Here is a 288358-nt window from a genome sequence, read left to right as displayed (position 1 = left end):
GTATATATTTCAAATTAAAGGAAGTACAAAACTTAACCTATAAAATAAGTGTGTATATATTTCCATCCACTTATGAAGTAAAATTACAAAAGAGAAATCAGTCTAAAAATCTAATCTACAAAATTAAGGACCTACCAATTAGTAGCCTTTGATCATTCTTGATTTTCAACCACCGATTTCTTGCTCAATCCATGAACTAAACTAGTGTATGTTATTTCATCTAAATCTACACCTTTTCGCGCCATGTCATCAAACAATCGTACGGAATCCTCAATCTTCCCTTCCTTCGCAAACCCGTCAGCAATTGTATTAAACGTAACGACATCGGGAATAATTCCCTTTTCTTCCATCTCACCAAGAAGCTTCGAAGCTAATTCGGTTTGACCAAGTTTGACATACCCATTAATCATGATGGTATACGTAAATTTATTCGGGTGTACACCATACAACGACATTTCATGCAACGTGCTAACCGCTTTATCCATTTGACCCATCTTACAATAACCACTAATTAAAGCGGTATAACACACAACATTCGGTGATAAACCGTGTTTCCTCATTTCGTTAATAATGATCTTTGCATCGTCTACACATCCGTTAGTTGAATATCCGTGTATTAAAGAAGAATATGTGATTGAATCCGGTTGAATACCGTTACTTTTCATGTCGTTAAAAAGTTTAACAGACTCTGTTATATCACCACTTGCAGAATACGCTCTAATAAGCGTATTATAGATAAAAGAGTTGACTTCCATTTTCTTGTTGACCATCTCATTAAATAAATCTTTTCCCTTCTGAATTTGATCGTTCTTACAAAACCCTTCAATCAAAACTCCGTATGTATAAACATCCGGAATCAAACCTTGTAATTTACACTTCTCCAATAACAAAACGGCTTCGTCCATTTTACCCTTTTTGCATAACCCGTTTATAAGTGAAGTGTAAGTCAAAGTATCCGGTAAAACCCCTTGTTTGACCATTTCTTCACTTAATTTCAAACCTTCCTCGTATCTTGATTCTTTACAATGCCATGAAATCAACGTGTTATACGTAATAATATCCAAACTTAAACCTTTTTGTACCATCTCTTTAAGAATTTTTATTGCATCCTCAATATTACCCGATTCACAAAGACCATGAATAAGAGCATTCGATGTCACAATATTCGGATATATATGTCTTTCAACCAACTTAAACCAAAGTTCGACTGCTTCTGAATGCTTACCATGCTTACAAAGCCCACTAACTATCGTTGTCAACAAACTATCATTCGGTCTCAAATCTCTTAACAACATTTCATTAACAAAACGAAGTGTTGACTCCATTTTTGAACACTTACAGAGCCAATGAATAACAGAAGTAAATGAACCAGCGTTTACAGTTAACCCAAGTGATATCATTTCTTCTAGAAGCTTCTCAGCCTCACTCATTTGATTCGTATAACAAAAACCCTTAATAAGTGTGTTCAAAGTGACTGAATTCGGATAAACTCCCTTCGATAACATATCATCTCTAACATTTGAAGCTTTCTTCATATCGCCCATTTTGCAGTACCCGTTTATCAATGTGTTATAAACAACCTCATTTGGGACAAACCCATTATCCGTCATCTCACTTAAAACGCGACCCGCTTCATTATATTTCTCAATTTTCAACAAACCATTAATAAGAACACTATAAGTAATAAGACTAGATTTCACACCTTTCTTGATCATTTTGTCTTTGACACGAAAAGCTTCTTCCAAATCACGATTTTTGCAAAGACTGTTAATGATATTATTATACGTCACAACATTTGGCAAAACACCAACTTCTTCCATTTCTGATAAAACCCTCATAGCATCTATAATCCTCCCATCTTTACACAAAGCATTGATTGTAGTCGTAAACAAATAAACATCGGGTTGAATACCTTTACGTAGCACACTAAAGGTTTCGTGACATTTTTTTAACAAATTCGACTTCACTAAACAATTCAAAAGGAAATTACAAGTGTTTAAAGACGGAAACACGCCATTTTCGGAAATCAACCTAACCACATCAGACGCATATTCAAGCCCGAAACCAAAACCTTTGAATTGTGTACAATAAACATGAATCAACATATCAAACGTCCGTACACCAACCGAATCCTCAAACGTATGATTAAATTCCACAAATGCAGTAGCTATTTCAGTATGTTTAGTCTTAGAATCATCAACATTTTGAGCAAACACGGGTAACTTACCATCAATTAGCTGAATTAAAAGTAACCTAGCTGGCGATTCGAGTTTCGAATCAAGTAATAAATGAATCAACAAACAATAAGACTTGATAGTGAATTTAAACCCACAAGATTTAGTAGCAAAATAAAAGAATTGTAGAGCAGTTCTAGGTTTAACAGAAGACCTAATATCATAAAATAAAGAATCAAAATGAAGGGGAGATAAACGAGTAAGTACATGTTTAGATACAGATGTTGTATCTAAAGATGAAGAAGGATTTGAAAGAAGTAAAGTTACCGACTTTATTAAATCTTGATGATTGTCGACTGATGGGGGCGATTGTTTGGGTGAAATTTTAGAATGGGTGTGTTGGGTTGATGTTGTAGATTTAAATGGGTTTCTTTTAAACGATGAAATTTTGAGTCTTTTTAAATCCATGAATTTGTTATACGAAAGATGATGATGATGATGACGATGATTCATGGTGGTGGAGATGGTGCCATTTTAGTGTTTGAGAAAAGGCCACGAGATCTTGTTTTGTAATTTGATGAACCGTAAAACCCTGGTGTAGGGTTTGGGGCGGAGGAAGCCAATTGAAGAATTTTTAAGCAGATGTACGGAGTAGCACCTATTTTGATTTAACTTTTTTCAATTTGGGAACTTCGGGAAAAAAAAAAAAATTGAGATAATCCCTATAATTTCTCATAAATTGCTAAAACTAATTACCCAACCTTCGCTTCGCACCGGGAGTTCAATTTTCAATGTATTTTATTGTGTTTAGTTTGTAAAATTATTTTGTGCTAACGATCATGTCGTTGAAGCGCAACTCGAGTCGAACTAAGAGGTATAACCCGTCAAAGATTTAAATGTTATTTTACATCTCCGCGTTTCGCTATGAAATTGTCGACTTTTAAAAATTTAACGCAAAATTAACGTGTATGAAAAGTACCGCAAATATTTATCGTTTTTTAAAAAGCGTCTGTTATGCCTATAGTTAGTGACATTGTGTTCCTAAAATTATTTCGAGTTTAACGATGTTGTCGGAAAAAATTAACTCGTTGCGAGCGAAAAGATATGACCCATTGAATATTTGGGTGGAGTTTGGTTAAGATTTTTTATGAAAATATTTATTTGACACTTTACCCCCTGTTTGGGGGGTCGGTTTTATTTTTTGAACAAAGTTATGGGGCTTTATTTGAGAAAAGGAAGGGAAAAAAAAGTGAAATGACGAAAATGCTCCTGATTACTATTCATCATTTTTGTTTAATAGCTAATATAGTAATTATTCTTAGAATATTATTTTGATCTACTTGGTCCTCGTGATTTTCATAATTTTGTTGAGATAGTTCTTTTGTTATTAATATAGTCCTTGTGGTTTTATCAAATTGATGAAACCACATAGACTATCACAGTAACAAAAGAATTATCTCGACAACTTTTTAAAAATCGCGAGAACTATCTAGTTCATACAAAACTTTAGGGACAATTTCAACAATTTGAGTGAAATCACATCGATTATCTTAGTAATTATGTCATGTTTAGTTCAAAAAATGTTGTTACTAAATTACAAAATTACGCGCATAGTCCCTTGGTTTACTCTTTTTGACATGTAGTTTTTGAACTTTCAATTTGCATTGGTAGTCCTATAAATTGTAATTTTTTCACTTGTAGTCCTCCATCACTTGACCGTCTTTTTTCACCGTTAAGTCAATGCATGTACTTAGCACATAGGGGTAATATTGTCATTTTACCTATCCCATTCCATTTCATCGTCATAGCATCTTCCAAATCTTCTTCTAAACCATCTAAACGTCTTATGTGACGAACAGTTGAACTAGTGAGTAGTATATCATTTTTCTTATTCACTTTCATCTTCATCTCAAAATTAAGAAACTCTAAATGTTAATCCATACTTATACTTAGGGATGGCAAAATGACCCGTACCAGATGAAAAAACCCGAAACCCGATATTTTTGGACCGGGTTCGGGCCGAGTTTGCGGGTCCCCGGGCCGGGTATGGGAGTAGTCTTAAAATTTTATCCGGGTTCGGGTTTGGGGACGGTTGTAAACACAAACCCGGTTACCCGACCCGTATACCCGATAAAAAACCCCGAATCCATATACCTTACTTGTTTAAATTTTAATAATTATATATTATACTCCGTATATTATAAAATATAAATTGATAAAAACAAATTTCATTACTATAATTTATCTTTTTCACTTTACAGAAATAATTTTGAAACTATAACTGTAACTACCAAGTAGTAGCGTACTAACGTGTTGGTCAGCGTACTAACGTGTTGGTTAGTGGTCATAGAAGTCTTGTATGAAGTTATATTAATATGTAACTATAACTCTACCTACTAGTGTAACAAAGTTCTTTTTAGATGTATAACTTTGTTTGTTCAAGTTAGTAACTGTTATGAAAACTTGTCTGACGCACCCACACTAGCGGAAGCGAGGATATAATTGTTTGAGATAAACTTGCGAGAAATAATATAAAGCAAAATAAAGTAATTGATAACACAACGATTTAACGTGGTTCGGCAAAACCCTGCCTACGTCCACCCCCAAGAGTCTCCTTTATTCTTATAATATAAAAGAACCCTTACAAGAAAAAGTACACTATGAGTTAACCCAAACCCAAGCCCCTTAGATTTTAGTATAAAATCTAAGTTTCTCGTAAACTCTTTTACACTCCTTACAAGAATAAACTCTTAATTATATCCTCACAAATGACACTCTCGTTGATATATGAATCAACTATGTTCTTCTAATTTGTGATACTAATTCTACTCTGCATGAACCTCTATTTATACATGCACATATACATGTGAAAACATGAAATGAAATGCAGCCTTCTTTGACTTGGAAACCTTGTACGTTCGTTTTATAAGAAGCAAAAAACCAATTTTGCCAAATCTATTTACTAATTAGTCTCCCATGCAAAAAAAAAACTTGTACATGTATGCCTACCTCCATGTGAAATTAAAGAGACGTACACAAGTTTCACTTTTCTTTTCAATTGACTTCAACAAAGTTAGGCAACTATAATTAAAAATAGAAAACCACTTGTTTAGCATGCAAATTCCAATTTGACAATGTGATGACCCGAAAATTTCTGACCAAATTTAAACTTAATCTTTGTATGATTAACATTTCCGACACAATAAGCAAAGTCTGTAAAACTGAATCTCAAAATTTTTGAAATACTTTTATATATTTAAATACCCTTCGGTTATTTTCGACGATTCGCGAACAATTATATGTAAATAGATACATATATACTATAACTTGAAAAGGTAATAATGTATTAATTATTTGATACCGTACATTAAACTTATTGGTTTAAATATTTATTTAAATATATATGATAAGTTGAAATATTTATTATTAAAATTTATTTATAAATAACTTCCAATGTGTATTTAAAAACTGATTTATGTATATTAAAAAGATATATACATATATATAATTTCAAGTTATTTAGTAAACGATAGTAACATTTTCAAATTGCTACAGTACCCAAAATGCTACAGTGTTTTTGAAAATCACTATTTGCTACAGTGAAAATTGACTAGTGAATTGCTACAGTGAAAATTGACTTTGCTACAGTGACTTTGCTACAGTGGTATAGTTTATGGATGATTTAAGACTATATTTTGACAAAGGTACGAGTCACGAAATGTAAAATGCAAGTTTTCTAAGCGTACGAAAATGCGTTCGAGAAACCGGAACCGGGACATAAGTCGAGTGACGACGTACGACATATCGGAACAAAAATTACAAGTCAACTATGCACGTGAATTTAATATAATATATAATTAATTATATAAATTATATATTTATATTTATATTATGTCGACAAAGATAAAAACAAACGAACCAGGCTGGTGACAGTTGGCCATGCGATCGCATGGCCATATGCCCATGAAACCATGTGATCGCATGGAAGGAGAAATCAGGCCACACTATAAAAGCTCGACCATTTCTACTTCTGATTTAATTTAATTTTACTCCGTATTATTTAAATTATTTAAATTATTATTATTATTATTATTATTATTATTATTATTAATAAGATTATTATTAATCTTATTATTTTTATTATTAGTGTTATTATTTTTGCGATACAAAAATAATAATGTACATAAAATATTACGACGGAGTGCTGTCCAAGTAATTTTCAAAACGAATTTCCGAGCGAGCTAGAGCTAAGGAAAATATGGGTTATTACCAAGGAAATTATGGGTAATGTTCGGGGGTATTTTTGTGAATCAAACCTCGTGTTTATCATCTCCGATGCGTCTACGTGCTTTCCTGCAATATTGTATATCAATATTAAACAGTGAGTTTCATATGATCCCTTTTTCTCAATATATTTTTGAGCTGAGAATACATGCACTTTATTTTAAACAATGGACACAAGTACATACTAAATTCTATACTGAGTTTGAACCGAAAATCCCTTAGCTTTGGTAACTAGTAACTGCCAGTTATAAGAACTGGTGGGCGCGAGTAGTAGTATATGGATCCATAGGGCTTGACATCCCCGTCTGTTCCAGGTATAGAAAGAAACTCTAGCCTGAACTATAAAACAGACGTATGCTATTTGAAGTTAGTACACGTTGGATTGCGTGTATTGTACATGTTGGTTGCATGTTAAACGAGGGGTACTTATTATAAACGTTAAGGCTTGGTTACCAGGGTGCTCAATTTTGTAGAACCGATTGATAAACGTTTCGGATGAAACAACTGAAATCTTGTGGTCCACCTTTTATGTAAAACCTATTGATAAACGTTTTGAATAAAACAACTGAGATCTTGTGATCAACCTTTACCTACAGATGATTTGAAATGTTAAAACATATTGATAAACGTTTTGAATGAAACAACTGAACTTTTGTAATCCACATTGATATACGGATTATGTGTAATATTAAAACTATGAACTCACCAACCTTTGTGTTGACACTTGTTAGCATGTTTATTCTCAGGTTTCTAGAAGTCTTCCGCTGTTTGCTTATACGTGATACAAGATATGTGCTTGGAGTCATACATGCTATATACAAGAAACTTGCATTCACCAAGCCATTACCATGTACCTTATTTTGACTGTATTGTCAACAGATGTATTATTGTAAACCATTTAAATGGTGATTGTCTATACGTAGGAATCATCAGATGTTAAAAACCTGGAATTTATATATTCATTTATGAAATACCTTCTCAAACGAATGCAATGTTACAAAACGTATCACATAGAGGTCAAAACCTCGCAATGGGACCAGATGTTGATGTATTCGTCCAGGTGGATTAGGATGGGTCATCACAGACAATTAAATGTTTGTCAATTATTTGGACTCCGTCCAACAATCTCCACCTTGACGAACATTTATCTTCTTCGTCATCGAAAATACTATCACCTAGTACTTTCATCATTAGCCTCCGTTATCACCGCTGCACACACCTTGAATCACCTCGGTCCTGAACCTGATTCAAATAAAACGGTCAATAATCATGTGCAGCTGACCCCGTCAACTTACATAGTTGACTCCGGAGAGGAGTCTCGAGTTACCTCTCCCTTAGTAGGATTTCCCTTCTCACCATCGTCTAACTCGATCAAACATGTCGTCACATGTTCCCGATCAATTTCCCGTGTACACACTTTTCAAACTTTCAAGAAACGAGTACGTCTTGTACTCACCACCAGATGATATAAACCCTCATACTTCTCTCCAATCATCGGGACCTTCACGCCACGTGTGACTTTCATAACTCCACCTACGGCCAAATAGCACATCTTTGGTGCGTACGCCACACCACTAAGAGTGTAAGCAGCTCCGTGAAACAATTTTATTTTCACCATGCCAACACCCTCAACATTACATGTTGAACCATCACCTAAAGTCAGCACTCCAGCCTTCTTTAATATTAGCTTATCAAAATAAGCTTTCTTAGAACACACATGCATCGTACAACCCGAATCTAAAATCCATTCATCTTGAGCAGAAGTAGAACTTTTGGAGATTGTGAGAACATCTCCCAAATTAACCGATTCATCAACTGCAACTGCAACTGACGAACCCCCATATTTATCTTCACTATTCTTCCAAAGTGGACAGTCCTTCTTGAAGTGACCCCACTCCTGACATTTGAAGTACTTGATACCCTTCATTCCTTCTCTTGATCTGGACCTACTTTTATCACCATATCTTTTTCCCCAAAACTTTCCCTTTCCATGACCAACCATAGCAAATTCATGCTCAAAACGGTCATCGGATCTTCGTCTCTTATCCTGAGATAAGAGTGCCGGTACTACCTCCTCCATCTTTACAGTAGCTTTTCCGTAAAGAACAGTAGTGTGACGACCCCGTCAAAACAATTAATGGATCCGTCAATTGGTCCCACAGCTTGATCGGACTTTAAATGAATTAAATAAACAGAGTTGCATTCTTTTATTTCAAATGTTTCCCAAAAAGGAAACAAACCAAAATATGTAGTTTCAAAACAACCAACCATAGTAATAAACCAAAAGTTGACACAAAACCTTGCCAACAAACCCACAAGTTTAAATTATCCAAAAATAGAATGCAAGCTTAAGTTTCATAAATTGTTTCATAAAATCTGCCCAAATGCATGCAAACTCTTCTAAACACAACGGAAGCATCACAAAACTCAAGTACCTGTGAAAACATGCAAGTAAACTGTCAACACAAAGGTTGAGTGAATTATAGGTTTAAACAATAAGTAAACTTTAGACCACAAGATTTAAAAATGTTAGAAAACATTTAAACATTATTCCATTATCAATGAACCACCTGGTAACCACTTAACCCTTTATTTACCCTTGCCAAACACAATAAAAATATACACTTGGACAGTGTATCTACAACAAATTACGAAGTACTAGACATTCCGATTATAAATTGCTAGCGCGACTAGCTCGAAATGGGGTTGTCAAACCCGATAGATCTATCCGTAGGATTCGCGTTCACCGGTAGAAACCAATGATTACAGTTACCAGACTAGGGAATATTTTTGTCCAACTCACAATGAATAATTAAATTTAACTGTTACTTGTGTCTAAACGTAAATAAAAATGCATATAATCACATCCCAAAAATATACTTTGAAAAGTATGTAAAAACGGGACTATAACTCACCTTAAAAGCAACTGAAGAAATCACACAAACAAGCGAACAGCAAATAGAGTAAAGTGATCAGGAACGATCACAACGCCGACCTATAAATAAAGCAGGTCGATATAAATAACTAACTTAGGTCAAGTCTTAGTATGATAGCTATTGTACATGTTGCAAGTAGACATAGAACAATACTCGGCAAGCATCGGTTTGACTGAAACAGCGTACGTTTCTATTTTTGGAAAGTTTCTATTTTAGGAAAGTTTCTATTTTTGGAAAGTTTTCAAATTTAGAAAGTTCTATTTCTAGAAAGTTTTTAAGTTAGGAAAGTTTCCTTATTTAGAAAGTCAACAAAAGTCAACTGAAAGTCAAAGTCAACCGAAAGTCAACTCAAAAGTCAACCTTGGTCAAACATAGTCAACATTAATTTGAAATGTGTAAATTATAATAATAACATAAGTTATAATGTTTATTAAGGTTAAAAGTGTATAATTAAGTCATAACATAAGTTTAATTAACTAAAATGAATTATTAAAGTTAATATAAGTTGAAGTGATATAATTAATATATCATAAGTATTTAATTAATTAATTAAATATTAATCATAATATAAGTATTATTAATTAATACTAAATTTTTAAATCATATCATAAGTATTATTAATTAATAATGAATTATTAATCATATCGTAAGTTTCTAATTATAATTATTAAATCATAAGTATTTAATAATTAAATCATAATTAAATAATAATTAAGTCTTATAATAATTAAATAATTATTTAATCTTTATTATAAGTCTTATAATAATATTCTTATAAAATAAATTTAATACTTATCATAAGTATTTTCCATTAATAATAAAAGTATTATTAATCATAAGTTAAATTAAAATGTTAATTAAATCAGAAATAATAATTAAATGATATAATAAATATTTATATCATAAGTCTTAAATAATAATAATTACCTCTTTTATCATAAGTAATTAATTAATAATGAAATTCATTATTTTTATCATAAGTTTTAGAATTAATCATAAGTTTTAATTCAAAAGTTCATCGGGTCGTATCTTGAGCCCCGGGTGTCGATTTCTGGCGAACCTTATATGTATCTCCGCCTATTCAAACCACCCGACACAATGGTGCATTCAAGATCACACCAAGAACAGTCCACAAGTCGTGGTAATCAGCCATGACACCACTTGGACCTTCAATTTTCTCAAAACCGTGTTTTAGTCAAAACGGGTGAACCGTGGCTCGGATTTAGGTGACCCGAACATGAAAGTTCGTCCCACCATCAGTCCTAATACACTAAAACACCCTAAAGACTCCAAGGAAGGTCACAAAGTCGGACCAAACCTGGTTCATGTCAATATCACAATTCAATTTTAACAAAATAGTAATTTGATCATAACTAGGGCTCCGGGAATCGAAACGACATGAATCCTGTGATGACCCGGGAATTTCCGACCAAATTTAAACTTAATCTTATATGATTTCGACACGATAAGCAAAGTCTATTAAACTGATTCTCATAAAGTTTGAACTGTTCTCATGAATTCATTTGACCTTTGACTATTCCCGACGATGCACGAACAATTGTGTGAAAATAAATATGTAAATATATTTATATAAATATAAATATAAGAATATATATATATATATATATATATATATATATATATATATATATATACATATATATATATATATATAATATTTTGAATAAATGGGATACACTTTAATTAATTAGAATTAAAAATGTAAAATAATAAATAGTATAATTAAGTACAATTAAAATGAATATATATATAGACATATACATGATATTATTATGAATTTATATGTATGTACGATTCAATTAATAATTATTATTATATTGTGATATATATAAAATATATGAATATTCAATATCTAATAAATGTATATTAGTATATATATATATATATATATATATATATATATATATATATATATATATATATATATATATATATATATATATATATATATATATATATATATAATATAATTATTAAATATTACATAGCTATTAAGATATAATGTCAACATATTAAACTTACTTGCAAATAAAAATATAATTGTTATATTATTATTACTCTTAATAATAATAGTAATATCAGTATTAATAATATTAATATATATATCATATAGATATGAAATTTAGTATGTAAAAATTGTTATATCATTTTATTATAATATTATCATTAATAATATTAACATTATTATAATTAGTATTATTATTATTAGTATCATTAATAATATTACTAATATTATTTTTATTATTATTATCATTACTATTAATTTTTTTAAACTTATTAAAATCATAATATTGTTAATATTAATATCACCATATTATTATTATTACTTTTATTATTATTATTGTTAATATTATTATCAAAAATTATTATAGTTGCATTAATAATAATATTAGTACATTTATGATTAATAAATATCTGTATTTTTTTATTAGTAATCAGATGAAAACAAACTTATTAATTTCACAAAGTCTTTGAATTGTACAAGGCAGTTACCTATCTCTATCTATTTTTGTTTTTTGTTTTCTTCTTCTCCTGCTACCAATTGATACCTATGTCGACTAAATCTCTACTACAAAACAACCTGTGATTGAAATCATGTTTTTACTTAAATTATTTATCACAAAATATATAGCAATCACTGCATAAGAGAATTTAAAAACAGAAAATTTAACAAACTAGAAAAAAAAGCCTCTGTTCTTCATCTTTTCGACCATTTTTCGATTTCGAACGAATTTTCAAAATGTTTTAATGCAATCTTGTTAGGAATCGTCTATCTAAACTATCTGTAAGTTTTCAATCCTCAATTCTTTCTATTGATTTCTAATTTGAGAGTCCAAGTTTTGGGTTTTAAAAGTCAACTAAGTGTTCTTGAATCAAATTCGAGTTTGTTTTGATATCTCCAGTTAATTTGATGATCCATAAAGATTATAGGAATGATTTGCAACACAATTCATGTTGTAATAATAACCTATAACACTCTTAATCTAAAAATCAATTTTTGAGTTCTTGAGTTCTTCACATTAATATACACTAACGTAAATTCGAAACAAATTTCAAAAACTAAAAATGCAGAGTTGTTAGGAATCATTTACTTAAACTTCCTGCAAAATCTCAAGTTCCAATTCTTAATAACGAATTCGAATTTGCGAGTCAAAGTTAAATTGTCAAAAGTCAACTGTTTTGTTCTTGGAGAAATTAGAGCTTGTTTTGATGTTTTAAGTTCAATTGACGATTTCAATAGTTTTTAGGAATGATTTGAAACATGTTTCATGTTGTAAAGATTATCCAAAACGAACTCAAAATTGAAAACAATTTTTTTTTTCTAGCTACGAGCAAGCAGTAGGATTTTTTTTTTGTTTTTTTTTTCTCATTTTTTTTATATCATGAACACATTTTTATTTTTTGTTTCATGTTTGTTTAGAAGTTCTAAAACCATTTTGATGATTGACTATTAAGAATGAAGTTGTTTGATTGTTTAGATTTTGGTGAAGAAGATGAAGTGGGTTGAAACATGTAATAGATAAGTATTTGGATTTGTATTATAAATCAGAAAAACTGAAATGGAGGAATGGTTAAGGGTGTTGATGAGTGAGCGAGAGGTCTCGGGTTCGAGCCTGGCTTGGTGCAATCTTTTTAAAACTGACTCCTAAGGTAGTTTTATACTTTTAAAAATTATTATTATTATTAATATTATTATTATTATCCTTAGTCAGGTATTTCTACAATTATTAATTTTGTAAAACAAAAGATATATATGTAAATATATTATTACATAAAATATACTAATATTATATAAAATTATGTTTCAACTAATATTATTGATGTAACATTAATTAAATATCAAATAAGTATCATAATATATTATAAGAATAATTAATACATAACAAATATATAAACTTAATTGATTTATACTATAATGTGTTAATACTTGATATAGGTTCGTGAATCCGAGGCCAACCATGCATTGTTCAATGTTGTCATATGTATTTTTACTACAAAATACAGTATTGTGAGTTTCATTTGCTCCCTTTTTAAATGCTTTTGCAATATATATTTTTGAGACTGAGAATACATGCGTTGTTTTTATAATTGTTTTACGGAATAGACACAAGTAATCGAAACTACATTATATGGTTGATTGATCGAAATCGAATATGCCCCTTTTTATTAAGTCTGGTAATCTAAGAATTAGGGAACAGACACCCTAATTGACGCGAACTCTAAAGATAGATCTATCGGGCCCAACAAGCCCCATCCAAAGTACCGGATGCTTTAGTACTTCGAAATTTATATCATGTCCGAAGGAGGATCCCGGAATGATGGGGATATTCTTATATGCATATTGTGAATGTCGGTTACCAGGTGTTCAATCCATATGAATGATATTTTGTCTCTATGTATGGGACGGTTGTTTATGAGAATGGAATTATGAAATCTTGTGGTCTATTAAAATTATGAAATTATTATTTATGTTAAACTAATGAACTCACCAACCTTTTGGTTGACACTTTAAGGCATGTTTATTCTCAGGTATGAAAGAAGTCTTCCGCTGTGCAATTGCTCATTTTAAAGATATTACGTGGAGTCATTTATGACATATTTCAAAATACGTTGCATTCGAGTCGTTGAGTTCATCAAGATTATTATTAAGTCAATTATAGTTAGTTATATTATAAAATGGTATGCATGCTGTCAACCTTCGATGTAATGAAAGATTGTCTTTTCAAAAACGAATACAATGTTTGTAAAATGTATCATATAGAGGTCAAGTACCTCGCGATGTAATCAACTGTTGTGAATCGTTTATAATCGATATGGACTTCGTCCGGATGGATTAGGACGGGTCTTCACAGTTGGTATCAGAGCAGATGTCTTAGCGAACCAGGTCTGCATTAGTGTGTCTAACTGATAGTCGTTAGGATGCATTAGTGAGTCTGGACATCGACCGTGTCTGCATGTCAAAAGTTTTGCTTATCATTTTTGTCAGAAATCATATATTTATCATCCTTAGAAAATTACCTGCTTATCATTCTAAGTCTAGACACATCTTACTGCAATGATTGCATGAATAGTGTATAGACAAAATTCGTATCTTAGCGTTTCTGCTAATTTTGTCTGACAACTTCGGTAGATTCCTCCGTAACATATGGGATTTTAGTATTGTATATGCATATGTGAATTATGTATTGCAGGGTACTAATCTACATCCTATAATCTGTTTCTTATCGAAAATACTTCATCTAATCGTACGAGATGAATCCCTCAACCAGTTCGAGTCCCTCAGACTTCGATAGCTAATCCGATAGTTATTCCGACAGCTATTCCGACATGGATGTTCACCTAAGCTCCGGAGGCAACGTCACCAGAATGAATCAACCAATAAATCATCTCCAATTCATCTGATGGGTTCGTAGTCGACTTAACCGATGGAGACGAGAGGAAGGCGATCCTTTCCACCCACCAACCGAATTTACCTCTTGGCAATGAACCTGAAGCACTTACCGGCGAACCAGTCTGAAACACCATTTTCACCCCCATTTCCCGAATATCTCACCACGATTGTATTCTATCTAAAATTCTAAACCTTATTCATCCGCTCGTACCGACCGACAATCATCCCGGAATAATAGAAGAAGTCAACGAACTTCGTGCTCGAGTAATCAATCTGGAGAATATGGTGCAAAAATTACCAGCTTCAACAACATCACCTGCACCAATAGTACCATCAATAACAACACCAGTGCCATCAACAACCCATGCCTCGACATCTCATTCTGTACCTCGAATATAATTATTGTTCTACGAATCGTTCTACATCATTTATCTTCGTTCGACATGGCGATTATGTAATCTATAATGTTTTAGAGATTATATATTCTTGTTCTAACGATAAATCAAATGAGTTTAATATCATATTGACTCATTAAATCCATGATTACATTTGAAGAAAATATATATGTATATATGTTTTCATAAAGATTGTAATTAAAAATTCTTTTGTACAAACTGTTAATGGTGAAAATATTTTAACGGGTAGGTAATACCCGAGGAATATTTAAATTTCACATTAATAAGTTACACTGTATATTATTCGAATCTGATTCCACATTTATTCACTATCCTACTTACATCCACCGGTATCTGTATCCGTTCACCGCAGAGTAACCATTTTCATTAAATTTAAATTTGGATTTTGACCTATCAGAATCCAACAAGTGGCATAATGAAGAAAACATTTGATAAAATAAAATTTGTTAGAAACAGACTAATTAACTATGAGAAATTTTGTTAAGAATCCACGCTAACAAAATCCGAGCTAACTGTTCCTAGCTAACTGTTAATTCCGTATTACATTTTATTTTATCGCAATTTATTTATCGCAATTTAATTATCGCAATTTATTTATCGGAGTTTATTTATCGCAATTTATATTCTCGCAATTTTATTTATCGTCATTTAAATTCTGTTATTTATTTTATGCACTTTAAATATCGGGACACGTATACAACGTTTTGATATATATATCGACCCATCTATATATATTATTTGGAATAACCATAGACACTCTATATGCAGTAATGCAGGAGTTAGCTATACAGGGTTGAGGTTGATTCTATAATAATATATATACTTTGAGTTGTGATCGAGTCTGAGACGTATACGGGTCACGATACATATTAATTAATTCGAATATTATATATTAAACTATATATGAATTATTGGATTGTTACTATGGACTATCAACTATGGACTACCAACACTGGATAATTAAAATGAATTAAAATATTGATTATAACATATGAAACTAAACAATTCTTCAAGTTTGCCACTTGATTTCATTTTAAACCCCATTCGTATCATCACGATTACAATCTGCGTTCAAACCTTTCATGATTCTTGAAAACACCTCAATCGATAGGATGAATCAACCGCACTTCATCTAGGAAAGGAAAGATTTATGCATATAGTTATGCACCTGAGAAACTCTCGACAACTGAGTAAAAGTTTAACACGTAGCCGCATCAGATCCTTTGGCATTTATTAGCAAAAATAACTTTGCGATACCTTTTCAGATTAGCCAATTTTGTCACAGCTCCAACAAGACAACTTCAACTTCCATTCGAATTAGCCTTATTATAACCTCGATATATAAGTTTTCCTGTCGTCATCGTTACCGGAGAACCGTTTATATTTCACCACATTAGCAGTAAAATTACCAGCAACTTCAATGAATTTGGACTTTTCGAAAAATCACTATATTCATTGAAACCCCATCTTGTATTCATCTATACCCTGTAACAATAATTGCCATACCAATTACCGGGAATCAGCAATCAGTATTTCGAATCTCGTAGCATTTCTACATCAATAGTTATATGTATACATATAACAATTATCTCCCAGAATTACGATCTTCAATTCTAAAATTTTGAAAAGGCACCCAGTTTACGAATCGATACTCTGAATGTTGAAAAAGCTGAATGAAGTAGCAGAAACTGTAGACAACCATAAACGACCTTAGTCGTCGGAAGTTTGATGATAAAGAATAATATGTTGGAAAAACTCAGAAACGTTGAAACTGGAAAACGGATAGAGTTAACCATGAAGGAGACCAAGAACAAATACAAGGACCATACCCTATATTCAAAGAATCTAAATAATTCTGGATCCGTTGAAATCTTTAGAGAATATCTTGCTCCGAAGTCATGTTAAAATCTTGCGGAAAATCTTTCTCCATCAACCATCAAACTTAGAAATTCCAAAATATCATCATCAATATCTTCGATATTTCTGAGGATATTTTCATAAATATTCTCGTCCGAAATTATATACCTCTTCGTGCTTCCTGTGTATCATTATATTGGAAAACTCTCAATAGAAAATTTAGTACCGAAAAACGGATTATGCGAAACTATGAAGGAAGCCGTGGACAAATCATAAAGAATAAGTTTGACTTCAAAGAATCCAAATGATTCAATGCCTGCTGAAATCTTTAGCAAATACCTTGCTTCTGACTCCAAACTCTTGCGGACAAATTTTCTTCACCATCCTTCGATGTTAGAAATTCCAAGATATCATTGTATCTTTCATTATAAATATCCTCCATACTTCTGAAGATATTTCATAACTATTCTTATCTGAAATTATTAAACTCATTGTGCCATCAGTGTTACATCATATAGAAACTGTTAGTTTCTATATTCTGTAAACTTTCGAGCTTAAAATATGAATGTTATTGAAGTAATGTTGGGAACTGATGCATAAGTTAGTATAATATAATGACACTTGATCAACGTGATTATATTACAGTAAGTCATGCTGAGTTTCTAAATGGGACATGATGATTCACAGATTATAACGTCATCATGTGCCATGTTACACGACTCTTAAATTTTATCTGATATATAAACATATCAAGAACATATTTTCTTGATAGTTCTATCTTTCCCGGATATTCTGGTAATTTGACGAATCAAGATCGTGCTATTACCATTTCTTTCTTAGAACATTAACTATGTCCATTTCGAAATTCATATCTATGAATTCTGGACCGTTGCTCGCTTTACTAGAGGTCGAGAGGATAATAAAAAGGCAAAGAGGTCCAAAATATAAGAGAGAATATAAAATCCAATGACAATACCGAAATTACAAACCGTGGATATCAGTACGTATGGCAATATAAAGACACGGGAGGATTATAAATACAATAATCCCTAGAGCATAATAGAAATAAACTGATTCTTTAGGTGGGAGTTGGAAAAGAAGAACGATCATTACGATAGTTAGAATAAGAACAAGGATCAGAACAGGGTTAAGCATTTTCATAAATCTTTTGAATTTGGGAATTGAGTATAGAAGTGGTGAAAACTAATGGAACGGAAAAGGTAAATTTATAATGGAAAAATCAGACGTAGTAATCGAGGTAGATCATCGTATTTAATTATAGAGATCTTGATTTTATTACTCGCCGAAGAATCAAATCTTTTAGATTTCGAAAATTTTCTTTAAATCCCTTGAATTCCGGAATTCAACCAAGACAACGTCAAAAGATTAGACACACCTTATTTTCTAAATTCAACCGTGACTACGTCAAAAGTTAAATCTATATCTCAATCTTTTGTGATAGTTTCACGCGTACGCTTCGGATAATCGAATTGTTTTATCTATATTAGCCATTGATGATAAAACTCTATTTATCAACTCATATTCGTCATGAAAACATTTTTATTGTTAGCCATGGTCACCTCACTTAAATTTCGGGACGAAATTTCTTTAACGGGTAGGTACTGTGATGACCCGGGAATTTCCGACCAAATTTAAACTTAATCTTATATGATTTCGACACGATAAGCAAAGTCTATTAAACTGAGTCTCATAAAGTTTGAACTGTTCTCATGAATTCATTTGACCTTTGACTATTCCCGACGATGCACGAACAATTGTGTGAAAATAAATATGTAAATATATTTATATAAATATAAATATAAGAATATATATATATATATATATATATATATATATATATATATATATATATATATATATATATATATATATATATATATATAATATTTTGAATAAATGGGATACACTTTAATTAATTAGAATTAAAAATGTAAAATAATAAATAGTATAATTAAGTACAATTAAAATGAATATATATATATAGACATATACATGATATTATTATGAATTTATATGTATATGTACGATTCAATTAATAATTATTATTATATTATAATATATATAAAATATATGAATATTCAATATCTAATAAATGTATATTAGTATATATATATATAATATAATTATTAAATATTACATAGCTATTAAGATATAATGTCAACATATTAAACTTACTTGCAAATAAAAATATAATTGTTATATTATTATTACTCTTAATAATAATAGTAATATCAGTATTAATAATATTAATATATATATCATATAGATATGAAATTTAGTATGTAAAAATTGTTATATCATTTTATTATAATATTATCATTAATAATATTAACATTATTATAATTAGTATTATTATTATTAGTATCATTAATAATATTACTAATATTATTTTTATTATTATTATCATTACTATTAATTTTTTTAAACTTATTAAAATCATCATATTGTTAATATTAATATCACCATATTATTATTATTACTTTTATTATTATTATTGTTAATATTATTATCAAAAATTATTATAGTTGCATTAATAATAATATTAGTATATTTATGATTAATAAATATCTGTATTTTTTTATTAGTAATCAGATGAAAACAAACTTATTAATTTCACAAAGTCTTTGAATTGTACAAGGCAGTTACCTATCTCTATCTATTTTTGTTTTTTTTTTCTTCTTCTCCTGCTACCAATTGATACCTATGTCGACTAAATCTCTACTACAAAACAACCTGTGATTGAAATCATGTTTCTACTTAAATTATTTATCACAAAATATATAGCAATCACTGCATAAGAGAATTTAAAAACAGAAAATTTAACAAACTAGAAAAAAGCCTCTGTTCTTCATCTTTTCGACCATTTTTCGATTTCGAACGAATTTTCAAAATGTGTTAATGCAATCTTGTTAGGAATCGTCTATCTGTAAGTTTTCAATCCTCAATTCTTTCTATTGATTTCTAATTTGAGAGTCAAAGTTTTGGGTTTTAAAAGTCAACTAAGTGTTCTTGAATCAAATTCGAGTTTGTTTTGATATCTCCAGTTAATTTGATGATCCATAAAGATTATAGGAATGATTTGCAACACAATTCATGTTGTAATCATAACCTATAACACTCTTAATCTAAAAATCAATTTTTAAGTTCTTGAGTTCTTCACAGTAATATACACTAACGTAAATTCGAAACAAATTTCAAAAACTAAAAATGCAGAGTTGTTAGGAATCATTTACTTAAACTTCCTGCAAAATCTCAAGTTCCAATTCTAAATAACGAATTCGAATTTGCGAGTCAAAGTTAAATTGTCAAAAGTCAACTGTTTTGTTCTTGGAGAAATTAGAGCTTGTTTTGATGTTTTAAGTTCAATTGACGATTTCAATAGTTTTTAGGAATGATTTGAAACATGTTTCATGTTGTAAAGATTGTCCAAAACGAACTCAAAATTGAAAACAAAATTTTTTTTTTCTAGCTACGAGCAAGTAGTAGGATTTTTTTTTTGTTTTTTTTCTCATTTTTTGTTATATCATGAACACATTTTTATTTTTTGTTTCATGTTTGTTTAGAAGTCCTAAAACCATTTTGATGATTGACTATTAAGAATGAAGTTGTTTGATTGTTTAGATTTTGGTGAAGAAGATGAAGTGGGTTGAAACATGTAATAGATAAGTATTTGGGTTTGTATTATAAATCAGAAAAACTAAAATGGAGGAATGGTTAAGGGTGTTGATGAGTGAGCGAGAGGTCTCGGGTTCGAGCCCGGCTTGGTGCAATCTTTTTAAAACTGACTCCTAAGGTAGTTTTATACTTTTAAAAATTATTATTATTATTAATATTATTATTATTATCCTTAGTCAGGTATTTCTACAATTATTAATTTTGCAAAACAAAAGATATATATGTAAATATATTATTACATAAAATATACTAATATTATATAAAATTATGTTTCAACTAATATTATTGATGTAACATTAATTAAATATCAAATAAGTATCATAATATATTATAAGAATAATTATTACATAACAAATATATAAACTTAATTGATTTATACTATAATGTGTTAATACTTGATATAGGTTCGTGAATCCGAGGCCAACCATGCATTGTTCAATGTCGTCATATGTATTTTTACTACAAAATACAGTATTGTGAGTTTCATTTGCTCCCTTTTTAAATGCTTTTGCAATATATATTTTTGGGACTGAGAATACATGCGTTGTTTTTATAATTGTTTTACGGAATAGACACAAGTAATCGAAACTACATTATATGGTTGAATGATCGAAATCGAATATGCCCCTTTTTATTAAGTCTGGTAATCTAAGATTTAGGGAACAGACACCCTAATTGATGCGAACTCTAAAGATAGATCTATCGGGCCCAACAAGCCCCATCCAAAGTACCGGATGCTTTAGTACTTCGAAATTTATATCATGTCTGAAGGAGGATCCCGGAATGATGGGGATATTCTTATATGCATATTGTGAATGTCGGTTACCAGGTGTTCAATCCATATGAATGATATTTTGCCTCTATGTATGGGACGGTTGTTTATGAGAAATGGAAATATGAAATCTTGTGGTCTATTAAAATTATGAAATTATTATTTATGTTAAACTAATGAACTCACCAACCTTTTGGTTGACACTTTAAGGCATGTTTATTCTCAGGTATGAAAGAAGTCTTCCGCTGTGCAATTGCTCATTTTAAAGATATTACTTAGAGTCATTTATGACATATTTCAAAAGACGTTGCATTCGAGTCGTTGAGTTCATCAAGATTATTATTAAGTCAATTATAGTTAGTTATATTATAAAATGGTATGCATGCTGTCAACCTTCGATGTAATGAAAGATTGTCTTTTCAAAAACGAATGCAATGTTTGTAAAATGTATCATATAGAGGTCAAGTACCTCGCGATGTAATCAACTGTTGTGAATCGTTTATAATCGATATGGACTTCGTCCGGATGGATTAGGACGGGTCTTCACAAATCCGGAGTCTAAAATTAATGTCTTGATGAGAGGAACTCATCTAGATAGTTTATTTTAACTTTTATATCAGTCACAAACCTAGAATACACGAAATAGCTGCTGTCCAGAATTTTATAAACCGAAAACATGCAATTATGAGTACATCTATGCATACAAACACCGTTACAATAATCCACAAACATCATACTACTAAATAAACATCAAAATACAGAAAATTATTGAAAAATTGAAAGTTCTAGGGTTAGGGTTTATACCCTAATCGAGAAACAAACTATGTAATTGCGTAGAGAATGAAGAGAGGAACGCGTTTATACTAATCAATCCTTGATCCAAGCTTGAAAAATGATGAAGATGGTGATGTAGGTGATGGTTGGCGACGGCTAGGCAAGGAGGAGGAAGAGAGAAAAGTTGCAAATTAGGTTTTGGTGAAATAAAAGTGAAATACAAAAAAATGAGAAGCAAGGGAGCCTAACACCCCCTCCCCTTGGGGTGTTTGGCCGAGTTTGGTGTGGGGTGGGCCCCATGGTGGGTCAAACTTGTTAAATGTTTAAAGTCTTATGGCCCGAAATCCCGAACAAATCCCGAAACGTGAAAACGCACTTACGCGATTAAAAATTCGGAAAGATAACAAACGCGTGACGAAAAATAAATATAAATACACTATATAATAATATGATCTTAAAATATCATATTTAAAATATTTAGGATTTAAATGTCCCAAAAACTCGACCGTTGGTTTGAAAACCAAAAAGATTCGCCGGATGGAAATCCGCGAGACGTAGAAACGTATAAATTAAAATATGAATACAAATATTCACATAACACATAATAATTAATATATACATATTATTACAAATAATAATAATATAGGTCATTGAAATGACGTGGCACACTAACAGTTAACGGTCGTTAAATAATTAACTGAAAAAGATAACGGAAAAAGTAGGGTCGTGACAGTACCTTCCCGTTACGGAAATTTCGTCCCGAAATTTAAGCAGGCGCAGGGGTTGACTTGCCATTTGAGAACAAATGCGGGTATTTCTGCTTCATCTGGTCTTCACGCTCCCAAGTGAACTCGGGACCGCGTCTAGCATTCCATCTGACCCGAACAATAGGAATTCTGCTCTGTTTAAGAGTCTTAACCTCTCGGTCCTTGATTTCAACAGGCTCCTCAATAAAATGCAATTGCTTATCAACTTGTAGTTCCTCCAAAGGAATAGTCTGATCAAATTCAGCCAAGCACTTCTTTAAATTTGAAATATGGAAAACATCGTGAACATCACTGAGTTCTTGTGGCAATTTCAAACGATAAGTGTAACATCCTCAATAGGGCCTAGACGTAAGATTACTAAATTGCCCTTAAGTTAGTGTAGTGTTATTATATACTTTTATTTTTATTTAATATTTATTATTAAATAATGATGTGGTTAGGACCAGTTCGTGACAAGGGTCACAGAACAGGTTTGTTTATTTAATTTGGACTTCGTTTGGGTCGCCAAATGATGTACGAAAGATATTAGATAACTGATAAATACCCGTGTGCCACACAGTGTGGGAATTAAACCCATTAAGTGACTAGTGTGCTGTCTCTCTCTTCTCATTTCCAGATCCTTCCCAAAATAACCCGTACTTCACCTTCTCCACCTATCAAACCCTAATTCCAAATTCTTGTACTAGAGCTCAAATCGTTCATAGCTTTGTGTTCTCTACGATTTACTGATTCTTTTAAGGTAAGGTTTGTATCATTTCTTGATCTAATCTTTGAGAAATTGAAGCTTTTGTGTTAGTTTTTATTAAAAGTATAAATTGGGTCAAAATGGGTTGATTTGGTGTTGTAAGTGTCAAAATCTTGTGGGTTTGTGTTTCTAAATGATTAGTGTATCAGATTTGGTAAGTTTTGAGGTTAAAAACGAGCTCTAGATCGAGAATTGGATGAATTTGGTTGAAACCCGTCACTTTGGTAGCTGCTACTGCAGATGAACTACCCTCGGCCGATGGTCTCTGACCATCGACCGATGGAGTGAGACGATCGGTTGAAGGACTAGACGATCGACCGATGGTGGAAGTCCTTCGACGAACGGTTGAAAATTTAACGATCGACCGATGGTGTAGTCCACCGGCCGATGGAGTAGTGACGATCGGCCGATAGTCTCTGACGATCGACCGATGGTCTTAGACAGTGAAATTTTTACTAAGTGTTGATTTCTAGCCGTTATGCTGCCCGTTTGTATTTTGAGATTTTGCCGCTAAAATTTCAAAAGTGCATAAGTATGAGGATTGGGTCAAAACGGTGCGGCTTTAATACTTGCGTGGTAACTGTTGTTATAAGAAAACTCAGCTAGCGGCAAATATTTATCCCACCCATTTCCAAAATCAATGACGCACGCTCGCAACATGTCTTCTAATATCTGAATGGTCCTTTCACTTTGACCATCTGTTTGAGGATGATAAGCGGTGCTCATATCCAACCTAGTACCCAAGGCTTCCTGTAAAGATCACCAAAACCTCGACACAAAACGACTGTCTCGGTCGGAAATAATGGACACGGGAACACCATGCCTAGAAACAATCTCTTTCAAATACAAACGGGTGAGTTTCTCCATCGAGTCGGTTTCCCTAATCGGTAAAAAGTGAGCCGACTTAGTGAGTCAATCTACAATCACCCAAATCGCATCATAGCCACCTGAAACTCTTGGTAACTTAGTAATAAAATCCATAGTGATACCTTCCCACTTCCACTCGGGAATTTCTGGTTGCACCAAAAGTCCAGACGGTTTTTGATGTTCAGCTTTGACCTTAGCACAGGTCAAACACTTAGTCACATACTTAGCTACATCACCTTTCAAATTATGCCACCAATACAGCTCCTTAAGGTCCTGATACATCTTTCCTGAACCAGGATGAATAGAGTATCTAGACTTATGAGCCTCATCCAAAACAAGTTGTCGAAGACCTCCAAATTTCGGAACCCATAGACGTCCCGCAAAATACCTAGTACCATCAGCTCGTACTTCAAACTTCTTAGCTACCTTTTCTACATTCTCCTTCACGAAATTCTCCTCCTTTAAGGCTTCTTGTTGTGCCTCAAGAATCTGCCTAACGAGATTTGATCTAACTGTCATATTCAAGGCCCTAACCCTGCGAGGTTCAGTCCTTTCTTTATGACTCAATGCATCAGCCACAACATTGGCCTTACCCGGGTGATACAAAAGGTCACAATTATAATCATTCAACGTCTCAATCCATCTTCGTTGTCTCATGTTCAACTGTTTCTGATCGAGGATATGTTGAAGACTCATGTGATCGGTGTACACAGTACTCTTAACACCATAAAGATAGTGTCTCCAAATTTTAAGCGCAAAAACAACAGCCCCCAACTCTAAATCATGAGTTGTATAGTTCTGTTCGTGAATCTTCAACTGTCGTGACGCATACGCAATAACCTTCTTTCGTTGCATCAAAACGCAACCATAGCCTTGTCGCGATGCATCACAATAAACAACAAAATCGTCATTACCCTCCGGTAGTGACAAAATCGGAGCGGTAGTCAACTTCTTCTTCAAAATCTGAAAAGCATTCTCTTGTTCATCCTTCCACTCATACTTCTTCCCCTTATGCGTTAAAGCAGTCAGAGGTTTCGCAATACGAGAGAAATCCTGGATGAACCTTCGATAGTAACCTGCCAACCCTAAGAACTGACGAATCTGAGTAGGAGTTTTCGGGGTTTCCCACTTTTCAATCGCCTCAATTTTAGCAGGATCAACTTGTATTCCCTGTTTATTAACAATATGACCAAGGAACTGAACTTCTCTTAACCAAAAAGCACACTTAGAGAACTTAGCGTGCAACTCTTCTTTCTTTAACAAATCAAGCACTAACCTCAAGTGTTCTTCGTGCTCTTCATCACTCTTAGAATAGATAAGGATGTCGTCGATGAAAACAATAACGAACTTGTCCAGATAGGGTCTACACACACGGTTCATGAGGTCCATGAACACAGCAGGTGCATTTGTCAATCCGAACGGCATAACAAGAAATTCAAAGTGACCGTAACGGGTGCGAAAAGCAGTTTTTGAAACATCAGATTCTTTAACACGCAACTGATGATAGCCAGAACGAAGATCAATTTTTGAATAAACAGAAGAACCCTGAAGCTGATCGAACAGATCATCAATTCTCGGAAGAGGATAACAATTTTTAATAGTGAGCTTATTCAGTTCAAGATAATCAATGCATAAACGAAAAGAACCATCCTTCTTCTTAACAAACAGAACGGGAGCTCCCCAAGGGGACGAACTAGGATGAATAAAATCTTTGTCTAACAACTCACGGAGTTGACTCGACAATTCTTGAAGTTCAGAAGGCGCAAGACGATAAGGAGCACGTGCTACAGGAGCAGCGCCGGGAACAAGATCAATTTGAAATTCTACCGCGCGTTGCGGAGGAAGGCCAGGTAAGTCATCGGGAAACACCTCGGGAAAATCCCTAACAATGTGAACGTCATTAACGTTCTTCACTTCCTTACTAGGATCAACAACATGAGCAAGAATAGCATGACAACCTTTGCGAAGATGTTTACGAACTTTCATACAGCTAATAAGATTTAACTGTGTGCATTTCTTATCTCCAAAGACCATCAGTGGCTCTCCAATCACATCAGTAATACGAATAGCCTTATCATAACACACGATCTCAGCACGGTTCGCAGATAACCAATCCATACCAATAACAATATCAAAACTACCAAGTTCAATCGGTATCAAGTCTATCTCAAAATCCCTACCACCCAGATTAATGTTACATTTACGATGTACAGTCTTAGCAGTAAGTTCTTTACCATTAGCTACTTCAACAACATAAGTATTGTCTAAGGGAGTTAACGGCATTTTGATCCTCGGACTTAATTTACTCGACACGAAACTTAAATCAGCCCCTAAATCAAATAGTACATAAACTGATAAATCGTTGACTGAGAACGTACCAGTAACAAGCTTAGGATCTTCCTCCGCATCCTTAGCATTAATGTTGAACGCTCGGCCGCGTGCAGTTTCAGCAGTCTTCTTGTTGGGACAAGCATCTCGGAAATGCCCCGGCTTCCCACACTCATAACAAACCCTTTGATTACCTCCATTATTCGATTTCCCATTACCATTACCGTTACCACCTCTATTACCAACATTATTATTATTACCACCAGCCGTGGGAGTAGCAGAACCCAGCAAAAGCACTGTACAATCTTTAGCAATGTGCCCTTGCTTGGAGCACCTCTTACAAGTAACTGTGCAGTAACCATCATGAGCTTTATAGCAACGAGGACACACACGCTGATTTCTGTTGTTAGCACCTGAGGTATCCTGTTTCTTCTGCTGATTTTGGTTTTGATTGCGGTTGTTATCCCACTTTCGTTCCCCATTATCAGCCTTCTTGACAACCTCCTCACTAGTTTCAGCAACTGTAGTCTTGCTTCTTCTCAACACCTTGTCATTAAGTTTGTGGGCCATATACATAGCCGCCTCAATAGTCTGGGGTTCACTAGACTCAACCCCGTGTTCAATTTTCTCGGACAAACCATCAATGTAAGCCTCAATTTTGCGGTCCCCATCCGCATAAACCCTAGGACACAGCAAAGTTAACTCGAAAAACCTTCGTTCATAGGCATCTAACTCAGTACCATGCATTTTCAAATTCTTGAGCTCAACCTCTAGCTTCTTAAGCTCACCCCGAGGTTTATAGCGGGTGATCAATCTTTCCTTAAAATCATTCCAGGCCAAACCATAAGCTACATCGCTTCCCAAACTACTAACCAGATTGTTCCACCATGTCAAGGCACTATCCTTGAGAGTGCAACTAGCAAAACTAACTTTGTCCTCTTCACGGACCCGACTGACCCTGAAAATAGATTCGATCTTCTCGAACCAACGAGTAAGCCCTATTGGTCCTTCCGTACCACTGAATTCTTGGGGTCGACCAGCCATAAAAGTCTTGTGGGAGCATCCCACCTGGTTGTTGTTCGCATTGGCGTTAACATTAGCATTTGCTGCCATAGCAGCAGCAATTCCTTCATTGATCAGACGTTGCATACGCACTTCAGCGGACTCTCTTGGAGGCATGATCTTCAAAATAGAATAACACATCCGTTAGTACCAAGAATAATACTAGTGCCATAAAGGAATAGATCAAAACACGAAAAGATTAACCATCATAAATAATAGTTAACATACACTATGAGTAATAACATGACAGTTATGATTGTTATAGAAATAACCATCACATGCATACATATTTTATGATAACATCATACAACATACATAGCACCTAACATACATGAACATATATTACGCATAAAATAACATGCCAAGAGCTACAATATCAGAAATAAAACATGATAATGATAATAGATGTCATAAAAATAACCATCCATACATAATGAAAAATATCCCATAACAAAATCTTAATAAAATCCTCGGCAAAACGCCGTACATAACCCAAAATGTATGTATAAAAAGGACATTAAGTCTGATGAAATAGATAATCAATATGAATAATCACATCACATTCGCTTAGAGCGGATGTGATAAGCTGGTCCAGCATGAGTCTCAGCAGGATCCTCATACTTACGCAACTTCCCTTTCACAACATCTAACTCTTCCTTCAACACACGAACAGTGCTCTCGAGAGCCTCGAACTTAGCATTAACTTCTCGATCACGCTTACGGTTCGTAACCTCAACCCTATGCTTGAAAGTGATAAAGTTACCCATATCGGCACGGATCTCGTCCATAACTTCATTATGTGGCAAAGTGCGCAAACAATCACTAAGGGCGTTAATACGTGTCACCTCATTATAAGCCCGGTTCATATGAGTAATGGTAGAAAACTAGCAATGAACAGGATCATCTCTGGTTGATTAGCACGATGTCTAGCAGGATACGGTAGAGCAGGAGCTGAAATGTCCCGTTCTTATTGATTAAAAACGTTCCATATTAATTGATTTCGTTGCGAGGTTTTGACCTCTATATGAGACGTTTTTCAAAGACTGCATTCATTTTAAAACAAACCATAACCTTTATTTCATAAATAAAGGTTTAAAAAGCTTTACGTAGATTATCAAATAATGATAATCTAAAATATCCTGTTTACACACGACCATTACATAATGGTTTACGATACAAATATGTTACATCGAAATCAGTTTCTTGAATGCAGTTTTTACACAATATCATACAAACATGGACTCCAAATCTTGTCCTTATTTTAGTATGTAACAGCGAAAGCTCTTAGTATTCACCTGAGAATAAACATGCTTTAAATGTCAACAAAAATGTTAGTGAGTTATAGGTTTAAACTATATATATCAAATCGTAACAATAGACCACAAGATTTCATATTTCAATACACATCCCATACATAGAGATAAAAATCATTCATATGGTGAACACCTGGAAACCGACATTAACAAGATGCATATATAAGAATATCCCCATCATTCCGGGACACCCTTCGGATATGATATAAATTTCGAAGTACTAAAGCATCCGGTACTTTGGATGGGGCTTGTTGGGCCCAATAGATCTATCTTTAGGATTCGCGTCAATTAGGGTGTCTGTTCCCTAATTCTTAGATTACCAGACTTAATAAAAAGGGGCATATTCGATTTCGATAATTCAACCATAAAATGTAGTTTCACGTACTTGTGTCTATTTTGTAAATCATTTATAAAACCTGCATGTATTCTCATCCCAAAAATATTAGATTTTAAAAGTGGGACTATAACTCACTTTCACAGATTTTTACTTCGTCGGGAAGTAAGACTTGGCCACTGGTTGATTCACAAACCTATAACAATATATACATATATATCAAAGTATGTTCAAAATATATTTACAAAACTTTTAATACATTTTGATGTTTTAAGTTTATTAAGTCAGCTGTCCTCGTTAGTAACCTACAACTAGTTGTCCATAGTTAGATGTACAGAAATAAATCGATAAATATTATCTTGAATCAATCCACGACCCAGTGTATACGTATCTCAGTATTGATCACAACTCAAACTATATATATATATTTTGGAATCAACCTCAACCCTGTATAGCTAACTCCAACATTCACATATAGAGTGTCTATGGTTGTTCCGCAATATATATATATATATATAGATGGGTCGACATGATAGGTCGAAACATTGTATACGTGTCTATGGTATCTCAAGATTACATAATATACAATATAAGTTGATTAGGTTATGGTTGGAATAGATTTATTACTAACTTTCACGTAGGTAAAATGAGTAGTTTTTATCAATCTTGTTTTACTCGCCATTTCTTCGTTTCTAATCCGTTTTGAGTGATTCCAGTGGCCACAGTTTTGTATTGAACTTAACTTTATGAATCTAAACAGAAAAAGTATAAGTTTATAGTCAGAAATACAAGTTACAAGTCGTTTTTGAAAGAGGTAGTCATTTCCGTCGAAAGAACGACATCTTGATGACCATTTTGAAAAACATACTTTCACTTTGAGTTTAACCATGATTTTTGGATATAGTTTCATGTTCATAAGAAAAATCATTTTTCCAAAAGTATAGTTTTTAAATCAAAGTTCTTATTAGCTTTTAATTATCCCAACCAAAACAGCCCCCGATTTTACTACGACGGCGTATATCCAGTTTATGGTGTTTATCGTGTTTTCGGGTTTTAAATCATTAAGTTAGCATATCATATAAATAGAGAACATGTGTTTAGTTGATTTTAAAAGTCTAGTTATAAGGATTAACTTTATTTGCGAACAAGTTTAGAATTAACTAAACTATGTTCTAGTGATTACAAGTTTATAACGTTGAATAAGACAGCTTTTTATGTATGAATCGAATGATGTTATAAACATCATTACTACCTCAAGTTCCTTGGATAAACCTACTGGAAATGAGAAAAATAGATCTAGCTTCAAAGGATCCTTGGATGGCTTGAAAGTTCTTGAAGCAGAATCATGACACGAAAACAATTTCAAGTAAGATTTCCACTCGAAATAAGATTGTTATAGTTATAGAAATTGAATTAAAGTTTGAATATGATTATTACCTTGTATTAGAAAGATAACCTACTGTAAGTAACAAAGGTTTCTTGATCTTGGATGATTACTTGGAATGGATTTAGAAAACTTGGAAGTAAACTTGCAATCTTGGAAGTATTCTTGATTTTATGAAACTAGAACTTTTGGAATTTATGAAGAACATGTAGAACTTGAAGATAGAACTTGAGAGAGATCAATTAGATGAAGAAAATTGAAGAATGAAAGTGTTTGTAGGTGTTTTTGGTCGTTGGTGTATGGATTAGATATAAATGATATGTAATTTTGTTTTCATGTAAATAAGTCATGAATGATTACTCATATTTTTGTAATTTTATGAGATATTTCATGCTAGTTGCCAAATGATGGTTCCCACATGTGTTAGGTGACTCACATGGTCTGCTAAGAGCTGATCATTTGAGTGTATATACCAATAGTACATACATCTAAAAGCTGTGTATTGTACGAGTACAAATACGGGTGCATACGAGTAGAATTGTTGATGAAACTGAACGAGGATGTAATTGTAAGCATTTTTGTTAAGTAGAAGTATTTTGATAAGTGTCTTGAAGTATTTCAAAAGTGTATGAATACATATTAAAACACTACATGTATATACATTTTAACTGAGTCGTTAAGTCATCGTTAGTCGTTACATGTAAGTGTTGTTTTGAAACCTTTAGGTTAACGATCTTGTTAAATGTTGTTAACCCAATGTTTATAATATCAAAAGAGATTTTAAATTATTATATTATCATGATATTATGATGTACGAATGTCTCTTAATATGATATATATACATTAAATGTCGTTACAACGATAATCGTTACATATATGTCTCGTTTCAAAATCATTAAGTTAGTAGTCTTGTTTTTACATATGTAGTTCATTGTTAATATACTTAATGATATGTTTACTTATCATAATATCATGTTAACTATATATATAACCATATATATGTCATCATATAGTTTTTACAAGTTTTAACGTTCGTGAATCACCGGTCAACTTGGGTGGTCAATTGTCTATATGAAACCTATTTCAATTAATCAAGTCTTAACAAGTTTGATTGCTTAACATGTTGGAAACACTTAATCATGTAAAATAACAATTTCATTTAATATATATAAAAACATGGAAAAGTTCGGGTCACTACAGGAGCAGCAACAAAGTTATCGCTCGAAGTAGACATCTGCAAACAGCAAAACCGCAAACCACATACCAAAAAGATATGAAAGCTAATAATATAACTTATACGAAATGAAATGCATATTAAGGCTATAGCAAAAAGGTCGGGCTGTAGACTAGACTCTAATGCACCCTAAAAATCACGGGTTAACCACATTAAGACCGCCTAGTTCCCTACAACCAACGCTCTGATACCACATGTGACGACCCCGTCAAAACACTTAACGGATCCGTTAGTTGGTCCCACAGCTTGATCGGACTTTAAATGAATTAAATAAACAGAGTTGCATTCTTTTATTTCAAATGTTTCTCAAAAAGGAAACAAACCAAAATATGTAGTTTCAAAACAACCAACCATAGTAATGTGATGACCCGGGAATTTCCGACCAAATTTAAACCTAATCTTTATATGATCCCGACACGATAAGCAAAGTCTGTTAGTTGAGTCTCAAAAACTTTGAAGTGTTTCTAATTATGCAGTTACCCTCTGACTATATCCGACGATTCACGAACAATTGTGCGTAAACAGATAGGTATATATATATATATATATATATATATATATATATATATATATATATATATATATATATATATATATATATATATAAAAGACAATTATATTTTCATATTTAATATGCAACCACATATTATATAATGTATTTATATTAAAATTAAATAATCAACATGTCATCATATAATATATATTGTATCATTATTAAGTAGTACATAATTAATAATATCTAATATTAATATATTAAAAGTAATTATAATTTTAATTATAATTGTTATATTATTATTACATTAATTATTGTTAATACTATTAGTACCATTAAAAATTATAATATGAAATTTATTACATGTAATTATTAAACTACTTTTATTATATTAATATTAATAATTAAATACTAATATTAATATCAGTATATTGATATTTTAATCGAATCAATTTGTAAAGAAGGAGATAGAACAGAAATAAACGGGTTATAAATTAATTCGATTGGGATTATAACAGAAAGACAGTCACAGAGCAATGGTGTAGGGTGTTAGCGGGTTTCGAGAGGTCGGGGGTTCGAGTCCCTGGAAGGACTGTATTCTTTTTAGGCCGATTTTTTTAAGGTAGTCTCATCTTTGTATTATTATTATTATTATCATTATTATTATTATTATTATTATTGTTGTTGTTGTTGTTGTTGTTAGTATTGTTATTGTTATGATTGATTATTAATATTTACTACTAAATATGTTAATTAACACTAGTATTATAATTATTGTTATTATTATTATTATTATTATTATTCTTATTATTATTATTATTATTATTATTATTATTATTATTATTACAAATATAAGAGTATTTATAAAAGTTATCATTCATTATCATAATTATAACATTTGATACAATTATGAATATATTATTATTATTATTATTATTAAGAAATAATAAAAATTATTATTATTTTCATTAATATTAGTATTAGTATCATTTTAGGTTTGTTAGTATTATTATTATAAACATAATTATTATTATAAATATTATCATTATTAACATTATTATGTATCATTGTTGTTGGTATTAGAATGAGTAATTGATACTAAATATTAGTATTACCATATAAGTATTAAGATTATATAAAAACTATCATTCCTATTATCTTTAACATTATTATTATTATGAGTATTATCTATATCATTATTATTAAAATTTTTAATGACGTTGTAAGATTATAGGTATATAATTAAAGATTATACATACAATAATATATTACATAACTTAGCTATATTAATGTTATTATGTACAAAACGAAATTATATAAATAAATGATAAACATTTATAAATTATTGATATAACAAATACATTTCTAATAATAAACAGAGTTATTCAATTTCAAGTAAATGTTTTAATGATATATTTAATACTTATAACATAACAAACATTAATATTTTTATATATAAAATAAATATATGAAATATATATATATATATATATATATATATATATATATACTATTACTACAAAAAGAATATAATTAATAAATTTATATATATTTATTCGATTACAATTATGTATATTAATGAATACACAAATGATATAGGTTCGTGAATCTGAGGCAAACCCTGCGTTGTTCAGTTGTTAAATATCGTTATATGTATTTTTACTACAAAATACATTATGGTGAGTTTCATTTAATCCCTTTTTACTCATTACATTTTTGGGCTGAGAATACATGCAAATGCTTTATTAACTGTTTTACAATATTTATATGCATGAGTTTCATTTGCTCCCTTTTACTCTTTATATTTTTGGGACTGAGAATACATGTGCTGTTTTTACAACTGCTTTATTAAATGCTTTTGAAAGATATTTTGAACTGCGAATACATGAAATGCTTTTATAAATGTTTTACGAAATAGACACAAGTAATCGAAACTACATTATATGGTTGAATGTTCGAAATCGAATATGCCCCTTTTTATTAAGTCTGGTAATCTAAGAATTAGGGAACAGACACCCTAATTGACGCGAACTCTAAAGATAGATCTATCGGGCCCAACAAGCCCCATCCAAAGTACCGGATGCTTTAGTACTTCAAAATTTATATCTTGTCCGAAGGAGGATCCCGGAATGATGGGGATATTCTTATATGTATATTGTGAATGTCGGTTACCAGGTGTTCAATCCATATGAATGATATTTTTGTCTCTATGCATGGGACGTATGAATATGAGAAATGGAAGTATGAAATCTTGTGGTCTATTAAAATTATGAAATGATTCTTTATGATAAACTAATGAACTCACCAACCTTTTGGTTGACACTTTAAAGCATGTTTATTCTCAGGTGCGAAAGAAATCTTCCGCTGTGCATTTGCTCATATTAGAGATATTACTTGGAGTCATTCATGACATATTTCAAAAGATGTTGCATTCAAGTCGTTGAGTTCATCAAGATTATTATTAAGTCAATTATATTTGGATATATTATGAAATGCTTTACATGCCTGTCAACTGTCGATGTAACGAAAGTTTGTCTTTTAAAAACGAATGCAATGTTTGTAAAATTTATCATATAGAGGTCAATTACCTCGCGATGTAATCAACTATTGTGAATCATTTGTAATCGATATGGACTTCGTCCGGATGAATTAGGACGGGTCTTTACAGTTGGTATCAGAGCGGTGGTCTTAGTGAACCAGGTCTTGCATTAGTATGACTAACTGATAGTCGTTGGGATGCATTAGTGAGTTTGGACTTCGACCGTGTCTGCATGTCAAAAGTTTTGCTTATCATTTTTGTCAAAAATCATCTGCTTATCATCCTTAGGAAATCACTTACTCATTATTCTTAGTCTAGACACGTTTTGTTGCATTGACTGCATGAATAGTGTATAGACAAAATTCATACCTTAGCGTATCTGACAATACATATCTTAGCGTATCTGTTACTGTAGACCTTGCCTGATATCTCTCGTAAATTTCTCCTTAATTTAAGGGATCCTGGTACTATATATATCTATGCAAATTATGCATTGAGAATGCCATCCAACCATCAATTGCTGTCACTAAACTCTTCACGCCAAAAATCTTTCCTGAGATCGCGTAAGATGGCCTCTACGAATCGACCAAGTTCCTCTAACTCTGAAGATAGCGTGACAGGAGCACACCAACCAATCAACTACCGTGATTACTGGAGAAAATGGGGGTGGGTTCGCGACATACTCACCCTATGGAAAAGGGAAGAAGGTACTCCATATCATGAACCGAATCTACCACCTAACCTTGGAGTACTCGACCCGCTCACCGGCGAACCTGTTCGCAACACCGTTTATACCCTTTTTGCCAGAATTTTTCGTCTTGAGACTACCATTAACGGAACTAGAGAAGATATCCGATCTCTACCTCACACTGATAACCAACCAGGGTTAGTAGAAGAAGTTAAAGAACTCCGAGCTCGAGTGTTAACTTTAGAGAGCACGGTACACAATTTGGAAGCACCAGCAGTATCACCAACACCAGTAACATCACCAACCTTAGCACCAACAGCATTAGTACCAGCAACAACAACATCCGCATCACCAGCTTCGACATCTCATTCTGTACCTCGAGTATAATCATCGTTCTACGTATCGTTCTATCTATTTTATTTTCATTCGACATGGCTTTTATGTAATCTCTAATGTTTTAGAGATTATATATTCTTGTTCTAATGGTAAATCAAATGAGATTAATATCACCTTAACTCATTAAATTCATGATTATATCTGAAGAAAATATATATGTATATATATTTTCATAAAGATTGTAATTAAAATTTTTATCGAACAAACTGTTAATGGTGAAAATATTTTAACGGGTAGGTAATACCCGGGGAATATTTAGATTTCACATTAATAAGTACACTGTATATTCTTTCAAATCTAATTCAACATTCATTTACTATCCTATTTACAACCACTGAAATACGTATCCGTTCACTGCAGAATAACCCTTTTCATTTAATTTCATATTGGGATTTTGATTTATCAGAATTCAACAAGTGGCATAAAGAAGAAAACATTGGACAAAATAAAGTTTGTTAAAAACAAACAAATTAACTATGAGAAATTCTGTTAAGAATCCACGCTAACAAAATCCTAACTAACTGTTCCTAGCTAACTGTGGACTAATCAACTGAGGACTACAAACAGTGAACAAGTAAAATGAATTAAAATATTGATTATAACATATGAAACTAAACAATACTTCAAGTTTGCCACTTGATTTTATCTTAGACTTCATTTGTACCTTGACGATTACAAATCTGCGTTCAAAATTTTTCACGATTCTTGACAACACCTCAATCGAAAGGATGAACCAACTGCACATTACCTACGGAAGAAAATATCGATGCATATTGTTGTGCACCTGAAAACTCTCTAAAATTGAGTAAACGTTTAATGCGTAGCTGTGCTAATTCCTTTGCGTTATTATTATCAAAAATAACTTTGCAATCTTTTTCCAAATTAGCCAATTTTGTCACAGCTCCAACAAGTCAACTTCGACTTTTCGTTCGAAACAACCTTATTATAACCTTGATATATATACGTGCTCTTTTATTGTTACCGGGGAACTGTTTATATTCCACTACATTAGAAGTAAACTTGCCAGCAACTCCATTGATCTTTGACTTTCTGAAAAATCTTTATACTCATTGAAACTCTATCATATACTCATTCACATCTTATAACGAGAATTGCCATTTTAATTACCAAGAATTTGCAATCAGTATTTTTAAATCTCGCAGCATGTCTACATCAACAGATATATGTATACATATAACATTTATATCTTAGAATTATGATATTTTATTCTGAAATTCTGAAAAGCACCCAGTCTACGAATCAATACTCCAAATTTTGAGGAAGCTGAATGAAGCAGCAGAAACTGTAGACAATCGTAAACGACTTTAACCATCGGGAGTTTGATGATAAAGATTAGTATGTTGGAAAAGCTCAGAAAAGTGGAACTGGAAAACGGATTGAGCTAACCAGGAAGGAAGCCGTGGACAAATCACAAAGAATAAATTTGACTTCAAAGAATCCAAATGATTCAATGCATGCTAACGTCTTTAGCTAATATCTTGCTCCTTACTCTAAACCCTTGTGGACAATAGTCTCCATCACCCTTTGATCTTAGATATTCAAAGATATTATCGTATCTTTCAATATAAATATCCTCGATATTTCTGAATATATTTTCATAGCTAATCTTATCTGAAATCATTAAATCTCTTCGTGCTATCAGTATTACATCATATAGAAACTGTTAGTTTCTATATTCTGTAAACTTTTGAGCTTAAAATATGAATGTTATTGAAGTAATGTTGGGAACTGATGCATGAGTTAGTATAATATAATGACACTTGATTAACGTGATTATATTACAGTAAGTCATGCTGAGTTTCTAATGAAACGTGATGATGGTACACAGTAGATCATGCCATCATCATGTGTCATGTTACATAACTTTTTCATTCTACTTAACTCTTGAACATATCAAGAAAATGTATTCTTGATGGTTCTATCTTCCGTGGTATTGATAAATTTAAAAATCAAATCGTGCTATCACGTTCCCTTCTGCCTAGAACATTATAATCATTTGAAACTCTATATCTACAAATTCTGGACTATTATTCGCTTGATGTAGAATCGGGACGAGAAAACAAGAGCATGGAGCTCCGAAATATAAAGAAAAATATAAAGACACGGTATAATTAAGAATAGTATCACCCAAGGTAATAGTAGAAGTAAATAGATTTTCCTGGTGGAAGATTGAAAAGAAGGAAGGCAGAAATGATAATTAGGAAAATATCAAGGATTAGAACGGGATTAAGTATTTTCACAATCTCTTGGATGTATGTACTAAGAAAGAAAAAAAAAAGGGAATGGTGAAAATAATTGAACGGAGAAAGTTTAAATTATAATGGGAATATCAGACAGAGTAATCAAGGTAGATCATCGTATTTAATTATAAAGATCTTAATTTTCTTTTTCGCCAAAGAATCAAATCTCCTAGATTTCGAAGATTTTCTTTAAATCCCTTGAATTCCGGAATTCAACCAAGACAACATCAAAAGTTAAGATGCACCTTATTTTCTAAATTCAACCATGACTAGTCAAAAAGTTATGATGAAATAGGTCTTCCTCATTTCACTATTTGGTGATAGCTTCACTCGTACTCTTCGAGTAATCGAATTATCTTATCCATATTACTCAACAGTAATAAAATTCTATTTATCGGCTCAAATTCGTCATGAAAATATTTTTAATGTTAGCCATGATGACCTCACTCAAATTTCGGGACGAAATTTCTTTAACGGGTAGGTACTGTGATGACCCGGGAATTTCCGACCAAATTTAAACCTAATCTTTATATGATCCCGACACGATAAGCAAAGTCTGTTAGTTGAGTCTCAAAAACTTTGAAGTGTTTCCAATTATGCAGTTACCCTCTGACTATATCCGACGATTCACGAACAATTGAGCGTAAACAGATAGGTATATATATATATATATATATATATATATATATATATATATATATATATATATATATATATATATATATATAAAAGACAATTATATTTTCATATTTAATATGCAACCACATATTATATAATGTATTTATATTAAAATTAAATAATCAACATGTCATCATATAATATATATATTGTATCATTATTAAGTAGTACATAATTAATAATATCTAATATTAATATATTAAAAGTAATTATAATTTTAATTATAATTGTTATATTATTATTACATTAATTATTGTTAATACTATTAGTACCATTAAAAATTATAATATGAAATTTATTACATGTAATTATTAAACTACTTTTATTATATTAATATTAATAATTAAATAGTAATATTAATATCAGTATATTGATATTTTAATATAATATATAGTTATAAAATTGATATAATTAACTTGTTATATCATAATTATTATAGATAATAGAAAAATTATAATTTTAGTAATATCACGATTGTTATTATTTAAAACTTTCATTATCATGAAATTTTTATTACTTTTAGCATTATTATTAATATTACTTGTATTATTTTGATATTAGAATTATTATTTTTACTAATAATATTAAAAGTATTATTATTATTATTTATACAATTATATTTAATTATAAATTATTAAATCATCTGTTACCATCAAACTGTATTAACAATTATTTTTTTTATCTGCTATCTTGTACGACTCCTTCTAATTTTTCAAAATCAGATTCCTTCAATTTTGTTTCTGTCGGAAAAATTGTTACACGTCTATTTCATTCACGTACCAAACAAAGATTCACTCATTATATGGCCACTTGTGCATCTGTGAACAAATTAAAAACAGAAAGAAGAGTAACAGAAACCGACGACCTCTGTCCTTCTTTCTTTTTGGCAACAGTTCGAATTCGAATTATTTTACAAAATCTATAAATGCTATTTTGTTTAGAATCATCTAAACAATCTTCCTGCAAAGTTTAAAATTCCAATTTTTCGAATTGAGTTTGAATTGGCGAGTCAAAGTTGTGGTTTTTAAAAGTCAAACAATTGGTTCATCAAGAAATTCAAGTTTGTATTGATGTTTCACGTTCAATTGAGGATTTCTAAAGTTTCTTTGAATGATTTAAAAGGTTTTTCATATTGTAATTAGGAGCTGAAACGGTCTAATTATGTGAATCAATATTTGAGTTTCAATTTTTTTTTTTGGGAAAACAGAATGCAGCAGCTTTATTTATTTTTTTTTTCTTTCTGTTAACTAAATGTTATGATCACAGGTTATTATAGTTAGAATCCAAGTCTTAAATCAAATTATTTCTCGCGGTTATGATCTTGGGTATGAATCTGAGTGGGTAATGATTTTAGTCGAATCAATTTGTAAAGAAGGAGATAGAACAGAAATAAATGGGTTATAAATTAATTCGATTGGGATTATAACAGAAAGACAGTCACAGAGCAATGGTGTAGGGTGTTAGCGGGTTTCGAGAGGTCGGGGGTTCGAGTCCCTGGAAGGACTGTATTCTTTTTAGGCCGATTTTTTTAAGGTAGTCTCATCTTTGTATTATTATTATTATTATCATTATTATTATTATTATTATTATTATTATTATTATTATTATTATTATTATTATTATTATTATTATTATTGTTGTTGTTGTTGTTGTTGTTAGTATTGTTATTGTTATGATTGATTATTAATATTTACTACTAAATATGTTAATTAACACTAGTATTATAATTGTTGTTATTATTATTATTATTATTATTATTATTATTATTACAAATATAAGAGTATTTATAAAAGTTATCATTCATTATCATAATTATAACATTTGATACAATTATGAATATATTATTATTATTATTATTATTATTAAGAAATAATAAAAATTATTATTATTTTCATTAATATTAGTATTAGTATCATTTTAGGTTTGTTAGTATTATTATTATAAACATAATTATTATTATAAATATTATCATTATTAACATTATTATGTATCATTGTTGTTGGTATTAGAATGAATAATTGATACTAAATATTAGTATTACCATATAAGTATTAAGATTCTATAAAAACTATCATTCCTATTATCTTTAACATTATTATTATTATGAGTATTATCTATATCATTATTATTAAAGTTTTTAATGACGTTGTAAGATTATAGGTATATAATTAAAGATTATACATACAATAATATATTACATAACTTAGCTATATTAATGTTATTATGTACAAAACGAAATTATATAAATAAATGATAAACATTTATAAATTATTGATATAACAAATACATTTCTAATAATAAACAGAGTTATTCAATTTCAAGTAAATGTTTTAATGATATATTTAATACTTATAACATAACAAACATTAATATTTTTATATACAAAATAAATATATGAAATATATATATATATATATATATATATATATATATATATATATATATATATATATATATATATATATATATAGATATATATATACTATTACTACAAAAAGAATATAATTAATAAATTTATATATATTTATTCGATTACAATTATGTATATTAATGAATACACAAATGATATAGGTTCGTGAATCTGAGGCAAACCCTGCATTGTTCAGTTGTTAAATATCGTTATATGTATTTTTACTACAAAATACATTATGGTGAGTTTCATTTAATCCCTTTTTACTCATTACATTTTTGGGCTGAGAATACATGCAAATGCTTTATTAACTGTTTTACAATATTTATATGCGTGAGTTTCATTTGCTCCCTTTTACTCTTTATATTTTTGGGACTGAGAATACATGTGCTGTTTTTACAACTGCTTTATTAAATGCTTTTGAAAGATATTTTGAACTGCGAATACATGAAATGCTTTTATAAATGTTTTACGAAATAGACACAAGTAATCGAAACTACATTATATGGTTGAATGATCGAAATCAAATATGCCCCTTTTTATTAAGTCTGGTAATCTAAGAATTAGGGAACAGACACCCTAATTGACGCGAACTCTAAAGATAGATCTATCGGGCCCAACAAGCCCCATCCAAAGTACCGGATGCTTTAGTACTTCGAAATTTATATCATGTCCGAAGGAGGATCCCGGAATGATGGGGATATTCTTATATGTATATTGTGAATGTCGGTTACCAGGTGTTCAATCCATATGAATGATATTTTTGTCTCTATGCATGGGACGTATGATTATGAGAAATGGAAGTATGAAATCTTGTGGTCTATTAAAATTATGAAATGATTCTTTATGATAAACTAATGAACTCACCAACCTTTTGGTTGACACTTTAAAGCATGTTTATTCTCAGGTGCGAAAGAAATCTTCCGCTGTGCATTTGCTCATATTAGAGATATTACTTGGAGTCATTCATGACATATTTCAAAAGATGTTGCATTCGAGTCGTTGAGTTCATCAAGATTATTATTAAGTCAATTATATTTGGATATATTATGAAATGCTTTACATGCCTGTCAACTGTCGATGTAACGAAAGTTTGTCTTTTAAAAACGAATGCAATGTTTGTAAAATTTATCATATAGAGGTCAATTACCTCGCGATGTAATCAACTGTTGTGAATCGTTTGTAATCGATATGGACTTCATCCGGATGGATTAGGACGGGTCTTTACAAGTAATAAACCAAAAGTTGACACAAAACCTTGCCAACAAACCCACAAGTTTAAATTATCCAAAAATAGAATGCAAGCTTAAGTTTCATAAATTGTTTCATAAAATCTGCCCAAATGCATGCAGACTCTTCTAAACACAGCGGAAGCATCACAAAACTCAAGTACCTATGAAAACATGTAAGTAAACTGTCAACACAAAGGTTGAGTGAATTATAGGTTTAAACAATAAGTAAACTTTAGACCACAAGATTTAAAAATGTTAGAAAACATTTAAACATTATTCCATTATCAATGAGCCACCTGGTAACCACTTAACCCTTTATTTACCCTTGCCAAACACAATAAAAATATACACTTGGACAGTGTATCTACAACAAATTACGAAGTACTAGACATTCCGATTATAAATTGCTAGCGTGACTAGCTCGAAATGGGGTTGTCAAACCCGATAGATCTATCCGTAGGATTCGCGTTCACCGGTAGAAACCAATGATTACAGTTACCAGACTAGGGAATATTTTTGTCCAACTCACAATGAATAATTAAATTTAACTGTTACTTGTGTCTAAACGTAAATAAAAATGCATGTAATCACATCCCAAAAATATACTTTGAAAAGTATGTAAAAACGGGACTATAACTCACCTTAAAAGCAACTGAAGAAACCACACAAACAAGCGAACAGCAAATAGAGTAAAGTGATCAGGAACGATCACAACGCCGACCTATAAATAAAGCAGGTCGATATAAATAACTAACTTAGGTCAAGTCTTAGTATGATAGCTATTGTACATGTTGCAAGGAGACATAGAACAATACTCGACAAGCATCGGTTTGACTGAAACAGCGTACGGACACATACTTTCTATTTATAGAAAGTTTCTATTTTTAGCAGGTTTCTATTTTTGGAAAGTTTCTATTTTTGGAAAGTTTCTATTTTAGGAAAGTTTCTATTTTTGGAAAGTTTCTATTTTTGGAAAGTTTCTATTTTAGGAAAGTTTCTATTTTTGGAAAGTTTTCAAATTTAGAAAGTTCTATTTCTAGAAAGTTTTTAAGTTAGGAAAGTTTCCTTATTTAGAAAGTCAACAAAAGTCAACTAAAAGTCAAAGTCAACTGAAAGTCAACTCAAAAGTCAACCTTGGTCAAACATAGTCAACATTAATTTGAAATGTGTAAATTATAATAATAACATAAGTTATAATGTTTATTAAGGTTAAAAGTGTATAATTAAGTCATAACATAAGTTTAATTAACTAAAATGAATTATTAAAGTTAATATAAGTTGAAGTGATATAATTAATATATCATAAGTATTTAATTAATTAATTAAATATTAATCATAATATAAGTATTATTAATTAATACTAAATTTTTAAATCATATCATAAGTATTATTAATTAATAATGAATTATTAACCATATCATAAGTTTCTAATTATAATTATTAAATCATAAGTATTTAATAATTAAATCATAATTAAATAATAATTAAGTCTTATAATAATTAAATAATTATTTAATCTTTATTATAAGTCTTATAATAATATTCTTATAAAATAAATTTAATACTTATCATAAGTATTTTCCATTAATAATAAAAGTATTATTAATCATAAGTTAAATTAAAATGTTAATTAAATCATAAATAATAATTAAATGATATAATAAATATTTATATCATAAGTCTTAAATAATAATAATTACCTCTTTTATCATAAGTAATTAATTAATAATGAAATTCATTATTTTTATCATAAGTTTTAGAATTAATCATAAGTTTTAATTCAAAAGTTCATCGGGTCGTATCTTGAGCCCCGGGTGTCGATTTCTGGCGAACCTTATATGTATCTCCACCTATTCAAACCACCCGACACAATGGTGCACTCAATAACACACCAAGAACAGTCCACAAGTCGTGGTAATCAGCCATGACACCACTTGGACCTTCAATTTTCTCAAAACCGTGTTTTAGTCAAAACGGGTGAACCGTGGCTCGAATTTAGGTGACCCGAACATGAAAGTTCGTCCCACCATCAGTCCTAACACACTAACACACCCTAAAGACTCCAAGGAAGGTCACAAAGTCGGACCAAATCTGGTTCATGTCAATATCACAATTCAATTTTAACAAAATAGTAATTTTATCATAACTAGGGCTCCGGGAATCGAAACGACATGAATCCGGAGTCTAAAATTAATGTCTTGATGAGATGAACTCATCTAGATAGTTTATTTTAACTTTTATATCAGTCACAAACCCAGAATACACGAAATAGCTGCTGTCCAGAATTTTATAAACCGAAAACATGCAATTATGAGTACATCTATGCATACAAACACCATTACAATAATCTACAAACATCATACTACTAAATAAACATCAAAATACATAAAATAATTGAAAAATTGAAAGTTCTAGGGTTAGGGTTTATACCCTAATCGAGAAACAAACTATGTAATCGCGTAGAGAATGAAGAGAGGAACGCGTTTATACTAATCAATCCTTGATCCAAGCTTGAAAAATGATGAACATGGTGATGTAGGTGATGGTTGGCGATGGCTAGGCAAGGAGGAGGAAGAGAGAAAAGTTGCAAATTAGGTTTTGGTGAAATAAAAGTGAAATACAAAAAAATGAGAAGCAAGGGAGCCTAACACCCCCTCCCCTTGGGGTGTTCGGCCGAGTTTGGTGTGAGGTGGGCCCCATGGTGGGCCAAACTTGTTAAATTTTTAAAGTCTTATGGCCCGAAAGCCCGTACAAATCCCGAAACGCGAAAACGCACTTACGCGATTAAAAATTCGGAAAGATAACAAACGCGCGACGAAAAATAAATATAAATACACTATATAATAATATGATCTTAAAATATCATATTTAAAATATTTAGGATTTAAATGTCCCAAAAACTCGACCGTTGGTTTGAAAACCAAAAATATTCGCCGGATGGAAATCCGCGAGACGTAGAAACGTATAAATTAAAATATGAATACAAATATTCACATAACACATAATAACTAATATATACATATTATTACAAATAATAATAATATAGGTCATTGAAATGACGTGGCACACTAACAGTTAACGATCGTTAAATAATTAACTGAAAAAGATAACGGAAAAAGTAGGGTCGTGACAAGTAGTAACCAAAGTATCATACGAACTGGGAAGAGAGGTAAGAAGAATAAGGGCCTTATCTTCTTCCTCAATATTAACCTCAACTTTTGCAAGTTGATCCACCAGACCATTAAACACGTTCATGTGTTCAATGATATTCCCGCCTTCCTCCATCTTCAACCGATAAAGATCACGCTTCAAGTTCAGCTTTGTGGTCATATTCTTTCCAAGATATAACTTCTCGAGGGCCACCCACAACCCCGTTGCGGTTGTCTCGCCACTAACATTATTAATGATCTTATCACTGATGGATAGGCGAATGGTACTGACACATCTTTCCTCGATGTCATTTCAATCGTCATCCGTCATCTTTTCTGGCTTTCCGTCCTTTTTACCCTTCAATGGCTTTGCCAAGCCATGTTGAACCAGCCAATCCTTCACCCTTGCTTGCCACAAGGTGAAATTCCCGGTTCCATCAAATGGCTCCACCTTAATGAAATGTCCCGTTCTTATTGATTAAAAACGTTCCATATTAATTGATTTCGTTGCGAGGTTTTGACCTCTATATGAGACGTTTTTCAAAGACTGCATTCATTTTTAAAACAAACCATAACCTTTATTTCATAAATAAAGGTTCAAAAAGCTTTACGTAGATTATCAAATAATGATAATCTAAAATATCCTGTTTACACACGACCATTACATAATGGTTTACAATACAAATATGTTACATCGAAATCAGTTTCTTGAATGCAGTTTTTACACAATATCATACAAACATGAACTCCAAATCTTGTCCTTATTTTAGTATGCAACAGCGGAAGCTCTTAGTATTCACCTGAGAATAAACATGCTTTAAACGTCAAAAAAATGTTGGTGAGTTATAGGTTTAACCTATATATATCAAATCGTAACAATAGACCACAAGATTTCATATTTCAATACACATCCCATACATAGAGATAAAAATCATTCATATGGTGAACACCTGGTAACCGACATTAACAAGATGCATATATAAGAATATCCCCATCATTCCGAGACACCCTTCGGATATGATATAAATTTCGAAGTACTAAAGCATCCGGTACTTTGGATGTGGTTTGTTAGGCCCAATAGATCTATCTTTAGGATTCGCGTCAATTAGGGTGTCTGTTCCCTAATTCTTAGATTACCAGACTTAATAAAAAGGGGCATATTCGATTTCGATAATTCAACCATAGAATGTAGTTTCACGTACTTGTGTCTATTTTGTAAATCATTTATAAAACCTGCATGTATTCTCATCCCAAAAATATTAGATTTTAAAAGTGGGACTATAACTCACTTTCACAGATTTTTACTTCGTCGGGAAGTAAGACTTGGCCACTGGTTGATTCACGAACCTATAACAATGTATACATATATATCAAAGTATGTTCAAAATATATTTACAACGCTTTTAATATATTTTGATGTTTTAAGTTTATTAAGTCAGCTGTCCTAGTTAGTAACCTACAACTAGTTGTCCACAGTTAGATGTACAGAAATAAATCGATAAATATTATCTTGAATCAATCCACGACCCAGTGTATACGTATCTCAGTATTGATCACAACTTAAACTATATATATTTTGGAATCAACCTCAACCCTGTATAGCTAACTCCAACATTCACATATAGAGTGTCTATGGTTGTTCCGAAATATATATAGATGTGTCGACATGATAGTTCGAAACATTGTATACGTGTCTATGGTATCTCAAGATTACATAATATACAATACAAGTTGATTAAGTTATGGTTGGAATAGATTTGTTACCAATTTTCACGTAGCTAAAATGAGAAAAATTATCCAATCTTGTTTTACCCATAACTTCTTCATTTTAAATCCGTTTTGAGTGAATCAAATTGCTATGGTTTCATATTGAACTATATTTTATGAATCTAAACAGAAAAAGTATAGGTTTATAGTAGGAAAAATAAGTTACAAGTCATTTTTGTAAAGGTAGTCATTTCAGTCGAAAGAACGACGTCTAGATGACCATTTTAGAAAACATACTTCCACTTTGAGTTTAACCATAATTTTTGGATATAGTTTCATGTTCTTAATAAAAATAATTTTCTCAGAATAACAACCATTAAATCAAAGTTTATCATAGTTTTTAATTAACTAACCCAAAATAGCCCGTGGTGTTACTACAACGGCGTAAATCCGGTTTTACGGTGTTTTTCGTGTTTCCAGGTTTTAAATCATTAAGTTAGCATATCATATAGATATAGAACATGTGTTTAGTTGATTTTAAAAGTCAAGTTAGAAGGATTAACTTTTATTTGCGAACAAGTTTAGAATTAACTAAACTATGTTCTAGTGATTACAAGTTTAAACCTTCGAATAAGATAGCTTTATATGTATGAATCGAATGATGTTATGAACATCATTACTACCTCAAGTTCCTTGGATAAACCTACTGGAAATGAGAAAAATAGATCTAGCTTCATAGGATCCTTGGATGGCTTGAAAGTTCTTGAAGCAGAATCATGACACGAAAACAATTTCAAGTAAGATTTCCACTCGAAATAAGATTGTTATAGTTATAGAAATTGAATTAAAGTTTGAATATGATTATTACCTTGTATTAGAAAGATAACCTACTGTAAGTAATAAAAGTTTCTTGATCTTGGATGATTATTTGGAATGGATTTAGAAAACTTGGAAGTAAACTTGCAATCTTGGAAGTATTCTTGATTTTATGAAACTAGAACTTTTGGAATTTATGAAGAACACTTGGAACTTGAAGATAGAACTTGAGAGAGATCAATTAGATGAATAAAATTGAAGAATGAAAGTGTTTTTAGGTGTTTTTGGTCGTTGGTGTATGGATTAGATATAAAGGATATGTAATTTTGTTTTCATGTAAATAAGTCATGAATGATTACTCATATTTTTGTAATTTTATGAGATATTTCATGCTAGTTGCCAAATGATGGCTCCCACATGTGTTAGGTGACTCACATGGGCTGCTAAGAGCTGATCATTGGAGTGTATATACCAATAGTACATACATCTAAAAGCTGTGTATTGTACGAGTACGAATACGGGTGCATACGAGTAGAATTGTTGATGAAACTGAACGAGGATGTAATTGTAAGCATTTTTGTTAAGTAGAAGTATTTTGATAAGTATCTTGAAGTCTTTCAAAAGTGTATGAATACATATTAAAACACTACATGTATATACATTTTAACTGAGTCGTTAAGTCATCGTTAGTCGTTACATGTAAACGTTGTTTTGAAACCTTTAGGTTAACGATCTTGTTGAATGTTGTTAACCCATTGTTTATTATAACAAATGAGATGTTAAATTGTTATATTATCATGATATTATGATATATAATATATCTTAGTATGATATATATACAGTTAAATGTCGTTACAACGATAATCGTTACATATATGTCTCGTTTCGAAATCATTAAGTTAGTAGTCTTATTTTTACATATGTATTTCATTGTTAATACACTTAATAATATATTTACTTATAATTTAACATAATTAACCAAGTGTATCAATATCTTAATATGATTCATATGTACCTAGTAAGACGTTGTTATAACGATAATCGTTATATATATCGTTTTCGAGTTTCTTAAATTAATAGTCTCATTTTTATGTATATAACGCATTGTTAAAATACCTAATGAGATACATACTTATAATAAAATCATGTTAACTATATATATAACCATATATATGTCATCATATAGTTTTTACAAGTTTTAACGTTCGTGAATCACCGATCAACTTGGGTGGTCAATTGTCTATATGAAACCTATTTCAATTAATCAAGTCTTAACAAGTTTGATTGCTTAACATGTTGGAAACACTTAATCATATAAATAACAATTTCATTTAATATATATATAAACATGGAAAAGTTCGGGTCACTACAGTACCTACCCGTTAAATAAATTTCGTCCCGAAATTTTAAGCAGTTGGAGGTGTTGACGTATCTTCTGGAAATAAATGCGGGTATTTCTTCTTCATCTGATCTTCACGCTCCCAGGTGAACTCGGGTCCTCTACGAGCATTCCATCGAACCTTAACAATCGGTATCTTGTTTTGTTTAAGTCTCTTAACCTCACGATCCATTATTTCGACGGGTTCTTCAATGAATTGAAGTTTTTCATTGATTTGGATTTTGTCCAACGGAATAGTGAGATCTTCTTTAGCAAAACATTTCTTCAAATTTGAGAGGTGAAAAGTGTTATGTACAGCCGCAAGTTGTTGAGGTAGCTCCAGTTGGTAAGCTACTGGTCCGACACGATCTATAATCTTGAATGGTCCAATGTACCTTGGATTTAGTTTCCCCCGTTTACCAAATCGAACAACGCCTTTCCAAGGTGAAACCTTAAGCATGACCATTTCTCCAATTTCAAACTCTAAATCTTTTCTTTTACTGTCCGCGTAGCTCTTTTGTCGACTCTGGGCGGTTTTCAATCTTTGTTGAATTTGGATGATTTTCTCGGTAGTTTCTTGTATTATCTCCGGACCCGTAATCTGTCTATCCCCCACTTCACTCCAACAAATCGGAGACCTGCACTTTCTACCATAAAGTGCTTCAAACGGCGCCATCTCAATACTTGAATGATAGCTGTTGTTGTAGAAAGATTCTGCTAAAGGTAGATGTCGATCCCAACTGTTTCCGAAATCAATAACACAAGTTCGTAGCATGTCTTCAAGTGTTTGTATCGTCCTTTCGCTCTGCCCATTAGTTTGTGGATGATAGGCAGTACTCATGTCTAGACGAGTTCCCAATGCTTGCTGTAATGTCTGCCAGAATCTTGAAATAAATCTGCCATCCCTATCAGAGATAATAGAGATTGGTATTCCATGTCTGGAGACGACTTCCTTCAAATACAGTCGTGCTAACTTCTCCATCTTGTCATCTTCTCTTATTGGCAGGAAGTGTGCTGACTTGGTGAGATGATCAACTATTACCCAAATAGTATCATAACCACTTGCAGTCCTTGGCAATTTAGTAATGAAATCCATGGTAATGTTTTCCCATTTCCATTCCGGGATTTCAGGTTGTTGTAGTAGACCTGATGGTTTCTGATGTTCAGCTTTGACCTTAGAACACGTCAAATATTCTCCTACATATTTAGCAATATCGGCTTTCATGCCTGGCCACCAAAAATGTTTCTTAAGATCCTTGTACATCTTCCCCGTTCCAGGATGTATTGAGTATCTGGTTTTATGAGCTTCTCTAAGTACCATTTCTCTCATATCTCCAAATTTTGGTACCCAAATTCTTTCAGCCCTATACCGGGTTCTGTCTTCCCGAATATTAAGATGCTTCTCCGATCCTTTGGGTATTTCATCCTTTAAATTTCCCTCTTTTAAAACTCCTTGTTGCGCCTCCTTTATTTGAATAGTAAGGTTAGTGTGAATCATTATATTCATAGATTTTACTCGAATGGGTTCTCTGTCCTTTCTGCTCAAGGCGTCGGCTACAACATTTGCCTTCCCCGGGTGGTAACGAATCTCAAAGTCGTAATCATTCAACAATTCAATCCACCTACGCTGCCTCATATTCAGTTGTTTCTGATTAAATATGTGTTGAAGACTTTTGTGGTCGGTATATATAATACTTTTGACCACATATAAGTAGTGCCTCCAAGTCTTTAATGCAAAAACAACCGCGCCTAATTCCAAATCATGCGTCGTATAATTTTGCTCGTGAATCTTCAATTGTCTAGACGCATAAGCAATCACCTTCGTCTGTTGCATTAATACACAACCGAGACCTTGCTTTGATGCGTCACAATAAATCACAAAATCATCATTCCCTTCAGGCAATGACAATATAGGTGCCGTAGTTAGCTTTTTCTTCAATAATTGAAACGCCTTCTCTTGTTCATCCTTCCATTCAAATTTCTTCCCTTTATGCGTTAATGCAGTCAAGGGTTTTGCTATTTTGGAGAAATCTTGGATGAATCTTCTGTAGTAACCAGCCAATCCTAAAAATTGACGTATATGCTTCGGAGTTTTTGGGGTTTCCCACTTTTCAACGGTTTCGATCTTTGCCGGGTCCACCTGGATACCTTCTTTGTTCACTATGTGACCGAGGAATTGAACTTCTTCCAACCAAAATGCACACTTTGAAAACTTAGCGTACAGTTTTTCTTTTCTCAATACTTCTAGCACTTTTCTCAAATGTTCTTCGTGCTATTGATCATTCTTTGAGTAAATAAGTATGTCATCGATGAAAACAATGACAAACTTGTCAAGATATGGCCCACACACTCAGTTCATAAGGTCCATGAACACAGCTGGTGCGTTAGTCAATCCAAACGGCATAACCATAAACTCGTAATGACCATAACGCGTCTTAAAAGCAGTTTTTGGAATATCATCCTCCTTTACTCGCATTTGATGATATCCAGAACGTAAATCGATCTTCGAATAAACCGACGAGCCTTGTAGTTGATCAAATAAGTCGTCAATTCTCGGCAGTGGATAACGGTTTTTGATGGTAAGTTTGTTCAACTCTCTGTAGTCAATACACAACCTAAATGTACCATCCTTCTTCTTGACAAACAAAACAGGAGCTCCCCATGGTGATGTGCTTGGTCGAATGAAATCACGTTCTAATAGTTCTTGCAGTTGGCTTTGCAGTTCTTTCATCTCGCTGGGTGCGAGTCTATAAGGAGCACGAGCTATTGGTGCAGCTCCTGGTACAAGATCTATTTGAAATTCAACAGATCGATGTGGAGGTAGTCCTGGTAATTCTTTCGGAAATACATCAGGAAATTCTTTTGCGACAGGAACATCATTGATGCTCTTTTATTCAGTTTGTACTTTCTCGACGTGTGCTAGAACAGCATAGCAACCTTTTCTTATTAGTTTTTGTGCCTTCAAATTACTAATAAGATGTAGCTTCATGTTGCCCTTTTCTTCGTACACCATTAAGGGTTCTCCTTCTTCTCGTACAATGCGAATTGCATTTTTATAACATACGATCTCTGCTTTCACCTTCTTCAGCCAGTCCATGCCAACTATTACATCAAAACTCCCTAACTCTACTGGTATCAAATCAATCTTAAATATTTCGCTACCCAGTTCAATTTTTCGATTCCGGCATATATTATCTGCTGAAATTAATTTACCGTTTGCTAATCCGAGTAAAAATTTACTATCCAACGGCGTCAATGGACAACTTAATTTAGCACAAAAATCTCTACTCATATAGCTTCTATCCGCACCCGAATCAAATAAAACGTAAGCAGATTTATTGTCAATAAGAAACGTACCCGTAACAAGCTCCGGGTCTTCCTGTGCCTCTGCCGCATTAATATTGAAAACTCTTCCGCGGCCTTGTCCCTTCGTGTTCTCCTGGTTTGGGCAATTTCTAATAATGTGGCCCGGTTTTCCACATTTATAACAAACTACATTGGCATAACTTGCTCCGAAACTACTTGCTCCGCCATTACTCGTTCCGACACCATTTGTTCCTTTCGTTCTGTTAACCCCTGGTCCATAGACCTCACACTTCGCCGCGCTATGACCATTTCTTTTACACTTGTTGCAAAATTTGGTGCAGAACCCCGAGCGATACTTTTCACACCTTTGGCATAGCTGCTTCTGATTGTTGTTGTTGTTGCAGTTGTTATTGTTGTTGGGATGATTATTGTAGTTGCTGTTGTTGTTGTTGTTGTTGTTGTTGTTGTTGTTGTTGTTGTTGTTGTTGTTGGGCCGTTTGTTGTAGTTGCGATTGATGTTGCGATTGTTGGGATAATTGTTACGATTATTATTGTAATTGCTGTTGTTGTTGTATTGGTGATTCTTATCACCGTTTTCCTCCCACTTTCTTTTGACTTGCTTCACATTGGCCTCTTCAGCCGTCTGTTCTTTAATTCTTTCCTCAATCTGGTTCACTAGTTTGTGAGCCATTCTACATGCCTGTTGTATGGAGGCGGGCTCGTGTGAACTTATATCTTCTTGGATTCTTTCCGGTAATCCTTTCACAAACGCGTCGATCTTCTCTTCCTCATCTTCGAACACTCCTGGACACAATAGGCACAATTCTGTGAATCGTCTTTCGTACGTGGTAATATCAAATCCTTACTTTCGTAACCCTCTAAGTTCCGTCTTGAGCTTATTGACCTCGGTTCTGGGACGGTACTTCTCGTTCATCAAGTGCTTGAATGCTGACCACGGTAGTGCGTACGCATCATCTTGTCCCACTTGCTCTAGATAGGTATTCCACCATGTTAACGCAGAACCTATGAAGGTATGCGTAGCGTACTTCACTTTGTCCTCTTCAGTACACTTACTTATGACAAACACCGATTCGACCTTCTCGGTCCACCGTTTCAATCCGATCGGTCCTTTGGTTCCATCAAATTCCAAAGGTTTGCAGGCAGTGAATTCTTTGTAGGTGCATCCTACACGATTTCCTGTACTGCTAGATCCAAGGTTATTGTTGGTATGTAGTGCAGCCTGTACTGCGGCTATGTTTGAAGCTAGAAAAGTATGGAATTCCTCTTCATTCATATTCACGGTGTGTCGAGTAGTCGGTGCCATTTCCTTCAAAATAGTCAAATGGAACAAGTTAATCATACAGAATATTAAGAGTAGTTAATAGTATTTCGTAGCATAATATGAACTCATTTATAAAAGCTTTTTCTTCATATTAGCGTTTTATAAGTTTAAATTCGGGTAGTACCTACCCGTTAAGTTCATACTTAGTAGCTAATATACAATTCAACTACTACAATTCTATATGAAAAACTGATTATAATAATATTTCGCGTTCAAACTTTTATACAATATTTTACAAACTTACAATACCGCTTATTTTACATAAAGCATGAAATATAGCACACAATAACTTTGATACAAGATAGTTGTGAAGATAATTCTAGCTAGTACACAAGTTGTTCAGCAAAGGCAATAAAGACACGTAATTCATACGTCCAGAAACAAGTCATGCATTCTGGTTTTACTAGGACTACTTCCCATCCTTGGTCTTGTGGAACATAACTGTTATGGCCGTTGATAAGACAGCGTGTTGTAACGTCGTCAAAGGGACGAGGGTTACGTAATGACCAACAGTCTCGTAATAACCTAAAAACCTCATTTCTTACCCCAATTACCGACTCCGTCACTTGTGGGAACGTTTTGTTTAATAGTTGTAGCCCGATGTTCTTTTTCTCACTTTGGTGAGAAGCGAACATTACTAACCCGTAAGCATAGCATGCTTCTTTATGTTGTATGTTAGCCGCTTTTTCTAAATCATGAAGTCCTATATTAGGATACATTGAGTCAAAATAATTTCTTAACCCGTTGCGTAAAATAGCATTTGGGTTCCCCGCAATATATGCGTCAAAGTAAACACATCGTAACTTATGGGTTTCCCAATGTGATATCCCCCATCTTTCAAACGAAAGTCTCTTATAAACCAAGACATTCTTGGAACGTTCTTCGAATGTCTTACAAACTGATTTCGCCGTAAATAGTTGTGCCGAAGAATTCTGACCGACTCTAGACAAGATTTCATCAATCATGTCTCCGGGTAGGTCTCTTAAAATATTGCGTTATCTATCCATTTTGTGTTTTTATACTGTAAAATAGACAAGAGTTAGATTCATAAAAAAATACTTATTAATACAAGCAATTTTTACATATATCATAAAGCATAAGCACACTATATTACATATATTACACCACACGAATACAACTATCTTATTCCGACTCGCTCGTTTCTTCTTCTTCGGTTTGGGTTCGTTTTGCCAAGTTTCTAGGGATATATGATGTTCCCCTAATACGAGCTGTCGTTTTCCACAACAGTTTAGAAAAACCTGGTGGTTTAGAGGTTCCCGGGTCATTGTTACAACTTAAGGGCTTCGGGGGTTGACGATACATATAAAGTTCATCGGGGTTGGAATTAGATTTCTCTATTTTTATGCCCTTTCCCTTATTATTTTCTTTTACCTTTTTAAATTCAGTTGGGGTAATTTCTATAATATCATCGGAATTCTTGTCGGAATCCGATTCATCTGAGAATTGGTAATCCTTCCAATATTTTGCTTCCTTGGCGAAAACACCATTGACCATAATTAATCTTGGTCGGTTGGTTGAGGATTTTCTTTTACTTAACCGTTTTATTATTTCCCCCACCGGTTCTATTTCCTCCTCCGGTTCCTCCTCTTCCGGTTCTGATTCTTCTTCCGGTTCTGATTCTTCTTCCGGTTCTTCTTCGGGAACTTGTGAATCAGTCCAATATATATTCGACTCTTCGTTATTATTAGGTGAGTCAATGAGATTTGTGCTAGAGGTAGACATCTATCACACAATATCAAACATGTTAAGAGATTAATATATCACATAATATATACATGTTAATAATATATAGTTTCCAACAAAAATGTTAAGCAATCATTTTTAAAGAAAACACGGTCGAAGTCCAGACTCACTAATGCATCCTAACAAACTCGATAAGACACACTAATGCAAATTTTCTGGTTCTCTAAGACCAACACTCTGATACCAACTGAAATGTCCCGTTTTTATTGATTAAAAACGTTCCATATTAATTGATTTCGTTGCGAGGTTTTGACCTCTATATGAGACATTTTTCAAAGACTGCATTCATTTTTAAAACAAACCATAACCTTTATTTCATAAATAAAGGTTCAAAAAGCTTTACGTAGATTATCAAATAATGATAATCTAAAATATCCTGTTTACACACGACCATTACATAATGGTTTACAATACAAATTTGTTACATCGAAATCAGTTTCTTGAATGCAGTTTTTACACAATATCATACAAACATGGACTCCAAATCTTGTCCTTATTTTAGTATGCAATAGCGGAAGCTCTTAGTATTCACCTGAGAATAAACATGCTTTAAACGTCAACAAAAATGTTGGTGAGTTATAGGTTTAACCTATATATATCAAATCGTAACAATAGACCACAAGATTTCATATTTCAATACACATCCCATACATAGAGATAAAAATCATTCATATGGTGAACACCTGGTAACCGACATTAACAAAGATTTCTTGAGGTTGGATGATCACCTTACAAGATTGGAAGTGAGCTAGCAAACTTGAAAGTATTCTTGATTTTATGTAACTAGAACTTGTAGAATATATGAAGAACACTTAGAACTTGAAGATAGAACTTGAGAGAGATCAATTAGATGAAGAAAATTGAAGAATGAAAGTGTTTGTAGGTATTTTTGGTCGTTGGTGTATGGATTAGATATAAAGGATATGTAATTTTGTTTTCATGTAAATAAGTCATGAATGATTACTCATATTTTTGTAATTTTATGAGATATTTCATGCTAGTTGCCAAATGATGGCTTCCACATGTGTTAGGTGACTCACATGGGATGCTAAGAGCTGATCATTGGAGTGTATATACCAATAGTACATGCATCTAAAAGCTGTGTATTGTACGAGTACGAATACGGGTGCATACGAGTAGAATTGTTGATGAAACTGAACGAGGATGTAATTGTAAGCATTTTTGTTAAGTAGAAGTATTTTGATAAGTGTCTTGAAGTCTTTCAAAAGTGTATGAATATATATTAAAATACTACATGTATATACATTTTAACTGAGTCGTTAAGTCATCGTTAGTCGTTACATGTAAACGTTGTTTTGAAACCTTTAGGTTAACGATCTTGTTGAATGTTGTTAACCCATTGTTTATTATAACAAATGAGATGTTAAATTGTTATATTATCATGATATTATGATATATAATATATCTTAGTATGATATATATACAGTTAAATGTCGTTACAACGATAATCGTTACATATATGTCTCGTTTCGAAATCATTAAGTTAGTAGTCTTATTTTTACATATGTATTTCATTGTTAATACACTTAATAATATATTTACTTATCATTTAACATAATTAACCAAGTGTATCAATATCTTAATATGATTCATATGTACCTAGTAAGACGTTGTTATAACGATAATCGTTATATATATCGTTTTCGAGTTTCTTAAATTAATAGTCTCATTTTTATGTATATAACTCATTGTTAAAATACCTAATGAGATACATACTTATAATAAAATCATGTTAACTATATATATAACATATATATGTCATCGTATAGTTTTTACAAGTTTTAACGTTCGTGAATCACCGATCAACTTGGGTGGTCAATTGTCTATATGAAACCTATTTCAATTAATCAAGTCTTAACAAGTTTGATTGCTTAACATGTTGAAAACACTTAATCATGTAAATAACAATTTCATTTAATATATATATAAACATGGAAAAGTTCGGGTCACTACACTTAAACTGCATACCGCTATTTCCCGCCATCTCAAACCAAAAGATATCCGATAAACCTGGATACGCTCTGATACCACTTGTTATGAAAACTTGTTTGACGCACCCACACTAGCGGAAGCGAGGATATAATTGTTTTAGATAAACTTGCGAGAAATAATATAAAGCAAAATAAAGTAACTGATAACACAACGATTTAACGTGGTTCGGCAAAACCCTGCCTACGTCCACCCCCAATAGTCTCCTTTATTCTTATAATATAAAAGAACCCGTTACAAGAAAAAGTCCACTACGAGTTAACCCAAACCCAAGCCCCTTAGATTTTAGTATAAAATCTAAGTTTCTCGTAAACTCTTTTACACTCTTTACAAGAATAAACTCTTAATTATATCCTCACAAATAACACTCTCGTTGATATATGAATCAACTATGTTCTTCTAATTTGTGATACCAATTCTACTCTGCATGAACCTCTACTTATACATGCACATATACATGTGAAAACATGAAATGAAATTGAGCCTTCTTTGACCTGGAAACCTTGTACGTTCGTTTTGTAAGAAGCAAAAAACCAATTTTGCCAAATCTATTTACTAATTAGTCTCCCATGCAAAAAACCAACTTGTACATGTATGCCTACCTCCATGTGAAATTAAAGAGACGTACACAAGTTTCACTTTTCTTTTCAATTGACTTCAACAAAGTTAGGCAACTATAATTAAAAATAGAAAACCACTTGTTTAGCATGCAAATTCCAATTTGACAATTAAATGTTTGTCAATTATTTGGACTCCATCCAACACTAACAATATGGACAAGCAAGTTTAAGTTTAGTAATACAAATGGCTTCAAATATATCCACCTTATTATAAATGTAGTCTCGGATACCCGTGAATAAATCCATTTATCCGATGGTTAGTAAGTAAACGGGGACCCGAATATCCGTAGGGAAATCCGAAACCCGATGGTTACTACATAAATGGGGACCCGCCGAGTATGGGACCGAGTTTCTTAATCGGGTTTGAGACTGGAATTACCTAAACCCGGCCCAAACTCGACCCGATGTCATCCCTTAGTTATACTTATTTCATCTTCATTTCAAAATTAATAACCCCTAAATATAATTCACACTTATTTCATAATTAAGATCCCTTCTCCCAAATTTCATAATCAAATGACGGACGGACTACAATTTAATTACATTACATTTTAGAGTCCCGATGTAAAATTAAAGTTCAAGGACTACGTGTAATTTTGTCTTACTAAGAGACAAAACAAAACACGATAAAAGTGGTTGTAAATTCATGAACTCACATATTTGTCAAAATTTAAATGCATATATAATATATAAATAACTTATTATATAAGCTTTTGTACATAAGTAGTAGCACATGTTCATTTTCATTCAAACATTCTTAATACCTTCATTATTTATTCACTCATTATCCTTTAGATTTTATGGTATTAACAGGAGTCTGTTTCCAATATATGCGACCACCATTCATTTCTTTTCTTCCATTAGGATTGAAAACCGCATTTCTTGCAGTCTTGTGCGTTGTTGCGGGCCACTGCCCGCAACTAATAGCCATGTCCTTTAAGTTTTGGAGGCCTTCAAGTGTTTCAATGATTTCAGTCATTTTGGGCCTATCTTTTGGGTTCAAACTCACACAATATAGAGCTAAAAGAGCCATCTCCTTGGTTCCCCTGACTGAATATTGCCCTGCCAACTTTGGGTCAATTATGCAACGTAATCTTCGTGTACTAGTCAAGTACGGTTTAACCCAATCCACAAGATATTGTTCACTTTTGGGCCTAGTTCTGTCCATTGCCCTTTTGCCGGTCAGTAGTTCTAGCAACACCACTCCAAAACTGTATATGTCGCTCTTTGTGGTTAAATGGCCTACAATTTACATTTACTACAATTATCAGTACATTACTGATAGTTTATGCATAGGTAATACATAACCTTACAAAGCCAGAAATAACTAATAACTTCATTTTTTATTTTATTTTTGGTTTTTAGATATCAAATAATATTAAATCATGCTGAACCAAACAGGTTTATTTGAGCTATAGGTGAGAGTAATACCAGTATTGATATATTCAGGTGCTGCATAACCATAAGTACCCATAACTCTAGTAGTAACATGAGTGTTGGATCCTTCTGGGCCCATTGTTGCCAGCCCAAAATCTGATAACTTTGCATTGAAGTCCTGCAAAATTAATAAAGGAACTAAATATTTCTAGTACTATAAAGTTGTGGAGTTACAATTATAAAAATTCATATAACATTGATCTATTTATTTTTCTTTTTGTTTTTAGTTGTTATATGTTATATGTTATATGATATATGATGTTATAAAGGATATATAAGCATACAGAATCAAGTAAGATGTTAGAAGTCTTGAAATCGCGATATATGACAGGCTTGTCAGCACCATGCAAGAACGCGAGCCCTTTGGCTGCACCTATCGCGATCTTTAATCTGTTTCCCCATGGTAGGCAAACCGAGATCCCTGTTTAACAGCCATTAGTGCTTAATTTACAACAAATATGTTATTTTAAAACTTATGCGAAAAAATTATATATGTGTTTACTCTTGAACAAATGATTTTCCAAACTTCCACGAGGCATGAACTCGTATACAAGGAGTCTTTCTTCTTCTTCACAACAATATCCAATCAGTTTTACTAAGTTTGGATGCCTAAGTTGCCCAAGAAATATCACTTCCGCCTTCAATGATATCCAAAAACAAACAAAGTATATGATCACTGGATAACACTCATGTAAGAACATTCTTATACTTAAAAAATAGTAAGACTAACTATTTAACTCAATATGTATCCGGATTTCATATAATGAATGTGTTTGCATCCACAATATGTGTCCGAATTCATATAATAGGTGTGTTTTCATCTAAAATATGTATCCGAATTTCATATAATGGATGTGTTTGCATCCAATAATGTATCCATATTAAACAAAACTATATATGTGTGACATTGTTATTCTTACCGAATCTTAAATAAGAATGTTTTTATGTGACTTCACCTCTATGGTCACTTGTATATATATTTTAAGATATTTTAATATAATAACAGCATCATATATATAGTTAAACAGTGAAATTACTTACAAGCCATTCGCGATGTCCTTGCAACCCTTCAATGTCAAGAAGCTTAACTGCAACAGCTTGAGCCTTCAACCCTGTCCTCATGTTATCATCCACATAGCCTTTATGGACCGTACCAAAACCACCTTCTCCAAGCAAGAAATTGCTTGAAAAATTTTGAGTTATCGCTTTCAACTCACTAAGTTTAAAGTCAAACAAATCAGGACCAAAAGTATGGGCTATGTCTTCGTTTATACGTACAGAAGAAGAATGACTAATGTCAGAGAACGAAATGTGTCTAAACGACGGTGAAGGTGTCACATTCTTTGAATAATCGGATGCAAGAGACGAAGAAGTCTTACACCTATTAAACTTGTCGAAGACCATATGGTCTTCAACAGAACAACAGTTTGCTATAAAAGGTTGCCAAGATCTCGATTTCGAAGAGGTTTTCATTTTTAATAATGAATGTTATGGTATTGAATGGAGAATGAATTGTAGGAGTATAAGTATTGGTCTTAGAGGATTTATTTAGGGGCAAATAGTTTATATTTGTGTAACAACTCCTCAACCACTATATGTTAAATTTGGGTGTTTTGTTGTAATGCTTTAGAAATGGGGTAGTGTTTAAGTTGCTTATTTTGGCATTTAGGTGATGTCTACATGTAAAAGTAGACCATGGATATTGTGTGCATTTGGTACTATTTGATTTGTGTGATAAATTGATGAAAAAAGCCATGTTGGTTCATATGTAGGGTGACGACCCACTTCAAATGTCAATAAGAATGAGATCTGATGTGTTGACATTTGTGCTAATATTTTTGCTAAGGTGCTAAAAATTTGCTGAGGATAGTATAAAATCTTGAGTTAAAACTAAAAAGTTTACATTTTATTTATGCATATTATTAAGTTATTATTTTAAATGATGTTTGCTATCTCAAATGGGTCTAAATACTTAAAGTTAACAAAATTATGACATGTACGTAATTTTGTGCCAAGTAAATATCACAAATACTTAAAAAAAAAAAAAAAAAATAATGTGTTAAGTCACGCATATATTTATATAAAGAAATTTATTGTGCTACAAATAGTTTAAACTGGAAAAAACCTTAAGATAAAAGGATAAATAAATATGACAAGAAATTGCCTAAACTGTTTGTATATAAGTACAGTATCATTTTAGACTGTTTTATTATACTTTAACTTTAACTTAATTTATTTATATTTATATTTATATATAAGTCTTGGCTATCATAACCCAAAACAAATAATTAAACAAATGCGGGTTCGAATAAAACAGACATAATCCTACCCATTTAGTCAACACCAAACAATGTTTACAGTTTTAATAACCCGTTACCTTTACATCCATTTGATTATTATCCAGCCAGAAGGCTAATAACAATTGATGTGGCAATGATAAATATTAAATAAAAACTGAAATAATAATAATAATATACCTGGAGTGGTTTGAATGGATCGGGTGATACTGTTAAAATGGATTAGGGAATCTTGACCCAATTCCTACTCCACTTTTAACATAAATATAAAATATAAATATAAATCTCGGATCCAATGTCCATTATCCACAATAAACAATGTTTAAGTAATATCTTTTTAGTAATAGGTTAAGAGCCAATTATTAGTTATCACTTATTAGCTCTACATATATATACTAGTAGGGTATATAAAACATTGGGGTTGGATACTTGGATTAGAAAACTACAAATAGCTGCATGTCTAGAGTAATGCAAAATTGGCAAATTGCAAATTGACCAAAAGTAAATAAATACGGAGTAACTGATACCATTCCCATGTTTAAATTCATCAACAAAAATGATTAAAGCAACAAACTATGAAGCAACGAAGAACTTCTATAAATGCCAAAGCGCATAAGCAGGTTTAACAGAGTTTTAAGAGTAACTAAGAATTCGTCCGTGGACGCTTGGGTGAGTTATTTGCAGATTCCCCATTAGTAGATGTTAACGAAGCCTTGTGAATTTCTGCTACAGCAGCAGCAGTTGTTGAAACCGCATCTTTCATTTCAGATATTTTTGAACTAGTGTGCTCTTTGTACTTTGACACTGAATCGACCAATGCCAATAGTTCTTGAGCACACATCTGAAGTTCATCTTCACCTTGCTTTATTGCTTGTTGCAACTTCATTTTGGAACTCTTCACAAATGTATATATATACTTTGTTACAATGTAATGGAAACAACAGAGTTACATAGATAGTATATGCAATTTATATTTTCGGTCATATATCATTCGTATGGCTCAACCGCACTCGCCTACTTTATCAGAGGTGGCAATATGGCCGGTTAGCAGGTCAACATGAAACAGGGACAAAACGGGTATTTTTGGTATGGGTTGAGCTGACCCAGACAACTTTTGTTCAAAGTTGTTAACTTTTTAAGATATCACTTTATCATATGGGATTACAAAGCTCGGTTAAGAAAAACTGATTAGGTTGTTTTACAAAGTAATAGAACATGTTGACAAAACAAAACCTGACCTCAACAAATTCATGAGCTTCCTTTTCGACGGCATTGACCTTTTGAGAATCGGCTTGAAAGTTTTTAACCAACTGTCTAGCTTCCATTGCACACCTGGAGATGTAATCTTCTGTTTCATTCTTAATTGAGTTCAACTGAGTTCCCACCTAATCAAACAATCAGCATAGCATCATTGTAAGAAGAAAAATAATTAGCAAAAATGATATCTAATCCGTATTTATTAGGATACAGTCCTAATTTTCATTTAAAAAGTCCAATTAAATAAATTGCTTCAAACTGTAATCCTTTAATGTCAAACAATATTACATTCACCAGCACCACAAAAAAAACAAAAGTGAATCAGCAAATAAAACTGGTAGTTACTTCATCAATTCGTGACTGAAGCATGGCAATACGATTTCTTTTTTGATCAATCTTTACACCAATCTCACGGGCTTGTTGCTGAAGCTGAATCAAACTTTCCAAATATTCATTTGAAGTTCTCTTTACTTCATCACTTAAGGAACCGAGTACAGGCTTCAATGTTGATTTATAATCAATCCCAAGCACCTCAGAAAGTGTTGTACCTTTGTCATTCAACTGATACACAATATCATTTCCTAGTTTCAACCTAAAATATCAACAAGAAAACCACAAATATCATTATATATATTCTTGCAGCATTATATACTCCCTAACAATATCACAAAACGTTGTTATTTAATACGAGTAACTTATTATAGAACCCTAAATTTACCTCCGGATAGCCTGGTTTCCCTCAATCTGAAGTGCCTCAAGCTCTTTAAGCATTCTCATGATAACACCATTTAAATCCCAACACTTTCCCTCCCATTCGTTCCTCTCAATTTCAACCTCTCCGATATCTCTTTCAACCAACTGCAACTCACTTCTCTGCATCTCTCATATTAATTGCCTGTTCCTCCACTTTCTTCTTTAACTCTTCATTCCCCTCACATATCCTATTCCTTTGCTCAACTTTGATTCTCAATTCCTTTTCTTTTTCTTCCGTTTGCTCATCGACTTTCACCTCGTGTGCCTGCAATTGCTCAATCAAATCATCAAATTTCATCATATCTTTTTCCATCACACTCCTTTCTTCCTCTTTTGATTCCCTTAACGACGGCCCAGTCTTCATATCCTCTAAATTAGCCTCCAACTCCTTCACAGTTTCTGCTAGCATCATCACATTCTCCTCCTCCACCATTTTCGCCTATTATCGGCATTTTACAGACACATAAACCGTAATTATAATAATGAAAAGATATAGTATAAGTAAATAGACAAACAATTTCTATGCATATACCTGTTGTAATTGCTCCATATAACTTTCCCCTTCCCTATTCATAGCCTCATCATCTCCAGTAATAAAATGGAAATAAGTACTCAAACTATAATCGAATATACTATCTCGAAAGATCTGCGAAGAATTTTCGAGATGCTGGTTATACATTGCAAGCTCAACGAGCCAATGAAGCACAGCTAAAACACTAGGAAACGAGTGAGGTGTTCCAGGCGCCTTAAAAGACGATTTATGGATTTTAATCGGACAATTCGAATATTTCAAAAAATCAATCAAATCGTCTTCAATTTTACTGCCAGTCGGATAGTCAAGACGTGCGAGAACGAATTTTAGGGTATCAGTTATGTCTTTGTTGGATGGTAGTGGTTTAAGTTTGAATGAGATCGGAATTGAACAATCGATTAGGTAGGAATTGATGATTGAAATGGCGTGGATTTGGTACGATCGGTTGGTGACGGAGATTGCGGCGGATGCACGGTGGTGGTTGTGACAACCCGGAAATTTCCAACCAAATTTAAACTTTAATCTTTATATGTTTCCGACACGATAAGCAATATTTGTTAAGTTAAATTTCAAGAATTTTAAACTATGTTCATACATTCATTCAACCTTGACCAAGTTCCAACGATTCACGAACCATTAAACGAATATGATTATATATGTATATGTGTATATATATTATAACTTGAAACGTAAACAAAATATTAGATTAAATACTTTATATGATTGTATCTGTTTCAAAATATTTATCAATGGAATTAGAAGATAAGATCAAATGATTGAATTATCAGATATATTGAATTATGATTACAAGTCTCTGTTGAAAGGCCCACGTTGATTTGAGAAATCTTTCCATTTTAACAATATTCGGAAAATGGTAAAGTGATTTATAAATAAGAACAAATTGTCAATCATTGAGAACTAGACAAAGGATAGTGGAAGATTGAATCTCATAAAGACTCGATTGATCTATTTAGTTTCAAACGTACAAAAACGTTTTCAGTTTAAAAAGAACTTTATTATTAAAACGTATATAACTTTTATAAATATCTAGAACCACTTTTGACAACTCATTACTTAACTAGTATGATAAAGATAACGATATTTATATTTTATTTTATATATATAACGATTTAAATTAATATTATATATATTTATACGCGTATTATACGTACATAGTTTTATACTTTTACTATACTTAAACTTTACCTTTACTTTATTTTTACTTTACTTTAACTTTAATAATTCACTTTAATAATTCATACTTTAATAATTCACTTTAATAATTCATACTTTAATAATTCACTTTAATAATTCATACTTTAATAATTCACTTTAATAATTCATACTTTAATAATTCACTTTAATAATTCAAAAATCTATTATAAATAGAATTCAATAGGTTTCATTATTTCATAGAAACTTGAAAATATTTTTCTCTAAACTCTCTCAATCGATTTACATATATATATTTACTCCGTATTATTTCAAGATATTATTAGTATACATAAAATATTACGACGGAGTGCTGTCCGAGTGATTTCGAAATTGTTTTTCGAGTGGGATAGGGTTAAGGAAATTATGGGTTATAGCTATGGAGGTGATTGAGTATGGTTCATGGGTATGCTCGTGAGGTCAATATAGTGTTTATCATTTCCGTTGCATCTACGTACCTTTCCTGCAATATTGAATCTCAATATTGATACGTGAGTACTCATAATTTAACTTTTACATACTAATAGTGTATCCCTGACTAGTGCTCGAGTATTTAGGATTATGCATGCTTGTACTTTTGATATTGCTCTTAGACAGGTTAGGTTGAATGTTGAATTAGTTACACTTGCGGTTGAGATAAGGTATAAGATATGCATGTCCTTGGAAAGCTAGCGAAAAATTAAGAACTTTTCCTTTAGATATCGAATGGTTTCGATGAACGGATTAGAAGTTATAATCAATTGAATTTTCGATATTTTTATTAAAAATGATTATTATTATCGTCGTTTTTATCGTCGTTCTAGTTTTATCTTATTATTATCATTATTATTATCTTTATCAATAAAAGAGATCTATCATTAAAAATTGTTATTTTTTTTATTATTACTATCGTTATTATCGTTAAAGTTATAATTAGTATTATTATTATTATCCAATTATTATTATTATTATTATTATTGGTATTATTATTATTATTATTATTATCATTATTAATATATATATCATTATTTAAAAATGGTTATTGTTATTGTTATTATTATTATTACTATATTATCATTAAGATAATTATTAGTATTATCGTTAATAATGTTATAGTAACTATCATTATTAATATTAGTGTAATTAAAACAAATATTTGTAACACCTAATTATTTTGATTACTATTATTATCATTATTATGAACACGATATAAAAGACGATTAAAAGCTATTAAACGAAACGATTAGGAAATAATGGGTAAGAGTATCATGATGAAATTAAAATGTTATAAGATATTGATTTAGATAAAATTATCGTTCTTATTATTTTTATCATTACTATTATTATTAAAAGTATCGTTAGTATTAAAACTATCATTTTAACAAAAATTATCATTTTAATAGAAATGTCATTGTTACTATAAAATATCATTATTATTATTATTTTAAATAGAATTATTATTTTAAAGATAATATTAAAAATTATCGTAAATATTAAAGTTATCATAATTAGAATTATCGTTTTATCTAATGTCATCTTAGTAATTATAAATATTAATATTTTTATAATAATAATTATTATTACAAAATAATATAACTTTTACTTACTATCATTATAGATATTATTTTATCAAATAAATATGTGATACAAACATATTTTACTACGTGTAATAACTTACTTTAATAATACCTATCATATTATCTTTATGATATTAAATGAACCCTATAAATTTTATTACTTAATATATATATAAGTATATTTTATTATATAAATTTAATATAAAATTTTATTTATTAATAAATAAATTATATTATTTACTCTAATAAATCTTTTAAAAATATTTAAAAATATAAAACAACGATATTTAAACTATATATTAATCATGTATAGATTTTTGGAAATTATTTTGAGTCAAATTTACTTTTGTTGACTTTTGCATATTAGTCTCGAGCATTAGGATTGTGGTACACTATGACTTGACCTAATTTGTTAGACAAATATTGACCAACACATAAATATATATAATTAATTTAGGTTCGTGAATCCGAGGTCAACCTTGCACTTGTTCAATGACGTTATATGTATTTTTACTACGAAATACAGTATGGTGAGTTTCATTTGCCTTTTTACCCTTTATATTTTTGGGACTGAGAATACATGCGCTTTTATAAATGTTTGACGAAATAGACACAAGTAATTGAAACTACATTCTATGGTTGAATTATCGAAATCGAATATGCCCCTTTTTATTAAAGTCTGGTAATCTAAGAATTAGGGAACAGACACCCTAATTGACGCGAATCCTAAAGATAGATCTATTGGGCCTAACAAACTCCATCCAAAGTACCGGATGCTTTAGTACTTCGAAATTTATATCATGTCCGAAGGAGGATCCTGGAATGATAGGGGATATTCTTATATGTATCTAGTTAATGTCGGTTACCAGGTGTTCACCATATGAATGATTATTTTTGTCTCTATGCATGGGACGTATATTTATGAGAACTCGAAATGAAATTCTTGTGGTCTATTAAAATGATGAAAATAAATGATTATGATAAACTAATGAACTCACCAACCTTTTGGTTGACACTTTAAAGCATGTTTATTCTCAGGTGTTAAAGAAATCTTCCGCTGTGCATTTGCTCATTTTAAAGATATTACTTGGAGTCTTTCATAGCATATTTCGAAGAACGTTGTATTCGAGTCATTGAGTTCATCAAAGATTATTATTAAATCAATTTATAGTTGGATAGTGGATATTATGAAATGGTATGCATGTCTGTCAATTTTCGATGTAAAGAAAGATTGTCTTTTAAAAACGAATGCAATGTTTGTAAAATGTATCATATAGAGGTCAAATACCTCGCAATGTAATCAACTATTATGAATCATTTATAATGTATATGAACGGGTCCTTTCAGTGGTTAATACCGGCGGAATGGGCAGAGGAAGGACGGCTGGAGAAAAAACTGATGGAGTTAAGGGGTATCGCTTGTGGGACCCCACTGCCCACAAAGTAGTCATCAGCAGAGATGTTGTCTTTACAGAAGACAAAGATCTTGAAGATGATAGCACTTCAAAAGAAACTATACCGATACAGGTGGGTAATGAATTTCATAAAGATTCTTCTGAAGCAGTACCAGAGCACGATGAAAATCAAGTAGTCATTGATGAAGCTCCAGCGACTCGTATTTCTAATCGGAAAAGAAAACGTCCAGGGTGGCACTCAGATTATATTATGGAAAGCAATGTTGCATATTGTCTTCTAACAGAGGAAGGAGAACCAACAACTCTTCGCGAGGCACTGAAACATTCAGATGCATCTCAGTGGATGACAGCTATGCAGGAAGAAATTGAAGCTCTTCATAAAAATAAAACATGGGAACTTGTGCCATTTGTGCCATTTGTGATGACCCGGGAATTTCCGACCAAATTTAAACTTGAATCTTATATGGTTGCGACACGATAAACAAAGCCTATTAGTTTAAGTCTCAAAAACTTTGAACTGTTTTCATGTATGCAATTACCTGTGACTACTTCAGACGATTCACGAACCTTTAATCGTAAATAGAAATTTAATCGTAAATAGAAATGTAAATATATATAAATAACTATGCATGTAAATAATTATATATTATAAATATATTAATAAACTATTATGTGATTTAGAAAGAAAACTAAAATTTAGTATTTAAAAATGATAAAGAGAATAGATTAAATATACATAATTATTGATTGTATGCTCATTGTAAAGACATTATTTGGAGTCGATCATCGCAATGGAACCAGATGTTGGTGACTTCGTCCAGACGGATTAGGACGGGGTATGACATGTGTGTCATACCCCGTCCTAATCCGTCTGGACGAAGTCACCAACATCTGGTTCCATTGCGATGATCGACTCCAAATAATGTCTTTACAATGAGCATACAATCAATATTATGTATATTTAATCTATTCTCTTTATCATTTTTAAATACTAAATTTTAGTTTTCTTTCTAAATCACATAATAGTTTATTAATATATTTATAATATATAATTATTTACATGCATAGTTATTTATATATATTTACATTTCTATTTACGATTAAAGGTTCGTGAATCGTCGGAAGTAGTCACAGGTAATTGCATACATGAAAACAGTTCAAAGTTTTTGAGACTTAAACTAATAGGCTTTGCTTATCGTGTCGCAACCATATAAGATTCAAGTTTAAATTTGGTCGAAAATTCCCGGGTCATCACAGTACCTACCCGTTAAAGAAATTTCGTCCCGAAATTTGAGTGAGGTCGTCATGGCTAACAATAAATATGTTTTCCTGACGAATATGAGTTGATAAATAGAGTTTTATCATTATTGAATAATACAGATAAAATAATTCGATTATTCGAAGAGCACGAATGAAGTTATCACAAAAAAAAATGAAATGAATAAATGAAGTTTCGTTTAAACTTTTGACGTTGCCTTGGTTGAATTCCGGAATTCAAGGAATTTAAAGAAAATCTTCGAAATCTAAATGAGATATGATTCTTCGGTAAATGAGGAAATTAAGATCTCTATAATTAAATACGGTGATATACCTTGATTACTCTGTCTGATATTTTCATTATAAATTAAACTCTTCCGTTCCATTATTCTCACCATTCCTACACTTTCTTTCTTAGTTCATACATCCAAAAGATTGTGAAATGCTTAATCCTATTCTAATCCTTGATACTTTTCTAATTATCACTTCTGTCATCCTTCTTTTCAATCTTCCACCAGAAGAATCTGTTTACTTCTACTATTACCTTGGGGTGATACTATTCTTAATTATACTGTGTCTTTATATTGATATTCATATTAATATCCATGGTTTGTAACCTCCGTGTTGTTATTGGGCTTTATATTTTCTCTTATACTTTGGATCTCTTTGCCTTTTTATTATCCTCTCGACCTCTAGTAAAGCGAGCAATAGTCCAGAATTCGTAAGTATGGAGTTTCAAATGAACTTAATGTCCTAAACAAGAAGGAACGTAATGGCACGCTTTGATTTGTCAAATTACTAGAATCACTGAGAATAGAACTATCAAGAATATATTTTCTTGATATGTTCAGAAGTTAATCAAAATGAAAGAGTTATGTAACATGACACATGATGACGTTATAATCTGTGAATCATCATGTTCCATTTAGAAACTTAGCATGACTTAATGTAATATAATCACATTGATCAAGTGTCATTATATTATACTAACTCATGCATCAGTTCTCAACATTACTTCAATAACATTCATATTTTAAGCTCGAAAGTTTACAGAATATAGAAACTAACAGTTTCTATATGATGTAACACTGATAGCACGAAGAGATTAATGATTTCAGATAAGAATAGTTATGAAAATATCTTCAGAAATATGGAAGATATTTATAATGAAATATACGATGATATCTTGGAATTTCTAATATCGAAGGATGGTGAAGAAAATTTTTCCGCAAGAGTTTGGAGTCAGAAGTAAGGTATTCGTTAAAGATTTCATCAGAAACAGAATCATCAGGATTCTTAATGTACAAATTTAGTCCTTGTGATTTGTTCAGAGACTCCTTCGTAGTTTGCTCAATGAGTTTTTCAGTTTCAAACTTTTTATGAGCTTTGCCAACATACAATTCTTTATCATCAAACTTCCGATGATTAAGGTCGCTTACGGTTGTCTACGGTTTTTTGCTACTTCATTCAGCTTTTTCAACATTCAGAGTATTGATTTGTAGACTGAGTGCTTTTCAGAATTTCAGAATGAAAGATCATAATTCTAAGAGATAAATGTCATACATATAACTGTTGATGTAGATATGCTGTGAGTTTTCAAAGTACTGATTGCTGATTCCCGGTAATTGGTATGGCAATTCTCGTTACAAGATGTGGATGAGTATATGATAAGGTTTCAACAAATAAATATAATGATTTATCAGAGAGATTTAAGCCAAGAAGCAACGAGGTTGCTGGTACGTCTGCTGGTAATATGGTGGAATATAAAAGGTTCCCTGGTAACAATAAAAGAGCACGCATAAATCAAAGTGATAATAAGGGTATTTCGAACAAAAAATCGAAGTTGACTTGTTGGAGCTGTGACAAAATTTGCTACTTTGAAAGGAATCACCAAGTTATTTTGGGAAATAATAACACTAAAGGAATTAGCACAGATACGTGTTAAACGTTTACTCAGGTTCCGAGAGTTTTTTTTTCCAGGTGCATAACTATATGCATCAATCTTTTCTTCCGTAGATGAAGAGCGGTTGGCTCATCCTCTCGATTGAGGTGTTTTCAAGAATCATGAAAGGTTTGAACGCATATTGTAATCGTCAAGATACAAATGAGGTTTAAGATGAAATCAAGTGGCAAACTTGAAGAAAAATGTTTAGTTTCATATGTTATGATCAATATTTTAATTCATTTTAATTGTCCAATGTTATTAGTCCACAGTCGATAGTCCACAGTTAACAGTACAATAATTCATATTCATATATAGTTTATAATATTCGAATTAATTAATACGTATCGTGACCCGTGTACATGTCTCAGACTCGATCACAACTCAAACTATATATATTATTGTAGAATGAACCTCAACCCTGTATAGCTAACTCCAGCATTACTGCATATAGAGTGTTTATGGTTATTCCAAATAATATATATAGATGCGTCGATATGATATGTCAAAACTTTGTATACGTGTCCCGATATTTAAAGTGCATAAAATAAATAACAGAAATTAAATGACGATAAATAAAACTGCGAGAATTAAAATTGCGATAAATAAAATGCGATAAATAAAATGTAATCAGTTAGCTAGGAACAGTTAGCTAGGATTTTGTTAGCGTGGATTCTTAACAAAATTTCTCATAATTAATCTGTTTGTTTCTAACAAATTTTATTTTGTAAAATGTTTTCTTCATTATGCCACTTGTCAAATTCTGATAGGTCAAAATCCAAATATGAAATTGAATGAAAATAGTTATTCTGTGGTGAAAGGATTCGTATATCTGTGGATGTAAGTAGAATAGTAACTGACTTTTGAATCAGATTCGAAGAATGTACAATGTAACTTATTAATGTGAAATCTAAATATTCCTCGGGTATTACCTACCATTTAAAATATTTTCACCATTGACAGTTTGTACGAAAGAACTTTTAATTACAATCTTTATGAAAAAATATATATGATAATGCTAAAAACGAACATATATTTCATAGCATTATTCCTCAAGAAAGACAAGCTTTTAGTTGCAATTGTTCTATTTACAAGTGATATTCGTTTAAATAATAAAAGGTGAAGACAAAAGACAGATTCGACGAATTGAAGACGCAAACGACCAAAAAGCTCAAAAGTACAAAATACAATCAAAGAGGTTCCAATTATTGATAAGAAACGTCTCGAAATTACAAGAGTACAAGATTCAAAACGCAAAGTACAAGATATTAAATTGTACGCAAGGACGTTCGAAAATCCGGAACCGGGACCGGAGTCAACTCTCAACGCTCGACGCAACGGACTAAAAATTACAAGTCAACTATGCACATAAATATACTATAATATTTAAATAATTCTTATAATTATTTAATATATTATATTATTTATAAAACCGTCGGCAGAAGAAAACAACCAAAAATGAGCCTCCCCAGCTGGCCATGCGATCGCATGGCCTGGAAGGCATAAATCCATGCGATCGCATGAGCCCCAGTTCCAGCCCACATGCCTATAAAAATCGAGCTTTGGTGCACCAAAAATAATCTATCTTTCTCTTCTCTCCATATATACGTAAAATATATATTTATAATTTATATTTTAATTTTAATTTTAATTATAATTCTAATAATAAGGGTATGTTAGCGAATATTGTAAGGGTGTAAGTCGAAATTCTGTCCGTGTAACGCTACACTATTTTTAATCATTGTAAGTTATGTTCAACCTTTTTACATTAATGTCTCGTAGCTAAGTTATTATTATGCTTATTTAATCCGAAGTAATCATGATGTTGGGCTAATTACTAAAATTGGGTAATTGGGCTTTGTACCATAATTGGGGTTTGGACAAAAGAACGACACTTGTGGAAATTAGACTATGAGCTATTAATGGGCTTTATATTTGTTTAACTAAATGATAGTTTGTTAATGTTAATATAAAGATTTACAATTGGGCGTCCCTATAAATTACCATATACACTCAATCGGACACGATGGGGGGGTATTTATATGTATGAATAATCGTTCATTTAACCGGACACGGGAATGGATTAATAGCCACTAGAATAATCAAAACAGGGGTGAAATTATGTACAAAGGACACTTGGTATAATTGATAACAAAATATTAAAACCTTGGGTTACACTCAGTCGACATCCTGGTGTAATTATTAAACAAAGTATTAAAATCTTGTTACAGTTTAAATCCCCAATTAGTTGGAATATTTAACTTCGGGTATAAGAATAATTTGACGAGGACACTCGCACTTTATATTTATGACTGATGGACTGTTATGGACAAAAACCAGCCGGACATATTAAATAATCCAGGACAAAGGACAATTAACCCATGGGCATAAAACTAAAATCAACACGTCAAACATCATGATTACGGAAGTTTAAATAAGCATAATTCTTTTATTTCATATTTAATTTCCTTTATTTTATATTTAATTGCACTTCTAATTATCGCACTTTTATTTATTGTTATTGCACTTTTAATTATCGTCCTTTTTAATTATCGCAAGTTTATTTTATCGCACTTTTATTATTCGCAATTTCATTATCGTTATTTACTTTACGCTTAAAATTAAGTCTTGTATTTATTTATTATTTTACATTTGGTTTTAACTGCGACTAAAGTTTTAAAATCGACAAACCGGTCATTAAACGGTAAAAACCCCCTTTATAATAATAATATTACTTATATATATGTTTGTATTTTTATAAAAGTAAACTAATATAGCGTTGAGCTTTGTTTAAAAAAAGATTCCCTGTGGAACGAACCGGACTTACTAAAAACTACACTACTGTACGATTAGGTACACTGCCTATAAGTGTTGTAGCAAGGTTTAAGTATATCCATTCTATAAATAAATAAATATCTTGTGTAAAATTGTATCGTATTTAATAGTATTTCCTGCAAAAATTTAATAGTATTTTATACCACTCCGCTACCACATCAAGTATTTTTGGCGCCGCTGCCAGGGAACTATCTTAAAAGCCGGAAGCGCAACGCTAATATATAAAATAAAATAAAAGATTTTTAGTTTACTTTTATTAAAATTCGTTTTTGTAAAAAAAAAAAACGTTTTAAATATTCGAAAATATAAAAAGAAAAACAAAAATATAAATATTTTTAGGAGTTTGATAAATATTTAAGTTTTATAAAGTTTCTTTGTTTTTATTTTATAAAAACATAAGTTTTATTTAAGTATTTTGTTTTTATTTAAAAACATAAAATATATATATATATATATACATATATATATATATAATTCTAGTTTTAAGATTTTTATTTATAAAATTATAAAATATTTCTATTTAGATATAAGTTTTTATTATATAAATACTCTTATTAAAACAGAAAATTAAAAACAGAAATTAAAAAAAAAATAATAAAAAATAAATAAAGAAAAACGCGTCGAATTTAAATAACCTGTCAGCTGAATTTTGGAACCCCGCGAGTCACGGGGTTTGAAGCTTTGAATACCGCAAGTCGCGGAGACCATCTGACACAGCTGACCAGAACCCTAATCAAGCATTAATTACGGGTAATTATAATAATTATTAATATAAAACCCTAATTATCAATTATTATTAAAATTAAGTTTTATTTTAAAATTTCTTTTTATTTAATTTGTTTTATTTAGTTTAATTAGTTTAATTAAATTGTAAAATTAGTAGTTTTATTAAATAAATAATATAAAAATAATATTTTTATAAAAATTGTACTTTTTACAACTTTTTGTATATTTTTATATTTTATCCCTTTTTAATTGTTTTAGCGTAATATTTGTATTTTTAGCTCATATTTAGTTTTAAACTTAGTTTTTGCCATAGTTATTTTTACTTCTAGATTTTTAGGCTTTGCCGTAGAATTTCTTAAGTGCTTTTTCTTTAGACTAAGATTTAGGTACTTTAGAATTTTGCGACGCCTTTTTAAGTTTTAGTTTCTTTTTAAGTTATTTCCATTTGGGATATAGTTTTTCCTGTAAGCTTTAATATTTTTAAACACCTTTTACTATGTATCAATTATTATTCCAATTAGTAATCTCAATTTGCGATTATAATTTTAAGTTAGTTGTAGTAATAAGGTTAGGTTAGTCAAGTATTTTTAAGTTTTATAAGTTTCTTTAATTTTTCCGTCACCTTTTATTTTTCAACCATTTTTCTTTTTCAACCTTTTTCCGACGAACTCTTTTTCTTTCTTATTTCTCGCTATTCTAGTTTTAGGACATAGATTTTTATTCTACTTCTTATCTAAATTTCTTAAAATTACGAAAATTTATTTTAAGTGGTTAAATTGATAGACATCAAAATTTTCTGGTTCGTAGTAATAGTTGGATTTGTACGTGGACCGGGTTATTGGAGCCAAACAGTCCTCAATTATATTGAGACCAAACGAATCCTGCCCCTCTGCTGCATCTTTTGGCTATTCGAAACGTGGGCAAAATCAGAAAAGTCTATTGATTGGATAACTTATTATAATTTTTCTTTCCTTTTTAAAACTAATAGGATATTCAGTGAATGCACCGAGCAAGACGATCACCACCTTTTGTACGTTCACCACCTGTAACTAGATCAAGACATTTAGCAAATATAACCGCCGTTGATTTTTCTTTAGAATCGTCATCCAGTCAACCAAGTACTTCAGTTCAAATTTCCGATAATCCATTTTTTGAACCCAACCTCACAATTGAGAATCCGGAGAATATTCAGGAACGGTTCGTAGATCCTGAACCATTAAACTTTCCTCCGGAACCACCAATCATTTAAACAGAGATTGTTGAGGAACGAACCATTAAATCAGAATCCTCTAGTGATTCCGATTCAACAAATTCAATTATGGAGAATCTGGAACCTTTAAGTATGGAAGACCGAATGAGAGCTAAACGCACTGGCCAAGGTCACGCAATTACTCATCCAGACATTAATGCGCCAGATTATGAAATCAAAGGACAAATTTTACACATGGTGACTAATCAATGCCAATTCAGTGGTGCGCCGAAGGAAGATCCAAATGAACATCTACGTACCTTTAATAGGATCTGCACACTATTTAAAATCCGAGAAGTGGAGGATGAACAGATATATCTCATGTTATTTCCCTGGACTTTAAAGGGAGAAGCCAAAGATTGGTTGGAATCGTTACCTGAAGGGGCGATCGATACATGGGATGTTTTAGTTGACAAATTTCTTAAACAATTCTTTCCTGCATCTAAAGCCGTAAGACTTCAAGCAGAAATTGTTACGTTTACACAAAAACCGAATGAAACTCTATATGAGGCATGGACTAGATATGGAAAGTTATTAAGAGGATGTCCGCAACATGGTTTAGACACCTGTCAAATAGTACAAATATTCTACCAAGGATGCGACATCACTACAAGAAAAGACATAGATATAGCAGCTGGTGGTTCTATTATGAAGAAAACCGAAACTGATGCTTACAAAATTATTGATAACACTGCTTCCCACTCACATGAGTGGCACCAAGAAAAAGATATCGTTAGATCATCTAAAGCAGCTAGAGCCGATTCTAGCCATGACTTAGATTCCATTTCTGCAAAGATAGATGCTGTGGAAAGACGAATGGAAAAGATGACTAAGGATATTCACTCAATACGAATTAGTTGTGAGCAGTGTGGAGGACCACATTTGACAAAAGATTGTCTCAGTATTGAATTAACAATGGAACAAAGAGAGAATATTTCATACATAAACCAAAGGCCTGGAAATAATTATCAGAATAATTATCAACCGCCAAGACCGATTTACAATCAAAACCAGAATTATAACAGAAATATTCCATACAACAACCAACAAGGTCCTAGCAATCAACAAGTATCCAATAATAATTACAATCAGCAAAGACCGAATTTTCAAAACAAACCACCACAACAAACCGATGATAAAAAGCCGAATTTAGAAGATATGATGACGAAGCTAGTTGAAACTCAAACGCAGTTTTTCACATCTCAGAAACAAACTAATGAACAAAATGCTCAAGCATTTAGAAATCAACAAGCTTCTATTCAAAATCTAGAACAAGAAGTGAGTAACCTAGCAAGGTTAATAGGTGAAAGAAAACCAGGAAGTCTACCTAGTGATACAAATGCCAACCCCCGGAATGAAACAGCTAAAGCTATTACCACAAGAAGTGGTACAACACTTAAACCACCTGAAATACCTGTAACTTCTGATGAAACTATTCCTACTCCACAAGAACCACAACCTGATCAAGATAAGGAAAAAGAACCGGTAGTTGAAAAGGTTAATGAAGATAACACAGTTAAGTATAAACCTTATGTTAAACCATACCAACCACCACTTCCTTATCCGAGTAAAATGAAGAAAGAAAAACTTGAAGCCGAGCAATCCAAATTCTTGGATATGTTTAAACAGATAAATGTAAATCTTCCTTTCATTGATGTGATTTCAGGAATGCCTAGATATACTAAATTCTTGAAAGATCTAATCTCAAATAGAAAGAAAATGGAAGAACTCTCGGCTGTTACTATGAATGCTAATTGTTCAGCAGTGCTGTTGAATAAGATACCAGAAAAACTATCTGATCCAGGAAGTTTCACAATTCCATGTTTTCTGGGTAGTCTTAGTTCAATAGAAGCATTGGCAGACTTAGGTGCTAGTATAAATCTAATGTCGTATTCACTATACGCTAAACTAGACCTTGGAGAATTGAAACCAACCAGAATAAGCATACAACTAGCCGATAGATCAATAAAATATCCTAGAGGGATAATGGAGAACATGCTAGTTAAAGTTGGTACTTTAGTATTTCCAGTAGATTTTGTTGTTCTGGACATGGAAGAAGATTCTCAAGTTCCTCTCATATTAGGAAGACCATTCTTAAACACGGCTAAAGCAATGATAGACGTGTTCGGTAAGAAACTGACCCTAAGTATAGAGGATGAGAGTGTTACCTTTTCAGTTGATAGAGCAATGCAACAACCACAATCTGCAGATGATACATGTTATTATATTCAAACTATAGATGCACATGCAGAATTATTAGAAGAATTTCCAGAATTACAAGGAACAGGAGAATGTTCTTTAGGAGAAGGTAATGAACCAATTGATGAAGCTGAAATGTTAGCTACACTTATAGCTAATGGATATGAACCAACAACAGAAGAAATTCAAATGCTAAAAGAAGAAGACAGATATCGATATAAATCATCGATAGAAGAACCTCCGAAATTAGAATTAAAGCCACTTCCAAACCATTTGGAATACGCTTATTTACATGGTGAATCTGAATTACCTGTAATAATATCGTCTTCTCTTACTGAAAATGAGAAATCACAACTCATTTCTGTGTTGAAAGCTCATAAACCAGCCATTGCATGGAAGATTCATGATATTAAAGGAATAAGTCCTTCGTATTGCACACATAAAATCCTTATGGAAGAAGGTCATAAAACGTATGTGCAACGCCAACGAAGACTAAATCCTAATATGCAAGATGTAGTTAAGAAAGAGATTATTAAACTGCTAGATGCAGGTCTAATTTATCCAATCTCTGATAGTCCATGGGTAAGCCCAATTCAATGCGTACCTAAGAAGGGTGGCATGACTGTCATTACAAATGAGAAAAATGAGCTTATTCCTACTAGGACTGTAACAGGATGGCGTGTGTGTATTGATTATAGAAAATTAAATGACGCCACTAGAAAAGATCACTTTTCCTTACCTTTCATTGATCAAATGTTGGAAAGATTAGCCGGAAATAGTTACTATTGTTTTCTAGATGGATTTTCCGGATATTTTCAAATTCCAATAGCACCCGAAGATCAAGAGAAAACCACATTCACGTGCCCTTATGGTACTTTTTCTTACAAACGCATGCCATTTGAACTTTGTAACGCCCCTACAACCTTTCAAAGGTGTATGATGGCGATTTTTCACGACATGATAGAAGAATGCATGGAAGTTTTCATGGATGACTTTTCAGTCTTCGGTGATACATTTAAATCATGTCTAGTTAATCTTGAACGAATGCTTCTTAGATGCGAACAATCAAATCTAGTTCTTAATTGGGAGAAATGCCATTTCATGGTTAAAGAAGGCATCGTTCTTGGACATAAAATTTCAAAAGAAGGAATTGAAGTGGATAGAGCTAAAGTAGATGTAATTGCTAAACTTCCACATCCCACCAATGTTAGAGGAGTTAGGAGTTTTCTAGGGCATGCCGGTTTTTACCGACGTTTCATAAAAGATTTTTCTAAAATTGCCACTCCTATGAATAAACTCCTAGAAAAGGATGCTCCATTCATCTTTTCAGATGAGTGTATCAAATCTTTTAATATTCTTAAAGAAAAACTCACTAATGCACCGATCATGATAACACCAAATTGGAATCTACCATTTGAACTAATGTGCGATGCAAGTGATTTTGCAATGGGAGCCGTTTTAGGACAAAGGATTGAAAAACGATTTCAACCTATATATTATGCTAGTAAGACGTTACAAGGAGCACAAACGAACTATACAACTACTGAAAAAGAATTTACAAACTCTCTCATTTGTTCATTTTGAGCATCAAGTTCTTCGAGTTTGATTTTCATATAATCTAAAGAATTTTCAGGCACATAATTTTCCTCGTCTACTGGTTGTTGAGTTTAGATATATTCTTTGGAATAATCCCAATTAGAATTGTATTCCTCATAATCATTCCATTCAGGTTCCATGGGTGCGTAATTTTCCATAGGAACGTAATAATAACATTCCCATGTTGAATGATAATCTCCACAGATTTCACAACCAGTTATTGTTTCGTCATTCGTGATCCAAGATTGACTGAACGAATTGTCATCAACACCCGTTTGAGAGTATTGATTAAATTGATTTCAGATGTCATAAAGAGTTTCCAAAATATTCTCGAGATTTTCCATAATGCGCTTATTACCAAATTTTAGCTACAATGTGGTGCATTTACTTAATTATCCTATTAGTTATAAAAATAAAAATTATATAAGTTATCAAATTAATAAACTTTTCTGCTTTTGCCCACGTTTTGAATAGCCAATAGATGCAGCAGGGAGCCAGAACCCTTTAAATCGGAAGCTCACAACTCAGCCACTAACAAATTCAACTATTACTACGAAGCAGAAAATTTAGATGTCTATCAATTTAACCGCTTAAAATAATTTTTCGTTGAAATTTTAAAGAAATTATAGAGAAGAAATAGAGAAAATTCTAAGTCCAAAAAACAAGATCGTCGAGAAATAAGGAAGAAAAATAATACGCGTCGAAAAACGTTGAAAAATAAAATAATAAAGAAAAATGTCAAAACTTAAAAGTCTAAAAATTATATCTAAAAAGTTGCGCCTAAATGTCTAAAGGTAAATGCAATTTTATTCAGAAAACGGCAATTACTTAAAGGCACTAAAATCTATTTAAAACTAAAGCGAAAAACGGCTTCGCAAAATTCCAAAGCGCCTAAATCTTAATCTAAAGAAAAAACACTTAAGGGATTTTACGGCAAAGCCTAAGAATCTATACATATAAAATAACTACGGAAAAACTAATTTTAAAACTAATTGCGAACATAAAATATACAAAATATTATGATTACACTAAATAAAAGGATACAAATTATAAAAAGTGATAAAATTACTTATTTTTATAAAAATATTATTTTTATATTTATTTTATAATAGTATTAATTTTTATATATAAATAAAACTAATTAAAATTAATTATTACTAATTAATTAAAATTAAAACTAAATATTAAATTAATAAAACTAATTAGGGTTTTAAAAATAATAATAATTAATATACTCCGTATTAAATGCGATTAGGGTTCCGTGGTCAGGTCTACCAGGGCGGCTCAGCGAGTCGCGGTGATCCGTACCAGAAAACCTCCGCAAGTCGCGGAGATTGAAAAACGTGTTTTTTTTTAAATTTTATATTGTTTTTCTAAAATGATATATAAATATATTTATACAAAAATAAATTAAAACTATAGCGTTTCGCCGATTTCCCCGACAGCGGCGCCAAAAATTTGATGTCGTAGCGTGGGGGTACGAAATAGTTTATATTTTACTAGGAAAAACTATTAAATACGATACAATTTTACACAAGATATTTATTTATTTATAGAATGGATATACTTAAACCTTGCTACAACACTATAGGCAGTTTACCTAATCGTAGAGTAGTATAGTTTTTAGTAAGTCCGGTTCGTTCCACAGGGAGCGGGCTTATTGCACACTATATTTTTAAACAACTATATTTGTACAAAATATATATAATTATATATAATAATATATAAAAGGGGGTTTACCGTTTAATGACCGGTTTGTCGATTTATATTTTAAGCGAAGCGTATAGTAAATGACGATATTTAAATAACAATATAAAATAAATAACAATAATTAAAATGACAATAAATAAAAGTACGAGGAAATATGAAATAAAATATATTATGCTTATTTAAGCTTCCGTAACCATGATGTTTGACGTGTTGATTTTAAGTTTTATGCCCATGGGTTAATTGTCCTTTGTCCTGGATTATTTAATATGTCCGTCTGGTTTTTGTCCATAACAGTCCATCAGTCATAAATATAAAGTGCGAGTGTCCTCGTCAAATTATCCTTATACCCGAAGTTAAATATTCCAACTAATTGGGGACTTAAACTGTAACAAGGTTTTAATACTTTGTTTAATAATTACACCAGGATATCGACTGCGTGTAACCCAAGGTTTTAATACTTTGTTATCAATTATGCCAAGTGTCCTTGTACATAATTTCACCCCTGTTTTAATAATTCCATAGACTATTAATCCATTCCCGTGTCCGGTTAAATGAACGATTATTCGTGCATATAAATACCCTGCCCATCGTGTCTGATCGAGTGTATATGGTTATTTATAGGGACGTCCAATTGTAAATCTTTATATTAAAATCATATCTCGTTCTAGCAAAAACGGTGGTCTATACCGACCATTCTGCTCTTAGATACCTATTTTCAAAACAAGATGCTAAACCAAGATTAATCCGTTGGATCTTACTCTTACAAGAGTTTGATATTGAAATCCGAGATAAAAGAGGAGCAGAAAATCTCGCCGCTGATCATCTTTCTCGTCTTGAAAATCCTGAATTAGAAGTTCTAAATGAATCAGCCATACAAGACAACTTTCCTGATGAATATCTATTGAAGATAGATTATAAAGAAATCCCATGGTTTGCAGACTATGCAAATTATTTAGTATGTGGATTCCTTGAAAAAGGATTATCGTACCAAAGACGAAAGAAATTCTTCAGTGATATTGATAATGCTAAAAACGAACATATATTTCATAGCATTATTCCTCAAGAAAGACAAGCTTTTAGTTGCAATTGTTCTATTTACAAGTGATATTCGTTTAAATAATAAAAGGTGAAGACAAAAGACAGATTCGACGAATTGAAGACGCAAACGACCAAAAAGCTCAAAAGTACAAAAGACAATCAAAAAGGTTCCAATTATTGATAAGAAACGTCTCGAAATTACAAGAGTACAAGATTCAAAACGCAAAGTACAAAATATAAAATTGTACGCAAGGACGTTCGAAAATCCGGAACCAGGACTAGAGTCAACTCTCAACGCTCGACGCAACGGACTAAAAATTACAAGTTAACTATGTATATAAATATAATATAATATATAATTAATTATATTAATTATATATATATTATATTTATAAATAAAAACCGTCGGCAGAGAAAGACTCCAAGATATGAGCTGGAATTTCAAACTCCGCGACTTGCGGAGTTTGAAGGCAAAATTCACCGCGAGTCGCGGAGCCCCAAAAATCGAAATTCCCTATAAAGCCAACCGAATTCTGATCACAATTCATATCTTTTTCTTCTCTTATCATACGTAAAATTTATATATATATATATATAATTTATATTTTAATTTTAATTTTAATTCTAATAATAAGGGTATGTTAGCGAATATTGTAAGGGTGTAAGTCGAAATTCTGTCCGTGTAACGCTACGCTATTTTTAATCATTGTAAGTTATGTTCAACCTTTTTATATTAATGTCTCGTAGCTAAGTTATTATTATGCTTATTTAAAACGAAGTAATCATGATGTTGGGCTAATTACTAAAATTGGGTAATTGGGCTTTGTACCATAATTGGGGTTTGGACAAAAGAACGACACTTGTGGAAATTAGTCTATGGGCTATTAATGGGCTTTATATTTGTTTAACTAAATGATAGTTTGTTAATGTTAATATAAAGATTTACAATTGGGCGTCCCTATAAATTACCATATACACTCGATCGGACACGATGGGAGGGGTATTTATATGTACGAATAATCGTTCATTTAACCGGACACGGGAATGGATTAATAACCACTAGAATAATTAAAACAGGGGTGAAATTACATTCAAGGGTAATTGGTGTAATTGTTAACAAAGTAGTAAAACCTTGGTTTACACGCAGTCGATAACCTGGTGTATTCATTAAACAAAGTATTAAAACCTTGTTACAATTCGAATCCCCAATTAGTTGGAATATTTAACTTCGGGTATAATAATAATTTGACGAGGACACTCGCACTTTATATTTATGACTGATGGACTATTATGGACAAAAACCAGACGGACATATTAAATAATCCAGGACAAAGGACAATTAACCCATGGGCATAAAACTAAAATCAACACGTCAAATATCATGATTACGGAAGTTTAAATAAGCATAATTCTTTTATTTCATATTTAATTTCCTTCATTTTATATTTAATTGCACTTCTAATTATCGCACTTTTATTTATTGTTATTTAATCGCACTTTTAATTATCGTACTTTTTAATTATCGCAATTTTATTTTATCGCACTTTTATTATTCGCAATTTCATTATCGTTATTTACTTTACGCTTTAAATTAAGTCTTTTATTTATTTAATATTTTACATTAGGTTTTAACTGCGACTAAAGTCTTAAAATCGACAAACCGGTCATTAAACGGTAAAAACCCCCATTTATAATAATAATATTACTTATATATATATTTGTATTTTTATAAAAGTAAACTAATATAGCGTTGAGCTTTGTTTAAAAATTTCCCTGTGGAACGAACCGGACTTACTAAAAACTACACTACTGTACGATTAGGTACACTGCCTATAAGTGTTGTAGCAAGGTTTAAGTATATCCATTCTATAAATAAATAAATATCTTGTGTAAAATTGTATCGTATTTAATAGTTTTTCCTAGTAAAATATAAACTATTTCGTATACACCTCGCATAACATCAAGTATTTTTGGCGCCGCTGCCGGGGACTTATCGTAAAAGCCGGAAGCGCAACGCTAATATAAAAAAAAAAAAGATTTTTAGTTTACTTTTATTAAAAATTCGTTTTTGTAAAAATACGTTTTAATTATTCAAAAATATAAAAAGAAAAACAAAAATATAAGTATTTTTAAGATTTTGTTAAATATTTAAGTTTTATAAGTTTCTTTATTTCTATTTTAGTTTATAAAAATATAAGTTTTATTAACTATCTTTTATTTATAGAAAAAAATTAAAAACAGAAAATAAAAAAAAAATAATAAAAGAAAAAAACGCGTCGATTCAAACTGTGCCAGAATTGAATTTCTGAACCCCGCGACTCGCGGGGTTTTCTTCATTAATTACCGCGACTCGCGGAGCTTCTCTGACAGGCGACAGAAGCCCTAATTGAGCATTAATTACGGGTATTAATTAATTATTATTATTATTTAACCCTAATTATTATTATTATTATTATTAGTTTTATTTTAAGATTTACTTTTTATTTAATTTGTTTTATTTTGTTTAAATTAGTTTTATTAAATTGTAAAATTAGTAATTTTATTAAATAAATAATATAAAAATAATATTTTTATAAAAATTGTACTTTTTACAACTTTTTGTATATTTTTATATTTTGTCCCTTTTTAATCGTTGTAGCATAATATTTGTATTTTTCTCTCATATTTAATTTTAAACTTAGTTTTTGCTATAGTTATTTTTACTCCTAGATTTTTAGGCTTTGACGTAGAATTCCTTAAGTGCTTTTTCTTTAGACTAAGATTTAGGTGCTTTAGAATTTTGCGACGCCTTTTTAAGTTTTAGTTTCTTTTTAAGTTATTTCCATTTGGGATTTAGTTTTTCCTGTAAGCTTTAATATTTTTAGACCTTTTACTATGTATCAATTATCATTCCAATTAGTAATTTCAATTTGCGATTATAATTTTAAGTTAGTTGTAGTAATAAGGTTAGGTTAGTCAAGTATTTTTAAGTTTTTATAAGTTTCTTTTATTTTTCCGTCACCTTTTATTTTTCAACCATTTTTTTTTTTTTGACCTTTTGCGACGAACTCTTTTTCTCTCTTATTTCTCGCCATTCTAGTTTTTAGGACTTAGAATTTTTTCTACTTCTTATCTAAATTTCTTAAAATTACGAAAATTTATTTTAAGTGGTTAAATTAATAGACATCAAAATTTTCTGGTTCGTAGTAATAGTTGGATTTGTACGTGGACCGGGTTATTGGAGCCAAACAGTCCTCAATTATATTGAGACCAAACGAATCCTGCCCCTCTGCTGCATCTTTTGGCTATTCGAAACGTGGGCAAAATCAGAAAAGTCTATTGATTGGATAACTTATTATAATTTTTCTTTCCTTTTTAAAACTAATAGGATATTCAGTGAATGCACCGAGCAAGACGTTCATCACCTTTTGTACGTTCACCACCTGTAACTAGATCAAGACATTTAGCAAATATAACCGCCGTTGATTTTTCTTTAGAATCGTCATCCAGTCGACCAAGTACTTCAGTTCAAATTTCCGATAATCCATTTTTTGAACCCAACCTCACAATTGAGAATCCGGAAAATATTCAGGAACGGTTCATAGATCCTGAACCATTAAACTTTCCTCCGGAACTTCCAATCATTCAAACAGAGATTGTTGAGGAACGAACCATTAAATCAGAATCATCTAGTGATACCTATTCAACAAATTCAATTATGGAGAATCTGGAACCTTTAAGTATGGAAGACCGAATGAGAGCTAAACGCACTGGCCAAGGTCACGCAATTACTCATCCAGACATTAATGCGCCAGATTATGAAATCAAAGGACAAATTCTACACATGGTGACTAATCAATGCCAATTTAGTGGTACGCCGAAGGAAGATCCAAATGAACATCTACGTACCTTTAATAGGATCTGCACACTATTTAAAATCCGAGAAGTGGAGGATGAACAGATATATCTCATGTTATTTCCCTGGACTTTAAAGGGAGAAGCCAAAGATTGGTTGGAATCGTTACCTGAAGGGGCGATTGATACATGGGATGTTTTAGTTGACAAATTTCTTAAACAATTCTTTCCTGCATCTAAAGCCGAAAGACTTCAAGCAGAAATTGTTACGTTCACACAGAAACCAAATGAAACTCTATATGAGGCGTGGACAAGATATGGAAAGTTGTTAAGAGGATGTCCGCAACATGGTTTAGACACCTGTCAAATAGTACAAATATTCTACCAAGGATGCGACATCACTACAAGGAAAGACATAGATATAGCAGCTAGTGGTTCTATTATGAAGAAAACCGAAACTGATGCTTACAAAATTATTGATAATACTGCTTCCCACTCACATGAGTGGCACCAAGAAAAAGATATCATTAGATCATCTAAAGCAGCTAGAGCCGATTCTAGCCATGACTTAGATTCCATTTCCGCAAAGATAGATGCTGTGGAGAGACGAATGGAAAAGATGACTAAAGATATTCACTCAATACGAATTAGTTGTGAGCAGTGTGGAGGACCACATTTGACAAAAGATTGTCTCAGTATTTAATTAACAATGGAACAAAGAGAGAATATTTCATACATAAACCAAAGGCCTGGAAATAATTATCAGAATAATTATCAACCGCCAAGACCGATTTACAATCAAAACCAGAATTATAACAGAAATATTCCATACAACAACCAACAAGGTCCTAGCAATCAACAAGTATCTAATAATACTTATAATCAGCAAAGACCTAATTTTCAAAACAAACCACCACAACAAATCGATGATAAAAAGCCGAATTTAGAAGATATGATGACGAAGCTAGTTGAAACTCAAACACAGTTTTTCACATCTCAAAAACAAACAAATGAACAAAATGCTCAAGCATTTAGAAATCAACAAGCTTCTATTCAAAATCTGGAACAAGAAGTAAGTAACCTAGCAAGGTTAATAGGTGAAAGAAAACCGGGAAGTCTACCTAGTGATACAAATGCTAACCCCAGGAATGAAACAGCTAAAGCTATTACCACAAGAAGTGGTACAACACTAAACCACCTGAAATACCTGTAACTTCTGATGAAACTATTCCTACTCCACAAGAACCACAACCTGATCAAGATAAGGAAAAAGAACCGGTAGTTGAAAAGGTTAATGAAAATAACACAGTTAAGGATAAACCTTATGTTAAACCATACCAACCACCACTTCCTTACCCGAGTAAAATGAAGAAAGAAAAACTTGAAGCCGAGCAATCCAAATTCTTGGATATGTTTAAACAGATAAATGTAAATCTTCCTTTCATTGATGTGATTTCAGGAATGCCAAGATATGCTAAATTCTTGAAAGATCTAATCTCAAATAGAAAGAAAATGGAAGAACTCTCGGCTGTTACTATGAATGCTAATTGTTCAGCAGTGCTGTTGAATAAGATACCAGAAAAACTATTTGATCCAGGAAGTTTCACAATTCCATATTTTCTGGGTAGTCTTAGTTCAATAGAAGCATTGGCAGACTTAGGTGCTAGTATAAATCTAATGCCGTATTCACTATACGCTAAACTAGACCTTGGAGAATTGAAACCAACAAGAATAAGCATACAACTAGCCGATAGATCAATAAAATATCCTAGAGGGATAATGGAGAACATGCTAGTTAAAGTTGGTACATTAGTATTTCCAGTAGATTTTGTTGTTTTGGACATGGAAGAAGATTCTCAAGTTCCTCTCATATTAGGAAGACCATTCTTAAACACGGCTAAAGCAATGATAGACGTGTTCGGTAAGAAACTGACCCTAAGTATAGAGGATGAGAGTGTTACCTTTTCAGTTGATAGAGCAATGCAACAACCACAATCTGCAGATGATACATGTTATTATATTCAAACTATAGATGCACATGCAGAATTATTAGAAGAATTTTTAGAATTACAAGGAACAGGAGAATGTTCTTTAGGAGAAGGTAATGAACCAATTGATGAAGCTGAAATGTTAGCTACACTTATAGTTAATGGATATGAACCAACAACAGAAGAAATTCAAATGCTAAAAGAAGAAGACAGATATCGATATAAATCATCGATAGAAGAACCTCCGAAATTAGAGTTAAAGCCACTTCCAAACCATTTGGAATACGCTTATTTACATGGTGAATCTGAATTACCTGTAATAATATCGTCTTCTCTTACTGAAAATGAGAAATCACAACTCATTTCTGTGTTGAAAGCTCATAAACCAGCCATTGCATGGAAGATTCATGATATTAAAGGAATAAGTCCTTCGTATTGCACACATAAAATCCTTATGGAAGAAGGTCATAAAACGTATGTGCAACGCCAACGAAGACTAAATCCTAATATGCAAGATGTAGTTAAGAAAGAGATTATTAAACTGCTAGATGCAGGTTTGATATATCCAATTTCTGATAGTCCATGGGTAAGCCCAGTTCAATGCGTACCTAAGAAGGGTGGCATGACTGTCATTACAAATGAGAAAAATGAGCTTATTCCTACTAGGACTGTAACAGGATGGCGTGTATGTATTGATTATAGAAAATTAAATGACGCCACCAGAAAAGATCACTTTCCCTTACCTTTCATAGATCAAATGTTGGAAAGATTAGCCGGAAATAGTTACTATTGTTTTCTAGATGGATTTTCCGGATATTTTCAAATTCCAATAGCACTCGAGGACCAAGAGAAAACCACATTCACGTGCCCTTATGGTACTTTTGCTTACAAACGCATGCCATTTGGACTTTGTAACGCCCCTGCAACCTTTCAAAGGTGTATGATGGCGATTTTTCACGACATGATAGAAGAATGCATTTAAGTATTCATGGATGACTTTTCAGTCTTCGGTGATACATTTAAATCATGTCTAGTTAATCTGGAACGAATGCTAATTAGATGCGAAAAATCAAATCTAGTACTTAATTGGGAGAAATGCCATTTCATGGTTAAAGAAGGCATCGTTCTTGGACATAAAATTTCAAAAGAAGGAATTGAAGTGGATAGAGCTAAAGTAGATGTAATTGCTAAACTTCCACATCCCACCAATGTTAGAGGAGTTAGGAGTTTTCTAGGGCATGCCGGTTTTTACCGACGTTTTATAAAAGATTTTTCTAAAATTGCCACTCCTATGAATAAACTCCTAGAAAAGGATGCGCCATTCATCTTTTCAGATGAGTGTATCAAATCTTTTAATATTCTTAAAGAAAAACTCACTAATGCACCGATCATGATAACACCAAATTGGAATCTACCATTTGAACTAATGTGCGATGCAAGTGATTTTGCAATGGGAGCCGTTTTAGGACAAAGGATTGAAAAACGATTTCAACCTATATATTATGCTAGTAAGACGTTACAAGGAGCACAAACAAACTATACAACTACTGAAAAAGAACTCCTTACTATTGTCTTTGCTTTTGACAAATTTCGATCATATCTCGTTCTAGCAAAAACGGTGGTCTATACCGACCATTCTGCTCTTAGATACCTATTTTCAAAACAAGATGCTAAACCAAGATTAATCCGTTGGATCTTACTCTTACAAGAGTTTGATATTGAAATCCGAGATAAAAGAGGAGCAGAAAATCTCGCCGCTGATCATCTTTCTCGTCTTGAAAATCCTGAGTTAGAAGTTCTAAATGAATCGGCCATACAAGACAACTTTCCTGATGAATATCTATTGAAGATAGATTATAAAGAAATCCCATGGTTTGCAGACTATGCAAACTACTTAGTTTGTGGATTCCTTGAAAAAGGATTATCGTACCAAAGACGAAAGAAATTCTTCAGTGATATAAAACACTATTTTTGGGAAGATCCACATCTGTTTAAAAGTTGTCCCGATAGAATAATACGCCGATGTGTATTTGGAGATGAAGCTAGTAAAATATTAAACCATTGTCACACAGGACCAACAGGAGGGCATTATGGGCCTCAACTAACAGCAAGAAAAGTTTATGAAGCTGGATTCTATTGGCCTACAATTTACAAAGACGCACACCTTCTTTGCAAATCCTGTGATGCTTGTCAAAGGGCCGGAAAAATAAGTTAACGTGATGAAATGCCACAAAATGTCATCCAAGTATGTGAAGTATTTGACATTTGGGGTATTGACTTTATGGGTCCATTTCCAAAATCTCATAATAATCTATATATACTCGTAGCCATTGATTATGTATCTAAATGGGCGGAAGCACAAGCTCTCCCAACTAACGATGCACGAGTTGTAATCAACTTTTTAAAACGTCTTTTTGCAAGGTTTGGAACACCGAAAGCTTTAATAAGTGATCGGGGTACTCATTTCTGTAATAATCAACTTGAGAAAGTTCTTAAAAGATATGGAGTAACTCATAAAATCTCCACCGCATATCATCCACAAACAAGTGGACAAGTTGAAAATACCAACCGAGCTTTAAAACGTATTCTAGAGAAAACCGTAGGATCAAATCCGAAGGAATGGTCCATTAAATTGGAGGATGCACTCTGGGCTTTTAGAACAGCCTACAAAACTCCAATTGGAACCACACCTTTTAGACTTGTTTATGGAAAAGCATGTCATCTTCCAGTAGAAATTGAACACAAAGCATTTTGGGCTTTGAAAACATGTAATCTTGATTTACATGAAGCCGGACGTCTACGATTAAGTCAACTAAACGAATTAGAAGAATTAAGACATGAAGCATACGAAAATTCGTTAATCTATAAAGAAAGAACGAAGAAATGGCATGATAAAAGAATCAGAAGTTCAAAAGAATTTAAAGAAGGAGATAGAGTTCTTCTTTTCAATTCACGATTCAAGCTATTTCCTGGAAAATTGAAATCAAGATGGTCTGGACCATTCATAGTCAAAAGAGTTTTCCCATACGGAACGATAGAATTAATAAATTCAAATGGGATTGAATTTAAAGTTAATGGTCACAGAGTTAAACATTACATACATGGTCCGATGGAAGTCGACAACGAAGTTAATCACAATTTCGACACCACAGCTAACTAAGTGTGGGGAGAATCAAGTCTTTAAAGGATAATATGTATTTCTGTTAGAGTTAGATTGTCTGTTTTCGTGTAGTTCTCGAAAATGGAACACGTATGGTCTTTCCCTAGCAGACCCTAAAGAACTAGTCTTCTCCCCCCATTCTGAATTTTTATTTTTTTTTAGGTTTTTACGAAATGAAGACTGCCTGTGAACTAAACCATGGTCTAATGCTACACGCTTTGATCACTAAACGTAATAATGACATACTACCGAGTGAAATAGTATCAGTAATCAGAGAAAGAATGGACGGAGTTAGAAAAGAATCCAGATGCGAAGATAATAAGTTACAATTTGGTAAAGGAAAATCAAAATCCGCAGCGAAAAGAAGAGCACGACACCTAGAACGATGTCACAAATGCGGAAAATGGTCACATGGAGGTAAATGTTCAAATAATCAAACCTATTCAAATACCGAATTTGTTACTTTATGCAGAGACGGACCGTTCATATGTTTAGAAGAAAAGACACTGAATGCTCGAGGTTACGCCTATGTAGCCATGGAAAACCAATTAAACCGACTATCTTATGAATGGAATAGATCATATAACTAAGAAATCTATTTCACAGGTATGTCTGTACAGTTTTTATTTTTATTTTTATTTTTAACCTTTTGATAATAAACGCTAATTTGTTCGCTAAAAAGTATTAAATTGGTATTGAATAAAATTAGGTTTGGCGACCGAAATTATTGATATCATTCAAAAATTTATTACATCACTGCGAAATTTAACGTTTATTCTTAAGGTATAAATATCTTTAATCAATCAAACCAAAATATTTCAAAAATTCGTCATGAGTTAAATTAGGTCTTGGAACCGAAATTACTTTACCGAAAAGAGGGGCGCATATTTTTGATAATATTTGATTGATTAAAGTGGGATAAAAAGACAAAAAGATTTTTAATTTTATTTTTACCATATTTTTAAAATTAATATTTAAATCTTAAATTAATATTGTAAACTTTATAAAAACAATATATTTAAAATTGTAAATATTTGAAAAATTAATATAAGTTTGATATGAATTTATAAATTTTTAAATTAAGTTTGGTGTGAATTTTTAATTTTTAAAAATATTAATTTTTAATTTTATGCATTTCAAATTTTAAGTTTGGTGTGAATTTTTAATATTAATTTTGAATTTTATACTTAAGTTGTGTGAATTTAAAAACAAAAATTTACTTTATCTCATTAAGTTAAGAATATGATTTTTAAAATTCGTCGTAAGTTGAAGACTAGGTCTTTGAACCGAAATTGCTTTACCCGAGGGAGGGACGAGAACTTTTATTATCATTATTTTTAATCTTATTGAATTAAAGTATGCCAAAAACATTGAAAAAACCCAAAAAAAAAAATCTTAGTGATGTCAAGCGAGGTGTATATAAAATAGCTTATATTTTACTAGGAAAAACTATTAAATACGATACAATTTTACACAAGATATTTATTTATTTATAGAATGGATATACTTAAACCTTGCTACAACACTTATAGGCAGTGTACCTAATCGTACAGTAGTGTAGTTTTTAGTAAGTCCGGTTCGTTCCACAGGGAAATCTTTAAACAAAGCTCTAACGCTATATTAGTTTACTTTTATAAAAATACAAATATATATATAGGTAATATTATTATTATAAAGGGGGGTTTTTACCGTTTAATGACCGGTTTGTCGATTTTAAAACTTTAGTCGCAGTTAAAACCTAATATTAAATAAATACAAGACTTAAATTAAAGCGTAAAGTAAATAACGATTGCGAATAATAAAAATGCGATAAAATAAAATTGCGATAATTAAAAATAAATAAAAGTGCGATTAAATAACAATAAATAAAAGTGCGATAATTAGAAGTGCAATTAAATATAAAATAAAGGAAATTAAATATGAAATAAAAGAATTATGCTTATTTAAACTTCCGTAATCATGATGTTTGACGTGTTGATTTTAGTTTTATGCCCTTGGGTTAATTGTCCTTTGTCCTGGATTATTCAATATGTCCGTCTGGTTTTTTTGTCCATAACAGTCCATCAGTCATAAATATAAATTGCAAGTGTCCTTGACAAATTATTATTATACCCGAAGTTAAATATTCCAACTAATTGGGGATTCGAATTGTAACAAGGTTTTAATACTTTGTTTAATGAATACACCAGGTTATCGACTGCGTGTAAACCAAGGTTTTACTACTTTGTTAACAATTACACCAATTACCCTTGAATGTAATTTCACCCCTGTTTTAATTATTCTAGTGGCTATTAATCCATTCCCGTGTCCGGTTAAATGAACGATTATTCGTACATATAAATACCCCGCCCATCGTGTCCGATCGAGTGTATATGGTAATTTATAGGGACGCCCAATTGTAAATCTTTATATTAACATTAACAAACTTTCATTTAGTTAAACAAATATAAAGCCCATTAATAGCCCATAGTCTAGTTTCCACAAGTGTCGTTCTTTTGTCCAAACCCCAATTATGGTACAAAGCCCAATTACCCAATTTTAGTAATTAGCCCAACATCATGATTACTTTGTTTTAAATAAGCATAATAATAACTTAGCTACGAGACATTAATATAAAAAGGTTGAACATAACTTACAATGATTAAAAATAGCGTAGCGTTACACGGACAGAATTTCGACTTATACCCTTACAACATTCGCTAACATACCCTTATTATTAGAATTATAATTAAAATTAAAATTAAAATATAAATTATATATATATATATTACTCGTATGAATGAGAAGAAAAAAAGATGATGAAATTTGATCAGAATTCGGTTGGCTTTATAGCCAGAGTTGAAAATTGGGGCTCCGCGACTCGCGGCAAAATGCCCTTAAAACTCCGCGAGTCGCGGAGATATATTTACAGCTCACACCCTTGGAGTTTCTTGCTGCCGACGGTTTTTAATATATATATATAATATATATATAATTAATATAATTAATTATATATTATATTATATTTATATACATAGTTAACTTGTAATTTTTAGTCCGTTGCGTCGAGCGTTAAGAGTTGACTCTGGTCCCGGTTCCGGATTTTCGAACGTCTTCGCGTACAATTTAATATCTTGTACTTTGCGTTTTGAATCTTGTACTCTTGTGATTTCGAGACGTTTCTTATCAATAATTGGAACCTTTTTGATTGTCTTTTGTACTTTTGAGCTTTTTGGTCGTTTGCATCTTCAATTCGTCGAATCTGTCTTTTGTCTTCACCTTTTATTTATTTAAACAAATATCACTTGTAAATAGAACAATTGCAACTAAAAGCTTGTCTTTCTTGAGGAATAATGCTATGAAATATATGTTCGTTTTTAGCATTATCAAATATTCCCACACTTGAGCGTTGCTTGTCCTCAAGCAATATTGTCTTGAAATACTAGAATCACTTCTTTATTCTTCACACTTTGTACATCAGTGATTTCTATATGGCGGTATAAACAATGGTAGTAACGATATGGTTTACAGTCCCACATGACTATAAAAATTTAGATCCATTAAGGAAATTGGATCTTTATGAAAACATTTGATCTTTTGAAAATTAAATCTAGTTTTTACCCTAGATAAGTTTTTCGGAATAACCCTTTACCGGTGTTTGCAAAATATTTTTGTGGGTTTGGTGGGTTTCAGATTTGAAAATTTTAGCTCAAAACTTGCGGTTTTGTGTCACCCACTTGCTAACCTTGTATTTGGAAAGCAACACGTCCAGTTTACTTGTCCCGTATATTACCTTTCGGCAAACTACCGTCCGGTTGTAAAGGAAAGCGTTGAATAAGCAACTGTTTAAGGCAATGTCCCGTGACATGCTTTTGATTATGGTCTATAACGTGTCGGACGCAATTACTATCCTTGGTAGGAGCAATAGTAAAGCTCACCCTTATAATTTTTTCGGTCTGGCACAAGGTCATGTCTTTGACCACTATGCAACCACCGTTCTTACGGTTGACACCCGATTTAGTTCAGGTGACCTAATGAATTCCAGGTGAATTCCTAGGATTTTACGTTCAATGGTAATGAACGCATTGAAAATGGGTTTTCAGAAAACAAATCGGTTTGTATTTTTGATCAAAATATTTTCTCGTTTAAGCTCGAGTTTAGATATCATTGAATTCCATGAGTTTGTAATTCTCAATCTTTAAGGTCAATCTCTAGGATTGAGTAATATCAGTCTTAAAAGCTGATTTTTAATCTTTAAGGAGATTATCCTTTCTGGGGATCTGATTCATTAGTCTTATCCAGCTAATTTGCACGGTGCCTCCCCATTGTACGAGATAAATCCTTCTCATGGTTAGGATAAATCTGACCACTTGGCGACCCTGTTTAATGCTGAGGTCCGTGGATTTCCTGCTGATTTTAGTGATGACTTTTCTAGATTTTTCGTCAACCTACAGCTGGTCTGGACGATAACTTCATGACCTAAATCAAGAAGCGCGTTTCTTTTTCGGAAGACTTTACTTCCTTTTAATGATGGAATTGATTCATCGTGTAGATCCATCTCTTCTTTTCTTTCATTGGGTAAAACAGTTTAGTTTAGTCCAAAGCAAAAGTATTTTCAATTATTTGTTACAGATATATGTGACATATGTTTAAGATAACTTGGTAAATTTTCCCACACTTGGCTTTTTATTTTTCTTTTTATCGTCCTCTATTCCATTTTAAATGAATTTTAACATTTTAGTTTGTTTCTCAATTTATGTCCTTTCCGAGGTAACAATAATTTCGGTATTAAAACCTAGTTTTATCGTTCATAAATATGTATAAACATGATTTGAATTCATTTAATTGAAAAATTTTACTAGAATTGGGTAGTCAGTATATAAGACTAGGGCTGTTCTTTTTTATCAGAGAGCACTAGATTCTAATACAACTACTGCTTTACTAGTATTTTTAATGGTAACCAAGTGTATAAAGTAAAAATTTTTTTTTTTTTAAAATCCGAAAGAATTTAACCCCTTCCCACACTTAAGATCTTGCAATGCCCTCATTTGCAAGAAATCAGTAACAATTTAAATTATTGAGGGTGATTTGTGTGAAAATGATTAAATTTTTACCAAAGTTTCCGAATATATTGGCGTTTGTTTGCTGAATGATAAATGGTGCACATCATTTGTTCATTCCGTCTTGTTGTTATTTCACATGTATTTTGCATCTTGTCGTCAAAATTAGTTGCTTTTGCTGAACTTAATGCCAGTCTTTGAAAATGCGTTGTTTTACCCTGTTGTGTACATAAGATAAACTGCAAACATATATACATATTTTTGAAGTTTGGTTTATTACCCCACATTCAAAAATTATTAAAATCTAAGAATAAAAGTTAGAAATTATAAAAATGATTACAATATTAACAAAAATATTAAATGTATCAATAATTACAAATTACAAAATAATAAAAAAAAAAATAAAAAGTTAAACTAAGGATGATATTGGTACCAATAGGGGTTCCACGCATAACCATAAGTGCTATAGAATGCTTCGGCAGGGTCATACGTAGGATATGGTGGCTGCATCTCTATCGACCAAGGAGGGAAGACGGGTTTCGGTGTAGGAATATAGTTTCTACCTATATGTTGGCAATGCGCTATGATCTGGTTCTGATGAACTTGCCAATCTTCAAATGCTCTCTGTCTAGCATTTTCGTATTCCTGAGAAGCTATAAACCTATGCATTTCTTGCATCTCATTCCCCCCTCCTACATTACCTTGTTCCTGGTTTCTCTCCACCTGTGGATGTCTACCATTGTATCGTACTGCGGCGTTATTTCGCCGCTTCAAAACTTTAGCACCATGGTATACATTTAAACCTATAGTGTCGCGGGGTTCCGGCTCTTCTAGTAATAATCCCCCCCGACTTATATCCACACCGAGATATTCACCAATCAAAGTAATAAAAATACCACCTCCTATTATGCTATGTGGACGCATCCCCCGAACCATAGCTGATAAATAATAACCCACACAATATGGTATACTTACAGCGCTGTGTGGGTCTCGAATACACATATGGTAAAACAAATCTTGTTCATTTACCTTTTCTTTGTTTTTACCCCTTTGTGTAATCGAATTAGCTAAAAACCTATGTATCACTCTTAATTCGGCTCTATCTATATCCAAATAAGAGTAGTTTCCCCCTTTAAAACGGTGATGGCTTGTCATTTGACTCCACACACCGTGTGTATCAAAATTCTCATCTATCTTTCTACCGTTTAGTATCAATCCTCTACAATCGGCAGACGCTAATTCCTCAGGCGTATATATACGTAAAGCCTGAGCCATGTCCAGTAAAGACATGTGGCGCATCGAACCGCCTAACAAAAATCTAATAAAAGAACGATCGGTTAAACTAGCTACCCGATCATTCAACTCTATACTACATAACAACTCTTCACACCATACTTTATATACAGGTCTGCGTATGGTGAATAAACATATCCAGTCATTAAAAGAAGAATTACCATACCTCTGTACAAGTAATTCCCTAATTGGCCCGGCCAATTCTACAGCTTCCAAGGGTCCCCATTCTATGACCCTCGGTACCTCAACAACCTTGGAATGAAGAGTATGCAAACCCCGTTGATATTTTGGATAATCTATCCAAAGTCTGTCAAATCTCAGGTTCGGGTGCAACTGTTCCAAGTGCATATCTGAAAAGGTCATGACTGGATGAGGTACATCCTGCTTGTAGTAGTTATCTACCTCCTGTTGTTCCAAGTTCTCAGCAGGAGCATGGCGGGCTTGGGATGAAGATTCACCCCTTTCATTCTGCAAAACACATCAAACACAAATTTTGTGCATCCAAATATGCATTAGTGTCAGCAAAATCATCAATCAAAATAATTACAATGACATTATCAATTTTTATCAAACTTAAGCTTATTTTCACATTTTTATCAAATCTACACTTTTTCAAATAAGCATATACGAAAATTTTCGCCAAGTTCATAAGCATTCAACTCAAATAACATGTCAAAATAATCATTACTAGCAAATAAACAAGTCTCAAATGGCATTATCTTTCAAAAATCAAGTTCATGAATTTTAGACTTGAAAAAGTCCACTTTAATTCTCAAAATCATGTTTAGGCTCAAAGTTTGGATCATTTAACTACCTAGACATGTTACACTACTCAATTTAGCAACAATTCATGACAAAAATTGGCCATAACCTGTTTATATCAAAAAGCCCCAAATTGCTCAAGAACACAAACCCTAGATTATTCAAAATTTGAAGTTTAAAGCTTCTAATCATGTTAAACAACATCAATCTAGGTTATACAAGCATAATACATAAACAATTTAAGTCTAATTACACTAAAAAGCATCAAAATTAAATTGGGGAAAAAATAGCTCAAGAACACTAAAATTCGAATTAAATGGTGTTTAGGTGTAGAAATTTACCGTTTTTCTTGAGTAGTTCTTAGATATCATCCTTCTCAACATGATTTTAGCAAAAAATTTGGTGATTAACGGTTAAAAATTGGGATTTTTGGGGGTGATTTTCGGGTTTTTTCGAGTTCTTTTTCGCAGTATTTTTCTGTGTTTTTGTTGGTGTTGAGTGAACTGATCGTGCAGCTTGTTATATTTTTTTTCTGTAATTTTGTCCCTCCACGAGTCGCGGAGGTTTGCACTTCAAACTCCGCGAGTCGCGGAGTTTGCTCTTTTTTTTTTTTTTTTTTTTTAATCTTTAACTTATAAAACAATTAAGAAATTAATTTTAAAATTTTGTTTCCCTTGTTATTTAGGACGAGGTCGTTTCGGATCGATGTCCTAGTCCGTCCCTCGACAAAATTTTAAAATTTGTCTTTTTGTAGCGATTGTTTTAAAAGCTAAGATTTTTTTTGTTTTTTTTTTCAATATTTTTGGCATACTTTAAATCAATAAGATTAAAAATAATGATAATAAAAGTTCTCGTCCCTCCCTCGGGTAAAGCAATTTCGGTTCAAAGACCTAGTCTTCAACTTACGACGAATATTAAAAATCATATTCTTAACTTAATGAGATAAAGTAAATTTTTGTTTTTAAATTCACACAACATAAATATAAAATTCAAAATTAATATTAAAAATTCACACCAAACTCAAAATTTAAAATGCATAAAATTAAAATTCATATTTTAAAAATTAAAAATTCACACCAAACTTAATTTAAAAATTCATATTATAAATTCATACCAAACTTATATTAATTTTTCAAATATTTACAATTTTAAATATATTGTTTTTACAAAATTTACAATATTAATTTAAGATTTAAATATTAAGATTAAAAACATGGTAAAAATAAAATTAAAAATCTTTTTGTCTTTTTATCCCACTTTAATCAATCAAATATTATCAAAAATATGCGCCCCTCTTTTCGGTAAAGTAATTTCGGTTCCAAGACCTAATTTAACTCATGACGAATTTTTGAAATATTTTGGTTTGATTGATTAAAGATATTTATACCTTAAGAATAAACGTTAAATTTCGCAGTGATGTAATAAATTTTTGAATGATATCAATAATTTCGGTCGCCAAACCTAATTTTATTCAATATCAATTTAATACTTTTTAGCGAACAAATTAGCGTTTATTATCAAAAGGTTAAAAATAAATAAAAATAAAAACTGTACAGACATACCTGTGAAATAGATTTCTTAGTTATATGATCTATTATATTCATAAGATAGTCGGTTTAATTGGTTTTCCATGGCTGCATAGGCGTAACCTCGAGCATTCATTGTCTTTTCTTCTAAACACATGAACGGTCCTTCTCTGCATAAAGTAACAAATTCGGTATTTGAATAGGTTTGATTATTTGAACATTTACCTCCATGTGACCATTTTCCGCATTTGTGACATCGTTCTAGGTGTCGTGCTCTTCTTTTCGCTGCGGATTTTGATTTTCCTTTACCAAATTGTAACTTATTATCTTCGCATCTGGATCCTTTTCTAACTCCGTCCATTCTTTCTCTGATTACTGATACTAATTCACTCGGTAGTATGTCATTATTACGTTTAGTGATCAAAGCGTGTAGCATTAGACCATGGTTTAGTTCACAGGCAGTCTTCATTTCGTAAAAACCTAAAAAAATAAAAATTCAGAATGGGGGGAGAAGACTAGTTCTTTAGGGTCTGCTAGGGAAAGACCATACGTGTTCCATTTTCGAGAACTACACGAAAACAGACAATCTAACTCTAACAGAAATACATATTATCCTTTAAAGACTTGATTCTCCCCACACTTAGTTAGCTGTGGTATCGAAATTGTGATTAACTTCGTTGTCGACTTCCATCGGACCATGTATGTAATGTTTAACTCTGTGACCATTAACTTTAAATTCAATCCCATTTGAATTTATTAATTCTATCGTTCCGTATGGGAAAACTCTTTTGACTATGAATGGTCCAGACCATCTTGATTTCAATTTTCCAGGAAATAGCTTGAATCGTGAATTGAAAAGAAGAACTCTGTCTCCTTCTTTAAATTCCCTTGAACTTCTAATTCTTTTATCATGCCATTTCTTCGTTCTTTCTTTATAGATTAACGAATTCTCGTATGCTTCATGTCTTAATTCTTCTAATTCGTTTAGTTGACTTAATCGTAGACGTCCGGCTTCATGTAAATCAAGATTACATGTCTTCAAAGCCCAAAATGCTTTGTGTTCAATTTCTACTGGAAGATGACATGCTTTTCCATAAACAAGTCTAAAAGGTGTGGTTCCAATTGGAGTTTTGTAGGCTGTTCTAAAAGCCCAGAGTGCATCCTCCAATTTAATGGACCATTCCTTCGGATTTGATCCTACGGTTTTCTCTAGAATACGTTTTAAAGCTCGGTTGGTATTTTCAACTTGTCCACTTGTTTGTGGATGATATGCGGTGGAGATTTTATGAGTTACTCCATATCTTTTAAGAACTTTCTCAAGTTGATTATTACAAAAATGAGTACCCCGATCACTTATTAAAGCTTTCGGTGTTCCAAACCTTGCAAAAAGACGTTTTAAAAAGTTGACTACAACTCGTGCATCGTTAGTTGGGAGAGCTTGTGCTTCCGCCCATTTAGATACATAATCAATGGCTACGAGTATATATAGATTATTATGAGATTTTGGAAATGGACCCATAAAGTCAATACCCCAAATGTCAAATACTTCACATACTTGGATGACATTTTGTGGCATTTCATCACGTTGACTTATTTTTCTGGCCCTTTGACATGCATCACAGGATTTGCAAAGAAGGTGTGCGTCTTTGTAAATTGTAGGCCAATAGAATCCAGCTTCATAAACTTTTCTTGCTGTTAGTTGAGGCCCATAATGCCCTCCTGTTGGTCCTGTGTGACAATGGTTTAAAATTTTACTAGCTTCATCTCCAAATACACATCGGCGTATTATTCCATCGGGACAACTTTTAAACAGATGTGGATCTTCCCAGAAATAGTGTTTTATATCACTGAAGAATTTCTTTCGTCTTTGGTACGATAATCCTTTTTCAAGGAATCCACAAACTAAGTAGTTTGCATAGTCTGCAAACTATGGGATTTCTTTATAATCTATCTTCAATAGATATTCATCAGGAAAGTTGTCTTGTATGGCCGATTCATTTAGAACTTCTAATTCGGGATTTTCAAGACGAGAAAGATGATCAGCGGCGAGATTTTCTGCTCCTCTTTTATCTCGGATTTCAATATCAAATTCTTGTAAGAGTAAGATCCAACGGATTAATCTTGGTTTAGCATCTTGTTTTGAAAATAGGTATCTAAGAGCAGAATGGTCGGTATAGACTACCGTTTTTGCTAGAACGAGATATGATCGAAATTTGTCAAAAGCAAAGACAATAGCAAGGAGTTCTTTTTCAGTAGTTGTATAGTTCGTTTGTGCTCCTTGTAATGTCTTACTAGCATAATATATAGGTTGAAATCGTTTTTCAATCCTTTGTCCTAAAACGGCTCCCATTGCAAAATCACTTGCATCGCACATTAGTTCAAATGGTAGATTCCAATTTGGTGTTATCATGATCGGTGCATTAGTGAGTTTTTCTTTAAGAATATTAAAAGATTTGATACATTCATCTGAAAAGATGAATGGCGCATCCTTTTCTAGGAGTTTATTCATAGGAGTGGCAATTTTAGAAAAATCTTTTATGAAACGTCGGTAAAAACCGGCATGCCCTAGAAAACTCCTAACTCCTCTAACATTGGTGGGATGTGGAAGTTTAGCAATTACATCTACTTTAGCTCTATCCACTTCAATTCCTTCTTTTGAAATTTTATGTCCAAGAACGATGCCTTCTTTAACCATGAAATGGCATTTCTCCCAATTAAGTACTAGATTTGATTTTTCGCATCTAATTAGCATTCGTTCCAGATTAACTAGACATGATTTAAATGTATCACCGAAGACTGAAAAGTCATCCATGAATACTTCCATGCATTCTTCTATCATGTCGTGAAAAATCGCCATCATACACCTTTGAAAGGTTGCAGGGGCGTTACAAAGTCCAAATGGCATGCGTTTGTAAGCAAAAGTACCATAAGGGCACGTGAATGTGGTTTTCTCTTGGTCTTCGGGTGCTATTGGAATTTGAAAATATCCGGAAAATCCATCTAGAAAACAATAGTAACTATTTCCGGCTAATCTTTCCAACATTTGATCTATGAAAGGTAAGGGAAAGTGATCTTTTCTGGTGGCGTCATTTAATTTTCTATAATCAATACATACACGCCATCCTGTTACAGTCCTAGTAGGAATAAGCTCATTTTTCTCATTTGTAATGACAGTCATGCCACCCTTCTTAGGCACGCATTGAACTGGGCTTACCCATGGACTATCAGAAATTGGATATATCAAACCTGCATCTAGCAGTTTAATAATTTCCTTTTTAACTACATCTTGCATATTAGGATTTAGTCTCCGTTGGCGTTGCACATACGTTTTATGACCTTCTTCCATAAGGATTTTATGTGTGCAATACGAAGGACTTATTCCTTTAATATCATGAATCTTCCATGCAATGGCTGGTTTATGAGCTTTCAACACAGAAATGAGTTGTGATTTCTCATTTTCAGTAAGAGAAGACGATATTATTACAGGTAATTCAGATTCACCATGTAAATAAGCGTATTCCAAATGGTTTGGAAGTGGCTTTAACTCTAATTTCGGAGGTTCTTCTATCGATGATTTATATCGATATCTGTCTTCTTCTTTTAGCATTTGAATTTCTTCTGTTGTTGGTTCATATCCATTAGCTATAAGTGTAGCTAACATTTCAGCTTCATCAATTGGTTCATTTCCTTCTCCTAAAGAACATTCTCCTGTTCCTTGTAATTCTGGAAATTCTTCTAATAATTCTGCATGTGCATCTATAGTTTGAATATAATAACATGTATCATCTGCAGATTGTGGTTGTTGCATGGCTCTATCAACTGAAAAGGTAACACTCTCATCCTCTATACTTAGGGTCAGTTTCTTACCGAACACGTCTATCATTGCTTTAGCCGTGTTTAAGAATGGTCTTCCTAATATGAGAGGAACTTGAGAATCTTCTTCCATGTCCAAAACAACAAAATCTACTGGAAATACTAAAGTACCAACTTTAACTAGCATGTTCTCCATTATCCCTCTAGGATATTTTATTGATCTATCGGCTAGTTGTATGCTTATTCTGGTTGGTTTTAATTCTCCGAGGTCTAGTTTAGCGTATAGTGAATACGGCATTAGATTTATACTAGCACCTAAGTCTGCCAATGCTTCTATTGAACTAAGACTACCCAGAAAACATGGAATTGTGAAACTTCCTGGATCAGATAGTTTTTCTGGTATCTTATTCAACAGCACTGCTGAACAATTAGCATTCATAGTGACAGCCGAGAGTTCTTCCATTTTCTTTCTATTCGTGATTAGATCTTTCAAGAATTTAGCATATCTTGGCATTCCTGAAATTACATCAATGAAAGGAAGATTTACATTTATCTGTTTAAACATATCCAAGAATTTGGATTGCTCGGCTTCAAGTTTTTCCTTCTTCATTTTACTCGGATAAGGAAGTGGTGGTTGGTATGGTTTAACATAAGGTTTATCCTTAACTGTGTTATCTTCATTAACCTTTTCAACTACCGGTTCTTTTTCCTTATCTTGATCAGATTGTGGTTCTTGTGTAGTAGGAATAGTTTCATCAGAAGTTACAGGTATTTCAGGTGGTTTAAGTGTTGTTCCACTTCTTGTGGTAATAGCTTTAGCTGTTTCATTCCGGGGGTTAGCATTTGTATCGCTTGGTAGACTTCCCGGTTTTCTTTCACCTATTAACCTTGCTAGGTTACTTACTTCTTGTTCTAGATTTTGAATAGAAGCTTGTTGATTTCTAAATGCTTGAGCATTTTGTTCATTGGTTTGTTTTTGAGATGTGAAAAACTGCGTTTGAGTTTCAACTAGCTTCGTCATCATATCTTCTAAATTCGGCTTTTTATCATCGGTTTGTTGTGGTGGTTTGTTTTGAAAATTCGGTCTTTGCTGATTGTAAGTATTATTGGATACTTGTTGATTGCTAGGACCTTGTTGGTTGTTGTATGGAATATTTCGGTTATAATTCTGGTTTTGATTGTAAATCGGTCTTGGCGGTTGATAATTATTTTGATAATTATTTCCAGGCCTTTGGTTTATGTATGAAATATTCTCTCTTTGTTCCATTGTTAATTCAATACTGAGACAATCTTTTGTCAAATGTGGTCCTCCACACTGCTCACAACTAATTCGTATTGAGTGAATATCCTTAGTCATCTTTTCCATTCGTCTCTCGAAAGCATCTATCTTTGCGGAAATGGAATCTAAGTCATGGCTAGAATCGGCTCTAGCTGCTTTAGATGATCTAATGATATCTTTTTCTTGGTGCCACTCATGTGAGTGGGAAGCAGTATTATCAATAATTTTGTAAGCATCAGTTTCGGTTTTCTTCATAATAGAACCACCAGCTGCTATATCTATGTCTTTTCTTGTAGTGATGTCGCATCCTCGGTAGAATATTTGTACTATTTGACAGGTGTCTAAACCATGTTGCGGACATCCTCTTAATAACTTTCCATATCTTGTCCACGCCTCATATAGAGTTTCATTTGGCTTCTGTGTGAACGTAACAATTTCTGCTTGAAGTCTTACGGCTTTAGATGCAGGAAAGAATTGTTTAAGAAATTTATCAATTAAAACGTCCCATGTATCGATCGCCCCTTCAGGTAACGATTCCAACCAATCTTTGGCTTCTCCCTTTAAAGTCCAGGGAAATAACATGAGATATATCTGTTCATCCTCCACTTCTCATATTTTAAATAGTGTGCAGATCCTATTAAAGGTACGTAGATGTTCATTTGGATCTTCCTTCGGCGCACCACTAAATTGGCATTGATTAGTCACCATGTGTAGAATTTGTCCTTTGATTTCATAATCTGGCGCATTAATGTCTGGATGAGTAATTGCGTGACCTTGGCCAGTGCGTTTAGCTCTCATTCGGTCTTCCATACTTAAAGGTTCCAGATTCTCCATAATTGAATTTGTTGAATCGGTATCAATAGATGATTCTGATTTAATGGTTCGTTTCTCAACAATCTCTGTTTGAATGATTGGTGGTTCCGGAGGAAAGTTTAATGGTTCAGGATCTACGAACCGTTCCTGAATATTTTCTGGATTCTCAATTGCGAGGTTTGTTTCAAAAACTGGATTATCGGAAATTTGAGTTGAAGTACTTGGTCGACTGGATGACGATTCTAAAGAAAAATCAACGGCGGTTATATTTGTTAAACGATGTCTTGATCGAGTTACAGGTGGTGAACGTACAAAAGGTGATGAACGTCTTGCTCGGTGCATTCACTGAATATCCTATTAGTTTTAAAAAAGAAAGAAAAATTATAATAAGTTATCCAATCAATAGACTTTTCTGATTTTGCCCACGTTTCGAATAGCCAAAAGATGCAGCAGAGGGGCAGGATTCGTTTGGTCTCAATATAATTGAGGACTGTTTGGCTCCAATAACCCGGTCCACGTACAAATCCAACTATTACTACGAACCAGAAAATTTTGATGTCTATCAATTTAACCACTTAAAATAAATTTTCGTAATTTTAAGAAATTTAGATAAGAAGTAGAAAAAATTCTAAGTCCTAAAAACTAGAATGGCGAGAAATAAGAGAGAAAAAGAGTTCGTCGAAAAAGGTTGAAAAAGAAAAAATAAAAAAATGGTTGAAAATAAAAGGTGACGGAAAAATAAAAGAAACTTATAAAAACTTAAAAATACTTTACTAACCTAACCTTATTACTACAACTAACTTAAAATTATAATCGCAAATTGAAATTACTAATTGGAATGATAATTGGTACATAGTAAAAGGTGTCTAAAAATATTAAAGCTTACAGGAAAAACTAAATCCCAAATGGAAATAACTTAAAAAGAAACTAAAACTTAAAAAGGCGTCGCAAAATTCTAAAGCACCTAAATCTTAGTCTAAAGAAAAAGCACTTAAGGAATTCTACGGCAAAGCCTAAAAATCTAGGAGTAAAAATAACTATAGCAAAAACTAAGTTTAAAATTAAATATGAGCTAAAAAATACAAATATTACGCTACAACGATTAAAAAGGGACAAAATATAAAAATATACAAAAAGTTGTAAAAAGTACAATTTTTATAAAAAATATTATTTTTATATTATTTATTTTACTAAACTACTAATTTTATAATTTAATAAAACTAATTTAACTAAAATATATAAATAAAAAGTAAAAGTAAAATTAAAACTAATAATAATAATAATAATAATTAGGTTTTAATAATAATAATAATTAAAAATAACCCGTAATCAATGCTTGATTAGGGTTTTTGTCCGTGTGTCAGATGCCCTCCGCGAGTCGCGGCAAATAAAGAAGAAAACCCCGCGAGTCGCGGGGATCCAGAATTCAGTTGACAGGTTTCACTTATTACGCGTTTTTCTTTATATTTTTTTTTTTTTTCTGTTTTCTGTTTTTTAAATAAATAAAAGATTTTAAAATAAAACTTATATTTTTATAAACTAAAATAGAAATAAAGAAACTTATAAAACTTAAATATTTAACAAAATCTTAAAAATACTAATATTTTTGTTTTTTCTTTTTATATTTTCGAATATTTAAAACGTATTTTTATAAAAACGACTTTTAATAAAAGTAGATAAAAATCTTTTTTTTTTTTTATATTAGCGTTGCGCTTCCGGCTTTTAAGATAGTCCCCGGCAGCGGCGCCAAAAATACTTGATGTCAAGCGAGGTGTATATAAAATAGCTTATATTTTACTAGGAAAAACTATTAAATACGATACAATTTTACACAAGATATTTATTTATTTATAGAATGGATATACTTAAACCTTGCTACAACACTTATAGGCAGTGTACCTAATCGTACAGTAGTGTAGTTTTTAGTAAGTCCGGTTCGTTCCACAGGGAAATCTTTAAACAAAGCTCAACGCTATATTAGTTTACTTTTATAAAATTACAAATATATATATAGGTAATATTATTATTATAAAGGGGGGTTTTTACCGTTTAATGACCGGTTTGTCGATTTTAAAACTTTAGTCGCAGTTAAAACCTAATATTAAATAAATACAAGACTTAAATTAAAGCGTAAAGTAAATAACGATTGCGAATAATAAAAATGCGATAAAATAAAATTGCGATAATTAAAAATAAATAAAAGTGCGATTAAATAACAATAAATAAAAGTGCGATAATTAGAAGTGCAATTAAATATAAAATAAAGGAAATTAAATATGAAATAAAAGAATTATGCTTATTTAAACTTCCGTAATCATGATGTTTGACGTGTTGATTTTAGTTTTATGCCCTTGGGTTAATTGTCCTTTGTCCTGGATTATTCAATATGTCCGTCTGGTTTTTTTGTCCATAACAGTCCATCAGTCATAAATATAAATTGCAAGTGTCCTTGACAAATTATTATTATACCCGAAGTTAAATATTCCAACTAATTGGGGATTCGAATTGTAACAAGGTTTTAATACTTTGTTTAATGAATACACCAGGTTATCGACTGCGTGTAAACCAAGGTTTTACTACTTTGTTAACAATTACACCAATTACCCTTGAATGTAATTTCACCCCTGTTTTAATTATTCTAGTGGCTATTAATCCATTCCCGTGTCCGGTTAAATGAACGATTATTCGTACATATAAATACCCCGCCCATCGTGTCCGATCGAGTGTATATGGTAATTTATAGGGACGCCCAATTGTAAATCTTTATATTAACATTAAGAAACTTTCATTTAGTTAAACAAATATAAAGCCCATTAATAGCCCATAGTCTAGTTTCCACAAGTGTCGTTCTTTTGTCCAAACCCCAATTATGGTACAAAGCCCAATTACCCAATTTTAGTAATTAGCCCAACATCATGATTACTTTGTTTTAAATAAGCATAATAATAACTTAGCTACGAGACATTAATATAAAAAGGTTGAACATAACTTACAATGATTAAAAATAGCGTAGCGTTACACGGACAGAATTTCGACTTATACCCTTACAACATTCGCTAACATACCCTTATTATTAGAATTATAATTAAAATTAAAATTAAAATATAAATTATATATATATATTACTCGTATGAATGAGAAGAAAAAAAGATGATGAAATTTGATCAGAATTCGGTTGGCTTTATAGCCAGAGTTGAAAATTGGGGCTCCGCGACTCGCGGCAAAATGCCCTTAAAACTCCGCGAGTCGCGGAGATATATTTACAGCTCACACCCTTGGAGTTTCTTGCTGCCGACGGTTTTTAATATATATATATATATAATATATATATAATTAATATAATTAATTATATATTATATTATATTTATATACATAGTTAACTTGTAATTTTTAGACCGTTGCGTCGAGCGTTAAGAGTTGACTCTGGTCCCGGTTCCGGATTTTCGAACGTCTTCGCGTACAATTTAATATCTTGTACTTTGCGTTTTGAATCTTGTACTCTTGTGATTTCGAGACGTTTCTTATCAATAATTGGAACCTTTTTGATTGTCTTTTGTACTTTTGAGCTTTTTGGTCGTTTGCGTCTTCAATTCGTCGAATCTGTCTTTTGTCTTCACCTTTTATTTATTTAAACAAATATCACTTGTAAATAGAACAATTGCAACTAAAAGCTTGTCTTTCTTGAGGAATAATGCTATGAAATATATGTTCGTTTTTAGCATTATCAAATATTCCCACACTTGAGCGTTGCTTGTCCTCAAGCAATATTGTCTTGAAATACTAGAATCACTTCTTTATTCTTCACACTTTGTACATCAGTGATTTCTATATGGCGGTATAAACAATGGTAGTAACGATATGGTTTACAGTCCCACATGACTATAAAAATTTAGATCCATTAAGGAAATTGGATCTTTATGAAAACATTTGATCTTTTGAAAATTAAATCTAGTTTTTACCCTAGATAAGTTTTTCGGAATAACCCTTTACCGGTGTTTGCAAAATATTTTTGTGGGTTTGGTGGGTTTCAGATTTGAAAATTTTAGCTCAAAACTTGCGGTTTTGTGTCACCCACTTGCTAACCTTGTATTTGGAAAGCAACACGTCCAGTTTACTTGTCCCGTATATTACCTTTCGGCAAACTACCGTCCGGTTGTAAAGGAAAGCGTTGAATAAGCAACTGTTTAAGGCAATGTCCCGTGACATGCTTTTGATTATGGTCTATAACGTGTCGGACGCAATTACTATCCTTGGTAGGAGCAATAGTAAAGCTCACCCTTATAATTTTTTCGGTCTGGCACAAGGTCATGTCTTTGACCACTATGCAACCACCGTTCTTACGGTTGACACCCGATTTAGTTCAGGTGACCTAATGAATTCCAGGTGAATTCCTAGGATTTTACGTTCAATGGTAATGAACGCATTGAAAATGGGTTTTCAGAAAACAAATCGGTTTGTATTTTTGATCAAAATATTTTCTCGTTTAAGCTCGAGTTTAGATATCATTGAATTCCATGAGTTTGTAATTCTCAATCTTTAAGGTCAATCTCTAGGATTGAGTAATATCAGTCTTAAAAGCTGATTTTTAATCTTTAAGGAGATTATCCTTTCTGGGGATCTGATTCATTAGTCTTATCCAGCTAATTTGCACGGTGCCTCCCCATTGTACGAGATAAATCCTTCTCATGGTTAGGATAAATCTGACCACTTGGCGACCCTGTTTAATGCTGAGGTCCGTGGATTTCCTGCTGATTTTAGTGATGACTTTTCTAGATTTTTCGTCAACCTACAGCTGGTCTGGACGATAACTTCATGACCTAAATCAAGAAGCGCGTTTCTTTTTCGGAAGACTTTACTTCCTTTTAATGATGGAATTGATTCATCGTGTAGATCCATCTCTTCTTTTCTTTCATTGGGTAAAACAGTTTAGTTTAGTCCAAAGCAAAAGTATTTTCAATTATTTGTTACAGATATATGTGACATATGTTTAAGATAACTTGGTAAATTTTCCCACACTTGGCTTTTTATTTTTCTTTTTATCGTCCTCTATTCCATTTTAAATGAATTTTAACATTTTAGTTTGTTTCTCAATTTATGTCCTTTCCGAGGTAACAATAATTTCGGTGTTAAAACCTAGTTTTATCGTTCATAAATATGTATAAACATGATTTGAATTCATTTAATTGAAAAATTTTACTAGAATTGGGTAGTCAGTATATAAGACTAGGGCTGTTCTTTTTTATCAGAGAGCACTAGATTCTAATACAACTACTGCTTTACTAGTATTTTTAATGGTAACCAAGTGTATAAAGTAAAAAATTTTTTTTTTTTAAAATCCGAAAGAATTTAACCCCTTCCCACACTTAAGATCTTGCAATGCCCTCATTTGCAAGAAATCAGTAACAATTTAAATTATTGAGGGTGATTTGTGTGAAAATGATTAAATTTTTACCAAAGTTTCCGAATATATTGGCGTTTGTTTGCTGAATGATAAATGGTGCACATCATTTGTTCATTCCGTCTTGTTGTTATTTCACATGTATTTTGCATCTTGTCGTCAAAATTAGTTGCTTTTGCTGAACTTAATGCCAGTCTTTGAAAATGCGTTGTTTTACCCTGTTGTGTACATAAGATAAACTGCAAACATATATACATATTTTTGAAGTTTGGTTTATTACCCCACATTCAAAAATTATTAAAATCTAAGAATAAAAGTTAGAAATTATAAAAATGATTACAATATTAACAAAAATATTAAATGTATCAATAATTACAAATTACAAAATAATAAAAAAAAAATAAAAAGTTAAACTAAGGATGATATTGGTACCAATAGGGGTTCCACGCATAACCATATGTGCTATAGAATGCTTCGGCAGGGTCATACGTAGGATATGGTGGCTGCATCTCTATCGACCAAGGAGGGAAGACGGGTTTCGGTGTAGGAATATAGTTTCTACCTATATGTTGGCAATGCGCTATGATCTGGTTCTGATGAACTTGCCAATCTTCAAATGCTCTCTGTCTAGCATTTTCGTATTCCTGAGAAGCTATAAACCTATGCATTTCTTGCATCTCATTCCCCCCTCCTACATTACCTTGTTCCTGGTTTCTCTCCACCTGTGGATGTCTACCATTGTATCGTACTGCGGCGTTATTTCGCCGCTTCAAAACTTTAGCACCATGGTATACATTTAAACCTATAGTGTCGCGGGGTTCCGGCTCTTCTAGTAATAATCCCCCCCGACTTATATCCACACCGAGATATTCACCAATCAAAGTAATAAAAATACCACCTCCTATTATGCTATGTGGACGCATCCCCCGAACCATAGCTGATAAATAATAACCCACACAATATGGTATACTTACAGCGCTGTGTGGGTCTCGAATACACATATGGTAAAACAAATCTTGTTCATTTACCTTTTCTTTGTTTTTACCCCTTTGTGTAATCGAATTAGCTAAAAACCTATGTATCACTCTTAATTCGGCTCTATCTATATCCAAATAAGAGTAGTTTCCCCCTTTAAAACGGTGATGGCTTGTCATTTGACTCCACACACCGTGTGTATCAAAATTCTCATCTATCTTTCTACCGTTTAGTATCAATCCTCTACAATCGGCAGACGCTAATTCCTCAGGCGTATATATACGTAAAGCCTGAGCCATGTCCAGTAAAGACATGTGGCGCATCGAACCGCCTAACAAAAATCTAATAAAAGAACGATCGGTTAAACTAGCTACCCGATCATTCAACTCTATACTACATAACAACTCTTCACACCATACTTTATATACAGGTCTGCGTATGGTGAATAAACATATCCAGTCATTAAAAGAAGAATTACCATACCTCTGTACAAGTAATTCCCTAATTGGCCCGGCCAATTCTACAGCTTCCAAGGGTCCCCATTCTATGACCCTCGGTACCTCAACAACCTTGGAATGAAGAGTATGCAAACCCCGTTGATATTTTGGATAATCTATCCAAAGTCTGTCAAATCTCAGGTTCGGGTGCAACTGTTCCAAGTGCATATCTGAAAAGGTCATGACTGGATGAGGTACATCCTGCTTGTAGTAGTTATCTACCTCCTGTTGTTCCAAGTTCTCAGCAGGAGCATGGCGGGCTTGGGATGAAGATTCACCCCTTTCATTCTGCAAAACACATCAAACACAAATTTTGTGCATCCAAATATGCATTAGTGTCAGCAAAATCATCAATCAAAATAATTACAATGACATTATCAATTTTTATCAAACTTAAGCTTATTTTCACATTTTTATCAAATCTACACTTTTTCAAATAAGCATATACGAAAATTTTCGCCAAGTTCATAAGCATTCAACTCAAATAACATGTCAAAATAATCATTACTAGCAAATAAACAAGTCTCAAATGGCATTATCTTTCAAAAATCAAGTTCATGAATTTTAGACTTGAAAAAGTCCACTTTAATTCTCAAAATCATGTTTAGGCTCAAAGTTTGGATCATTTAACTACCTAGACATGTTACACTACTCAATTTAGCAACAATTCATGACAAAAATTGGCCATAACCTGTTTATATCAAAAAGCCCCAAATTGCTCAAGAACACAAACCCTAGATTATTCAAAATTTGAAGTTTAAAGCTTCTAATCATGTTAAACAACATCAATCTAGGTTATACAAGCATAATACATAAACAATTTAAGTCTAATTACACTAAAAAGCATCAAAATTAAATTGGGGAAAAAATAGCTCAAGAACACTAAAATTCGAATTAAATGGTGTTTAGGTGTAGAAATTTACCGTTTTTCTTGAGTAGTTCTTAGATATCATCCTTCTCAACATGATTTTAGCAAAAAATTTGGTGATTAACGGTTAAAAATTGGGATTTTTGGGGGTGATTTTCGGGTTTTTTCGAGTTCTTTTTCGCAGTATTTTTCTGTGTTTTTGTTGGTGTTGAGTGAACTGATCGTGCAGCTTGTTATATTTTTTTTCTGTAATTTTGTCCCTCCGCGAGTCGCGGAGGTTTGCACTTCAAACTCCGCGAGTCGCGGAGTTTGCTCTTTTTTTTTTTTTTTTTTTTTTTTTTTTAATCTTTAACTTATAAAACAATTAAGAAATTAATTTTAAAATTTTGTTTCCCTTGTTATTTAGGACGAGGTCGTTTCGGATCGATGTCCTAGTCCGTCCCTCGACAAAATTTTAAAATTTGTCTTTTTGTAGCGATTGTTTTAAAAGCTAAGATTTTTTTTGTTTTTTTTTTCAATGTTTTTGGCATACTTTAAATCAATAAGATTAAAAATAATGATAATAAAAGTTCTCGTCCCTCCCTCGGGTAAAGCAATTTCGGTTCAAAGACCTAGTCTTCAACTTACGACGAATTTTAAAAATCATATTCTTAACTTAATGAGATAAAGTAAATTTTTGTTTTTAAATTCACACAACATAAATATAAAATTCAAAATTAATATTAAAAATTCACACCAAACTCAAAATTTAAAATGCATAAAATTAAAATTCATATTTTAAAAATTAAAAATTCACACCAAACTTAATTTAAAAATTCATATTATAAATTCATACCAAACTTATATTAATTTTTCAAATATTTACAATTTTAAATATATTGTTTTTACAAAATTTACAATATTAATTTAAGATTTAAATATTAAGATTAAAAACATGGTAAAAATAAAATTAAAAATCTTTTTGTCTTTTTATCCCACTTTAATCAATCAAATATTATCAAAAATATGCGCCCCTCTTTTCGGTAAAGTAATTTCGGTTCCAAGACCTAATTTAACTCATGACGAATTTTTGAAATATTTTGGTTTGATTGATTAAAGATATTTATACCTTAAGAATAAACGTTAAATTTCGCAGTGATGTAATAAATTTTTGAATGATATCAATAATTTCGGTCGCCAAACCTAATTTTATTCAATATCAATTTAATACTTTTTAGCGAACAAATTAGCGTTTATTATCAAAAGGTTAAAAATAAATAAAAATAAAAACTGTACAGACATACCTGTGAAATAGATTTCTTAGTTATATGATCTATTATATTCATAAGATAGTCGGTTTAATTGGTTTTCCATGGCTGCATAGGCGTAACCTAGAGCATTCATTGTCTTTTCTTCTAAACACATGAACGGTCCTTCTCTGCATAAAGTAACAAATTCGGTATTTGAATAGGTTTGATTATTTGAACATTTACCTCCATGTGACCATTTTCCGCATTTGTGACATCGTTCTAGGTGTCGTGCTCTTCTTTTCGCTGCGGATTTTGATTTTCCTTTACCAAATTGTAACTTATTATCTTCGCATCTGGATCCTTTTCTAACTCCGTCCATTCTTTCTCTGATTACTGATACTAATTCACTCGGTAGTATGTCATTATTACGTTTAGTGATCAAAGCGTGTAGCATTAGACCATGGTTTAGTTCACAGGCAGTCTTCATTTCGTAAAAACCTAAAAAAATAAAAATTCAGAATGGGGGGAGAAGACTAGTTCTTTAGGGTCTGCTAGGGAAAGACCATACGTGTTCCATTTTCGAGAACTACACGAAAACAGACAATCTAACTCTAACAGAAATACATATTATCCTTTAAAGACTTGATTCTCCCCACACTTAGTTAGCTGTGGTATCGAAATTGTGATTAACTTCGTTGTCGACTTCCATCGGACCATGTATGTAATGTTTAACTCTGTGACCATTAACTTTAAATTCAATCCCATTTGAATTTATTAATTCTATCGTTCCGTATGGGAAAACTCTTTTGACTATGAATGGTCCAGACCATCTTGATTTCAATTTTCCAGGAAATAGCTTGAATCGTGAATTGAAAAGAAGAACTCTGTCTCCTTCTTTAAATTCCCTTGAACTTCTAATTCTTTTATCATGCCATTTCTTCGTTCTTTCTTTATAGATTAACGAATTCTCGTATGCTTCATGTCTTAATTCTTCTAATTCGTTTAGTTGACTTAATCGTAGACGTCCGGCTTCATGTAAATCAAGATTACATGTCTTCAAAGCCCAAAATGCTTTGTGTTCAATTTCTACTGGAAGATGACATGCTTTTCCATAAACAAGTCTAAAAGGTGTGGTTCCAATTGGAGTTTTGTAGGCTGTTCTAAAAGCCCAGAGTGCATCCTCCAATTTAATGGACCATTCCTTCGGATTTGATCCTACGGTTTTCTCTAGAATACGTTTTAAAGCTCGGTTGGTATTTTCAACTTGTCCACTTGTTTGTGGATGATATGCGGTGGAGATTTTATGAGTTACTCCATATCTTTTAAGAACTTTCTCAAGTTGATTATTACAAAAATGAGTACCCCGATCACTTATTAAAGCTTTCGGTGTTCCAAACCTTGCAAAAAGACGTTTTAAAAAGTTGACTACAACTCGTGCATCGTTAGTTGGGAGAGCTTGTGCTTCCGCCCATTTAGATACATAATCAATGGCTACGAGTATATATAGATTATTATGAGATTTTGGAAATGGACCCATAAAGTCAATACCCCAAATGTCAAATACTTCACATACTTGGATGACATTTTGTGGCATTTCATCACGTTGACTTATTTTTCCGGCCCTTTGACATGCATCACAGGATTTGCAAAGAAGGTGTGCGTCTTTGTAAATTGTAGGCCAATAGAATCCAGCTTCATAAACTTTTCTTGCTGTTAGTTGAGGCCCATAATGCCCTCCTGTTGGTCCTGTGTGACAATGGTTTAAAATTTTACTAGCTTCATCTCCAAATACACATCGGCGTATTATTCCATCGGGACAACTTTTAAACAGATGTGGATCTTCCCAGAAATAGTGTTTTATATCACTGAAGAATTTCTTTCGTCTTTGGTACGATAATCCTTTTTCAAGGAATCCACAAACTAAGTAGTTTGCATAGTCTGCAAACCATGGGATTTCTTTATAATCTATCTTCAATAGATATTCATCAGGAAAGTTGTCTTGTATGGCCGATTCATTTAGAACTTCTAATTCGGGATTTTCAAGACGAGAAAGATGATCAGCGGCGAGATTTTCTGCTCCTCTTTTATCTCGGATTTCAATATCAAATTCTTGTAAGAGTAAGATCCAACGGATTAATCTTGGTTTAGCATCTTGTTTTGAAAATAGGTATCTAAGAGCAGAATGGTCGGTATAGACTACCGTTTTTGCTAGAACGAGATATGATCGAAATTTGTCAAAAGCAAAGACAATAGCAAGGAGTTCTTTTTCAGTAGTTGTATAGTTCGTTTGTGCTCCTTGTAATGTCTTACTAGCATAATATATAGGTTGAAATCGTTTTTCAATCCTTTGTCCTAAAACGGCTCCCATTGCAAAATCACTTGCATCGCACATTAGTTCAAATGGTAGATTCCAATTTGGTGTTATCATGATCGGTGCATTAGTGAGTTTTTCTTTAAGAATATTAAAAGATTTGATACATTCATCTGAAAAGATGAATGGCGCATCCTTTTCTAGGAGTTTATTCATAGGAGTGGCAATTTTAGAAAAATCTTTTATGAAACGTCGGTAAAAACCGGCATGCCCTAGAAAACTCCTAACTCCTCTAACATTGGTGGGATGTGGAAGTTTAGCAATTACATCTACTTTAGCTCTATCCACTTCAATTCCTTCTTTTGAAATTTTATGTCCAAGAACGATGCCTTCTTTAACCATGAAATGGCATTTCTCCCAATTAAGTACTAGATTTGATTTTTCGCATCTAATTAGCATTCGTTCCAGATTAACTAGACATGATTTAAATGTATCACCGAAGACTGAAAAGTCATCCATGAATACTTCCATGCATTCTTCTATCATGTCGTGAAAAATCGCCATCATACACCTTTGAAAGGTTGCAGGGGCGTTACAAAGTCCAAATGGCATGCGTTTGTAAGCAAAAGTACCATAAGGGCACGTGAATGTGGTTTTCTCTTGGTCTTCGGGTGCTATTGGAATTTGAAAATATCCGGAAAATCCATCTAGAAAACAATAGTAACTATTTCCGGCTAATCTTTCCAACATTTGATCTATGAAAGGTAAGGGAAAGTGATCTTTTCTGGTGGCGTCATTTAATTTTCTATAATCAATACATACACGCCATCCTGTTACAGTCCTAGTAGGAATAAGCTCATTTTTCTCATTTGTAATGACAGTCATGCCACCCTTCTTAGGCACGCATTGAACTGGGCTTACCCATGGACTATCAGAAATTGGATATATCAAACCTGCATCTAGCAGTTTAATAATTTCCTTTTTAACTACATCTTGCATATTAGGATTTAGTCTCCATTGGCGTTGCACATACGTTTTATGACCTTCTTCCATAAGGATTTTATGTGTGCAATACGAAGGACTTATTCCTTTAATATCATGAATCTTCCATGCAATGGCTGGTTTATGAGCTTTCAACACAGAAATGAGTTGTGATTTCTCATTTTCAGTAAGAGAAGACGATATTATTACAGGTAATTCAGATTCACCATGTAAATAAGCGTATTCCAAATGGTTTGGAAGTGGCTTTAACTCTAATTTCGGAGGTTCTTCTATCGATGATTTATATCGATATCTGTCTTCTTCTTTTAGCATTTGAATTTCTTCTGTTGTTGGTTCATATCCATTAGCTATAAGTGTAGCTAACATTTCAGCTTCATCAATTGGTTCATTTCCTTCTCCTAAAGAACATTCTCCTGTTCCTTGTAATTCTGGAAATTCTTCTAATAATTCTGCATGTGCATCTATAGTTTGAATATAATAACATGTATCATCTGCAGATTATGGTTGTTGCATGGCTCTATCAACTGAAAAGGTAACACTCTCATCCTCTATACTTAGGGTCAGTTTCTTACCGAACACGTCTATCATTGCTTTAGCCGTGTTTAAGAATGGTCTTCCTAATATGAGAGGAACTTGAGAATCTTCTTCCATGTCCAAAACAACAAAATCTACTGGAAATACTAAAGTACCAACTTTAACTAGCATGTTCTCCATTATCCCTCTAGGATATTTTATTGATCTATCGGCTAGTTGTATGCTTATTCTGGTTGGTTTTAATTCTCAGAGGTCTAGTTTAGCGTATAGTGAATACGGCATTAGATTTATACTAGCACCTAAGTCTGCCAATGCTTCTATTGAACTAAGACTACCCAGAAAACATGGAATTGTGAAACTTCCTGGATCAGATAGTTTTTCTGGTATCTTATTCAACAGCACTGCTGAACAATTAGCATTCATAGTGACAGCCGAGAGTTCTTCCATTTTCTTTCTATTCGTGATTAGATCTTTCAAGAATTTAGCATATCTTGGCATTCCTGAAATTACATCAATGAAAGGAAGATTTACATTTATCTGTTTAAACATATCCAAGAATTTGGATTGCTCGGCTTCAAGTTTTTCCTTCTTCATTTTACTCGGATAAGGAAGTGGTGGTTGGTATGGTTTAACATAAGGTTTATCCTTAACTGTGTTATCTTCATTAACCTTTTCAACTACCGATTCTTTTTCCTTATCTTGATCAGGTTGTGGTTCTTGTGTAGTAGGAATAGTTTCATCAGAAGTTACAGGTATTTCAGGTGGTTTAAGTGTTGTTCCACTTCTTGTGGTAATAGCTTTAGCTGTTTCATTCCGGGGGTTAGCATTTGTATCGCTTGGTAGACTTCCCGGTTTTCTTTCACCTATTAACCTTGCTAGGTTACTTACTTCTTGTTCTAGATTTTGAATAGAAGCTTGTTGATTTCTAAATGCTTGAGCATTTTGTTCATTGGTTTGTTTTTGAGATGTGAAAAACTGCGTTTGAGTTTCAACTAGCTTCGTCATCATATCTTCTAAATTCGGCTTTTTATCATCGGTTTGTTGTGGTGGTTTGTTTTGAAAATTCGGTCTTTGCTGATTGTAAGTATTATTGGATACTTGTTGATTGCTAGGACCTTGTTGGTTGTTGTATGGAATATTTCGGTTATAATTCTGGTTTTGATTGTAAATCGGTCTTGGCGGTTGATAATTATTTTGATAATTATTTCCAGGCCTTTGGTTTATGTATGAAATATTCTCTCTTTGTTCCATTGTTAATTCAATACTGAGACAATCTTTTGTCAAATGTGGTCCTCCACACTGCTCACAACTAATTTGTATTGAGTGAATATCCTTAGTCATCTTTTCCATTCGTCTCTCGAAAGCATCTATCTTTGCGGAAATGGAATCTAAGTCATGGCTAGAATCGGCTCTAGCTGCTTTAGATGATCTAATGATATCTTTTTCTTGGTGCCACTCATGTGAGTGGGAAGCAGTATTATCAATAATTTTGTAAGCATCAGTTTCGGTTTTCTTCATAATAGAACCACCAGCTGCTATATCTATGTCTTTTCTTGTAGTGATGTCGCATCCTCGGTAGAATATTTGTACTATTTGACAGGTGTCTAAACCATGTTGCGGACATCCTCTTAATAACTTTCCATATCTTGTCCACGCCTCATATAGAGTTTCATTTGGCTTCTGTGTGAACGTAACAATTTCTGCTTGAAGTCTTACGGCTTTAGATGCAGGAAAGAATTGTTTAAGAAATTTATCAATTAAAACGTCCCATGTATCGATCGCCCCTTCAGGTAACGATTCCAACCAATCTTTGGCTTCTCCCTTTAAAGTCCAGGGAAATAACATGAGATATATCTGTTCATCCTCCACTTCTCATATTTTAAATAGTGTGCAGATCCTATTAAAGGTACGTAGATGTTCATTTGGATCTTCCTTCGGCGCACCACTAAATTGGCATTGATTAGTCACCATGTGTAGAATTTGTCCTTTGATTTCATAATCTGGCGCATTAATGTCTGGATGAGTAATTGCGTGACCTTGGCCAGTGCGTTTAGCTCTCATTCGGTCTTCCATACTTAAAGGTTCCAGATTCTCCATAATTGAATTTGTTGAATCGGTATCAATAGATGATTCTGATTTAATGGTTCGTTTCTCAACAATCTCTGTTTGAATGATTGGTGGTTCCGGAGGAAAGTTTAATGGTTCAGGATCTACGAACCGTTCCTGAATATTTTCTGGATTCTCAATTGCGAGGTTTGTTTCAAAAACTGGATTATCGGAAATTTGAGTTGAAGTACTTGGTCGACTGGATGACGATTCTAAAGAAAAATCAACGGCGGTTATATTTGTTAAACGATGTCTTGATCGAGTTACAGGTGGTGAACGTACAAAAGGTGATGAACGTCTTGCTCGGTGCATTCACTGAATATCCTATTAGTTTTAAAAAAGAAAGAAAAATTATAATAAGTTATCCAATCAATAGACTTTTCTGATTTTGCCCACGTTTCGAATAGCCAAAAGATGCAGCAGAGGGGCAGGATTCGTTTGGTCTCAATATAATTGAGGACTGTTTGGCTCCAATAACCCGGTCCACGTACAAATCCAACTATTACTACGAACCAGAAAATTTTGATGTCTATCAATTTAACCACTTAAAATAAATTTTCGTAATTTTAAGAAATTTAGATAAGAAGTAGAAAAAATTCTAAGTCCTAAAAACTAGAATGGCGAGAAATAAGAGAGAAAAAGAGTTCGTCGAAAAAGGTTGAAAAAGAAAAAATAAAAAAATGGTTGAAAATAAAAGGTGACGGAAAAATAAAAGAAACTTATAAAAACTTAAAAATACTTTACTAACCTAACCTTATTACTACAACTAACTTAAAATTATAATCGCAAATTGAAATTACTAATTGGAATGATAATTGGTACATAGTAAAAGGTGTCTAAAAATATTAAAGCTTACAGGAAAAACTAAATCCCAAATGGAAATAACTTAAAAAGAAACTAAAACTTAAAAAGGCGTCGCAAAATTCTAAAGCACCTAAATCTTAGTCTAAAGAAAAAGCACTTAAGGAATTCTACGGCAAAGCCTAAAAATCTAGGAGTAAAAATAACTATAGCAAAAACTAAGTTTAAAAATAAATATGAGCTAAAAAATACAAATATTACGCTACAACGATTAAAAAGGGACAAAATATAAAAATATACAAAAAGTTGTAAAAAGTACAATTTTTATAAAAAATATTATTTTTATATTATTTATTTTACTAAACTACTAATTTTATAATTTAATAAAACTAATTTAACTAAAATATATAAATAAAAAGTAAAAGTAAAATTAAAACTAATAATAATAATAATAATAATTAGGTTTTAATAATAATAATAATTAAAAATAACCCGTAATCAATGCTTGATTAGGGTTTTTGTCCGTGTGTCAGATGCCCTCCGCGAGTCGCGGCAAATAAAGAAGAAAACCCCGCGAGTCGCGGGGATCCAGAATTCAGTTGACAGGTTTCACTTTTTACGCGTTTTTCTTTATATTTTTTTTTTTTCTGTTTTCTGTTTTTTAAATAAATAAAAGATTTTAAAATAAAACTTATATTTTTATAAACTAAAATAGAAATAAAGAAACTTATAAAACTTAAATATTTAACAAAATCTTAAAAATACTAATATTTTTGTTTTTTCTTTTTATATTTTCGAATATTTAAAACGTATTTTTATAAAAACGACTTTTAATAAAAGTAGATAAAAATCTTTTTTTTTTTTTTATATTAGCGTTGCGCTTCCGGCTTTTAAGATAGTCCCCGGCAGCGGCGCCAAAAATACTTGATGTCAAGCGAGGTGTATATAAAATAGCTTATATTTTACTAGGAAAAACTATTAAATACGATACAATTTTACACAAGATATTTATTTATTTATAGAATGGATATACTTAAACCTTGCTACAACACTTATAGGCAGTGTACCTAATCGTACAGTAGTGTAGTTTTTAGTAAGTCCGGTTCGTTCCACAGGGAAATCTTTAAACAAAGCTCAACGCTATATTAGTTTACTTTTATAAAAATACAAATATATATATATGTAATATTATTATTATAAAGGGGGGTTTTTACCGTTTAATGACCGGTTTGTCGATTTTAAAACTTTAGTCGCAGTTAAAACCTAATATTAAATAAATACAAGACTTAAATTAAAGCGTAAAGTAAATAACGATTGCGAATAATAAAAATGCGATAAAATAAAATTGCGATAATTAAAAATAAATAAAAGTGCGATTAAATAACAATAAATAAAAGTGCGATAATTAGAAGTGCAATTAAATATAAAATAAAGGAAATTAAATATGAAATAAAAGAATTATGCTTATTTAAACTTCCGTAATCATGATGTTTGACGTGTTGATTTTAGTTTTATGCCCTTGGGTTAATTGTCCTTTGTCCTGGATTAATCAATATGTCCGTCTGGTTTTTTTGTCCATAACAGTCCATCAGTCATAAATATAAATTGCAAGTGTCCTTGACAAATTATTATTATACCCGAAGTTAAATATTCCAACTAATTGGGGATTCGAATTGTAACAAGGTTTTAATACTTTGTTTAATGAATACACCAGGTTATCGACTGCGTGTAAACCAAGGTTTTACTACTTTGTTAACAATTACACCAATTACCCTTGAATGTAATTTCACCCCTGTTTTAATTATTCTAGTGGCTATTAATCCATTCCCGTGTCCGGTTAAATGAACGATTATTCGTACATATAAATACCCCGCCCATCGTGTCCGATCGAGTGTATATGGTAATTTATAGGGACGCCCAATTGTAAATCTTTATATTAACATTAACAAACTTTCATTTAGTTAAACAAATATAAAGCCCATTAATAGCCCATAGTCTAGTTTCCACAAGTGTCGTTCTTTTGTCCAAACCCCAATTATGGTACAAAGCCCAATTACCCAATTTTAGTAATTAGCCCAACATCATGATTACTTTGTTTTAAATAAGCATAATAATAACTTAGCTACGAGACATTAATATAAAAAGGTTGAACATAACTTACAATGATTAAAAATAGCGTAGCGTTACACGGACAGAATTTCGACTTATACCCTTACAACATTCGCTAACATACCCTTATTATTAGAATTATAATTAAAATTAAAATTAAAATATAAATTATATATATATATTACTCGTATGAATGAGAAGAAAAAAAGATGATGAAATTTGATCAGAATTCGGTTGGCTTTATAGCCAGAGTTGAAAATTGGGGCTCCGCGACTCGCGGCAAAATGCCCTTAAAACTCCGCGAGTCGCGGAGATATATTTACAGCTCACACCCTTGGAGTTTCTTGCTGCCGACGGTTTTTAATATATATATATATAATATATATAATTAATATAATTAATTATATATTATATTATATTTATATACATAGTTAACTTGTAATTTTTAGTCCGTTGCGTCGAGCGTTAAGAGTTGACTCTGGTCCCGGTTCCGGATTTTCGAACGTCTTCGCGTACAATTTAATATCTTGTACTTTGCGTTTTGAATCTTGTACTCTTGTGATTTCGAGACGTTTCTTATCAATAATTGGAACCTTTTTGATTGTCTTTTGTACTTTTGAGCTTTTTGGTCGTTTGCGTCTTCAATTCGTCGAATCTGTCTTTTGTCTTCACCTTTTATTTATTTAAACAAATATCACTTGTAAATAGAACAATTGCAACTAAAAGCTTGTCTTTCTTGAGGAATAATGCTATGAAATATATGTTCGTTTTTAGCATTATCACTTAGCTTTTAAAACAATCGCTACAAAAAGACAAATTTTAAAATTTTGTCGAAGGACGGACTAGGACATCGATCCGAAACGACCTCGTCCTAAATAACAAGGGAAACAAAATTTTAAAATTAATTACTTAATTGTTTTAATAAGTTAATGATTATAAAAAAAAAAAAAAAAAAATACCAAACTCCGCGACTCGCGGAGTTTGGAGGGTAAATCCCCGCGACTCGCGGAGGAGTCGGATTACAGAAAAAAATAAAGAGCTGCAACAGCTCAGTTTCAACCCCAAAACAGAAAAATAGCTGCGAAAAAGCCCGAAAACCACCCCCAAAAATCCCAATTTTTAACCGTTAATCACCAAATCTTTTGCTAAAATCATGTTGAGAAGGATGCTATCTAAGAATTACTCAAGAAAAACGGTAAATTTCTACACCTAAACACCATTTAATCCGAAATTTGATGTTCTTGAGCTATTTTTTCCCCAAATTGATTTTGATGCTTTTTAGTGTAATTAGGCTTAAATTGTTTATGTATTATGCTTGTATAACCTAGATTGATGCTGTTTAACATGATTAGAAGCCTTAAACTTCAAATTTTGAATAATCTAGGGTTTGTGTTCTTGAGCAAATTTGGGGCTTTTTGATATAAACAGGTTATGGCCGATTTTTGTCATGAATTGTTGCTAAATTGAGTAGTGTAACATGTCTAGGTAGTTAAATGATCCAAACTTTGAGCCTAAACATGATTTTGAGAATTAAAGTGGACTTTTTCAAGTCTAAAATTCATGAACTTGATTTTTGAAAGATAATGCCATTTGAGACTTGTTTGATTGCTAGTAATGATTATTTTGACATGTTATTTGAGTTGAATGCTTATGAACTTGGCGAAAATTTTTGTATATGCTTATTTGAAAAAGTGTAGATTTGATAAAAATGTGAAAATAAGCTTAAGTTTGATATAAATTGATAATGTCATTGTAATTATTTTGATTGATGATTTTGCTGACACTAATGCATATTTGGATGCACAAAAATTGTGTTTGATGTGTTTTGCAGAATGAAAGGGGTGAATCTTCATCCCAAGCCCGCAATGCTCCTGCTGAGAATTTGGAACAACAGGAGGTGGATAACTACTACAAGCAGGATATACCTCATTCAGTCATGACCTTTTCCGATATGCACTTGGAAGAGTTGCACCCGAACCTGAGATTTGATAGACTTTGGATAGATTATCCAAAATATCAAAGGGGTTTGCATACTCTTCATTCTAAGGTTGTTGAGGTACCAAGGGTCATAGAATGGGGACCCTTAGAAGCTGTAGAATTGGCCGGGCCAATAAGGAAATTACTTGTACAGAGGTATGGTAATTCTTCTTTTAATGACTGGGTATGTTTATTCACCATACGTAGACCTGTATATAAAGTATGGTGTGAAGAATTGTTATGTAGTATAGAGTTGAATGATCGGGTAGCTAGTTTAACCGATCGTTCTTTTATTAGATTTTTGTTAGGCGGTTCGATGCGCCACATGTCTTTACTGGACATGGCTCAGGCTTTACGTATATATACGCCTGAGGAGTTAGCGTCTGCCGATTGTAGAGGATTGATACTAAACGGTAGAAAGATAGATGAGAATTTTGATACACACGGTGTGTGGAGTCAAATGACAAGCCATCACCGTTTCAAAGGGTGAAATTACTCTTATTTGGATATAGATAGAGCCGAATTAAGAGTGATACATAGGTTTTTAGCTAATTTGATTACACAAAGGGGTAAAAACAAGGAAAAAGTAAATGAACAGGATTTGTTTTACCATATGTGTATTCGAGACCCACAAAGCGCTGTAAGTATACCATATTGTGTGAGTTATTATTTATCAGCTATGGTTCGGGGGATGCGACCACATAGCATAATAGGAGGTGGTATTTTTATTACTTTGATTGGTGAATATCTCGGTGTGGATATAAGTCGGGGGGGATTATTACTAGAAGAGCCGGAACCCCGCGATACTATAGGTTTAAATGTATACCATGGTGCGAAAGTTTTGAAGAGGCGAAATAACGCCGCAGTACGATACCATGGTAGACATCCACAGGTGGAGAGAAACCAGCAGCAAGGTAATGTAGGAGGGGGGAATGAGATGCAAGAAATGCATAGGTTTATAGCTTCTCAGGAATACGAAAATGCTAGACAGAGAGCATTTGAAGATTGGCAAGTTCATCAGAACCAAATCATAGCTCATTGCCAACATATAGGTAGAAACTATATTCCTACACCGAAACCCATCTTCCCTCCTTGGTCTATAGAGATGCAGCCACCATATCCTACGTATGACCCTGCCGAAGCATTCTATAGCACCTATGGTTATGCCTGGAACCCCTATTGGTACCAATATCATCCTTAGTTTACTTATTATTTTTTTTTTATTTTGTAATTTGTAATTATTGATACGTTTAATACTTTTGTTAATATTGTAATCATTTTTATAATTATCTAACTTTTATTCTTAGATTTTAATAATTTTTGAATGTGGGGTAATATACCAAACTTCAAAAATATGTATATATGTTTGCAGTTTATCTTATGTACACAACAGGGTAAAACAACGCATTTTCAAAGACTGGCATTAAGTTCAGCAAAAGCAACTAATTTTGACGACAAGATGCAAAATATATGTGAAATAACAACAAGACGGAATGAACAAATGATGTGCACCATTTATCATTCAGCAAACAAACGCCAATATATTTGGAAACTTTGGTAAAATTTAATCATTTTCACACTAATCACCCTCAATAATTTAAATTGTTACTGATTTCTTGCAAATGAGGGCATTGCAAGATCTTAAGTGTGGGAAGGGGTTAAATTCTTTCGGATTTTAAAATTTTTATCTTAAACACTTGGTTACCATTAAAAATACTAGTAAAGCAGTAGTTGTATTAGAATCTAGTGCTCTCTGATAAAAAAGAACAGCCCTAGTCTTATATACTGACTACCCAATTCTAGTAAAATTTTTCAAAATTTTCAATTAAATGAATTCAAAATCATGTTTATACATATTTATGAACGATAAAACTAGGTTTTAACACCGAAATTATTGTTACCTCGGAAAGGACATAAATTAAGAAACAAACTAAAATGTTAAAATTCATTTAAAATGGAATAGAGGACGATAAAAAGGAAAATAAAAGCCAAGTGTGGGAAAATTTACCAAGTTATCTTAACCATATGTCACATATATCTGTAACAAATAACTGAAAATACTTTTGCTTTGGACTAAACTAAACTGTTTTACCCGATGAAAGAAAAGAAGAGATGGATCTACACGATGAATCAATTCCATCATTAAAAGGAAGTAAAGTCTTCCGAAAAAGACACGCGCTTCTTGATTTAGGTCATGAAGTTGTCGTCCAGACCAGCTGTAGGTTGACGAAAAATCCAGAAAAGTCATCACTAAAATCAGCAGGAAATCCACGGACCTCAGCATTAAACAGGGTCGCCAAGTGGTCAGATTTATCCTAACCATGAGAAGGATTTATCTCGTACAATGGGGGGGGGGCACCATGCAAATTAGCTGGATAAGACTAATGAATCAGATCCCCAGAAAGGATAATCTCCTTAAAGATTAAAAATCAGCTTTTAAGACTGATATTACTCAATCCTTGAGATTGACCTTAAAGATTGAGAATTCAAACTCATGGAATTCAATGATATCTAAACTCGAGCTTGAACGAGAAAATATTTTGATCAAAATTATAAACCGATTTATTTTCTGAAAACCCTATTTTCAATGCGTTCATTACCATTGAACGTAAAATCCTAGGAATTCACCTGGAATTCATTGGGTCACCTGAGCCAAATCGGGTGTCAACCGTAAGAACGGTGGTTGCATAGTGGTCAAAGACAGGACCTTGTGCCAGACCGAAAAATTATAAGGGTGAGCTTTACTATTGCTCCTACCAAGGATAGTAATTGCGTCTGACACGTTATAGACCATAATTAAAAGCATGTCACGGGACATTGCCTTAACAGTTGCTTGTTCAACGCTTTCCTTTACAACCGGACGGTAGTTTGCCGAAAGGTAATTTACGGAACAAGTAAACTGGACGTGTTGCTCTCCTAATATAAGGTTAGCAAGTGGGTGACACAAAACAGCAAGTTTTGAGCTAAAATTTTCAATTCTGAACCCCACCAAACCCACAAAAATATTTTGCAAACACCGGTAAAGGGTTATCCCAGAAAACTTATCTAGGGTAAAAACTAGATTTAATTTTCAAAAGATCAAATGTTTTCATAAAGATCCAATTTCCTTAATGGATCTAAATTTTTATAGTCATGTGGGACTGTAAACCATATCGTTACTACCATTGTTTATACCGCCGTATAGAAATCACTGATGTACAAAGTGTGAAGAATAAAGAAGTGATTCTAGTATTTCAAGACGATATTGCTTGAGGACAAGCAACGCTCAAGTGTGGGAATATTTGATAATGCTAAAAACGAACATATATTTCATAGCATTATTCCTCAAGAAAGACAAGCTTTTAGTTGCAATTGTTCTATTTACAAGTGATATTCGTTTAAATAATAAAAGGTGAAGACAAAAGACAGATTCGACGAATTGAAGACGCAAACGACCAAAAAGCTCAAAAGTACAAAAGACAATCAAAAAGGTTCCAATTATTGATAAGAAACGTCTCGAAATTACAAGAGTACAAGATTCAAAACGCAAAGTACAAAATATAAAATTGTACGCAAGGACGTTCGAAAATCCGGAACCAGGACTAGAGTCAACTCTCAACGCTCGACGCAACGGACTAAAAATTACAAGTTAACTATGTATATAAATATAATATAATATATAATTAATTATATTAATTATATATATATTATATTTATAAATAAAAACCGTCGGCAGAGAAAGACTCCAAGATATGAGCTGGAATTTCAAACTCCGCGACTTGCGGAGTTTGAAGGCAAAATTCACCGCGAGTCGCGGAGCCCCAAAAATCGAAATTCCCTATAAAGCCAACCGAATTCTGATCACAATTCATATCTTTTTCTTCTCTTATCATACGTAAAATTTATATATATATATATATATATAATTTATATTTTAATTTTAATTTTAATTCTAATAATAAGGGTATGTTAGCGAATATTGTAAGGGTGTAAGTCGAAATTCTGTCCGTGTAACGCTACGCTATTTTTAATCATTATAAGTTATGTTCAACCTTTTTATATTAATGTCTCGTAGCTAAGTTATTATTATGCTTATTTAAAACGAAGTAATCATGATGTTGGGCTAATTACTAAAATTGGGTAATTGGGCTTTGTACCATAATTGGGGTTTGGACAAAAGAACGACACTTGTGGAAATTAGACTATGGGCTATTAATGGGCTTTATATTTGTTTAACTAAATGATAGTTTGTTAATGTTAATATAAAGATTTACAATTGGGCGTCCCTATAAATTACCATATACACTCGATCGGACACGATGGGCGGGGTATTTATATGTACGAATAATCGTTCATTTAACCGGACACGGGAATGGATTAATAACCACTAGAATAATTAAAACAGGGGTGAAATTACATTCAAGGGTAATTGGTGTAATTGTTAACAAAGTAGTAAAACCTTGGTTTACACGTAGTCGATAACCTGGTGTATTCATTAAACAAAGTATTAAAACCTTGTTACAATTCGAATCTCCAATTAGTTGGAATATTTAACTTCGGGTATAATAATAATTTGACGAGGACACTCGCACTTTATATTTATGACTGATGGACTGTTATGGACAAAAACCAGACGGACATATTAAATAATCCAGGACAAAGGACAATTAACCCATGGGCATAAAACTAAAATCAACACGTCAAACATCATGATTACGGAAGTTTAAATAAGCATAATTCTTTTATTTCATATTTAATTTCCTTCATTTTATATTTAATTGCACTTCTAATTATCGCACTTTTATTTATTGTTATTTAATCGCACTTTTAATTATCGTACTTTTTAATTATCGCAATTTTATTTTATCGCACTTTTATTATTCGCAATTTCATTATCGTTATTTACTTTACGCTTTAAATTAAGTCTTTTATTTATTTAATATTTTACATTAGGTTTTAACTGCGACTAAAGTCTTAAAATCGACAAACCGGTCATTAAACGGTAAAAACTCCCCTTTATAATAATAATATTACTTATATATATATTTGTATTTTTATAAAAGTAAACTAATATAGCGTTGAGCTTTGTTTAAAAATTTCCCTGTGAAACGAACCGGACTTACTAAAAACTACACTACTGTACGATTAGGTACACTGCCTATAAGTGTTGTAGCAAGGTTTAAGTATATCCATTCTATAAATAAATAAATATCTTGTGTAAAATTGTATCGTATTTAATAGTTTTTCCTAGTAAAATATAAACTATTTCGTATACACCTCGCATAACATCAGATATAAAACACTATTTCTGGGAAGATCCACATCTGTTTAAAAGTTGTCCCGATGGAATAATACGCCGATGTGTATTTGGAGATGAAACTAGTAAAATATTAAACCATTATCACACAGGACCAACAGGAGGGCATTATGGGCCTCAACTAACAGCAAGAAAAGTTTATGATGCTGGATTCTATTGGCCTACAATTTACAAAGATGCACACCTTCTTTGCAAATCTTGTGATGCTTGTCAAAGGGCCGGAAAAATAAGTCAACGTGATGAAATGCCACAAAATGTCATCCAAGTATGTGAAGTATTTGACATTTGGGGTATTGACTTTATGGGTCCATTTCCAAAATCTCATAATAATCTATATATACTCGTAACCATTGATTATGTATCTAAATGGGCGGAAGCACAAGCTCTCCCAACTAACGATGCACGAGTTGTAGTCAACTTTTTAAAACGTCTTTTTGCAAGGTTTGGAACACCGAAAGCTTTAATAAGTGATCGGGGTACTCATTTCTGTAATAATCAACTTGAGAAAGTTCTTAAAAGATATGGAGTAACTCATAAAATCTCCACCGCATATCATCCACAAACAAGTGGACAAGTTGAAAATACCAACCGAGCTTTAAAACGTATTCTAGAGAAAACCGTAGGATCAAATCCGAAGGAATGGTCCATTAAATTGGAGGATGCACTCTGGGCTTTTAGAACAGCCTACAAAACTCCAATTGGAACCACACCTTTTAGACTTGTTTATGGAAAAGCATGTCATCTTCCAGTAGAAATTGAACACAAATCATTTTGGGCTTTGAAGACATGTAATCTTGATTTACATGAAGCCGGACGTCTACGATTAAGTCAACTAAACGAATTAGAAGAATTAAGACATGAAGCATACGATAATTCGTTAATCTATAAAGAAAGAACGAAGAAATGGCATGATAAAAGAATCAGAAGTTCAAAAGAATTTAAAGAAGGAGACAGAGTTCTTCTTTTCAATTCACGATTCAAGCTATTTCCTAGAAAATTGAAATCAAGATGGTCTGGACCATTCATAGTCAAAAGAGTTTTCCCATACGGAATGATAGAATTGATAAATTCAAATGGGATTGAATTTAAAGTTAATGGTCACAGAGTTAAACATTACATACATGGTCCGATGGCAGTCGACAACGAAGTTAATCACAATTTCGACACCACAGCTAACTAAGTGTGGGGAGAATCAAGTCTTTAAAGGATAATATGTATTTCTGTTAGAGTTAGATTGTCTGTTTTCGTGTAGTTCTCGAAAATGGAACCCAAATGGTCTTTCCCTAGCAGACCCTAAAGAACTAGTCTTCTCCCCCCATTCTGAATTTTTATTTTTTTTTAGGTTTTTACGAAATGAAGACTGCCTGTGAACTAAACCATGGTCTAATGCTACACGCTTTGATCACTAAACGTAATAATGACATACTACCGAGTGAATTAGTATCAGTAATCAGAGAAAGAATGGACGGAGTTAGAAAAGAATCCAGATGCGAAGATAATAAATTACAATTTGGTAAAGGAAAATCAAAATCCGCAGCGAAAAGAAGAGCACGACACCTAGAACGATGTTACAAATGCGGAAAATGGTCACATGGAGGTAAATGTTCAAATAATCAAACCTATTCAAATACCGAATTTGTTACTTTATGCAGAGACGGACCGTTCATATGTTTAGAAGAAAAGACACTGAATGCTCGAGGTTACGCCTATGTAGCTATGGAAAACCAATTAAACCGACTATCTTATGAATGGGATAGATCATATAACTAAGAAATCTATTTCACAGGTATGTCTGTACAGTTTTTATTTTTATTTTTATTTTTAACCTTTTGATAATAAACGCTAATTTGTTCGCTAAAAAGTATTAAATTGGTATTGAATAAAATTAGGTTTGGCGACCGAAATTATTGATATCATTCAAAAATTTATTACATCACTGCGAAATTTAACGTTTATTCTTAAGGTATAAATATCTTTAATCAATCAACCCAAAATATTTCAAAAATTCGTCATGAGTTAAATTAGGTCTTCTAATCGAAATTACTTTACCGAAAAGAGGGGCGCATATTTTTGATAATATTTGATTGATTAAAGTGGGATAAAAAGCCAAAAAGATTTTTAATTTTATTTTTACCATGTTTTTAAAATTAATATATAAATCTTAAATTAATATTGTAAACTTTGTAAAAACAATATTTTTAAAATTGTAAATATTTGAAAAATTAATATAAGTTTGGTATGAATTTATAAATTTTTAAATTAAGTTTGGTGTGAATTTTTAATTTTTAAAATATAAATTTTTAATTTTATGCATTTCAAATTTTAAGTTTGGTGTGAATTTTTAATATTAATTTTGAATTTTATATTTAAATTGTGTGAATTTAAAAACAAAAATTTACTTTATCTCATTAAGTTAAAATATGATTTTTAAAATTCATCGTAAGTTGAAGACTAGGTCTTTGAACCGAAATTGCTTTACCCGAGAGAGGGACGAGAACTTTTATTATCATTATTTTTAATCTTATTGAATTAAAGTATGCCAAAAAACATTAAAAAACAAAAAAATCTTAGCTTTTAAAACAATCGCTACAAAAAGACAAATTTTAAAATTTTGTCGAATGACGGACTAGGACATCGATCCGAAACGACCTCGTCCTAAATAACAAGGGAAACAAAATTTTAAAAATTAAGTACTTAATTGTTTTAATAAGTTAATGATTATAAAAAAAAAAATAGCAAACTCCGCGACTCGCGGAGTTTGAAGGGTTAAATGCCGCGAGTCGCGGAGGGACCAAAACCCAGAAAAAAAATAAAGTGCTGTAACAGATCAGTGCACTCCACAACTCAAAAACACAGCGAAAAACTGCCGAAAAACCCCGCGAAATACACCCTAAAATCACAATTTTTAACCGTTAATCACCAAATTTTTTACTAAAATCATGTTGAGAAGGATGCTATCTAGGAATTACTCAAGAAAAACGGTAAATTTCTACACCTAAACACCATTTAATCCGAAATTTGGTGTTCTTGAGCAATTTTTTCCCCAATTTGATTTTGATGCTTTTTAGTGTAATTATGATTAAATTGTTTATGTATTATGCTTGTATAACCTAGATTGATGCTGTTTAACATGATTAGAAGCCTTAAACTTCAAATTTTGAGTAATCTAGGGTTTGTGTTCTTGAGCAAATTTGGGGCTTTTTGATATAAACAGGTTATGGCCGATTTTTGTCATGAATTATTGTTAAATTAAGTAGTGTAACATGTTTAGGTAGTTAAATGATCCAAACTTTGAGCCTAAACATGATTTTGAGAATTAAAGTGGACTTTTTCAAGTCTAAAATTCATGAACTTGATTTTTGAGAGATAATGCCATTTGAGACTTGTTTAATTGCTAGTAATGATTATTTTGACATGTTATTTGAGTTGAATGCTTATGAACTTGGCGAACATTTTCATATATGCTTATTTGAAAAAGTGTAGATTTGATAAAAATGTGAAAATAAGCTTAAGTTTAATATAAATTGATAATGTCATTGTAATTATTTTGATTGATGATTTTGCTGACACTAATGCATATTTGGATGCACAAAAATTGTGTTTGATGTGTTTTGCAGACTGAAAGGGGTGAATCTTCATCCCAAGCCCGCAATGCTCCTGCTGAGAACGCGGAACAACAGGAGGTGGATAACTACTACAAGCAGGATATACCTCATCCAGTCATGACCTTTTCTGATATGCACTTGGAAGAGTTGCACCCGAACCTGAGATTTGACAGACTTTGGATAGATTATCCAAAATATCAAAGGGGTTTGCATACTCTTCATTCTAAGGTTGTTGAGGTACCGAGGGTCATAGAATGGGGACCCTTAGAAGCTGTAGAATTGGCCGGGCCAATTAGGGAATTACTTGTACATAGGTATGGTAATTCTTCTTTTAATGACTGGGTACGTTTATTCACCATGCGTAGACCTGTATATAAAGTATGGTGTGAAGAATTGTTATGTAGTATAGAGTTGAATGATTGGGTAGCTAGTTTAACCGATCGTTCTTTTATTAGATTTTTGTTAGGCGGTTCGATGCGCCACATGTCTTTACTGGACATGGCTCAGGCTTTACGTATATATACGCCTGAGGAGTTAGCATCTGCCGATTGTAGAGGGTTGATACTAAACGGTAGAAAGATAGATGAAAATTTTGATACACACGGTGTGTGGAGTCAAATGACAAGCCATCACCGTTTCAAAGGGGGAAATTACTCTTATTTGGATATAGATAGAGCCAAATTAAGAGTAATTCATAGGTTTTTAGCTAATTCGATTACACAAAGGGGTAAAAACAAGGAAAAATTAAATGAACAGGATTTGTTTTACTATATGTGTATTCGAGACCCACAAAGCGCTGTAAGTATACCATATTGTGTGGGTTATTATTTATCAGCTATGGTTCGGGGGATGAGACCGCATATCATAATAGGAGGTGGTATTTTTATTACTTTGATTGGTGAATATCTCGGTGTGGATATAAGTCGGGGGGGATTATTAGTAGAAGAACCGGAACCCCGCGATACTATAGGTTTAAATGTATACCATGGTGCGAAAGTTTTGAAGAGGCGAAATAACGCCGCAGTACAATACCATGGTAGACATCCACAGGTTGAGAGAAACCAACAGCAAGGTAATGTAGGAGGGGGGAATGAGATGCAAGAAATGCAAAGGTTTATAGCTTCTCAGGAATACAAAAATGCTAGACAGAGAGCATTTGAAGATTGGCAAGTTCATCAGAACCAAATCATAGCTCATTGCCAACATATAGGTAGAAACTATATTCCTACACCGAAACCCATCTTCCCTCCCTGGTCTATAGAGATGCAGCCACCATATCCTACGTATAACCCTGCCGAAGCATTCTATAGCACCTATGGTTATGCTTGGAACCCCTATTGGTACCAGTATCATCCCTAGTATACTTATTTTTTTTTTTTTTGTAATTTGTAATGATTGATACGTTTAATACTTTTGTTAATATTGTAATAGCTTTTATAATTGTCTAACTTTTATTCTTAGATTTTAATAATTTTTGAATGTGGGGTAATATACCAAACTTCAAAAATATGTATATATGTTTGCAGTTTATCTTATGTACACAACAGGGTAAAACAACGCATTTTCAAAGACTGGCATTAAGTTCAGCAAAAGCAACTAATTTTGACGACAAGATGCAAAATATATGTGAAATAACAACAAGACGGAATGAACAAATGATGTGCACCATTTATCATTCAGCAAACAAACGCCAATATATTTGGAAACTTTGGTAAAAATTTAATCATTTTCACAACAAATCACCCTCAATAATTTAAATTGTTACTAATTTCTTGCAAATGAGGGCATTGCAAGATCTTAAGTGTGGGAAGGGGTTAAATTCTTTCGGATTTTAAAATTTTTATCTTAAACACTTGGTTATCATTAAAAATACTAGTAAAGCAGTAGTTGTATTAGAATCTAGTGCTCTCTGATAAAAAAGAACAGCCCTAGTCTTATATACTAACTACCCAATTCTAGTAAAAATTTTTAAAATTTTCAATTAAATGAACTCAAAATCATGTTTATACATATTTATGAACGATAAAACTAGGTTTTAACACCGAAATTATTGTTACCTCGGAAAGGATATAAATTGAGAAACAAACTAAAATGTTAAAATTCATTTAAAATGGAATAGAGGACGATAAAAAGGAAAATAAAAGCCAAGTGTGGGAAAATTTACCAAGTTATCTTAAACATATGTCACATATATCTGTAACAAATAACTGAAAATACTTTTGCTTTGGACTAAACTAAACTGTTTTACCCGATGAAAGAAAAGAAAAGATGGATCTACACGATGAATTAATTCCATCATTAAAAGAAAGTAAAGTCTTCCAAAAAAGACACGCGCTTCTTGATTTAGGTCATGAAGTTGTCGTCCAGACCAGCTGTAGGTTGACGAAAAATCCAGAAAAGTCATCACTAAAATCAGCAGGAAATCCACGGACCTCAGCATTAAACAAGGTCGCCAAGTGGTCAGATTTATCCTAACCATGAGAAGGATTTATCTCGTACAATGGGGGGGCGCCATGCAAATTAGCTGGATAAGACTAATGAATCAGATCCCCAGAAAGGATAATCTCCTTAAAGATTAAAAATCAGCTTTTAAGACTGATATTACTCAATCCTAGAGATTGACCTTAAAGATTGAGAATTACAAACTCATGGAATTCGATGATATCTAAACTCGAGCTTGAACAAGAAAATATTTTGATCAAATTAAAACCGATTTGTTTTCTGAAAAACCATTTTCAATGCGTTCATTACCATTGAACGTAAAATCCTAGGAATTCACCTGGAATTCATTAGGTCACCTGAACCAAATCGGGTGTCAACCGTAAGAACGGTGGTTGCATAGTGGTCAAAGACAGGACCTTGTGCCAGACCAAAAAATCATAAGGGTGAGCTTTACTATTGCTCCTACCAAGGATAGTAATTGCATCCGACACGTTATAGACCATAATTAAAAGCATGTCAGGGGACATTGCCTTAACAGTTGCTTGTTCAACTCTTTCCTTTACAACCGGACGGTAGTTTATCGAAAGGTAATATACGGGACAAGTAAACTGGACGTGTTGCTTTCCAAATACAAGGTTAGCAAGTGGGTGACACAAAACCGCAAGTTTTGAGCTAAAATTTTCAAATCTGAAACCCACCAAAACCACAAAAAATTTTTGCAAACACCGGTGAAGCGAGCAATAGTTATGTAACCTCCGTGTTGTTATTGGACTTTATATTTTCTCTTATACTTTGGATCTCTTTGCCTTTTTATTATCCTCTCGACCTCTAGTAAAGCGAGCAATAGTCCAGAATTCGTAAGTATGGAGTTTCAAATGAACTTAATGTCCTAAACAAGAAGGAACGTAATGGCACGCTTTGATTTGTCAAATTACTAGAATCACTGAGAATAGAACTATCAAGAATATATTTTCTTGATATGTTCAGAAGTTAATCAAAATGAAAGAGTTATGTAACATGACACATGATGACGTTATAATCTGTGAATCATCATGTTCCATTTAGAAACTTAGCATGACTTAATGTAATATAATAACATTGATCAAGTGTCATTATATTATACTAACTCATGCATCAGTTCCCAGCATTACTTCAATAACATTCATATTTTAAGCTCGAAAGTTTACAGAATATAGAAACTAACAGTTTCTATATGATGTAACACTGATAGCACGAAGAGATTAATGATTTCAGATAAGAATAGTTATGAAAATATCTTCAGAAATATGGAAGATATTTATAATGAAATATACGATGATATCTTGGAATTTCTAATATCGAAGGATAATGAAGAAAATTTTTCCGCAAGAGTTTGGAGTCAGAAGTAAGGTATTCGCTAAAGATTTCATCAGAAACAGAATCATCAGGATTCTTAATGTACAAATTTAGTCCTTGTGATTTGTTCAGAGACTCCTTCGTAGTTTGCTCAATGAGTTTTTCAGTTTCAAACTTTTTATGAGCTTTGCCAACATACAATTCTTTATCATCAAACTTCCGATGATTAAGGTCGCTTACGGTTGTCTACGGTTTTTTGCTACTTCATTCAGCTTTTTCAACATTCAAAGTATTGATTTGTAGACTGAGTGCTTTTCAGAATTTCAGAATGAAAGATCATAATTCTATGAGATAAATGTCATACATATAACTGTTGATGTAGATATGCTGTGAGTTTTCAAAGTACTGATTGCTGATTCCCGGTAATTGGTATGGCAATTCTCGTTACAAGATGTGGATGAGTATATGATAAGGTTTCAACGAATAAATATAATGATTTATCAGAGAGATTTAAGCCAAGAAGCAACGAGGTTGCTGGTACGTCTGCTGGTAATATGGTGGAATATAAAAGGTTCCCTGGTAACAATAAAAGAGCACGCATAAATCAAGGTGATAATAAGGGTGTTTCGAACGAAAAATCGAAGTTGACTTGTTGGAGCTGTGACAAAATTTGCTACTTTGAAAGGAATCACCAAGTTATTTTGGGAAATAATAACACTAAAGGAATTAGCACAGATACGTGTTAAACGTTTACTCAGGTTCCGAGAGTTTTTTTTTCCAGGTGCATAACTATATGCATCAATCTTTTCTTCCGTAGATGAAGAGCGGTTGGCTCATCCTCTCGATTGAGGTGTTTTCAAGAATCATGAAAGGTTTGAACGCATATTGTAATCGTCAAGATACAAATGAGGTTTAAGATGAAATCAAGTGGCAAACTTGAAGAAAAATGTTTAGTTTCATATGTTATGATCAATATTTTAATTCATTTTAATTGTCCAATGTTATTAGTCCACAGTCGATAGTCCACAGTTAACAGTACAATAATTCATATTCATATATAGTTTATAATATTCGAATTAATTAATACGTATCGTGACCCGTGTACATGTCTCAGACTCGATCATAACTCAAACTATATATATTATTGTAGAATGAACCTCAACCCTGTATAGCTAACTCCAGCATTACTGCATATAGAGTGTTTATGGTTATTCCAAATAATATATATAGATGCGTCGATATGATATGTCAAAACTTTGTATACGTGTCCCGATATTTAAAGTGCGTAAAATAAATAACAGAAATTAAATGACGATAAATAAAACTGCGAGAATTAAAATTGCGATAAATAAAATGCGATAAATAAAATGTAATCAGTTAGCTAGGAACAGTTAGCTAGGATTTTGTTAGCGTGGATTCTTAACAAAATTTCTCATAATTAATCTGTTTGTTTCTAACAAATTTTATTTTGTAAAATGTTTTCTTCATTATGCCACTTGTCAAATTCTGATAGGTCAAAATCCAAATATAAAATTGAATGAAAATAGTTATTCTGTGGTGAAAGGATTCGTATATCTGTGGATGTAAGTAGGATAGTAACTGACTTTTGAATCAGATTCGAAGAATGTACAATGTAACTTATTAATGTGAAATCTAAATATTCCTCGGGTATTACCTACCATTTAAAATATTTTCACCATTGACAGTTTGTACGAAAGAACTTTTAATTACAATCTTTATGAAAAAATATATATGATAATGCTAAAAACGAACATATATTTCATAGCATTATTCCTCAAGAAAGACAAGCTTTTAGTTGCAATTGTTCTATTTACAAGTGATATTCGTTTAAATAATAAAAGGTGAAGACAAAAGACAGATTCGACGAATTGAAGACGCAAACGACCAAAAAGCTCAAAAGTACAAAATACAATCAAAGAGGTTCCAATTATTGATAAGAAACGTCTCGAAATTACAAGAGTACAAGATTCAAAACGCAAAGTACAAGATATTAAATTGTACGCAAGGACGTTCGAAAATCCGGAACCGGGACCGGAGTCAACTCTCAACGCTCGACGCAACGGACTAAAAATTACAAGTCAACTATGCACATAAATATAATATAATATTTAAATAATTCTTATAATTATTTAATATATTATATTATTTATAAAACCGTCGGCAGAAGAAAACAACCAAAAATGAGCCTCCCCAGCTGGCCATACGATCGCATGGCCTGGAAGGCATAAATCCATGCGATCGCATGAGCCCCAGTTCCAGCCCACATGCCTATAAAAATCGAGCTTTGGTGCACCAAAAATAATCTATCTTTCTCTTCTCTCCATATATACGTAAAATATATATTTATAATTTATATTTTAATTTTAATTTTAATTATAATTCTAATAATAAGGGTACGTTAGCGAATATTGTAAGGGTGTAAGTTGAAATTCTGTCCGTGTAACGCTACGCTATTTTTAATCATTGTAAGTTATGTTCAACCTTTTTACATTAATGTCTCGTAGCTAAGTTATTATTATGCTTATTTAATCCGAAGTAATCATGATGTTGGGCTAATTACTAAAATTGGGTAATTGGGCTTTGTACCATAATTGGGGTTTGGACAAAAGAATGACACTTGTGGAAATTAGACTATGAGCTATTAATGGGCTTTATATTTGTTTAACTAAATGATAGTTTGTTAATGTTAATATAAAGATTTACAATTGGGCGTCCCTATAAATTACCATATACACTCAATCGGACACGATGGGCGGGGTATTTATATGTACGAATAATCGTTCATTTAACCGGACACGGGAATGGATTAATAGCCACTAGAATAATTAAAACAGGGGTGAAATTATGTACAAAGGACACTTGGTATAATTGATAACAAAATATTAAAACCTTGGGTTACACTCAGTCGACATCCTGGTGTAATTATTAAACAAAGTATTAAAATCTTGTTACAGTTTAAATCCCCAATTAGTTGGAATATTTAACTTCGGGTATAAGAATAAATTGACGAGGACACTCGCACTTTATATTTATGACTGATGGACTGTTATGGACAAAAACCAGACGGACATATTAAATAATCCAGGACAAAGGACAATTAACCCATGGGCATAAAACTAAAATCAACACGTCAAACATCATGATTACGGAAGTTTAAATAAGCATAATTCTTTTATTTCATATTTAATTTCCTTTATTTTATATTTAATTGCACTTCTAATTATCGCACTTTTATTTATTGTTATTGCACTTTTAATTATCGTCCTTTTTAATTATCGCAAGTTTATTTTATCGCACTTTTATTATTCGCAATTTCATTATCGCTATTTACTTTACCCTTAAAATTAAGTCTTGTATTTATTTATTATTTTACATTTGGTTTTAACTGCGACTAAAGTTTTAAAATCGACAAACCGGTCATTAAACGGTAAAAACCCCCTTTATAATAATAATATTACTTATATATATGTTTATATTTTTATAAAAGTAAACTAATATAGCGTTGAGCTTTGTTTAAAAAAAGATTCCCTGTGGAACGAACCGGACTTACTAAAAACTACACTACTGTACGATTAGGTACACTGCCTATAAGTGTTGTAGCAAGGTTTAAGTATATCCATTCTATAAATAAATAAATATCTTGTGTAAAATTGTATCGTATTTAATAGTATTTCCTGCAAAAATTTAATAGTATTTTATACCCCTTAGCTTTGACATCAATATACATATATATTTTCTTCAGATGTAATCATGGATTTAATGAGTTAATATAATATTAATCTCATTTGATTTACCGTTAGAACTAGAATACATAATCTCTAAAACATTAGAGATTACATAATCGCCATGAAGAACAAAGATAATTGATGTAGAATGACACGTAGAACGATGATTATACTCAAGGTACAGGATGAGATGTTGAGACGTGAGTTGTTAATGGTACTGGTGATGTTTATTGATGGTACTGTTGGTGCCGGTGATGTTGTTGAAGCTGGTAAGTTTTGCACCACATTTTCCAAATTGATTACACGAGCGTGAAGTTCGTTGACTTCTTCTATTATTCCGGGATAATTTTCGGTCGAAACGAGTAGATGAATAAGGTTTAGAATTGTGGATAGAATATAATCGTGATGAGCTACCCTGGAAATGAGACTGAAAATGGTATTTCAGATAGGTTCGCCTGTATGTGTTTCAGGTTCTTCGCCAAGAGGGAATGTGGTGTATGGAAGGAATCACCTTCTTCTTGTCTCTAATGATTGAGAAGGCTACGAACCCATCAGATGAATTGGTTGATTCATTCTGGTGACACTGCTTTCGGAGCTTAGGTGAAACTCCATATCGGGATAGCTGTCGAAATTCGAGGAATTCGAACTGGTTGAGGGATTCATCTCGTACGATCAGATGAAGTATTTTTGATAAGAAATAGATTATAGGATGTAGATTAGTACCCTGCAATATATATTTTACATATGCATATATAATACTTAAATCCCATAAGTTACGGAGGAATCTACGGAAGCTGTTAGGCAAAGTTTACAGTAATAGATACGCTAAGATATGAATTTATCTATACACTGTCTATGCAATAGAGGTAGTAAGACATTTATAGACTAAGAATAATGAGCAGCTAATTTCCTAAGAATGATAAGCAGATGATTTCTGACAAAAAGATAAGTAAAACTTTTGACATACAGATACGGTCGAAGTCCAGACTCACTAATGCATCCTAACAACTATCAATTAGACACACTAATGCAAGACCTGGTTCGCTAAGACAACCGCTCTGATACCACATGTCATACCCCATCCTAATCTGTCTGGACGAAGTCACCAACATCTGGTTCCATTGCGATGATCGACTCCAAATAATGTCTTTACAATGAGCATACAATCAATAATTATGTATATTTAATCTATTCTCTTTATCATTTTTAAATACTAAATTTTAGTTTTCTTTCTAAATCACATAATATTTTATTAATATATTTATAATATATAATTATTTACATGCATAGTTATTTATATATATTTACATTTCTATTTACGATTAAAGGTTCGTGAATCGTCGGAAGTAGTCACAGGTAATTGCATACATGAAAATAGTTCAAAGTTTTTGAGACTTAAACTAATAGGCTTTGCTTATTGTGTCGCAACCATATAAGATTCAAGTTTAAATTTGGTCGGAAATTCTCGGGTCATCACACCATTGCCGAAAGGTAGAAAACCTATTGGAAATAAATGGGTGTATAAGATCAAGCAAAATGGCGATGATCAAGTGGAGCGGTATCGTACAAGACTGGTGGTTAAAGGATATGCTCAGAAAGAAGGTAAAGACTTTAATGAAATATTTTCTCCTGTGGTTCGACTTACAACAATTCTAGTAGTTATAGCGATGTGTGCTACATTTGATTTGTATCTAGAGCAGCTAGATGTGAAAACTGCATTTCTTCAAGGAAATCTTGAAGAAGAAATTTATATGCTTCAACCAGAAGGTTTTGAACTACAAGGAAAAAAGAACTTGGTTTGCAGGTTAAAGAAATCTCTGTATGGTCTCAAACAGGCGCCGAGATGTTGGTACAAGAGATTTGATTCTTTCATAATGAGTCTTGAATATAACAGACTTTATGCAGACCCTTGTGCATATTTCAAGAGGTTTGGGGACAATGATTTTGTCATTTTGCTGTTATATGTAGACGACATGTTGGTTGCAGGCCCCAACAAAGATCGTATTAATAAGCTGAAGGCTCAATTGGCTAGGGAGTTTGAAATGAAAGACTTGAGTGCCGCAAACAAGATTCTAGGGATGCAAATTCACCGAGACAGAGATAATAGGAAGATTTGGCTTTCTCAAAAAAAATTATTTGAAAAAAGTCTTGCAGCGCTTCAATATGCAAGATAGTAAGCCAATCTCAACCCCACTTCCTACTAATCTCAAGTTATCCTCCGTTATGTATCCTAGCAGTGAATACGAGAGGAAGGAGATGTCTCGCGTACCGTATGCATCAGCAGTGGGAAGTTTAATGTTCGCAATGATATGTACAAGACCAGACATTGCACATGCAGTGGGAGTAGTTAGTCGGTACATGGCGAATCCTGGTAAGGAGCATTGGAATGCGGTAAAGAGGATCCTTAAATACATTAAGGGAACCTTAGATGTTGCATTATGTTATGGGGAACCGAAATTTATTGTCAAAGGGTATGTTGATTCAGATTATGCGGGTGATATCGATAAAAGTAAATCTACCACCGCGTATGTTTTTACACTTTGTGGTGGAATAGTAAGCTGAGTTTCAAAACTGCAGTCAGTTGTGGCGACGTCAACAACAGAGGCAGAATATGTAGCAGCTACTCAAGCTACTAAAGAGGCAGTATGGTTGAAGAAGTTGTTGGAGGAACTTGAACACAAACAAAAGAATATCACTCTATTTTGTGACAACCAGAGTGCCTTGCATCTTGCAAGGAATCCGGCATTTCATTCAAAGACAAAGCATATACGAGTTCAGTATTACTTTGTTCGTGAGAAAGTGGAAGAAGAAACCGTGGATATGCAGAAAATTCATACTGATAAAAATGTGGCTGATTTTCTAACAATGTCAATCAACCGTGACAAGTTTGTTTGGTGTCGTTCCTCGTACGGCCTAGCGGAAACGTAAGCAACATCATTGGCAAGGAAGGATTATCGTGTGAAGATTGATTGGGCTTCAATCGAATCTTCAAGTGGGAGATTGTTAAAATAATGATGGTTAGTGGATTAGTAATAAATTAGATAAGTTGATGGTTGGTGGCATGCGCGTACAAGTTGTGATATTTTTTTAACTTTGGCAACCAAAGTATCTGCATAATCTCACCTACTCTACTTTTATGTAGTATAAATATGAGCCTTTAGCAAGCTCATTCAATCATCCCAAAAATCATTCTTTCTTTCTTCATTGTATACTAATAATTAAATAGAGAGTTTGTGAGTAATCTCCTAATTACAAGAGATATAAAGATTTGTGCTTATCCTTGTAATTAGAGAGAAGTGTAATTCCTATTATTCTTATTAGTGAAGTGTTTCTTTTCTTGCCCGTGGTTTTTACCATATTGGGGTTTTTCACGTTAAATCTTGGTGTTCCTTTATTGTCATTATTTTGAGTATTATTAGCGGTTTGCTATAATTTGGTGTCGCTTTTCTTAACAAGTTGCATACCCCAAGAACAAACACTTTCTGGACTTCGGATCTAACTTTATCGTTTCTTGAGAATTGTACATTGGGTACACAGGACATCCAAATACATGAAGGTCAGAATAATTAACTGGTTTTCGAGTCCACATTTCCATCGGCGATTTCAACTTAATTGTAGTTGATGGTGACCGATTTATCAGGTAACAGGTAGTACTTACTGCTTCTGCCCAGAATGATTTCTCCAAGCTTGCAGTTGCCAACATCACCCTTGTTCTATCTAACAAGGTTCTGTTCATCCGCTCTGCCACTCCGTTTTGTTGAGGAGTGTATGCCGTCGTGAACTGCCTTTTGATACCTTCTTGTTTGCAGAACTTATCAAATTCATCACCAGTGTATTCTCCTCCATTATCAGTCCTTAAACACTTGATCTTTTTACCAGATTCAAGTTCAACCCGCGCTTTGTGAACTTTGAAAACTTCAAACACATCCGCCTTTCTCTTGATTGGGTGCACCCAACATCTCCTAGTGTAATCATCAATAAATGATACAAAATACTTTGCTCCTCCTAGGGATTGAACTGGTGCTTGCCACACATCAGAGTGAACCAATTCTAGAATTAATTTACTTCTAGAATTTGATGTGTTAAACTTCAGGCGATGCTGCTTGCTGATTACACAATGCTCACAGAAAGGTAGCGATACCTTTGTAAGACCAGGAATAAGATTTCTTTCAACAAGAATCTTCATACCTTGCCCAGACATGTGTCCAAGCTTTTGATGCCATGTCATAGCAACTTTATCACTTGAACTATTCGAAGCAACAGATGCTTCCGATTCCTGTACCGTCTCACCTTTCAGAATGTATAAATTAGCACCCACCTTTTCTCCTTTCATAAGTACAACCGCGCCTTTCTTGATTATCATGATCTTCTCATGTATCACCATCTTACAACCAAGATCATCCAATTGTCCTAAAGACAATAAGTTCTTCTTCAAACCCTCCATGTGTCGCACACCTTGAATAGTACGAACTGTACCATCATGCATCTTCAAAACGATATCTCCAATTCTAATGATCTTTAGTTCATGATCATTGCAACTGTATACAGATCCTCCTGAGATACGTTCATATTGTTTGAACCATTCTCTTCTAGGGGTCATGTGAAAAGTAGCTCCCGAGTCAGATAACCAGACATCAACAAATGTCTTTCTGCCTTCATTTGCTACCACTGCCTCACTAACCAAAGCAGTCCCATCATCTGAAGTGCTTGCAATATTTCCTTGAGGAATTGAGTTATTTAAACTTCGACAATCCTTCTTCAGGTGACCTTTCTTGCCACAATTGTAGCATGTATAGGTCTTCTTCATTTTAGACTCCGGTTTACGTTGTGACTCCCACTAGGCCACGTTCCGTTGATCTCCCTCCTGACACCACCAAGGCCTCCGCTTGTCGTGAACCGGCATGTTTGTCCTCCTTGTTATTCCACCGATTTTCTTCTTCTAGAATAGCAGCCGCAACTTCATCATAGACTAGATACTCCAAGAGAACATTATTGGTTATGTTAATAATGAGTTGATCATACGAATCAGGTAGACTCTGAAGTAAAAGTTCAGCACGTTCTTTTGGCTCTATATTGCAACTTAATGAAGCGAGTTGAGAAAATAGAGTATTCAAAGAATTAATGTGCTCATTAACTGAAGTAGATTCATTCATGCGTAGCACATAAAGTTTCCTCTTAAGGAATATCTTGTTGTGGAGTGATTTGGTCTCGTACAATTTTACGAGGTGATCCCAAATCTCTTTCACCGTCTTCTTTTCTTCAATGCTAGACAAAACGCCATCTGATAGTGCCAGATGAAGATTTGCGATAGCCTGGCCGTCCATCTCTTCCCATTTTTCATCAGTGACTTCGGCGGACCGTCCACTAATGGCCGCCAAACACTTATCCTTTCTCAGGATAGCTTTCATCTTTAGTTTCCATAACGAGAATTTACTCCCGTTGAACTTTTCAATTTCAAATTTCGTAGACATTGCTATAATCACAATTTTCTTTTCGACAATACTATTTTTCTGAGAAATAGTACCCGGGAACTTTTATCGAGTGAAATTAATCTTACTTATTTTCTGATGTGGACGATCCACTCCCGTGGTGAAAGTACCCGTTCATATACATTATTAACGATTCACAATAGTTGATTACATCGCGAGGTATTTGACCTCTATATGATACATTTTACAAACATTGCATTCGTTTTTAAAAGACAAACTTTCTTTACATCGAAAATTAACATGCATGCATATCATTTCATAATATCCACTATCCAACTATAAATTGACTTAATAATAATCTTTGATGAACTCAATGACTTGAATGCAACGTTCTTCGAAATATGCCATGAAAGACTCCAAGTAATATCTTTAAAATGAGCAAATGCATAGCGAAAGATTTCTTTAATACCTGAGAATAAACATGCTTTAAAGTTTCAACCAAAAGGTTGGTGAGTTCATTAGTTTAACATAATCGATCATTTTCATCATTTTAATAGACCACAAGAATTTCATTTCCAGTTCTCATAAATATACGTCCCATGCATAGAGACAAAAAATCATTCATATGGTGAACACCTGGTAACCGACATTAACAAGATGCATATAAGAATATCCCCTATCATTCCGGAAAATCCTTCGGACATGATAAAAACGAATTCGAAGTACTAAAGCATCCGGTACTTTGGATGGGGTTCGTTAGGCCCAATAGATCTATCTTTAGGATTCGCGTCAATTAGTAGATCGGTTTACTAATTCTTAGGTTACCAAGCAAAAAGGGCATATTCGGCTTCGATCATTCACCCATATAATATAGTTTCAATTACTTGTGTCTATTTCGTAAAACATTTATAAAAATTGCGCATGTATTCTCAGCCCAAAAATATAAAGGGTAAAAAGGCAAATGAAACTCACCATACTGTATTTCGTAGTAAAAATACATATAACGTCATTGAACAAGTGCAAGGTTGGCCTCGGATTCACGAACCTAAATTAATTATATATATTTATATGTTGGTCAATATTCGTCTAACAAATTAGGTCAACTCATAGTGTACCACAATCCTAATGCTCGAGTCTAGTATGCAAAAGTTGACAAAAGTCAATTTGACTTAAAATGATTTCCAAAATTTATACATGATTATTATATAGTTTAAATATCGTCGTTTTATATTTTTAAATATTTTTAAAAGATTTAATAAAGTAAATAATATAATTCATTTATTAATAAATAAAACTTTATAAAAAAATACTTTTATATATCTTAAGTAATAAAATTTATAAAGTTCATAAAAATATTATGATAAATCTTATTAAGGTAATTATATTATTTGTATTACATATTTATTTGATAAAATAACATTGATGATAATAATAAGTAAAAGTTGTTTTATTTTGTAATAATAATTATTATTATTCTATTAATAAAAATATCAATATTTATATTTACTCAAATTGATATTATGATAAAATGATAATTCTAATTATAATAACTTTAATATTTACGATACCTTTTAATATTAACTTTAAAATAATAATTTTATTTAAAATGATAATAATAATGATATTTTATAATAACAATGACATTTCATTTAAAATGATAATTTTTGTTAAAATGATAGTTTCAATACTAACGATACATTTAATAATAGTAATGATAAAAATACTAAGAACGATAGTTTTATCTAAATCAATATCTTACAATATTTTAATTTCATCATGATACTCATACTCATTATTTTCTAATCGTTTCGTTTAATAGCTTTTAATCGTCTTTTATATCGTGTTCATAATAATGATAATAATAGTAATCAAAATAATTAGGTGTTACTAATATTAGTTTTAATTACAATAATACTAATAATGATAATTACTATAAATTATTAACGATAATACTAATAATTATTTTAATGATAATATAATAATAATAATAACAATAACAATAACCATTTTTAAATAATGATGTATATATATTAATAATGATAATAATAATAATGATAATAATAATAGTAATAATTAGATAATAATAATAATAATACTAATTATAACTTTAACGATAATAACGATAGTAATAATAATAAAAATAACAATTTTTAATGATAAATCCTTTTATTGATAAAGATAATAATAATAAGATAAAACTAGAATGACGATAATAACGACGATAATAATAATCATTTTTAATAATAATACAAAAATTCAATTGACTATAACTTCTAATCCGTTCATCGAAACCATTCGATATCTAAATGAAAAGTTCTTAATTTTTCGCTAGCTTTCCAACGACATGCATATCTTATACCTTATCTCAACTGCATATGTAACTAATTCAGGATTCAACATAATCTATCTAATGGCAATATCAAAAGTATAAGCATGCATAATCCTATATACTCGAGCACTAGTCAAGGATACACTATTAGTATGTAAAAATTAAATTACGAGCGCTTACGTATCAATATTGAGATTCAATATTGCAGGAAAGGTACATATATGCAACGGAGATGATAAACACTAGATTGACCTTACGAGCATATCCCTTTAACATTACCCATCACCTCCATAGCTATAACCCATATTTTCCTTAGCCCTATCCTACTCGAAAAAAAAATCTATTTTTGAAATATCCCGCTCATAAAAATCTATTTTTGAAATAACCCGCTCATGACTCCGTCGTAGTATTTTATGTGAATAATACTAATAATAATAATACTAATACTAATAATAATAATTTGATTAATAATAATAATAATAATATAAATATAATTATGAAAGCTAAGTGATATGTGTGTATGTGTTACGAAGTGCAGAAGGAAAGAAGTAATCCACAAAACATAATTCGTTCAATTTAAAACATATGTCACCACCTACTATGCCAGCTAGTTTCCACTTATTTCCTTGCCGACGTTTTATTTTTATTTTTATTTATATTATATATATAATTAATCTTTATATTTATATGTATTATATTATAATTGCAAGTATAATTAGCTTGCACTATTTGCTCCCAAGACTTGTTCGTTGTCATTCGACTTATGTCCTAGTTCCGATTTCTCGAACGACTTTTGTATTCTTAGAAAATTAGCACTTTACGTTTCGTGACGAGTACTTAATAACAAGACTCAAATTAATGAAAAATTAACCCACTCAAAGTGTAACCTAATCATCCGAGTGTTGTGGTCATTTGCTTCTATAAATCAATGCCTCGTTTGTTTATTAAAATAAATTTAATAATATATTTAAAGTATCTCTTAAATAAAAATGTTTTATAGCTATATTAGTATTGTAATACATATATGTATATATTTATATATCTTTAACTAGGACTATAATTTAAGTGTGTATAACTGGAATATTAATATAATATTTAGTTTTTCAAAACTAAGTTATATTTCAAAGTTTGTTTTATATAATTTAACTCATTTTAAATAATAGGAGTTACTTTATCAAATAATGTTTTTAATACGAAAACTAAATAGTTGATTTATCAAGGGACACGAGTTAATCATAGTAAAGTACACTTTTGAAATGAGTTAATAATGATAATAATAATAATAATAATAATAATAATAATAATAATAATAATAATAATAATAGTAGCAGTGATAATAATAATAATCAGATTTTTCATAAACTTCATGTTTTAATTTCTAAACTTGTATATATAGTTCCTATAACTTATAATTATAATCATATTCGTAATTCTTGCCAAATCAGCTTTTATTATAAATTTTCTAATATAAATGTTATTAATATGTTCATAATCCTCTTAATAATGATAACAATAATAATACTAATAATTCATCAAATGATACTAATAATAATATTCATAATAATAAACTATATTATGTTCATAATAATGATAATAATAATAATAATGATCATAGGTGTAATAATAATAATACATATATTAATGTTAGTAAAATAATAATACTTAAGTAATAATAATAATATTAGTAATAATAACAATTATAACAATAATATTTAGTAGTAGCAATAACAATAACAATCATAATAATGATAATAAGTGATAAATAATTATAATAATAATGATAATAATAATAATAAAATAGAGTTACAACCTTTGAAGAAAAATTCAGTAAAAAGAACGCCACCGCTGGGACTCGAACCCAAGACCTCCCGTACACGCATAAACATGCTTAACCATTCGGGCTATTGCCACTTTTCTGATTTATACGGAATCCTTTATTATTTAACCCGTATTTTAATTATTTCCTTTTCATCTTCTTCCTCATGACAACAATTCGACAGTGAACCCCATTTAACCCCATAACCGATTCACAACTGGGTTTTAAATTTCTAAATCAAATCAAGGATCACCTGTGGTGACTAACAAAAACGAAACACAACAAAAAAATAAAAATTTAAAATAACAGTAAGACTCCCTCTGCCATCGCTGCTATGTTTATAAAAAAAAATTGATTTCTCGAATGGCAACAATTTAGGTAAAGGTTATAACATGAATTTGTTTGTAAACTGTTTATAGAAGTTAATGGAATCGTCAATTTACCTTGAAACATTCATATGAATTCGAACTTAAGAAATGTTCATACGTTTGACTTTTTATAACACGAACTTTGACTCGAAAAATCTAATTCGATATTAACAATTGGAATTTGAAACTTGGCAAGCAGTTGAAATGAAATAATCCTAACAACATGGCATTTATATTTTTTGAAATTTGCTTTGTTTTCGAGGTTTTTGAAAAAAAAAATTAAGGAACGGAGATATCGGCTTCGGGGTTTATTAAGTTTTTGTTTTTAATTTGACTTTACAGATATATTTGGATAGAGTAGTGGGTATCAGATATATTTACAGTCAATTTGATTAGATCACCACTTGTTTTGTAGCTAGGATATGTCGATAACAATATTCCTTCAGGTACAGAAAAAAAATAAAAAAATAGAGATGGAATACGACCCTTAACAGACTTTGATTGTGTTTTGGATTTGATATTCGCTCAGTACAAATATTATAGATATGATTATCAATCTAGAATAGTTTGATAGTGATGAAAAAAGAAAAAAAAAACAGAATACAAATTACTTGTGTTTATATATATATATATATATATATATATATATATATATATATATATATAATTTTATTTATGTATATAAATATATTCTGTATATGGATTCATATATATATATATATATATATATATATATATATATATATATATATATATGTATTTCGTATATGTAAATGTATTTATGTATATATCTGTATTTATATCATTATATATCTATTACATTTATATTTGTATCTTAATTATATAAAGAAACCTAATAGTATTAATTATATAAACATTAATATTAATTTTTTAGTAATAATAATGAAACTAACAATAATAATAATAATTATAGAAATAATAATGATAATAATATCAATAATATTAATTTTATTTGTACATATCAAATTTTACATATTTATATATGTTATATAATATTATTTATTCTTCAAATATTAATATTAACATTTAAGGAAAGTAATGTTAGTAATAACAATTATCTTATACTTTTAATTTAATATGTTACTTTTACACACTATCAACTATGTGATATTTAGTAACTTGTATTCAATATTTAATATTTATCTATTATATATATATATATATATATACATATATATATATATATATATATATATATATATATATATATATATATATATATATATATATATATATATACATGTATGTATATATGTTGACATAGATCATAAATATCTAATACTTTAATTTTATTGTTTCTATTGTATTTATTATTCCACATTATTATATATATATATTTACAGTTACTTTTATATTAATATATATATATATATATATATATATATATATATATATATATATATATATATATATATATATATATATATACACAATTGTTCGTGAATCATCGGGAACAGTCAAAGGGTAATTTGATTACATGAATATAAATTTCAAATGTTTCGAGACTCAACATTACAGATTTTGCTTATCGTGTCGGAAACATATAAAGATTAAAGTTTAAATTTGATCAGAAATTTCTGGGTCACTACATGAAATAAGGTGAGACCAGTGGTCATGGCTCCGTATATGAGTCCTTTAGTTGTGGTAAAAATTCCAGAAGTAAAATCGTCTTCGTTTGACCGTGGCGACGGTCTAAGTGCGAGTAGGTCAGAATTTTCAGCACAACGTTAAAAGACATAGTGACACTCGGAGGGCCATAGATCCTAAACCGTAACTCGGATTAAGACGAGTCTTAAATGAAAAGTCATCTACACAAACTGAGAAAACTGAAAATCAACTTTACAGCTGCCCAGTAGGTCTGATCAGTTACAGAAAACAGTAAACAGTGGATTCCAGTGGGTTCTTGGTGCTTGATGTTCATCACAGTTCTCATCCTTGATGCATATAGCTTCAAGTGTACAACTCGTTGATGTGTTTACATCATCTTTACCAAGTTTTGACCATCATAACACAAGTGTAAGTCTAAGATAAGTAGCATAACTCAATTAAGTGTTGCAAGTAGTTTGATGAACCAAAGTTCCATCAAGATCTTAGATCCGACACATACATGAACTATAAAAGTAATATTGAACTACAAACTTGAAAGTAAACTAATTAATCAAGATCTTAAATTGTAGAACATAGTTCTTAGTTAGATCTTGAAGATCCAAGACCCAAAAGTCTAGATCTAAAGCTATTAAGTTAAATCCTAAGTAATAACACTTGAATCTTTACTTTAATGAAACCATAAGCTATAAAACTTAGATTTTTATCTTGTAAAGTATATGTAAGCTTTCAAGCTTTTGTTTATGACAAAATAAGTAGACCATAAGCTATAGAAACTTAGATCTTTCATATGTATGTGAAGTTGTGTGATGACCCGAAAATTTCTGACCAAATTTAAACTTTATCTTTAAATGATTTAATGTTTTCGACACGATAAGCAAAGTCTGTAAAGTTGAATCTCAAAATTCTTGAACTACTCAATTACCCTTCGATTGTTCTCAACGATTCGCGAACAATTATATGTAAATAGATACATATATATACTATAACTTGAAAACGTAACAAAGTGTTGTGTATATGATACTGTGCATTAAACTTATTGGTTTGATTATCTGATTGATATAATTAGATAAGTTAACTAGAACGTTTAAGATGAACCAGTAAAACACTAAATTGCTACAGTATTTTCGAATTGCTGCAGTACCCGAAAAGCTACAGTGTTTTCGAAAATCACTATTTGCTACAGTAACTTTGCTACAGTAAAACACTATTTCAAAATGAAAATGTATATATGTATATGTATATACTACAAGACAATGATTTATAGAAGCAAATAACCAAAACACTTAATTGATTAAAGCTACACTTCGAGTGACATAGTTTATCAATGATTAAGTTTAATTTTTGATAAAGGTACACGTCGCGTAACGAAAAGTACTAGTTTTCTCAGTGTACGAAAGGACGTTCGAAAAACCGGAACCTGGACATAAGTCGAGTGACGACGTACGACTTATCGGAACGAAAATTACAAGTCAACTATGCACGTGAATTTAATATAATATATAATTAATTATATAAATTAAATATATTATAAATATAATTAATAAATATGTCGACGAGGTACACGATAAAACATTGTGAGCTGTAAAACCAATCCATGCGATCGCATGGGAATTGGTCATGGGAGCCATGCGATCGCATGGTGACAGATCCCAGCAAACATCTATAAATTTCGACGATTTTTGTTCATTTGTTGCACAATTACTCCCTCTGTTATATTATTATTATTATTATTATTATTATTATTATTATTATTATTATTATTATTATTATTATTATTATTATTATTATTATTATTATTATTATTAATATTATTATTAATCTTATTATTATTAGTATTATTAATAATTAGTATTATACATAAAATACTACGACGAGGTTATGAGCGTGTCACTTTCAAAAATGGGTTTTCGAGCGGGATAGAGCTAAGTAAATTATGGGCTATTGCCATGGAGGTTATGGGTAATGTTCATGGGTAATATTCGCAAGTCAAACCTAGTATTTATCATCTCCGTTACGTCTACGTACTTTCCTGCAATATTGAATCACAATATTGATACGTGAGCATTCATATTTTTTCTTTTATATATTAATTGTGTATCCATGTCTAGTGCTCGAGTATATATATTTATGCATGCATGTATGCTAAATTTTGTCGTTAAACAGTTTATAATGAATCACGAATTAAATACATATATTAATGATAAATGGTATATGATATACATGTTTTTGGAAAGCTGGCGAAAAATCAATAACTTTTCATTTAGATATCGAATAATTTCGATGAACGGATTAAAAGATATGATTAACTGAATTATGATTGACGTTAATTGAAATTGCTTTTGAATCTACAATTAAGGTTTAAAAAACTTGTTTACGAGATTGATAAATTAGATTTTTGAATATTACCAACCGAGTAAATGAATCCTTATATAAGGTATGTCTCGTTTTGTTAAACAACTGTCAAAATTGACTTTGTGAAACGACTTTGGATAACTTTTGTATGTCGATATCGAGCATTAGGATTGTGATACACTATGACCTGACCTAGCTTGATAGACATTTATTGACCAACATATGTTCTCTAGGTTGAGATCTACGGTTATTTGGTAATCCGAGTTTCGATCACATTTTGGTGAACGACTTTATATGCTGCTAAGGTGAGTTTCATACGCTCCCTTTTTAATTGCTTTTGCAATCTATATTTTTGGGCTGAGAATACATGCACTTTATTTTAAACACAATGGATACAAGTACATACTAAATTCTACACCGAGTTTGAACCGAAAATCCCTTAGCTTTGGTAACTAGTAACTGCCAGTTATAAGAACTGGTGGGCGCGAGTAGTAGTATATGGATCCATTGGGCTTGATATCCCCGTCCGAGCTAGAGCACTAGCCTTTTAACGGACGTATGCTATTTGAGAAGCGTACACGTTGGTTTGCGTGTATTATTAATATGATTATACAAAGGGTATAAAATATATATACGTTAAGTTTAGTTACCAGGGTGCTCAATTTTGTAGAATATTTGATAAACGTTTCTGGATGAAACAACTGAAATCTTGTGATCCACTTTTATACACAGATTATGCGAAACACCAAAACTATGAACTCACCAACCTTTGTGTTGACACTTGTTAGCACGTTTATTCTCAGGTTCCTAGAAGTCTTCCGCTGTTTGCTTATATGTTAGACAAGCTATGTGCATGGAGTCTTACATGACATATTTATCAAGGAAACATTGCATTCACCAAATCATCACTATGTATCTTATTTTAACTGCATTGTCAATGGAAGTACTATTGTAAACTATTATTTACGGTGATTGTCTATATGTAAAAATCATCAGATGTCGAAAACCTTTGATTTAAATATTCATTTATGGTGTGCCTTTTCAAAAGAATGCAATGTTTACAAAATGTATCATATAGAGGTCAAATACCTCGCAATGAAATCGATGAATGACGTGTTCATCCATATGGATTTGGAGCGATCGTCACAAGTTGTAACTAGAAAGTTAAACTTCCATGTTCTTGAACTTATAAGTTAACTTTAGTTCAAGAAAAATGAGATCGAAGTTAACTAGTAACACTTGACCAACAACAACATGAATCACGAAATTAAAGTGCAAGGAAATGAAGTAATAAACTAAATAAACAAGTAACTAGTTCATGGTTGTTCATACTTTAAAGATTCAAGCCAAAGTCTTGATCTTTAAGGAAGTAAACTTTAAAGTTTACCACATGAACTTCAAGTATTGATTTACAACTCATGAACTTTAATCTTTTAAAACATTAAGTGTAGAACATAAACTAGAAAGTTTTGTTCTTGTATGTTCTTGTATGAACAAGAAAAAATGAAGAACAAACTAAAGAGTTTGATTCTTAAAACTAGTAAGTAAGCAACAACAACTACAAGTAAGTAATCAACAAACAAGAACAAGTAACAAAACAACAATCAAAGAATGATGATGATGAGTTTGGGATTCGGTTTTTATGAAAAAAGAAAGAAAAGAAACCTTGTTACTTACAAGAATTAGAGAGAAAAATGAGAGAAATGGAAGTATGAAATGAAGAGTATGTGAGAGTGAAATGATACTAGTGAATCAAGTAGTAAAAAAAAGATTTGAACTCCCCCATTTACCACGGTGGCCGACGGTTAGGGGTTCCAAGGGGGGAAGGAGAAAGTCCACAAGATCATGCATGTAATTGACTCAAAAAGGTGGTTATAAGATTGCATGGTGTTGGAACATGGTGTAACTAAGTAAGTAACTAGATTCCTTCCACTTAATCAATCTAGTTAAGTATTAATCATCATTAACATAATGTTGGGCTCTTAATTAATCCATTAAGGGTGTAGGGTGGGCTTCTAAGTCCATTAACACAAGCCCAAGTCCAACTAAACACTAATCCAAAAAAAAGCCCAAGTAATTAACTAGTAACCATAGTTAATTAAAAATGATTAATAAAAATTAATCATGTATGTAAATAATATTCAAAAATATTATTCGTGTAATGTACGTGTGTCACAAGGATGTTTCGGGGCATTTTAAAGTCATTCGCGGTAACAAGTAAATGTATATAAACAATACATTCATTAAATCACAAGCATTAATAATAAATATTAATAAGTAAACGTTGGAAAATCCAGGGTCGTTACATTACCCACCTGTTAAAGAAAATTTCGTCCCAAAATTTTAAGCTGAGGTAGATGGAGGAGTTGGGAAAAGGTGAGGATACTTCTGCATCATTTGATCCTCTCGTTCCCAGGTAAACTCAGGTCCTCGCTTGGCATTCCATCGCACTCGGACGATCGAAATCTTGTTGCGTTTCAAAGTTTTGACCTCACAGTCCATTATCTCGACAGGTTCTTCCACAAAGTGGAGTTTGTCATCAATCGTAAGTTCCTCCAGTGGTATGATAAGTTCAGGTGCAGCAAGACACTTCTTCAAGTTTGACACGTGGAAGGTAGGATAAACTGAGCTCAATTGTGCTGGTAGATCCAAACAGTAAGCAACAGGTCCAACACGCTCCAAGATTTCAAAAGGACCAATGTATTGAGGGTTTAACTTTCCGCGCTTTCCAAAACGAATCACACCTTTCCAAGGTGCAACCTTCAACATTACACGATCGCCCACGTTGAATTCAAAGTCTTTACGTTTGAGGTCCGCATAACTCTTTTGACGATCGCGGGCAGTCTTAAGTCTCGCTAGAATCTAAGCAATCTTCTCCGTTGTTTCGTGGACTACCTCGGGTCCGGTGATTTGATTTTCGCCTACTTCGGCCTAACAAATAGGAGATCGGCACTTGCGGCCATACAATGCTTCAAAAAGTGCAGCATTAATGCTCGAGTGATAACTGTTGTTGTAAGAAAATTCGGTGAGTGGCAAATGCCTTTCCCAGGCCTTTCCGAAATCAATAACACATGCACGCAACATGTCTTCCAAGGTCTGAATTGTTCGTTCACTTTGCCCGTCGGTCTGTGAGTGATAAGCAGTACTCATGTCGAGACTAGTTCCCATGGCTTCTTGCAAAGAACGCCAAAATCTAGAAGCAAAACGGGGATCGCGATCTGAGATGATCGACAAAGGTATACCATGACGAGATACAACCTATTTGATGTATAGTTGAGCGAGTCTCTCCATCGTATCCGTTTCCTTCATTGCTAGGAAGTGTGCAGATTTAGTAAGGCGGTCAACAATAACCCAGATGGTATCATATCCGCCCACCGTCTTTGGTAGCTTGGTAATTAAGTCCATCGTTATTCCTTCCCACTTCCATTGGGGATTTCCGGTTATTGAAGTAATCCAGAGGGCCTCTGATGTTCGGCCTTAACTTTCGAACAAGTCAAACACTTACCAACATAAGTTGCAACGTCCTTCTTAAGGTTCGACCACCAATACTGTTCTTTAAGGTCGTGGTACATTTTGCCCGCTCCTGGATGAATCGAATATCTCGATTTGTGCGCTTCATCTAGTATAAAGTTTCGTAGATCTCCATAACAAGGTACCCAAATTCTTCCGGCATAACATCGGAGTCCAGTCTCCCTAACCTCGAATCGAGAGACAAGTATGTTCAAATGTTCATGAGATATATTCTCCTCCTTGAGAGCCTCATCTTGGGCTACTCGGATCTGGCTGTTGAGATTCGAATGAATGGTGATGTTCAGTGCCCGAACACGAAGAGGTGCCGTCCTCTCCTTTCGGCTTAAAGCGTCAGCTAGAACATTAGCCTTACCAGTGTGATAACGGAGTTCACAATCATAGTCGTTTAGCGTCTCGATCCATCGACGCTGTCTCATATTCAGTTGCTTCTGATCAAAGATGTGTTGGAGGCTTTTGTGGTCGGTGAAGATAGTGCTCTTAGTTCCATAAAGATAGTGTCTCCATAATTTGAGCGCAAAGACAACAGCTCCAAGTTCGAGATCGTGAGTAGTGTAGTTTCGCTCATGAATCTTCAGTTGTCGAGAAGCATAGGCAATAACCTTCGATCTTTGCATCAATACACAACCAAAACCACTTTTCGAAGCATCGCAATAAACGACGAAATCATCACTGCCTTCAGGAAGAGATAAGATAGGTGCGGTGGTCAACTTCTTCTTCAAGGTTTGAAATGCTGATTCGTGTACGGGTTCCCAAATGAACTTCTTCCCTTTGTAAGTCAACGCGGTCAAAGGACGCGCAATCAGAGAGAAACCTTCAATAAATCTTCGGTAGTAACCGGCGAGACCTAGAAATTGGCGAATATGAGTCGGAGTAGTGGGGGTTCTCCACTTACTGATAGCTTCAATCTTGGCGGGGTCGACCTTGATACCCTGGTCGCTCACAACATGACCCAAAAATTGGACTTCCTTTATCCAAAATTCACACTTGGAGAATTTTGCATAAAGTTGTTCTTGCCTCAAGAGTTCCAACACTAGCCGAAGATGTTGCTCATGTTCTTCTTCGCTTTTGGAGTAGATGAGGATATCATCTATGAAGACGATAACGAACTTATCCATGTATGGCTTGCAGACACGATTCATGAGGTCCAAAAATACGGCAGGTGCGTTGGTTAAACCGAATGGCATCACGAGAAACTCATAATGACCATAACAAGTTCTGAATGCAGTCTTCATCACATCGCTTTCCTTCACCCTCAACTGGTGATAACCGGATCGTAAATCAATCTTAGAGTAAACGCTTTTTCCTTGTAGTTGATCAAAAAGATCGTCAATACGGGGAAGGGGATACCGATTCTTGATTGTCAATTTGTTGAGTTCACGGTAGTCGATACACATACAGAAGAATCCATCCTTCTTCTTCACAAACAACACAGGTGCGCCCCAAGGCGAGATACTTGGTTGGATAAATCCTCGATCTAACAGCTCTTGTAGTTAACTCTGTAATTCTTGCATCTCGGAAGGTGCGAGTCTATAAGGTGCGTGAGCTACAGGTGCTGCTCCTGGCACTAAATCGATCTAAAACTCTACGACTCTTGGTGGCGGTAATCCAGGCAATTCTTCAGGAAATACATCGGAGAATTCGTTCACAATTCGAACATCGTTCACACTCTTCACCTCGGTTTCTACCGTTTTCACATGTGCTAGGACAGCAAGACGTCTTGCGCTTTCATGCAACTAATGAGGTTCAGCTTCGAGGTACATCTCTCTTCGTAAATGATCAGTGGCTCACCATCTCCGTGTGGTATACGAAGAGCTTTATCTCCGCAGATAACGTCGGCCCTTATCTTGGTCAGCCAGTCCATACCGACAATAACATCAAAGCTTCCCAACTTAATGGGTATCAGGTCAATCTCAAAATCCACACCAGCTATGTTGATAATAGCTCCTCGACTAATATGGTCTACTTTCTCAAGTTTTCCATTGGCTACCTCTACAAGCATACTCTCCTTTAAAGGAACTAACGACCAATTTATCTTATCACAAAAGTGTCTAAATACATAACTTCTATCAGCACCAGTATCAAATAGGACAGAAGCTAATAGATTGTTGATAGTGAATATACCTGTCACCAAGTCGGGGTTCTCACGAGCGTCCCTTGCATTAACGTTGAAAGTGTGATGACCCAAAAATTTCCGATCAAATTTAAACTTTAATCTTTATATGTTTCCGACACTATAAGCAAATTCTGTAATGTTGAGTCTCGAAAGTTTTGAAATCTATATTCATGTAATCAATTACCCTTTGACTATGCTCGACGATTCACGAACAATTGTTTGTAAATAAATATGTGTATATATAGATTAGTAAATACTATATAAAATATAATATTAATATATCAAACTTAATTACAAGTTATAATATAAGTTGTTATTATTATTGTTACTTTCATTAATATTATTAACATTAATATTAATATTAATATTAACATCGGTGCTATTAATATTATTATTCTAATATGAAAATAAGATACATGTAACTTATTATATCTTTTATATCACTTGTAATATTAGATATTATTATCGTTAGGAGCCATTAGTATTATTATAAATTATTATTAGGATCTAATACCTTTTAGTATTATTAACATTTTATTATTATCATTATCATTAATGATTATTAAATTTATTAAAAATTAATGTTAATGTTATTATTAATATCATTATTATAATTAATGGGAAAATTATAATTCTAAGTTATTAGGGTTTTTCATTATTGTTAATATCTTTATCAATATTATTATTATTAATATCATTATTTTTCTTATAATTATTATTAAAAGGAAATAATACAATATATTATTAATAATAATATAATTATTATAATTCTTATAATTTTTGTATCATTATTATTTATTAATATACTTAATATTACTAATATATTCATTAATACTCATTATATCACATAAACTACAATTTAGGAAACAAGAATCGTACGAAATGGATTTCATATCCTTTACACTATAACTGATTGAAGACAATATATCTGATTATTGACATTAACATCAGAACCATCCAAAATCTGTTTCCAGTCGTTCTCCTATATTATATATATATATATATATATATATATATATATATATATATATATATATATATATATATATATATATATATATATATATATATATATATATATATATATATATATATATATATATATATTTATTTATTTTTATTTTTTTTACGTCTGTCTTTGTTGTCTTCTATATAGTAATCGAAGTCCTCAAGATGTTATACAATTCCCTGGACCTCCCAACATCATTATAAATTAACTACAATCGCTATTATTCTGTAAAACCAGATTAAACAGATTTATTTAGTTAATTATTTATTGATATTCAGGTCGTTCTTCTGCTCAGGTATTTTTTTTCTGTTTCATCAAATTTGTAACAATTTCAAAAATCTAATAATGCAATTATGTTACAAGTCTTTCGTTTAATCTAACTGCAATATTTCAAGTTCCAATTTTTCTTATCGTGTTCGAAATTTCGAGTCAAAGTTTGATTTTAAAAAGTCAACCAAATCGTTCATCAATAAATTCGAATTTGTTGTGATGTTTTGGATTAAATTGATGTTACAGAAGGTTCAAAGAAAGTATTTAGAACATGTTTTATGTAAAAAATTTCGGCTAAAACGTCCTAGAATTCCAAATGTGATTTAGTGTTCATCGTGTCCCTTTTGAAACTAATTACAACTATTTTATTTATTTATTTATTTATTCTGTTTTAATTAATTTTGATCAACCACTAATCGTTTCTGGTTCAACTGTGTTTCCAAAATAGAAGGTATCAAATTGTTAGGTTATTGGGTCGACTGGTTTCACGATGAAGAAGGTACAAACAGAAAACTGGTTATAATAATTAATTTGGGGTTTAATTTAAATAAAATGAATTGGTTCGATTGTCAGGAGGGATTTCGGGTGAACGAGAGGTCGTGGGTTCGAGTCCCGGCTTGGACAGCTTATTATTCTTTTTTGGAGTCTTGAAGGTAGTCTCATGTTATTTATTTATTATTATTATTATTATTATTATTAATTATTATTATTATAGATTGTTATTGTTATTGTTATTATTGTTATTATTGATTGATATTATTATTAGGTATTAGTAATATTATTAGTATTATTATCATGGTTATTATTATGATTATGAATATGAATATTATGAATATTATTATAATTTCTATAAAAAAAATTTATTATTTGTTCATTAAAAACTAATACTTGTATCATTTTATAAGTTATAATATTATTATTAGTATCATTATGATGAATATGTTTATTATTATTATTATTATGAAGATAATACAAATTATTATTATTTTCATAAATATTAGTATTATTATCACTTTATAAATATTAGGACCATTATTATTAATATAAGTATATTATTAGTATTAATATCATTAACTTTATCACTAATGAAACCATAACCATTAATATCTTAATTAGTAATATTAAGTATTATAATTATTGTCATTTTTATTATTATTAATATTACTCTAGTCTTACTATAAATATTATTTTGTAAACAAAAGATTATGTATATAAAATAAATATAATAACCATAACTTAAATATATAGATACTTTACTTAAAATATACAAAATGAATATATAATAAAATATATAAGTTATTAATATAAAAATTATCACTAATAATAATATAAATAATTGTTCGATTACGATTATATGTATTAATGAATATACAAATGATATAGGTTCGTGAATCCGAGGCCAACCCTGCATTGTTCAATATAGTCATATGTATTTTTACTACAAAATACATTAGGTGAGTTTCATTTGCTCCCTTTTTAAATGCTTTTGCAATATATATTTTTGGGACTGAGAATACATGCGCTGCTTTTATAACTGTTTTACGAAATAGACACAAGTAATCGAAACTACATTCTATGGTTGAATGTTCGAAATCGAATATGCCCCTTTTAGTCTGGTAATCTAAGAATTAGGGAACAAACACCCTAATTGACGCGAATCCTAAAGATAGATCTATCGGGCCCAACAAGCCCCATCCAAAGTACCGGATGCTTTAGTACTTCAAAATTTATATCATGTCCGAAGGAAGATCCCGGAATGATGGGGATATTCTTACATGCATATTGTGAATGTCGATTACCAGGTGTTCAATCCATATGAATGATATTTTTGTCTCTATGCATGGGACGTATGTTTATGAGAAATGGAAATATGAAATCTTGTGGTCTATTAAAATGATGGAAATGATTATTTATGATAAACTAATGAACTCATCAACCTTTTGGTTGACACTTTAAAGCATGTTTATTCTCAGGTACGAAAGAAATCTTCCGCTGTGCATTTGCTCATCTTAGAGATACTACTTGGAGTCATTCATGACATATTTCAAAAGACGTTACATTCGAGTCGTTGAGTTCATCAAGATTATTATTAAGTCAATTATAGTTAGATATATTATGAAATGGTATGCATGCCGTCAACTTTCGAAGTAATGAAAGATTGTCTTTTCAAAAACGAATGCAATGTTTGTAAAATGTATCATATAGAGGTCAAGTACCTCGCGATGTAATCAACTATTGTGAATCGTTTTTAATCGATATGGACTTCGTCCGGATGGATTAGGACGGGTCTCTACAGTTGGTATCAGAGCCACTCATGTGCCGTTGGGGGTGGTGGGGCAAACCTCATCGAGGACGATGAGTCCCTGAGCGGGGTGAATGTAACACCTTAGGCAAATCCTACATCGCCCACATGCATGAGTGATCATGGGATTATAAGGTAATACTCACGCTTAAATGACACAACGCGTTTTGGGACTACGGGCTGAGCAGAAGTGTGAGTACGTTGTATTTAAGCATGCTCGAGCGAAAGCGCTACCAGGATGGGTGACCTCCTAGGAAAGTGCTTCTCGTGTGTGGTCGCCGAGAAAAATCCGTGAGCCTGCGGGCAAAGCGGACAATATTGTGGTCATGTTAAGCTGGGGTGTTACCAGAATGGTATCAGAGCGGTGGTCTTAGTGAACCAGGTCTTGCATTAGTGTGTCTAACTGATAGTTGTTTAAATGCATTAGTAAGTCTGGACTTCGACCGTGTCTGCATGTCAAAAGTTTTGCTTATCATTTCTAGTCAGAAATCATCTGCTTATCATCCTTAGGAAATTACCTGCTTATCATTCTTAGTCTAGACATGTCTTACTGCCTCTATTGCGTAGACAGTGTATAGATAAATTCATATCTTAGCGTATATGTTATTGTTACCTTTGCCTGACAGCTTTCGTAGATTCCTCCGTAATTTATGGGATTTTAGTATTATATATGCATATGTAAATTATGTATTGCAGGGTACTAATCTACATCCTATAATCGATTTCTTATCGAAAATTCTTCATCTGATCGTACAAGATGAATCCCTCAACCAGTTCGAATTCCTCGGATTCCGATAGCTATTCCGATATGGAGTTTCACGTAAGCTGCGAAAAGCAGTGTCACCAGAATGAATCAACCAATCAGCCATCCCCAATTCATCTGATGGGTTCTTAGTCGACTTAATCAATGGAGACGCGAAGAAGGCGATCCTTTCACCAACCGAATTTACCTCTTGGCAATGAACCTGAAGCACTTACCGGCGAACCAGTCCGAAACACCATTTTCACCCTCATTTCCCGAATAGATCACCACGATTATATTCTATCTAAAATTCTAAACCTTATTTATCCACTCGTTCCGACCGACAATCATCCCGGAATAATAGAAGAAGTCAACGAACTTCGAGCTCGAGTAATCAATCTGGAGAATATGGTGCAAAATTTACCAGCTTCAACAACATCACCGGCACCAACAGTACCATCAGTAACAACCCAAGTTTCTACATCACATGTCTCAACATCTCAATCTGTACCTCGAGCATAATCATCGATCTACATAACGTTCTACAGCATTTATCTTCGTTTGACATGACGATTATGTAATCTCTAATGTTTTAGAGATTATATATTCTTGTTCTAACTGTAAATCAAATGAGTTTAATATCATATTGACTCATTAAAGCCATGATTACATCTGAAGAAAATATGTATGTATATATCTTCATAAAGATTGTAATTAAAAATTCTTTCGTACAAACTGTTAATGGTGAAAATATTTTAACGGGTAGGTAATACCCGATGAATATTTGGATTTCACATTAATAAGTTACACTGTACAATCTTCGAATCTGATTCAACAGTCATTCACTATCCTACTTACATCCACAGATATATGAATCTGTTCACCGCAGAATAACCATTTTCATTCAAATTCATATTTGGATTTTGACTTACCAGAATCCAACAAGTGGCATAATGAAGAAAACATTGGACAAAATAAAATATGTTAGAAACAAACGAATTAACTAATTGAAATTTTGTTAAGAATTCACGCTAACAGTTCCTAGCTAACTGTTCCTAGCTAACTGATTACATTTTATTTATCGCAATTTTATTTATCGTCATTTAATTTCTGTTATTTACTTTACGCACTTTATTTATCGTTATTTAATTTTTGTTATTTATTTTACGCACTTTAAATATCGGGACACGTATACAAGGTTTTGACATATCATATCGATGCATTTATATATATTATTTGGAATAACCATAGACACTCTATATGCAGTAATGAACGAGTTCTCTATACAGGGTTGAGGTTAATTCTACAATAATATATATAATTTGAGTTGTGATCGAGTCTGAGACATGTACACGGGTCACGATACGTATTAATTAATTCGAATATTATATATTAAACTATATATGAATTATTGAATTGCTAACTGTGGACTATCAACTGAGGACTATCAACATTGGACAATTAAAATAAATTAAAATATTGATTATAACTTATGAAACTAAACAATTCTTCAAGTTTGACACTTGATTTCATCTTAAACCTCATTTGTATCTTGACGATTACAATCTGCGTTCAAACCTTTCATGATTCTTGAAGACACCTCAATCGAGAGGATGAACCAACCGTATTTCATCTACGGGAAAATATTGATGCATATAGTTATGTACCTGAAAACACTCGGAACTTGAGTAAACGTTTAACACGTATCTATGCTAGCTCCTTTGGCATTGTTATTATAGAAAATAACATTGTAATTCTTTCTCGCAATAGTCAGTTTTGTCATAGCTCCAGCAAGTCAACTCCGACTCTTCGTCCGAAACAACCTCATTATAACCTTGATATATATGTGTACTCTTTATTGTTACTGGGGCACATTTTATATTCCACCATATTACCAGCAGATGTACCAGCAACCTCTTCACTCCTTGGTTTAAATCCCTCCGACAAATCACTATATTTATCTATTGAAGTCTCATCATGTACTCATATGCATCTGATAACAAGAATTACCATACCAATTACCGAGAATCAGCAATCAGTATTTCGAATCCCGCAACATTTCTACATCAACAGTTATATGTATGACATTTATCTCTTAGAATTATGATCTCTCATTCTGAAATTCTAAAAAGCACTCAGTCACAAATCAATACTCTGAATGTTGAAAAAGCTGAATGAAGCAGCAGAAATCATAGACAACCGTAAACGACCTTAATCATCGAAAGTTTGATGATAAAGAATAGTATGATGGAAAAGCTCAAAAAAGTTGGAACTGGAAAACGGATTGAGCTAACCACGAAGGAGACCAAGGACAAATACAAGGACCATACCATATATTCAAAGAATCCAAGTAATTCTGAATCCAATGAAACCTTCAACGTATATCTTGCTCCGTACTCATGTTAAAATCTTGCGGAAAATCTTTCTTCATCAACCATTGATATTAGAAATTCCAAGATATCATCGTATCTTTTATTATAAATATCCTCCATATTTCTGAAGATATTTTTATAACTATTCTTATCTGAAATCATTAATCTCTTCGTGCTATCAGTGTTACATCATATAGAAACTGTTAGTTTCTATATTCTGTAAACTTTCGAGCTTAAAATATGAATGTTATGGAAGTAATGTTAGGAACTGATACATGAGTTAGTATAATATAATGACACTTGATCAACGTGATTATATTACAGTAAGTCATGCCGAGTTTCTAATGGAACATGATGATTCGCAGTACCATCATCATGTGCCATTTACACAACTCTTGCATTCTACTTAATCTCTAAACATATTAAGAACATATCTTCTTGATAGTTCTATCTTTCCGGATGTTCTGGTAATTTACCAAATCAAGATCGCGCCATTACGATTCTCTTCTTAAAAAAAACATTGACTATGTTCATCCAAAACTTCATACCTACGAATTCCGGATCATTATTCGCTTGACTTGAAGTCGGGAAGAGGAGACAAAAGTATGGAACCCTTGAATATAAAAGACACATAAATTGCAAATCGTGCATATCAATACGTATTGCCACATAAAGGCATGGGAGAACTAAAAACACTATAACCCCAAGATAATAGTAAAAGTAAATAAAATCCTCCGGTGGTAGATGAAAGAGAAGAATGACAAATAAGAAGGTTAGAAGTATATCAAGGATCAAAACGGGATGGTGCATATTAATGAATGCTTTAAAGTATGAGTTGAGAGAGGAAGAATAGAAGGTGTGAGTTTTAAGGAAACGCCGGGGGTGGATTTATAGTAAAATATCCGACAGAGCAATCAAAATAGATGATCGCATTTAAAGCGGATCCTAATTCCCTTGATTACCAAAGAATCAAATTTTATTACGAAGATTTTCTCCAAATCTCTTGAACTTGGGAAATCAATCCTATCTACGTCAAAAGATATGACAAATCTATACCTACTCATTCCACTCTTTGGTAATAGTTTCACTTGTACTCTTCGCGTAATCAAATTGTTTTATCTATATTACTAAATGATGATAAAACTCGATTTATCAACTCATATTCGTCATGGAAACATTTTTATAGTTAGCCATGATGACCTCGATCAAATTTCGGGACGAAATTTCTTTAACGGGTAGGTACTGTGATGACCCGAAAATTTCCGATCAAATTTAAACTTTAATCTTTATATGTTTCCGACACGATAAGCAAAGTCTGTAATGTTGAGTCTCGAAAGTTTTGAAATCTATATTCATGTAATCAATTACCCTTTGACTATGCTCGACGATTCACGAACAATTGTTTGTAAATAAATATGTGTATATATAGATTAGTAAATACTATATAAAATATAATATTAATATATCAAACTTAATTACAAGCTATAATATAAGTTGTTATTATTATTGTTACTTTCATTAATATTATTAACATTAATATTAATATTAATATTAATATTAATATTAACATCGGTGTTATTAATATTATTATTCTAATATGAAAATAGGATACATGTAACTTATTATATCTTTTATATCACTTGTAATATTAGATATTATTATCGTTAGGAGCCATTAGTATTATTATAAATTATTATTAGGATCTAATACCTTTTAGTATTATTAACATTTTATTATTATCATTATCATTAATGATTATTAAATTTATTAAAAATTAATGTTAATGTTATTATTAATATCATTATCATAATTAATGGAAAAATTATAATTCTAAGTTATTAGGGTTTTTCATTATTGTTAATATCTTTATCAATATTATTATTATTAATATCATTATTTTTCTTATAATTATTATTAAAAGGAAATAATACAATATATTATTAATAATAATATAATTATTATCATTCTTATAATTTTTGTATCATTATTATTTATTAATATACTTAATATTACTAATATATTCATTAATACTCATTATATTACATAAACTACAATTTAGGAAACAAGAATCGTACGAAATGGATTTCATATCCTTTACACTATAACTGATTGAAGACAATATATCTGATTATTGACATTAACATCAGAACCATCCAAAATCTGTTACCAGTCGTTCTCCTATATTTTATATATATATATATATATATATATATATATATATATATATATATATATATATATATATATATATATATATATATATATATATATATATTTATATTTATATTTTTTTACGTCTGTCTTTGTTGTCTTCTATATAGTAATCGAAGATCTCAAGATGTTATACAATTCCCTGGACCTCCTAACATCATTATAAATTAACTACAATCGCTATTATTCTGTAAAACCAGTTAAACAGATTTATTTAGTTAATTATTTATTGATATTCAGGTCGTTCCTCTGCTCAGGTATTTTTTTTCTGTTTCATCAAATTTGTAACAATTTCAAAAATCTAATAATGCAATTATGTTACAAGTCTTTCGTTTAATCTAACTGTAAGATTTCAAGTTCCAATTTTTCTTATCGTGTTCGAAATTTCGAGTCAAAGTTTGATTTTAAAAAGTCAACCAAATCGTTCATTAATAAATTTGAATTTGTTGTGATGTTTTGGATTAAATTGATGTTACAGAAGGTTTAAAGAAAGTATTTAGAACATGTTTTATGTAATAAATTTCAGCTAAAACGTCCTAGAATTCCAAATGTGATTTAGTGTTCATCGTGTCCCTTTTGAAACTAATTACAACTATTTTATTTATTTATTTATTTATTTATTCTGTTTTAATTAATTTTGATCAAACACCAATCGTTTCTGGTTCAACTGTGTTTCCAAAACAGAAGGTATCAAATTGTTAGGTTATTGGGTCGACTGGTTTCACGATGAAGAAGGTACAAATAGAAAACTGGTTATAATAATTAATTTGGGGTTTAATGTAAATAAAATGAATTGGTTCGATGGTCAGGAGGGATTTCGGGTGAACGAGAGGTCATGGGTTCGAGTCCCGGCTTGGACAGCTTATTATTCTTTTTTGGAGTCTTGAAGGTAGTCTCATGTTATTTATTTATTTATTTATTATTATTATTATTATTATTATTATTATTATTATTATTATTATTATTATTATTATTATTATTATTATTATTATTATTATTATTATTAATTATTATTATTATAGATTGTTATTGTTATTGTTATTATTGATTGATATTATTATTAGGTATTATTAATATTATTATTACTATTATCATGGTTATTATTATGATTATGAATATGAATATTATGAATATTATTATAATTTCTATAAAAAAAAATTATTATTTGTTCATTAAAAACTAATACTTGTATCATTTTATAAGTTATAATATTATTATTAGTATCATTATGATGAATATGTTTTTTATTATTATTATTATTATGTAGATAATACAAATTATTATTATTTTCATAAATATTAGTATTATTATCACTTTATAAATATTAGGACCATTATTATTAATATAAGTATATTATTAGTATTAATATCATTAACTTTATCACTAATGAAACCATAACCATTAATATCTTAATTAGTAATATTAAGTATTATAATTATTGTCATTTTTATTATTATTAATATTACTCTAGTCTTACTATAAATATTATTTTGTAAACAAAAGATTATGTATATAAAATAAATATAATAACCATAACTTAAATATATAGATACTTTACTTAAAATATACAAAATGAATATATAATAAAATATATAAGTTATTAATATAAAAATGATCACTAATAATAATATAAATAATTGTTCGATTACGATTATATGTATTAATGAATATACAAATGATATAGGTTCGTGAATCCGAGGCCAACCATGCATTGTTCAATATAGTCATATGTGTTTTTACTACAAAATACATTAGGTGAGTTTCATTTGCTCCCTTTTTAAATGCTTTTGCAATAAATATTTTTGGGACTGAGAATACATGCGCTGCTTTTATAACTGTTTTACGAAATAGACACAAGTAATCGAAACTACATTCTATGGTTGAATGTTCGAAATCGAATATGCCCCTTTTAGTCTGGTAATCTAAGAATTAGGGAACAGACACCCTAATTGACGCGAATCCTAAAGATAGATCTATCGGGCCCAACAAGCCCCATCCAAAGTACCGGATGCTTTAGTACTTCAAAATTTATATCATGGTCGAAGGAGGATCCCAGAATGATGGGGATATTCTTATATGCATATTGTGAATGTCGGTTACCAGGTGTTCAATCCATATGAATGATATTTTTGTCTCTATGCATGGGACGTATGTTTATGAGAAATGGAAATATGAAATCTTGTGGTCTATTAAAATGATGGAAATGATTATTTATGATAAACTAATGAACTCACCAACCTTTTAGTTGACACTTTAAAGCATGTTTATTCTCAGGTACGAAAGAAATCTTCCGCTGTGCATTTACTCATCTTAGAGATATTACTTGGAGTCATTCATGACATATTTCAAAAGACGTTGCATTCGAGTCGTTGAGTTCATCAAGATTATTATTAAGTCAATTATAGTTAGATATATTATGATATGGTATGTATGCCGTCAACTTTCGAAGTAATGAAAGATTGTCTTTTCAAAAACGAATGCAATGTTTGTAAAATGTATCATATAGAGGTCAAGTACTTCGCGATGTAATCAACTGTTGTGAATCGTTTATAATCGATATGGACTTCGTCCGGATGGATTAGGACGGGTCTCTACAGAAAGCTCTGCCAAGCGGTGGTCCGCCGTCCTTTCTCTTGTTGGGACACGCATTTCTGAAATGGCCCATTTGTCCGCATTCGTAGCACTTTTTCGGTCCATTGGGGTTCGCCTTCACATTCAGGGTGGTAACCTTGCAGTCCTTACCGATATGTCCAGTCCGTTGGCACTTTTCACAAACCACATTACAATACCCGGTATGGTGCTTATAGCACCTCTTGCATTATGGTAGAGTACCTTTGTAGTTGGGGTTGGGATTCCCACCGTTGTTGTTTCCTTTGAAACCCTCATGTCGCTTCGCCGGGTTTTGATCATAGGCTCTACCCTTGTTGTTATCCCACTTACGCTTATCACTACTACCCACTTCGGATTTGGCCTTCTCCGGTTCATCGCTGATGATTTAATTCATTAAAGTATGCGCCATGCGCATTGCTTCCGGGATATTGGGTGGATTAGACGAGGTGACGTTTCCCTTAATGGACTTAGGAAGTCCCCACAAATACCTTTTCATACGCTTGAACTCCGGGGTAACCATGGTAGGACACATCAGCGCTAACTCCAAATACCTACGATTGTAGCCATCGAGGTCGTTTCCCACAACCTTCAACTGCATAAACTCAATCTCCATCTTCTGGATCTCGGTCCTAGGGCAATATTCCTCAATCAGGGCCCCTTTGAATTCCTCCCATGGGGTAGCAAACGCCTCATCGATACCCTTTGCTTGAGCCAACGTGTTCCACCATGTTAGTGCGCCGTCGGACAGCGTACATGAAGCAAACTTGGTTTTATTCGCCTCTGAGCAGTTACTAACTCAAAACACAGATACTTATTTCTCAAACCATCTAGTAAGACCAACCGGCCCCTCCGTTCCACTAAAGTTGTGGGGTTTGCAGCTTTGAAACTCTTTGTACATGCACCCATTACGAATGGGCTGAATAACCAGTGGCGGTGGCAGTGGAGCTTGGAGGTTCCTTTACGCTAAAGCTGCGGTGACTCGTTCATTGATCATCTCCCCGATTTGGGCTGCAGTGGGTGTGGATCGTCCGTTGGCCATGATGTTCTAAACAAAAATTTTGACTCAAATCAAAATCCAGTATTCAAATAGTAATAATACAGTATATGGTAACCAACATGGAATCAACACATCACATGTTTATTAAGTAATGCAACCAGGTACAAATACCACAGAATCATACAGTAACGTAAATAGAACGTCGTGCAAGAATTAAATAACGCAAAGTTCCATTCATTAATAATAAGTTGCATACACCAGCATAGGTTCGTACAATACATAAGTGAAACATAAAACTACAACTAGATTACATAATGAAATCTACTACAGAGGTCCTATGGTGAAGGTGGGTGTAGGATGTCTAATACATGAGACATCTGGTCCTTGAGCTCAGTTACCCGAGCACGGAGGATCTCCACCTCCCTCATAAGTTCCTCAACAGAGGGAGAGGGTAGGGCAGGCGGTGCGGTCGGTACGGGTGGTGCAGGTGGTGCCGGTGGTGCAGACGGTCCGGCTCCAGAAGTAGAGGCTGCGAAGCGGTAAGGCTTACGGATGAAGGGATCAGCAGGATACGGCACAAGCCGCTTACGGGCGGTAACCCTATGACGCTGACCATATACGTCAGTGAATGCTCGACCTCCATTAATCCCTAGAATGACGGTACCATCGAAATGGTACCGCTTCTTCGGCGGGGTGGAGGGTGGCTGTACAGGTGCATCATCAGGGTCCTCCTCGTCGGAGTCATCGTCACTAGAGTCGTCTGTGGATGAGTCGTCAGATGACGGGTCATCTGAATCATGTGGAGGTGGCTGCACGGGTGGCTGTACTGGCTCTCCTCGGGCGGCCATCATCTGTCGGTATCTGGCGGGTCCGATCGGCACGAGACGTCCATCAGGAGCGCGTCGGCACCAATGACGATACTGATTATGGAATGGACCTTTCCCAAATTCCGCGGGAATCACAACACCACCAGGATGGTGCTGTGGCTCCTGAGGTACTGGGACTAGTGGAGCTGGAATCTCCGAGAGGTCCTCGGCTCCGTCAGAGTTAACCATCGAGCCAGGTGCATGACTACTAGCTCCGGAGGACGAAGCTCCTGGGTCACTAGAGGGTGTCTCCGATGGGATCTGAGGATCGGAAACAGTGGTAGGTGAAGTGGCTGATGAGTCTGTGTCGCTGCCCAAAATGATAGCAGGTGGAATATCCGACATCTGAACAAGGAAAAATAACTTTTTCCATGTCAGTAAGTCATAAAGAAAGCATGTATTAGGCAAAGTAACTATGATAGTCTAAATCATGTATAACAGTAAATAGCATGGCAATAATAACGAATCTTATAGAGGTAGCATGCAATCGGAAGCAAATAATAGCATGCAGTAGTGAAAACAAGTAGCATACGTCATATAGCAGTAAAAGTAAGCAGCATCATGCAGTAAGTTCAGCTGAAACAAGTAAACTAGCAAGTTGTAGATTAGTCCTATTAGTGAATCCTACTCGGGTCGGTCTTAGACTCACTAATGCAACCTAATTCCCTACAACCAATGCTCCGATACCAAATGTTATGCCCCGTACAAAACCATCGTGTACGAATCATCAACAACAGGATCATTACAAGGTCAAATACTATATGCGTTTTCAAAACAAGTTTGCATTCATGAATAAAGGTGACGTTTTAACCAACTTCAAATGTTTAACAACCAAAAGTATGCTTCTATGAATAGAAGCAAAGATAATAGTGCGTGACCCTTAGTTCGTTAAAAATCATTATTCAAAAGTAATTAAGTTTGAATGCAAGATAAAGTATTTCATGCGGTGACATCTCTAGTAAAGCACACCGGAAGTCTACGAGGCATGACTAGTACACAGCGAAAGCAACCTTAAGCACCTGAGAAAAACATGCTTAAAAACGTCAACACAAAGGTTGGTGAGCTATAGTTTAAGTATAACAGTAATGTAAGGTAGGCCACGAGATTTCAGTGCTTCAACAAGCGTTTTAAAATAGTATGTAAAGTATATGTTTAACCGTGGGCACTTGGTAACTAACTTAATGTTTATAACCCCCTAAAAGTACACTTGGCAAGTGCGTATGTATACGAAGTATTAAACACCCGTTAAATGCTAGCGCTACTAGCCCGAGTGGGGATGTCAAACACTATGAATCCATATCTAAGATTCGCGTTCACCGGTTCAAAAACCAATGACTAAACGTTACCGAGCTAAAGGGAATGTTTATGTCGTTGTATAACCCACACATATATAAAGTTTAAGTACTCGTGCCTAGTATGTAAAACGTAAAATGCGCATGTATTCTCAGTTCCCAAAATAGTTAAAGTAAAAAGGGATGCTATAACTCACAGTGGTAAAGTAGTAGTAAAGTCGAGTCGGGAAGTAAGCAAGTATGTAGGTCCGGAAAGTCCTCAATGTGAAGACCCGTCCTAATCCATCCGGACGAAGTCCATATCGATTATAAACGATTCACAATAGTTGATTACATCGCGAGGTATTTGACCTCTATATGATACATTTTACAAACATTGCATTCGTTTTTAAAAGACAAACTTTCCTTTCATCGAAAGTTGACATTATGCATACCATTTCATAATACATCCAACTATATTTGACTTAATAATAATCTCGATGAACTCAACGACTCGAATGCAACGTCTTTCGAAATATGCCATGAATGACTCCAAATAATATCCTTAAAATGATCTAATGCACATCGGAAGATTTCTTTCATACCTGAGAATAAACATGCTTTAAAGTGTCAACCAAAAGGTTGGTGAGTTCATTAGTTTAACATAAATAATCATTTTCATCATTTTAGTAGACCACAAGATTTTCATATTTCCATTTCTCATAAACATACGTCCCATGCATAGAGACAAAAATATCATTCATATGGATTGAACACCTGGTACTCGACATTCACAATATGCATATAAGAATATCCCCATCATTCTGGGATCCTCCTTCGGACATGATATAAATTTCGAAGTACTAAAGCATCCGGTACTTTGGATGGGGCTTGTTGGGCCCGATAGATCTATCTTTAGAGTTCGCGTCAATTAGGGTGTCTGTTCCCTAATTCTTAGATTACCAGACTTAATAAAAAGGGGCATATTCGATTTCGATAAATCAACCATATAATGTAGTTTCACGTACTTGTGTCTATTTTGTAAATCATTTATAAAAGCAACGCATGTATTCTCAGTCCCAAAAATATATATTGCAAAAGCATTTAAAAAGGGAGCAAATGAAACTCACGCATATAAATATTGTAAAACAGTTAATAAAGCATTTGCATGTATTCTCAGCCCAAAAATGTAAAGAGTAAAAAGGAGCAAATGAACTCACCTAATGTATTCTGTAGTAAAAATACATATGGCGTCATTTAACAAGAGTAGTGTTGGCCTCGGATTCACGAACCTCAATAGAAGTAGCTCTAAAAAAAATGCCCAAGTCCGGGTTTGAACCCGCGACGTTCCGCTAACCCGATAACATCCCTAAACATTATGCTATGTGCTTCAATTCTGAAATAAAACCCAACTTAAATTGTTTTTACCCTTTATTTCTGCATCTTTCTTCCTTTTTTTTAAAAAAAAAAAAAAAGGTCGGGCCCAAGCTCGAACCCACAACCTCTCGTTCAACACTAACACCACCCAAACCACTCCTCCACCTGTTTCTTTCTAATATTTTCAGTACCCGAAATCTATTTAACCATAATTCTCAACATTTTCGTGTTCCTTCTTCATCATCTTATTTAACATCATTTATGTATCATATTCTTAAATCACTATCTTAATCATCTCCTGCTATCAGCAACTTACGATATCATTATTATGATTAATAATCATAAGTATCAATTAAAGCCTTGTGTTTAGTAAATTGAATTAAGTAAATAAAAAAATGGACAATACCCCTCTTGTATGCTTTCTTGATCGATCATAAGCCAAAAGAATTGGTCCCTCTTGCTTCCCACTAATATTTTTCTAGCTTAATATATTTACATGTACTACCAATAAATGGATTCCCACTTTCATTTCTTTAAATAATGAAGGAAACAACATGTCCATATCGTTCATATACGCATGAGCAACATACATCTACTATCATCACCACATCATAATTATCTTCATCATTCAACATCATTATCATGATTTTGTCAAAGAAATTGAACATTCACTCAGCTATAGCTGCTTTATTCGGAAAAAATAATAAAAGAAAGCAGTATCATTTATTTAGCGATTGGTTCTGGGTTTTGAAAGGCTGCAGTAACAGAAAAGAAAGGAACGTTAGAATCCTCATCTTCCTCGCAACCTCACTAGTCATCGTCACCTTCGTTGCTTAATATCAAGAGGGTTTTTGGTTTTGGGTTTAATTGAACAAAACAGTGAATGCGACATGTTAACGGTAGTAGCTAGTAACAAATGGGTTTTGGTGATTATGGTGAACGAAATAGGAGGAAACAACAACAACAAAAAAAAAAAAAAAAAAAAATTTACTTGATGGTTATGGTGGTTGCTCGGTCGTAGCAGTAGAAAAGAACACGATTACAGCAGCTAATTAGACTAGTTCGATGGGTGTTATTTCATGGTGGTTCTCGGTGGTTCACAGAGGTGGTGCAAATTAATGGTGGCCGGCTGTTGGTAGCGATGTAGTGGTGGTATGGTGAAGGTTTGTGTAGCTCAATAAACAAAATAGAACCCAAGATTGGTGATGCTTTTGCGGTTTACAATTTACAACAATGGTCGTTGGTTTTGTGATCTTAAACAAAAGTGATGGTGATTTGATCTTGAACGACAACAGTAAACATAAGTTTAACAAACACGAGAATACCATGTGAGTGATTTACTCGGAAGGAAAGGGACAAAAGAAAAGGGTGTTCGGTTGTTTTGGAGTGATAACGATTCAAGTGGGTTCTAAGGTGATAGGGTGATGATCCAGTGAAGTGGTGGCGAATCCAAAGGTGGAAGGTGGTGGTTTTAAAGGTGAGAGTAGGGTGGCCGGTTCATGGTAATTGTAGGAAGTGTGATCCCGGTGGTTAATTTGAAAATAACAGATAACAGATATGTTCGTATAGATTGGTTAATGGGGTTTGATTGCGGGTTTCAATGGGAAGACATAGGTGGTGGTTCGAGTGGTATAAGTTGTAGCATCATGGGTTTGTTAACATCTCAAACTGTTTTGATGGTGGTGATGTTCTTGGTTGTAGAATTAAGAGAAAGGGAGATAGATATGATTGTGGCCGTTTGACAGGAAATAAGTAGAAGAAGAAGAGGATTGATGGATAACTCTTGGATAACTATATGTATATGTATTCTTTTATATATATGAGATGCCAGTTGGGTTTGGTTAATGGATTCAATGTATCAATATGCATAACATATGTGTATGTATATATAGATATAGATATAGTTTTTAGTGAATACTCCAAAGTGATCAATAATATTTTCAAATTAGTTCACGGGAATGAAATGAAACTTGTGGGGAGAAAAAGCAACCTACTTTAATTATAATATGATTATGAATATGAATATGAATATGAATATTGATAATAATCGATAATCCAACAATTGTGTGAATAAGAAAACTAGTAGTAATCATGACATGGGTTTCAAAAGAAGTTTAAGGTGTATGTTTACTGTAGGGATCAAAAGGGGAGTCATATACAAACAAAAATATAAATTGATTGTTAAGTAGAAGTTGTAAGTTGTTGAAAATGGTAATATGCATATATGTGTTATGAAGCACTAAAACAACTCGATAATTTATAATACTATAATAAAAATTAAATAAGTCAAAAAGTTTAACACATGTGTAAAAAAAAAAAAAAAAATTTGCAGCCAGTGAACTTGTCAGTCTACTAATCGACAATTAGTTTAATTCATGGACCAATATATCACTCTCCTTGGTTAATCAGTGGCGGATAAAAGTCTTCAGAAAAATCTAATATTTTTAAATTAACTATATTTATTTATTTTGGTCATAATGGTATAAAATTTGATCATTAATTTAATAAATAAAAATTACATCAACTGTCCCTCTCATAAATGGGTAAAATATAAAAATTGTTAAAATTAAATATTTAGATCCTAAATATACTTTTAATAAGTCTATAACTTATATAACTCATTTTCGTATCACCGTTTATTTTAAAATTACATAAGTTTGAATTTAACTTGCTTAATATCAATCGAAACATCAAACGAGTATTACAATCATTTAATATTTATTTTTAATATAATTTATTTATATATAGAGATATATTTTAAATAATAATTATTATAATATCCTATTTTTATTTTATTAATTTTTAATAACCACAACATTTAATACTTCGAGTTATATTTCAATTTATTATTTGTATATACATACACACATATCTATTTATACTTAATTGTTCGTGAACGTCGAGAGCAGTCGAAGGTCAATTGAATATATGAAAAAGTTCAAAAATTTTAAGACTCAACATTACAGACTTTGCTTAACATGTCGAAACTATATAAAGATGAAGTTTAATTTTGGTTGAAAATCTCCGGGTCGTCACAGTACCTACCCGTTAAAGAAATTTCGTCCCGAAATTTGAGTGAGGTCGTTATGGCTAACAATAAAAATGTTTTCATGATGAATATGAGTTGATGAATAGAGTTTTATCATTATTGAGTAATATAGATAGAATAATTCGATTACTCGAAGAGTACGAGTGAAGTTATCACGAAAGAGTGAAATGAATAAATGCAGGTTCGTCTTAACTGGTGACGTAGTCATAGTTGATTTCCGGAATTCAAGGGATTTAGAGAAAATCTTCGTAATGTATAACAGATATGATTCTTCAATAATTAAGGAAATTAGAATCTCTTTAATTAAATGTGATCATCTGTCTTGATTTCTTTGTCTGGTGTCTACACTATAAATGAACTTCTTCCGTTCTATTATTTCCCACCACTCCCATTTTCTATACTTAAATTCATTCTTCCCAATCATTAATCAATATGCTTCATCCACTTTTAATTCTGGATATATTCCTGACCTTCATACTGATCATTCTCCTTTTTCATCTACCACCGGAAGAATCTGTTTACTTATACTATGCTCTTGGGATTATAGTGTTTTTCATACTCCCGTGTCTTTATATTGTTATTCGTATTAATATACACGGTTTGTGATTTCTGTGTTGTTGTCGAGTTTTATATCTTCCCTTATGTTTCGAAGCTCTTTGCCTTTTTATTCTCTTCTCAACTTCTATTAAAGCGAGTAACGGTCCAAAATTCGTAAGTATGAAGTTTTGAATGATTATAATGTTCTAAGCAGGAAGGAACGTAATAGCACGATTTGATTTTTCAAATTTATCAACATCACGGAAGATAGAACCATCAAGAATACATTTTCTTGATATGTTCAGAAGTTAAGTAGAATGATAGAGTTATGTAACATGACACATGATAATGGTATGATCTACTGTGAACCATCATCACGTTTTATTAGAAACTCAGCATGACTTACTGTAATATAATCACGTTGGCCAAGCGCCATTATATTATACTAACTCATGCTTCAATTCCCAACACTTCTCCACAATTCATTCATAATTTATACTTAGATTTTTACGGAAGTATCCAATATAATGGAATACTGAAAACACGAAGAGGTAGATAATTTTCGGACAAGAATATTTATGAAAATATCCTCAGAAATATCGAAGATATTTCTGATGATATTTTGGAATTTCTAAGTTCGAAGGTTGATGAAGAAAAATTTTTCGCAAGATTTTAACATGACTTCGGAGCAAGATATTCTCTAAAGATTTCAACGGATCCAGAATTACCTGGATTCTTTGAATATAGGGTATGGTCCTTGTATTTGTCATTGGTCTCCTTCGTGGTTAGCTCAATCCGTTTTCCAGTTCCAACTTTTCTGAGCCTTTCCAACATACTATTCTTTATCATCAAACTTTCGATGATTAAGGTCGTTTACAGTTGTCTACAGTTTCTGCTGCTTCATTCAGCTTTTTCAACATTCCGAGTAGTAATTCGCAGACTAGGTGCTTTTCAGAATTTCAGAATGGAAAATCTTAATTCCAAGAGATAAATGCTATATGTATACGTTTAACTGTTAATGTAGAGACATTGCGAGATTCAAAATACTGATTGCTATTTCCCGGTAATTGGTATGGTAATTCTCGTTATCAGATGCAGATGAGTAGATGATAGGGTTTCAATGAATACATATAATGATTTATCAGAGATATTTAAATCAAGAAGTAACGAGGTTGCTGGTACGTCTGCTGGTAATATGGTGGAATATAAAAGGTTCCCCGGTAACAATAAAAGAGCACGCATATATATCAAGGTTATAATAGGGTTGTTTCAAATGAAACGTCGAAGTTGACTTGCTGAAGCTGTGACAAAATTGGCTAATTTGGAAAGGGATTGCAAAGTTACTTTCAGTAATAATAACGCCAAAGGAGCTAGCACAGATACGTGTTAAACGTTTGCTCAGATTCCGAGTGTTTTCAATTGCATAATTATATGTATCAATCTTTTCTTCCGTAGATGAAGTGCGGTTGATTTATCCTCTCGATTGAGGTGTTTTCAAAAATCATGAAAGGTTTGAACGCAGATTGTAATCGTCAAGATACAAATGAAATCAAGTGGCAAACTTGAAGAATTGTTTAGTTTCATATGTTATAATCAATATTTTAATTCATTTTAATTGTCCAATATTGGTAGTCCACAGTTAGCAGTCCACAGTTACAAATTCAATAATTCATATATAGTTTATAATATTCGAATTAATTAATACGTATCGTGACCCGTGTACATGTCTCAGACTCGATCACAACTCAAAGTATATATATTATTATAGAAACAACCTCAACCCTGTATAGAGAACTCGATCATTACTACATATAGAGTGTCTATGGTGATTCTAAATAATATATATATAGATGCGTCGATATGATATGTCAAAACTTTGTATACGTGTCCCGATATTTAAAGTGTGTAAAATAAATAACAGAAATTAAATGACGATAAATTAAATTACGAGAATATAAATTGCGATAAAATAAATTGCGATAATTAAATTGCGATAAATAAAATGTAATACGGAATTAACAGTTAGCTAGGAACAGTTAGCTAGGATTTTGTTAGCGTGGATTCTAAACAAAATTCTTCTCATAGTTAAATTGTTTGTTTCTAACAGATTTTATTTGTCCAATGTTTTCTTCATTATGCCACTTGTTGGATTCTGATAGGTCAAAATCCAAATATGAAATTGAATGAAAATGGTTATTCTGCGGTGAACGGATACGTATAGCTATGGTTGTAAGTAGGATAGTAAATAACAGTTGAATCAGATTCGAGGAATGTACAGTGTAACTTATTAATGTGAAATCTAAATATTCCTCGGGTATTACCTACCCGTTAAAATATTTTCATCATTAACAGTTTGTACGAAAGAATTTTTAATTACAATCTTTATGAAAACATATATACACATATATTTTCTTCAGATGTAATACAGATTTAATGAGTTAATATAATATTAGACTTATTTGATTTACCGTTAGAATAAGAATAACTAATCTCTAAAACATTAGAGATTATATAATTGCCATGCCGAACGAAGATAAATGATGTAGAACGATTCGTGGAACGATAATTATACTCGAGGTACAGAATGAGATGTTGAGGCATGGATTGTTGATAGTACTGGTGTTATTACTGATGGTACTGTTGGTGCCGGTGATGTTGTTGAAGCTGGTAAGTTTTGCACCATGTTCTCCAAATTGATTACTTGAGCGCGAAGTTCGTTGACTTCTTCGATTACTCCGGGGTGATTGTCGGTCGGAACGAGCGGATGAATAAGGTTTAGAATCTGAGTTATGATATAGTCGTGGCGAGATATTCGGGAAATGAGGGTGAAAGTAATGTTACGAACAGGTTCACCGGTAAGTGCTTCAGGTTCTTCGCCAAAAGGTGAATTCGTTTAGTGGAAAGGATCGCCTTCTGCGCGTCTCCATTGATTAAGTCGACTACGAATCCATCGGATGAATTGGGGATGGATGATTGGTTGATTCATTCTGGTGACGTTGCCTCCGGAGTTTAGATGACTATCCATTCGGAATAACTGTCGGGATAACTATCGGAATAGCTGTCGGAATCCGAGGGACTCGAACTGGTTGAGGGATTCATCTCGTACGATCAGATGAAGGATTTTTGATAAGAAATAGATTATAGGATGTAGATTAGTACCCTGCAATACATACTTTACATACGCATATATAATACTAAAATCCCATAAGTTCGGAGGAATCTACGGAATATGTCAGGCAAAGTTACAGTAACAGATACGCTAAGATATGGATTAGCAGATACGATAAGATACGAATTTTGTCTATACACTATTCATGCAATCATTGCAGTAAGATGTGTCTAGACTAAGAATGATAAGCAGGTAATTTCCTAAGGATGATAAGCAGATGATTTCCGACAAAAATGATAAGCAAAACTTTTGACATGCAGACACGGTTGAAGTCCAGACTTACTGATGCATCCTAACGACTATCAGTTAGACACACTAATGCAAGACCTGGTTCACTAAGACCACCGCTCTGATACCAACTGTGAAGACCCGTCCTAATCCATCCGGACGAAGTCCATATCGATTATAAACGATTCACAATAGTTGATTACATCGCGAGGTATTTGACCTCTATATGATACATTTTACAAACATTGCATTCGTTTTTAAAAGACAAACTTTCCTTTCATCGAAAGTTGACATTATGCATACCATTTCATAATACATCCAACTATATTTGACTTAATAATAATCTTGATGAACTCGACGACTCGAATGCAACGTCTTTCGAAATATGCCATGAATGACTCCAAATAATATCCTTAAAATGAGCTAATGCACATCGGAAGATTTCTTTCATACCTGAGAATAAACATGCTTTAAAGTGTCAACCAAAAGGTTGGTGAGTTCATTAGTTTAACATAAATAATCATTTTCATCATTTTAGTAGACCACAAGATTTTCATATTTCTATTTCTCATAAACATACGTCCCATGCATAGAGACAAAAATATCATTCATATGGATTGAACACCTGGTACTCGACATTCACAATATGCATATAAGAATATCCCCATCATTCCGGGATCCTCCTTCGGACATGATATATATTTCGAAGTACTAAAGCATCCGGTACTTTGGATGGGGCTTGTTGGGCCCGATAGATCTATCTTTAGAGTTCGCGTCAATTAGGGTGTCTGTTCCCTAATTCTTAGATTACCAGACTTAATAAAAAGGGGCATATTCGATTTCGATAATTCAACCATAGAATGTAGTTTCACGTACTTGTGTCTATTTTATAAATCATTTATAAAAGCAACGCATGTATTCTCAGTCCCAAAAATATATATTGCAAAAGCATTTAAAAAGGGAGCAAATGAAACTCACGCATATAAATATTGTAAAACAGTTAATAAAGCATTTGCATGTATTCTCAGCCCAAAAATGTAAAGAGTAAAAAGGAGCAAATGAACTCACCTAATGTATTTTGTAGTAAAAATACATATGGCGTCATTTAACAAGAGAAGGGTTGGCCTTGGATTCACGAACCTCAATAGAAGTAGCTCTAAAAAAAATGCCCAAGTCCGGGTTTGAACCCGCGACGTTCCGCTAACCCGATAACATCCCTAAACATTATGCTATGTGCTTCAATTCTGAAATAAAACCCAACTTAAATTGTTTTTACCCTTTATTTCTGCATCCTTCTTCCTTTTTAAAAAAAAAAAAAAAAGGACGGGCCCAAGCTCGAACCCACAACCTCTCGTTCAACACTAACACCACCCAAACCACTCCTCCACCTGTTTCTTTCTAATATTTTCAGTACCCGAAATCTATTTAACCATAATTCTCAACATTTTCGTGTTCGTTCTTCATCATCTTATTTAACATCATTTATGTATCATATTCTTAAATCACTATCTTAATCATCTCCTGCTATCAGCAACTTACGATATCATTATTATGATTAATAATCATAAGTATCAATTAAAGCCTTGTGTTTAGTAAATTGAATTAAGTAAATAAAAAAAATGGACAATACCCCTCTTGTATGCTTTCTTGATCGATCATAAGCCAAAAGAATTGGTCCCTCTTGCTTCCCACTAATATTTTTCTAGCTTATTATATTTACATGTACTACCAATAAATGGATTCCCACTTTCATTTCTTTAAATAATGAAGGAAACAACCTGTCCATATCGTTCATATACGCATGAGCAACATACATCTACTATCATCACCACATCATAATTATCTTCATCATTCAACATCATTATCATGATTTTGTCAAAGAAATTGAAAATTCATGCAGCTATAGCTGCTTTATTCGGAAAAAATAATAAAAGAAAGCAGTATCATTTATTTAGCGATTGGTTCTGGGTTTTGAAAGGCTGCAGTAACAGAAAAGAAAGGAACGTTAGAATCCTCTTCTTCCTCGCAACCTCACTAGTCATCGTCACCTTCGTTGCTTAATATCAAGAGGGTTTTTGGTTTTGGGTTTAATTGAACAAAACAGTGAATGCGACATGTTAACGGTAGTAGCTAGTAACAAATGGGTTTTGGTGATTATGGTGAACGAAATAGGAGGAAACAACAACAAAAAAAAGAAAAAATTTTACTTGATGGTTATGGTGGTTGCTCGGTCGTAGCAGTAGAAAAGAACACGATTACAGCAGCTAATTAGACTAGTTCGATGGGTGTTATTTCATGGTGGTTCTCGGTGGTTCACAGAGGTGGTGCAAATTAATGGTGGCCGGCTGTTGGTAGCGATGTAGTGGTGGTATGGTGAAGGTTTGTGTAGCTCAATAAACAAAATAGAACCCAAGATTGGTGATGCTTTTGCGGTTTACAATTTACAACAATGGTCGTTGGTTTTGTGATCTTAAACAAAAGTGATGGTGATTTGATCTTGAACGACAACAGTAAACATAAGTTTAACAAACACGAGAATACCATGTGAGTGATTTACTCGGAAGGAAAGGGATAAAAGAAAAGGGTGTTCGGTTGTTTTGGAGTGATAACGATTCAAGTGGGTTCTAAGGTGATAGGGTGATGATCCAGTGAAGTGGTGGCGAATCCAAAGGTGGAAGGTGGTGGTTTTAAAGGTGAGAGTAGGGTGGCCGGTTCATGGTAATTGTAGGAAGTGTGATCCCGGTGGTTAATTTGAAAATAACAGATAACAGATATGTTCGTATAGATTGGTTAATGGGGTTTGATTGCGGGTTTCAATGGGAAGACATAGGTGGTGGTTCGAGTGGTATAACTTGTAGCATCATGGGTTTGTTAACAACTCAAACTGTTTTGATGGTGGTGATGTTCTTGGTTGTAGAATTAAGAGAAAGAGAGATAGATATGATTGTGGCCGTTTGACAGGAAATAAGTAGAAGAAGAAGAGGATTGATGGATAACTCTTGCATTGTTTATGTATATGTAGGGTGCATATAATATAATCAGTTCGTGGACAGCATCAAAAGCAAAATGATAATTGATTACACAGTGAATACCCACTTGTCCTATTAATTAATCAATCATAGAATTAAAGAATTAGTTAACAGTGTGAATATCATCTTCTCACTATATGTATATGTATTCTTTTATATATATGAGATGCCAGTTGGGTTTGGTTAATGGATTCAATGTATCAATATGCATAACATATGTGTATGTATATATAGATATAGATATAGTTTTTAGTGAATACTCCAAAGTGATCAATAATATTTTCAAATTAGTTCACGGGAATGAAATGAAACTTGTGGGGAGAAAAAGCAACCTACTTTAATTATAATATGATTATGAATATGAATATGAATATGAATATTGATAATAATCGATAATCCAACAATTGTGTGAATAAGAAAACTAGTAGTAATCATGACGTGAGTTTCAAAAGAAGTTTAAGGTGTATGTTTACTGTAGGGATCAAAAGGGGAGTCATATACAAACAAAAATATAAATTGATTGTTAAGTAGAAGTTGTAAGTTGTTGAAAATGGTAATATGCATATATGTGTTATGAAGCACTAAAACAACTCGATAATTTATAATACTATAATAAAAATTAAATAAGTCAAAAAGTTTAACACATGTGTAAAAAAAAAAAAAAATTTTGCAGCCATTGAACTTGTCAGTCTACTAATCGACAATTAGTTTAATTCATGGACCAATATATCACTCTCCTTGGTTAATCAGTGGCGGATAAAAGTCTTCAGAAAAATCTAATATTTTTAAATTAACTATATTTATTTATTTTGGTCATAATGGTATAAAATTCGATCATTAATTTAATAAATAAAAATTACATCAACTGTCCCTCTCATAAATGGGTAAAATATAAAAATTGTTAAAATTAAATATTTAGATCCTAAATATACTTTTAATAAGTCTATAACTTATATAACTCATTTTCGTATCACCGTTTATTTTAAAATTACATAAGTTTGAATTTAACTTGCTTAATATCAATTGAAACATCAAACGAGTATTACAATCATTTAATATTTATTTTTAATATAATTTATTTATATATAGAGATATATTTTAAATAATAATTATTATAATATCCTATTTTTATTTTATTAATTTTTAATAACCACAACATTTAATACTTCGAGTTATATTTCAATTTATTATTTGTATATACATACACACATATCTACTTATACTTAATTGTTCGTGAATCGTCGAGAGCAGTCGAAGGTCAATTGAATATATGAAAAAGTTCAAAAATTTTAAGACTCAACATTACAGACTTTGCTTAACATGTCGAAACTATATAAACATGAAGTTTAATTTTGGTTGAAAATCTCCGGGTCGTCACACTCAACCTAAGTCAAATATTACTAAGTCAGTAAATTGTCCCAATAGGTTTAAAAGTATGTAAATTAGGTCTTAAAGGTCATCATCAATCATCATCAAACAAAAGGTGTAAAGTAAGTTTCGTTCATGAAAAGAGTTTAAAACAAAGGCTGACTTCGATCAGTCACCACAGCCTCTATACCTACTAAAATAAGGTAAGACCAGTGGCCATGGCTCCGTATATGAGTCCTTTAGTTGCGGTAAAAATTCCAGAAGCAAACTCGTTTTCGTTTGACCGTGGCGACGATCTAAGTGCGAGTAGGTCAGAATTTTCAGCACAACGTTAAAAGACATAGTGACACTCGGAGGGCCATAGATCCTAAACGGTAACTCGGATTAAGACGAGTCTTAAATGAAAAGTCATCTACACAAACTGAGAAAACTTAAAATCAACTTTACAGCAGCCCAGTAGGTCTGATCAGTTACAGAAAACAGTAAACAGTGGGTTCCGGTGGGTTCTTGGTGCTTGATGTTCATCACGGTTCTAATCCTTGATGCATATAGCTTCAAATGTACAACTTGTTGATGTGTTTACATCATCTTTACCAAGTTTTGACCATCATAACACAAATGTAAGTCTAAGATAAGTAGCACAACTCAATTAAGTGTTGCAAGTAGTTTGATGAACCAAAGTTACATCAAGATCTTAGATCCGACACATACATGAACTATAAAAGTAATATTGAACTACAGACTTGAAAGTAAACTAACTAATCAAGATCTTAAGTTGTAGAACATAGTTCTTAGTTAGATCTTGAAGATCCAAGACCCAAAAGTCTAGATCTAAAGCTATTAAGTTAAATCCTAAGTAATAACACTTAAATCTTTACTTTAATGAAACCATAAGCTATAAAACTTAGATTTTCATCTTGTAAAGTATATGTAAGCTTTCAAGCTTTTGTTTATGACAAAATAAGTAGACCATAAGCTATAGAAACTTAGATCTTTCATATGTATGTGAAGTTGTAACTAGAAAGTTAAACTTCCATGTTCTTGAACTTATAAGTTAACTTTAGTTCAAGAAAAATGAGATCAAAGTTAACTAGTAACACTTGACCAACAACAACATGAATCACGAAATTAAAGTGCAAGGAAATGAAGTAATAAACTAAATAAACAAGTAACTAGTTCATGGTTGTTCATACTTAAAAGATTCAAGCCAAAGTCTTGATCTTTAAGGAAGTAAACTTTAAAGTTTACCACATGAACTTCAAGTAATGATTTACAACTCATGAACTTTAATCTTTTAAAACATTAAGTGTAGAACATAAACTAGAAAGTTTTGTTCTTGTATGTTCTTGTATGAACAAGATAAAATGAAGAACAAACTAAAGAGTTTGATTCTTAAAACTAGTAAGTAAGCAACAACAACTACAAGTAAGTAATCAACAAACAAGAACAAGTAACAAAACAACAATCAAAGAATGATGATGATGAGTTTGGGATTCGGTTTTTATGAAGAAAAAAGAAAGAAAAGAAACCTTGTTACTTACGAGAATTAGAGAGAAAAATGAGAGAAATGGAAGTATGAAATGAAGAGTATGTGAGAGTGAAATGATACTAGTGAATCAAGTAGTAAAAAAAAAGATTTGAACTCCCCTATTTACCAAGGTGGCCGACGGTTAGGGGTTCCAAGGGGGGAAGGAGAAAGTCCACAAGATCATGCATATAATTGACTCAAAAAGGTGGTTATAAGATTGCATGGTGTTGGAACATGGTGTAACTAAGTAAGTAACTAGATTCCTTCCACTTAATCAATCTAGTTAAGTCTTAATCATCATTAACATAATGTTGGGCTCTTAATTAATCCATTAAGAGTGTAGGGTGGGCTTCTAAGTCCATTAACACAAGCCCAAGTCCAACTAAACACTAATAAAAAAAAGCCCAAGTAATTAATTAGTAACCATAGTTAATTAAAAATGATTAATAAAACTTAATCATGTATGTAAATAATATTCAAAAATATTATTCGTGTAATGTACGTGTGTCACAAGGACGTTTCGGGGCATTTAAAAGTCATTCGCGGTAACAAGTAAATGTATATAAACAATACATTCATTAAATCACAAGCATTAATAATAAATATTAATAAGTAAACGTTGAAAAATCCAGGGTCGTTACAGATATGACATGCTCATACAGGTTGTGTCGAACTTCTTCAATTATGTCATCACTACGGACAACCAATCAATCTATTAACATAGCCCCTTAAGAATGGCCTGTGAGTATTAATAATACACACGTCATTACAGTTCAACTGAATTACTTCATAGTTAGTGGCGGAAATTCAATCTAAATTTTAAGGGACGAAAATTTATATTTGTATATACGCATTTCATATATTTCTCGATCACAATTTATATTTATTGTTAAACGTCTAAAATAACTTTTTTTTTTTCGAAAAGCAAGATTTTATTAACATCGCGAAAAGGGCCAGACATTACTGACAAGGGCAGATAAACAAGATAATTGACCATATTACTTGAATCAATTTCAAGGTAATTCAAATAAAAAAACTAGGGATAATTTTGAGAATTTAAATACCTAGTACGAGGTAAAAAAAACCATTAGACTACAACGAATAATATAAGCTATTTAAAAAAGCTCTTGAGCTCTAACGAATAATATAAACATTTAAAAAAAGGTCCTTTGAGCCTTGCTAGAATGCTAGTGAAATTTGATTTCTTCTTTTTTAGAGTATTGTTGTTTTTGAGTCTATTGTGTTTCGTCTTCGCTACTTCAGTATATTATTCTAGTTCTCATGTTTCTCAAATTTTCAATTATTTCTATATATATATAAATTGTGCCCCTAAAAACTATGAGCCCCGAGTGATCGATCACCTTGTTCCCCTCTAGACCTCCCTGAAAAAAGGATCAACGATGCAATAAAAAAGTGTACTCAAAAAACCTAATAATCAATATAACTTCAGGGACTGATCATGTACTAATATTATAGTCTCAAAAGAAAAAGAAATAAAATAAAAAGTCCCTCCTTGGCGGCCCGCTGCCCCCATTTGTTTTTTTTTCCCATTTTTCTTTGTTCTGTTTTTTTTTTTTTTTTTTTTTTTTTTTTTTTTTTTTGTGTTTCCAAGAACCCATAAATTCAATCTTATTCTTGTGTCCTCTCTTCGTAGTCATGAGCCTTTTCGGTCTCTGTAGGCAAGATTTATTATATGCATACTTATGTATACATTTGTTTATATTTATTACATATTTATAATTATTATTTGTTACACGTGTACTTGTTTATATATGACACATTGAATCAAATTTATTTGCGTCATTAGTTTATATCTGTTTACCAAAAGGAACAAAAATATGTGGCTCGACAAACAAACTTGTGTTCAGCTTGAAAGTTGGAATAATTTGGTGACCTGCATTTTATTTTATTGATGATTATTTACCGAATAGAAATATCTTTTTAGGTACTTTGAATGGAAATTCATGTCAACAACTTCTGAATGTTGAAATTGAAAAGTCACGGGTTTGACCTCAAAATTCAAACTTTGCGCTATTTTGCTAAACAAAGTTTGTGCATTTTTCTTCTTAGTTAGGTATTGTGAATTAAGTAGCTAATTAAAATAGTTAGGATGGGTATATATTTATTTGTTTTTAAGGTTATCGTATTGATTAGCTTTGTCGTTCACTCGTTTAGGTGTTACTTTGTGTACAAATGTTGAAGTTTATTTTTTTCCTGATGTAACTGTGTAATGGGGGATCTTGGTAGTTAATTATTGCTAAAAGAATCATGGGAAGTGCTAGAGAAGCCTTAAAGGTTGATTCTTGATCGTATATTTTTAACCGATGAGAATCAACCGTTACTTTATTTGTTAGTTGATTTAATGATTATCTTGTATCTTTATAATGCAATTATGCAACTTATGGACCAAAGGGCTTCTGGCCCAACGAGTTCGAGTCTCGTCGTGGACAAAAATTATATTACGTGTGCTCAAGGTTGTGTACTTCTTGCGTTTGAACCTCACGGGGGTTTTCCTAGTTGGTCGTGTTAACTTATGGGTGCGGGTCCCATGGTGTCCTTCATGTGGTTTCCTCCCGACATGTGGCACGGATATGATCGGGTTTAGTGGCTCAACTTCTGGTGAGCCCCGTCAGTGACTTCCTAACCGTTGTTCAAAGAAGAAAAAGCTTATGCAACTTATGGGGTTAAGAGGAAGTTGCTTGAAAGAAATGTGAGTTTATACACATTCCTTTTTGCTTATGAGACTGCCACTAATATTAATGCCAGTATTGGGAATCTGATGTTAAAAAAAAGAAAAATTGTTATGATTTAAGATTGTTACTGAGCTATGTCTTGTTGTCACTTGAAATTTTGATGCTATGTTAGGTTAATAATTAAATATGGGCAGTTATATCAAAAGAAGTTTATTTATTGTGTTTAGGAGTAATCAGCTCACCATTATGCTTCGTATACCCGTATTTTGACAGTCTAATATGCAAGAAACTGTCACTTAATGCTATCTACTAGTGATATCAAGTAGAAGACAGCATTAGAGAGAATGTTGACTTGTGTTTTCTGGGTTACATGAAAGTTAATGATAATACAAGTATGCTTTAGTTATGATTGCAGATCATGCTACTTCTTGTTCATGTTATTAACAACTGATGTTATCTATTTAGTACTGTATTATTTAGCTTTTTTTTTTTCTTTTCTTTTCTTTACTTTTACCAATTATACAGGAATCAGAAGACATTTCGTCCCAAAAAAAGTGCACCCTCAGGAAGTAAGGTTGAGCTTTGTCTGGCCATTTTTTCTTATTTTTTTTGTCAATATATACTTTTTGAAACAATCAACAAAGTTACGCACTTATGTATGTAAGAAAGAGACTTATACTCAAAACTTAAGGTTGTAAACACTTATATTGATGTGTGTTGTTCAGGGTGCACAACTAAGGAAACACATCGACGCTACTTTGGGTAGCGGAAACTTGCAAGAAGCCGTTAGACTTCTGCCCGGGGAGGATATAAATGAATGGCTTGCTGTCAACAGGGGTGATTTTATGAAGGGACAAGCGGGGGCAGCCGCCCCCAGTGGATTTGCAATTTTCTGTGTAAATTTTTTGGATATTTCGACTTTGCTTCGGTGGATTTTTTTTGCCTTAAAACCTACATATTATGCCCAAAAACCTTCAAATTTTGCCCAAAAATCTTCAAATTTTGCCCCCAAACCTTCAAATTTTGCCCAAAACCTCCATTTTTTAGCCCCAAAACCTCCATTTTTTGTCACAAAACCTCCATATTTTGCCCAAAAAATTTGCTACGGTTTTACATTTTTTTTGTTGCTCTCAGTGAAGAAAAATCCTGGTACCGCCATCAACATCTCCTTCTCTCTTTTTTGTGTGTGAATTTTCTATTTTTTATTAAATAAATAATAGAAATAATGAAGTCACCATTGAATGACTTGCTGTATAATACGCACCATTCAACATAAGTCGTCCTTTAAAAATGTCTTACAGATCAAGGTACTTTGTATAGGTCATCTGTAGGTGGAGTTATGTCATTTTAAGAACGTGCTGATCAGGTCATCTGTAGGTGCCCCAAATGTTATGTCAAGAATATGAATGTGTCGATTATGTAGGGGCCAGTAAGATTGTTGTGAACAATTATATGATTATCGACTTATCTCGATGTCAATAATCAGTTTTATACTGTTTGAATAAAACTATATTGTTTCTGATTCCTTTTTTGTCATTATTTTAAACTGTTATCATAAATAATCATTATCTGTCACACACATAAATACATTATAATTTTATTATTACAATTTCAAAGACTGTAAGTACATTCAAACATTAATTTCTATAACCCTTATTATGTTGATGATTATCTATTCATCTAATTCTCATTATTCCATTTTACAGGATTATGTTTTAATAACGAACATCCAGACACCCCTAGGACTGTTATGTTTGTTTATATTGATTTTGATGTAGAGTTGAAACCCGTTGACTTTTTTTTTTTAGGTTCTGATTGAGGCGATTTGATAGTAAATTCCAAAGATTATTTATATTAAGAATCATCATCATCATCGTGTATATGTTTATATAGCTGGATTTTGAGTTAATAACTTATATTCGAATAGTATTTTCTCAGTATATTCCTACATGGCATACATTATACTGATTATGTTTCATTGAATAAAACACGGTCTTAGTAATTGAAATCTTAATGTATTTTGTTATGCATGAAAAATCTAGAGAGTATAAAATGTTTATAAATTGCAGAGTATCTTGATTTTATGCATTGAAGCGTTTACCTAATGGATTGGATATTGGACTTAAGGGAGGTGGTGTATGTCCGTTCTTATGATTTTGCAGTTCATTTACTTCCGCTCGAGCATGCTTAATTGCAGAGTTCTCATGGGATCTACTGTGCTTGTAGCCCCAAAACGCGTTGGGTTTGGTAAGGATGGAAGTTACCTTATAAGGGACTCAAACAATCTTACACAATCCGATGTGGGACGGGTTATTATATCTACCTTTCACATTTTCAGAAGATTGTTACTCTTAAGGAGGAAGCACATCTCAATACATGCTTCAAGCATTTCATATTGTTTACATGTGTAAGTCTTCTTAAAGTTAATAAGTAGCAAGCTGAATATACATTTCTTATTCCCAATTTACGAATATTTCTTACTTTGGTTATATTAAGTCAAACCGCGACTACTTTTGCTTTAATAGAAAATTTTGTTTGCTGAACTTTCCTTTTTTGTATGCAGGAGTTTGGTTCGATTGATAACAAGGAGTTAGCACCACTTCAAGAGCTTATGGAATCCGTCGTCGTCCCTCATTGAAAAAAGTCTTGATTTAATTTTAATCTGTAGTTAAATTCAACTTGAATATATTAAGGAACAGAAATTAGAGGTGTGGCTAAAACTGTCTAATGTTAATGTTGTGTATTTAACTCTATTGTTGCAGCCCCTGATGCAAAGCTCCCATATTCAAACATTTGTATAATTAAATGTCTTAAACGGTTACATATACTTGAGCTAGATACACCTTTTTTAGCAAGTCATGGTAACATTATTATTAAAAAAATTGTGTTCTTCATTCTTTTAGTCCTTTTTGTTCTTATACTTGAATGGATCACAAATTGGGTTTATAAACGGTTTTGTCGGGGTAGTTTTAAAAGATGTATAAATGTACAAATATTCGCCGGGTACCACTCTTTACCCAAAAAAAAATGTACAAATATAAACCACTATTGTTTAAGAATTTCCTTTACACAAATATATAAATATAAATGTACCACATTAGAATATCGTTCAAGTGCTAAACAAGGTTGCAAAACTCGCTATTTGGGTAGTTCTCGATTGAGACTTGAAGAGAGTAATTGGCAATTCGAGAAGTTATTCGGATTGGGCTTTTTATACATGTAAATAAGTAATTATAAAATTATGTGTAAATATACAAGAAAACCATAAACACAAACTTTAGTGTCGAAAACATAAACATAATTGTTCCTTTGTTCAAAAACTCTTAAATTGTACTATACATGCATGTTAAAATGTTAATCAAGTTTGTCTTTAAAAAGTTTTGACTAATAAATTCTATTTTGACCCATTAACTGATGTTTGGACGATTAATTAAAGGTTAAACCGATATGTCTTTTCTTAAGATCCATAGACCATTTAAGAGAGTTAAATATTGTTTTGTGGTGGTGCTATATGCCCAAAAGGCACCTTACACTGTCATACACATGCTACATTTGCATATAAACTGAAATGATTCTTTTAATGAAGCTTTTTGATTACCAAACAAAAACAACTAAGCAAGAAAGACTATTCTACGAAATATAAAAACTAGTAACATGGTTTATAGTCAACTTTGTACTTATCCACTGATAACACCATTTTCTTTTGCATCACTAACTTGTACCTTCTCACCATCTTTACCACCCAATCCTGCATCACTAACTTGTACCTTTTCACCACTTTCTTCAACTTTCTTACCTTCTTCCTCAGCTTTAATCTTTGCATCCTCTACCGCTTTCAATCTTGCTTCCTCCTTTGCATCCTCCAAACATTTAATCAAGTTCTTCAAGCACACATCAGCATCCTCCTCTACCGATTTCGGCATCAAATTCTCTGCCACATCAGCCGGAGTCATCTTCGTCTCCTCTAACAAACGACCAATCGTCCCAAACAACTCATGCGATTCAATATCCAGATAGTTACACGCAAGAACCTTAAACGCTTCGTAACAACAATACGACATCTCGATATGCTTATCCATTCGCCCTCTCCTAATAAGCGCAGGATCAAGCTTTTCGACATAATTCGTAGTAAACACAATCAATCTCTCGCTACCACAAGCGGACCATAGCCCATCAATAAAATTCAAAAGCCCAGATAAAGTAACCTCACTTCCCTTATCACCTTTTTCTTCCATTCCAATTTCCATTTTCTTTTTCTTAATCGGATCCTTCTCAACATCTTTACTATCATCCTTCTTTTTCTTCCTTTGACCAGTCAAATCAAGCGAACAATCGATATCTTCAATCACAATAATCGACTTACTCGACGTCTCAATAAGCAGCTTCCTCAAATCAGTGTTATCTTTGACCGAAGTCAACTCAAGATCGTAAATATCGTACTGAAGAAAGTTAGCCATAGCAGCAATCATGCTAGACTTCCCGGTCCCCGGTGGGCCATACAAAAGATAACCCCGTTTCCACGACTTACCGACCTTCTTATAATACTCTTTCGACTTGCTAAACGCCGTTAAATCGTCCAAAACTTCCTTCTTCTTTTTCGGGTCCATTGCAAGAGTATCGAACGTAGACGGGTGCTCGAATATGATATGACTCCACATCGACCTTTTATAACCCGACCAGTTCTCGCTCTTGTTGTTCGTATGAAGCTTACGTTGTCTTGTTTGTACCGCAATTGCCTTTCCTTGATCGAGCACATATTGCAAGTACGATTTTGTAACGATGTCACGATGCTCTCTTTTACACGTCAGCTTGTAGTACCTTTTTTCGTCATCATCACGGATCGAAAACAGGGCGCGTTGTTGAAGGATGGTTTTGCTTGAAGTCCACCAGATTTTTATGCCTTTGAACTCATCTGTGACCTCTTCATAATCATCCATGCTTAGAACAACTGGTTCGCAGTCTTTGATGACGTTTGCTTTGAGGCGTTTAGCTTTAGTGGATGAATTGGCGCTGAGGTATCGTTCGATTGAAACGTACGCTTTGCTACGTTCGAACCCGTCTCCTTGGTATTCATGAAATGTGATTTCGAGATACGGGTAAATGTAGCTAACGAGTTTGTGAACGTATTTTTCGAAATGTTCACGAAACTCGTCTGGAAACCATTGCCTTGCGATCGCCCAAATGAACATTAATCCGGCCATCCATGAGCCTAACTGAGACATATCCCAAATCATTATCGAATTCTTGCTCACAAATCTTTAGTTTTGTTAGTATGTAAGATAAGGGTGCATAACATATATATAATTAATATAATATATAATATATATATGTATGTATGATATGATAATATAATTAAAGAGCGAAAGACAACAAGTTATATATGTAAATATTGGGAAGGTTTTTGCAAGTCTTAAATGCAAATGTGAAAGAGGAAACTAGTGGGAAGGTTCCCAAGAAAACAACATGTAATTAAGCCATGACATCATACTACTTGCATCATTGCAAAAAATGGTATTTTGGCCGGTGGATGTTTTTACTGGGACTACTAACTGTTGGGAAATTACGGTCTCACTAATTCCCACCACCCAGTCCAACAATAATAGTAAAGAAATAAGAACAATTCACAACACAAGATTTAACGTGAAAACTCCAAAACAGGAGAAAAACCACCGGCCCCCAAAGAGAGAAAATACACTATATCACAAATTGTTACAATAATATAGACGGCTCTCTTAAGCCAACTACACTCTCCAAAATATTTAACTAATACAACTCTCAAACAAGGGTAAGAAAGAAAGAAATAATCAAATACTTAAAATGTATTGATTGGTGCGATTTAGAATGAAGACTTAGCCCCTCTTATATAACCAAGTCACTCACCCCTGACATCTTCCTCCCACCAATGTGGGATAAACATATCTTCTACTAGCCAAAATAAACCAACAAATCTCCACCTTTTGGATAGAATAAGATAACCATGCTTCCACATTGCAAGGATAACCGATGTAGACGCTTCCTCGACGACAACTTCAAGATCCTCATCTTCATGCCGTTGACATTATCTCCCAAGAGACAAAACTTGCATCTTCATCGAACATTGTCTAAACCGACAATCATTGTCATCACAGACAATCATAACTCTTAACAAGAATTATCATACTCCACCATTAAGAGTATAGCACTTAGAATATCACATTCCAAGCATTTCACCTCGGCACATGTTGTTGAACAACCAGCTGAAACTTTATGGTGCAACTTCCTTGTTTGGCTTTCCCGAAAGTCCCATCAGCTACAACATCAGTTTCCACCACACAGCCTGCATCAACGCCAAACCAATGCCCATGTGTAATTGTGGAACCGCTAACGAACATCCCTTTCCACGGTGGCGCGGACACACCATGAGGATGACGTGACTTCAGAGGAATTCGTCACTCTCCGTAACAACGGAGACAATGTTAGCGTCTTTGGAGCCATTTGCCGGATTAGCTCCACCGGGACAATTAACCCTTACATGTCCAGTCTTCCCGCACTTCCAGCATGTCAGATTCTTTCTAGAGTTTCTCTTCTGCCTATCCGAACACAACACTATCGTATCTCCTGATGACGAGACCCCGTTACCTTCCAGTCTTTTCTCCTCGGATAGGAGCTTGCTAGTAACGTCTTCAAACTTCAGAGTTTTCTTCCCATACATCAAAATAGGTTTCATGTGTTCATAAGACGATGATAAAGATAATATCAACCTCAAAGCTTTATCTTCATCATCCGTTTTAACTCCAATAGCCTCCAGTTCTGAAACAATACCGTTAAGAATACTTAGATGATCTGAAATCTTTGAACCCCCATCCATACGCAGAGTATGAAATTGTTCTTTAAGACACAGCCGATTTGAGATGCCCTTGCCCTGGTACAACTGCTCTAGTTTAACCCAAAGCTCCTTTGCCGTTGATAACCCGTGCACATTTGCAAGCACGTTCTTTGCAAGACACAAACGAATCGCACTTGCTGCCCTCAAATCCATATCATCCCATTCTTCTTCATCGAACTTACTGCTAGAATCACTGCCAGGAACAAGGGTGGGTTTACCCTTCAAAGCCTTGTGTAAACCGGACTGAATCAACACATCCTTGACTTGAACCTGCCATAAGCCAAAATTGATCATCCCATCAAATTTCTCTACATCAAACCTCATTGGACTGAACTTCGACATCGTATCCGTATCCTATAGACAACAACTTTCTCTGATTTTGCTCACGTTTCGAATAGCCAAAAGATGTAGCAGGTAGCCAGGACCCTTTAAATCGGAAATCCACAACTCGCCACTAACAAATCCAACTATTATTACGAATCAGAAAAAATATTGTCTAACCAGATACCATATACGATCAATAGAACTCGTTTCTGATGTGGACGATCCACTCACGTGGCAACCACAGAGCATACTCTGACTCCTATAACCGAGACCCCCGTCAAACCTGACGCTCTGATACCAGTTGTTGGGAAATTACGGTCTCACTAATTCCCACCACCCAGCCCAACAATAATAGTAAAGAAATAAGAACAATACACAACACAAGATTTAACGTGGAAACTCCAAAACAGGAGAAAAACCACCGGCCCCCAAAGAGAGAAAATACACTATATCACAAATTGTTACAATAATATAGACGGCTCTCTTAAGCCAACTACACTCTCCAAAATATTTAACTAATACAACTCTCAAACAAGGGTAAGAAAGAAAGAAATAATCAAATACTTAAAGTGTATTGATTGGTGCGATTTAGAATGAAGACTTAGCCCCTCTTATATAACCAAGTCACTCACCCCTGACATCTTCCTCCCACCAATGTGGGATAAACATATCTTCTACTAGCCAAAATAAACCAACACTAACTACGTTTGAAAGTTTACTTTATACGGTCATATGAACTTTCGTGTTGAACAAGAAGGCTTGAAGAGTCGCACAAATATAGTAAAAGTGGAGTGGGTAGGTAAATATTAAATAATCAGGTTAAGTGTTATTAATTTTGTTTGTTTTACGCTTTTTTATGTAGTGTTTGGTTGTCTTGGTTTGTTTTGTGTGTCTTGACTTTGGTTTGCTAGCTAGTCTTTGTTTAGTGGTTTAGTTTTATCCACTTTAGGATAGCGTTTTTTGATATTGGTTTAGTTCGGTTGAGTTATCATCGATTTGTGAAGTTTACTAGTTTCGAGCTTATGTTGTTTATTTTGTCTTTATCATTTAAGGTCCTTCATTATTCGATGAAATTTTTTCTCTTTTTAATAGTATCCGCTATTTTAGCAACAACAAAAAATTGTTGGTAAAAGGGTTTTATTCGGTAAACATTATTTATAAAAATAAAAAAATATACAAATGAGAACAACGACCACAAGCACACCTTGCACCCTCACAAACAACCACTAACCAAGTTAGAACTTACAAACCTAAACTAGGACTAGCGAAAATCAAGAACACCACACGGATCTACCAAAACAAAGACAACCAACTACAACCAATCCGATTTAATGCCAAACGTTGTCGTTGGCTTTATAACATTTTTTCTCGTCATAAACTCGGTTGTTTCCTCTTTATTAGAATCAACGTTGTTAGGTTCATCAACTAAATTATATAAATCATTATTGAGGGCTTCTAATGTATTACCTCAATTTTGTTAAAATGTAGTCTTGATAAGTTATACTCCGATATTATGATAATGATAATGATAATCTATACTTTAAATGTTATTTGGATTTTGATTAAATGTAAGATATTATAAATATTAATTTATCTATTTTGAAAATGGCAAATTGGTGTAGAACCTTAACATTTGGTATATGTTATGAACGTAACAAGCATTTGGTCGACCGCGCGTTGCTGCGGTGAACTCGTTTTCATTCATTTCTTGCAAAAGTGTTTACAAAGATGTGCGTTGGGTCTGGTACAAAGGCTATTACAAAAGTGGTAAAGGTTGTTACAATATAAAGGCTATTACATAAGACCATTGTTTACAAAAGTGCATACAAAAGCTATTACATAAGGCTATGACATAAAAAGAATTCGAAATTCACATGTAAATAATGTAAAAAAAATAATAACTTTCTCAAGTAACATATGAACTCGCTAAACAATTACGATACCTTAACATTATTCCTAATCGTAACAAAGCATCATCCAAAATACCCTCTACTCCAGCTTCATTAATATTTGGAGAGCATCTTTGCTTTTTCCAATCTAGACTCCGATTATATCCTATATAGAACTGGATCCCGAAATTGCATTGACCATGCTCCACTCAAGTTTCATTGAATATAGAATTTAAATTCCACACAATCATCAGGCATAAGCAATAACTGGATCCCGAAATTGCATGGACCATACTCCACTCAAGTTTCATTAAATATATAATTTAAATTCCACATAATCCTACTGTTGTATCCAACTTTATGATTCAAAAATCATTTACAATATAACCAAGAAGTAGAGAACCATAAGATGTAACAGACAAACTCTAATCCTATGTTATTTGGGCTCAAAGATTGATGTAGAGTTCATGTGGTTGACCATGGCCATGGTTGTCTAACATGTGCCCAAGGATTATTAACTCCCACATATCCACCTTTAGATAAGAAAAGCTACATCTGGTAGAAACAATTCAATAAAGTCACTGATCGAACCAAAATTGTCTTGTTCGAGTGTAGGTGAATAAAAAGGAAAATCTAACCTTTAAAAGGGGTTCCTCCGGTTAAATGGAATATGAGGGGTGTGGTGTTGTTTGTCTTTTGCCGAGCCTCCAAGGTAGATGTGAAAAGAAGATTAGAATGTGTGCGAGTTGATTAGACTTAAAATGAGGCTTAGGAGCACTATTTATAGATGGATAATGGGCGGTTATGTATGATAACCGCTATATTAATGCCCACTCTCCATAACTGCCACTAGAACCTTCTAATCATGCCTACAACCTACTCCACGTCTTCCACGTTCCTGATATGTAGGATTTTAGTGCTGCTCAGCAATACCAAGTCAATACTGTGAGGTCGTCACGATAACAGTCACGTGGCGTTGACTTGAATATACTGGCTACTAGCCAAGGTTTAGCTGGCTGGACGTCACGGGTGTCACGTGACGTAGCATTAAACAAGCTCCTGACCAAGGCTTTAGTGTGTTGGACGTCATGTGTTGCACGTGACGCAGCACATGACGCAGCGTGGCGTGACGTACGTCATTAAGTCCCCCCAGTTTGGTTGGGTACAAAATGTGCTTGTACGTGACCAAACTAATAGTCCTAAAATATAAACCTGATATCATAGGCGATACGGCACCCGAAATGGTGGTATTTGTACATTATCAAAGTGATGTTGAATAGCCTTATTTTTATAATGTTTAAAGAACATCATGAGGGGATCTGACACAGAAAACATCCCATCAGCCGCCAAACGTGCTGTTCCCTTGGTATATGCCATCATTGTTACAGTTGTAGAAGTGGAACTACGTGAATCTAACGGTCATGAATCCATGGTGAAAAAACACGTGGACGTCCAGGATGAAAGCCCACTAGTGAGGCCCATCCAAAACATTTTTATAAATAGAGGGTTTACCCTCTCATTTTTACTTACCCCTTGCGTTTGCACATTATCATTCAAGTCTATTGTTTTTAATTTCCTTACGTGCTTTTCATGTTCTCGTTGCATATCATTATTTTATTTTCAAAGGTTAGTACATCATGTCCAAAGCGGATGTTTGCGACGGAACGGAGTAATGCCACAACGGATTTACTTGAGGACTTTATCGGTGATCATCCGCCGCTTGCCGGGTGGTATACGATGGTAGCAACGGATGAACAACGTGCCCATTCCTTACCCACTGATTTTTTCACGCTATATATGAAGGCAATATCGGTTGGCAACCTACGCTTGCCTCAAACTCCTTTCGTTACGTCTGTATTGGAGCACTATCAAATTAGTGTTTCCCAACTTCATCCTCACGCGTGGCAACACGTAATCATATTTGAGATGTTCTTTAGGGGACAGGGCCGGCCGGCGCTCTTGAACATTTTTTGAGCAACATTCAAGCTGTCAGCGTCTGGGAAGGGCTGGTATACATTTGAAAAGAAATGTAACTTCACTTCGAAGAAATCCCCATCCCTTAACGACTGGAGGGATATGTTTATATTTGTTCACCGGGACGCGCTAGGCGAAGGGCATGCCCATTTGATTTCGTGGCGTTTCACCCATTCTCCGGAACTATCAAAGACACCGGATTTGACTCCGAAAGAAAAGGATCTTTTCAATTTTTGTAAGGACGCTGAGCTTGACATGCGTCCTTATACTGACGTGATGCTAAAGCTAGGTAACGTTCAATGTTACTTGCCTTGGACAAATAAGGTGCCAATGGTGATCTGCAACGGAATGTGTATGCTCTTCGTGCCGTAGCGTTCTTTGTAAGTTTCCTCGTTCCGACTGTTATATTTAATAATTGTCTTTTCGTGCAGAGATGGACTTTGGCCAAGCAATCCGCCGCCCTAACACCGAAGGGCTTAAATTCAAGAGGGTACCCGTTTCCAAGCTGCCAGAAGGTGATCCCCGGAAACAGGGGGAGCCAGCCGTCGAATCATCAACGAATGCCGCCACCGATACTGGTGGCGCTTCACAAACACAGACATCCACACCGTTCACCAATCCGGATCCAATATCCGTCGCTATCCCGAAACCCTCAGCTGGGTAGAAGCGTTACAGCCCTACCACATTTTTGGTTACTCCCGGCGGAAGCAAAAGGCAGAAAAGCTCCAAGGAAATTGCCAAGAGTAACTTGGCAAGTTTTCAACATGACCCCAGCCAGGGTGGGTATTATTACAATCCCGATAATAATGCTAATACGTCACCAAGATCACAATGGTGGAAACTAATAAAAGTAATTATTTCAGGGCGACATACCAACCCACCAATCATCAACATTGAAGACATCTCCGGCGTGCAACAGAAAGAAAAAGCCGTGACGTTGTCCAGTTCTGGCACCAGTTCAGGTCAACAATAATCCAACCACCACAATGACTCACAGGAGATTCCACATACTCCAGGGTTTGGCAAACAGCCAACCTTCAGCCATCTCAACACCATGTGGGACGTGTCGCATGGCGACGCGTACTCCCAATTCGAATATCTTCAAAGGATCTGTCCTCCTGCTTTATCAGAGGAGCTACTTAAGATGTCAGACAGCGCTGCGAGTTGTGCCAGGATCCAACACATTCACCAAGGCTTAGAACTGACATACGTTGAAGTCGTCCGGTCGAACTTGATGCAGCAGCGCTGCCGCAAGGCCGAGATGCCTGTCAAGGAGGTGAATGTTAAGATTAAAATGTTGAGGTAGGAGATGGCTGAAAACTGGAAGGCGGTGGCGGAGGCGGAGCGTGAGAAGCTCATGGCGCTGAAGGAGGCGCAACGGGCTACAAAGAACTTGGCAGCCGTTGCCAAAAAGGAACATCAGGTTCTTGCGGATTTAAATGTGGCTCAGAAGGAATTATCTGAGGAAAAGGAAAGCAAGGAGCTCCTTGCGACGTAGGTACAAGAGCTGACCGTTGCTCACAAGAAGGCAACAGATGATTTCCAACAACTCTGCTCCATGATCCCCACCATTTTCAACAAAGACATCACTTCATCCCACGTCATGGGATCGTTCGGCAGACTTCTTGATGCCGCCAAAAGTGTTGGGCTTCTGGAAGCGTATACCTTGATTAATGAAAACGTCACGCTTCCCGACCCGTTACCCGACGCACTTCAAGACAATATGGACCCGGATGCGTACGATAAGTACGACGCAGTTGCTTTAGAAGTTAAGGGGGGTTAAGGTTCCCTTTGTGGAGAAGATAGGAAGCCAGCCATGGCTTGACGTGAAGAAGATCGAAGGGATGATTCCCAAATAGATTAGGGTCTGTAATTTTGTGAATTGTTGATGGTTGTAATCGAACAATTTTATTTTGAATGGAAATGTTTAATTGTATCCCATGTATATTAATTATTTTTGCAATATGTATCATTTACTTACGTTTAGCACGCTGTCGTCGTCATGGTAGCGTGACATTTCAAGGTTATACTTGATAAATTTGTCATGACTTGCATGTATCTAGACCATACCGGGATTGACGCGACGGGTACAAAACCCGAAGGCATCCCGTTACGGTGTCACTTCAGCGTACGTTTCAACGCAAAGTGCCGTTCATGCCGTTCGAAAGCTAGAATATTCTTTATTCAAGTCATGTGTAACATAGGAATGGACTTACAATTAATACACCGAAGTGTTGCCATAAACAGTTACGTAACGCATTAAATAATCTGGAAAATGCATTATATTCAAACGAAATCAAACCAATCCATGGCGCATCGCACTTACAAATTTTTGGTGATCAGTCACAAACTAAAAGACATTGAAAATGAAAAACGTCAAGTTTCAAAGTGCCAAATATTCTAAGCATAGAATTTCTTAAGATTGGTTGCGTGCCATGTGCGTGGCACGAACTTGCCATCATGCGTCTTTAAGTTGTACGCTCCGTTTCCCAAAGCTTCGACAACCACATACGGACCTTCCCAGTTAGGTACTAATTTGTCTGTATCTTCAACCCGGCTAGCATTGTTATTACACCACATTGGCTATAGTACTTGGCAATTTGCTGTTTGTTAGACGCTTCCCTGATGGCGGCGATTTCACGCCTCTCTTCCAACAGATCCAAATCTTCTTTCAAGTTAACAACATTGGACTCATCATTGAATTCTAAAACGCGCTGGGTAGGAACGGTGATTTCCACTGGTATTACCGATTCGGAGCCATATACAAGGCTGAAAGGCATTTCTATGTTACTGACTTTAGGTGTAGTCCGCAATGAGCACAAGACTTGCGGGAGCTCATCAGCCTAACCTTTCCTATTCGTGTCCAACCTTGCCCTAATCCCCGCAACGATGTATCTGTTGGTAACTTTGACTTGCCCGTTTGCTTATGGATGGGCAACAAAACTAAAAGTTTGTTTGATATTTAAGCCATCGCACCATGAGCGAAACGGGTCATGAGCAAACTGCTTGCCGTTGTCACTTACAATTTCGTGTGGTACCCCAAAACAGCATACTATCTCTTCTCAGAAAAAGTTCACAATTTGTTTTCCTGTTATGCTTTTCAATGGTTTGGCTTTAACCCACTTGGTAAAGAAATCAATTGCAATAACCCAGTGTTTTCCGTCTGGGAAAGGTCCTACCAAATCAATTGCCCATTTGTAGAAGGGCCAAGCAGACATGACGGGTATTAACTGTGATGCCCCGTACTAAATCAACATGTACGGACCATCAACAACAGGATCATTACAAGGTCAAACACTATATGCGTTTTCAAAACAAGTTTGCATTTATTATAAAAAGTGACGTCATAACTAACGCCAAATGTTTTACATCAAAAGTATGCTTCAATGAACAGAAGCAAGGATAATAGTACGTGACCCTTAGGTCATTACAAATCATAGTTCAAAATTAATTAGGTTTGAATGCAAGATAAAGTAGTTCATGCGGTGACATCTCTAGTAAAGCACAGCGGAAGTCTATGAGGCATGATTAGTACACAGCGGAAGCAACCTTAAGCACCTGAGAAAAACATGCTTAAAAACGTCAACACAAATGTTGGTGAGCTATAGTTTAAGTATAACAGTATTGTAATGTAGGCCACGAGATTTCAGTGCTACAAAGAGCGTTTCAAAACAGTAATCCAAATCAGTATGTTTAAGTATATGCTCAACCGTGGGCACTCGGTAACTAACTTAACGTTTATACCCCTGAAAGTACACTTGGAAAGTGCGTATGTCTACGAAGTATTAAACACTCATTAAATGCTAGCGCTACTAGCCCGAGTGGGGATGTCAAACCCTATGGATCCATATCTAAGATTCGCGTTCACGGTTCAAAAACCAATGATTAAACGTTACCGAGCTAAAGGGAATGTTTATGCCGTTGTATAACCTACACATATATAAGTTTAAGTACTCGTGCCTAGTATGTAAAACATACAATCCGCATGTATTCTCAGTTCCCAAAATAAGTTAAAGTAAAAAGGGAATGCTATAACTCACAATGATAAAGTAGCGGTAAAGTACGACTTGGGAAATAAGCAAGTGTGTAGGTCCGGAAGGTCCTCAACCTAAGTCAAATAGTACTAAGTCAGTCAATCGCCCCAATAGGTTTAAAAGTATGTAAATTAGGTCTTAAAGGTCATCATCATTCATCATTAAACAAAAGGTGTAAAGTAAGTTTCGTTCAAGTATAGAGTTTAAAACAAAGGCTGAGTTCGGTCAGTCACCACGGCCTCTATACCTACTGAAATAAGGTGATACCAGTGGCCATGGATCCGTATATGAGTCCTTCAGTTGTGGTAAAAATTACAGAAGCAAAATCGTCTTCGTTTGACCGTGGCGACGGTCTAAGTGCGAGTAGGTCAGAATTTTCAGCACAATGTGAAATGGACATAGTGACGATCGGAGGGCCATAAATCCTAAACCGTAACTCGGATTAAGACGAGTCCTATATGAAAAGTTATCTAATCGAACAGAGATATTTGAGAATCATAATTACAGTAGCCCAGGTCGTACGGGTCAGACACAGAAACAGTAAAACAGTAGGTCCGGTGGGTTCTTGGTGTTCGATGCTTATCACGGTTCTCATCCTTGATGCATATAGCTTCAAGTGTACAACTTTGATGTGTTTGCATCATCTTAACCAAGGTTTCACCATCATAAAACTTGTGCAAGTCCAATACATGTAGCACAACTCATTTAAGTGTTGCAAGTGTTTTGATGAACCAAAGTTACATCAAAGTCTTTGATTTAGCACATACATGAACTATAAAAGTAATATTAACCAAGTTTTGACTATTATGACACAAGTGTAAGTCTAAGACATGTAGCACAACTCACTTAAGAGTTGTATGAAGTTTGATGAACCAAAGTTACATCAAGGTCTTAGATCTAACACATACATGAACTTTAAAACTAATAATAAGTTACAAACTTGAAAGTGAACTTATGAAATCAAGATCTTAAGTTGTAGAACATAGTTCTTAGTTAGATCTTGAAGATCCTAGACCCAAAAGTCTAGATCTAACATAAGTGTACAAAGTTATAGTTAAAGAAAGCTTACTTACATGTTCTTGAACTTTCAAAGTTAACTTTTAGTTCAAGATTAATGAGATCAAAGTTAACTAGTAATACTTGACCAATAACAACCAACAAACATGAAATTAAAGTGCATATGAAGAAATAAACTAAGTAAACAAGTAACTAGTTCATGGGTTGTTCATACTTTAAAGATTCAAACCAAAGTTTGATCTTTAAGAATGTAAACTTTAAAGTTTACAAACATGATTCACAAGTATGATTTTTACAACCATGAACTTACAATCTTTAAAACTTTAAAGGTAGAACATAAACTAGTAAGTTTATGTTCTTGAGTATTCTTGTAAATACAAGATAAAAGAAGAACAAACCAGTAAGTTTGATCCTTGATAACATGTAAGTAAATAACATCAACTAACAACTACAAATAATTAACAACAAAGAACAAAAGATGATGATGATTAAGGGTTGTTGTTGCTACGGTTTTAAAGAGGAAAAGAAGAGAAGAAAAGTCTCATAATACTTACAAGAGTTAGAGAGAAAAGAGAGAAAGAAATGAGAGAAAAATTGCAAGTGAAAATGTGTATGTGAAATGTGAGAGTGCAAGATGAGAAGTAATACAAAAAAAAAAATGAATCAAAACCTCCTCCCCATGTGTACTAGGCAACGGTTTTCAAAGGGGGAGGGAGGAGGAAGTTGTCCACTAGGTTAATGCATGTAAAAGTCTTTAAAGGTGGTTACTAGTGTGCATGGTGTTGGAAGAACAAGTAACTAGATTCCAATTACCTTAAACAAACTAGTTATGTTCCAAATGTAATACTTACATGTTAAGTTAGGATAATAAGTCCACTAAAGAAGTAGGGTGGGCTTCATAAGTTCATAAGCACTAATGAAGGCCCAAGTTCAAGTAACAAACAAGTAAATCCAATAAAAGCCCAAGTAACTAACTAATAGTCTTAGTTAATTAAAATGATTAATAAAATCAATCATGAACGTAAATAATATTCTAAAAATATTATTCGTGAAAGTTTCGTGTGTCACAAAGACGTTTCGGGCATTTGAAGTCAAGTACGGGCATTCATGGCAACATGTAAATGTAATAACATACATTCGTTTAATCACAAGTATTAATAATATTAATTATTAATAAATAACGTTGGAAAATCCAGGGTCGTTACATTACCCACCTGTTAAAGAAAATTTCGTCCCGAAATTTTAAGGAGTGACCAACAATGGTACCGCATTTAAATAAGAAGGAGCGTATCAAATTTCCGCGAGACTCGTGGTTCAGAAGTGAGTTATTTACTTTGAAAGGTACTTCGGCGTATGAAAGTAAGAATAGGTACATGCCATTAATTAAGTCTCTTGTCCTAAGAGGTCAACAAATTGTTTTCGTTTCTGATTAATAGGAGTATGTCATCTGAATGTATATCCACAAAAGGAAAGATGGTGTGTTTAGCCTTACAGGCATCTTCAGTAAGTTGGATGCGTGAAATGCATCACGAATGATGCTAAGCTCATCTAAAACATTGAGCGTGTATGTCATAATATAAGCTGACAGGTAGAATGGAAAACATAGTGATTACAACCATGCGATTTGATGTCTGGATAGCGTTAGCCACGGGTTTTACCAACCCCTTGATTTCGGAAGGAGACCATAGGCATAGGGAATATGATATTTAAGAACGTTTCATTCGAGTAAGTGAATCGAAGTTTTAGCTCAAAGTGACCAACCGGACTTGCAAGCCATAATTATTTGTAGTGTCTTCAGGATGGTCGGAACGAAAAATGAAGGGTATCACCCATTTTACCACATTATAGGTGAACTTATCCTTAGATGAAATGAAAGCACAGTTATGTAATGTAACCTCATCCTTTCAGTTACATGTTGAAGTTAGGGTTAACGTTAACTAGAGCAGCATACAGTTGCAACCAATGAAGGAAGGAATGTGTAGAGTAACTACATCAGTGTCGTAGATATTTTAAGTAGTCCCCTCCCAAGGGGTAACAAGATTCATAGGTTCTCAAAGTATCTTATATTACATTTCCGAAAGAAGTCGCACGAAAGGCATGAGAGTGAACACTTCAAGTGGTTCGTTCTGAATTTATCCGCGTATTTAAGGGGATGTACGGATGAGGGGATACGTGAACTCTTGGTCCTAACGAATGGTTTGCTCCGAGTGAAAAGAATCTCCAAAAATGATTTTTTTTTGTGTCTCAACATACTGATTCATAGAGATGAGGTTTACGAGGGTGTTGTGATTAGCCGTGAAACGTTGAGAGTAGAAACCCGTCTAGAGCCTTTCCTACGGTAGGGTGACCACTAGGTGTACCTCAGAAAACTGATTTATCGGTCCGCGTTTGTGTCATGTCTAGCTTTAAAAGAACATTTTATGGGTGCAAAGATTTTCTAACAAATTTTATAAGACTACCATCCAAAGTGGCTCAAGAGTTTTTCACAAAGGATCTTAATGGTAAGTTTCATCTCTTAACAGAGGGCGAGAAAAAGTGTGGTCCACACATGGTGTAGTCTGATATGAAAACCTTTAATAAAATCAATTAAGGGAGTTTTGGAAAACAAAACCTTTAAACGTTTGTTGTGACAACATAAATGGAACGAAGTTCCTAGTAAATTTAGAAGTAGGTACAACGTGTACCATTTCGCACAAAACTATTTGACTTAAGTTGAATAACTCGGTAAAGGAGCGGTTTTTAAATAATTTGAAGATATAACTTAGTATAAAAATAAGTAAGTATAATTTATACATATATGATTTTATAAATTGTATAAGGGACATAAAAGTTTTTAGTATTTTCATTGTCTGTAAATCTTGTGAGGACCGCACAAATAAACAACGTGTAAAAATTTTGATAAGCATAGTTTTTCATATTTCAAAGGTTATGAGTTGGAAAAGATTGAGTGGAAAAGCTTTGAATCATCGGGTGGCCAGTTACTAAGTAATGAAAACTAATGACATAAATGTAGTTTTGGTAATTATCAAGACACAAGTCTTTGGGCCAAAAATATTCACGTGCGAAGCCGTTGCTAACAAGTGAGGTACGAAGGATAGAGCACGGGGATGAGAAGTTAATCGCTTCTTGAATTTGCAAAGTGCCAATCAGGTTATGACTAGTACTAAATCAGGAATAATGATGGTATTAATACCACTAAATGAGAATCCCTTGGAATGAGTCAGGACTTAGAGCCATGTAAGAAAGAGCATTGTTCCAACAGGTGTGGTGAAATAAATCCATGGGGTAACGCAATAGTTTTGAATGGTTTGAGTGTTAGCGGATGCCCGAAGGCCTTGCATGACGTGGTAGTCAGTGCCTTTAACACATACACACGAATCTCTCGATTTCGACGGTTATAAAGCCTTTATGATGACTTGGATACGAATAACACGAAAAGTTTTATATAATAAGCAACGAAAGTTTTATAGAAATTGTTTATGGTGACAATGTAAGAGAAGAAACGAAGTTCTTAGTAAATTAGGGTTATGTACAACACGTACCGTTCAAAGTATAATATCTTTTAAATGAAAGATTTGATTTGTAAAAGTGAAAGTAAAGTTTCATATGTATTTGTCAAAAGTAACCATTTACTTTATTTTATATAACGGGTACGATTTCAAAAATTTGTATGAATGGCAAACAGAATAAATTTATTTTTATAAAGCCTTAAGAGGATAGCACAGTAAAATAAGGTGTGTAAAATTTTGGCAAACAAAATCTTCATATTTCGGAGGTTACAAGTTGGAAAAGGTTGATGAGAATCGAGTAAAAGACTTTTGGAAATTTCAAGTGATATTTGAGGTAATAAAAACCATTAAATTTATATGTGTTTGACGACTATTAGTAGGGTATAAGTCCTTGATCAAAAATGTTTAAGTGTGAAGTTGTTGCTTATAAGTGAGATACGAATGAGAGAGTATGAGGATGAGAGTTAACCACTCATTGATTTTAGGAAAATTTCGAACTGGTATGATTAATATCGAAGTAAGAAGGATGATGTTGTGGTTATCATCGAATAAGGAATCTCTAGAAATAGGTGAGGGTTTAGAGTCGCGTAAGAATAAGTATCAAATGAGATTCTTGGGTAATATTTAATATAGAATTTGAACTGCTGAAGTAACGAAATAGGATTTCCTTTATGTATCGTTGTGCAAGTTTGTTCATTGTATCAGTTTCCTTCATGGCTAGAAAGTAAGCAGTTTTTATGAGATGGTCAATAATAACCCAGATGATGTTTTAACCTCCTTACCGTCTTTGGTAGTTTAGTGATGAATTTCTTCCCATTTCCATTGTGGGATTTCGGGTTGTTGTTATGTAACTAATAAGGTTCAGTTTTCGGGCTACCTCTCTTCCCATAATAGTTTCACCATTCTTGCGAGGTATACGAATAAATTTTCCTCATTATAAATAAATTCCGCTTTCATCCTTGAAAGTCAATTCGTTCCAACCAATCTTATCATACTGCTGTGAAAATTTTATCAATCTTCTCAAATAACATATGCATGTACGTAGGTAACTAATCCTTTTCAACTACTACATTAAAACTCCCAAGTTTGGTTAATATGAGGTCAGCTCCAAATGACCCACCTGTTAATCTTAAAGTACTACATTAAATTATTCCTCTATCTCTGCCAGCTTACCATTTGCTGGTCCTATAGAATGCTTAACTCTCATGGTTGTTAATGGCTTATTATTCATAATGCTAAGGTGCTTAGATATAAGGTTTCTATCATTTTAGTATTAAACAACTCCGAAACAATAAAATGTTGTGATGAAACGTTCCCTAACTAAAATCAGGATCCATGCGAGTTTCCATAACTGAGATAACGATTGCTCTACCGCAAGTCAGTACAAAGCTTTTCCTATATGAGAACTTTTTCCTTAAATGTCCAGGGTGTCGATATCTTTAGCAAATTTTCGGGTTATCAATTCTGCAATCAAGGCCCTTCTTGTACAATATTTTTGGCTACGTGGTTATTCTTTCCCTACCTTTAACAGGCTACAATGTGTATGCTCAAGTGATTCCTGACAAAATTCTCCCTGGATCACCCCATATTCCTCATGTAGTAACATTGGAACTTCTGCATGATCTACTTCAATATAATCATGCTGGCCTGGCGTCACTATATTGTACTAAATTGTACGTTCATTCCAATATCATTCCATATGGTCAATGTAACGTGATCACTTCCAATTATACACAATTCCATCCAACGGTGCTTTATCTATGTTATCTCAAAACAAAACCTACATACCTAATCTCACAGTTTCTTGATGTGGGTGCCTAGGTTCCGTAGATCATGCATTAATTCCTAAATGTCTCGAAGTTTCTTCAAAGGTTCGGATTCAGGTACGTTGTTAGGTTCCTTCTAGATATTCAATTCGGGTCTCGCGTCGGGTTGTACGTGTAGCAAGTAGTAATACGATGTGTCTCGAGGCGACTCCCAAGTCTTTGAGTTTGGTTGAGCATCAGTAGAAGACACTACGACCTTGTTAAAGGGAATGCCTTCCCGACTTCTCCAATGTCTAGGAGTGTTAGGGACCTAAGTCCAGAGGTGTCGTTAGATCGTCAAGCAGTGGTGAAGCATGAAAGAGATAAGTGACGGTCATGAAAGTGTACAGGGTATGTGTCAACTGAACAATCTTCTAGATTGCGTGAGGTATTGTTTCGATCTCTGGAACGGTGGAGCAGTAGTAACAGGTGGATTACATTACTAGTTCTTAGGGTTAGACGAGTAGGAAAGTAGTTCAGGAAAACATCTGAACTGGGAAGGATAAGTTCTCCACGTCGGTACAGCGAATAATAGACATGTAGAAAACGCGTAATCAGGCATAACAACTACAGCAGCCTAGATCGTTTACAAAAGCACGTAGCATGGCAATAGTAACAGTACCATACCGAAGTAACATGCTAAAAGCAGGTAGTAGCATGCAGTAGCAAGAGTAAGCAAAAGCATACAATGAGTTTACATAGCAGTAAAAGGAAACGGTAGCATGCAGTAAGTTCATACATCAGTAGGAGTAAGCAGTGACTTGAAGTAGTAGTAAACAGTAACATGCAGTAATATAACACAGTAGCATATAGCAGGTTTCGCAGAAACAATAAACTAGCAAGTTGTAGATTAGTCCTATTAGTGAATCCTACTCGGGTCAGTCTTAGACTCACTAATGCAACCTAATTCCCTACAACCAATGCTCTGATACCAAATGTGATGCCCCATACTAAATCAACATGTACGGACCATCAACAACAGGATCATTACAAGTTCAAACACTATATGCGTTTTCAAAACAAGTTTGCATTTATTATAAAAAGTGACGTCATAACTAACGCCAAATGTTTTACATCAAAAGTATGCTTCAATGAACAGAAGCAAGGATAATAGTACGTGACCCTTAGGTCATTACAAATCATAGTTCAAAAGTAATTAGGTTTGAATGAAAGATAAAGTAGTTCATGCGGTGACATCTCTAGTAAAGCACAGCGGAAGTCTATGAGGCATGATTAGTACATAGCGGAAGCAACCTTAAGCACCTGAGAAAAACATGCTTAAAAACGTCAACACAAAGGTTGGTGAGCTATAGTTTAAGTATAATAGTATTGTAATGTAGGCCACGAGATTTCAGTGCTACAAAGAGCGTTTCAAAACAGTAATCCAAATCAGTATGTTTAAGTATATGCTCAACCGTGGGCACTCGGTAACTAACTTAACGTTTATACCCCCTGAAAGTACACTTGGCAAGTGCGTATGTCTACGAAGTATTAAACACTCGTTAAATGCTAGCGCTACTAGCCCGAGTGGGGATGTCAAACCCTATGGATCCATATCTAAGATTTGCGTTCACGGTTCAAAAACCAATTTAAACGTTACCGAGCTAAAGAGAATGTTTATGCCGTTGTATAACCTACACATATATAAGTTTAAGTACGACTCGGGAAATAAGCGAGTGTGTAGGTCCGGAAGGTCCTCAACCTAAGTCAAATAGTACTAAGTCAGTAAATCACCCCAATAGGTTTAAAAGTATGTAAATTAGGTCTTAAAGGTCATCATCATTCATCATTAAACAAAAGGTGTAAAGTAAGTTTCGTTCAAGTATAGAGTTTAAAACAAAGGCTGAGTTCGGTCAGTCACCACGGCCTCTATACCTACTGAAATAAGGTGAGACCAGTGGCCATGACTCCGTATATGAGTCCTTCAGTTGTGGTAAAAATTATAGAAGCAAACTCGTCTTCGTTTGACGGTCTAAGTGCGAGTAGGTCAGAATTTTCAGCACAACGTTAAATGGACATAGTGACGATCGGAGGGCCATAAATCCTAAACCGTAACTCGGATTATGACGAGTCCTATATGAAAAGTTATATAATCGAACAGAGATATTTGAAAATCATAATTATAGTTGGCCAGGTCGTACGGGTGAGACACAGAAACAGTAAAACAGTAGGTCCGGTGGGTTCTTGGTGTTCGATGCTTATCACGGTTCTCATCCTTGATGCATATAGCTTCAATTGTACAACTCGTTGATGTGTCTGCATCATATTAACCAAGGTTTCACTATAATAACACTTGTGCAAGTCCAATACATGTAGCACAACTCATTTAAGTGTTGCAAGTGTTTTGATGAACCAAAGTTACATCAAAGTCTTAGATTTAGCACATACATGAACTATAAAAGTAATATTAACCAAGTTTTGACTATTATGACAAAAGTGTAAGTCTAAGACATGTAGCACAACTCACTTAAGAGTTGTATGAAGTTTGATGAACCAAAGTTACATCAAGGTATTAGATCTAACACATGCATGAACTTTAAAACTAATAATAAGTTACAAACTTGAAAGTGAACTTATGAAATCAAGATCTTAAGTTGTAGAACATAGTTCTTAGTTAGATCTTGAAGATCCTAGACCCAAAAGTCTAGATCTAACATAAGTGTACAAAGTTATAGTTAAAGAAAGCTTACTTACATGTTCTTGAACTTTCAAAGTTAACTTTTAGTTCAAGATTAATGAGATCAAAGTTAACTAGTAACACTTGACCAATAACAACCAACAAACATTAAATTAAAGTGCATATGAAGAAATAAACTAAGTAAACAAGTAACTAGTTCATGGGTTGTTCATACTTTAAAGATTCAAACCAAAGTTTGATCTTTAAGAATGTAAACTTTAAAGTTTACAAACATGATTCACAAGTATGATTTTTACAACCATGAACTTACAATCTTTAAAACTTTAAAGGTAGAACATAAACTAGTAAGTTTATGTTCTTGAGTGTTCTTGTAAATACAAGATAAAAGAAGAACAAACTAGTAAGTTTGATCCTTGATAACATGTAAGTAAATAACATCAACTAACAACTACAAATAATTAACAACAAAGAACAAAAGATGATGATGATTAAGGGTTGTTGTTGCTACGGTTTTAAAGGGGAAAAGAAGAGAAGAAAAGTCTCATAATACTTACAAGAGTTAGAGAGAAAAGAGAGAAAGAAATGAGAGAAAACTTGCAAGTGAAAATGTGTATGTGAAATGTGATAGTGCAAGATGAGAAGTAATACAAAAAAAAAAAAATGAATCAAAACCTCCTCCCCATGTGTACTAGGCAACGGTTTTCAAAGGGGGAGGGAGGAGGAAGTTGTCCACTAGGTTAATGCATGTAAAAGTCTTTAAAGGTGGTTACTAGTGTGCATGGTGTTGGAAGAACAAGTAACTAGATTCCAATTACCTTAAACAAACTAGTTATGTTCCAAATGTAATACTTACATGTTAAGTTGGGCTAATAAGTCCACTAAAGAAGTAGGGTGGGCTTCATAAGTCCATAAGCACTAATGAAGGCCCAAGTTCAAGTAACAAACAAGTAAATCCAATAAAAGCCCAAGTAACTAACTAATAGTCTTAGTTAATTAAAATGATTAATAAAATCAATCATGAATGTAAATAATATTCTAAAAATATTATTCGTGAAAGTTTCGTGTGTCACAAAGACGTTTCGGGCATTTAAAGTCAAGTACGGGCATTCATGGCAACATGTTAATGTAATAACATACATTCGTTTAATCGCAAGTATTAATAATATTAATTATTAATAAATAACGTTGGAAAATCCAGGGTCGTTACATTAACTCATGTGACGACATGTGAATTTGTGGAGCGTCACGTTGGCACGAAGCACAAGCTTTAATGATTTCTTTTGTGTCGCGGTATATCTACGACCAAAAATACCCCAACCACATTATCTTTCCCACAACGGTCCTAAACCCTGCACGCATACCACAAGTCCTCTCATGTACCTCCCTTACGATTATTTCCATCTCATTCGGACCGACGCATCTTAATAGCGGTGCAGTAAAGGATTTCTTGAACAAGATACCATCCCTTAGCGTGTACGAGGGTGCTTTCCTACGAATTTTTCTCGCCACCACCCCATCAATTGGTAGCGTACCGTGCTTGAGATACATAATGATTGGACTCATCCATGTATCGACCTCCTCCACGGGGGCAACTTCCTGTAATATGTTACGTTGCAAGAAAAATTGTATATGCCAGTGTTCGTTGTGTTTTAAATTGATTATGCGTATAGCGTATTTGTTATTGAAGCACGTCGATACCTGTACCACGTCAGTGGATTTTTAACTTAGGATCTCCACCCAAACGTCTTTGGTGAAGTTACTGAACACACTTGTTGCAAATTTACTGAGTGCGTCGGCCTTTTTGTTCATGGACTGAGGTACTTACGTGATTGAGAAAAGTTCAAATTTGTTGGCCATTTCTTCTTCCAATTTCAGATACTTTTGCATAGCTGGATCCCTAGCCTCAAACATCCCGTTCATTTAATTCGAAACGAGCTGAGAATCAACCGAGACTTTCAAGGCCTTTATACCCATCTTTTCAGCCATCCTTAAAATAGACAGAAGGGCCTCGTATTTAGCTTCATTATTGGAGGCGAGGAACTCGAAATGCAATGCGTAAGTATGTTCCTCCCCCTCGGGACTTATCAAAATTAGTCCTGCGCCTGCACCATCAGAACATGATGCTCCGTGAGTAAATAGTTCCCACGTAACGGTATTGGGCACGTCTTCAACGGCCGACTTTGATGGCGCGGAGCATATAAATTCGACCATAAAATATTCCATGATCTTGCCTTTAACATTGGTACCGAGGGGGGGGGGGGGCGTAATTAATTTCATGTTCGCCGAGTTCAATTGCCCACTTGGCAAACCTACCAGAAACCTCCGGTTTGCTTAGCACTTGCATAAAAAAATTGTCAGAAAAAATTCCTCCACAATGCTCTGGCCTAAATCATCGTACTGTACCTGTTTGATAGGCGAATCGGTTAGCACCAGCATCGGGTGTGCTTGGAAGTACCGTCTCAACCGCCTCGCGGTGTGGACTAATGCAAAAATAAGTTTCTCAGTTGGTTTGTAATTGACTTCACCGTGTTGCAGCACTTTGATAAAAAAAATAAACTGGCATCTGCGTGCCGCCTCAATCCGCGATAAGTACCGAGCTGATCGCTTTGGCCCCCGCCACCAGATAAATTGTCAAAGTTTCTCCTGAAAGCTTGATACGTTAGCGTCAAGAGATTCATTTTCACAAAAGAACTTGTAAAAAATAACTTTGAACGACTACTTTACCCGGTACTGGGGTGGTCAGAGTTAGCAACGTCCTGATTAGAGCCTTCATCTCCTGGAAGGCCTGTTCCGCTTCGGGTGTCCAATTAAAGTTCCGGCCGACACTTTCTTTCAGCACTTTGAAGAAGGGTAATGATCTTTCTGCTGCCTTTGACAAGAATCTAGACAGCGCCGCCAGCTTGCCGTTTAGGCTTTGTACCTCTTTTTTCATTCTTGGCGCTGCCATTTCGTCAATGGCTTGGATTTTCTTGGGGATAGCCCTGATGCCGCGTGTCGTAACAACCTGTCCCAAGAATTTCCCTTCTTCGAATCCGAAACTACACTTCTCTGGATTTAGCTTCATATTAATTTTTCGTAACGAGTCGAACGTTTCCTGGATGGCCTTCAAAAGATCTGTTTCGGTATGGCTTTTGATCACGATGTCATCCACGTATGCTTCAACATTTCGACCAATCTGTTCTTTGAATGCGGCGTCTATTACCCTTTGATATGTCGCACCTGCATTTTTTAACCTAAAAGGAATCTTTTTGTAACAAAAGATACACTGATCAGTGTGGAACGCAGTTTTTTCTTCGTCGCGTTCCGCCATTTGGATCTGGTGATAACCTTTATAAGCATCGATGAAACACTTGAAACGAAATCCAATGACTCCACCTTCCAGTCCTTTTTTGGCAACGGATAATTGTCCTTGGGACAAGATGATGTGTTCAGCGGTGTATACGAAATACTATTATTTTTAATACGAAATACGGTACTATTATTTATATATAGATGGGATATACCTAAACCTTGCTACAACACTATAGGCAGTGTACCTAATCGTAGAGTAGTGTAGTTTTTAGTAAGTTCGGTTCGTTCCACAGGGAGCTAGTGATTACGTACTATATTTTTAACAACTATATTTATACAAATATATATATATATATATATATATATATATATATATATATATATATATATATATATATATATATATATACATATAAGTGTTTATTATTATTATAAAGGGGTGTTTTACCGTTTAATGACCGGTTTGTCGATTTTATATTTTTAGCGTAAAGATAAATGACAATAATTAAAGTGCGTAAAATAAATAACAATATTTAAAGTTGCGATAATTAAAATTGCGAATAGTAAAATGACAATAATTAAAAGTACGATGAGAAATACAATAAAAGAATTATGCTTATTTAAACTTCCGTAATCATGATGTTTGACGTTTTGATTTTAATTTATTACTCTGGGTTAATTGTCCTTTGTCCTGGCTTATTTGATACTTATCTGGGTTTTGCCCATAATAGTCCATCGGTCATAATTATAATATGCTCGTCAAATTAACCTTATTCCCGAAGTCAAATATTCCAACTAATTAGGGATTCGAACTGTAACAAGGTTTTAATACTATGTTAATAATTACACCAGGTTATCGACTGCGTGTAATCCAAGGTTTTAATACTTTGTTAACAATTACACCAATTATCCTTGTATGTAATCCACCCCTGTTTAAATTAGTCCATGATACATTAATTTATTCACTTGGCCATAATGAATAATCAATTACCTAATCCAATTGATTAATTAAATGATTGTAAACGATGTCGTATAAACGTCACTAAATAGGACATTCATAATCAATTTAATAATTATTAGATTAACTAATTTGAAGATAGGTTTGAGAGGTTTCAATGAGTTGTCATTCAATTAGACAATACCCCCTACCTATTAATAGTCAATAGTCCAATGTTCACAAGTGTCAGTCTTTTGTCCAAACCCTAATTATGGTACAAAATCCAATAACCCCGTCTTAATATTTAGCCCAACATCACGATTACTTCGGCTCAAATAAGCATAATAATAACTTAGTTACGAGAAATTAATTTAAAAAGGAAGAACATAGCTTACAGTGATTATTTATCGCGTAGCATCGCATGGACAGAGTTTCGACTTACAAAACCTTAAAACATTTCTTACATTAACCCAATTATTATTAAACTTAAATTAAACTTAATATTATAAATATAAATATATATATATATATTTCTTACAGAGAAAGAAGAGTGAAAGAGTGTGTTTAATTCGTCCGAAAATTGCTGAGTTTATAGACTTGGCCACACTTTCCCTGCCATGCAATCGCATGGAATTTGTGCCTCTAGGCCATGCGATCGCATGGCCTCATGATCCAGCTCGTATGCTTGCCAAAAACGTGGGCGGCTCAATAATTTAATAAATATATAATATAATATATATAATTTTATATAATTATATATATATATATATATATATATATTATATTATATTCTTGTGCATAGTTGACTTGTAATTTTATCTTCGTTGACTCGCGCGTTGATGCTCAGTTCATGTCTCGATTCCGGATTTTCGAACGCCCTTTCGTACGCTTAGATATCTTGTACTTTACGTTTCGCGGCTTTTACTCTTGTAAATTTTAGACGTTTCTCATCAATAAATGGAACCACTTGAATTATATCTTATACTTTTAAGCTTTTTGATCATTTGTGTCTTCAAATCGTCATTTATGTCTTCAGTCTTCGTACTTATTTATTAAACGGTTATTACATAAAAATAGAACAATAGTAACTAAAAGCTTTACATATTGGGATGATATTGCGACTAAATATATGTTCATTTGGAGCACTATCAAATATCCCCACACTTGAACGTTGCTTGTCCTCAAGCAATACAGAACTTGAAATTAAATCACACTTCACTCGAATCACTTTTTTATTCTCACACTTTATACATCAGTGATTTTGATATGGCGGTATAAACAATGATAGTAACGATAGAACCATGGTTAAAGGTGGGTGTGCCATCCATAGTTTCCTCGGGTTCAGGTCAACGACACTTGCAATCAAATAGCCGATTTACTTTCAGTTTCCAAAGCAAAGTGCACATTTGAAAGGCGGTTTAAAGTCCCACGTGACTATGAAAATTTAGATCCTTAAGGAAATTGGATCTTTATGAAAACATTTGATCTTTTGAAAATTTAAGCTAGATTTTACCCTAGATAAGTTTTCCAGAATAACCCTTCACCGGTGTTTGCAAAATATTTTTGTGGGTTTTGTGAGTTTCAGATTTTTAAAATTTTAGCATAAAACTTGTGGTTTTGTGTCACCCACTTTCTAACCTTGTATTAGGAAAGCACACGTCTAGTTTACTTGTCCCGTATATTACCTTTCGGTAAACTACCGTCCGGTTGTAAAGGAAAGCGATGAACAAGCAACTGTTAAGGGAATGTCTAATATCATGCAGATGTTCATGGTCCACAACGTGTCTGATGCAATTACTATCCTTTGTAGGAGAAATAGTAAAGATCACCCTATAATTTTTTCGGTCTGGAACAAGGTCCTGTCTTCGACCATGCTATGCAACCACCGTTCTTACGGTTGACACCCGATTTGGTTCAGGTGACCTAATGAATTCTGATGAATTCTCAGGATTTTACGTTCAATGGTAATGAACGCATTGAAAATAGGTTTTCAGAAAACAAATCGGTTTTAATTTTGATTAAAATATTTTCTCGTTCAAGCTCGAGTTTAAATATCATTGAATTCCATGAGTTTGTAATTCTCAATCTTTAAGGTCAATTTCAAGAATTGAGTAATATCAGGCTTAAAAGCTGATTTTTAATCTTTAAGGAGATTATCCTTTCTGGGTGTCTTGTTCATTAGTCTTATCAAGCTAATTTGCACGGCGCCCTCCCCATTTTACGAGACAGATCCTCTCATGGTTAGGATAAGTCTGACCACATAGCGACCCTGTTTGATGCTGAGGTCCGTGGATTTCCAGCTAATTTTCGAGAAAACTTTTCAATGTTTTTCGTAGACTCTACAACTGGTCTGGACGACAACGTCCTGACCTAAGTCTTTTTCGGAAGACTTTACTTCCTTTTAATGATGGAATTGATTCATCGTGTAGATCCATCTTTTCTTTTAAATGTATTACAATAAACCGGGTAAACAGTTAATTTAGTCCAAAACAAAAGTACCTGCAATAATCTTGTACAAAAATATGTGATATTTGTTTTAAAGAACTTGGTGCATTTTTCCCACACTTAGCTTTTATTTATTCTTTTCGTTGCCTTTTTATTCTCCTTTATTCCATTTTAAATGAATTTTAGCGTTTTGGGTTGTTTCTCAATTTATGTCCTTTCCAAGGTAACAATAATTTCGGTATTAACACCTAGTTTTATCGTACATAAATATGTATAAACATGATTTTGAATTCATTTAGTTGAAAATTTTTCAAATTTTCATAAAATTTGGCAATTAAACATAGTGTAAACTCGAGAGAATTTATAACCCTTCCCCACACTTGAGATCATGCAATGCCCTCATTTACATGAAATCAGACTATAATTATAAATTCACGAGGGTGATTAGTGTAGAAAAGTGATTAAAAATACCCAGTTTGTAATTACTAAGCTCGTCGAATGATAGATGGCGCGCCTCATCGTTCATTCCTTTTATTGTAATTTCACATATGTTTTGCGTCTTATCGTCAAAATTAGTAGCTTTTGCTGAACTTAATGACAGTCTTTGAAAGTGCGTTGTTTTACCCTGTTTTACATAAGATAAACTACAAACATATATATACATATTTTTTTTTATTTTTTTTGCATACTTTAGATCAATAATATTAAAATAATGATAATAAAATTTTTCACCGCGCCCTCGGGTAAAGCAATTTCGGTTCCATGACCTAGTCTTTAACTTACGACGAATTTTAGAAATCATTTTTTTAAACATAATGAAATAAAGTAAATTTTATTTTTAAATTCACACAAAACATAAATTTAAAAAGCATATTAATTTTATACAAAACCTACAAAACAAAAAAAAATTATTCAGAATGGGGGAAGAAAACTAGTTCTTTAGTGTCTGCTAGTGGAAAAGACCAATCGGATTCCATTCTCGGAACTACACGAGAACAGAACATCTAACTCTAGACAGCATTTTTTTCTTTTTAGAACATTTGAATCTCCCCACACTTAGGTAGCTGTGGTGTCGAAATTGTGATTAACTTCATTGTCAATTTTCTTGGACCATAATCAACTTGCATATCTGTGACTTTTGCTTTAAGCCATTGGTCGGATTCCTGTGTAATATCCACAAATTCAACTAGTTTCGCCTTTTCTTTAGGCGATAGATTGGATACTAACCGATTACATAACTTAGAGTTCCCCTTGGTTCTAGCATCGCGAATCCGTTGAATAAGTTTCTTCATTGAACTGTTAATAACGGGGTCATTTAATTTCATATCAACAACGAGGTTCTTTGTTATCAGGTCATCATTAGGTGTTAATTCATTTTCCCCACACTTAGGCGTTTTATTATTGCTAAGCACTACCGTTGGAGTTGGTAAAACAATATGGTTTTTACCAATCATTTTATTGGTTTTACGGTTTTGGTTGGTGGAGATTTAGACTTTCGAATCACAATGGTGATCGATTTTTCACCATTACTAAGTGTCATTCTACCCTATTTTACATCAATAAACGCCCCGGTGGACGCTAAGAATGGTCGACCTAAAATTAGAGGAATGTTTGAGTCCTTTTCTATGTCAATGACAATAAATTCGACTAGAAAGGTTAAATTACCCACTTGAACGGGTAGATTGTCAGCAATTCCAACTGGGTGCTTAATGGTTTGATCAAGGAGTCGAACACTTATTTTCGTTAGACTTAGCTCACCTACTCCTGTGACGACCCGGAAATTTCTGATCAAATTTAAACCTAATCTTATATGATTTCGACACGATAAGCAAAGTTTGTTAAGTTAAATCTCAAGAATTTTAAACTGTGTTCATATATTCATTATAACCTCGACAGAATTCTAATGATTCACGAACCATTAAACGAACGTAAAAGATTATATATGAATGCGCGTACATATTATAACTTGATAACGTTAACGAAATATTAAGTATAAATACTTTACAATATAGTATTTGGATCCATATGTTTGTCGATGGAATTCCATAGTAATCAATTGATGTAGTTTTCAACTGTACGAAAACACTTTTTCATATAACAGGACTTGTCTATCTAAACTGCGGTTGATTAAATAAACGTAAGTTGGAATATTGGTTGTAACGTGTATTTAAAACATGCTCATTAAAAATATATGTTTTCAAATTAGTATACGGTAGTAACACCCGCCTAGTGACGCAATTGATATTTAAAAACGATTAGTACTTGTATCCATTTAAATTCTTAAAAAGAAAAACGTTACGCGCTAAACTATTTTCCTAAATGAAATGAAAATAAACTTTGAAAAATAAATAGTTTTGAAAAAAACTAAATGTTATATTGTTAGATGAAATATTTTGGATACAAAATTTATATTTCTAAAAAGGTATATATATATATATATATATATATATATATATATATATATATATATATATATATATATATATATATATATATATATATATATATATATATATATATATATTTTAATCTCGTCATAAAACGTCTTAATTTAAAATAAAATATTTTGGTAAACAACGAGTCACTGATTTATAGAAGCAAATGACCACGACGCTCAAATTTTATAAGATACATTTTTACAAAGTAATTTGTTGATGAATAAATCAAACTATTACTAAAGGTACATGTCGCATAACGTAAAAGGCTAGTTTTCTAAACGTACGAAAGTGCGCTCGAAAAACCGAAAGTGGTACATGAGTCGTGAGACCACGTCTGTGTCATTTTTGTAAAAATTATATTTTTACCATGAGCGTAAATATAATATAATATTTAATTAATTCTAAAGATTAAATATATTATATATTAAATAATATATATTAAGTTAAGAATGGACGTTGATTTGAATGCATGTAATGTAAACTATACTTAATTTATTTTATACATAATAAATCAATAAATCAATAGATAAAGATAAAACTAGACGATTAGATCGAGGTATGAAAATTACTTGAAGAGACGTAACCAAATTGGTCTTGATTTAAAGTTTTCTTATTTAAATTGAGCAGTAAAATAAACTATTCTGAATTTATAATAAGAAGAATGGATAAAGTTACTCGGGTTTGTTGTCTTGCTATGTTCACGTGAAAAAGAGATAAAGTATCACGGGTTGTTTGTTTGTTTATTATTTTTTTTTTATATTTTATTATTTCCACATAATTACAAGTAGATACAGTAATTAAGAGTCAAATTTGGAATGAGGTATTTTAAATTGACTAATATGACGTATAAAAGATTTCTTAAAATCATATGTTGTGCATATATATATATATATATATATATATATATATATATATATATATATATATATATATATATATATATATATATATATATATATATATATATATATATATATTACACTCTATTTTGTTGTTGAAAAAGGAACTACACAATCCCACATACACACATCTACACGTTTACATGTTTTTTTTTCTTTCTTTCTTTTATCTAACATATACGCATACATATATTTAGATACTCGCTCCGTAAATTTTTATCATTATCGAATCATAAGATGAAATATATTACAACGAGGTTATACGTGGGTATTTTCATATCGAGTTTTTCAAATGGTTCTAGCTAAGAAAATTATGGGTATGGTTCGGGAGTATTACTCGTGAGTCAAACTAGTGTTTATCATATCCGTTGCGTCTACGTACTTTTCCTGCAATATTGAATCTCAATATTGATACGTTCGTGAATCTGAGGCCAACCCTGCATTGTTCAATATCTTCATATGTATTTTTACTACAAAATACATTATAGTGAGTTTCATTACTCCCTTTTTATATATATTTTTGGGCTGAGAATACATGCGCTGTTTTATAAATGTTTTACGAAATAGGCACAAGTACTAAAACTAATTCTATGTGGGTTTAAACCAGAAATATACCCTTAGCTTGGTAACATCAAACTACTTGTCTATGTACGGTAGGCGCGAATCCTAAAGATAGATCTATTGGGCCTGACAAACCCCATCCTGACTATGGGATGCTCTAGTACTTCGAGGTTATTTTAAACACACCTGATCTGGTGTACTTCAGAGGGTAAAACATGAACGTTAAGGCTTGTTACCGGGTGCCTACAACTTATAGAATACTTTTATACACTTGCGAGTGTACATATATTTATAAACGGAAATCTTGTGGTCTATTAATATATTGAAATGATTGTTATGATAAACCTATGAACTCACCAACCTTTTGGTTGACACTTTTAAGCATGTTTATTCTCAGGTACGAATTAAGTCTTTCGCTGTGCATTTGCTCATTTTAAAGATATTACATGGAGTCTTTCAAGACATATAGAGGTCTGTACCTTGCAATGAAACCAGTTGTTGAAGACTTCGTCCAGGTGGATTAGGACGGGTTTTTACAGTTGGTATCAGAGCGGTGATCTTAGCGAACCAGGTCTGCATTAGTGTGTCTAACTAATAAGTCGTTAGAATGCATTAGTGAGTCTGGACTTCGACCTAGTAGTTGTTAGGTTATATTAATAAGTCTGGACTTGAACCTGGTCTGCATGTCAAAAAGTTTTGTTTATCATTTTGTGTCAAAAAATTAGCTGCTCATCATTCTTAGTCTAGACACGTCTTGCTGCATTGATTGCATGAATAGTGTATAGACAAAAATTCATATTTTCGCGTATCTGTTACTGTAAACTTTACCTGACGTTTCCTTAATTCTCTCCGTAATCTACGGGATCTCCTGTACTATATTTAGGTATTCTATGTAATTGGAATACCATCCGATAGCTGAAAATCTTTTCATATCAAAAAAAAAAAATCATTTATCCAATCGTACGAAATGGAATTCATCACCAGTTCAAGTCACTCTGATTCCGAAATGGAATCCCACTCAAGCTCCGAAAGTAGTGTGACCGGAATGGATCAACCAATTAGTTATCATCTATTCTGGATGAATTGAAGATGGGTTCGTAGCCTCCTCAATCACTGGAGACAAGAAGAAGGCGATACTTTCCATCCACCACATTGCCCTCTTAGCGATGAACCTGAAACACTTACCGGCGAACCTGTTCGTAATACCATTTTCTCTCTCATTTTCAGAGTATCTCATCATGATTATATACTATCTCACATTTTAGACCTTATTCACCCGCTCGTTCCGACCGACAATCATCCTGGAGTACTAAGTTAACGAACTTCGCGCTCGAATAATCAATTTGGAGAATATGGTGCAAAATGTATCAGCTTCAACAACATCACTGACATCAACAATACCATCAGTAACAGCACCAGTACCATCAACAATCCATGCCTCAACATCTCATTCTATACCTCGAGTTTAATCATCGTTCTACGTATCATTCTACATCATTTATCCTCGTTCGATATGGCGATTATGTAATCTCTAAAGTTTTGGAGATTATTCATTCCATTTCTAACCGAAAATCAGATGAGATTAATATTATATCAACTCATTAAATCCATGATTACATCTGAAGAAAATATATATGTATATATATTTTCATAAGGATTGTAATTAAAAATTCTTTTGTACAAACTGTTAAGCGTGAAAATATTTTAACGGGTAGGTAATACCCGAGGAATATTTAGATTTCACATTAATAAGTTACACTGTAAATTCTTCCCAACTGATTCAATAGTCATTTACTATCCTACCTACATCCACAGATATACGTATCCGTTCACCGCAGAATAATCATTTACATTTAATTTCATAATTGGATTTTGACCTATCAGAATTCAACAAGTGGCATAAAGAAGAAATCATTGAACAAAATAAAATTTGTTAGAAACAAACAAATTAACTATGAGAAATTTTATTAAGAATCCACGCTAATTGTTCCTGGCTAACTGTTAATTTCGTATTACCATTTATTTATCGCAATTTATTTATTGCAATTTTAATTCTCGCAATTTTATTTATCATCATTTAATTTCTGTTATTTATTTTACGCACTTTAAATACTGGGACACGTATACAAAGTTTTGACATATCATATCGACGCATGTATATATATTATTTGGAATAACCATAGACACTCTATATGCTGTAATGTTCGAGTTCACTATACAGGGTTGAGGTTGATTCTACAAAAATATATATACCTTGAGTTGTGATCCAGTCTGAGACATGTACACGGGTCACGATACGTATTAATTAATTTGAATATTATATATTAAATTATATATGAATTATTGGACAGTTAACTGTGGACTATCGACTGTGAACTAATGACATTGGACAATTAAAATGAATTAAAATATTGATTATAACATATGAAACTAAACAATTCTTCAAGTTTGCCACTTGATTTCATCATTAAATCTCATTTGAATCTTGACAATTACAATCTGCGTTTCAACCTTTCATGATTCTTGAAAATACCTCAATCGAGAAGATGAACTAACCGCACTTCATCTATGGAAGAAAAGATTGATACATATAGTTATGCACCTGAAAAACACTCGAAACCTGAGTAAATGTTTAACACATATCTGTGCTAACTCCTTTGGCATTGTTATTACCGAAAATAGCATTCCAATTCTTTTTCAAAGTAGTCAGTTTTGTCACAGCTCCAGCAAGTCAACTTCGACTTTACAGTCAAAACAGCCTTATTATAACCATGATATATACGTTGCATTTTCGCCATCGTTACCGGAGAACCATTTATATTCCACCACATTAGCAGTAAACTTATCAGCAACTGTAATGATCTAGGATTTTCCGAAAAATCATTATATTTATCAAAACCCCATCATTTACTCATCTGCATCTTGTAACAAGAATTGCCATACGAATCATCGGGAATTAGCAATCAGTATTTTGAAATCTCGCAGCATGCATATGCCAACAGTTATATGTGTACATATAACGTCTATCATCTGGACTTACATGCTTGAATGTGAAGTTTCTGAAAACACCCCGAACTGCGAACTAGTCCTCGAAATGCTGATGAAGCAGCAAAAACCGTAAACGACCTTAATCGTTGGAAGTTTTATGATAAAGAATAGTATGTTGGAAAAGCTCAGAAAAGTTGGAACTGGAAAACGGATGGAGCTAACCACGAAGGAGACCAGGGACAAATACAAGGACCATACCCTATATTCAAAAAATCCAGGTAATTCTGGATCCGTTGAAATCTTTAGAGAATATCTTGCTCCGAAGTCATGTTAAAATCCCGCGGAAAATCATTCTTCATCAACCATCAAACTTAGAAATTCCAAAATATCATCATAAATATCTTCGATATTTCTGAAGATATTTTCATAAATATTCTCGCCCGAAATTAATTATCTCTTCGTGTTATCTATATTAAATCATAAAGAAAACTACTTTAGTTTCTAAATTTCTTTAAAATTCGAGTTTGAAATATGAATGTTATTGAAGTAATGTTGAGAACTGAAGCATGAATTAGTATAATATAATGACACTTGATCAACGTGATTATATTACAGTAAGTCATGCTGAGTTTCTAATGAAACATGATGATTCACAGACTATAACGTCATCATGTGCCATGTTACACGACTCTTACATTCTATCAAATATATAATCATATCAAGAACATAATTTCCTGATAGTTCTATCTTTTCTCTTGAATTCTGGTAATTTAATCAATCAAGATCGTGCTATTACAAAATTCTATTTTAGAACATTAGTCATGTTCATTCGAAACTTTATACCTACGAATTCTGAATCATTTTTCACTTGACTTAAAGTCGGAAAGAGAAAACAAAGGTATGAAACTCCAAAATATAAAGGAAGTGTGGAGAATGGGAGTGGTGGAAATAAAGAAATGAAAGGAGTGGATTTATAATGAAAATATCCGACAGAGCAATCAAAACAGATTATTGCATTTTACCAAAGAAGATCCTAATTTCCTTAATCACCAAAGAATCAAATCTTATTTAGATTTCGAAGATTTTCTTCTAAATCTTTAAATTTTGGAAATCAACCATATCTACGTCAAAAGATATGACGAAATATTATGTTCTCACTACACTCTTTTGTGATAACTTCATTCGTACTCTTCGAATAATTGAATTATTTCATCGTTATTACTCAATGGTAATAAAAACTCTATTTATCAGCTTATATGAGTCATGAAAACATACTTATTATTATTCATGACCATCCCACTCAAATTTCGGGACGAAATTTCTTTAACGGGTAGGTATTGTGACGACCCGAAAATTTCTGATCAAATTTAAACCTAATCTTATATGATTTCGACACGATAAGCAAAGTTTGTTTAGTTAAATCTCAAGAATTTTAAACTGTGTTCATATATTCATTATAACCTCGACCAAATTCCAATGATTCACGAACCAGTAAACGAACGTAAAAGATTATATATGAATACGCGTACATATTATAACTTGATAACGTTAACGAAATATTAAGTATAAATACTTTACAATATAGTATTTGGATCCATATGTTTGTCGATGGAATTCCATAGTAATCAATTGATGTAGTTTTCAACTGTACGAAAACACTTTTTCATATAACAGGACTTGTCTATCTAAACTGCGGTTGATTAAATAAACGTAAGTTGGAATATTGGTTGTAACGTGTATTTAAAACATGCTCATTAAAAATATATGTTTTCAAATTAGTATACGGTAGTAACACCCGCCTAGTGACGCAATTGATATTTAAAAACGATTAGTACTTGTATCCATTTAAATTCTTAAAAAGAAAAACGTTACGCGCTAAACTATTTTCCTAAATGAAATGAAAATAAACTTTGAAAAATAAATAGTTTTGAAAAAACTAAATGTTATATTGTTAGATGAAAGATTTTGGATACAAAATTTATATTTCTAAAAAGGTATGTATATATATATATATATATATATATATATATATATATATATATATATATATATATATATATATATATATATATATATATATATATTTTAATCTCATCATAAAATGTCTTAATTTAAAATAAAATATTTTGGTAAACAACGAGTCACTGATTTATAGAAGCAAATGACCACGACGCTCAAATTTTATAAGATACATTTTTACAAAGTAATTTATTGATGAATAAATCAAACTATTACTAAAGGTACACGTCGCATAACGTAAAAGGCTAGTTTTCTAAACGTACGAAAGTGCGCTCGAAAAACCGAAAGTGGTACATGAGTCGTGAGACCACGTCCGTGTCATTTTTGTAAAAATTATATTTTTACCATGAGCGTAAATATAATATAATATTTAATTAATTCTAAAGATTAAATATATTATATATTAAATAATATATATTAAGTTAAGAATGGACGTTGATTTGAATGCATGTAATGTAAACTATACTTAATTTATTTTATACATAATAAATCAATAAATCAATAGATAAAGATAAAACTAGACGATTAGATCGAGGTATGAAAATTACTTGAAGAGACGTAACCAAATTGGTCTTGATTTAAAGTTTTCTTATTTAAATTGAGCAGTAAAATAAACTATTCTGAATTTATAATAAGAAGAATGGATAAAATTACTCGGGTTTGTTGTCTTGCTATGTTCACGTGAAAAACAGATCAAGTATCACAGGTTGTTTGTTTGTTTATTATTATTTTTTTTTATATTTTATTATTTCCACATAATTACAAGTAGATACAGTAATTAAGAGTCAAATTTGGAATGAGGTATTTTAAATTGACTAATATGACGTATAAACGATTTCTTAAAATCATATGTTGTGCATATATATATATATATATATATATATATATATATATATATATATATATATATATATATATATATATATATATATATATATATATATATATATATATATATATATATATATATATATATATTACACTCTATTTTGTTGTTGAAAAAGGAACTACACAATCCCACATACACACATCTACACGTTTACATGTTGATAGTGCTCCAAATGAACATATATTTACTAGCAATATCGTTCCAATATGTAAAGTTTTTAAATGTAATTTCCTTATTTTTAGTTGTAATAGTTAAATAAATAAGTGCGAAGACGAAAGACGCAAATCGCTCGAAAATGAAGATTTAAAGACAAAAACGAAGATTTGAAAGACCAAAACGTCCAAAAAGCTCAAATGTACAAGATACAATTCAAAAGGTTCAATTTATTGATGAGAAACGTCTAAAAATGACAAGAGTACAAGTTACAAAACGCAAAGTACAAGATATTAAATTATACGAAAGGACGTTCGAAAATCCGAAACCGGTACCCGAGCCAACTATCAACGCTCGACGCAACGGAGCTGAAAGTACAAGTCAACTATGCACAAGAATATAATATAATATTTAAATAATTCATAATAAGAATAATAATAAATAATAAAAAGTTGTTAATTGAGCATAGTTAAGGGGTCATAAGTGAAAATTTCAAATCAACATTTGCCTATAAAATGGAATTCACGTAGTAATGAAAATGTACACCTTTTTCCAATCTTCTTTCTTTCTTATGTAATTTATATTTATATTTATAATATTAAGTTTAATTTAAGATTAATAATAATTGGGTTATTGTAAGAAATGTTTTACGGGTTTTAAAGTAGGAACTCTGTCCGTGTAACGCTACGCGATTAATAATCACTGTAAGTTATGTTCTTCCTTTTTAAATTAATGTCTCGTAACTAAGTTATTATTATGCTTATTTAAGCCAAAGTAATCGCGATGTTTGACTAAATATTAAGACGGGGTTATTGGATTTTGTACCATAATTAAGGTTTGGGCAAAAGACCGACACTTGTGGAAATTGGACTATTGACTATTAATAGATGGGGGGTATTGTCTAATTGAGTGACAACTCATTGGAGTCTGTCGAACCTATCTTCAAATTAATTATCCTAATAATTAATAATGATTATGGTTGTCCTATTTAGTGACGTTCATATGGAATCTATTATAATCATTTAATTAATTATTCGGGTTGGGTAATTGATTATTCAAACTGATCAAGTGGGTAAATTAATATTCATATCTAATCAAAACAGGGGTAGATTACATACAGTGATAACTGGTGTAATTGTTGACAGAAGTGATAACTGCGTCACAGTTTAAATCCTTAATTAGTTGGAATATTTGACTTCGGGTATAAGGGTAATTTGATGAGGACACTCGCACTTTATATTTATGACCGATGGACTATTATGGATAAAAACCAGATAGGTATCAAATAAACCATGACAAAGGACAATTAACCCGAGTAACAATTAATTAAAATCAAAACGTCAATCATCATGATTACGGAAGTTTAAATAAGCATAATCCTTTTATTTCATATTCTATCGCAATTTTATTTATTGTTATTTTATTTATCGTCATTTATTTATTTTACGCACTTTAATTATTGTCATTTATCTTTACGCTTAAAAATATAAAATCGACAAACCGGTCATTAAACGGTAAAAACCCCCCCTTTTATAATAATATTACTACTTATATATATATATTTATATAAATATAGTTTTATAAAAATATAGTACGTAATCACTAGCTCCCTGTGGAACGAACCGGACTTACTAAAAACTACACTACTCTACGATTAGGTACACTGCCTATAGTGTTGTAGCAAGGTTTAGGTATATCCCATCCGTAAATTAATAAAACTTGTGTCATATTTTGTAGTATTTCCTAGTAAAAATAATACTATTTCGTACCCTCACGCTACATCATCAAGTTTTTTGGCGCCGCTGCCGGGGAGCGCTAAAACGCTATATTTTTAATTATAATAATATTGAAATAAAATATAATAATATAATAATATTGAAATAGAATATAATAATATAATAATATTGAAATAGAATATAATAATATAATAATATTTTAGAATCAAAATTTGATTCGTAAAATTTTAAAAAGTCGTATTTATTAAATACTTCAGGGGTATATTATGTAACTTGTAATTAATAATTTCTATCATATCGCTTTCATGTGAATAGTAAATTAATTAATTTCTTTTCATTTACTATTCATGAATAGTAAATGAATTAAAAAAAAAGTTTTGAAAAAAAAATAATAATTATAAAAAAATTATTAATTTGTAAAAAAAAATCGTTTTAAAAAAAAAAAAACGTAAAAAAAAAAAAAAAATTATTAAAAAAAAATATATTTTTTTAAGATTTTGTCTATAAAAAAAAATGTTTTTTTTAGTTTTATTACCTTTAGATTTTTAGACTATAGTCGCAACTTTTAGTATTAAGTTTAGTTTTGCCATAGTTATTTTTACTTCTAGAATTTTTAGGCTTTGCCGTAAAATCCCTTAAGTGCTTATTCCTTAGACTAAGTTTTAGGTGCTTTAGAATTTTGCGACGCCGTTTTTCGCGCTACTTTTTTTTTTTTTTTTTTTCGACGCCTATTTTTCGACCTTTTATTTTTCGACCTTTTTCGACGCGCAATCTTTTTCTTTCTTATTTCTCGCTATTCTAGTTTTAGGACATAGATTTTTATTCTACTTCTTATCTAAATTTCTTAAAATTACAAAAATTTATTTTAAGTGGTTAAATTGATAGACATCAAAATTTTCTGGTTCGTAGTAATAGTTGGATTTGTACGTGGACCGGGTTATTGGAGCCAAACAGTCCTCAATTATATTGAGACCAAACGAATCCTGCCCCTCTGCTGCATCTTTTGGCTATTCGAAACGTGAGCAAAATTAGAAAAGTCTATTAATTGGACAACTTGTATAAGTTTTTCTATTTTTATAACTAATAGGATATTCTGTGAATGTACCGAGCAAAACGTTCACCACCTTTCATACATTCACCACCTGTAACTCGATCAAGACATCTAGCAAATATTGTCGCCGTTGATTTTTCTTTAGAATCATCATCTAGTCGACCAAGAACTCCAACTCAAATTTCCGATAATCCATCTTTTGAACCCGACTTCACAATTAAGAACCCGGAGCATATTCAAGGACAATTCCAAGATCTTGAACCACTAATTATTCCTCCTGAGCCACAAACCATTAAATCAGAATCCTCTAGTGATTCGTATTCAACAAATTCAATTATGGAAGTAACGGAACCTCTAAGTATGGAAGATCGAATGAGAGCCACACGCACGGGCCAAGGTCACACCATTATTAAGCCAGAAGTTAATGCGCCAGATTATGAAATCAAAGGACAAATTCTACACATGGTAACTAACCAATGCCAATTCAGTGGTGCACCGAATGAAGATCCTAATGAACACCTTCGTACGTTTAATAGGATCTGTACACTATTCAAAATCCGAGAAGTGGAGGATGAACAGATCTATCTCATGTTATTTCCCTGGACTTTAAAGGGAGAAGCCAAAGATTGGTTAGAATCGTTACCTGAAGGGGCGATTGATACATGGGATGTTTTAGTTGAAAAATTTCTTAAACAATTCTTTCCGGCATCTAAAGCAGTGAGACTTCAAGGAGAAATTGTTACGTTCACACAAAAGTCAAATGAAACTCTATATGAGGCGTGGACAAGATTTGGAAAGTTGTTGAGAGGATGTCCTCAACACAGTTTAGACACTTATCAAATAGTACAAATATTCTACCAAGGTGTCAACGTTGCTACACGAAAAGACATCGACATAACAGCTGGTGGTTCCATTATGAAGAAAACCGCAACTGAAGCTTACAAAATTATTGATAACACAGCCTCCCACTCTCATGAGTGGCACCAAGAGAAAGATATATATCGTTCATCTAAAGCGGCTAGAGCCGATTCTAGCCATGACTTTGATTCCGTTTCAGCAAAAATAGATGCTTTCGAAAGACGAATGGAAAAGATGAATAAAGATATTCACGCAATACGAATCAGTTGTGAGCTATGCGATGGACCACACTTATTGAAAGATTGTCACATTGAACCAACATTGGAACAACGAGAGAATGTTTCCTATATGAACCAAAGGCCTGGAAATAATTATCAAAATAATTATCAACCGCCAAAGCTAAACTTCAATCGAAATCAAAACATTCTTTACAATCCAAAAGGACCCGAAAATAACTGGTATAACCAACAAGGTCCGAATAACCAACTAACTCAAAACAACACTTTCAATCAACAAAGACCTGGCTTATATAAACCACAACAACAAACCGAAGAGAAAAAGTCAAATATGGAAGACGTGGTATTCAAGCTAGTTGAATCTCAAACACAATTTATTGAAACTCAAACCCAAACGAACGAGAGATTTGATCAGTCATTAAGAACTCAACAAGCTTCCATTTTGAATCTAGAAAAACACGTAGGTACTCTTGCTAGCATGATGAGTGAGAGGGAACAAGGAAAGCTACCGAGTAATACTGAAGTAAATCCTCGGAATGAGAATGTTAATATGGTTTCAACGAATTCTGAAAAACCAGCACCAGAAGATGGGAAGGTTTTAGATGAGAGTAACAATGAAGAAGTTACACCACCACCACCCGAGTATGTAAAGCCAGTGGTGGCACCATACAAACCACCCATCCCGTTTCCAAGAAAAGGAGTTGAGTATGAGCAAGTGATAGGTAATAAAGATTGTGATACCTCTGGAAAGAAGAAGAAGAAAAAGAATAAGAAAGTGCAAGAAACAAAAGCCGTAAATATAAACCCGGTGAAGACAGTTCCACCAAAACCTCCACCTAGGGTAGGTGATCCGGGTGAATTTATTGTTCCTTGTCTACTCAGTGATTGTGTCATGTATGATGCACTAGCAGATTTAGGTGCAAGTGTAAGTGTTATGCCTCTTTCCTTATATAAGAGATTAGGTGTAGGTAAGTTAAGTCCAACGGATATGAGTGTTCGACTCTTTGATCAAACCATTAAGCACCCAGTTGGAATTGCTGACAACCTACCCGTTCACGTAGGCAATTTAACCTTTCTAGTCGAATTTATTGTCATTGACATAGAAGAGGACCCAAACATTCCTCTAATTTTAGGTCGGCCATTCTTAGCGTCCACCAAGGCGTTATTTGATGTAGGAAATGGAAGAATGACACTTAAAAGTGGTGACAAATCGATCACCTTTATGATTCGAAAGTCTAAATCTCCACCAGCCAAAACCGTTGAACCAGTAAAAACAATTGGTAAGAACCATGTGCTTTTACCAACTCCAACGGTAATACTTAGCAATAATGAAACGCCTAAGTGTGGGGAAAATGAAGTAACACCTAATGATGACATGATAACAAAGAACCCCGTTGTTGATACGAAATTAAATGATCCCGTTATTAATAGTTCAATGAAAAAACTTATTAAACGGATTCGCGATGCTAGAACCAAGGGGAACTTTAAGTTATGTAACCGGTTAGTATCCAATCTATCACCTAAAGAAAAGGAGAAACTAGTTGAAATTGTGGATATTACACAGGAATCCGACCAATGGCTTAAAGAAAAAGTCACGGATATGCAAGTTGATTATGGACCAAGAGAAATTAACGATGAAGTTAATCACAATTTTGACACCACGGCTACCTAAGTGTGAGGAGATTCAAATATTCTAAAAAGAAAATGCTGTTTGGAGTTAGTTGTTCTGTTCTCGTGTAGTTCCGAGAATGGAATCCGATTGGTCTTTTCCGCTAGCAGACACTAAAGAACTAGTTTTCTCCCCCCATTCTGATTTTTTTTTATTTTGTAGGTTTTATATGAAATTAATATGCTTTTTAAATTTAAGTTTTGTGTGAATTTAAAAACAAAATTTACTTTATTTCATTAAGTAAAAAAATGATTTCTAAAATTCATCGTGAGTTGAAGATTAGGTAGTTGAACCGAAATTACTTTACTCGAGGGCGGGGCGACAAATTTTGTTATCATTATTTTTAATTTTATTGATTTAAAGTATGCCAAAAATATTATACTTTATAAATTTTTGAAAAGTGGGGTTATAAACCAAACTTCAAAAATATATATATATATATATATATATATATATATATATATATATATATATATATATATATATATATATATATATATATATGTTTGTATTTTATCTTATGTACAAAACAGGGTAAAACAATGCACTTTCAAAGACTGTCATTAAAGTTCAGCAAAAGGTACTAATTTTGACGACAAGACGCAAAACAACAAATATGATATAATAGATGAAGGAATGAACGATGAGGCGAGCCATCTATCATTCGACGAGCTTTGTAATTACAAACTGGGTATTTTTAATCACTTTCCTACACTAATCACCCTCATGAATTTATAATTATAGTCTGATTTCATGAAAATGAGGGCATTGCATGATCTCAAGTGTGGGGAAGGGTTATATATTCTCTCGGGTTTATACTTGGCTTATTTTCTAAATATTATGAAAATTTTAAAATTTTTTAACTAAATGAATTCAAAATCATGTTTATACATATTTATGAACGATAAAACTAGGTGTTAATGCCGAAATTATTGTTACCTCGGAAAGGACATAAATTGAGAAACACCCTAAAACGATTGAATTCATTTAAAATGGAATAAAGGAGAATAAAAAAAGCAAAGAAAGAAACTAAGTGTGGGGAGAATGTACCAAGTTATTCAATTAAAAACTATCTATCACATGTTTCTGTAAAGTTATTGCAGGTACTTTTGTTTTGGACGATTTTAATCAGTTTTACCCGATTTACTGTAAGAAAGATGGATCTACACGATGAATCAATTCCATCATTAAAAGGAAGTAAAGTCTTCCGAAAAAGAAACGCGCTTCTTGATTTAGGTCATGAAGTTGTCATCTAGACCAGCTGTAGGTTGACGAAAAATCTAGAAAAGTCATCTCTAAAATCAGCAGGAAATCCACGGACCTCAGCATCAAACAGGGTCGCCATGTGGTCAGATTTATCCTAACCATGAGAAGGATTTATCTCGTACAATGGGGGGGCACCGTGCAAATTAGCTTGATAAGACTAATGAATCAGATCCCCAGAAAGGATAATCTCCTTAAAGATTAAAAATCAGCTTTTAAGACTGATATTACTCAATCCTAGAGATTGACCTTAAAGATTGAGAATTCAAACTCATGGAATTCAATGATATCTAAACTCGAGCTTGAACGAGAAAATATTTTGATCAAAAATACAAACCGATTTGTTTTCTGAAAACCCATTTTCAATGCATTCATTACCATTGAACGTAAAATCCTAGAAATTCACCTGGAATTCATTAGGTCACCTGAACAAAATCGGGTGTCAACCGTAAGAACGGTGGTTGCATAGCATGGTCGGAGACAGGACCTTGTGCCAGACCGAAAAATTATAGGATGATCTTTACTATCTCTCCTACCAAGGATAGTTCTAGCATCCGACATGTTAATAAGACCATAATCATCTGCATGTCACGGGACATTGCCTTAACAGTTTCTTGTTCATCGCTTTCCTTTACAACCGGACGGTAGTTTACCGAAAGGTAATATACGGAACAAGTAAACTGGATGTGTGCTTTCCGATACCGGGATAGCAGTGGATTACACGAACCTAAAAGTTTTAGCCAAAATATTGATCCACAAATATATTTTGCAACACCGATGATGGATCAAATCGGAAAACTTATCTAGGGTAAAAGCTAGATTAAATTTTCAAAAAGATCAAATGTTTTCATAAAGATCCAATTTCCTTAAGGATCTACATTTTCATAGTCATGTGGGACTGTAAACCACCTTTCAAATGTGCACTTTGCTTTGGAAACCGAAAGTAAATCGGCTATTTGATTGCAAGTGTCGTTGACCTAAACCCGAGGCAACTGTGGATGACACACCCACCTTTAACCATCATTACTGTCATTGTTTATACCGCTATATCAAAATCACTGATGTACAAAATGTGATGAATAAAAAAGTGATTCATGTATGTTTTTATTTCAAGTTCTGTATTGCTAGAGGACAAGCAACGCTCAAGTGTGGGGATATTTGATAGTGCTCCAAATGAACATATATTTAGTAGCAATATCATTCCAATATGTAAAGTTTTTAAATGTAATTTCCTTATTTTTAGTTGTAATAGTTAAATAAATAAGTGCGAAGACGAAAGACGCAAATCGCTCGAAAATGAAGATTTAAAGACAAAAACGAAGATTTGAAAGACCAAAACGTCCAAAAAGCTCAAATGTACAAGATACAATTCAAATGGTTCAATTTATTGATGAGAAACGTCTAAAAATGACAAGAGTACAAGTTACAAAACGCAAAGTACAAGATATTAAATTATACGAAAGGACGTTCGAAAATCCGAAACCGGTACCCGAGCCAACTATCAATGCTCGACGCAACGGAGCTGAAAGTACAAGTCAACTATGCACAAGAATATAATATAATATTTAAATAATTCATAATAAGAATAATAATAAATAATAAAAAGTTGTTAATTGAGCATAGTTAAGGGGTCATAAGTGAAAATTTCAAATCAACATTTGCCTATAAAATGGAATTCACGTAGTAATAAAAATGTACACCTTTTTCCAATCTTCTTTCTTTCTTATGTAATTTATATTTATATTTATAATATTAAGTTTAATTTAAGATTAATAATAATTGGGTTATTGTAAGAAATGTTTTACGGGTTTTAAAGTAGGAACTCTGTCCGTGTAACGCTACGCGATTAATAATCACTGTAAGTTATGTTCTTCCTTTTTAAATTAATGTCTCGTAACTAAGTTATTATTATGCTTATTTAAGCCAAAGTAATCATGATGTTTGACTAAATATTAAGACGGGGTTATTGGATTTTGTACCATAATTAAGGTTTGGGCAAAAGACCGACACTTGTGGAAATTGGACTATTGACTATTAATAGATGGGGGGTATTGTCTAATTGAGTGACAACTCATTGGAGTCTGTCGAACCTATCTTCAAATTAATTATCCTAATAATTAATAATGATTATGGTTGTCCTATTTAGTGACGTTCATATGGAATCTATTATAATCATTTAATTAATTATTCGGGTTGGGTAATTGATTATTCAAACTGATCAAGTGGGTAAATTAATATTCATATCTAATCAAAACAGGGGTAGATTACATACAGTGATAACTGGTGTAATTGTTGACAGAAGTGATAACTGCGTCACAGTTTAAATCCTTAATTAGTTGGAATATTTGACTTCGGGTATAAGGGTAATTTGACGAGGACACTCGCACTTTATATTTATGACCGATGGACTATTATGGATAAAAACCAGATAGGTATCAAATAAACCATGACAAAGGACAATTAACCCGAGTAACAATTAATTAAAATCAAAACGTCAATCATCATGATTACGGAAGTTTAAATAAGCATAATCCTTTTATTTCATATTCTATCGCAATTTTATTTATTGTTATTTTATTTATCGTCATTTATTTATTTTACGCACTTTAATTATTGTCATTTATCTTTACGCTTAAAAATATAAAATCGACAAACCGGTCATTAAACGGTAAAAACCCCCCCTTTTATAATAATATTACTACTTATATATATATATTTATATAAATATAGTTTTATAAAAATATAGTACGTAATCACTAGCTCCCTGTGGAACGAACCGGACTTACTAAAAACTACACTACTCTACGATTAGGTACACTGCCTATAGTGTTGTAGCAAGGTTTAGGTATATCCCATCCGTAAATTAATAAAACTTGTGTCATATTTTGTAGTATTTCCTAGTAAAAATAATACTATTTCGTACCCTCACGCTACATCATCACATGTTTTTTTCTTTCTTTCTTTTATCTAACATATACGCATACATATATTTAGATACTCGCTCCGTAAATTTTTATCATTATCGAATCATAAGATGAAATATATTACAACGAGGTTATACGTAGGCATTTTCATATCGTGTTTTTCAAATGGTTCTAGCTAAGGAAATTATGGGTATGGTTTGGGAGTATTGCTCGTGAGTCAAACTAGTGTTTATCATCTCCGTTGCGTCTACGTACTTTTCCTGCAATATTGAATCTCAATATTGATACGTTCGTGAATCCAAGGCCAACCCTGCATTGTTCAATATCGTCATATGTATTTTTACTACAAAATACAATATAGTGAGTTTCATTACTCCTTTTTTTTATATATTTTTGGGCTGAGAATACATGCGCTGTTTTATAAATGTTTTACAAAATAGGCACAAGTACTAAAATTAATTCTATGTGGGTTTAAACCAGAAATATACCCTTAGCTTGGTAACATCAAACTACTTGTCTATGTACGGTAGGCGCGAATCCTAAAGATAGATCTATTGGGCCTGACAAACCCCATCCTGACTATGGGATGCTTTAGTACTTCGAGGTTATTTTAAACACACCTGATCTGGTGTACTTCAGAGGGTAAAACATGAACGTTAAGGCTTGTTACCGGGTGCCTACAACTTATAGAATACTTTTATACACTTGCGAGTGTACATATATTTATAAACGGAAATCTTGTGGTCTATTAATATATTGAAATGATTGTTATGATAAACCTATGAACTCACCAACCTTTTGGTTGACACTTTTAAGCATGTTTATTCTCAGGTACGAATTAAGTCTTCCGCTGTGCATTTGCTCATTTTAAAGATATTACATGGAGTCGTTCAAGACATATAGAGGTCTGTATCTCGCAATGAAACCAGTTGTTGAAGACTTCGTCCAGGTGGATTAGGACGGGTTTTTACAACTCCTAATCTCTTATATAATGAAAGAGGCATAACACTCACTCTCGCACATAAATCTTCAAGTGCATCATACATGACACAATCACTAAGTAGACATGGAACAATAAATTCACCCGGATCACCCAACCTGGGAGGAAGTTTCGGTGGAACTATCTTCACCGGGTTTACTTTTACAGTTTTAGTTTCTTGCACTTTCTTATTCTTCTTCTTCTTTCCAGAGGTATCACAAACTTTATTACCTATTACTTGCTCATACTCAACTCCTTTTCTTAGAAATGGGATGGGTGGTCTGTATGGTGCCACCACTGGCTTTACATACTCGGGTGGTGGTGGTGTTGTAACTTCTTCATCGTTACTCACATCTAAAACCTTCCCATCTTCTGGTGCTGGTTTTTCAGAATTCGTTGATACCATATTAACATTCTCATTCCGAGGATTTACTTCAGTATTACTCGGTAGCTTTCCTTGTTCCCTCTCACTCATCATGCTAGCAAGAGTACCTACGTGCTTTTCTAGATTCAAAATGGATGCTTGTTGAGTTCTTAATGACTGATCAAACCTCTCATTTGTTTGGGTTTGAGATGTAATAAATTGTGTTTGAGATTCCATTAACTTTGCCATCATTTCTTCCAGATTTAGCTTTTTCTCTTTGGTTTGTTGTGGTGGTTTATATAAACCAGGTCTTTGTTGATTGAAAGTGTTATTTTGAGTTGGTTGGTTATTCGGACCTTGTTGGTTATACGAGTTATTGTTGGGTCCATTTGAATTGTAAAGAATGTTTTGATTTCGATTGAAGTTTGGCCTTGGCGGTTGATAATTATTTTGATAATTATTTCCCGACATTTGCTTCATATAGGAAACATTCTCACGTTGTTCCATAGTTTGCTCAATGTGACAATATTTCATTAAGTGTGGTCCACCGCATTGCTCACAACTGATTCGTATCGCGTGAATATCTTTATTCATCTTTTCCATTCGTCTCTCAAAAGCATCTATTTTTGCGGAAACGGAATCAAAGTCATGGCTAGAATCGGCTCTAGCTACTTTAGATGAACGAAAAATATCTTTTTCCTGGTGCCACTCACGCGAGTGGGAGGCTGTGTTATCAATGATTTTTGTGAGCTTCGGCAGCGGTTTTCTTCATAATGGAACCACCAGCTGATGTGTCGATGTCTTTTCGTGTAGCAACGTCGACACCTTGGTAGAATATTTGTACTATTTGATAAGTGTCTAAACCGTGTTGAGGACATCCTCTCAACAACTTTCCGAATCTTGTCCACGCCTCATATAATGTTTCATTTGGCTTTTGCGCGAACGTAACAATTTCTCCTTGAAGTCTCACGGCTTTAGATACAGGAAAGAATCTTTTAAGAAAATTTTCAACTAAGACATCCCATGTATCAATCGCTCCTTCGGGTAACGATTCTAACCAATCTTTGGCTTCTCCCTTTAAAGTCCAGGGAAACAACATGAGATAGATCTGTCCATCCTCAACTTCTCCGATTTTGAATAGAGTACATATCCTATTAAAGGTTTGAAGATGTTCGTTTGGAGTTTCTTTTGGCGTACCACTATATTGGCATTGATTAGTTATCATGTGTCGGATTTGTCCTTTGATTTCATAATCTGGCGTATTAACATCTGGCCGAATAATGGCGTGACCTTAGCCAGTGCGTGTGGCTCTCATTCGGTCTTCCATACTTTAAGGTTCCGTTACTTCCATATTTGAATTTATTGAATACGAATCACTAGAGGATTTTGATTTAACAGTTTGTGGTTCAGGAGGAATGATTAGTGGTTCAGGATCTTGGAATTATCCTTGAATATCCTCCGGGTTCTCAATTGTGAAGTCGGGTTCAAAAAATGGATTATCAGGAATTTGAATTGAAGAACTTGTTCTACTAGATGATGATTCTAAAGAAAAATCAACGGCGACAATATTGGCTAGATGTCTTGATCTGGTTACAGGTGGTGAACGTATGAAAGGTGGTGAACGTTTTGCTCGGTGCATTCACTGAATATCCTATTAGAAATTATATAAGTTATCAAATTAATAGACTTTTCTGCTTTTGCCCACGTTTCGAATAGCCAAAAGATGCAGCAGGGAGCCAGGATCCTTTAAATCGGAAAATTCACAACTCAGCCACTAACAAATTCAACTATTACTATGAAGCAGAAAATTTTGGATGTCTATCAATTTAACCGCTTAAAATAATTTTTCGTCGAAATTTAAAGATAATAAAGAAAATTCTATGTCCTAAAAACTACAGCGTAGAAATGAAAAAGAAAAAGAAACGCGTCGAAAAACGTCGAAAATAAAAATAAGAAAGAAAAACATCGAAACACAATCTGATCTTAGAAATTAAAGTTTTACGTCTAAAGTTTAGCGTCGAAAAACATAAAACTAAAAGTTGCGACTAAATTTCTAAAGGTATTAAAGCTTAAAAGGAATTCTATATCCAAAACGGCAATAACTTAAAAGGTACTAAAATATATAAACGGCGTCGCAAAATTCTAAAGCGCCTAAATCTTAATTCTAAAGAAAAAGCACTTAAGGGATTTTACGGCAGTCTTAAAAGCTAAAAATCTACGGCAAATCTATAACTACGAAATTAATATTACGAACGACAAATATTAAAAACTACGAATAACGAAAAAAAGTTACAAAATATAAAATAAAATGATAAAAATACAAATTTTATAAAAATATTATTTTTATATTATATTTTATAAAAGTATTAATCTATATATTTAATAATAAAATTTAAACTTAAAATAACAAATACTATATTAAAACTAGAAATATAAATATGTTTAATAAATAAACCCTAAATAATAATAATAATTATAATAATAAAACCCTAATTCGTATTTAATGCGTACTATGTTGTTAGTCTAGACATTCCATGCGATCGCATGGAGAAAAGCCACAGGGCTCATGCGGTCACATGGCCTGCCAGTCCAGGAATGTTTTGGGCTTATAAACTAATCGGCTCAATTAAAATTTTTATTTATTATTTGATTTTTATATTTTCTGATTTATTACAAAATATTTATATAAATTAAATTAAACTTATATTTTAAATCCAAAAATAAAAGTACTTGTTAATATTATATATAAAATCTTAAAAATATATATATTTATATTTTTTATTATTATTTTTTTACATTTATTATAAATACAAAATACTTTTACGAAATAAGAAATAATATATCTTTTAAAAATATAGTTTTAATCAAATATAGCATAAAAATATAGCGTTTTGCCGGTTCCCCGGTAGCGGCGCCAAAATACTTGATGTGTGCAGCGATGTATACGAAATACTATTATTTTTAATACGAAATACGGTACAATTTACACAAGTTTTAATTATTTATATATAGATGGGATATACCTAAATCTTGCTACAACACTATAGGCAGTGTACCTAATCGTAGAGTAGTGTAGTTTTTAGTATGTCCGGTTCATTCCACAGGGAGCTAGTGATTACGTACTATATTTTTAACAACTATATTTATACAAATATATACAAATATATATATATATATATATATATATATATATATATATATATATATATATATATATATATATATACATATATACATATAAGTGTTTATTATTATTATAAAGGGGTGTTTTACCGTTTAATGACCGATTTGTCGATTTTATATTTTAAGCGTAAAGATAAATGACAATAATTAAAGTGCGTAAAATAAATAACAATATTTAAAGTTGCGATAATTAAAATTGTGAATAGTAAAATGAAAATAATTAAAAGTACGATGAGAAATACAATAAAAGAATTATGCTTATTTAAACTTCCGTAATCATGATGTTTGACGTTTTGATTTTAATTTATTACTCTGGGTTAATTGTCCTTTATCCTGGCTTATTTGTGTAACATCCCGCCTTTTTCCGTTTGCTTTCCGTTTAACTATTTTAAAGTCCGTTATATATTTATAACATCTTCCGTTAAAACACGTTTTAAAATACCTCGTTTAGGTAATTCACGCACCCGCAACCGAACTCGAGGGACTAGTTTCGCCAATTAAGCAAAGATGTGACTAGATGGACTAGTCACACCCACCTCCTTTTCATTATCCATTTTCATTTTCCATTTTCTTTCATAATTCCACAATTTTTTCTAATTCTCCATTTCAAAGATTCATCATCCAAATCAAATCGAGCAAGCATCAATCCAAACAAATTACATATTTGAAATCCTTGCAACTTCCTCTTCGATTCCATACCGATTACATCTCATTTGGGTAACTTTCTAAAATCACTAGATTTTGTGTTCTTGATATTTTTACCTTATAAAGTTATTAATTAGTGTCTATGGCTCAAGTCTAACATGAATATGTGATTTATATGTTCGATCTTGTTATTTTAAGCAACTAGCATGAACATGAACTTTGGTGTGTTTGATTTGGTGATTTTGTTGCTTGAATGTTGTTAAATGTTATAAGTGCATGTATTAAATGTGTTCCTAACATCACTAGCTTCAATTTGATGTGTAGGTTGCTTTAGAAAACTTCATAAACTTGATTATTGATTTTGGTAAATTTGGGTTAGGGTTTGATGAACTTGAAATGAACTTTTGATGTATTGAATTCCATGAATTGTTGTTGGTAAGCGGTGAGTTAGATTGTATGCTTGATTACCTACGAAACGGCGTGTCATATGTATGCATTTAATTCCCGAATCATAATTATGCATTTATGAACTTGAACATTAATGAAGAGCATTAATTGAGCATTCAATTTGCAAAGTCGGTGGTTGAAAATAATGTTTTTGGTTGGTGAAATGTGTTTAGTTGTGTTCTTTGTCAAATTACCTTTCTAACGATATAAGATACGAGTTTTAAGTATTTACGGTTCATAAATTAGACTTGTTTGAGGTTTGGCTCGTTTTGACCCTTGAAGACTACCCAGAATTTCTGATCAGGTACTCACCGCGGCGCGGGCTTCCAGGCCGCGGCGTGGCTTAACACTGGCCCAGATGGTCTGGGACCATCAAAATGCTCGACCTTCAAAACAAACTTTAGCCCGCGGCGCGGGTCTTCCATCCGCGGCGCGGCTTAAGGCGTGGGCAGATGGTTGTTCACTTTTCAACTTTCATTTGATTTTCAACTATGCCACACGCCTCCAATTACCCCGTAACTTGTTCTAACATGTTTATTTATGATTTCTAATTGAAGAAAAATAGTTCGGGACCCAACCCGAACGTGTTGACTTTTTCGTTGACTTTGACCCGACCAAAGTTGACTTTTAATCAAACTTAACCAAATACTTATGCAATCATTCTAACATGCTTTTATACTTGTACCTTGCATGAAACTTGACAATTTGATTCACATTGTATAATAATCGAGTCGTAACGAACCATAGGACTAATTTAACACTTTGACCTATCGTGTTTACCGTTATTGATACGACCTATTTGTTTAGGTCAAGACTAGCATTCGTTCTTGCACACGTTTACTTGTTAAAGTACTTTTAGTACGTGCACTCAAGGTGAGATCATAGTCCCACTTTTACTCTTTTGAACTTACATTTGGGATGAGAAAACATAAACGTTTCTTTTTACTAAGTGAACACAAGTACAGGAAAACAAACATTCTACATACAAGTTTGGACAAAAATCCTCAATTCGATTATCATTAGTTACACTTGCCGGTGTAAGTGAGAACTTATGTTATATGGCCATATGGGTTTGACAAACCCTCATTCAGGCAGTTCGCTACCGTCTACGAATGAAATATATTTTCGTGAAACAGTGTATGTTCAAACACTATTGTGATGGGGTTCTATGGAAGGAATGTTAAGCATTGATAATTGGGTGCTCGTGAAACAAACTTTTGGAATGTATTACTATTATATCAATGTTACAAATCTTGTGGTTCACTTGTACTTACTTACTTAAACCTATGATTTCACCAACATTTTCGTTGACAGATTTTTATGTTTTTCTCAGGTCCTTGAACGTTTTGTGATACATGCTTCCGCTCTTTATTTTTGATACTTGCTTGGATGTCAAGTATACATGCATACATGGAGCGTCTTTTGGATACTTTTAAATTGTGTCGCATATGTTTCAATTATACTTTAAACCTTGTAAGGTAACTAGTTGCCGAACTACTTTGTAAACCTTGAAACATCTTTACTTTTGAAATGAATGCGACATACTTTTGGTCAAACGTTGTTTTAAGGACTTATGACCACGTAACGGGACCTAAGTAGACGGCGCCGTCAATGACGATTTTGTCGGGTCGCTACAGATGGTATCAGAACGTTGGTTGTAGGGATTTAGAGTTCATTGGTGTCAACCCCGAGTCATAGGGTACATTAGTGAGTCTAGACTACAACCGGCATATAGACTTGAAGTAGGAATTACTTGACTACTTGTGCATTTATACTCGAACGTTTCTACTCATATCTACTCTTATTTCATCTTAATCTCACGTTGTTTAATTTGATTGACACGCCACCTTGACTTAGTGAAATAATGTCGAATGCACATATGAATTAGGATAATATAATTTCCGGGATTATATTACGGTAACTCATATGAATGTTACGACATTATGACATAAAGAATTTAAGGCAAGTCAAGGAAAATTTTCTCTCTATTCTTATTCCATATCATGATTAGTATTATTGAAAATACTAATCAACGGTATTCTTTTGTTTTGAAGGAACAATGCCTCCTCGTCGTGTGCCATGCCATGAGACTCCCGAACAAGCCCTTCAACAGATGATAGCCATCGCCGTGGATGTGGCCATGGCCGGTCACTCCTCCAACAACAATAATAATAACAACCACAACAACAATAATCAAGGGGCCTGTAACTCAAGCGAAGGGTGCTCCTACAAAGCCTTCATGGGGTGCAAACCTTATACTTTTGATGGGACCAGGGGACTGGTTACTCTCACTCGATGGTTCGAACAAACGGAGGTCGTTTTTAGCATAAGCGGTTGTCGGGACCAAGATAAGGTCAAATACTCCACTCACACTTTCGCCGGTGTCGCCCTCACATGGTGGAACTCGTATGTATAATCGGTGGTTACCGATGAAGCTCACACCCTCTCTTGGGCTGACTTAAGGGAAAAGTTGATCGTCGAATATTTCCCTCGTGAAGAAACCCGAAGGCTCGAACAAGCGCTAAGAACTTTGAAAGCGGTAGGAAACTATCTCAAGGCCTACAATCAACGATTATCTGAACTAGCCTTGATGTGCCCAAACCTTTTGAACCCCGAAGCTTTAAGGGTTGAACTTTACATGGATGGCCTTCCAAAGAGCATCAAACATGGGGTAAAGTCATCCAAACCCACTAATCATCAAGAAGCTTTGAACATGGCCCTCAAATTGATAGAAACGGTGGACGAAATTGTTGTGCCGCCGCCTAAAGCCGAGGATAAGTCGGGTAACAACAAAAGAAAATGGGAAGCCCCCAATCAAGTAACAACAACTTTGCCAAGAAGCCTTACACCTCCGACGACAAGAAGGGTTATGCCGGGAACCTACCTCTTTGCAACAAATGCAACAAGCATCACTTTGGTGAATGTGGCAAGCTAATTTACCATCGGTACCAAGGAGTTGGTCATAAGGCCAACGAATGTAAAAGTGCCCTCCCGTCGCTCAAAAGGGGCCCAATGCACCAAAGACGGGCACTTGTTACGAATGTGGCCAAACGGGCCATTATAGAAATACATGCCCGAAGAAGAAAGATAACCCCAACACGCGCGGCCGAGCTTTCAACATCAACACCGAGGAAGCCCGAGATGACATTGAATTAGTCACGGGTACGTTTCTCCTCAACAACACTTATGTTACTTGTTTATTCGATTCGGGTGCCGATAAGAGTTTTGTGTCCAAGACTTTGATTCATTATTTTAGCACTCCACCACTTCCACTAGATACCACTTATACCATTGAAGTGGCCAATGGGAAACTATTGAGTGCCGATACGTATTATCGGGGGTGTACGTTAAACATTTTGGGTAATGAGTTTGAAATTGACTTGATACCCATGGAACTAGGAAGCTTCGATGTAATAATCGGTATGAATTGGTTAGCTAAAATGAAATCTCACATCCTTTGTGATCTTAACGCAATCCGAATTCCTATCGAGAATGGTGAACCCTTGATTGTTTATGGCGATAAGAGTTGCACCGTACTCAACCTCGTTTCGTGCCTTAAAGTTAGAAAACTACTCCGTAACGGTTGTTTTGTGATCCTTGCCCACATTAGGAAAGTCGAGTCCGATGAGAAGCATATCGATGATGTGCCAATTGTTAGTGACTTTTCTGATGTATTTCCCGACGAATTACCGGGTCTTCAACCTCATCGACCGGTAGAATTCCAAATCGATCTTATTCCGGGAGATGCACCCGTAGCACGTGCACCATATAGACTTGCTCCATCCGAAATGCAAGAATTGCAAAGTCAAATCTAAGAACTACTTGACCGTGGTTTTATCTAACCTAGCCATTCACCATGGGGCGCTTCGATTTTGTTCGTTAAGAAGAAACACGGATCCCTACGAATGTGCATCGATTATCGTGAACTAAACAAATTGATGGTTAAGAACCGATATCTTCTTCCTCGCATCGATGACCTCTTTGATCAACTACAAGGATCTCGTATATATTCAAAAATCGATCTCCGCTCGGGTTATCATCAATTAAGGGTTAAGGGGGAAGATGTCTCCAAAACCGCTTTCCGGACTCGTTATGGTAGTTATGAATTCCTTGTCATGCCATTTGGTCTCACTAACGCACCGGCGGTGTTCATGGACCTTATGAACCGCGTGTGCAAACCGTATCTCAATAAATTCGTTATTGTGTTCATCGATGACATCTTGGTCTATTCTAAAAGCGAAGAAGAGCACGAACAACATCTCCGACTTGTGCTAGAACTCTTGAGACAAGAACGACTCTATGCCAAATTCTCCAAGTGTGAATTTTGGCTGAAGGAAGTTCAATTTCTTGGTCATGTTGTAAGTGATCAAGGTATTAAAGTCAATCCATCAAAAATCGAAGCCATTAGTAAATGGGAGACTCCTACTACTCCTACCCACATTCGTCAATTTTTGGGTCACGTCGGATACTATCGTAGATTCATCAAGGATTTCTCTTTGGTTGCTCGTCCTCTAACCGCGTTAACTCACAAGGGAAAGAAATTCATTTGGGCGACCGAACAAGAATCCGCATTTCAAATCTTGAAAACAAAGCTAACCACCGCTCCTATCTTGTCACTTCCCGAAGGCAATGATGATTTTGTTGTATATTGCGATACCTCGAAACATGGTTTTGGGTGCGTATTGATGCAATGAAAGAAAGTCATTGCTTATGCCTCCCGATAACTCAAAATTCTTGAACGAAACTACACAATACATGATCTCGAACTCGGAGCCGTTGTCTTCGCACTTAAAATGTGGAGACACTATCTTTATGGAACCAAAAGTACCATCTTCACCGATCACAAAAGCCTTCAACACATCTTCGATCAAAAGAAACTAAACATGAGACAATGACGGTGGATTGAAACTTTAAACGATTATGATTGTGAGCTTCGATACCATCCCGGGAAGGCCAACGTAGTAGCTGATGCCTTAAGTCGAAAGGAAAGAGCGGTGCCTCTTCGTGTCCGAGCTTTAAACATCACCATTCACACCAACCTCAATAGTCAAATTCGTGTAGCCCAAGACGAGGCTCTCAAGGATGAAAACATCTCCCTCGAACACTTGAACGTCCTCACCTCTCGATTCGAAGTTAAAGAAATCGGACTCCGATATTTCGCCGGAAGAATTTGGGTACCTAGTTATGGGGACTTACGAAGCCTTATTTTAGATGAAGCCCATAAGTCAAGATATTCGATTCACCCCGGTGCCAATAAGATGTATCACGACCTCAAAGAACAATATTGGTGGCCGAACATTAAAAGGGACGTTGCTACTTATGTTGGAAAATGCCTAACTTGCTCCAAAGTCAAAGCCGAACATCAAAGATCGTCCGGACTACTTCAACAACCCGAAATCCCGCAATGGAAGTGGGAAAGGATAACGATGGATTTTATCACCAAACTACCAAAGACGGTTGGCGGTTATGATACTATTTGGGTTATTGTTGACCGTCTCACCAAATCCGCGCACTTCCTAGCCATGAAGGAAATCGAAAACATGGAGAAACTCGCACAACTTTACATTAAAGAAATCGTAGCCCGACACGGTGTACCCTTATCGATTATCTCCGACCGAGATGGCCGTTTTGTTTCTAGATTTTGGCGTGCTTTACAAGAAGCATTGGGAACGCGTTTAGACATGAGCACCGCATATCATCCACAAACCGACGGACAAAGCGAACGCACAATTCAAACCTTGGAAGACATGCTACGAGCTTACGTTGTCAACTTTGGAAAAGCTTGGGATAAGCACTTGCCTCTCGCCGAATTCTCCTACAACAATAGTTATCACGCGAGTATTAACGCCGCACCATTCGAAGCTTTATATGGCCGAAAATGTCGTTCACCTCTTTGTTGGGCCGAAGTAGGTGACACACAAATCACCGGACCCGAACTCATTCATGAAACAACCGAGAAGATCGTTCAAATCCGAGATAGGCTTAGGACGGCCCGAAGTCGTCAAAAGAGCTATACCGACAAACGACGCAACGACCTTGAATTTCAAGTCGGTAACCGCGTAATGTTAAAAGTCGCACCTTGGAAAGGTGTAAACCGTTTCGGGAAACGCGGGAAGCTAAATCCGCGGTATATTGGTCCTTTCGAAATCTTAGAGCGTGTCGAAACCGTTGCTTATCGTTTAGATCTTCCGCCTCAATTGAGCTCCGTTCATCCTACTTTCCATGTATCCAACTTGAAAAAGTGCCTTGCCGAACCCGATATCGTCATTCCTCTCGAGGAGCTTACTATTGATGACAAACTTCATTTCGTGGAAGAACCGGTTGAAATTGTGGACACCTCCATCAAAACGTTAAAACAAAGTCGAATTCCAATTGTCAAGATCCGTTGGAACGCCAAAAGGGGACCCGAGTTTACTTGGGAAAGACAAGATCAAATGCAAAGGAAGTATCCTCATCTATTCGTAAACTCAGAAACGCAAGATCCCGAGGAAGAAACAACGACTGCTACGCCTACTTAAATTTCGGGACGAAATTTCTTTTAAGGAGTAGGTAATGTAACATCCCGCTTTTTTTCGTTTGCTTTCCGTTTAACTATTTTAAAGTCCGTTATATATTTATAACATCTTCCGTTAAAACGCGTTTTAAAATATCTCGTTTAGGTAATTCACGCACCCTTAACCGAACTCAAGGGACTAGTTTCGCCAATTAAGCAAAGATGTGACTAGATGGACTAGTCACACCCACCTCCTTTTCATTATCCATTATCCATTTTCATTTTCCATTTTCTTTCATACTTCCACAATTTTCTCTAATTCTCCATTTCAAAGATTCATCATCCAAATCAAATCGAGCAAGCATCAATCCAAACAAATTACATATTTGAAATCCTTGCAACTTCCTCTTCGATTCCATACCGATTACATCTCATTCGGGCAACTTTCTAAAATCACTAGATTTTGTGTTCTTGATGTTTTTAACTTATAAAGTTGTTAATTAGTGTCTATGGCTCAAGTCTAACATGAATATGTGATTTATGTGTTCGATCTTGTTATTTTAAGCAACTAGCATGAACATGAACTTTGGTGTGTTTGATTTGGTGATTTTGTTGCTTGAATGTTGTTAAATGTTATAAGTGCATGTATTAAATGTGTTCCTAACATCACTAGCTTCAATTTGATGTGTAGGTTGCTTTAGAAAACTTCATAAACTTGATTATTGATTTTGGTAAATTTGGGTTAGGGTTTGATGAACTTGAAATGAACTTTTGATGTATTGAATTCCATGAATTGTTGTTGGTAAGCGGTGAGTTAGATTGTATGCTTGATTACCTACGAAACGGCGTGTCATATGTATGCATTTAATTCCCGAATCATAATTATGCATTTATGAACTTGAACATTAATGAGGAGCATTAATTGAGCATTTAATTTGCAAAGTCGGTGGTTGCAAATAATGTTTTTGGTTGGTGAAATGTGTTTAGTTGTGTTCTTTGTCAAATTACCTTTCTAACGATATAAGATACGAGTTTTAAGTATTTACGGTTCATAAATTAGACTTGTTTGAGGTTTGGCTCGTTTTGACCCTTGAAGACTACCCAGAATTTCTGATCAGGTACTCACCGCGGCGCAGGCTTCCAGGCCACGGCGTGGCTTAACACTGACCCAGATGGTCTGGGACCATCAAAATGCTCGACCTTCAAAACAAGCTTTAGCCCGCGGCGCGGGTCTTCCATCCGCGGCGCGGCTTAAGGCGTGGGCAGATGGTTGTTCACTTTTCAACTTTCATTTGATTTTCAACTATGCCACACGCCTCCAATTACCCCGTAACTTGTTCTAACATGTTTATTTATGATTTCTAATTGAAGAAAAATAGTTCGGGACCCAACCCGAATGTGTTGACTTTTTCGTTGACTATGACCCGACGAAAGTTGACTTTTAATCAAACTTAACCAAATACTTATGCAATCATTCTAACATGCTTTTATACTTGTACCTTGCATGAAACTTGACAATTTGATTCACATGCTATAATAATCGAGTCGTAACGAGCCATAGGACTAATTGAACACTTTGACCTATCGTGTTTACCGTTATTGATACGACCTATTTGTTTAGGTCAAGACTAGCATTCGTTCTTGCACACGTTTACTTGTTGAAGTACTTTAAGTACGTGCACTCAAGGTGAGATCATAGTCCCACTTTTACTCTTTTGAACTTACATTTGGGATGAGAAAACATAAACGTTTCTTTTTACTAAGTGAACACAAGTACAGGAAAAAAAACATTCTACATACGAGTTTAAAAAAAAAAAATCCTCAATTCGATTATCATTAGTTACACTTGCCGGGTGTAAGCGAGAACTTATGTTATATGGCCATATGGGTTTGACAAATCCTCATTCAGGCGGTTCGCTACCTTCTACAAATGAAATATATTTTCGTGAAACAGTGTATGTTCAAACACTATTGTGATGGGGTTCTATGGAAGGAATGTTAAGCATTGATAATTGGGTGCTCATGAAACAAACTTTTGGAATGTATTACTATTATATCAATGTTACAAATCTTGTGGTTCACTTGTACTTACTTAGTTAAACCTATGATTTCACCAACGTTTTCGTTGACAGATTTCTATGTTTTTCTCAGGTCCTTGAACGTTTTGTGATACATGCTTCCGCTCTTTATTTTTGATACTTGCTTGGATGTCGAGTATACATGCGTACATGGAGCGTCTTTTGGATACTTTTAAATTGTGTCGCATATGTTTCAATTGTACTTTAAACCTTGTAACGTAACTAGTTTCCGAACTACTTTGTAAACCTTGAAACATCTTTACTTTTGAAATGAATGCGACATACTTTTGGTCAAACAATGTTTTAAGGACTTATGACCACGTAACGGGACCTAAGTAGACGGCGCCGTCAATGACGATTTTGTCGGGTCGCTACAATTTGATACCTATCTGGGTTTTGCCCATAATAGTCCATCGGTCATGATTATAACATGCTCGTTAAATTAACCTTATTCCCGAAGTCAAATATTCCAACTAATTAAGGATTCGAACTGTAACAAGGTTTTAATACTTTGTTAATAATTACATCAGGTTATCGACTGCGAGTAATCCAAGGTTTTAATACTTTGTTAACAATTACACCAATTATCCTTGTATGTAATCCACCTCTGTTTTAATTAGTCCATGATACATTAATTTATTCACTTGGCCATAATGAATAATCAATTACCCAATTCAATTGATTAATTAAATGATTGTAAATAATGTCGTATAAACATCACTAAATAGGACATTCGTAATTAATTTAATAATTATTAGATTAACTAATTTGAAGATAGGTTCGAGAGGTTCCAATGAGGTGTCATTCAATTAGACAATACCTCCTACCTATTAATAGTCAATAGTCCAATGTTCACAAGTGTCTGTCTTTTATCCAAACCCTAATTATGGTACAAAATCCAATAACTACGTCTTAATATTTAGCCCAACATCACGATTACTTCGGCTCAAATAAGCATAATAATAACTTAGTTACGAGACATTAATTTAAAAAGGAAGAACATAGCTTACAGTGATTATTTATCGCGTAGCGTCGCACGAACAAAGTTTCGACTTACAAAACCTTAAAACATTTCTTACATTAACCCAATTATTATTAAACTTAAATTAAACTTAATATTATAAATATAAATATATATATATTTCTTACAGAGGAAGAAGAGTGAAAGAGTGTGTTTAATTCGTCCGAAAATTGCTGAATTTATAGACTTGGCTGCACTTTCCCTGCCATGCGATCACATGGAATTTGTGCCTCCAGACCATGTGATCGCATGGCCTCCTGATCCAGCTCATATGCTTGCCAAAAACGTGGGCGGCTCAATAATTTAATAAATATATAATATAATATATATAATTTTATATAATTATATGTCATGACCCGGAAATTTCGGTCAAATTTAAACTCTGATAACTCCGACAAGATAAGCAAATTGATGTGTTGCATTAAAATATTTTTTCATACATTTAATTAACCATTGGACTTTACCCTACGATTCACGAACAACCTATAATTTAAAACTCGAACCCGTCATGATTTATATATGATTTTACTTTCTTAAATGAAAACGTTTTATGATATAATAATTTCTATTATTATAACCTCTTTATAAAATGATTTTGAATATAATTAGTTCTAGAAAGCTAAATTTTATAATATTTATATATGAAATGATAAAAATTTACTATTAAACGATGCTATTTCAAATTAAAAATTTTACGTATTAAGTCATTTTATTTTTATGACATATTTTTTGTAATTTTTTTTAAGAAACGAAGTTAAATTAAAAATGTACAATTTGCAAAGCATAACGTACAATAACGTGTAGCTTAAATAGTTGAATTTAAATTAATTCATTTACTATTCATTGAATAGTAAATGAAACGAAATTAATTCATTTACTGTTCACATAAAAACGACATGATTGAAATTATTAATTATAAGTTACATAAAATACCCCTAAGTATTTTAAAAATATGACTTTTTAAAAATTAACATTCATATTAGATTCTAAATTTATTATTATATTATTATATTAATTATATTATTATATTTAAATTAATATTATATTATATATCTTTGTCCAGTCAAAAACTAGGAAAACACATATTACGCTTATAAACTTTATAAAAGAACCTTTTTACAACTAAATTTATAAAGCTTAAAACCAAAACATATATATATATATATATATATATATATATATATATATATATATATATATATATATATATTCAAATATAAAAAGTGGAATTTTTATTCATATTTTTACCCGTTAATTATTAGCAACAGAGTACGAAATGCCGGTCCGTAAAAACCGTCGGCAGATATTATTGAATTCTAATTCACACGTTTTTATTTTCATATTATTATATTATTATATTATTATTATATTATTACTTTATTATAATATTATATTCTATTTCAATATTATTATATTTACTTATATATACTACGTTCATGTTCTAGTTGAAATCACACATATCACATATAGATCATATGTTACTCCGTAATTAACTATATTATTATTATTATTATTATAATTATTATTCTTAATCTTATTATTAATTAGTAGTATTAGTATTATGGTTACAAAATATACATAAAATACTACTACGAGGTTATGTTCAAGTGATTTCAAGATGGGTTTTTCAAATGGTTTAAAGCTAAGGAATTTATAGGTATTAAATAAGGAGGTTATGGGTATTGATCGGGGGTATTGTTCGTGAATCAAAGGTCAACCTTGCATTTATCATTTCCGTTGCGTCTGCATACTTTTCCTGCAATATTGAACCACAATATTGATACGTGAGTTTTCATAGCTCCCTTTTTATATATATTTTTGGGCTGAGAATACATGCGTATTTTATAACTGTTTACGAAATGGACACAAGTACTAAAAACATATTTTACGTTGAGTTGTACCACTTTGCATATTTTTCCCTAATAGCTTGGTAACTAAGATTTACATGTTGTAAGAGCATGTAAGCGCGAATCCTATTGATAGATCTATCGGGTTTGACAACCCCAACCGGGCTAGTCGCTCTAGTATCGTAAACGGTTGCATAGTACTTTGTTTTTACTACACTTGGAACAGTGTAGGAAGATTTCATAATAAAGTGAATATGCCACATTAATTGTTAAGTATGGTTACCAAAGCGCTCAACAACTTATAGAATACTTTTATACACTTGCGAGTGTACGGATATTTATGGAAACTGAAATCTTGTGGTCTATTACTATTATGAAAATGATTGATTATGATAAACTATGAACTCACCAACCTTTTTGGTTGACACTTTTAAACATGTTTATTCTCAGGTATAAAGAAGATTCCGCTGTTTAACTGCTATGTGCATGGAGTCTTACATGGCATATTTTTTAATGAAACTTTGCATTCATACATTAATATGTATTATATTTTGACTGTTTAGTCAACTAATGTATTATTATGAACTATCATTTATTGGGATTGTTTATATATAGAAATCACCATAGGTCGAAAACATTTATGTACATGCTTTAAAAATGTATACTGATTTAAAAACTTTCTTATATAGAAAGCGCGTCTTTTGAAATGAATGCAATGTTTGTAAAATGTATCATATAGAGGGCAAACCTCGCAATAGGACCGATGAATGATGTGCTGCGTCAATAGGGATTTTGGCGGGTCGTAATAGTTGGTATCAGAGCAGAGGTCTTAGCGAACCAGAATCTGCATTAGTGTGTCTAACGGATCTTTGTTAGGATGCATTAGTGAGTCTGAACTTTGACCGTATCTGTTTAGTTATAAGTTTTGCTTATCATTCCTTGTCGGAAATTACCTACTTATCATTCTAGTCTTGACATGTCTCACTGCAATTATTGCATAGATAGTGTATAGACAAAATTATATCTTATCGTATCTATTATAGTAAATCTGCCTTACATATTCCGTAATTTCCTCCGTAACTTGTAGGATTTTGATATTATATATACATATGTAAAATATGTATTTAGAATATCAATTTAAGTCCTATAATCTTTTTAATATCAAAAATCATTTTCTCTAATCGTGCAAAGATGGATTCTGCAACTAGTTCGAATTCCTCGGATTCCAACAGTTATTCCGCTATGGGAATCCACTTAAGCTCCGAAAGCAGTGTAACCGGAATGGACCAACCAATTAGTCATCATCTTTTCTGGATAGATTGGGGGTGAGTTCGTGGACGACTTAATCAATTTAGACAAAAAGAAGGTGATCCCTTTCACGAGTCGTTTTCGCCTCTTGGAGGAGAACCTGAGGCGCTCACTGGCGAACACGTTCGCAACACCATTTTCTCTCTTCTTTCCAGGATATGTCACCACAAATATAATATTACTAATATTATTGAGGCTATCCGACCTTTACTCCGCTTAAACAATCAACCGAACCTAGTAGATGAAGTAAATCAGCTTCGTGCTCGAGTAGTGGCACTAGAGAATACGGTGCACAATTTGCAAGCACCGCATGTACCACCGTAGGTACCACCAGCACCACCAGCACCAGCAGTAGATGTACCAGCAATAACGATACCACCAACAACAGCGTCAGCAGCATCACAAGCCTCAACATCACAATCTGCGCCACGAACATCAACATCATACACACCATAGATACCAATGAATACGAATAAAAATGAATGAAGAAGCATTGATTCATATCTTCATTTATGTTGGAGAAATATTCCACAGTGATTATGTAATCTCTAAAGTTTTAGGGATCATTCATTTCTAGTTCCAACCGTAAACCAAATGAGATTAATATAATATTAACTCATTAAATCCATATTACATCTGAAGAAAATATACATACATATATTTTCATAAAGAATGTAATAAAAATTCTTTTGTACAAAATATTACTTGTGAAATTTTATTTTAACGGGTAGGTAATACCCGAGAAATACTTAAGTTCACATTAATATATTACACTGTACATTTTCAATGATGTTTCAACAATCGTTAATTATACTCTCTCCTTTCATAGCAATATACATCATTTCACAAAAATCAAGACAACCATTTTCCATACCAATTCAATTACATATTCTTATTTTGACAGATCAAAATCCAATTCAAGATTTAAGAAGTGTCATCAATCTTAAATTCCTACATCCTTCAAAATCATACTTTGAATTCAAAATATTATTCATAAAACCGAGGAGAATATTATTCGTATCTTTCATAATTTGCGGTGATTTCACTTCCACAATCATATACTAACGGATACAACCTGCGTTCAAACACTCCAATATAAAATTCTTGAAATCACCTCACATTGAAAATCAATGAGTCGGACTCGTTATATATGAGAATGCGGGTGAAGCAGCCAAAGCTGTTGATGGTCTTAATAGTCAAAAGTTGATAATAAAGAAAAGTATGTTAGAAAAGAAATTTAGAACTGAAAAATGGATTGTGCAAACTATGAAGGAGGCTGTTGACAAATCACAAGGACTAAACCCGTACCTAAAGAATTTAGATAATTCAGTTTCTGATGGAAATCTCAGAATATATGCAATCTCTTTACATATTCTAAATCCTTGCGGGAGAATTTTCTTCATCATCTTTTGATTTTAATTTTTTTTTTAAATTCTAAGATATCATCATATCTTCCATTATAAATATCCTCAATATTTCTGAAAAATACCTCCATAACTATACTTGTCTGAAATTAATTATCTCTTCACGTTATCTGTATTACATCATAACGGAAAATGTTTTAGTTTTAAAATTTTTGTAACATTCGAATTTAAATTCTTGATATTTGGAGTAGTGTTGGAATGAAAGCATGAGTTAGTATAATATAATGACGCCCGATCAACGTGATTATATTGCAGTAAGTCATGCGAAAGTTCTAATGGCACATGATGAAGGTAGTACTTGATCAACATTACCCTCACCATGTACCATGTTACGCGACTCATTTATTTTACTTAACATCTGAATATACCAAGAATGTATTTTCTTGATAGTTCTATACTTTCAGTGATTCCAGCAGTTTCCTAATATAATCATGCCATTACATTTTTCTTTTTGCGTATAATACTAGTTATGCTCATTTGAAATCCTATCTATCGTATTTCTGAAGAAATCTTTATCATTTCATTTGTATTTCTCAATAGTGAGAAATTTTCTATTTATTGAACTTGTGTTTATCATAAAACAGCACCCGACCCATTTAGGGTACTCGAAATACTCCATTCATCGATCTTATCATTTTCTTTGATAATGATTATACTAACAATCGAATTCATTTAAAGAATTCAAGTAATATCATATTTCGTGATACTAAAATATCCTCGTTTTCGTTATCAACTTTCCTTATCCAAATTTCGGGATGAAATTTCTTTTAACGGGTAGGTACTGTCATGACCCGGAAATTTTGGTCAAATTTAAACTCTAATAACTCCGACAAGATAAGCAAATTGATGTGTTGCATTAAAATATTTTTTCATACATTTAATTAACCATTGGAATTTACCCTACGATTCATGAACAACCTATAATTTAAAACTCGAACCCGTCATGATTTATATATGATTTTACTTTCTTAAATGAAAACGTTTTATGATATAATAATTTCTATTATTATAACCTCTTAATAAAATGATTTTTAATATAATTAGTTCTAGAAAACTAAATTTTATAATATTTATATATGAAATGATAAAAATTTACTATTAAACGATGCTATTTCAAATTAAAAATTTTACGTATTAAGTCGTTTTATTTTTATGATATAATATTTGTAATTTTTTTTAAGAAACGAAGTTAAATTAAAAATGTACAATTTGTAAAGCACAACGTACAACAACGTGTAGCTTAAATAGTTGAATTTAAATTAATTCATTTACTATTCATTGAATAGTAAATGAAACAAAATTAATTCATTTACTATTCACATGAAAATGACATGATTGAAATTATTAATTATAAGTTACATAAAATACCCTTGAAGTATTTTAAAAATATGACTTTTTAAAAATTTACGATTCATATTAGATTCTAAATTTATTATTATATTATTATATTTTATTTCAATATTATTATATTTATTATATTATTATATTTAAAATAATATTATATTATATATCTTTGTCCAGTCAAAAACTAGGAAAACACATATTATGCTTATAAACTTTATAAAAGAACCTTTTTACAACTAAATTTATAAAGCTTAAGACCAAAACAGATATATATATATTCAAATTTAAAAAGTGGAATTTTTATTCATATTTTTACCCGTCAATTATTAGCAACAGGGTACGAAATGCCGGTCCGTGAAAACTGTCGGCAGATATTATTGAATTCTAATTCACACGTTTTTATTTTCATATTATTATATTATTATATTATTATTATATTTTTACTTTATTATAATATTATAATATTATATTATATTTCAATATTATTATATTATTATATTTACTTATATATACTAAGTTCATGTTCTAGTTGAAATCACACATATCACATATAGATCATATGTTACTCCGTAATTAACTATATTATTGTTATTATTATTATAATTATTATTCTTAATATTATTATTCTTAATCTTATTATTAATTAGTAGTATTAGTATTATGGTTACAAAATATACATAAAATACTACGACGAGGTTATGTTCAAGTGATTTCAAAATGGGTTTTTCAAATGGTTTAAAGCTAAGGAATTCATGGGTATTAAATAAGGAGGTTATGGGTATTGATCGGGGGTATTGTTCGTGAATCAAAGGTTAACCTTGCATTTATTATTTCCATTGCGTCTGCATACTTTTCCTGCAATATTGAACCACAATATTAATACGTGAGTTTTCGTAGCTCCATTTTTATATATATTTTTGGGCTGAGAATACATGCGTATTTTATAACTGTTTTACGAAATGGACACAAGTACTAAAAACATATTCTACGTTGAGTTGTACCACTTTGCATATTTTCCCCTAATAGCTTGGTAACTAATATTTACATGTTGTAAGAGCATGTAAGCGCGAATCCTATTGATAGATCTATCGGGTTTGACAACCCCAACTGGGCTAGTCGCTCTAGTTTCGTAAACGGTTGCATAGTACTTCGTTTTTACTACACTTGGTATAGTGTAGGGAGATTTCATAATAAAGGGAATATGCCACATTAATTGTTAAGTATGATTACCGAAGCGCTCAACAACTTATAGAATACTTTTATACACTTGCGAGTGTACAGATATTTATGAAAACTGAAATCTTGTGGTCTATTACTATTACGGAAAAGATTGATTATGATAAACTATGAACTCACCAACCTCTTTGGTTGACACTTTTAAGCATGTTTATTCTCAGGTATAAAGAAGCTTCCGCTGTTTAACTGCTATGTGCATGGAGTCTTACATGGCATATTTTTCAAGGAAACTTTGCATTCATACATTAATATGTATTATATTTTGACTGTTTAGTCAACTGATGTATTATTATGAACTATCATTTATTGGGATTGTCTATATGTAGAAATCACCATAGGTCGAAAACATTTATGTACATGCTTTAAAATGGTATACTGATTTAAAAACTTTCTTATATAGAAAGCGCGTCTTTTGAAATGAATGCAATGTTTGTAAAATGTATCATATAGAGGGCAAACCTCGCAATGGGACCGATGAATGATGTGCTGCGTCAATAGAGATTTTGGCGGGTCGTCATATTATATATATTATATTATATTCTTGTGCATAGTTGACTTGTAATTTTAGCTCCGTTGACTCGCGCGTTGATGCTCAGTTCATGTCTCAATTTCGGATTTTCAAACGTCCTTTCGTACGCTTAGATATCTTGTACTTTGCATTCCACGTCTTTTACTCTTGTAAATTTTAGACGTTTCTCATCAATAAATGGAACCACTTAAATTATATCTTATACTTTTGAGCTTTTTGGTCATTTGCGTCTTCAAATCGTCATTTGCGTCTGCAGTCTTCGTACTTATTTATTTAAACGATTATTACATAAAAATAGAACAATAGTAACTAAAAGCTTTACATATTTGGATGATATTACGACTAAATATATGTTCATTTGGAGCACTATCACAAGCTTTATTGATATCTTTGAAGACTACACACATCCTCCATGATCCGTTCGTCTTTTTGACCAGTACCGGTGTAGTGACCCAAACTTTTTCATGTTTATATATATATTAAATGAAATTTTTATTTACATGATTAAGTGTTTCCAACATGTTAAGCAATCAAACTTGTTAAGACTTGATTAATTGAAATAGGTTTCATATAGACATTTGACCACCCAAGTTGACCGGTGATTCACGAACGTTAAAACGTGTAAAAACTATATGATGACATATATATGATTATATATATAGTTAACATGATATTATGATAAGTAAGTATCTCATTAGGTATTTTAACAATGAGTTATATACATAAAATTGAGTTTATTGAATTAAGAAACTCGAAACGATATATATAACGATTATCGTTATAACAACTTCTTACTAAATACATATGAATCATATTAAGATATTGATACACTATATTTAATCATGATAAATGATAAGTAAATATGTCATTAAGTGTATTAACAATGAACTACATATGTAAAAACAAGACTACTAACTTAATGATTTCGAAACGAGACATATATGTAACGATTATCGTTGTATCGACATTTAAATGTATATATATATATATATCATATTAAGATATATTAATATATCATATTATCATGATAATATAATAATTTAAAATCTCATTAGATATAATAAACATTGGGTTAACAACATTTAACAAGATCGTTAACTAAAAGGTTTCAAATCAACATTTACATGTAACGACTAACGATGACTTAACGACTCAGTTAAAATGTATATACATGTAGTGTTTTAATATGTATTCATACACTTTTGAAAGACTTCAAGACACTTATCAAAATACTTCTACTTAACAAAAATGCTTACAATTACATCCTCGTTCAGTTTCATCAACAATTCTACTCGTATGCACCCGTATTCGTACTCGTACAATACACAGCTTTTAGATGTATGTACTATTATTATATACACTCTAATGATCAGCTCTTAGCAGCCCATGTGAGTCACCTAACACATGTGGGAACCATCATTTGGCAAATAGCATGAAATATCTCATAAAATTACAAAAATATGAGTAATCATTCATGACTTATTTACATGTAAACAAAATTACACATCCTTTATATCTAATCCATATAACAACGACCAAAAACACCTACAAACACTCTCATTCTTCAATTTTCTTCATCTAATTGATCTCTCTCAAGTTCTATATTCAAGTTCTAAGTGTTCTTCATAAATTCTACAAGTTCTAGTTTCATAAAATCAAGAATACTTCCAAGTTGCTAGCTTACATCCAATCTTGTAGAGTGATCATCCAACCTCAAGAAATCTTTCTTATTTACAGTAAGATATCTTTCTAATACAAGGTAATACTCATATTCAAACTTTGATTCAATTTCTATAACTATAACAATCTTATTTCGTGTGTGGAAATCTTACTTGAACTTGTTTTCGTATCATGATTCTACTTCAAGAACTTTCAAGCCATCTAAGATCCTTTGAAGCTAGATCCATTTATCTATTTTCTAGTAGATTTATCCACAAAACTTGAGGTAGTAATGATGTTCATAACATCATTCAATTCATACATATAAAGCTATCTTATTCGAAGGTTTAAACTTGAAATCACTAGAACATAGTTTAGTGAATTCTAAACTTGTTCGCAAACAAAAGTTAATCCTTCTAAATTGACTTTTAAAATCAACTAAACGCATGTTCTATATCTATATGATATGCTAACTTAATGATTTAAAACCTGGAAACACGAAAAACACCGTAAAACCGGACATACGCCGTCGTAGTAACACCGCGGGCTGTTTTGGGTTTGATAATTAAAAACTATGATAAACTTTGATTTAAAACTTGTTCTTCTGAAAAAATGATTTTTCTTATGAACATGAAACTATATCCAAAAATCATGGTTAAACTCAAAGTGGAATTATGTTTTTCAAAATGGTCATCAAGACGTCGTTCTTTCGACTGAAATGACTACCTCTTACAAAAATGACTTGTAACTTAAATTTTTGACTATAAACCTATACTTTATATGTTTAGATTCATAAAATAGAGTTCAATATTAAACCATATCAATTTGATTCACTCAAAACGGATTTAAAATGAAGAAGTTATGGGTAAAACAAGATTGGATATTTTTTGATTTTTGTATCTACGGGAAATATTAACAATTCTATACAAATCATATCCTAGCTAACTTATATTGTATTATACATGTATTCTAATATATTATGTAATCTTGGGATACCATAGACACGTATTCAAATGTTTTGACATATCATATCGACCCATGTATATATATTATTTGGAACAACCATAGACACTCTATATGCAGTAATCTTGGAGTTATCTATACAGGGTTGAGGTTGATTCCAAAAATATATATACTTTGAGTTGTGATCTAGCCTGAGACGTGTATAAACTGGGTCGTGGATTGATTCAAGATAATATATATCGATTTATTTCTGTACATCTAACTGTGGACAACTAGTTGTAGGTTACTAACGAGGACAGCTGACTTAATAAACTTAAAACATCAAAATGTATTAAAAGTGTTGTAAATATATTTTGAACATACTTTGATATATATGTACATATTTGTTATAGGTTCGTGAATCGATCAGTGGCCAAGTCTTACTTCCTGACGAAGTAAAAATCTGTGAAAGTGAGTTATAGTCCCACTTTTAAAATCTAATATTTTGGGATGAGAATACATGCAGTTTTATAAATGTTTTACAAAATAGACACAAGTAAATGAAACTACATTATATGGGTGAATGATCGAAGCCGAATATGCCCCTTTTTGCTTGGTAACCTAAGAATTAGTAAACCGATCTACTAATTGACGCGAATCCTAAAGATAGATCTATTAGGCCTAACGAACCCCATCCAAAGTACCGGATACTTTAGTATTTCGAATTCGTTTTTATCATGTCCGAAGGATTTCCCGTAATGATAGGGGATATTCTTATATGCATCTTGTTAATGTCGGTTACCAGGTGTTCACCATATGAATGAATTTTATCTCTATGTATGGGATGTATATTGAAATATGAAATCTTGTGGTCTATTATTATGATTTAATAATATATAGGATAAACCTATAACTCACCAACATTTTTGTTGACGTTTTAAGCATGTTTATTCTCAGGTGATTATTAAGAGCTTCCGCTGTTGCATACTAAAATAAGGACAAGATTTGGAGTCCATGCTTGTATGATATTATGTAAAAACTGCATTCAAGAAACTTATTTTTGATGTAATATATTCTTATTGTAAACCATTATGTAATGGTCGTGTGTAAACGGTATATTTTAGATTATCATTATTTGATAATCTACGTAATGCTTTTTAAACCTTTATCGATAAAATAAAGGTTATGGTTGTTTTAAAAATGAATGCAGTCTTTGAAAAACGTCTCATATAGAGGTCAAAACCTCGCGACAAAATCAATTAATATGAAACGTTTATAATCAATATGAACGGGACATTTCAGTTGGTATCCGAGCGTTGGTCTTAGAGAACCAGAAAATTGCATTAGTGTGTCTTACCGAGTTTGTTAGGATGCATTAGTGAGTCTGGACTTCGACCGTATTTTTCTTCAAAAACGACTGCTTAACATTTTTGTTGTTGGAAACAATATATTATTAACATGTAAATATTATGTGATATATTAATCTATTAACGTGTTTGATATTGTGTGATAGATGTCTACCTCTAGTACAAATCCCATTGATTCACCAAATAATAATGAAGAGTCGAATATATTTTGGGAAGATTCACAAATTCCCGAAGAGGAACCGGAAGAAGAGGAACCGGAAGAGGAGGAACAAGAAGAAGAGGAATCGGAAGAGGAGGAACCAGAAGAAGAAGAGGTTCTGGAGGAAGAAATATTGATACCTATAGTAAATCGATTAAATAAAAGAAAATCCTCAACCAACGGACCAAAGTTAATAATGGTCAATGGTGTTTCCGCCGAGGAAGCAAAATATTGAGAAGATTACCAATTTTCCGATGAATCGGATCCCGATGAGGATTCCGATGATGTTATAGAAATTACCTCGACCCAATTTAATAAAGCGAAAGAAAATAATAAGGGAAAATGTATAAAAATAGAGAAACCCGATTCCAACCCCGATGAACTTTATATGTATCGACAACATCCGTATTTCTAAAATGTAACAATGACCCGGGAACCTCTAAACCACCAGGTTTTTTTAAACCATTATATAAAACGACGGCTTGTATTAGAGGAACACCATATATTCCTAGAAAATTAGGAAAATGAACCAAGTCCGAAGAAGAAGAAGAAACCAGTGATTCAGATTAGAGGGTTGTAATCATGTTGTGTATTATATGTATTGTAGTGTGCTTGTATTTTTTTGTTCTATGTAAAAATTGCTTGTATTTTTTGTTAATTATCTTTTACGAATCTAATTCTTGTCTATTTTACAGTATAAAAACAAAATGGACGTTAAGGGTAGACAAACGAATATTTTAGAAGACCTACCAGAGGATATGATTGAGGAAATCTTGTCTAGAGTCGGTCAGAATTCATCAGCACATTTAGTTATGGCGAAATTAACTTGTCAAACGTTTGAAACACTTTCCAGAAATGCCTTAGTTTATAAAAGGCTTTCCTTTGATAGGTGGGGTATATCACATTGGGGAGACCGTAAGTTACGCTGTGTTTTCTTTAAAGCGTTAAATGCGGGGAACCCAAATGCAATTTTACGCTACGGGTTAAGAACCTATTTTGACTCAACATATCCCAACATAGGATTTCGTGAATTAGAAAGAGCTTCTAACATGCAACATAAAGAAGCATGTTATGCTTACGGGTTAGTGATGTTCGCTTCTTACCAAAGTGAGAAAAAGAATATCGAATTGCAACTTTTAAATAAAACCTTCCCACAAGTGACGGATTCAGTAGTTGGGGTGAGAAACAAGGTTTTTAGATTATTACGGGGCTGTTGGACATTACGAAACCCTCGTCCTTTTGACGACGTTACAACATGCTGCCTAGCCAATGGTCATAACGGTTATTTTCCACAAGACCAAGGATGTGAAGTCGTCTTAGTAAAACCAGAATGAATGACTTGTTTCTGGACTTATGAATTACGTGTCTTTATTTCCTTTGCTGAACAATTTGCGTATTAACTAGATTTATCTTCAAAACTGTCCTGTATCATAGTGTACTATATTTCATGTTATATGTAATATAGCGAAGTTGTAAGTTTGAAGAATATTTGTATGTGATATATTATTATAATCAGTTTTTCATATGGAATTGTAGTAGTTGAATTGTATATTAGCTAATAAGTATGAACTTAACGGGTAGGTAGTACCCGAATTTAAACTTATAAAACACTAATATGAAGAAAAAGCTTTTATAAATGAGTTCATATTATGCTACGAAATACTATTGACTACTCTTAATATTCTGTATGATTAACTCGATTCAGTTGTCTATTTTGAAGGAAATGGCACCGACTACTCGACACACCATGAATATGAACGAAGAGGAATTTCGTACCTTTCTTGCTGCAAACATAGCCGCAGTACAGGCTGCGCTACATACCAACAATAACGCTGAATCTAGCAATGTAGCAAACGGTGCAAGAAATCGTGTAGGATGCACCTACAAAGAATTCACTGCCTACAAACCTTTAGAATTTGATGGAACCGAAGGACCAATTGGATTGAAACGGTGGACCGAGAAACTCGAATCTGTGTTTGCCATAAGTAAGTGTACTGAAGAGGACAAAGTTAAGTATGCTGCGCATACCTTCACAGGTACTGCGTTAACGTGGTGGAACACCTATCTTGAACAGGTAGGACAAAATGCTGCTTACGCACTACCGTGGTCGGCATTCAAGCAATTGATGAACGAGCAGTACCGTCCTAGAAACGAAGTCAATAAACTCAAGGCAGAACTTAGAGAGTTACGAACACAAGGGTTCGACGTTACCACATATGAACGACGATTCACAGAGTTGTGCCTATTGTGTCCGGGAGCATTCGAAGATGAAGAAGAGAAGATCGACGCGCTTGTAAAAGGGTTACCAGTAAGGATTCAAGAAGATGTAAGTTCACACGAGCCCGCTTCTATACAGAAGGCAAGTCGAATGGCTCATAAACTCATAAATCAGATTGAGGGAAGAATTAAAGAGCAGGCAGCCGAAGAAGCCAACATGAAACAACTCAAGAGGAAGTGGGAGGAAAACGGTGACAAGAGTCACCAATACAACAACAATAACAATTACAACCACAATCGCAACAACTATCTCAACAGCCGCAATAACAATTGCAACAATAACCGCAATCCTAACAATAACTACAACAAACATCCCAACAACAACAACAACTACAACAACCGTTTCAACAACAATAACAATCCCAACAACAACCTCAATAACAACAACGGCAACAAAAACCAAAAACAGCCATGTCATAGGTGTGAAGAAAATCACCAGGGGTTTTGCACGACATTTTGCAACAGGTGTAAAAGAAATGGTCATAGCGCGACAAAGTGTGAGGTCTACGGACCAAAGTTTAACAGAACTAAGGGAGCAAATAATGCCGGAACAAGTAATGCCGAAACGAATAGTGTCGGAGCAAGTAATACCAACGCTGTTTGTTATAAATGTGGAAAATCGGGCCACATTATTAGAAATTGCCCGAATCAGGGGAATACTAATGGGCATGGCCATGGAAGAGTTTTCAATATTAATGCGGCAGAAGCACAGGAAGACCCGGAGCTTGTTACGGGTACGTTTCTTATTGACGATAAATCTGCTTATGTTTTATTTGATTTGGGTGCAGATAGAAGCTATATGAGTAGAGAATTTTGTGCTAAATTAAGTTGCCCATTGACGCCTTTGGATAGTAAATTTTTACTCGAATTAGCAAATGGTAAATTAATTTCAGCAGATAATATATGTCGGAATCAAGAAATTAAACTGGTTAGCGAAATATTTAAGATTGACTTGATACCAGTAGAGTTAGGGAGTTTTGATGTGATAATCGGTATGGACTGGTTGAAAGAAGTGAAAGCAGAGATCGTTTGTTACAAAAATGCAATTCGCATTATACGAGAAAAAGGAAAACCCTTAATGGTGTACGGAGAAAAGAGCAACGCAAAGTTAAATCTTATTAGTAACCTGAAGGCACAAAAACTAATAAGAAAAGGTTGCTATGCTGTGCTAGCACACGTCGAGAAAGTCAATTCCGAAGAAAAGAAAATCAATGATATTTCCGTCGCAAAAGAATTTCCCGATGTATTTCCGAAAGAATTACCGGGACTACCTCCACACCGATCCGTTGAATTTCAAATAGACCTTGTACCGGGAGCTGCACCAATAGCTCGTGCTCCATACAGACTCACACCTAGCGAAATGAAGGAACTTCAGAGCCAATTACAAGAACTTTTAGAGCGTGGTTTCATTCGACCAAGCACATCACCGTGGGGAGCTCCTATTTTGTTTGTCAAGAAGAAAGATGGTACATTCTGGTTGTGTATCGACTACCGAGAGTTGAACAAACTTACCATCAAGAACCGCTACCCACTACCGAGAATCAACGACTTATTTGATCAACTACAAGGCTCGTCTGTTTATTCAAAGATCGATTTACGTTCTGGATATCATCAAATTCGGGTGGAGGAGGATGATATTCCAAAGACTGCTTTTAGGACGCGTTATGGTCATTACGAGTTTATGGTCATGCCATTTGGATTGACTATTGCACCAGCTGTGTTCATGGACCTCATGAACCGAGTGTATGGGCCATATCTTGACAAGTTTGTCATTGTTTTCATCGATGACATACTTATTTACTCGAAGAATGATCAAGAGCACGAAGAACACTTGAGAAAAGTGCTAGAGTTGTTAAGGAAAGAAAAACTGTACGCTAAGTTTTCAAAGTGTGCATTTTGGTTGGAAGAAGTTCAATTCCTCGGTCACATAGTGAACAAAGAAGGTATTCAGGTGGATCCAGCAAAGATTGAAACCGTTGAAAAGTGGGAAAACCCAAAAACTCCGAAACACATACGCAAGTTTTTAGGACTAGCTGGTTACTACAGAAGGTTCATCCAAGACTTTTCCAGAATAGCAAAACCCTTGACTGCATTAACGCATAAAGGGAATAAATTTGAATGGAAGGATGAACAAGAGAAAGCATTTCAGTTATTGAAGAAAAAGTTAACTACGGCACCTATATTGTCATTACCTGAAGGGAATGATGATTTTGTAATATATTGTGTCGCCTCAAAGCAAGGTCTCGGTTGTGTATTAATGCAACGAACGAAAGTAATTGCTTATGCGTCTAGACAATTGAAGATTCACGAACAAAATTATACGACGCATGATTTGGAATTAGGCGCAGTTGTTTTTGCATTAAAGACTTGGAGGCACTACTTATATGGGTCAAAAGTATTATATACCGACCACAAAAGTCTTCAACACATATTTAATCAAAAACAACTGAATATGAGGCAGCGTAGGTGGATTGAATTGTTGAATGATTACGACTTTGAGATTCGTTACCACCCGGGTAAGGCAAATGTTATAGCCGACGCCTTGAGCAGGAAGGACAGAGAACCCATTCGAGTAAAATCTATGAATATAATGATTCATAATAACCTTACTACTCAAATAAAGGAGGCGCAACAAGGAGTTTTAAAAGAGGGAAATTTAAAGGATGAAATACCCAAAGGATCGGAGAAGCATCTTAATATTCGGGAAAACGGAACCCGGTATAGGGCTGAAAGGATTTAGGTACCAAAATTTGGAGATATGAGATAAATGGTACTTAGAGAAGCTCATAAAACCAGATACTCAATACATCCTGAAACGGGGAAGATGTACAAGGATCTCAAGAAACATATTTGGTGGCCGGGTATGAAAGCCGATGTTGCTAAATACGTAGGAGAATGTTTGACGTGTTCTAAGGTCAATGCTGAGCATCAGAAACCATCAGGTCTACTTCAACAAGCCGAAATCCCGGAATGGAAATGGGAAAACATTACCATGGATTTCATCACTAAATTTCCAAGGACTGCAAGTGGTTTTGATACTATTTGGGTAATAGTTGATCTTCTCACCAAATCAGCACACTTCCTGCCAATAAGAGAAGATGACAAGATGGAGAAGTTAGCACGACTGTATTTGAAGGAAGTTGTCTCCAGACATGGAATACCAAACTCTATTATCTCTGATAGGGATGGTAGATTTATTTCAAGATTCTGGCAGACATTACAGCAAGCATTAGGAACTCGTCTAGACATGAGTACTGCCTATCATCCACAAACTGATGGATAGAGCAAAAGGACAATACAAACACTTGAAGACATGCTACGAGCATGTGTTATTGATTTCGGAAATAGTTGGGATCGACATCTACCGTTAGCAGAATTTTCCTACAACAACAGCTACCATTCACGCATTGAGATGGCACCGTTTGAAGCACTTTATGGTAGAAAGTGCAGGTCTCCGATTTGTTGGAGTGAAGTGAGGGATAGACAGATTACGGGTCAGGAAATAATACAAGAAACTACCGAGAAGATCATCCAAATTCAACAACGGTTGAAAACCTCCCAAAGTCGACAAAAGAGCTACGCTGACATTAAAAGAAAAGATATAGAATTTGAAATTGGAGAGATGGTCATGCTTAAAGTTGCACCTTGGAAAGGCGTTGTTCGATTTGGTAAACGAGGGAAATTAAATCCAAGGTATATTGGACCATTCAAGATTATTGATCGTGTCGGATGTAGTGACCCGAACTTTTCCATGTTTATATATATTAATTGAGATTTATATTTACATGATTAAATATTTCCAACATGTTAAGCAATCAAACTTATTAAGACTTGATTAATTGAAATATGTTTCATATAGACAATTGACCACCCAAGTTGACCGGTGATTCACGAACGTTAAAACTTGTAAAAACTATATGATGACATATATATGGATATATATATAGTTAACATGATACTATGATAAGTAAACATATCATTAAGTATATTAACAATGAACTACATATGTAAAAACAAGACTACTAACTTAATGATTTTTAAACGAGACATATATGTAACGATTATCGTTGTAAAGACATTTAATGTATATATATCATATTAAGAGATATTCATACATGATAATATCATGATAATATAATAATTTAAAATCTCATTTGATATTATAAACATTGGGTTAACAACATTTAACAAGATCGTTAACCTAAAGGTTTCAAAACAACACTTACATGTAACGACTAACGATGACTTAACTACTCAGTTAAAATGTATATACATGTAGTGTTTTAATATGTATTTATACACTTTTGAAAGACTTCAATACACTTATCAAAATACTTCTACTGAACAAAAATGCTTACAATTACATCCTCGTTCAGTTTCATCAACAATTCTACTCGTATGCACCCGTATTCGTACTCGTACAATACACAGCTTTTAGATGTATGTACTATTGGTATATACACTCCAATGATCAGCTCTTAGCAGCCCATGTGAGTCACCTAACACATGTGGGAACCATCATTTGGTAACTAGCATGAAATATCTCATAAAATTACAAAAATATGAGTAATCATTCATGACTTATTTACATGAAAACAAAATTACATATCCTTTATATCTAATCCATACACCAACGACCAAAAACACCTACAAACACTTTAATTCTTCAATTTTCTTCATCTAATTGATCTCTCTCAAGTTCTATCTTCAATTTCTAAGTGTTCTTCATATATTCTACAAGTTCTAGTTACATAAAATCAAGAATACTTTCAAGTTTGCTAGCTCACTTCCAATCTTGTAAGGTGATCATCCAACCTCAAGAAATCTTTGTTTCTTACAGTAGGTTATCATTATAATACAAGGTAATAATCATATTCAAACTTTGGTTCAATTTCTATAACTATAACAATCTTATTTCAAGTGATGATCTTACTTGAACTTATTTTCATGTCATGATTCTGCTTCAAGAACTTCGAGCCATCCAAGGATCCGTTGAAGCTAGATCCATTTTTCTCTTTTCCAGTAGGTTTATCCAAGGAACTTAAGGTAGTAATGATGTTCATAACATCATTCGATTAATACATATAAAGCTATCTTATTCGAAGGTTTAAAATTGTAATCACTAGAACATAGTTTAGTTAATTCTAAACTTGTTCGCAAACAAAAGTTAATCCTTCTAACTTGACTTTTAAAATCAACTAAACACATGTTCTATATCTATATGATATGCTAACTTAATGATTTAAAACCTGGAAACACGAAAAACACCGTAAAACTGGATTTACGCCGTCGTAGTAACACCGCAGGCTGTTTTGGGTTAGTTAATTAAAAACTATGATAAACTTTGATTTAAAAGTTGTTATTCTGAGAAAATGACTTTTATTATGAACATGAAACTATATCCAAAAATTATGGTTAAACTCAAAGTGGAAGTATGTTTTCTAAAATGGTCATCTAGACGTCGTTCTTTCGACTGAAATAACTACCTTTACAAAAACGACTTGTAACTTATTTTTCCGACTATAAACCTATACTTTTTCTGTTTATATTCATAAAATAGAGTTCAATATGAAACCATAGCAATTTGATTCACTCAAAACGGATTTAAAATGAAGAAGTTATGGGTAAAACAAGATTGGATAATTTTTCTCATTTTAGCTACGTGAAAATTGGTAACAAATCTATTCCAACCATAACTTAATCAACTTGTATTGTATATTATGTAATCTTGAGATACCATAGACATGTATACAATGTTTCGACCTATCATGTCGACACATCTATATATATTTCGGAACAACCATAGACACTCTATATGTGAATGTTGGAGTTAGCTATACAGGGTTGAGGTTGATTCCAAAATATATATAGTTTGAGTTGTGATCAATACTGAGATACGTATACACTGGGTCGTGGATTGATTTTGAAATGTCCCGTTCTTATTGATTAAAAACGTTCCATATTAATTGATTTCGTTGCGAGGTTTTGACCTCTATATGAGACATTTTTCAAAGACTGCATTCATTTTTAAAACAAACCATAACCTTTATTTCATAAATAAAGGTTTAAAAAGCTTTACGTAGATTATCAAATAATGATAATCTAAAATATCCTGTTTACACACGACCATTACATAATGGTTTACAATACAAATATGTTACATCGAAATCAGTTTCTTGAATGCAGTTTTTACACAATATCATACAAACATGGACTCCAAATCTTGTCTTTATTTTAGTATGCAACAGCGGAAGCTCTTAATATTCACCTGAGAATAAACATGCTTTAAACGTCAACAAAAATGTTGGTGAGTTATAGGTTTAACATATATATATCAAATCGTAACAATAGACCACAAGATTTCATATTTCAATACACATCCCATACATAGAGATAAAAATCATTCATATGGTGAACACCTGGTAACCGACATTAACAAGATGCATATATAAGAATATCCCCATCATTCCAGGACACCCTTCGGATATGATATAGATTTCGAAGTACTAAAGCATCCGGTACTTTGGATGGGGTTTGTTAGGCCCAATAGATCTATCTTTAGGATTCGCGTCAATTAGGGTGTCTGTTCCCTAATTCTTAGATTACCAGACTTAATAAAAAGGGGCATATTCGATTTCGATAATTCAACCATAGAATGTAGTTTCACGTACTTGTGTCTATTTTGTAAATCATTTATAAAACCTGCATGTATTCTCATCCCAAAAATATTAGATTTTAAAAGTGGGACTATAACTCACTTTCACAGATTTTTACTTCGTCGGGAAGTAAGACTTGGCCACTGGTTGATTCACGAACCTATAACAATATATACATATATATCAAAGTATGTTCAAAATATATTTACAACACTTTTAATATATTTTGATGTTTTAAGTTTATTAAGTCAGCTGTCCTCGTTAGTAACCTACAACTAGTTGTCCACAGTTAGATGTACAGAAATAAATCGATAAATATTATCTTGAGTCAATCCACGACCCAGTGTATACGTATCTCAGTATTGATCACAACTCAAACTATATATATTTTGGAATCAACCTCAACCCTGTATAGCTAACTCCAACATTCACATATAGAGTGTCTATGGTTGTTCCGAAATATATATAGATGTGTCGACATGATAGGTCGAAACATTGTATACGTGTCTATGGTATCTCAAGATTACATAATATACAATACAAGTTGATTAAGTTATGGTTGGAATAGATTTGTTACCAATTTTCACGTAGCTAAAATGAGAAAAATTATCCAATCTTGTTTTACCCATAACTTCTTCATTTTAAATCCGTTTTGAGTGAATCAAATTGCTATGGTTTCATATTGAACTCTATTTTATGAATCTAAATAGAAAAAGTATAGTTTTATAGTCGGAAAAATAAGTTACAAGTCGTTTTTGTAAAGGTAGTCATTTTAGTCGAAAGAACGACGTCTAGATGACCATTTTAGAAAACATACTTCCACTTTGAGTTTAACCATAATTTTTGGATATAGTTTCATGTTCATAATAAAAATCATTTTCTCAGAATAACAACTTTTAAATCAAAGTTTATCATAGTTTTTAATTAACTAACCCAAAACAGCCCGCGGTGTTACTACGACGGCGTAAATCCGGTTTTACGGTGTTTTTCGTGTTTCCAGGTTTTAAATCATTAAGTTAGCATATAATATAGATATAGAACATGTGTTTAGTTGATTTTAAAAGTCAAGTTAGAAGGATTAACTTTTGTTTGCGAACAAGTTTAGAATTAACTAAACTATGTTCTAGTGATTACAAGTTTAAACCTTCGAATAAGATAGCTTTATATGTATGAATCGAATCATGTTATGAAGATCATTACTACCTTAAGTTCCTTGGATAAACCTACTGGAAAAGAAAAAAATGGATCTTGCTTCAACGGATCCTTGGATGGCTCGAAGTTCTTGAAGCAGAATCATGACACGAAAACAAGTTCAAGTAAGATCATCACTTGAAATAAGATTGTTATAGTTATAGAAATTGAACCAAAGTTTGAATATGATTATTATCTTGTATTAGAATGATAACCTACTGTAATAAACAAAGATTTCTTGAGGTTTGATGATCACCTTACAAGATTGGAAGTGAGCTAGCAAACTTGAAAGTATTCTTGATTTTATGTAACTAGAACTTGTAGAATATATGAAGAACACTTAGAACTTGAAGATAGAACTTGAGAGAGATCAATTAGATGAAGAAAATTGAAGAATGAAAGTGTTTGTAGGTGTTTTTGGTCATTGGTGTATGGATTAGATATAAAGGATATGTAATTTTGTTTTCATGTAAATAAGTCATGAATGATTACTCATATTTTTGTAATTTTATGAGATATTTCATGCTAGTTGCCAAATGATGGTTCCCACATGTGTTAGGTGACTCACATGGGCTGCTAAGAGCTGATCATTGGAGTGTATATACCAATAGTACATACATCTAAAAGCTGTGTATTGTTCAAGTACGAATACGGGTGCATACGAGTAGAATTGTTGATGAAACTGAACGAGGATGTAATTGTAAGCATTTTTGTTAAGTAGAAGTATTTTGATAAGTGTATTTAAGTCTTTCAAAAGTGAATAAATACATATTAAAACACTACATGTATATACATTTTAACTGAGTCGTTAAGTCATCGTTAGTCATTACATGTAAGTGTTGTTTTGAAACCTTTAGGTTAACGATCTTGTTAAATGATGTTAACCCAATGTTTATAATATCAAATGAGATTTTAAATTATTATATTATCATGATATTATCATGTATGAATATCTCTTAATATGATATATATACATTAAATGTCTTTACAACGATAATCGTTACATATATGTCTCGTTTAAAAATCATTAAGTTAGTAGTCTTGTTTTTTACATATGTAGTTCATTGTTAATATACTTAATGATATGTTTACTTATCATAGTATCATGTTAACTATATATATATCCATATATATGTCATCATATAGTTTTTACAAGTTTTAACGTTCGTGAATCACCGGTCAACTTGGGTGGTCAATTGTCTATATGAAACAAATTTCAATTAATCAAGTCTTAACAAGTTTGATTGCTTAACATGTTGGAAACATTTAATCATGTAAATATCAATCTCAATTAATATATATAAACATGGAAAAGTTTGGGTCACTACAGTACCTACCCGTTAAATAAATTTCGTCCCAAAATTTTAAGCTGTTGAAGGTGTTGACGAATCTTCTGGAAATAGATGCGGGTATTTCTTCTTCATTTGATCTTCACGCTCCCAGGTGAACTCGGGTCCTCTACGAGCATTCCATCGAACCTTAACAATTGGTATCTTATTTTGCTTAAGTCTTTTAACCTCACGATCCATTATTTCGACGGGTTCTTCGATGAATTGGAGTTTTTCGTTGATTTGGATTTCATCTAACGGAATAGTGAGATCTTCTTTAGCAAAACATTTCTTCAAATTCGAGACGTGGAAAGTGTTATGTACAGCCGCGAGTTGTTGAGGTAACTCAAGTCGGTAAGCTACTGGTCCGACACGATCAATAATCTTGAATGGTCCAATATACCTTGGATTTAATTTCCCTCGTTTACCAAATCGAACAATGCCTTTCCAAGGTGCAACTTTAAGCATGGCCATCTCTCCAATTTCAAATTCTATATCTTTTCTTTTAATGTCAGCGTAGCTCTTTTGTCGACTTTGGGTGGTTTTCAACCGTTGTTGAATTTGGATGATCTTCTCGGTAGTTTCTTGTATAATCTCCGGACCCGTAATCTGTCTATCCCCCACTTCACTCCAACAAATCGGAGACCTGCACTTTCTACCATAAAGTACTTCAAACGGCGCCATCTCAATGCTTGAATGGTAGCTGTTGTTGTAGGAAAATTCTGCTAATGGTAGATGTCGATCCCAACTGTTTCCGAAATCAATAACACATGCTCGTAGCATGTCTTCAAGCGTTTGTATCGTCCTTTCACTCTGCCCATCAGTTTGTGGATGATAGGCAGTGCTCATGTCTAGAAGAGTTCCTAATGCTTGCTGTAATGTCTGCCAGAATCTTGAAATAAATCTGCCATCCCTATCAGAGATAATAGAGATTGGTATTCCATGTCTGGAGACGAATTCCTTCAAATACAGTCGTGCTAACTTCTCCATCTTGTCATCTTCTCTTATTGGCAGGAAGTGTGCTGATTTGGTGAGACGATCAACTATTACCCAAATAGTATCAAAACCACTTGCAGTTCTTGGCAATTTAGTGATGAAATCCATGGTAATGTTTTCCCATTTCCATTCCGGGATTTCGGGTTGTTGAAGTAGACCTGATGGTTTCTGATGTTCAGCTTTGATCTTAGAACACGTCAAACATTCTCCTACGTATTTAGCAACATCGGCTTTCATACCCGGCCACCAAAAATGTTTCTTGAGATCCTTGTACATCTTCCCCGTTCCAGGATGTATTGAGTATCTGGTTTTATGAGCTTCTCTAAGTACCATTTATATCATATCTCCAAATTTTGGTACCCAAATCCTTTCAGTCCTATACCGGGTTCCGTCTTCCCGAATATTAAGATGCTTCTCCGATCCTTTGGGTATTTCATCCTTTAAATTTCCCTCTTTTAAAACTCCTTGTTGCGCCTCCTTTATTTGAGTAGTAAGGTTATTATGAATCATTATATTCATAGATTTTACTCGAATGGGTTCTCTGTCCTTCCTGCTCAAGGCATCGGCTACCACATTTGCCTTCCCCGGGTGGTAACGAATCTCAAAGTCGTAATCATTCAATAATTCAATCCACCTATGCTGCCTCATATTCAGTTGTTTCTGATTAAATATGTGTTGAAGACTTTTGTGGACGGTATATATAATAATTTTGACCCCATATAAGTAGTTCCTCCAAGTCTTTAATGCAAAAACAACCGTGCCTAATTCCAAATCATGCGTCGTATAATTTTGTTCGTGAATCTTCAATTGTCTAGACGCATAAGCAATCACCTTCGTTCGTTGCATTAATACACAACCGAGACCTTGCTTTGATGCGTCACAATAAATCACAAAATCATCATTCTCTTCAGGCAATGACAATATAGGTGCCGTAGTTAGCTTTTTCTTCAATAACTGAAACGCTTTCTCTTGTTCATCATTCCATTCAAATTTCTTCCCTTTATGCGTTAATGCAGTCAAGGGTTTTGCTATTCTGGAAAAGTCTTGGATGAACCTTCTGTAGTAACCAGCTAGTCCTAAAAACTGGCGTATGTGTTTCGGAGTTTTCGGGGTTTCCCACTTTTCAACAGTTTCTATCTTTGCCAGATCCACCTTAATACCTTCTTTGTTCACTATGTGACCGAGGAATTGAACTTCTTCCAACCAAAATGCACACTTTGAAAACTTAGCGTATAATTCTTCCTTCCTCAATACATCTAACACCTTTCTCAAATGTTTACCGTGTTCTTGGTCATTCTTTGAGTAAATAAGTATGTCATCAATGAAAACAATGACAAACTTGTCAAGGTATGGTCCACACACTCGGTTCATAAGGTCCATGAACACAGCTGGTGCATTAGTTAAACCAAACGGCATGACCATAAACTCGTAATGACCGTAACGTGTTCTGAAAGCAGTCTTTGGAATATCATCTTCTTTCACCCGCATTTGATGATACCCGGAACGTAAGTCAATCTTTGAATAAATAGACGAGCCTTGTAGTTGATCAAATAAGTCATCGATTCTCGGTAGTGGGTAGCGGTTCTTGATGGTAAGTTTGTTCAACTCTCGGTAGTCGATACACAACCTGAATGTACCATCTTTCTTTTTGACAAACAAAACAGGAGCTCCCCACGGTGATGTGCTTGGTCGAATGAAACCACGCTCTAAAAGTTCTTGTAATTGGCTTTGCAGTTCTTTCATCTCGCTGGGTGCGAGTCTGTAAGGAGCACGAGCTATTGGTGCAGCTCCTGGTACAAGATCTATTTGAAATTCAACGGATCGATGTGGGGGTAATCCCGGTAATTCTTTCGGAAATACATCGGGAAATTCTTTTGCAATGGGAACATCATTGATGCTCTTTTCTTCAGTTTGTACTTTCTCGACGTGTGCTAGAACAGCATAGCAACCTTTTCTTATTAGTTTTTGTGCCTTCAAATTACTAATAAGATGTAGCTTCGTGTTGCCCTTTTCTCCGTACACCATTAAGGGTTTTCCTTTTTCTCGTATAATGCAAATTGCATTTTTGTAACAAACGATCTCTGCTTTCACTTCTTTCAACCAGTCCATACCGATTATCACATCAAAACTCCCTAACTCTACTGGTATCAAATCAATCTTAAATGTTTCGCTAACCAGTTTAATTTCTCGATTCCGACATATATTATCTGCTGAAATTAATTTACCATTTGCTAATTCGAGTAAAAATTTACTATCCAAAGGCGTCAATGGACAACTTAATTTAGCACAAAAATCTCTACTCATATAGCTTCTATCCGCACCCGAATCAAATAAAACGTAAGCAGATTTATTGTCAATAAGAAACGTACCCGTAACAAGCTCCGGGTCTTCCTGTGCCTCTGCCGCATTAATATTGAAAACTCTTCCGCGGCCTTGTCCATTCGTGTTCTCCTGGTTCGGGCAATTTCTAATAATGTGGTCCGGTTTTCCACATTTATAACAAACTACATTGGCATAACTTGCTCCGACACTACTTGCTCCGCCATTACTCGTTCCGACACCATTTGTTCCTTTCGTTTTATTAACCCCTGGTCCGTAGACCTCACACTTCGCCGCGCTATGACCATTTCTTTTACACTTGTTGCAAAATTTGGTGCAGAACCCCGAGTGATACTTTTCACACCTTTGGCATAGCTGCTTCTGATTGTTGTTGTTGTTGCGGTTATTATTGTTGTTGGGATGATTGTTGTAGTTGCTGTTGTTGTTGTTGTTGTTGTTGTTGTTGTTGTTGTTGTTGGGCCGTTTGTTGTAGTTGCGATTGATGTTGCGATTGTTGGGATAATTGTTGCGATTATTGTTGTAATTGCTATTGTTGTTGTATTGGTGATTCTTATCACCATTTTCCTCCCACTTTCTTTTGACTTGCTTCACATTGGCCTCTTCAGCAGTCTGTTCTTTAATTCTTTCTTCAATCTGGTTCACTAGTTTGTGAGCCATTCTACATGCCTGTTGTATGGAGGCGGGCTCGTGTGAACTTATATCTTCTTGGATTCTTTCCGGTAATCCTTTCACAAACGCGTCGATCTTCTCTTCCTCATCTTCGAATGCTCCCGGACACAATAGGCACAATGCTGTGAATCGTCTTTCGTACGTGGTAATATCAAATCCTTGGGTTCGTAACCCTCTAAGTTCTGTCTTGAGCTTATTGACCTCGGTTCTGGGACGGTACTTCTCGTTCATCAAGTGCTTGAATGCTGACCACGGTAGTGCGTACGCATCGTCTTGTCCCACTTGCTCTAGATAGGTATTCCACCATGTTAACGCAGAACCTGTGAAGGTATGCGT

At 33.0% G+C, this 288358-nt stretch overlaps 4 protein-coding genes and 1 pseudogene across 4 annotated transcripts in view; 1 reads left to right on the top strand and 4 right to left on the bottom strand.

Moving 5' to 3' along the window:
* Nucleotides 1-2763, bottom strand: part of LOC139891475 (uncharacterized) — a 3991-nt gene extending 1228 nt beyond the window's left edge. Inside the window, exon 1 of the mRNA XM_071874443.1 lies at nt 136-2763. Within this exon, the coding sequence (XP_071730544.1) occupies nt 153-2687 (2535 nt within the window). The 5' untranslated portion in view covers nt 2688-2763 and the 3' untranslated portion in view covers nt 136-152. The remainder of the gene's footprint in view (nt 1-135) is intronic.
* A 49356-nt stretch (nt 2764-52119) lies between these two features.
* Nucleotides 52120-61986, bottom strand: LOC139891474 (probable serine/threonine-protein kinase PBL15). Its single transcript, XM_071874441.1, has 6 exons — nt 61624-61986; nt 61085-61220; nt 60867-61003; nt 60577-60700; nt 60050-60387; nt 52120-52134 (listed from the first exon to the last, which is right to left on the bottom strand). The coding sequence occupies exons 1-6, from the start codon at nt 61984-61986 to the stop codon at nt 52120-52122; spliced, it is 1113 nt and encodes a 370-aa protein (XP_071730542.1).
* Nucleotides 61987-63522: 1536 nt separating this feature from the next.
* Nucleotides 63523-176616, bottom strand: LOC139888331 (kinetochore protein NDC80 homolog; annotated as a pseudogene).
* An 18155-nt stretch (nt 176617-194771) lies between these two features.
* LOC139894402 (uncharacterized) lies at nt 194772-196718 on the top strand. The gene is made up of 3 exons (XM_071877658.1): nt 194772-195105; nt 195614-195662; nt 195814-196718. Exons 1-3 carry the CDS (start codon nt 195065-195067, stop codon nt 196276-196278), a joined length of 555 nt encoding a protein of 184 aa, XP_071733759.1. The 5' UTR covers nt 194772-195064; the 3' UTR covers nt 196279-196718.
* A 1929-nt stretch (nt 196719-198647) lies between these two features.
* On the bottom strand, nt 198648-200409 carry LOC139894401 (AAA-ATPase ASD, mitochondrial-like). The gene has a single exon (XM_071877657.1). It carries the CDS (start codon nt 200320-200322, stop codon nt 198766-198768), a length of 1557 nt encoding a protein of 518 aa, XP_071733758.1. The 5' UTR covers nt 200323-200409; the 3' UTR covers nt 198648-198765.
* Between the last annotated feature and the right edge of the window lie 87949 nt (nt 200410-288358).

Source organism: Rutidosis leptorrhynchoides, chromosome 2 (genome assembly GCF_046630445.1).
Source record: "Rutidosis leptorrhynchoides isolate AG116_Rl617_1_P2 chromosome 2, CSIRO_AGI_Rlap_v1, whole genome shotgun sequence".
Classification (NCBI taxonomy): Eukaryota; Viridiplantae; Streptophyta; class Magnoliopsida; order Asterales; family Asteraceae; genus Rutidosis; species Rutidosis leptorrhynchoides.
The sequence above is the reverse complement of the archived record's forward strand: the minus strand, read 5'-3'. Positions and strand labels throughout refer to the sequence as shown.

What these genes read in the sequence shown, in the direction of transcription:
- LOC139891474 (XM_071874441.1), bottom strand. Translation starts at nt 61,986, where the DNA reads ATGGTCTTCGACAAGTTTAATAGGTGTAAGACTTCTTCGTCTCTTGCA. An exon ending in AAGGACATCGCGAATGGCTT is followed by an intron (nt 61,221 to 61,623) that starts GTAAGTAATTTC and finishes ATATCATTGAAG; the next exon opens with GCGGAAGTGATATTTCTTGG. An exon ending in GGAAAATCATTTGTTCAAGA is followed by an intron (nt 61,004 to 61,084) that starts GTAAACACATAT and finishes GCTGTTAAACAG; the next exon opens with GGATCTCGGTTTGCCTACCA.
- LOC139894402 (XM_071877658.1), top strand. Translation starts at nt 195,065, where the DNA reads ATGCAACTTATGGGGTTAAGAGGAAGTTGCTTGAAAGAAAT. An exon ending in GGAAGTTGCTTGAAAGAAAT is followed by an intron (nt 195,106 to 195,613) that starts GTGAGTTTATAC and finishes CCAATTATACAG; the next exon opens with GAATCAGAAGACATTTCGTC. An exon ending in GTGCACCCTCAGGAAGTAAG is followed by an intron (nt 195,663 to 195,813) that starts GTTGAGCTTTGT and finishes TGTGTTGTTCAG; the next exon opens with GGTGCACAACTAAGGAAACA.
- LOC139894401 (XM_071877657.1), bottom strand. Translation starts at nt 200,322, where the DNA reads ATGATTTGGGATATGTCTCAGTTAGGCTCATGGATGGCCGGATTAATG.